At 47.3% G+C, this 264534-nt stretch overlaps 1 protein-coding gene, 1 pseudogene and 16 gene segments (V, D, J or C); all 18 read left to right on the forward strand.

Annotated features, from left to right (window-relative positions):
• The first annotated feature begins 23341 nt into the window (after window positions 1–23341).
• On the forward strand, window positions 23342–103993 carry SLC5A1 (solute carrier family 5 member 1). 2 transcript variants are annotated; one of them, XM_053669943.1, is made up of 15 exons: window positions 23342–23359; window positions 57479–57550; window positions 74719–74823; window positions 75371–75430; window positions 76546–76650; window positions 85606–85711; window positions 86858–86938; window positions 88093–88313; window positions 88555–88690; window positions 89216–89323; window positions 92286–92436; window positions 95301–95469; window positions 98561–98776; window positions 100366–100471; window positions 103608–103993. In XM_053669943.1, the coding sequence occupies exons 2-15, from the start codon at window positions 57482–57484 to the stop codon at window positions 103820–103822; spliced, it is 1848 nt and encodes a 615-aa protein (XP_053525918.1). In that variant the 5' UTR covers window positions 23342–23359; window positions 57479–57481; the 3' UTR covers window positions 103823–103993. The 2 variants fall into 2 exon arrangements, with proteins under 2 accessions (XP_053525918.1, XP_037022732.2); XM_037166837.2 differs by lacking the exon at window positions 23342–23359 and adding an exon at window positions 49283–49602.
• A 15991-nt stretch (window positions 103994–119984) lies between these two features.
• On the forward strand, window positions 119985–120587 carry LOC119064921 (immunoglobulin lambda variable 6-57-like; annotated as a pseudogene).
• A 5016-nt stretch (window positions 120588–125603) lies between these two features.
• On the forward strand, window positions 125604–126170 carry LOC119064898 (immunoglobulin lambda variable 5-39-like). The segment is given in 2 exon segments: window positions 125604–125694; window positions 125803–126170. Coding segments are annotated over 2 exon segments (399 nt in total).
• A 3240-nt stretch (window positions 126171–129410) lies between these two features.
• Window positions 129411–130090, forward strand: LOC119064919 (immunoglobulin lambda variable 6-57-like). The segment is given in 2 exon segments: window positions 129411–129514; window positions 129635–130090. Coding segments are annotated over 2 exon segments (487 nt in total).
• Window positions 130091–133354: 3264 nt separating this feature from the next.
• LOC119064896 (probable non-functional immunoglobulin lambda variable 5-48) lies at window positions 133355–133897 on the forward strand. The segment is given in 2 exon segments: window positions 133355–133434; window positions 133545–133897. Coding segments are annotated over 2 exon segments (399 nt in total).
• A 3297-nt stretch (window positions 133898–137194) lies between these two features.
• Window positions 137195–138002, forward strand: LOC119064895 (immunoglobulin lambda variable 6-57-like). The segment is given in 2 exon segments: window positions 137195–137298; window positions 137419–138002. Coding segments are annotated over 2 exon segments (594 nt in total).
• Window positions 138003–143190: 5188 nt separating this feature from the next.
• On the forward strand, window positions 143191–144009 carry LOC128628086 (immunoglobulin lambda variable 5-39-like). The segment is given in 3 exon segments: window positions 143191–143296; window positions 143411–143763; window positions 143974–144009. Coding segments are annotated over 3 exon segments (435 nt in total).
• Window positions 144010–153858: 9849 nt separating this feature from the next.
• On the forward strand, window positions 153859–154631 carry LOC119064897 (probable non-functional immunoglobulin lambda variable 5-48). The segment is given in 2 exon segments: window positions 153859–153925; window positions 154030–154631. Coding segments are annotated over 2 exon segments (399 nt in total).
• A 4453-nt stretch (window positions 154632–159084) lies between these two features.
• LOC119064882 (probable non-functional immunoglobulin lambda variable 5-48) lies at window positions 159085–159752 on the forward strand. The segment is given in 2 exon segments: window positions 159085–159162; window positions 159281–159752. Coding segments are annotated over 2 exon segments (399 nt in total).
• A 46800-nt stretch (window positions 159753–206552) lies between these two features.
• Window positions 206553–207233, forward strand: LOC128628058 (probable non-functional immunoglobulin lambda variable 5-48). The segment is given in 2 exon segments: window positions 206553–206639; window positions 206758–207233. Coding segments are annotated over 2 exon segments (507 nt in total).
• Window positions 207234–212435: 5202 nt separating this feature from the next.
• Window positions 212436–213101, forward strand: LOC128628087 (probable non-functional immunoglobulin lambda variable 5-48). The segment is given in 2 exon segments: window positions 212436–212522; window positions 212641–213101. Coding segments are annotated over 2 exon segments (507 nt in total).
• Window positions 213102–218309: 5208 nt separating this feature from the next.
• LOC119064878 (immunoglobulin lambda variable 1-40-like) lies at window positions 218310–219665 on the forward strand. The segment is given in 2 exon segments: window positions 218310–218408; window positions 218516–219665. Coding segments are annotated over 2 exon segments (420 nt in total).
• Window positions 219666–229197: 9532 nt separating this feature from the next.
• Window positions 229198–230013, forward strand: LOC119064876 (immunoglobulin lambda variable 7-46-like). The segment is given in 2 exon segments: window positions 229198–229296; window positions 229383–230013. Coding segments are annotated over 2 exon segments (456 nt in total).
• Window positions 230014–236392: 6379 nt separating this feature from the next.
• LOC119064875 (immunoglobulin lambda variable 1-40-like) lies at window positions 236393–237060 on the forward strand. The segment is given in 2 exon segments: window positions 236393–236504; window positions 236615–237060. Coding segments are annotated over 2 exon segments (489 nt in total).
• A 4871-nt stretch (window positions 237061–241931) lies between these two features.
• LOC119034571 (probable non-functional immunoglobulin lambda variable 5-48) lies at window positions 241932–242596 on the forward strand. The segment is given in 3 exon segments: window positions 241932–242007; window positions 242128–242477; window positions 242567–242596. Coding segments are annotated over 3 exon segments (426 nt in total).
• A 2403-nt stretch (window positions 242597–244999) lies between these two features.
• On the forward strand, window positions 245000–245610 carry LOC119064916 (probable non-functional immunoglobulin lambda variable 5-48). The segment is given in 2 exon segments: window positions 245000–245104; window positions 245219–245610. Coding segments are annotated over 2 exon segments (423 nt in total).
• A 9945-nt stretch (window positions 245611–255555) lies between these two features.
• Window positions 255556–256170, forward strand: LOC128628059 (probable non-functional immunoglobulin lambda variable 11-55). The segment is given in 2 exon segments: window positions 255556–255661; window positions 255734–256170. Coding segments are annotated over 2 exon segments (468 nt in total).
• A 5701-nt stretch (window positions 256171–261871) lies between these two features.
• LOC119049199 (immunoglobulin lambda variable 1-47-like) lies at window positions 261872–263301 on the forward strand. The segment is given in 2 exon segments: window positions 261872–261965; window positions 262065–263301. Coding segments are annotated over 2 exon segments (420 nt in total).
• Window positions 263302–264534: the final 1233 nt, after the last annotated feature.

Raw genomic sequence — 264534 nt, forward strand, 5'->3', positions numbered from 1 at the left:
GCCACAGTACCCTGCATCCACAAGAGTCCCACTGTGTCTCTGATAGTATCTACCTTATATGGTTGTTGTGAGGATTAAATGAGATAATTAAGTCAAGTACCATGTACCATATACTGTGCTGGCCCATAGTAGACAACCAGCAGAGAAAGTTTCCTTTGCCAGCTCAGACCCCTTTAATAGAACTGGTACCTTGGCAAGCTGGTGAATTATTGAATGTGCAAACCTGTGAAGGAGCCACCCAGTGAGTTTGAAGGCAGGTCAGCACTAAGGAGCTGCCCTTCTCTCCTGATTTCTTGCTTGGACACCTCCGAGGGCTCTGGAGGCACCTGTGGCCTCATTAAGCAGAGAGAGTTGCTGAGGTGGAGAGGAAGGGAGCCGTGAGGGGCGCTCTGCTTCAGTGGCTGGCCCACAGGGGAAAGGTCTCCGGCTCTGACTCCCTGCCTTTGTTAGATACAGGCCTGGTGTCCACCTTGCCGGAGAAGGCAATGCCTATGCAGAGTTATTGAAAAGACCCTGCTAGCCTGGTCTTTTTTTCCTTTTCATTGAGGTGAAATTCACACACTAACATAGTAACTATTTAAGGTGTATGATTTAGTGGCATTTAACACATTTATATTATTGTGCCATCATCACCTCTGGTTCCAAAATGTTTTTATCACATGAAGGGAAACAAGTACCTATTAGTGTTCACATCATACTTCTTCCTCCCTTAGTCCCTGACGCCCACTGATCTGCTCTTTGTCTCCATGGACTTACCTATTCTGCACATTTCGTGGATATAGGATCATAATGAGAAGTGGTCTTTTGTATCTGCCTTCTTTCACTCAGCACGCTGTTTGCAGGCATGTCCACGTTGCAGTATGTACCCCCACTTCATTTCTTTTATATAGACGAATATCATTCCGTCGGGTGGGTCGACCCATTTGGTTCATCCTCTCATCAGCTGATGGACATTTGGGTTGTTTCCAACGTTTGGCTAATGTTCACTACGACAAACATTCAGGTTCATGTTTCTGTGTTGGTGTGTTTTCAACCCTTTGAGGCACATATCTACAAGTGGAATTTCAGGATCCTATGGTAATTCTGTGTTTGACTTTTTTGAGGAACCGCCAAATACTGGCTTCGGCATTTTACATTCCCACCTGCAGTCAGTACATGAGGGTTGATTTCTCCATATCATCACCAACACTTGCTATTGATTGATTGGTTGATTGACTGATTAAAGCCATCCTAGAGGGTTGGAAGTGGTATATCCTTATGGTTTTGATTTGCATTTTTTTAGTGGCTAGTGATGTTGGGCTTCTTTTTCATGTGTTTGTCATGTATTCCATTCTTTTCTTGAGCTGAATCAAGCCCTGTTGGATAGAATCAAGCCCAAATGGGAAGAACCGGGCTGTCCAGGGGAGTGTCTTAGATGTGCCTGTGGCACACTCTGAGACTGTCTTGACCTGAGCTTGCTGAATTCTCCTCTAGGTCCTGTGTGAGAATCTTGCCCTGTGGGAGTTCACTGAAGGGCTCTGGGAAGCGGGCAGACTTGCATGCTAAACGTGCAGTCCAGTTCCCTTTCTGCCTCGTGTGTGCTGGTGACCCCTTCTGTTCCTGACCTCATTCCAGTCCTTGCCCCAGGCTTTGAGCATTTTTCTGCTGGCTGCATCTTTCCCAAGGATAACAGCTGTGTCTTGGGGAGCTCTCCTCCTTTGCCTGGATAGATTCCTTATTGCTTGTTTATCTGGAGCTGACTCCCCATAACCTCTGTCTACTTCAGCCTCACTGAATTCTTCTCTCTACCACCTACTCATTACCAGTTACTTTGGGTTTCTCAGCCTTCCAAGTTCCCTAGAAACTTTCTCTAAGTTCTGAGTAGAGTGGGTTGGAGATTATATATATCTCTCCCTTGAACAACTCAAGGGTTGAGGCACTGGCCCCTCACACAGTCAACAATTTATGTATAACTTGGCCCACAACTCAGGCATGTACCCTGACTGGGAATCGAACCAGTTGACCCTGTGGTTCACAGCCTGGCACTCAATCTACTGAGCCATACCATCCAGGGCTATATACTGTATTCTTACAATAAAGCTTAGGAAAAGGAAATGTTATTAGGAAAGTCATAAGGAAGAGAAAATACACTTACAGTGTTTCTTGAAAAAAGTCAATGTGTAAGTGAACCTATGCATTGCCTGTGTTGTTCAAAGATCAACTATATATATCACCTATCTATTCTCAAGGACTTTAAAGACTTCATATGGGAACAAAAATCACTCAAACTATAAAGTAATACTGTATTTTCCCCAGGCTATATATTAGCATTTGAAATAGGGACTTTCTGGAGACATTAACCAAAGGGTGGTTATTCCCAGGAAGATTTTTTTTTTGAGATGGAAAGTAGGACTGATAAATGGAAGTTGCTAGGAGGTAGATTTTTGTTCCAGTATAAAAGAGAAGTTTGAGAGCCTTGGAGGTGGTGAGCTGCTTGTGACCTCGGAGGTGACCAAGCTGGGGAAACTAGCTGACCTGTTGGTAAAGGAACTTTCTGGGTCACTTAGAAGGCTGCAGAAGGGATGCTGGGCTCCTACGCACTTTAGAGGGGTTCTCTTTTGCATCCCTGCTCCTAGAAGCCCTTGCCCTCTTTTGTTTGGGTGGCTCCTTCCTTCTGTAGGACCAGTAATCCTGTGGACTTTGTGTTGCCAGAGGCAGCTGCCAGGGCAGGTGTCTCCTGCAGGTGACCTGGCAGCTTATCTCTGTGCCCCATCTCTCCCCTGCCTCATCTGCCTTACCTCCTAGAGTAGAAATAACTCAGGGCCAAACATTAACTGTGAAACCATAAAACCACATGAAGTGCAGGTGGCCCCCAGTGGCCTTGACTCTCCGTGCCCTGTTATCAGGGAATGCTGGCTCTCCTCCCTGTGGGTGGGGAGGGTGGGGTGGCTGGTATGGTGGGGGACCCAGCAGCCTAGGCTTTCACCCTGGCAGAGCAGAGGGCAGATGATGCCTCTATGGCCTGAGGGTTGTTTAGAGTCCAGTCCTTGTGGCTTGGAAAGAACACAGCAGCATCTTTTGGTAGCAATGGACCATGTGTCCTCACTTGGATAATCAGGAACTTTCCCAGTTGACGTGGGTCTGGCTTGCACATGCATGTCTACACTGGCTGCACAGATGTCTACATGGTACTGAAAAACATGCCCACCACCACGTACCCTGGAGTAGATCCATCCATGCACTGTGTCTTACTCATCCCCAGAAACTTGCACAGTGCCCACATCAGCACATCATTCTTGGACTGATGGGTGGATAGTGAGTGGAAAATATTATCTTTCCACCTACTCATCCACATGTGTATACATTTTGAGAAGGGCACCGTGGATAGCCCCAGATGTCCGCTACACCTACAACATACATATACACTCAAACTAAACACAGTAGCATGAATGCACCTGTCCATGCACACCTGTACCTACTAGTCAGATGCATATGGACATGGACATATATTTACAGATTCCTGAATGACCCAGCTAAACAGCAAAGGTGGTGGCTATGATGAGGGAATATGGTCCCATGGACACAGGACAGGATGAAGATGATATTTCGGCTGTGCAGCCCATGTCCCAGTTGTGAACTGGGATGCTTGCCTACATTCCAAAACTTTCGCCCCTCTGCTCTCCATGCTAAGCAAGGCAGTGCACAGGAGGGGAGGGCGGGTGTGGAGGGGAACCCAGCAGCAGGACCACCTTCTGCATCTCCTGGTCCCTTATAACCAACCTCTTGGAGAAAATGTATTGATCTGGAACGGCTCCAGGCTGTTACTCTTTTAGAGAATGGTGATAAAAGAGGGGAGAAGAGCAACTCTGGAGTTTAAAGGGGTGCAGCCCCAAACAGGCTGGAGCCAGTGTGAAGGTATTTATAAAGTGTATGTGTGGGCTCACATGATGTTACAAGGGTGGTCCCAGGCTGCAGTTTCTTAAAATGGGGTGAAGCTGTGATTTCAGTGCATACTGCACACCCCAAAGCCCAAACTCTGGAGGCAGGAACTCCAGTGCATGGTTTGGGCTCTCCCACCAGCTTGCCCCGTGGCCCTAAGGAGATTGTTTCACATGCAGGTAAGTAAGTGGTCTGCCTGCCTCACAGGGTTCCTGAGAGGATCGGGGGAGCAAAGAGAACCCACAGGTGCTTTGAAGAGTTCAGAACTGTTCCTAGTGGTCAGGGCTCATTTCTCAGCCCTGTGAAAGGTGTCTGAAGCATGCCAGCATCCCGAACAATGAATCTGTGCATGGGGTAAGAGGTTGCACACAGCACAGTTTCAACTCCCAAGGGGAGTAGCCAAGTAGGAGGAAGTACCCATGGAAGAGGTCACTACAACCCCTTTGGCTGGTGCTCAGCACCTCCCCCCAGATATGGTTCACTATAGCCAGGTGGTCAGAAGGCTTTGGTCCCAGGGCCTGAGGGGAGGTTTCAGGGAGGAAGTGAGGATTGGCAAAGTTTAGTTGAGGAGAGGGGAAGTCGGGGCAGTGGAGCAGTCCTGGTGGAGGGTCGGGGGATGGCAGCCGGGCCATGGAGGCAGAAGAGCAAGGATGCCTGACCAGAGTCACAAAGGGTAAAGATTAAAAGAGAAGACAGGAGCAACAAGGTTAATTTTTGAGTCCTTTCTGGAACTGACCCAGGGCAATGGTTAATCGTTTGACCCTTCAGGAATTAGTTGGACCCTGTCCCAGGTGGGCATGTGAACACACCTAGAGAATCTCTATGGCCCAGAGTAGGGCTGAGGTGGGGGGACTTGGGAGTCACCCTGTCCAAATCTGACCCTTTCCCAGAGACAAAACCAAGGCTAGGAGAGGCCAAGTAGAGGGACGGAGGTTTCCCAGGAAGTTAGGGACAGAGTCAGAATTTGAACTCAGGTCTCCTAGTCTGGTGCTTTTTCTGGGTCTGAAAAGTGGGCTGAGGTTTGGAGGCTTCTTACCTAGTGGGAAATATTGCTGCATTTGGATCCTGCCTTGTACGTATTTGTTGATTATTTCTGTGTGCAGAGCCTGAGATTATCCATTGGCCAGACTCCTGTAAGTAACTGAAGTAGGTAGCTCCCTATGCCAGGGGATTCCAGGGATGACCAAGGCTCTGTGTTCCTACCTGGCTAACTGATAGCTAACATTCCACTGGGAGACCTTCGTGCCCATGGAGTTAGGCTTTGATCTTCTTTGAAATGCTGTTCTACCTCGGGGGGTGGGGGAAGACCATGTGTAGTAATCTGGGAGTCACTTGCTGATAGCTCAGTGTTAATGGGGCAATGGGGCAAGCAGAGCCTGTCTGAGAGCCAGTATTGATGGGGAGAGAAAGTGAGAAGGTATTCAGAGCTAGGAAATGATGAGGGCAGCCCAGGGGCTCCAGTCCTAGCAACAGAGCTAGAGGTTAGAGCTCAGTTTAAGAATCAGGTGGGTATTTTTTTCTTGTTAAAAAAGCAGTGTCCCCTCATTACAGAATAAGAAGAAGATGCAGAAGAAATAAGCTCCACAGTCCCATTCACCCCTCCCCACTTAGGTGGCCACATACCTAGTCAATGCCTAGGTATATGCCCCTGCAGTCTCTTCTCTATGCCTATTCTGTGTGTATGTGTGTGCGTATAATGTACACATGAGGATATATGTGTAGATCTTGTTTATAGATATGCTATCTGTTCTTCAGATACACAATTCAGATATGCATATAGATATGCAATGTTCTGCAATATCTAGAACCTTTGGTTAGGATAAGAGACCTCAATTAAAACATAATCTTCCCCCTTTGACCAGCCAATTTTTAGTTATCTTCCCACTCACTGATATGGTTGATCATATCATGATAAGTAAGAGGAAATGCCTTTTGAATTATTTCATTGACAACAAAGTCTTCTACGGAAACGGTGTTTTATACACACACACACCCTGCTCAGTGGCAAAGGCACAGACTTCGGAACAGAAGCAACTTTGCAAGGAATCTGCCACATGTGCTAGAGAGCTTATCTACTTCATCATGCACACACAGCAAAAAACAAAATAAAAATAACACACACACACACTCTCTTTCTCTCTTAGATGACTCTTAAGTTTGGAAGGACAAACACTAAGTGAAAAAAATAAGAATATTAATTTCCATTCATTGGGTGCTCGCTGAGTGCTCATGATTAAGTACTTTACATATACTGTCTCACATGATTGTCATAGTAATGGTATCAAGTAAACGTTGGCACCCCCTGGTTTCCCACAGGGAGACTGACGCTGTGGCAAAGTCCAGGTGCCCCAGGGGCTTGTTTGCCCATCAGAGTTTGGAATCCGTGTGGTATATAGCTTGCCTGAGGTCATACAACTAGTATACCACAGAAGCAAACTTTGAATGCATCTGTGTTCTGGCTAGAAAATATTTGTTCTTAACCAGTAAGACCTCATCTGTCTGTATTTCCATGGCAGGGAGAGAGAAGGAACACGGATTTAATTTTTATTGAACAGCAGCATGAGATGTCTTCCACAGCTAGTATCCTCACCTTAGAAGGAACAGATGTTTTTAAAAAAAATTGCGGTAAGATAAAGACAACATTCAATTTACTTATTAAGTTATGATTATGATTATGATTATGATTTTAAAGAGAGGAGAAAGGAGGGAGAAAGAGGGAGAGAAACATCAACTGGTTGCCTCTTCCACACACCCAACTGGGGATCTGGTCTGCAACCCAGGCATGTGCCCTGACTGGGAATTGAACTGGTGACCTCTTGGTCTACAGGCTGGCTGGCACTCAGTCCACTGAGCCATGCCAGCCAGGGCTTATTAAGTTATTTTTAAGTGTGCAATTCAAAGGCATTAAGTACATTCATGGTGTTGTACAACCATCCCCACTATTTCCAGAGCTTTCTCATCATCCCAGACAGAAACTCTGTACCTATTAAACAATTAAATGCCCCTACACTCCCTCCCCAACTCCTTGGTAACCACTATTGCAAGTTTTGTCTCTATAAATTTGCCTATTCTAGGTGCCTCATATAATACCGAATGTTTTCAGGATTCACCCATGTTGTAACATGTATGAGAATTAGAAGGAACAGCTTTAAGATAAAGAAAAAGCCAGAAAGATATCTTCCTTTATTAGGTAGAGTTCACATGGAGAACATTATCTCAAGTGGTGCTATAGTCAGCAAACAAAAGAGATTCAGTGTGGGTTTAGGCACAGTCTGGGTGAGCATTCTCTGTCTTTTGTTTAAAAGGTAAAACGGGCCCATGGGATTATACAGGTTTCAAGCGTACAACATAATAATTCAGTAGACAAATGAGCATTCTTGAACCAGTTAGTCAGGTTTTCTTTTCCTCTTCCTTCTCTTTCTCCTCCCAGTGTCTTTCCTCACCTGTGGGATGCCCTTTTCCTTTCCCTCCTCGGTTCCTCCAGGAAATCACCTGCAGGGCAGGACCCACTGAGACACAGCGTGGAGCAGGAGACAGTGCCCTGCAGCAGGCACCAGGAGACCAGGGTTTCACACTGGCTTTGACCCCAGATAATCGTGGGCCAGTCTCTTTTCTCTGGGCTTATGCCCCTCATTAGTATCATTATAGGGTTGGCTTGGCTCACCCTTAGGTTTTATTCCAGTTTTGGCTTCTCCAGATTTGAAGCTAGAGTCCTGCTAAGATGGCAGTGTCCCTTCTTCCAAGGGTGTTTGCAATGAAACCTGGGGCAGAGACTTAGGCCACAGGAAGGCTTCCTTATGTGTCTGGGAGAGGTATTTTCCTGTTGTCACACCACCAACGAAAGTACAGCAAAGGCGGGTCCTGAACCCAGCCCCAGAAATTCGCCAGCTCCTAAGCTCAGCCCTGACTCATACTCGAGAGTGTGGTTGAGTCATCCTGGGGAACAGGGCCAGGGCCTCATGCCTGACTGGTCCAAATCCCTGTGGGCAGCTGATGTGAATGAGCCTGGATTCCCGGATGTTCCCTCGAATTTTACTAGGGATTAGTGGGCCTACTGGATCAGAGGAAAGAATTGCATGGGAAGAATTTGTCATTGAAGAGCAGGAGAGTTGGGGTTTAGTCCCGGGTCTGTTGCTAGCTTTGCTAGTTTTGTGACTTGAGCACGTCCCTTCTCTCTGAGCATCATTTGCTTCATATATAAGCCAATGGGGGTCGAACTCTGTGGTCTCTTCCACATGGTGGCTACCTGGACCTCCCAGTCCCTCAGATGCACTTCCATCTCTGTCTGTTCTTGGAATTTGCCCACCTGGGATGTTCTCTCACTCCATTTCCTGCCTCACTCACCTGGTGCTGTTCTTCACAGCATTTTGTTCAGGGTCCAGGCTACCTCAAAGTGAGAGAGGACTGAACAGAATACTGTATGGAGTGGTAGGGACTATGGAAAACTTCAGTGTCCCAATGAAGCCATTCAGGTGCTTTTTAAAACATAATGCTAACCAAAAAATATGTCGGTCGTTGAATTTGCCCTGGCACCAGGATTTGTAGCCCCTGGCCTATGGACATGTAAGGCCCGTTTTCTTGAAGGAGCCTCTCCTGGCACCTCCCAATCCTCTTTTCATAACACATCATTTTATGGTAATTATTTGTGTATTACAGACTTTCCCGCTAGGCTGTAAATCCATTTGGGCAGGTGCAAAACTCTTTTATCATCAACTCAATTCCTAAACTTATCATGGAACTGGTACATGGTAGGTGCTCAGTAAATATTTATGAGGGGTTGATTAATAAGTCATTGTTGAGTGAATTAATATGAGGGTCCTTTGATGATGCTGTTGTTTTCATTTTATCCCATTCTCTGGCCCTGAAAAAATTAGGCATCAGCCTCACAGTTAATGGTTTAAATTCTTTAGACCTCAGTTATCCCACTTTGTTTGGCTCCGTGTTATGAACTGATTGAGCCCCACTGTTTCCAAACAATGACCTTCAGCTCTCTCAGTGGTGTTTCAGTTGGGAAAGGCAACGAGCAGCCCTGGAGTTGTCCACTCTTCTGTTCATCCAGGGAAGTCAACGGAAACACCGTACCATCCCACACACTTATTCTCAGATCTTTAAAGACCCTTCAATGGGAATGCAGACTGGTGCAGCCACTGTGGGAAACGGTATGGGATTTCCTCAAAAAACTAAAAATGGAACTGCTTCTTGATCCAGCAATTCTGCTGCTGGGAATATACCCTAAGAATCCTCAATCACCAATTCAGAAGAACTTATGCACCCCTGTTTCATAGCAGTGGTATTTGCAGTAGCCAAGTGCTGGATACAGCCTAAGTGCCCATCAGTAAATGAGTGGATCAAAAAAACTGTGGTACATTTACACAATGGAATACTACAGAGCAGAGAGAAGGAACTCCTACCTTTTGCAACTGTGTGGATACAGCTGGAGACTATTAATGCTAAGTGAAATAAGCCAGTTGGACAAAGACAAATACATTATGGTCTCAGCTATAAGAAGAATCTAATAAAAAAATAAACTAATAAACAAAATAGAACCACAGGCAGGGAAACATGGAGCAGACTGACAGTGACCAGAGGGGAGGGGGCAGGGATGATGGTGGACAGAAGGGGAAGGGACTAGTCAAAGAACATGTATGAATGACCCATGGACATGGACAAGAGCTCTGCTCTTCAACCTTCCTTCCTGCCTCTCCAGAGTTAAGTACTATCTTTTTTTAAAATACATTTTATTGATTATACCATGAGTTGTCCCATTTCCCCCCTTCATTCCCCTCCACCCTGCACACCTCTCCCCATATTTCCCCCCTTTAGTACATGTCCATGTGTCACAGGTTCTTTAGCTTCTACATTTCCCATACTATTCTTGCCCTCCCCCCTGTCTATTTTCTACCTACCATCTATGCCACTTATTCTCTGTACCTTTTACCCCTCTCTCCTCCCCCAGCTCCCCTGTTGCTAACCCTGCTTGTGATCTCCGTTTCTATGGTTCCACTCTTGATCTAGCTGTCCACGTAGTTTGCTTTGGTTTTGGGTGTGGCTGTTAATAACTGTGAGTTTACTGTCCTCTCAGTGTTCATACTTTTTATCTTCTTCTTCTTAGATAAGTCCCTTTAACATTGTATATAATAAGGGCTAGGTGACGATGAGCTCCTTGAACTTAACCTTATCTGAGAAGTGCTTTATCTGCCCTTCCATTCTAAATGAAAGCTTTGCTAGATAGAGCAATCTTGGATGTAGGTCTTTGGATTTCATGGCTTGGAATCCTTCTTTCCAGCCCCTTCTTGCCTGAAAGGTCCCTTTTGAGAAATCCACTGACAGTCTGATGGGAAGTCTTCTGTAGGTGACTGTCCCCTTATCTCTTGCTGCTTCTAGAATTGTCTCCTTCATTTTAATCTTGACTACTGTAATGATGATGTACCTTGGTGTGTTCCTCCTTGGGTCCAACTTCTTTGGGACTCTCTGAGGTTCCTGAGCTTCCTGGAAATCTATTTCCTTTGCCAGATTGGGGAAGTTCTTCTTTATTATTTGTTCAAATAAGTTTTCCACTTGTTGCTGTTCCTCTTCCCCTTCTGGTACCCCTGTAATTCACATGTCGGAACGTTGAAAGATGTCCTTGAGGTTCCTAAGCCTCTCCTTATTTTTTTTTTTGAATTCTTGTTTCTTCATTCTTTTCTGTCTGGTTTTTTCTTTCTTCCTTATGGTTCACTTCATTGATTTGAGTCCCAGCTTTCTTTCCATCACTATTGAATCCCTGTGCATTTTGCTTCATTTCACTTAGTGAGGCCTTCATTTTTTCATCTAATTTGTGACTAAAATCAACCAGTTCAGTGAGTGTTTTGAACTGTGTATCTGATAGGTTGGCTATCTCTTGGTCACTTAGAAGTTTGGCTCTGGGGCTTTGAGCTGTTCTTCTGTTTGAGCCATGTTTTGTCTGTTTCTCACCTGTTACATGTGAGGGGTGGAGGCTTATGTGTTCAGTGGGGCAAGTCTACCCAGTCACTGGGTTGTAACTGGGGGCAGGGTCAGAGAGGGAGCAATGGCATTTGTTCTGCTCTGACTCAGATTTTGGTCCCCTCTGCTGCTTCCTACAAGAAAATTGGGCCCTTCTGGTGCTGATTCCCAGGTGGGTGAGCTTGTGTATGTTCTAGGACCCTGTGTGTCTCTCCAACAAACTCTCCTGTGAGGTTGGGAGCCTCTCCTGGCACCTCACCCCTGAAAGTTTTTCCAATTGGTGCTTTTAGGGTTCATTTCCCAGCGCTAGAGCCCTGGGTTGTGTGGTCTTTCTCAGTGTTTTTTCACCTGGTTTCTCTGAGTGTGAATGTGTGACCATGGTCAGCCAGCCACCTTGCACCCCCACTGGATCTGCCTGTTGCCACCCCACACCTGGGATCTGCCAACCATCGCCTGCACACCTGGATTGGTCTGGCAGCCACCGCTTTTTCTTGCCATGATCCCTCTCTGCCAGCCATCAGCTGTGCCCCTCTTACCAGTCTGGATGAATGGTTTGTTGTTGTCGGACTTCGGTACAGTTCTATTTTCTGTCTGTTTTGGTTGTTTTTGTTTGTAAATCTTTGTTGTCCTTAAACTTGGTTGTGGGAGGAGGTATAGTGTTTCCACCTATGCCTCCATCTTGGCTGGAAGTCTTATTTATTTATTTTTAGAGAAGAGAAGGGAAGGAGAAAGAGAGGGAGAGAAATATCAATGTGTGGTTGCCTCTTGTGTGCCTGGTCCTGGGAACCTGGCCCACAACCCAGGCATGGGCACTGACTGGGAATTGAACCCTTTGGTTCGCCGGCCAGCACTCAGCCCACTGAGCCATACTGGCCAGGGCAAAATGTCTTAATATATAACACTAAGACAATAATAATATCTTTGTACAAATGCAGTTGTGAAATACAATGTTTAACATTTTTTTTAAAAGATTTTAATTTATTTATCTTTAGAGGGGAAGGGAAGGAAAGAGGGAGAGAAACATCAATGTATGGTTGCTTCTCATGCATTCCCTGCTGGGAACTGGCCTGCAGGGAATCAGCCTGCAACCCAGGCATGTGCCCTGACTGGGAATGGAACTGTGACTGCCTGGTTCGCAGGCCTGCGCTCAATCCACTGAGCTACACCAGCCAGGGCTCAATGTTTAACAATTTTTTAAAAATTTATTTATTTATTTATTTTTAGAGATAGGAAAAGGGAAGGAGAAAGAGTGGGAGAGAAAGATCAATGTGTGGTTGCCTCTCATGTGCCCCCTACTGGGGACCTGGCCTGGAACCCAGGCATGTGCCCTGACTGGGAATCAAACCAGTGACCCTTTGCTTCACAAGCTCGTGCTCAATCCACTGAGCTACACCAGCCAGGGCAATGTTTAAGAATTTTTTGTTGAGAAAGGGACCCATGAGGCCACAGTACCCTGCATCCACAAGAGTCCCACTGTGTCTCTGATAGTATCTACCTTATATGCTTGTTGTGTAAGTCAAGTACCATGTACCATATACTGTGCTGGCCCATAGTAGACAACCAGCAGAGAAAGTTTCCCTTGCCAGCTCAGGCCCATTTAATAGGACTGGTACCTTGGCAAGCTGGTGAATTATTGAATGTGCAAACCTGTGAAGGAGCCACCCAATGAGTTTGAAGGCAGGTCAGCACTAAGGAGCTGCCCTTCTCTCCTGATTTCTTGCTTGGACACCTCCGAGGGCTCTGGAGGCACCTTTGGCCTCATTGAGCAGAGAGAGTTGCTGAGGTGGAGAGGAAGGGAGCCGTGAGGGGTGCTCTGCTTCAGTGGCTGGCCCACAGGGGAAAGGTCTCCAGCTCTGACTCCCTGCCTTTGTTAGGTACAGGCCTGGTGTCCACCTTGCTCGGGAAGGCAATGCCTATGCAGAGTTATTGAAAAGACCCTGCTAGCCGGGTCTTGTTTTTCTTTTCATTGAGGTGAAGTTCACACAATAACATAGTAACTATTTAAGGTGTATAATTTAGTGGCATTTAACACGTTTATATTATTGTGCCATCATCACCTCTAGTTCTAAAATGTTTTTATCACATGAAGGGAAACAAGTACCTGTTAGTGCTCACACCATACTTCTTCCTCCCTTAGTCCCTGACGCCCACTGATCTGCTCTTTGTCTCCATGGACTTACCTATTCTGCACATTTTGTGGATATAGGATCATAATAAGAAGTGGTCTTTTGTATCTGCCTTCTTTCACTCAGCATGCTGTTTGCAGGCATGTCCACGTTGCAGTATGTACCCCCACTTCATTTCTTTTTATAGATGAATATCATTCCGTCGGGTGGGTCAACCCATTTGGTTCATCCTCTTATCAGCTGATGGACATTTGGGTTGTTTCCAACGTTTGGCTAATGTTCACTACGACAAACATTCAGGTTCATGTTTCTGTGTTGGTGTGTTTTCAACCCTTTGAGGCACATATCTACAAGTGGAATTTCAGGATCCTATGGTAATTCTGTGTTTGACTTTTTTGAGGAACTCTCAAATACTGGCTGCGGCATTTTACATTCCCACCTGCAGTGCATGAGGGTTGATTTCTCCATATCATCACCAGCACTTGCTATTGATTGGTTGATTGATTGATTATAGCCATCCTAGAGGGTAGGAAGTGGTATATCCTTATGGTTTTGATTTGCATTTTCCTAGTGGCTAGTGATGTTGGTCTTCTTTTTCATGTGTTTGTCATGTATTCCATTCTTTTCTTGAGCTGAATCAAGCCCTGTTGGATAGAATCAAGCCCGAATGGGAAGAACCGGGCTGTCCAGGGGAGTGTCTTAGATGTGCCTGTGGCACACTCTGAGACTGTCTTGACCTGAGCTTGCTGAATTCTCCTCTAGGTCCTGTGTGAGAATCTTGCCCTGTGGGAGTTCACTGAAGGGCTCTGGGAAGCGGGCAGACTTGCATGCTAAACGTGCAGTCCAGTTCCCTTTCTGCCTCATGTGTCCTGGTGACCCCTTCTGTTCCTGACCTCATTCCAGTCCTTGCCCCAGACTTTGGGCATTTTTCTGCTGGCTGCATCTTTCCCAAGGATAACAGCTGTGTCTTGGGGAGCTCTCCTCCTTTGCCTGGATGGATTCCTTATTGCTTGTTTATCTGGAGCTGACTCCCCATAACCTGTGTCTACTTCAGCCTCACTGAATTCTTCTCCCTACCACCTACTCATTACCAGTTACTTTAGGTTTCTCAGCCTTCCAAGTTCCCTAGACACTTTCTCTTAGTTCTGAGTAGAGTGGGTTGGAGATTATATATATCTCTCCCTTGAACAACTCAAGGGTTGAGGCACTGGCCCCTCACACAGTCAAAAATTTATGTATAACTTGGCCCACAACTCAGGCATGTGCCCTGACTGGGAATCGAACCAGTTGACCCTGTGGTTCACAGCCTGGCACTCAATCTACTGAGCCATACCATCCAGAGCTATATACTGTATTCTTACAATAAAGCTTAGGAAAAGGAAATGTTATTAAGAAAGTCATAAGGAAGAGAAAATACACTTACAGTGTTTCTTGAAAAAAAGTCAATGTGTAAGTGAACCTATGCATTTCAAACCTGTGTTGTTCAAAGATCAACTGTATATATCACCTATCTACTCTCAAGGACTTTAAAGACTTGAAATGGGGAAAAAATCACTCAAACTATAAAGTAATACTGTATTTTCCCCAGGCTATATGTTAGCATTTGAAATAGGGACTTTCTGGAGACATTAACCAAAGGGTGGTTATTCCCAGGAAGATTTTTTTTGGGGGATGGAAAGTAGGACTGATAAATGGAAGTTGCTGGGAGGTAGATTTTTGTTCCAGTATAAAAGAGAAGTTTGAGAGCCTTGGAGGTGGTGAGCTGCTTGTGACCTCGGAGGTGACCAAGCTGGGGAAACTAGCTGACCTGTTGGTAAAGGAACTTTCTGGGTCACTTAGAAGGCTGCAGAAGGGATGCTGGGCTCCTACGCACTTTAGAGGGCTCTCTTTTGCATCCCTGCTCTTAGAAGCCCTTGCCCTCTTTCATTTGGGTGGCTCCTTCCTTCTGTAGGACCAGTAATCCTGTGGGCTTTGTGTTGCCAGAGGCAGCTGCCAGGGCAGGTGTCTCCTGCAGGTGACCTGGCAGCTTATCTCTGTGCCCCATCTCTCCCCTGCCTCATCTGCCTTACCTCCTAGAGTAGAAATAACTCAGGGCCAAACATTAACTGTGAAACCATAAAACCACATGAAGTGCAGGTGGCCCCCAGTGGCCTTGACTCTCTGTGCCCTGTTATCAGGGAATGCTGGCTCTCCTCCCTGTGGGTGGGGAGGGTGGGGTGGCTGGTATGGTGGGGGACCCAGCAGCCTAGGCTTTCACCCTGGCAGAGCAGAGGGCAGATGATGCCTCTGTGGCCTGAGGGTTGTTTAGAGTCCAATCCTTGTGGCTTGGAAAGAACACAGCAGCATCTTTTGGTAGCAATGGACCATGTGTCCTCACTTGGATAATCAGGAACTTTCCCAGTTGCTGTGGGTCTGGCGTGCACATGCATGTCTACACTGGCTGCACAGATGTCTACATGGTACTGAAAAACATGCCCACCACCATGTACCCTGGAGTAGATCCATCCATGCACTGTGTCTTACTCATCCCCAGAATCTTGCACAGTGCCCACATCAGCATATCATTCTTGGACTGATGGGTGGATAGTGAGTGGAAAATATTTATCTTTCCACCTACTGATCTACATGTGTATACATTTTGAGAAGGGGACTGTGGATAGCCCCAGATGTCCGCTACACCTACAACACACATATACACTCAAACTAAACACAGTAGCATGAATGCACCTGTCCATGCACACCTGTACCTACTAGTCAGATGCATATGGACATAGGCATATATTTACAGATTCCTGAATGACCCAGCTAAACAGCAAAGGTGGTGGCTATGATGAGGGAATATGGTCCCATGGGCACAGGACAGGATGAAGACGATATTTCAGCTGTGCAGCCCATGTCCCAGTTGTGAACTGGGATGCTTACCTACATTCCAAAACTTTCACCCCTCTGCTCTCCATGCTAAGCAAGGCAGTGCACAGGAGGGGATGGCGGGGGTGGAGGGGAACCCAGCAGCAGGACCACCTTCTGCATCTCCTGGCCCCTTATAAGCAACCTCTTGGAGAAAATGTATTGATCTGGAACGGCTCCAGGCTGTTACTCTTTTAGAGAATGGTGATAAAAGAGGGGAGAAAAAACAATTCTGGAATCTCAAGGGGTGCAGCCCCAAACAGGCTGGAGCCAGTGTGAAAGTATTTATAAAGTGTGTGTGTGGGCTCACATGATGTTACAAGGGTGGTCCCAGGCTGCAGTTTCCTAAAATGGGGTGAAGCTGTGATTTCAGTGTGTACTGCACACCCCAAAGCCCAAACTCTGGAGGCAGGAACTCCAGTGCATGGTTTGGGTCTCCCACCAGCTTGCCCCGTGGCCCTAAGGAGATTGTTTCACATGCAGGTAAGTAAGTGGTCTGCCTGCGTCACAGGGTTCCTGAGAGGATCGGGGAGCAAAGAGAACCCACAGGTGCTTTGAAGAGTTCAGAACTGTTCCTAGTGGTCAGGGCTCATTTCTCAGCCCTGTGAAAGGTGTCTGAAGCATGCCAGCATCCCGAACAAGGAATCTGTGCATGGGGTAAGAGGTTGCACACAGCACAGTTTCAACTCCCAAGGGGAGTAGCCAAGTAGGAGGAAGTACCCATGGGAGAGGTCACTACAACCCCTTTGGCTGGTGCTCAGCACCTCCCTCCGGATATGGATCAGTATAGCCAGGTGATCAGAAGGCTGTGGTCCCAGGGCCTGGGGGGAGGTTTCAGGGAGGAAGTGAGGATTGGCAAAGTTTAGTTGAGGAGAGGGGAAGTGGGGGCAGTGGAGCAGTCCTGGTGGAGGGTCGGGGGATGGCAGCCGGGTCATGGAGGCAGAAGAGCAAGGATGCCTGACCAGAGTCACAAAGGGTAAAGATTAAAAGAGAAGACAGGAGCAACAAGGTTAATTTTTGAGTCCTTTCTGGAACTGACCCAGGGCAATGGTTAATCGTTTGACCCTTCAGGAATTAGTTGGACCCTGTCCCAGGTGGGCATGTGAACACACCTGGAGAATCTCTATGGCCCAGAGTAGGGCTGAGGTGGGGGCACTTGGAAGTCACCCTGTCCAAATCTGACCCTTTCCCAGAGACAAAACCGAGGCCAGGAGAGGCCAAGTAGAGGGATGGAGGTTTCCCAGGAAGTTAGGGGCAGAGCCAGAATTTGAACTCAGGTCTCCTAGTCTGGTGCTTTTTCTGGGTCTGAAAAGTGGGCTGAGGTTTGGAGGCTTCTTACCTAGTGGGAAATATTGCTGCATTTGGATCCTGCCTTGTACGTATTTGTTGATTATTTCTGTGTGCAGAGCCTGAGATTATCCATTGGCCAGACTCCTGTAAGTAACTGAAGTAGGTAGCTCCCTATGCCAGGGGATTCCAGGGATGACCAAGGCTCTGTGTTCCTACCTGGCTAACTGATAGCTAACATTCCACTGGGAGACCTTCGTGCCCATGGAGTTAGGCTTTGATCTTCTTTGAAATGCTGTTCTGCCTCGGGGGTGGGGGAAGACCATGTGTAGTAATCTGGGAGTCACTTGCTGATAGCTCAGTGTTAATGGGGCAATGGGGCAAGCAGAGCCTGTCTGAGAGCCAGTATTGATGGGGAGAGAAAGTGAGAAGGTATTCAGAGCTAGGAAATGATGAGGGCAGCCCAGGGGCTCCAGTCCTAGCAACAGAGCTAGAGGTTAGAGCTCAGTTTAAGAATCAGGTGGGTATTTTTTTCTTGTTAAAAAAGCAGTGTCCCCTCATTACAGAATAAGAAGATGCAGAAGAAATAAGCTCCACAGTCCTATTCACCCCTCCCCACTTAGGTGGCCACGGTCAATGCCTAGGTATATGCCCCTGCAGTCTCTTCTCTATGCCTATACTGTGTGTATGTGTGTGCGTATAATGTACACATGAGGATATATGTGTAGATCTTGTTTATAGATATGCTATCTGTTCTTCAGATACACAATTCAGATATGCATATAGATATGCAATGTTCTGCAATATCTAGAACCTTTGGTTAGGATAAGAGACCTCAATTAAAACATAATCTTCCCCTTTGACCAGCCAATTTTTAGTTATCTTCCCACTCACTGATATGGTTGATCATATCATGATAAGTAAGAGGAAATGTCTTTTGAATTATTTCATTGACCACAAAGTCTTCTACAGAAACGGTGTTTTATACACACATACACCCTGCTCAGTGGCAAAGGCACAGACTTCGGAACACAAGCAACTTTGCAAGGAATCTGCCACATGTGCTAGAGAGCTTATCTACTTCATCGTGCACACACAGCAAAAAACAAAATAAAAATAACACACACACACACACACACACACACTCTCTCTCTTTCTCTCTTAGATGACTCTTAAGTTTGGAAGGACAAACACTAAGTGAAAAAAATAAGAATATTAATTTCCATTCATTGGGTGCTCGCTGAGTGCTCATGATTAAGTACTTTACATATACTGTCTCACATGATTGTCATAGTAATGGTATCAAGTAAACGTTGGCACCCCCCTGGTTTCCCACAGGGAGACTGACGCTGTGGCAAAGTCCAGGTGCCCCAGGGGCTTGTTTGCCCATCAGAGTTTGGAATCCGTGTGGTATATAGCTTGCCTGAGGTCATACAACTAGTATACCACAGAAGCAAACTTTGAATGCATCTGTGTTCTGGCTAGAAAATATTTGTTCTTAACCACTAAGACCTCATCTGTCTGTATTTCCATGGCAGGGAGAGAGAAGGAACACGGATTTAATTTTTATTGAACAGCAGCATGAGATGTCTTCCACAGCTAGTATCCTCACCTTAGAAGGAACAGATGTTTTTAAAAAAATTGCGGTAAGATAAAGACAACATTCAATTTACTTATTAAGTTATGATTATGATTATGATTATGATTTTAAAGAGAGGAGAAAGGAGGGAGAAAGAGGGAGAGAAACATCAACTGGTTGCCTCTTCCACATACCCAACTGGGGATCTGGTCTGCAACCCAGGCATGTGCCCTGACTGGGAATTGAACTGGTGACCTCTTGGTCTACAGGCTGGCTGGCACTCAGTCCACTGAGCCATGCCAGCCAGGGCTTATTAAGTTATTCTTAAGTGTGCAATTCAAAGGCATTAAGTACATTCATGGTGTTGTACAACCATCCCCACTATTTCCAGAGCTTTCTCATCATCCCAGACAGAAACTCTGTACCTATTAAACAATTAAATGCCCCGCTACACTCCCTCCCCAACTCCTTGGTAACCACTATTGCAAGTTTTGTCTCTATAAATTTGCCTATTCTAGGTGCCTCATATAATACCGAATGTTTTCAGGATTCACCCATGTTGTAACATGTATGAGAATTAGAAGGAACAGCTTTAAGATAAAGAAAAAGCCAGAAAGATATCTTCCTTTATTAGGTAAAGTTCACATGGAGAACATTATCTCAAGTGGTGCTATAGTCAGCAAACAAAAGAGATTCAGTGTGGGTTTAGGCACAGTCTGTGTGAGCATTCTCTGTCTTTTGTTTAAAAGGTAAAACGGGCCCATGGAATTATACAGGTTTCAAGCGTACAACATAATAATTCAGTAGACAAATGAGCATTCTTGAACCAGTTAGTCAGGTTTTCTTTTCCTCTTCCTCCTCTTTCTCCTCCCAGTGTCTTTCCTCACCTGTGGGATGCCCTTTTCCTTTCCCTCCTCGGTTCCTCCAGGAAATCACCTGCAGGGCAGGACCCACTGAGACACAGCGTGGAGCAGGAGACAGTGCCCTGCAGCAGGCACCAGGAGACCAGGGTTTCACACTGGCTTTGACCCCAGATAATCGTGGGCCAGTCTCTTTTCTCTGGGCTTATGCCCCTCATTAGTATCATTATAGGGTTGGCTTGGCTCACCCTTAGGTTTTATTCCAGTTTTGGCTTCTCCAGATTTGAAGCTAGAGTCCTGATAAGATGGCAGTGTCGCTTCTTCCAAGGGTGTTTGCAATGAAACATGGGGCAGAGACTTAGGCCACAGGAAGGCTTCCTTATGTGTCTGGGAGAGGTATTTTCCTGTTGTCACACCACCAACGAAAGTACAGCAAAGGCAGGTCCTGAACCCAGCCCCAGAAATTCGCCAGCTCCTAAACTCAGCCCTGACTCATACTCGAGAGTGTGGTTGAGTCATCCTGGGGAACAGGGCCAGGGCCTCATGCCTGACTGGTCCGAATCCCTGTGGGCAGCTGATGTGAATGAGCCTGGATTCCCGGATGTTCCCTCGAAGTTTACTAAGGATTAGTGGGCCTACTGGATCAGAGGAAAGAGTTGCATGGGAAGAATTTGTCATTGAAGAGCAGGAGAGTTGGGGTTTAGTCCCGGGTCTGTTGCTAGCTTTGCTAGTTTTGTGACTTGAGCACGTCCCTTCTCTCTGAGCATCATTTGCTTCATATATAAGCCAATGGGGGTCGAACTCTGTGGTCTCTTCCACATGGTGGCTACCTGGACCTCCCAGTCCCTCAGATGCACTTCCATCTCTGTCTGTTCTTGGAATTTGCCCACCTGGGATGTTCTCTCACTCCATTTCCTGCCTCACTCACCTGGTGCTGTTCTTCACAGCATGTTGTTCAGGGTCCAGGCTACCTCAAAGTGAGAGAGGACTGAACAGAATACTGTATGGAGTGGTAGGGACTGTGGAAAACTTCAGTGTCCCAATGAAGCCATTCAGGTGCTTTTTAAAACATAATGCTAACCAAAAAATATGTCGGTCGTTGAATTTGCCCTGGCACCAGGATTTGTAGCCCCTGGCCTATGGACAAGTAAGGCCCGTTTTCTTGAAGGAGCCTCTCCTGGCACCTCCCAATCCTCTTTTCATAACACATCATTTTATGGTAATTATTTGTGTATTACAGACTTTCCCACTAGGCTGTAAATCCATTTGGGCAGGTGCAAAACTCTTTTATCGTCAACTCTATTCCTAAACTTATCATGGAACTGGTACATGGTAGGTGCTCAGTAAATATTTATGAGGGGTTGATTAATAAGTCATTGTTGAGTGAATTAATATGAAGGTCCTTTGATGATGCTGTTGTTTTCATTTTATCCCATTCTCTGGCCCTGAAAAAATTATAGCGTCAGCCTCACAGTTAATGGTTTAAATTCTTTAGACCTCAGTTATCCCACTTTGTTTGGCTCTGTGTTATGAACTGATTGAGCCCCACTGTTTCCAAACAATGACCTTCAGCTCTCTCAGTGGTGTTTCAGTTGGGAAAGGCAACGAGCAGCCCTGGAGTTGTCCACTCTTCTGTTCATCCAGGGAAGTCAACGGAAACACCGTACCATCCCACACACTTATTCTCAGATCTTTAAAGACCCTTCAATGGGAATGCAGACTGGTGCAGCCACTGTGGGAAACGGTATGGGATTTCCTCAAAAAACTAAAAATGGAACTGCTTCTTGATCCAGCAATTCTGCTGCTGGGAATATACCCTAAGAATCCTCAATCACCAATTCAGAAGAACTTATGCACCCCTGTTTCATAGCAGTGGTATTTGCAGCAGCCAAGTGCTGGATACAGCCTAAGTGCCCATCAGTAAATGAGTGGACCAAAAAAACTGTGGTACATTTACACAATGGAATACTACAGAGCAGAGAGAAGGAACTCCTACCTTTTGCAAGTGTGTGGATACAGCTGGAGACTATTAATGCTAAGTGAAATAAGCCAGTTGGACAAAGACAAATACATTATGGTCTCAGCTATAAGAAGAATCTAATAAAAAATAAACTAATAAACAAAATAGAACCACAGGCAGGGAAACATGGAGCAGACTGACAGTGACCAGAGGGGAGGGGGAAGGGATGATGGTGGACAGAAGGGGAAGGGACTAGTCAAAGAACATGTATGAATGACCCATGGACATGGACAAGAGCTCTGCTCTTCAACCTTCCTTCCTGCCTCTCCAGAGTTAAGTACTATCTTTTTTTAAAATACATTTTATTGATTATACCATTAGTTGTCCCATTCCCCCCCCTTCATTCCCCTCCCCCCTGCACACCTCTCCCCATATTTCCCCCCTTTAGTACATGTCCATGTGTCACAGGTTCTTTAGCTTCTACATTTCCCATACTATTCTTGCCCTCCCCCCTGTCTATTTTCTACCTACCATCTATGCCACTTATTCTCTGTACCTTTTACCCCTCTCTCCTCCCCCAGCTCCCCTGTTGCTAACCCTGCTTGTGATCTCCGTTTCTATGGTTCCACTCTTGATCTAGCTGTCCACGTAGTTTGCTTTGGTTTTGGGTGTGGCTGTTAATAACTGTGAGTTTACTGTCCTCTCACTGTTCATACTTTTTATCTTCTTCTTCTTAGATAAGTCCCTTTTACATTGTATATAATAAGGGCTAGGTGACGATGAGCTCCTTGAACTTAACCTTATCTGAGAAGTGCTTTATCTGCCCTTCCATTCTAAATGAAAGCTTTGCTAGATAGAGCAATCTTGGATGTAGGTCTTTGGATTTCATGGCTTGGAATCCTTCTTTCCAGCCCCTTCTTGCCTGAAAGGTCCCTTTTGAGAAATCCACTGACAGTCTGATGGGAAGTCTTCTGTAGGTGACTGTCCCCTTATCTCTTGCTGCTTCTAGAATTCTCTCCTTCATTTTAATCTTGACTACTGTAATGATGATGTACCTTGGTGTGTTCCTCCTTGGGTCCAACTTCTTTGGGACTCTCTGAGGTTCCTGAGCTTCCTGGAAATCTATTTCCTTTGCCAGATTGGGGAAGTTCTTCTTTATTATTTGTTCAAATAAGTTTTCCACTTGTTGCTGTTCCTCTTCCCCTTCTGGTACCTCTGTAATTCACATGTCGGAACGTTGAAAGATGTCCTTGAGGTTCCTAAGCCTCTCCTTATTTTTTTTTTGAATTCTTGTTTCTTCATTCTTTTCTGTCTGGTTGTTTCTTTCTTCCTTATGGTTCACTTCATTGATTTGAGTCCCAGCTTTCTTTCCATCACTATTGAATCCCTGTGCATTTTGCTTCATTTCACTTAGTGAGGCCTTCATTTTTTCATCTAATTTGTGACTAAAATCAACCAGTTCAGTGAGTGTTTTGAACTGTGTATCTGATAGGTTGGCTATCTCTTGGTCACTTAGAAGTTTGGCTCTGGGGCTTTGAGCTGTTCTTCTGTTTGAGCCATGTTTTGTCTGTTTCTCACCTGTTACATGTGAGGGGTGGAGGCTTATGTGTTCAGTGGGGCAAGTCTACCCAGTCACTGGGTTGTAACTGGGGGCAGGGTCAGAGAGGGAGCAATGGCATTTGTTCTGCTCTGACTCAGATTTTGGTCCCCTCTGCTGCTTCCTACAAGAAAATTGGGCCCTTCTGGTGCTGATTCCCAGGTGGGTGAGCTTGTGTATGTTCTAGGACCCTGTGTGTCTCTCCAACAAACTCTCCTGTGAGGTTGGGAGCCTCTCCTGGCACCTCACCCCTGAAAGTTTTTCCAATTGGTGCTTTTAGGGTTCATTTCCCAGCGCTAGAGCCCTGGGTTGTGTGGTCTTTCTCAGTGTTTTTTCACCTGGTTTCTCTGAGTGTGAATGTGTGACCATGGTCAGCCAGCCACCTTGCACCCCCACTGGATCTGCCTGTTGCCACCCCACACCTGGGATCTGCCAACCATCGCCTGCACACCTGGATTGGTCTGGCAGCCACCGCTTTTTCTTGCCATGATCCCTCTCTGCCAGCCATCAGCTGTGCCCCTCTTACCAGTCTGGATGAATGGTTTGTTGTTGTCGGACTTTGGTACAGTTCTATTTTCTGTCTGTTTTGGTTGTTTTTGTTTGTAAATCTTTGTTGTCCTTAAACTTGGTTGTGGGAGGAGGTATAGTGTTTCCACCTATGCCTCCATCTGGCTGGAAGTCTTATTTATTTATATTTAGAGAAGAGAAGGGAAGGAGAAAGAGAGGGAGAGAAATATCAATGTGTGGTTGCCTCTTGTGTGCCTGGTCCTGGGAACCTGGCCCACAACCCAGGCATGTGTACTGACTGGGAATTGAACCCTTTGGTTCACCGGCCAGCACTCAGCCCACTGAGCCATACTGGCCAGGGCAAAATGTCTTAATATATAACACTAAGACAATAATAATATCTTTGTACAAATGCAGTTGTGAAATACAATGTTTAACATTTTTTTTAAAAGATTTTAATTTATTTATCTTTAGAGGGGAAGGGAAGGAAAGAGGGAGAGAAACATCAATGTATGGTTGCTTCTCATGCATTCCCTGCTGGGAACTGGCCTGCAGGGAATCAGCCTGCAACCCAGGCATGTGCCCTGACTGGGAATGGAACTGTGACTGCCTGGTTCGCAGGCCTGCGCTCAATCCACTGAGCTACACCAGCCAGGGCTCAATGTTTAACAATTTTTAAAAATTTATTTATTTATTTATTTTTAGAGATAGGAAAAGGGAAGGAGAAAGAGTGGGAGAGAAAGATCAATGTGTGGTTGCCTCTCATGTGCCCCCTACTGGGGACCTGGCCTGGAACCCAGGCATGTGCCCTGACTGGGAATCAAACCAGTGACCCTTTGCTTCACAAGCTCGTGCTCAATCCACTGAGCTACACCAGCCAGGGCAATGTTTAAGAATTTTTTGTTGAGAAAGGGACCCATGAGGCCACAGTACCCTGCATCCACAAGAGTCCCACTGTGTCTCTGATAGTATCTACCTTATATGCTTGTTGTGTAAGTCAAGTACCATGTACCATATACTGTGCTGGCCCATAGTAGACAACCAGCAGAGAAAGTTTCCCTTGCCAGCTCAGGCCCATTTAATAGGACTGGTACCTTGGCAAGCTGGTGAATTATTGAATGTGCAAACCTGTGAAGGAGCCACCCAATGAGTTTGAAGGCAGGTCAGCACTAAGGAGCTGCCCTTCTCTCCTGATTTCTTGCTTGGACACCTCCGAGGGCTCTGGAGGCACCTTTGGCCTCATTGAGCAGAGAGAGTTGCTGAGGTGGAGAGGAAGGGAGCCGTGAGGGGTGCTCTGCTTCAGTGGCTGGCCCACAGGGGAAAGGTCTCCAGCTCTGACTCCCTGCCTTTGTTAGGTACAGGCCTGGTGTCCACCTTGCTCGGGAAGGCAATGCCTATGCAGAGTTATTGAAAAGACCCTGCTAGCCGGGTCTTGTTTTTCTTTTCATTGAGGTGAAGTTCACACAATAACATAGTAACTATTTAAGGTGTATAATTTAGTGGCATTTAACACGTTTATATTATTGTGCCATCATCACCTCTAGTTCTAAAATGTTTTTATCACATGAAGGGAAACAAGTACCTGTTAGTGCTCACACCATACTTCTTCCTCCCTTAGTCCCTGACGCCCACTGATCTGCTCTTTGTCTCCATGGACTTACCTATTCTGCACATTTTGTGGATATAGGATCATAATAAGAAGTGGTCTTTTGTATCTGCCTTCTTTCACTCAGCATGCTGTTTGCAGGCATGTCCACGTTGCAGTATGTACCCCCACTTCATTTCTTTTTATAGATGAATATCATTCCGTCGGGTGGGTCAACCCATTTGGTTCATCCTCTTATCAGCTGATGGACATTTGGGTTGTTTCCAACGTTTGGCTAATGTTCACTACGACAAACATTCAGGTTCATGTTTCTGTGTTGGTGTGTTTTCAACCCCTTTGAGGCACATATCTACAAGTGGAATTTCAGGATCCTATGGTAATTCTGTGTTTGACTTTTTTGATGAACTCTCAAATACTGGCTGCGGCATTTTACATTCCCACCTGCAGTGCATGAGGGTTGATTTCTCCATATCATCACCAGCACTTGCTATTGATTGGTTGATTGATTGATTATAGCCATCCTAGAGGGTAGGAAGTGGTATATCCTTATGGTTTTGATTTGCATTTTCCTAGTGGCTAGTGATGTTGGTCTTCTTTTTCATGTGTTTGTCATGTATTCCATTCTTTTCTTGAGCTGAATCAAGCCCTGTTGGATAGAATCAAGCCCGAATGGGAAGAACCGGGCTGTCCAGGGGAGTGTCTTAGATGTGCCTGTGGCACACTCTGAGACTGTCTTGACCTGAGCTTGCTGAATTCTCCTCTAGGTCCTGTGTGAGAATCTTGCCCTGTGGGAGTTCACTGAAGGGCTCTGGGAAGCGGGCAGACTTGCATGCTAAACGTGCAGTCCAGTTCCCTTTCTGCCTCATGTGTCCTGGTGACCCCTTCTGTTCCTGACCTCATTCCAGTCCTTGCCCCAGACTTTGGGCATTTTTCTGCTGGCTGCATCTTTCCCAAGGATAACAGCTGTGTCTTGGGGAGCTCTCCTCCTTTGCCTGGATGGATTCCTTATTGCTTGTTTATCTGGAGCTGACTCCCCATAACCTGTGTCTACTTCAGCCTCACTGAATTCTTCTCCCTACCACCTACTCATTACCAGTTACTTTGGGTTTCTCAGCCTTCCAAGTTCCCTAGACACTTTCTCTTAGTTCTGAGTAGAGTGGGTTGGAGATTATATATATCTCTCCCTTGAACAACTCAAGGGTTGAGGCACTGGCCCCTCACACAGTCAAAAATTTATGTATAACTTGGCCCACAACTCAGGCATGTGCCCTGACTGGGAATCGAACCAGTTGACCCTGTGGTTCACAGCCTGGCACTCAATCTACTGAGCCATACCATCCAGAGCTATATACTGTATTCTTACAATAAAGCTTAGGAAAAGGAAATGTTATTAAGAAAGTCATAAGGAAGAGAAAATACACTTACAGTGTTTCTTGAAAAAAGTCAATGTGTAAGTGAACCTATGCATTTCAAACCTGTGTTGTTCAAAGATCAACTGTATATATCACCTATCTACTCTCAAGGACTTTAAAGACTTGAAATGGGGAAAAAATCACTCAAACTATAAAGTAATACTGTATTTTCCCCAGGCTATATATTAGCATTTGAAATAGGGACTTTCTGGAGACATTAACCAAAGGGTGGTTATTCCCAGGAAGATTTTTTTTTGGGGATGGAAAGTAGGACTGATAAATGGAAGTTGCTGGGAGGTAGATTTTTGTTCCAGTATAAAAGAGAAGTTTGAGAGCCTTGGAGGTGGTGAGCTGCTTGTGACCTCGGAGGTGACCAAGCTGGGGAAACTAGCTGACCTGTTGGTAGAGGAACTTTCTGGGTCACTTAGAAGGCTGCAGAAGGGATGCTGGGCTCCTACGCACTTTAGAGGGCCCTCTTTTGCATCCCTGCTCTTAGAAGCCCTTGCCCTCTTTCATTTGGGTGGCTCCTTCCTTCTGTAGGACCAGTAATCCTGTGGGCTTTGTGTTGCCAGAGGCAGCTGCCAGGGCAGGTGTCTCCTGCAGGTGACCTGGCAGCTTATCTCTGTGCCCCATCTCTCCCCTGCCTCATCTGCCTTACCTCCTAGAGTAGAAATAACTCAGGGCCAAACATTAACTGTGAAACCATAAAACCACATGAAGTGCAGGTGGCCCCCAGTGGCCTTGACTCTCCGTGCCCTGTTATCAGGGAATGCTGGCTCTCCTCCCTGTGGGTGGGGAGGGTGGGGTGGCTGGTATGGTGGGGGACCCAGCAGCCTAGGCTTTCACCCTGGCAGAGCAGAGGGCAGATGATGCCTCTGTGGCCTGAGGGTTGTTTAGAGTCCAATCCTTGTGGCTTGGAAAGAACACAGCAGCATGTTTCCGTAGCAATGGACCATGTGTCCTCACTTGGGTAATCAGGAACTTTCCCAGTTGACGTGGGTCTGGATGTGCACATGCATGTCTACACTGGCTGCACAGATGTCTACATGGTACTGAAAAACATGCCCACCACCATGTACCCTGGAGTAGATCCATCCATGCACTGTGTCTTACTCATCCCCAGAAACTTGCACAGTGCCCGCATCAGCACATCATTCTTGGACCGATGGATGGATAGTGAGTGGAAAATATTTATCTTTCCACATACTCATCTACATGTGTATACATTTTGAGAAGGGCACAGTGGATAGCCCCAGATGTCCGCTACACCTACAACACACATATACACTCAAACTAAACACAGTAGCATGAATGCACCTGCCCATGCACACCTGTACCTACTAGTCAGATGCATATGGACATAGGCATATATTTACAGATTCCTGAATGACCCAGCTAAACAGCAAAGGTGGTGGCTATGATGAGGGAATATGGTCCCATGGACACAGGACAGGATGAAGATGATATTTCAGCTGTGCAGCCCATGTCCCAGTTGTGAACTGGGATGCTTACCTACATTCCAAAACTTTAACCCCCTCTGCTCTCCATGCTAAGCAAGGCAGTGCACAGGAGGGGGAGGGCGGGGGTGGAGGGGAACCCAGCAGCAGGACCACCTTCTGCATCTCCTGGTCCCTTATAAGCAACCTCTTGGAGAAAATGTATTGATCTGGAACAGCTCCAGGCTGTTACTCTTTTAGAGAATGGTGATAAAAGAGGGGAGAAAAACAATTCTGGAATCTCAAGGGGTGCAGCCCCAAACAGGCTGGAGCCAGTGTGAAGGTATTTATAAAGTGTGTGTGTGGGCTCACATGATGTTACAAGGGTGGCCCCAGGCTGCAGTTTCTTAAAATGGGGTGAAGCTGTGATTTCAGTGCGTACTGCACACCCCAAAGCCCAAACTCTGGGGGCAGGAACTCCAGTGCATGGTTTGGGCTCTCCCACCAGCTTGCCCCGTGGCCCTAAGGAGATTGTTTCACATGCAGGTAAGTAAGTGGTCTGCCTGCGTCACAGGGTTCCTGAGAGGATCGGGGAGCAAAGAGAACCCACAGGTGCTTTGAAGAGTTCAGAACTGTTCCTAGTGGTCAGGGCTCATTTCTCAGCCCTGTGAAAGGCATCTGAAGCATGCCAGCATCCCGAACAGTGAATCTGTGCATGGGGTAAGAGGTTGCACACAGCACAGTTTCAACTCCCAAGGGGAGTAGCCAAGTAGGAGGAAGTACCCATGGGAGAGGTCACTACAACCCCTTTGGCTGGTGCTCAGCACCTCCCTCCGGATATGGATCAGTATAGCCAGGTGATCAGAAGGCTGTGGTCCCAGGGCCTGGGGGGAGGTTTCAGGGAGGAAGTGAGGATTGGCAAAGTTTAGTTGAGGAGAGGGGAAGTGGGGGCAGTGGAGCAGTCCTGGTGGAGGGTCGGGGGATGGCAGCCGGGTCATGGAGGCAGAAGAGCAAGGATGCCTGACCAGAGTCACAAAGGGTAAAGATTAAAAGAGAAGACAGGAGCAACAAGGTTAATTTTTGAGTCCTTTCTGGAACTGACCCAGGGCAATGGTTAATCGTTTGACCCTTCAGGAATTAGTTGGACCCTGTCCCAGGTGGGCATGTGAACACACCTAGAGAATCTCTATGGCCCAGAGTAGGGCTGAGGTGGGGGGACTTGGAAGTCACCCTGTCCAAATCTGACCCTTTCCCAGAGACAAAACTGAGGCCAGGTGAGGCCAAGTAGAGGGACGGAGGTTTCCCAGGAAGTTAGGGACAGAGCCAGAATTTGAACTCAGGTCTCCTAGTCTGGTGCTTTTTCTGGGTCTGAAAAGTGGGCTGAGGTTTGGAGGCTTCTTACCTAGTGGGAAATATTGCTGCGTTTGGATCCTGCCTTGTACATATTTGTTGGTTATTTCTGTGTGCAGAGCCTGAGATTATCCATTGGCCAGACTCCTGTAAGTAACTGAAGTAGGTAGCTCCCTATGCCAGGGGATTCCAGGGATGACCAAGGCTCTGTGTTCCTACCTGGCTAACTGATAGCTAACATTCCACTGGGAGACCTTCGTGCCCATGGAGTTAGGCTTTGATCTTCTTTGAAATGCTGTTCTGCCTCGGGGGTGGGGGAAGACCATGTGTAGTAATCTGGGGAGTCACTTGCTGATAGCTCAGTGTTAATGGGGCAATGGGGCAAGCAGAGCCTGTCTGAGAGCCAGTATTGATGGGGAGAGAAAGTGAGAAGGTATTCAGAGCTAGGAAATGATGAGGGCAGCCCAGGGGCTCCAGTCCTAGCAACAGAGCTAGAGGTTAGAGCTCAGTTTAAGAATCAGGTGGGTATTTTTTTCTTGTTAAAAAAGCAGTGTCCCCTCATTACGGAATAAGAAGAAGATGCAGAAGAAATAAGCTCCACAGTCCTATTCACCCCTCCCCACTTAGGTGGCCACAGTCAATGCCTAGGTATATGCCCCTGCAGTCTCTTCTCTATGCCTATACTGTGTGTATGTGTGTGCGTATAATGTACACATGAGGATATATGTGTAGATCTTGTTTATAGATATGCTATCTGTTCTTCAGATACACAATTCAGATATGCATATAGATATGCAATGTTCTGCAATATCTAGAACCTTTGGTTAGGATAAGAGACCTCAATTAAAACATAATCTTCCCCTTTGACCAGCCAATTTTTAGTTATCTTCCCACTCACTGATATGGTTGATCATATCATGATAAGTAAGAGGAAATGCCTTTTGAATTATTTCATTGACCACAAAGTCTTCTACGGAAACGGTGTTTTATACACACATACACCCTGCTCAGTGGCAAAGGCACAGACTTCGGAACACAAGCAACTTTGCAAGGAATCTGCCACATGTGCTAGAGAGCTTATCTACTTCATCATGCACACACAGCAAAAAACAAAATAAAAATAACACACACGCACACACACTCTTAGATGACTCTTAAGTTTGGAAGGACAAACACTAAGTGAAAAAAATAAGAATATTAATTTCCATTCATTGGGTGCTCGCTGAGTGCTCATGATTAAGTACTTTACATATACTGTCTCACATGATTGTCATAGTAATGGTATCAAGTAAACGTTGGCACCCCCTGGTTTCCCACAGGGAGACTGACCCTGTGGCAAAGTCCAGGTGCCCCAGGGGCTTGTTTGCCCATCAGAGTTTGGAATCCGTGTGGTATATAGCTTGCCTGAGGTCATACAACTAGTATACCACAGAAGCAAACTTTGAATGCATCTGTGTTCTGGCTAGAAAATATTTGTTCTTAACCACTAAGACCTCATCTGTCTGTATTTCCATGGCAGGGATGGAGAGAAGGAACACGGATTTAATTTTTATTGAACAGCAGCATGAGATGTCTTCCACAGCTAGTATCCTCACCTTAGAAGGAACAGATGTTTTTTAAAAAAAATTGCGGTAAGATAAAGACAACATTCAATTTACTTATTAAGTTATGATTATGATTATGATTATATTATTTTAAAGAGAGGAGAAAGGAGGGAGTAAGAGGGAGAGAAACATCAACTGGTTGCCTCTTCCACACACCCAACTGGGGATCTGGTCTGCAACCCAGGCATGTGCCCTGACTGGGAATTGAACTGGTAACCTCCTGGTCTACAGGCTGGCTGGCACTCAGTCCACTGAGCCATGCCAGCCAGGGCTTATTAAGTTATTTTTAAGTGTGCAATTCAAAGGCATTAAGTACATTCATGGTGTTGTACAACCATCCCCACTATTTCCAGAGCTTTCTCATCATCCCAGACAGAAACTCTGTACCTATTAAACAATTAAATGCCCCGCTACACTCCCTCCCCAACTCCTTGGTAACCACTATTGCAAGTTTTGTCTCTATAAATTTGCCTATTCTAGGTGCCTCATATAATACCGAATGTTTTCAGGATTCACCCATGTTGTAACATGTATGAGAATTAGAAGGAACAGCTTTAAGATAAAGAAAAAGCCAGAAAGATATCTTCCTTTATTAGGTAGAGTTCACATGGAGAACATTATCTCAAGTGGTGCTATAGTCAGCAAACAAAAGAGATTCAGTGTGGGTTTAGGCACAGTCTGGGTGAGCATTCCCTGTCTTTTATTTAAAAGGTAAAACGGGCCCATGGAATTATACGGGTTTCAAGCATACAACATAATAATTCAGTAGACAAATGAGCATTCCTGAACCAGTTCGTCAAGTTTCCTTTTCCTCTTCCTTCTCTTTCTCCTCCCAGTGTCTTTCCTCACCTGTGGGATGCCCTTTTCCTTTCCCTCCTCGGTTCCTCCAGGAAATCACCTGCAGGGCAGGACCCACTGAGACACAGCATGGAGCAGGAGACAGTGCCCTGCAGCAGGCACCAGGAGACCAGGGTTTCACACTGGCTTTGACCCCAGATAATCGTGGGCCAGTCTCTTTTCTCTGGGCTTATGCCCCTCATTAGTATCATTATAGGGTTGGCTTGGCTCACCCTTAGGTTTTATTCCAGTTTTGGCTTCTCCAGATTTGAAGCTAGAGTCCTGCTAAGATGGCAGTGTCCCTTCTTCCAAGGGTGTTTGCAGTGAAACGTGGGGCAGAGACTTAGGCCACAGGAAGGCTTCCTTATGTGTCCGGGAGAGGTATTTTCCTGTTGTCACACCACCAATGAAAGTACAGCAAAGGCGGGTCCTGAACCCAGCCCCAGAAATTCGCCAGCTCCTAAACTCAGCCCTGACTCACACTCGAGGGTGTGGTTGAGTCATCCTGGGGAACAGGGCCAGGGCCTCATGCCTGACTGGTCCGAATCCCTGTGGGCAGCTGATGTGAATGAGCCTGGATTCCCGGATGTTCCCTCGAATTTTACTAGGGATTAGTGGGCCTACTGGATCAGAGGAAAGAATTGCATGGGAAGAATTTGTCATTGAAGAGCAGGAGAGTTGGGGTTTAGTCCCGGGTCTGTTGCTAGCTTTGCTAGTTTTGTGACTTGAGCACGTCCCTTCTCTCTGAGCATCATTTGATTCATATATAAGCCAATGGGGGTCGAACTCTGTGGTCTCTTCCACATGGTGGCTACCTGGACCTCCCAGTCCCTCAGATGCACTTCCATCTCTGTCTGTTCTTGGAATTTGCCCACCTGGGATGTTCTCTCACTCCATTTCTTGCCTCACTCACCTGGTGCTGTTCTTCACGGCATGTTGTTCAGGGTCCAGGCTACCTCAAAGTGAGAGAGGACTGAACAGAATACTGTATGGAGTGGTAGGGACTGTGGAAAACTTCAGTGTCCCAATGAAGCCATTCAGGTGCTTTTTAAAACATAATGCTAACCAAAAAATATGTCGGTCGTTGAATTTGCCCTGGCACCAGGATTTGCAGCCCCTGGTCTATGGACATGCAAGGCCCGTTTTCTCAAAGGAGCCTCTCCTGGCACCTCCCATTCCTCTTTTCATAACACATCATTTTATGGTAATTATTTGTGTATTACAGACTTTCCCACTAGGCTGTAAATCCATTTGGGCAGGTGCAAAACTCTTTTATCGTCAGCTCTATTCCTAAACTTATCATGGAACTGGTACATGGTAGGTGCTCAGTAAATATTTATGAAATCAGCAAGTGAGGTGTTGATTAATAAGTCATTGTTGAGTGAATTAATATGAGGGTCCTTTGATGATGCTGTTGTTTTCATTTTATCCCATTCTCTGGCCCTGAAAAAATTATAGCGTCAGCCTCACAGTTAATGGTTTAAATTCTTTAGACCTCAGTTATCCTGCTTTGTTTGGCTCTGTGTTATGAACTGATTGAGCCCCACTGTTTCCAAACAATGACCTTCAGCTCTCTCAGTGGTGTTTCAGTTGGGAAAGGCAACGAGCAGCCCTGGAGTTGTCCACTCTTCTGTTCATCCAGGGAAGTCAACGGAAACACTGTACCATCCCACACACTTATTCTCAGATCTTTAAAGACCCTTCAATGGGAATGCAGACTGGTGCAGCCACTGTGGGAAACGGTATGGGATTTCCTCAAAAAACTAAAAATGGAACTGCTTCTTGATCCAGCAATTCTGCTGCTGGGAATATACCCTAAGAATCCTCAATCACCAATTCAGAAGAACTTATGCACCCCTGTTTCATAGCAGTGGTATTTGCAGCAGCCAAGTGCTGGATACAGCCTAAGTGCCCATCAGTAAATGAGTGGACCAAAAAAACTGTGGTACATTTACACAATGGAATACTACAGAGCAGAGAGAAGGAACTCCTACCTTTTGCAACTGTGTGGATACAGCTGGAGACTATTAATGCTAAGTGAAATAAGCCAGTTGGACAAAGACAAATACATTATGGTCTCAGCTATAAGAAGAATCTAATAAAAAATAAACTAATAAACAAAATAGAACCACAGGCAGGGAAACATGGAGCAGACTGACAGTGACCAGAGGGGAGGGGGCAGGGATGATGGTGGACAGAAGGGGAAGGGACTAGTCAAAGAACATGTATGAATGACCCATGGACATGGACAAGAGCTCTGTTCTTCAACCTTCCTTCCTGCCTCTCCAGAGTTAAGTACTATCTTTTTTTAAAATACATTTTATTGATTATACCATTAGTTGTCCCATTCCCCCCCTTCATTCCCCTCCACCCTGCACACCTCTCCCCATATTTCCCCCCTTTAGTACATGTCCATGTGTCACAGGTTCTTTAGCTTCTACATTTCCCATACTATTCTTGCCCTCCCCCCTGTCTATTTTCTACCTACCATCTATGCCACTTATTCTCTGTACCTTTTACCCCTCTCTCCTCCCCCAGCTCCCCTGTTGCTAACCCTGCTTGTGATCTCCATTTCTATGGTTCCACTCCTGATCTAGCTGTGCACTTGGTTTGCTTTGGTTTTAGGTGTGGCTGTTAATAACCGTGAGTTTACTGTCCTCTCACTGTTCATACTTTTTATCTTCTTCTTCTTAGATAAGTCCCTTTAACATTGCATATAATAAGGGCTAGGTGACGATGAGCTCCTTGAACTTAACCTTATCTGAGAAGTGCTTTATCTGCCCTTCCATTCTAAATGCAAACTTTGCTGGATAGAGCAATCTTGGATGTAGGTCTTTGGATTTCATGGCTTGGAATCCTTTCCAGCCCCTTCTTGCCTGAAAGGTCCCTTTTGAGAAATCCACTGACAGTCTGATGGAAAGTCTTTTGTAGGTGACTGTCCCCTTATCTCTTGCTGCTTCTAGAATTCTCTCCTTCATTTTAATCTTGACTACTGTAATGGTGATGTACCTTGGTGTGTTCCTCCTTGGGTCCAACTTCTTTGGGACTCTCTGAGGTTCCTGAGCTTCCTGGAATTCTATTTCCTTTGCCAGATTGGGGAAGTTCTTCTTTATTATTTGTTCAAATAAGTTTTCCACTTGTTGCCGTTCCTCCTCTTCTTCTGGTATCCCTATAATTTGGGTGTTGGAGCATTTCAAGATGTCTTGAAGGTTCCTAAGCCTCTCCTCATTTTTTAAAATTCTTGTTTCTTCATTCTTTTCTTTATGGTTGTTTCTTTCTTTCTTCTGGTTCATTCCATTGATTTGAGTGCCAGGTTTCCTTCCATCACTATTGGTTCCCTGTGCATTTTGCTTCATTTCCCTTAGTGTGGCCTTCATTTTTTCATCTAATTTGTGACTAAAATCAACCAGTTTTGTGAGCATCCTGATCACCAGTGTTTTGAACTGTGCATCTGATAACTTGGCTGTGGGACTTTAAGCTGTTCTTCTGCTTGAGCCATAATGTTTTGGTCTGTTCAAGCCTGTTACATATGAGGGGCATAGGCTAACGTGTTCACCAGGGTGGGTCTACCCAGTCACTGGGTTGTGACTGGGGGCAGGGTCAGAGAGGGGACAATGGCATTTGTTCTGCTCTCTGTAGAATTTTGGTCCCCTCTGTTACTTCCCGGAAGGAAATTTGGCTCTTCTGGTGCTGATTCCCAGGTGGGTGGGCTTGTGTATGTTCTAGGACCCTTGGAACTCTCCAACAAACTCTCCTGTGAGGTTGGGAGCCTCTCCCGGCACCTCAACCTTCAAAAGTTTTTCCTTGGTGCTTGTAGGCTTTATTTCCCAGTGCTGTGGCCCTGGGTTGTGTGGTCTTTCTCACTGTTAATTTTTTCACCTGGTTTATCTGAGTGTGAATGTGTGACCATGGTTCCAGCTGCCTTACGCCCTCACTGGGTCTGCTTGTTGCCACCCCACACCTGGGATCTGCCAACCGCCGCATGTGCGCCTGGGTTGGTCTTGCAGCCACTGCTTTTTCCTGCCATGACCCCTCTCTGCTGGCTGCACCCCTCTTACGTGTCTGCATGAATGGTTCGTTGTTGTTGGACTTTGGTACAGTTCAATTTTCTGTCTGTTTTATTTATGTTTTTGTTTGTAAATCTTTATTGTCCTTAAACTTGGTTGTGTGAGGAGGTACAGTGTTTCCACCTTCACCTCCATCTTGGCCTCCCCAGAGTTAACTCTCTTGAAGTTGCCATTTATCGTCTCAATATTTATTTTTATACTTTATTTCTACATATGTGTGTATTCTCTCTCTTTTTCTTGATCTCTCTCTCTTTAAACACACACATACACACACATTGTTTTGTGTGCTTTTAAAATGGTTGTAAATAGAAGCATACTGTAAAATTCTTTGCAACTTGTTTTTCTCACTCAACATTGTGTTTTTGAGATTTCACCCTGTTGACACCTATTATGGCTATACAATATTCCCTCCTAAAGATAAGTTCCTATCGAATGTACAGTTATAGTATTTCCTTTAAAAAATTGCAAGCAGAGCTGTAAGGAACGTTTTCATATCCATCACTTTGTGCATAATATGTGTAAGAGTTCGTTTAGGGTGGGCACCTACAAGCCAAGCACTTAAAACTATATATGCACATCTAATCTTTACCTTTCCCAGGTATGACCAAATTTTATTCAAAGTATTTGTACTAATGCATGCTCCTACCAGTAATGTAAAAAAAAAAAACCCCACTCCTTTACCTCCTTTTTAATACCTGCTGTTTTTAGCCTTTTTTCACATTGATCAACCTGATAGGTTGATAATAAAATATTTAATTGTATATTTCCTTTATTGCCATTGAAGCAGAGCATCTTTTTATATGATTATTGGCCCATTGGGTTTCCTCATTTCCTACCACCTTTTCCATCCTGTTAGGTCATTGTTTTTTATTGAATTATAAGAACTCTTTATATATTCTGGGTGTTTGCTTTTGTGCATGTTTATTGCCTGTCTTCACAAACTTCATCGCTGAATGAAGAGAACAGGCAATGGAATGTGGTGAGTGCTATGACCAGTTCTCGGGGCTATGAGGTGTAAAGGGGCATGGCCAGGACACTGAAGGCAGATTTTAGAGGGCGTGGGAGGCTTCTTGAAAGTGACATTTAATCTGAGATCCAGATAAGGTAGCCAATTGGGGAGCTGAGCTTTATCTTCTTTTTTTTATCCCTCCAAACACACTTTTCCCACACACTACCTTCTACTTAGTGAGCATTATTTAGTGTTTGTAGAAGTGAAATGGAAGTGAGATAGAGGAGGGATATGGAGCAGGTGTGACCTTGTAGTATCTCTCAAATTTTACTCAGTTTAAAAGTGTAGAGAAAATTCAGCTTCCTTGTGTGTATGTTTGAGACTTAACAAATTTCGGAATTGAACTAGTTCTAAGAGGGCATTGAACCTAATCTTTCACCCAGTGCTGGAATGCCCTGCATCTTAGGTAGGTGGTTAACCTGCTGTTGCTGTTGAGTCCCTGAGCCTGAGAAGCTCAGTCCTTCATGAGGCATCCCATCTATTTGCAGATTAACTGGTTATTATAAATCTCTCCTATTGGGCTCCATGCCCTTTGCACCCATGGTTTTCTGTCTTCCCACTGGAAACAAACAGACAACAAACAAACACACAGAATACCTGTTCATTCTACCTGCTTGCCCTGCAGATACCTAAAGACAGTACCCTTGTATGTTTTGAGTATCCTTGTCTCCAAATGAATTATTGCTAGAACAGTCAACCTCCATTTTATTCTGAGGCATTCATGGATCGCCTTGCCCAGCTTCATGAGATTTTGTTACTGAGCATTATTGGAGTGAGAGGAAAGACTTGACCTCTCTTGAGGAGCCCGGGAAGAAAAGGTAACCCTAGGGGATCTACGTACGTGTGGAAACATAGCTACCCTGGGCTCTGGTTCTTAACCTTGATTGCATGTTAGAACCACTTGGGAAGTTCTCTTATTAAGGTGTAAAGAAATGGTAGTTCATTCACATTTTGTTGTGAATCATAGATCTTTCATTGCAGTTTTTAATTTACATAAAATTCACTCTTTTGGTGTTCTATGAGTTTTGCCAAAGGCAGTCATATAACTACCACCACAATCAAGGAGACTTTCACCATCCTGCAAAACCCCTGTCTGTCCCTTTGTAGTGAATCCTCCCCACAACTCCTAATGCCTGGCAACCACCGGTTTGCTCTCCATTACGATAGTTTTGTGTATTTCACAGACATAAAATAATATAGTATGTAGCTCGACTTTGACTTCTCCAACTTTGTTATCCTGGTTCAAAATTTGGGTTATATGTGTTCCTTTGCCTTTCTAAGTTTTTGAGTGATCTTATCAATATCTACAAAACACCTTGCTGAGATTTTGATTGGGATTGTGTTGGATCTACAGATTAATTTGGGGGAAAATTGACTTTTTAACAATAACGAGTCTTCCGATCCATGAACATGACATATTTCTCCATTGATTTAGGCCTTGATTTCTTCCCTGAGTGTACTGTAGTTTTTGGCATGCAGATCCTGCACACATCTTGTTAGCTTTGTGCCTTAGCATTTCATTTGTTTGATGCTGTTATAAACAACACTATAAAAAATTCAGTTGGTTCATTGCAAGTATATAGAAATACAATTGATTTTTGTATATTGACCTTGTATCCTGTGATTTTGCTAAATGAATTTTATTAGTTTAGGAGATTTTTGTAGATTCCATGAAATTTTATATGTCGAACATCATGTTGTCTAAGAGTAGAGGCAATTTTTTTTTCTCCCTTTTCAACCAGTGTGTATAGCTTCGCTCCCTTCTTTCTTCCCTTCCCTACTTTGTTCTCTTCCACCACCTCCTTTTTCTTCTTTCCCCACAATGCTCATTGTGCTTGCCAGAATAATGTTGAATAGGAGTAGTGAAAGTGAACTCTCTTGCCTTTTTTTCTGATGGTAGGGGAAAGCTTTTAGTCTTCCACCATTAAATAAGTTGTTAGCTGTAGGTTTTTGGCAGATGTCTTTTGTTAGGTTAAGGAAGTTCTTTTCTATTCTTAGTTTGCTTAGAATTTTTTTTTATTGTGAATGGATATTAAATTTTGAAAAATGCTTTTTCTGCATCTACTGAAGTCATCATTGGGTTGTAGTTTTTGGCTAAAAGAAAGCTGCTGTAAACATTTATGTAATGTTATAAATGATAATACAGTAATAAACTGTTTTGTGTACTCCATAAGTGTAAACCTACTTTTGCCTACCTCTGTATGTTGTCCTAGTCTGATTTAGTTGCTATAAAAAAGTACCACAGACTTGGTAGTGTATAAAAAACAGAACTTTATTTCTCAGTTTCAGATGCTGATACATCCACGATCAAGAAGTTAGCATGACTAAATTTTGGTGATGCCTCTCTTCTTGGTTCACAACTAACACCTTCTCACTGTGTTCTCTCTCTCTCTCTCTCTTTTTTAAACTAAAGATTTTATTCATTTTCTTTTAGAGAGAGAGGAAGGGAGAAAGTAAAAGAGGAAGAGAAACACTAATGTGCAAGAAATACATCGATTGGTTCCCTCTCTCATGCCTCCAACTAGGGACCTGGCCTACAACTCAGGCATGTGTCCTGACAGGGAATCAAACCAAGCAAACTGGTTTCACAGGTTGGCACTCAGTCTGCTGAGCCACATGGTGTTCTTACCTGGTGGAAGGGACTAGGGATCTTTCTGAAGCCTTTAAAAATTATCTTTTGTTTTTGAGAGGATGTTTACTAAAGCTGGGGACAGTGAAACAAGGAAGGGCTTAGGACAGAAGCAGCAGCAGGAGAGAGCTGAGGTGGGGCAGCTTTGGCTCCTTGGAAACGTTACAGGAAAGAGGTGATCAAAGACGGGGCTGCTGTCAGCTTCCTGGAGAGTCATAAAAAGGGGGACCTTGGAGGCAGGTTCAGGGGGTTTGGGATGAGCTGCTGTCGTCCATTGCTCACTTGGTTGCAAGTCTCTTGGAGTCTGTTAGAATTTAGGAGACGCCCACCTGAGAGGGAAGAAGCAGGGCGAAGGGAAAGCCATGGATAGGCTCCTGGGAGGGGGTGGAGTGTGCTGAAGCCTCTTTTATGAGGCACTAGTGCCATCATGAAGGCTTCATCCTCATGACATGATTATTTCCCCAAAGCCCTACCTGCTAATACCATCAGCTTTGGGGGTTAGGATTCAACATATGGATTTTAGGGGGACACATTCAGACCATAGCATACATGTTTGTTTCCCTCTAGTAAATACTTAAAAGTGGAATTGTGGGGTCATAGGATAGGTATAGGTTTAACTTTATAAAAATTATATGAGCTTATTTTGAGCAATAATTTTAGAGAAGGCAGAACATTGGATTAGGAGCTCAGAGACCAAACCATGACCTTGAACATGTCACCTTTCCTCTTTGGGTCTCAATGTCCCCTATAAAATGCAGGGGTGAGTTGAATATCTTAACTCTTTTCAGCCTGAGAGTCTATTATTCTTAGAGGTTGTGGAAATAAACAACCTGACACATGCCTGATTCCGGTGTTAAAAACTCTCTCTCGAGGCCACTCACCAACAGCTCCCAGGGCTCAAGAAATCATGAGGAGCCCTCCCATATGTGGATATAGTAACAATGTTGATGACAGTCATTGTTTAAAGAGGGCTTTGCCCCAAAGAGGTCTCAGCACTTTCACATGAACAGTGACTTTGGAGACACTGCAGGAAGCTCTCCCAGCTTCAGGTGCTTTCTCAAGGAGTGGAAGTGGGAGACAAGTGGGGAGTGACTCAGGGTCTGTCAAAACAAGAGATGAAACTGGGACCTGGCATGACTGCTGGCTGGAGGGCAGAGAAAATGGGCACTGCACTGGCTCTTTATTACAAATGACCTGTGGTGAGATCCACGGTCAAAGCCTGCACCAAAAATCTCACTGTGGCTGCGCCACTCTTTTCAAACAGAACCTGGAACTGTCTCTCACCCATCAGCAATCACAAGGATCAGGTCTTGGTATTACCTAATTGTCGGGGCCAAGTAGAAGTTGGAAGGTCAACCAGCAGATCTTCCTCAAATCACAGAATCACTCCAAAGACAAAAGAGAGATTTTAGGATTTTGCATTTTGGAGCATCACGGTTGTTTTTTCCCTAAGTGCAGCCAGTTTGGAATGAATAACTTTATCTTAGACTTTAATTCTAGGTTTTGGGGTTGGCATGTGCATGTCTATGTGGGCATATATTTGTGGGGATGTTTACATGTTCTTGGGTACATATGGTTTTGCTTTTGTACATGTTGTATAATGCTTGCATCAAAGTCAAGCTAAAACACTGGGCTAAGACCCAGACTGTTGATTTTTGCATCCTCATCATCCAAGGTAGTAGGAATGGCCCTCCTCTTATCTTGCTTCCTGGTAGGATTGCCCAAACTTGGAAAACACTTGTTGAGGGATTTTTCCTAAGACACTTAGAAAATCCAAGGGACCAGGGCCACTTGACTGTGAATTAGGACTTTTTCCTCTTGCTCAGACAGAAGATCATTCTTGAGCTGAGTCTCTGCCTTATTGCTGCTGTAGCATTTTTGGTGTCTCAGCAGGAACAAGGACTGTTAGAAATCACGTGTAGAACAGGAAAGCTGTTTCTTAGAAGCCAGTTTTGTGGTTCATTTATCTTTACACTTGCAAACATTACCTGTGCAATGAAGTCCATTTCCTTCATTGTACTTTAAGCCCAGGATGGATAATAAAGCCAAATAGGAGCCTGAAGACCTGGATCTCAGCCCTAGCTCTCCCACCAATGACCTCTCCCATCCTCCCTCCCACTATCTGTTGATCTAGGAGGTAATACATTCTTATGGCTCATAAAGTATATATGCATATATAGAGGAAGCTTTTCACTCTTCCAAATTTTCTCCCTGAGGATAATCACTTTTGCCAGTTTTCTTGTGTACCCAGATATTTTTCAATGCACATCTAAAGTAAATATGTACCTATACTCTTCTTCCCTTACCTCCTGATATTTTACTCTAATTTGAGCATACTCCTCTTGTATGTTGTTTTGCATGCTTTGCTTCTTTTTTTTAACTTAATGAAATACCTTTGAGATCAATTGATATCAATATGCTAGAGTTTTCATTTTTTTATGGCTGCATAAGACAATATTACTCAAGGATGAACCATATATGTAATATACTTAACTAGTCCTTTATGGATGGGCATTTATGTTGCTCTTAACCTTCTCCCATTACAAATAGTGTGGCAATAAACAACTTTGAACAAAGGTCATTTTTTTGCCCTTATGTAAGCCTATCTGGACCATAAATGTTAAAATTGTTGGGTCACAGCAATTCCACTGCTAGGATTATATCCTAAGAACCCTAAAACACTAATCCAAAGGAACCTATGCACCCCAATGTTCATAGCAGCACAATTTATAATAGCCAAGAGTTGGAAGCAACCTAGGTGCCTGTCAGTAAATTAATGGATCAAAAAACTGGTTGCCCACAATCTTTTTTGGTGTATGCCATAATGCTCCAACCAACTGAGCCACCTGGCCAGGCCTATACATGCTTCTTTGACATTTACAACCATTTACTGCCAGCAGCCTCTATGGAACAAGGTCCTTAAATTTTAGTGACTCTGTTTCTGCTGTTTTTACAAAGGGATTGCTTATTTCATATTTGATGCTGTCTGTGGTTTCCCAACATGAATCACTCCCTTCCTTCCCAGGGTTGCCACTCCAGGAAGCCCCATTCTTCTTAGTCGGCCACACCTTCAAGTGTCATACATAATCCTTTCACTGATGCATGCCAGCTGTGGTCATGAAATAGCATAGATACTCATCCTTAGAAGTATTTTGAAATTTCCTTTAACTCCATAGTACTGTCACTGTAACAATGGCGTCACCTGTGACTTCACAGTATCTGTGATGTCAGGTGTGTCATGCAGATGGAAAGTGTTACAGACAGGACAGGAAACAGATATTACTCTCAGTTCAGAACTCTCATTTTTCTACCCGTCTGTCTATCATCCATCTATCCATCCATTCATCCATCCATCCATCCATCCATCCATCCATCCATCATTCATTCATCAAACAGGCGACCTTTTGTTTTGTGGGATGACACCCAACTCACTGAGCCAGACCAGCCAGGGCACGTCATGACCATTTCTCAATATCTAAAAAATATAAAGAACTCATACAATATATGAGAAACTAATGGGCACATGAAAAGGTTCTCAAGATTACTAAACCTCAGGCAAATGGGAATCGAAAGCATAGTGAAATATCACCTTATGCCTGTTGGAATGGCTATTATTAAAAAGACAGAACAAGTGCTGGCCAGGATGTGGAGAAAAGGGAACCTCATGTGCTGCTCGTGGAAATATAAATTGGTACAGCCACTGTGGGAACGGCGTGGAGGGTGCTCCATAATGAAAATTAGAGCTGCTATACAATCCAGCCACTTTACTCCTGGGGACATGTCCAGAGGAAATGAAGTCAGGGTGTTGGAGTGATAGCTGCCCTCACATATTCATTGCAGAGACTGTGTCTCATTCATGTTCATACCCTCAGTGACTGGTGTAGAGTGCATACTCGAAAGGAAAGAAAGAAAGGAAGGAAGAAAAGAAAGAAAGAAAGAAAGAAAGAAAGAAAGAAAGAAAGAAAGAAAGAAAGAAAGAAAGAAAGAAAGAAAGAAAGAAAGAAAGAAAGAAAGAAAGAAAGAAAGAAAGAAATTAATTCTCAATGTAGAATTGTCAGGACCAGTCATAAGATGGGAGCGATTACTCTTTTGATGGTGAAATAAACTTGCCTTTTCATTCTCCTCAAGCGACTTGTTGAATAAATGAGTGAAACTCATGAAAACTTTAGGACCTGCCAGTAGGTTAGGGAGAATGTACCTGGTGGGGAATTATAATTTATTATCTCTGGCTTGTTGCTTTGTGTATTTTTTAAAAAATTGTGATGAAATTCACATAAAATTGACCATTTTTAAGCAAAGAACACAGTGGTATCTAACGTATAAAACTGCTATGTCTATCCCGTCCCAAAATATCTTCACCACCTCAAAAGGAAATCCCACACCAGATAAGCATGGGCATGGAATTGAAGCTTCTGAAAGGCAGGGACTACATGTGTCTCGATCACTTTGTCCCCCTGATGCCTCAACAAATGTTCCACAGGTGTTTGTTGGATACACAGATGGCTTTTCATGCCCATTGTTAGATACACAGATGGCTTTCCATGCCCATTTTTAACTTCGTGGGTCTTTTGGTGACCTAAGGATTTCTGAGCCTGTTTTTTGTGGTCCTGGAATCCCAGCCTCAGTAGCAGATGATGGGTGGGAGGTAATTGGCTCCGTGGGGGGTGAGGTTCGCAGGTGAGAGTGCTGGTGAGTTCCTCAGCCAATGCCTTCAGGCCTCTGGCTACTCTCTGCCAGAGGCTGCTTCTTTTTTTCTATTTGATTTTCACATATATTTTAATATGATATATATTAAATATATTAACATATTTTAGTATTTCATATATATATTAATAGGATCTCACTTATATGTGGAATCTAATGAACAAAATAAACTGAAAAAATAAAATAGAAAGAGGCTTGGATACGTGGAACAGACTGACAGCTGTCGGAGGGGAGGGGTTTGGGGGGACGCATGAAACAGTGTGAAGGGAGTAAGCAAAAAACATGTATGTGTATCAGATAGACCCAGACAAGAGTTAGCCAGAGGGACAGGGGGTGGGGAATAGGTGGAGGTGGGCAAAGGAGCTGCTGCTTTGTCTCGTCTCAGAGAGGGAGTTCGAACACTCGGGGTGAGGGTCACACTAGCTGTGGCTCTCAGAGGGCTGCCTTCTTTAGGATCTGAGTGACAGTTAACTCTTCCTACTCCATCTGCTCCCATCCTGGACTCTGGGTTTTCAGAAAACCAGAGGAGATGTTGCCTTAGGCAGGAGATGGTGCCTATAATGCTGCTGACTTTTGCCTGCACCTGTTAGAATGAATGACTCACTGAAATGCCTCGCACCTCCGGGCAGCCCAGCGTTGAGCCAGGGGTGAGGTGCAGGGCAGAATAGAAAGGGACTGGCTGGAGTGTAGGCTTGGAATCAGGGCTAAGCCTCACTTACCTTTTCTTTGTCCCATTCTTTAACCTCTGTACCAGGGGTTAAAATATAGGCTTTGGTATTAGACCTACAGGAGGTTAAGTACCAGCATGGCCTTCTTGCCAGTTAACTGGTACTTAACTCTTATAACTCTTGTGAGTCTGAAGGCTCTCCTCCATAAAATGGGGATGACAATGGGGGGGTCATTGTGAAGGTTAAAGTTGTACCACTTGTCTAGCATACAGTCTGTGTTTTCTTTTTTGTATCTGTTTTCTACTCTGTGAGGGCAGGGCCCCAGCTTGGGGCCCCATATCTTGTGGTCTAGGTAAGATGATGATGATGAAGATCAAAGTTAACATTTCGTTGGGCACCGAATGTGTGCTCAGCCACGCACTGAAATGATTTCCCTATGTTCTCTCATATCCCTTAACTATTACTATCTTCAATTTGTAAGTGGGTACACTGAGGCCCCCAAAGTCAGACACCTTGTTTCAAGGTTACCTAGCTAACTAAGAAGAGTGCAGTTTGTAAAGGACCCCCTTTGGCCAGTGAGAGGTGGGCACTGTACATTAGGAGCCTGCTGGTGGGGGTGGGGAGCTCCCGGGCTGGCAGGCACAGGCGGGACTCCTGTAGGACCTGGGCCGATGAGTAGTGTGGAGGGAGGCAGAGAAGGTTCTACAGGAAAATTCCCACTGAGCAGTAAGTCATTACCCTCCAAATCCTGGGCACCCCCTGCCACTGGTAGATATTAGCTTAGGGACCTTAGAGACATTTGAATAGTTATTTTTCTCCCAGCAGTCCGGTTTAACCGCTGTGGATACCTGGCTTTTCAAACTTAGGCCTCTGGTCTGACCATAGATTGTGACCTGTGTGGGCTCATCTGCGGTCTGCTTCTTCCTTTCATGCCTGTCTTTTTTCCTATCAGCCTCGTCTTCTCTCATGGCCTGGCTATTGGCCAACTTTCTTCCTTCTCTGGGGTTCATGTGGTAAGGGCCCCTTTAGTGACCCTGGTTTTGCTTGGCACCAGTGAGGGCAGGAGAGGGGTCAATAGGGTCCTTACTCATGAACAGTGACCTGGCAGCTCTGGCCAGTTGCTGGGGGCAGGTGGTGCGTCGTACCACGTTCCCCTGGAGGCATCTGTTCAGGAGAAGTAATTCTTAAAGAAATTAGGTTGCCCTGGCTGGTGTAGCTCAGTGGATTGAGCACGGGCCTGTGAGCCAAAAGATCACGGTTCGATTCCCAGTCAGGGCACATGCCTGGGTTGCAGTCCATTTCCCAGTAGGGGACGCACAAGAAGCAACCATACATTGATACTTCTCTCCCTCTCTCCTTCCCTTCCCTTCTAGAAGATAAATTTTAAAAAATTCAAAAAGAAAGAAGTTAGGTTGTACACATTGTTTTTAAAAGATGTACAATGCGATGATTTAATATATGCACGCAGTGTGAAATAGTTATCCCAATCAAGTTAACAGGCATCCATCACCTCCCATAATTACCATTTTGCATATTTTTTTTTTGCTGAAAATATTTAAGAGCTACTCTCTTAGCAATAGTCGTGTACACATTGGTATTGTTCACTATAATCACCATGCTGTGCATTAGATCCCCAGAACTTACCTGGCAGTTTGTACTCTTGACCAATAATCACTTCCTTCCCCCTGAGCCCCTGGTAACCACCATTCTAGTCTGTGGTTTACGAGTGGCTTTTTCAGATTGTACTTCATACAGCATTTCTTGTTCTGTGTCTGGCTGATTCCGTTTAGCGTAAGGCCCTAACAGGTGGTGTCAAAAATGGCAGGATTTCATCCTCTTTTATGAATGAATAATTTCCCATTATATATATATATATATATTTTTTTTTCTTTATTCATTCATCTGTTGATGGACACTTAAGTTCTTTCTGTATCTTGACTATTGTGAACAATACTTCAGTGAACATGGGAGAGCCAATAGCGCTTTGAGATACCGATTTAATTTCCTTCGGATATATCTCCAGTAGTGGGATTGCTGGATCCTGTGGTAGTTCTAGTTTTACTTTTTTATGGGACCCCCACACTGTTTTCTTGAATTTCAAAAGTCCTGTTAGAACAGACCACTGAGGAAGAGAAATTGCAAAAAGGCCTCACACAACCTGGGGATGACCAAGTGGGAAGTTACTCGCTGATGAGATGCTTTTATTTTTTATGTTTCACCCCACTGGTCCCTCCCTATACATTGTGGACAGCCCTCCCCTCCCCCAACTTGACCTTTCCTGGTGCGTCCCTCACTTCCACATTACCTGGCTCACTCCTTCTCTTTCAGGGCCCTGCTCAAACCGGAGCGTTCCCAGGTCTCCCTCCAACCTCACTCATTCCCGGGTTAAAATCCTTGCTAAACATTTGGGGCACAAAGCAAAAGGCTATGTGACAGGTATTTGTCTCATCTTTGATGACAGTCTGTCTCCTCCACTGGGCTGGGAGCCCTGTGAGGGGAAGAACCCTGGGGTCTTGTTCACTGTTGTGGCCCCAGGCTTGGCTCCCATGTCCAGGCACACAGAAGCTGCTTTTGTGACTCATTCATTTCCTTCAATGAATGAACGAATGACTGCACTTTCGGGTTCCCCTGGCCACCACCCCCTTCCTTCTCTGGGCATCCATGCTCTGCTGTCCTAGAAAGATCAAAGGACGTCCCTCCTTTGAGATCTCTTAGCACTTCCAGGCCTCACTCCTGCTCCCTTTCTGGATTTGCTCATTTCCATAGACTTTGCTTTTGAACTTGGCAGGGCTGGCTGCCTGCAGCTGGAGGTAGAGGGCTGGGTTTTTCCTGTGGAGGGTTTCACTTCCAGATCAGACCTGACGTCCCTTGAAAGCAGGGGCTATGCTTGGTCCAGAGCCAGGTTAAAACACTCAGCTGAATGCTGGACAAGTGGACACAATGACAGGGAGTTAGCTGCTCCACTCTGAGGAGGCATCCGTGGTGGAGGAGCTTGGAGGCATCCGTGGAGAAGAACCCCTGCTGCCAGGTTCCCTGGAAGGAGAACTCCTGCTCCCTGTGGTCGGGCATTCGGCTGGGCCCTGGACATTGAATCCTTGTGCAGTTTACAGTCTTGGGGGTGGATGGGGAAAACGGTAGACTGCAGCCTCAGCAGGAAGAACGAGCACTGATGAGGGAGGAGAGGAGTGGACCCCAGAGGCTGGAAGGTGCAAAGGAGCCGGCTGCTGGCGTTTGGGCCGTGGGTGGTTGTCTGGTGGTGTGCAGGGGCAGCCTGAGGCAGAACAGCATCCTGGCAGGGTTTGCGTTGTCTTTCCTCTTCCTCACCTGTACCTTATAACCCTACTAAAGCTCCCTCCCCCTTCCTCCCTCTCAAAGTGGCTGCTCTGTGGCCTCCAGCATCAGTGCCTGAGAGCATCTCCCAGCCACCCTTTGAACTGGGCTTGCCCTGGCCTGGACTGCAGAACCACATTTATCATGGGCTCACGGTGTGATCTTGGGTGAGTCATGCCTCCCCTCTCAGCCATCTCTGGCCTGAACCCTGACTATGTGTTTCCAAATGGGCTGAGCCCCCAGGAAGGGTCAGGGTTTGATGAGCTCCTTGGCAAGGATTCTCTGGTATCTTTCCTCCTGCCTGCCTGAGAAGGGCACCAAATTGCATTATTGGGTGAAGCACGGAGCAAGAAAATAGCTCTTTGTAGGATTCCCTTTCCTCGTCTCAGTTTCTCCCTCCGCAGAGTGGGGTAACAGTGTCCCTGAAGGCTGCAGGCTGCGGAGGGGGAGATAGAACTGTGGGTGAGCAGGCAGTCGTCCGGTGGTCATCCATTGGCCGAGAGATTGTAATTGTGCTGAACTTTTACCAGCAACATCTAACAACTCTCTGTCCTCCCCAGAATATTCCCCATGGAGACCAAGAACTTGGCTGCTTCCTGGAAACAGTCAGTCCTGCGCGCATTTTATATGTGGGGAAGCAAAGTGCACAGAGGGCCTGGGACTGCTCCAAGGGCAGGTGACAGGTGTCTTGAAGCCGCTGCGCGCTTGGCCCCAGGTAGCCTGGTTCTTCAATGGAGCCGCTCTCGCTCTCTGCTCGGGAGTGGCGGGCGGCAGTTCCGGAGATCCGAGATCCGTCGGATGCCCGCTGCAGGAGAGCACAGCGGGCCTTTTTGACAGGCGGGCACCGCCCCCTGGCCGGCCCCTCCCCGCTGGCAAATGGACTTATCTGCCGGCCGTGGCAGCCCGCAGGCAGTGGAACGCACTGCTCGTCCTGTGCTTTGCGTCCAGAGCTGCTGCAGAGGTGCCCCCCGACAGTGCGAGCAGCCCAAGGGTCCCGCACCGCCGCCTGGCTACCGCGACTTCGCCCGTGCCCTCCTCCGAGGCTGATCATTAACCCGAAGGCCTTGTAAGGAGCGAGTGGCCTCGGTGGTAGGCACACCTCAACGCCGCCATGGAAAATAGCACCTGGAGCCCCGCAACCACTGTGACCGCGGCGCCCATTGCGCCCTATGAGCGCATCAGGAATGCGCCCGACATCTCTGTCATCGTCCTGTATTTCGTGGTGGTGATGGCTGTCGGGCTGTGGGTATGTAAGGGCCCTGGGACACTTGCCGATGGAGCGAGGGCCACCGGGAGGGATGAGAAGGGCGTATGGAGGAGCAAAGGCCTAGGTGAACTTCGAGGAGGGGCGGGAGGATGGTCTTAAAGGTGTGCGGAGCGAAGTAGAAACGGCTTGGAAGCGCTTAAGAGAGGAAATCAGGGGGCGCGGTGTGAAGTGAGGAGGCAAGTAAGGATGAGCAGAAGTGAGCTGGGCGCTGGCCAGCACGGAAGATGGGCACTCGGACCCGTGAGCAGAGAAGGAGGGAGAGAGATGGGGACAGGGTGTGAGGGGCAAGAGCGGGTCAGCCTGAAGGGAGGGTTCCCAGGCTTGGGAGGAGGTCGGTACTGTCCTGGTGCCTCTTGGTCATCCAGGTTCGGGTGGAAAAGAAACGGTGTGGGCTTGGGGAAGGACACAGGCCTCTGCCAGTCGCAGGTGCTGTAGGGCAGCCTACCAACTGGGGGCTTTCTGTGTCCCCCTCCTGGGAAAGGCTGGCCCAAAGGCCATGTGCCATGGGATCCCTGGGGTGGAGCGAGTGGGAGTTGGGAAAGCGGAGCAGAGGAGGAGGGGGAGGAAGTCTGGAGGTGGCTGCGCACCGGGAAGAGGGAAATGCCGGTGGCTCCCCTTTGGGACTCTGGGGACACACCAAACCAGAGAAACTTGTTCTTAGAAGACTGAGACATGGAAATTTCACTGGTGACAGACTGGCACACCCAACCACCAGAAGAGGTGTTTTAAATTCGCAAAAGTTCCAGCTGCTCTGGAAGGCTTTTGTGGAGAGTGGCAGACCAGGAGGAAAGGAGAGTGGACATTAACCCTTCCATGGTCATGGAGATTTTTTAGGGATAAAACAAAGTTGTTTTGTTTTTAAGTAGTTTTAGAAATCAGATGTCACTAAAAGCCTCCCCAACCGTCACAAGGGCTTGGTGTGGCTGGCTCTTCCTCTAAACCTGCGGCTTCCCAGAATTGTCCAATTTAGAAGCTTGGCTCTCAAGTTTAGTAATGGCTTCAACATGGTTTCAGACACCTGACCCAGGATAGCCTGCCTCAGCCTCAGTTTACGCAAGTGTAAAATGGGCACAATGTTACTTATCCTTAGGACTCCCCAGGTTGTCGTGAGGACCAGCAGAGCTGAGTCTGAAAGCTCATTGTGAATGCTAGAAACCTTTAAAAATACTATGATTATTTGCCCTCGAGGGTGTGATCCAGGCCCTGAATTATTTTTTGTCCTTTTAAGTAAAATGGACAAAAGTGGTCAGCTGACTAGGACATCCTGACAAAAAGCCGTGAGACAGAGAGGGCAGGAATATTAGTCCCCATTTTACTGAAGAGGAAATTGAAGCCCCATGTGGCTGTGATTCCTGGAACTCAGGTGTCTTTTCCAGGGCACCAGGCACTTTCCTGCCTGGCCTGCCTTCCTCCTTCTGCCCCTCCACAGCTTGCAAGAGCTGGAGGCTAGAGGTGAACCCATCGTTTGTTTGTTTGTTCGCTCTGTTGTATTGCCTATTTGCCAGACAATCACTGATCATCTCTGTTCCCTTAAGCAATCTCATTGTATTTAGCCTTACCAGTCCTGATGATTATGGTGTTTATTCTTTTCAAACATTGGCGAACCAGGATCCCTGGTTCTGTTAAGTGCTCTTTAATGAGTCTGCTAGTATCTGTCCACGTTTAATCTTTCCCCTCTGGACCCTGATCATTTAATGTGTTGAATTTCTTCTAGTTTACATTCCTCTTTCTTTCTCTGGGGGTGTCAGGAATGGCTTGGTTCAGGGTCAGGCACCCTGACTCCTGCATGGTCTCCAGGCTGCAGAGACAGAGCGAGCCAGCCCCACTGTGCTTCCTGTGCTTCGAAAAGACACAGCTAATGTCCTTCTGTCCCCACCCCCATCTCTTCTAACAGTATTTTGTTCTGTTTTATCCTCTTTCAACACTACCTCATCCAATCATATTGGGGCTTGAGCTTATTCTTTGGTGTACAGTTGACCCTTGAACAACATGGGCTTGAACTCTGTGGGTCCATATATATGCAGACTTTTCCCAATAACTACTAGGTTGACCCTCTGTACCCTGGGGTTTCATATCTGTGGATTCAACTGACCAGGGATAGCAAATTATTTTCAGTCCTTGGTTAGGAACTCACAGACCTAGAGGGCTGACTGTGTGTATTGTCCTGTGCCATTTTGTATAAGGGACTTGAGCTTCAGGGTGTCTCTTACCAAATCTTTCATGGATATCGAGGGATGACCGTGGGTAAGCGTTTGAGGAGTCAAAAGTTACATGTGGGTTTTCAAGTTCATCGGGGTTGGTAACCCCCTGTTGCTCGAGGTTAATTGTGTGTTTCCATTTTTTCTTTCATTATCTCTCAGCTTGTTTCTTGGGAGATTTTGTATGGTTTTAGGCTGATTCTCCTACTTTATTCTTTTTGGAACATATCATTAAACCATCCTTAAGCCCTTAATGCCAAGGGTTGTGAACTATGACCCATTGGCCAAATTTGGCTCACAGCCTGTTTTGTGTAGCCCACGGTTAAGAATGGTTTTGACACTTTTAAAAGGTTGTAAAAAACAAAACAAAACAAGAAGAATACATGGTGGATCTCATAAGTATCCCACAAAACATATTTACTATCTGGCTCTTTTTATTCACAGAAAACATTTACTGGCCCCTGCTTTATGTGATCATTTTTTGAGGGCCTAGCTATTTTATTTATTCATTTATTATTTTTTAAAAATATATTTTATTAATTATGCTATTATGGTTTTCCCGATTTTTCCCCCTTTGACCGTCTCTGCCAGGTAGCCCTCTTCCTTCAAGCAATGCTCCCCAACTTAGTTCATGTCCATGGTCATGCATATAAGTTATTTGGCTTTCCATTTCCTATACTATTCTTAACACCCCCCCCATCTATTTTGTACCTACCACCTATGCTTCTTAATCCCCACCATTCTCCCCACCCCCACTGATAACTCTCCATATGATCTCCATTTCTAGGATTCTGTTCCTGCTGTAATTGTTTGCTTAGTTTGTTTGTTTTTTAATTCAGGGGTTGATAGTTGTGAGTTTGTTGTCATTTTACTGTTCACAGTTTTGATCCTCTTCTTTTTCTTAAATAAATCCCTTTAACATTTTCTATAATAAGGGCTTGGTGACGATAAACTTCTTTAGCTTTATCTTGTCTGGGAAGCACTTTATCAGCCCTTCTATTCTAAATGATAGCTTTGCTGGATAGATTAATCTAGGTTGTAGGTCCTTACTTTTCATAACCTTGAATATTTCTTGCCAGTCCCTTCTTGTCTGCAAAGTTTCTTTTGAGAGATTCACTGACTGTCTTATGAGAATTCCTTTGTAGGTAATTGTCTTCTCTAGCTGCTCTTAAGATTCTCTCTTTGTCTTTTACCTTTGGCATTTTAATCATGATGTATTTTGGTGTAGCCCTCTTTGGGTTCAACTTGTTTGGGACTGTCTGTGCTTCCTGGACTTGCATGTCTGTTTCCTTTGCCAGATTAGGAAAATTTTCTTTCATCATTTTTTCAAATAAGTGTTTAATTTATTGCTCTTCCTCTTCTCCTTCTGGCACCCCTATGATTTGTATGTTAGCATGTCTGGAGATGCCCCAGAGTCTTTGCATTCTCTCCTCATTTTTTTGAATTCTTGTTTCTTCATTCTGTACTGGTTGACTGTTTATTTCTTCCTTATGTTCCAACTCGTTGATTGGAACTCCAGCGTCTTCCCTTCACTATTGGTTCTCTGTGAATTTTTCTTTATTTCACTTAATGTAGCCTTTATCTCTTCCCTTATGTGTTTGCCGTACTCACTGAGTTCTCGGAGCATCCTGATCACCAGTGTTTTGAACTCTGCATCTGACAGGTTGGCTATCTCTGTTTCACTTAGTTCTTTTTCTGGAGTTTTTCCTTTTTAAGATTTATTTATTTATTTTTAGACCGAGAGAAGGGAGGGAGAAAGAGAGGGAGAGAAACATCAATGTGTGGTTGTTTCTCATGCACCCCCTACTGGGGACTGGGCCTGCAGCCAAGGCGTGTGCCCTGACTAGGAACCCAACTGGTCACCCTTTGGTTCGAAGTCAGGTACTTAATTCACTAAGCCACACCAGTCAGGACTTTTTCTGGAGTTTTGACCTGTTCTTTCATTTGGGCCGTATTTCTTTGTCTCCTCAATTTGGCAACTTCCCTGTGTTTGTTTCTGTGTGTTAGGTAGAGCTGCTTTGACTCCCTGTCTTGGCCCACCTGTTACATGTAAGGGGTGGCACCTTAAGTATTCCCCGGGGTGGGGCAACCCTCTTCCTTCACTGCTTTATGGCACTATATGTGGGGGAGGGCTCAGAGAGGGAAAAATGCTGCTTGCTTGGCTCTTGCCCTGTTTCCAGTCACTTCCTCCACTTCCTGTGTGTGACTGGTGCCCTTCTAGCTACTGCCCTGGTGCTGAATCTCAGAGCGGGTGGGTTTGTGGACATTCTAGGACCATGCAAGTCCTTTAAATAGACTCTCCTGAGAGACCGGCAGTTTATTCTGCTTCCCCAACCCTCCCTGGTTTTTAACAGCCAGAAGTTATGAGGCTTTATTTTCCTATGCTGGAACCCTGAGCTGCGCAGTCTGGCCTGGGGCTGGGATTACTTGCTCCCTAGGTGTCCCCCCCAGTTTTTATCTGTCACATGTGAATGTGGGACTGCCTATTCTGCTGGCCACCTTGCTGCCACCACACCATGTCTCCTCTGCCCCTGCTCCCTGTCTCTACCCCTCCTACCCGTCTAAATGAATATTTCTTCTTTAAATCCTTGGTTGTTGGACTTCCATATAGTTCAATTTTCTGGCACTTCTAGTGACTTTTTGTTTTGAGGTTAGTTGTGATCCTTCTTATGGTTGTTTGAGGAGGCGAAGTGTGTCTATCTATGCCTCCATCTTGGCCAGAAGGCCTTAAGTGATCATTTGCACTAATAGCATCCTTGGATGCCTGAGTAGCAGGCCACTGGGGAGCCCAACATTTCCATTTTTAGATGAGGGTCAGAGAGGGTGACCAGAAGTCACTCAGACGAATCAGCATCAGAGCTGGGACTAGAACTCAGGTCTTGAGATTCTACAGGCAATGCTCTTTGCCTTATCTCATGGTTCCTCTTTCCTAAGACACTATTTTATTTCTGGGACACTATTTTATCCTCCCCAGGGTCCTTAACACCACTTGCATCGCTGTGGCAGTGTCCTGGGGGTGCTGAATTCCATGTTTCCTCACATATTTTCACAAAGTGACGGCCTACAGTTTATCTTCAACCTATGCTTGAGTCTCTTCTTTAAGCCACTTGACAAAATCATCTTGACAAGTTGCCAGCACTTCACTAGAATACTTGCTGCAAAAACTCTTCCCAGTGGCCCCATTTCCACCTCTGGACATCTCTGACAGTGAGGAAATTTTTTTTGTTCTGAGCTCAGATCTGATGTCTTAGAGTTTCTCCCACTGTGTCTGGCTGTGCCTTATGTTGGCCACACTGAGTGAATCTGTCCCACTTTACCTGTCAGAGGCTACAGGGCATACCTGAGTCTTCCCTTCTCCAGGCCCAACATCCCCAGTTTCTCAAGCTTCAAAGGTCTGAAGAGTGTTCCTTTTGCTCAATGATATTTTTATTCCATTGAGAAAAAAAAAACATGTGGGTCAATAATTGCACTTCTTTGGCTCCTGCTCCTTGCAGTAGTGAAATCATTCTCTTCCAGTTGCAGGGTCCGTGGGCAAATTTAATGCCATAGGTTATGGAGTGAGGTCTGGAATTTTAGAGTTTTCCTTTGAGCATCCAGTGCTCATGAAGATAGTGTGTTTCTGTTCGTAGGGAGTGAACAGCAGGGAGAAAGGAGTCAGTGTACCTGAGCTGCCATGCATGCCCCAAGAAGCCCCTACTGAATGCTGCTGACAGACTGTTTGCAGAATGCCTCTGGCCTCATATTTGTCCTTTACGCTCTTCGTGTTTAAGAGCAGCTTGGAAAGGTTGTGGATTCCAACTCCACTCTTCCTCAACCCTGCCTGGGGGGTGTCAACATTCTTCAACTTCAGAATGGTCTTTCCTTGGCCAGCTGCTGGAGCCTGAGTTCTTAGGACTTATTTCTGTTTCAGCCTTGTCTGTGCCTTGGTTCTGCTGTTTTTTTTGGCTCTTCCCAGAAAAACCACAACAGAGGCCTCAAGTGTATGTCCTGTGGGAAGGAGGACCCTGCCAGGAGTCCAGAAATATCTGAGCTGTGCTCTCCCTGGCACTGCCTAGTGCAAAGGGGCATGAACCAGGTCTACACTGATTGTGTGGATGGATGAATGGTCCTGCTCCCTGAAGGACTCAGTCTAGTACATTTTTGCAGACTGAGGACGCAGCAATGTGCTATCTGTAGCAGACATGTTTGCTGAATGAATGGTGGGTTCCTAAGTGCCTAAAATATCACCATCAGAGGTTAATGCCTTTGGAACAGTGATACTCTTCAGCCTCAGAGGTCACCTATGAAAACATAAACACCTCTGACAGGGCTATTATCATCCATTGGCATTTTTAGGGAGATTAGTAAGCTTCAGCTAAGTGAAGGTCACTGACACAGAGAAAGCCAAGGGAAAGGAGGCCAGGGAAGAGACAGTGTCCTCTTTTACTGCTAGAGGACTGGGCCTGGGCCTGAGGTGGACCAGAAAGTACCTGAAGGTTCAGAGGCAATATTCCAAGGAACTGTGAAAGGGGCTTGGTGGTCATATATTGAAAACGCAAGTCATTCTTCTCTCATCAACCTTCAGTGGCTCCCTACTGCCTATGGAATAAAGCCTATACTTTTTAGCCTGGCATTTGAGGGTCTGTGGTCTGTCCTCACGTCTCCCCACTCACCCCATCCATACACCTTAACCAGGTCCATCAGATGACATTATTCACCTTTCCCTCCTTGTCACGGTGGTGTGGCTCTACCTCTGGGTCATCATCGCACTGCTCCGGAAGTCCAAAATGTCCTTTCCTTCTTTTCTCTGATTAGCAAATTCCCCTCTTTCTTCAAGACTTGCTGCAATGCTGCCTTCTCTGTGAATCCTTTCCTGACATCCCAGTGAGAAGGAATCTCCTCCTTCCTCTGTATTCATGATAATAATTATTTTGTGGTATCCAGAATACATTAAAAAGTAATGTTTCTAGTAAGCTCCTACCTACATCCTCAAAGAGGATAGTTTTGAACTGAGTTTGAATGCTTAGTCTTCTATGTAATATTTAGTATGATTGCTGTGCATTCCTTTCCCTTCCTCCCTCCCTCCCTCCCTCCCTCCCTCCCTCCCTCCCTCCCTCCCTTCCTTTTCTTCAGCATTATTGAGATATATTACACATACTGAGTGGTGCTTTCAAAAACTGTGATGTGTATCGCGGTTCGATTCCCAGTCAGGGCACATGCCTGGGTTGCAGGCCAGTTCCCAGCAGGGGACTCAGGAGAGGCAACCACACATTGATGTTTCTCTCCCACTCTTTCTCCTTCCCTTCCCCTCTCTCTAAAAATAAATAAATAAAATATTTAAAACAAAACTGTGATGTTTTACCAGGCACATTGAGTATGTTTATAAAAAAAAGCTGTAAACATTTCCAGTTCCCCTTGCAGAGAGATTCAGGTGGAGTGATTTGTTCAAAGCCACACCCTAAGCTCACTGCAGAGTTAGTATTTAAACTTTGTGAGCCTTGATCTCCTACCGGTCATATGTCGGTCCCTGCCTGCTCCGTCTGAGCACACTGGCACTCCACTGAGCATGTGAAGTGGGAAGAAGGAAGTGTGCTAGTATATGGGGAGGTATGTCCTTTTGGCTGGCAAGGTCACCCTGTTCTAGTTTTCTATTAAACTTTTGACCCTTTCCTCCTCAGGCTATGTTTTCCACTAATCGTGGGACAGTTGGAGGCTTCTTCCTGGCAGGACGGAGTATGGTGTGGTGGCCGGTAAGTTTTTTTTCTGAAATACTGTTTGCTTAACTGCGATATTCCCTGTAGGAGGCCACCTTCTTCTTGGGTTGGGGCAGCAGTGATCCCTCCTTCCTGCCTTAGATCCTGGTGATTGGTCTCTGGCTCACCAGGTCTCCTGGGCACCCTTACTGTCTTCTGATAAGGGAATAGCCTTAAAAGAATGTTTGGAATCCTTCAAGAGTTAGAGGAAGAGAATGCACACGTGGGCAGGGAAGAAAAGCAGAAAGAGCACACAGACCAAGGAAAGTTGGGACAAATTGGAGCTTCCACTTCTGTATCTATAAAATGAGGATGGTAAGATTTACCTTCCAGGAGTGTTATGAGATGTGGACGGACACCTCTTATGAGGTAGAAACTCAATAAACAGCTGTTTGCTACCTTTTGCTACTTTAAGTCCCATGAAAGAAAGGCATTATCTGTCCTACTGTGGGAGCCTCATGCAGTGCCTGATGCACGGGAGACTTTCAGGACATACTTGTTGAATGGATAGAAGAAGGGCCCCTACTGTTCCCAATTACAGTTTTCTCCATCTCTTATTGGATTTTGGATTTTGTCTACTTAAGAGCCACTTTCTCAGACACTTATATGAGGGCAGAACTATCCCAGTCAAAGGACATGTGCATGGACCAAAGAGAAACTGGGAGGTCCCTTCCATCCTACTGCACAGGGCTCTGGTTGGTTTATCAGTTCAGCCCAATGACCATTTGCATCCAGAGTTCTTACCCAAATGATTGGTTGACCAAATTTTCTAAATCATGCAATTCTTTGGGCTTAGGATATAGGTAAGCCTGGCTGGTGAAAAAGTGGGTAATGAAGCATAAATACAATAAGAAGAGGCTGATTGGAGGAAGAGAAATGAGAAAGCAAAGCAAGTAAAGTCACTGTCATGCATAGCACAGAGAAAAGTTCCAAGGGCAACATGCTGCATTTGGGCTTTGGTTTGTTGTTTTGAGATGGGTTTTAATCACTGGGTTCTTCACAGTTGTTTGGATTACCCCTGAAGTCATTTTTGCCTTATCCTTAAGGTGGCCAAGAATACTGGGCAGAGGCTGATTTTGGTGGTGGGTCCCTCATGGTGGTCTCTCCTGACACTGTGTGTGTGGAGACAGGGACACGTATTCCGATGCCTCCTGCCTGTTCTTTGTCAGGGCTTTTGTGTTCTTATGCTTTGGACTTTGGTGTTTTCCTAAAAGCTGGTGTTGAACAGGCAGCTCGGATCACAAAGTGCAAGACAAGGCTGGAATAGTCCCTCTAGGACTGTGTGGTTCAATATGGTAGCCAGTAATCACATTGGCTACTTAGACTGAAATTAAAATTAGACAACATTACACTTTTTCTCCCTAAATTGCACTAGCCATATTTCAAGTGCTTAATAGCTGCATATTAGACAGTATAGATCTAGAACAATTTCATCATTGTAGAAAGTTCTATTGGATGGGGCCACTCTCCTGATTTCAGAGTCAAGCCTGGCTTGAGATCTTAGAGGACTTGAGATTTGCTGGATTAGGATAGCTAATTAGGATAATTAATTAGGATAGGACTTGAGATAGGTAAATAGGACCTTGAAGTTTACTCTAGTTATTTTGAAAACAGTACATCCCCACCCCATCTAATGCTTCAGTCCTGCTAAGTGCCCATCCAGCCTAAGTTCTCCCCTTTTCCCCCCTTTCAATACCCTCCCTCGTGATGACAGAAAACTTATATCTCTTCATGTAAAAAATTTAGTGCTGATTTAATAGGGATAAAATCTTAGCTTCCAGTCTCTGGGTTTTGGGGAAGCCCATGATGGGGGAAGCATGGGACAGAAACACCCTTATGTAGTCTGCATTTGGTCTAGGCCTGGGGACACCTCACGCCTCAACCAGCAATGATGCCTCTCTTCCTGATGGTGCCCAGGTGTGGGTCTGGGCTGAGAGTTGTTTGGTAAGAGGAATTAGCCCCACCCAAAGCAGGCAGGGTTCAGTGGTTCATGAGGGGTTTTCAGTGATGGTTTTCCTTATTCATGTCTAGAACTGAATTATTCTACCCAACAGAGAAACATCACATCATTCTTTTGTGCAGAAGCCACTGCTTCCTTGATGAGGCTGTAATTCAACTTTTCTTAATTTGCATCTAAGACATCATAGGATTGTATCAATGGTTTCTAAACCTGCCCAGGTATCAGAATCACCTGGGTGTGCTTTCTAAAGATACAGATTCCTGGGCTGCATTCCAGACCTACTTCAAAACAAAACAAAACAAAACAAAAAACCAAAAACACCTTAAAAGAGGGCTCTAAGAATCTGCATTTTTAAAAGCTTCCTAAATATTTCTGATGGTTGGGCAGCTTTGATCATCACTGGTTTGTGTAGACTGTTCTCTCTCTGGTCAGACTTACTGGAACAGCACCATCTGTCAGGGATGCTGGGAAGGGAGATTCTCAAATGGGGAACAGTGACCTCTAAGTCGCTCCTGACTCTAGACTTTTCTAGAATACTCTAGAAAGTAGAATGCGCATGGGCTTTGACTTCAGAATATCTGACCTGATACATTTGCTCATTGTGTGACTTTGGGCAGATTGCTGAACTTCCCTGAACTTCAATTTCTACCTCTACAAAATAGCAGAATAATACCTGCTTGGGAGGGTTTGTATCAGGAGTCAATGAGACAATGCATGTACAGCACTCAGCACTGTGCTTGGCAAGTGCTCAGTGAATGGAAACATCATGATGTGGAATAAAGGCCAGGAGTGCCCAGGAGACCCCTTCAGTTGGCATTTGTTTGGTGCACAGCACTTAACAGTGCACAGTAAATGGAAGGTAGCATTTACATAAAGTTATTGTTGCTGCTTCACTTAAATTTAACTTTCAGATTGACTGCATGACTAAATAAACATGATTTATGTGTACATTTATTTAAAGTATTGTAAATAATCAAGTCTAGCTACACACTGACCATGTTTTAACATTTTTTAAATTGGCTTGTGTGTTACGATCAATCAGTGGCACGCGTATTGAAGTAGCAAGGTGTTTTTCTTTCTTTATACCACATGGCATGTCTTATAATAGCCAGTGTTTTAGATTCAGTGAAGGACGGTTACATTCTCAAGTAGAGGTTTTAAAAAACATGTTCACTACAACCTTTAGGTGCTGCAGAAAGGCCTCGGGGGCAGCCCTTTCCCTCTTTCCCAGTCACTCAACATTTATTTATTTTATAAAAAGGAAATCTGCTAAGATTTTGCTTGAGAACAGGTTCTGCTAACTTACAAAGTTAAAAAACTGCTAATTTAGAAGAAAAGTAAGCGTAGTGATTTCTATTCTAAAATTTAAAATGGTTGAAAAACGTTATTGTGCTACATGCTTGAGAGGAAAACATTGGTGTGCAAGAAAGTGCAAATGTAAGTACTTCCTCTCCAAAACTGAAAAATAGTTTTTAACTGTGTTACACCTATACTTCTAAATTTCCCTTGGCATCAAAATACAAAGTCAGTTCAAGTCTGTCTGTTGGCCCGGAAGTTCATACCTGATACCAGTTCTCAAATGTGCTGGCCCAAGGAGAACCTCACAGGGCCACAGGGCCTCTGCAGCTGACATCTCTCTCAGCCTCTTGACTGAGGACAAAACCCTCCAGGGGACCCTTTCCCCCTTCACCTGCCTTTGTCCCCAACTTTGTGCTTTAGGAGGAGTGAGCAACCAGAGGAGCTTTGGAAAGAGAGTGGAAGGGGATTTTAAGAAGGGGGAACTTGAGTTGACCTTGGTTGATACATCCTAGACCTGGAGAGCTTGGATAGTCACCCATAAAAAAAGCAGGAGGGAATCAGAGTTTGTAAAGTCTGAGAAGAGATTGGACAGAGGAGAGGCCAGTTGGAAACATTCCTGGGGGCCTTGGGGACTTTGAATGGAGCAATTGTAAGATGTTCCTAAAGAAGTTAATAAGGCCCAGTGAGAGAAACAGCTTGTGCCTAGGCCTGGGGATAGAAGTGAGGGACAACCGGAGAGGAGGAGCAAAGACTCCAGGGCTGGGTTACAAGAGGAGTCAGCTTGTACAGGGAGCGAGCCAGGTAGGCCCACGGTGACTCAGCCTGAGTCAAGCTGAGGCCAGCCAAGCCAACTAAGTAACACGAAACTGTGAAGCTATACCTTTTGTAATGGTGGGGGGTGGGGGGTGGAGAGAAGGTGCTGGTTTGTGGCCCAGGATCTCCTTTTTCAGTGGCACTGTGGTTTGGCACCTTTAACAAACAGCTGCCTGTGCGCTGTGTTGTAATGATTATTTGGGGGATGTCAGAGATGTGAAAGCAGAATTCGAGCTTGAAAGGGGAAATTCCCCACTCCTTGGCTAGTGGTACCAGAAACTGCTCAGAGAGGCAGGGCCTCGGGTACACAGCCCAGTGGAGGACTCTGGTTTTGGAGGAGAGCTGGATCATGTATACCAGAGGCAGCTCCATAGGAGCAGTGGGTATAATGGGACTGAGTCAACCCTTCCACAACCCCTTCAACACATAAGTCAACTCTCCAAAGGCAGTGGGGACCTCACAGGAACCAAAGGATGTGGCTTGTCCCAGCTTTGTGACATTGGGCCACTCTGAGTCTCAGAGAGTCTCTTCTGTAATGGGAGACAGTTGGACTGAGGATCTCAAAGACTCTCCCAGGCATAAAATTCTGATTCCATACCACAGAGGAAGGGACAAATATGAGGGAAATGGGTGTGGGTAGGCTGGTCAATTCATTGCCAGGGAAGGTCTTGAAAATGGAATGCATGCGTGTCTCCCAATCACCATAGTTTTTGTCCTTCCTTTCTTATCAGAAAATTATCATAGAAGAGAGAATCAAAGTAGTTTAGGGCAACAGTTGAAAACTTCTCTGAAAAGGGCCAGATTGTAAATATTTTTGGAGGCTATGTGATTTCTATCACAACTACTCAGCTGTGACTAACGTGAAAGTGGCCATGATAATACATAAGTGGATAGGTATGGCTATGTTCCAATAAAACTTTATTTACAAAAACATGTGGAGGACCAGATTTGGCCCATACACCATCATTTTTTGACCTTTGTTTAGTCCTAGGCTCTGAAGTCAGGCTTCTTGGGTTCAAATCCAGCTTCTCTGCTCCTCACTAATTGTGTTACCCTGGATGAGTTACTGAACATCCATGTGCCTTACATTTGTTATCTCTGTGACAGGGATAATAGTACCACCTACTTGGAGTTGTAAGGACACGTGTGTCTCAGAACAGTGCCTGGCCTACGGTAAACTCTCTGGTTTAGCTCTTGTTCATCTTTTTTTCAACTGGAATTTTTTAAAGGACTGTCACATCACCTATCTGATTGAATCTTCAGTGATCCGTCAGGAATGATGATTAACCCCATGGGTTGCCCAAGTTCACACAAGATAACGCCAGAGCTAGGACTCTCCTTGTTTTTCTAGTTATTCAGGTCTCTTTCTCCTTATCCTTTGAGATGAAAATCTATGAGAGCAATAGGTATGATCTAAGGTTTATCTGAAAATTCCTTCATTTAGGGCTGACCAGAGGCCCTGATGGAATTTTCTTCAAGGGAAGAGGACAGCTTCTCACATTTCTTTAACTCTCTTGAGTAGAATGTATCTGATTGTATCTTCAAGTGTCCAAAATCTAACAATTTGGTTAAAGTTCAGCCAGGTAGGATGCTACCAGAATGGCCACTGGGTGTTCTGGAAGAGCCTCGAGGGCCTAAGACCTAGGTGGGAACTCATGAAGGAGGAGAAGAACGGGAATAAGATGAATGGACATATAAGAGGCAGAGAGCTCACCAAGGGAACAAGGCTCAGGAAGACATAAGACAGAAGACCAACATGTTCTTGGCATTCGTGAGCCTGGGTGGAGGTGACTGCCAAGTCCAGGTCTGATTGCTCTCTTCCTGCTCTGATTGCTTTCCATTTACATGTAGCCATGTGTCCTTCCCTGTACCCCAGGGCCAAGCCTGTGTTTTTTTAAATCTCCCTCTTTCAAAAATCTCTCTCCCAACACCTAGTCCAGGGCCTTGCATCGAGTAGGTACGAGACAAATATATTCTGAATTAAATGAATGGAAGGGAGGCGAGGGACTTGTCCCCAGACCCTCATGCTGGGCTCGTGGTTGATGTCACCTGTAACAGCCTGCGTTCCATTTTCGGGTGCAGCTGCCACACAGCACATAGGCAGTGGTAAGAACTCAGGAGGTTAGAAAGGTACTGAGTCCAAGCGAAAGCTGGCCCCCAGCAGAGCTCCCCATCTCTGCTCCTATATACAGAGAAAGTTTTTCCTTCAGTTTTTTCCTCATGGTAGTAAAACTGGAAATGCAAGCCTGGTCTGAATCGGAGTGCCCAGTTTCAGTCTCCAGTGAACCCCTTGGTAGAGTCTGGCATGGCCATACTTCTTCACTACCTAAAACATTTGACTTTTTTTTTCAGTTTGAGTCAAGCTTTTGCAAAGCTTGTCAGTTCCCACAGATATGTGTCTCTTTGGTTAATCGGCCAGTTGCTGCCTTGCTCCCAAATGACCTATTCCCTCTAGGTTCCTCCTGTCCCTCTTCTCCTATTGTACCACCTCCTCCTTTTTCTTCTCTTCCCCTTCTTTCTCCTCCTCTTTCTCCCCTCTGCTCTTCTCTCCTCCTTCTCTCCCCCCCATCCTTTCTCTCTCTCCCTCTCTCCCTCACTCCACCCTTTTGTTCCTCCTTCCTTCTTTCTATGATGGAACCATTTCCCTTCCATTCCTCATGGCTTAGTCTCTTCCTCAGAGCCTCTCTAATTAATACACAGCCATCACCATCCCATGTTCTCTTTGTGTTCCTAGGCAAGAGCTGACTGGTGTGGAGCCAAGCTCCTGTCACCTAGTTAGTACCTGAGCTCCGGCCTTCTCCTTTCCCTCTGGCTGCCCTCCCATTATCTTCCAACACATCAACCAGCACTTCCACAGAAAGAGAGAGCAAAAAGTAAATGACGGCCAACTCTGCTTGACGAGAAGAACGTGTTCCGAGAAATGCGTCATCAGGCGATTTTTTCATGCAAACATCATACAGTGCACTCACACTAACCTAGATGGTATAGCTCACCCCACACCTAAATTATATGCTATAGTCTAATTGCTCCTCGGCTACAAGCCAGTGCAGCATGCCACTGTATGAACGCAGCAGGCAATGGTGACGCAACGGTATGGATTTGTGTATCTAAACATAGAAAAGGCATATAAAAGTAGAGTGTAAAAGATAAAAAATGGTACACCTGTACAAGGACACTTACCGAGAATGGAGCCTGTCGGGCTGGAAGTTGCTCTGGGTCAGTCAGTGAGTGGGTGGTGAGTGAACGTGAAGGCCCAGGACATTGCTGTATACCGCTGTAACTTTATAAACACTGTACATTTGGGCTACACCAAGTTAATAAAACAACACGAGATTAAGTCAAGCACAGGAGAAAATCTTGATGCAATCAAGAGAGAAGGTAAACAGAAGACATATGATGCTGCTGCTGGAATAGCATGGCATACATACTATTTTACAGCAAAGTTTTCTTCTAAGTAGAAAGAGTACACTCTAAAATAATGATTAAAAAAAGTATAGTGTAGTAAATGCATAAACAGTAACAGCTATTTATCATTTTGTCAAGTATTATATACTGTACATAATTGTATGTACTATACTTTTATACATCTGCAGTGCACTGGATTTATTTACACCAACATTGCCACAAAATTGTGAGTAATGCATCAAGCTATGATGTTAGGACAGCTACAACATCACCAGGCAACAGGAATTTTTCAGCTCCATTACTGCTATAATCTGATGGGACCACCAAGGTCTATGCAGTCTGTCATTGACCGAACACCATTATGCAGTGCATGATTGTGTAAGAAGTATTCCTAGTTGGCTGAAGTCAGGAGAGTGCTGAAGCTACTGGCTAAGATGACGTCTTTGGGTTGTTCATGTTGGAAATGCATTGGGCTTTCACTGTCTACCATGGGCAAGGGAGTTTTGAGTTGCCTGAAGCTCTGTGTATCTTCTGGGGTAAACTTCGTATTAGGGAGGTGATTTAGAGCTGGAGTTAAGAGCATGGACTCTGGAGCCAGGCTGCCTTGGTTTGAACTTTCAGAGTCACCCATTCCTAGCTGCGACTTTACCTCTCTGTGGCTTAGTTTTCTCAGGTGAAAAATAGAGATCATGGCACCCACCTGGTGGAGTTGTTCTGAAGAATAAAGTAGTTAATATGTGTAAATCTACTGGAACAGTAGGTAGTTAGCACTTCATTCTACATGTACATGTTGATTACCTACTATGCGCCACAATCTGTTAGGTGCAGATATATGTGTTTGTGTGTGTGTGTGTGAGTGTCAGACGTTCTTATATCAAAAATTACAAGTAATGGTAAATGTTATGCAGGAAAGGTATGTGAGTCATGGATGAGAGGGAAGGGTTCTTTTTTGACCTATAGAAGATGGTCAGGGAAGGCCTTACTGAGGGCTGGGCATTTAGAGGGAGACTGAAGGACCAGAAGGAGGCAGTCACGTGAAGATGGTGAGAAGAGCAGTCTAACCAGAAGGATCAGAGGGTCAGAGGCCTGAGGTGGGAAAGAGTTTGGGATACTTGAGGAACTGGAAGGGGGCCAGTGTGGGGCAGAGAGGGTGCATATTGACCAGGCACCCCAGGTAGTTGATGATTGCGAAGACGAGCTCATCTGAATTGGTAAGAAGGATGGTTTCCAGTCTCCTTGACCTATAAATGGCAACAGAAACCCTTCTCTGCCTTTTATGTAAATAACCTGTGGGAAAATACCAGCTTTGGCAGTGGTTTCCTGATTTCCTGACTTTTTGGTTGTTGGACCAAGGAGGGGTGTGGGTGAAGCTAATGAGTGAAAGGTGCCCATTGTCCAGGGTGGGACGTGAGCTGATGTAGAGTGAACAGAGATTATGATGAGTCTGGAGCAAAGCCTGTGTCTAAATATTTACCAGAGTCCTGGAAATAAAATTGTCTGAATATACAAGCCCCACCTTCTCCTTTGTCTGAATCCAGAAAGTGTGATTCCCTGAGAGATGGCATAGATCAAACTTCTCCAATAAAAAGACACCTTAGGAAGGGACTCAAAAATGTTAATTCAGATTAAAGGCCAGATCCCCAGAGGAGAAGGGAGGAATCTGAAATATGAGCGTGATGCAGACATGCACACGCTATTCCTGAGTTTACAGGGAGAGGGTTGGGGCCCTGACTGGACTGTGCCCCTTCATGGGAGTTCAGAGGAGGATGCCTAGGGAAGGATGAAAGTCAGCGCAGTGCCTGTGACCTCCCCTTCGGACCCTTGGATGTCATCATGTTGGGCTGCAAGGCCTTGTGGAAATCACATCATTTTTCTGGTCCTCAGTTTTCTTACCTGTAAAATTCAGATGAGAAAACACCCACCTCACAGGCTGTGTGAGATTGAAATAAGTTGAGGTGAAGGAAGGGCCAGTCCCAGACTTGGCTTCAAGGAGGCTCTGTAATAGTTAGTCACCCTCTGTCCCTTTCTTAAAAAGGGAGACAGAGCTGGAAGCAGAAGCCATCTCTAGAGCTCTGGACATTCTGGATAGTAGATGGCCTGTGCAGCAAGAAAGCAGTTTTCTGAAATTAGCTGAGTGCATTTGCCATTTGAACTGCGAGGGTCTTGCTTCCTCGGAGAGGATATGAGCATTCTGACTCTTCAGGGAAATTCAGGGCACTCTATACAAGCATGGGCTATGTAAAAGCATCATCATCAATATTTTTTCAGCATCACATGCCCATGTGGGGCAAACCTTTCTTGAAAGGTTCCCATACTGACACCTCATTAAAGCCTATACACATTTATAGTGGAGGAAACTGAGGGTCAAGGCAGTAATGTGATTGGCTCACAGTCACATAATTTGCTCTGGCAGAACCAAGGTTAGAACCAGGTCACAAGCCTCTTTATGTACTTAGAAGGAGGGGAAGGAGAGGGGGTCCTCACCATTAATTACGCTTTCAAGGGTGACACAAGGTGCTTTTGTCAAATCCACTGGCAGCCTCTGGCTGTGCAGCTAGGAAGACACACACGTCTGTTGCCCACTGACAGGCCATTCTCGACTCCTGGGTTAGTGGTCCTGAGTGTGCACGTGCTATCTTACCTTCCTGAGTGTATGGAAGTAAAAACAAAATTAATGTGTAAACTTGAATCGCTGTCTCTCCTCTGGGCTCTTGTTTTGTTTCCCTTTGAAAAAGGAAGGTTGGCCTTAATCATTTCCAAGATAATTCTAACATCAGATGTCTGGGCTAAGATGTCTAATTTCTATTTCCTGTCACACAAAATGTAAGTTTAGTAAGGTAGTGTTCAATGACATTTTCTTTTTCTTTTAATTAAAAAAATTTTTTAAATGTTTTAAAAAGATTTTACGTATTTATTTTTTAGAGAGAAGGGAAAAGAGGGAGAGAAACATCAACATGTGAGAGGTACATCAATTGGTTGCCTCTCCCACACCCTGAACTAGGGACCTGGCCCACAACCCAGGCATGTGCTTGACCAGAAACTGAATTGGCTGCTCTTCACTTTGCAGGCTGGTGCTCAGTCCACTGACCGCCAGCCACACCAACCAGGGCTCAGTGACATTTTAATGTTTTTTTCTACATCCCCCTCTCCCAAATAAACAGATAACCTACCCCAAATGCTTTATTCTTAGGCCTCAGGCTGAGAGTAAATCTGAGACAGCTCTGGAATCGTTGCCCTTTATTGTTAATGGTCTTAAAACTCTGGAGATTAGATAGGGGATTTTGGAGAGAGAGACTCTTTCTCCCAAATACGTGGTCGCCCATACCCTAGCCTCCCAATTTTGTAGCTATCATTGTGCTCCTGCTCTGGAAGAGAGGCCAAAACAAGATTAAGGCAAGAACAGCAACTTTCAGTACAGTCTAGGCAGGCTTCTCAAACTTTATGGTGCAGAAGTCACCCGGAGAGCTGGTGACTCTGAATTACTAGGTCTGGGATGGGACTGAGGATTTCCATTTCTCAAAACTCCCAGGTGAAGCTGATGCTCTCCGCTCAAAGAACCCTCTGTGCATAGCTGTGGTTCAGAGAGCCCATTTCTAGAGCTGGGTTTAGCACTGAGGGAGTGATCATTACATAGAATCACGTCCGCCTTTGGTTCAAGAGGCAGATGCAGCCCCTGCTAGCTTTTGACTTCTGACCTCAATAGCTGGTCGAAAGAAATGAATTTGGCCAGATGTTTTCCTTGGTGGTTTAAGTAATTTTCCCTTCAGAGAAGGCTCATAGGAAAACATCAACTTTGTGCCCAACCCTGGAAGGACTGAAGTGAAAAAATTTTCAGTGATAGAGTCATTGTATTATTAAGGCCAACCAAATTAGTGTGATCTGGAGTCTAACTGGCAATGAGAGGAAATGTTTTCTTATTGCGTGGTCACAATAACTCAGAGGCAGATTCTCTGACAGTGATGGGAATAAGAGGGACGGGCTTAGTCCTCACCACTGCCAAAGCCCCATGGCTGAGTAGCAGGTTTAAAAGAGGATTTGAAACCACTTGATGTTACAACCAGATAGGAAGTCAAGAAATATAGCCTGGTATGTTTTAAATAGCTCATGTGTGGAGTGGTTCACTTGGGTCTGAGGCCCACCTGGGGACAGCAGAACGACAAGGATGGTGAGGTTTAAGTCCATAGACAGTGAGGAGCAGACACACTGAAAGAGGAAGCTTAGCATGGAGAAGATTGGGAAGTGGGTACCACCCCTGTCTTCAGATATTGGGAGGGCTAGCTTGTGGAAGAGAAATTTAACTAGTTCTGTGTCTCTCCAGAGGGCATAGGTAGGACTCACTGGCAGATTTCAGATCAATATAAAGATGAACATTTTAACCATTAGAGTTGTTCCATTTGGATTCAGCTGCCTTATAAGGTGAGGAGTTCTCTGTAAGCATCCAGAAGCTGAACATCAAGCTGTGACATCTGAGGGTTCATCTGACTCTAGAAGATTCTGTGATTCTATAATTTCTTCATGTTTCCTTTCCTGCCAACTTTCTAAGATAGGAACTGCAGACAGTAGAATGTGATTGTGCATTCCCTAAAGTCAAAGGAAAACACAATCTTTCTGCCTTATGTCTTGTGACATTATGTTATTTTCCAGTTACTGTTGTAGATGATCGGTGGGTAAATACACACTCTCGGAGTCCGGAACCGAATTGATAAAAATTTTAATGGCCAAAGATTTTCCTGCGCAGGGGCGAACTTCCCCAACTGTGACCGGAGTCACGTAGCTACTCAGAGCTACAAAATGGAAGTCACGCCTGGCTTACAGACTACTGGGTATTTATATTTTCTAGCAAGCAAGCAAAGGCATACAGAAGCAGAGGTGGCGGTTAGCTATTGGCTTATTTAAAAACGGCGAGGGTCCCTGATTGGTGGGGTGCTGCTGCTGGCGGGCACTTTCTGGTGGGCCCGGGTTAGTTACCTTATTTGGCTAGAATTTTAAACCCAATTGTTCCCGGATGTTTGTTCATTACCCTGTTCCAGGAACTGCAGATTTAGGGTTGGGTAATGCCCTAGCTGTAATTTTCCTAGCTGGGTATAACATTACAATGCTCTCACATCTCTTGGGTTTGTGTTAGATCCAGCTCATCTTGCACAGAGAAAGCAAAACCATCTTGATACTTGCAATGGTTTCCTGAGCCCCCTTAGGGGATGAGGAAGGCTTGGAAGGAAGTGTCAGAAGCAAGATCAAGCTGGGGAGATTTTAGGTGAAGTCTACAAGCCTGTGCTCAGAAGGAACGTGGGAGAAAATTACAGAGAACACATCGCTGGGTCACTCCCTGGTTGGGACATCATTCTCAAGTGGGCATAAACCTGAGCGAGGGTTTGGGAAATCAGAGTGACGAAAGCATTGTTAATGAGCTCCAGTGAGAGGAAGGGCAGTGTGAAAACCTGGTGTGGGAGAGCAGGTGATAAAGCAAAGGTGTCTGTATTAGCTTGCATGGGCTGTGGTAACAAAAGACCACAGACTGGGTGGCTGAAACAACAGAAAGGTATTTTGCTTCATAGTTCTGGAGGCTATAAATCCAAAATCAAGGTGCTCTCAGGGCAGGTTTCTGGCAAGACCTGTCTTCCTGGCTGATAGATGGCTGGCTGCCTTCCCTCTTGGCACTCACATGTCCTTTTCTCTGTGTACACATGGATCAGTCCTACCAGATCAGGGACCCACCCTTATGACCTAATTTAACTTTAATTACTCCACTAAAGACCCTATCTCCAAATATAGTCACACGGGGGATTAGGGTTTCAACATTCAAATTTTGGGGGAGCATAATTCAGACCAAAATAGTGTTCACTGTTGTTCTTGTAAATTGCCCTTGAGGGTGAACTGAATGTCCTCTTGGGGAAGAGAAAGGACACTGATTGAGGGCCGGCTGAGTGTCATCATTATTGATTCATGATCTCATTTGACTCCTGCACAAGGCTGTCATGAGAGCAAATTGAAGCTCACAGATGTTATGATCACCCAGATAGTGAGATCAAGAAAGCCTACCAACTCTAATTTAGAAGCTCATGCTACCATATCGCTGGAGGGGATTTTAACTGAAACCTTGCTGAATTCCTAGGGACTATGTCTTTAAACTTGGAGTTGCCAAAGAGGTTGCTCGGCAAGTCCGTTTGGGTCTGGGAGGGTCTCAGAACAGAGAAGTGATGTGATTAGAGTTGTGCTTTGGGGACATAGCTGGCCATGTGGGTGGGCGAGGGGGTGACTGGAGATCATCTAGATGCCTAATGCCATGGTCCTGTTGAGAAATGATGACAGCCAGCAAGGGCAATATAAAGAATACTAGATTCCCATGACATTCTGAAGGCAGGCAGGGTTTGGTAAATGATTGAGTGCCGGTCGTGGGGCAAAAGGAGGGAGTCCAGGATGAGGCCAAGGTGAGCAACTGGGAGGATAGCCATGCTCCTGATAGAAATGAACTGCACCTGGACCCCTTCATGTGGTACCCCCAAAGCTCTCCCGGCCTCTAGTCCATCCGGTGGAAAGTGAGGAGGTACCTCAGAAAAGCCAACAGTTTAGAGTCCAATACTCCCTTTGGGGGGATGTTAGAGAGGATTTCTTTTTTTTTTTAGATTTTATTTACTTGTCTTTAGAGGGGAAGGGAAGGAGAGAGGGAGAGAAATATCAATGTATGGTTCCCTCTCATGTGACCCCTGTTGGGAACTGGCCTGCAACCCAGGCATGTGCCCTGACTGGGAATCAAATCGCAATTGTTTGGTTCACAGGCCGGTGCTCAATCCACTGAGCTACACCAGCCAGGGCTGGCGAGGACTTCTTCTTGAACTTAAGGTTAATCTAATGCAGTTAATCATTGCTGGTAATTATGCCCTTAATAGTATATTAGGCTTAATAATTTATTAAGTGAGAGATAATAAGTGATAAGATAATGGGTCAGGAGAGGCAGGCTGCCTGGATAAGGGAATTTTGATGAAAAGCGGACTGTTATCCCCACCAAGCTTTGAGGAGAAAAAAGTGGGTCTCTAAACAGCCTGCCTTCCCCCAGTTTCTCCTTCTTCTCTGTCTCCCTCTTTTTCTCCCTTCTCTCCTCCTCCTGCTCTTTCTTCTTGAAGCACACAAAGCATTTTAATGTTTATGTTATAAGGAAGACAAGATGCAGTCTGGGCCGATAGAACTTTTCACACCATGAGAATTCCACTAAGAGTCAGAGGCGATAGTAATTTATTTCTTGGGCAAAATTTACTGGGTCTAATTCTTTTAACAAAGGCAAGCATGTCTACATTATACGACACACTTTAAAGTACAGGTGACCAAAGATTAAAATTCTTTATATATATATTTATATATATAAAAAGAATATATAAAATATATATTTATATAAATTCTTTTTATATATGTATTTATTTATCTTTGGAGAGGGGGAAGGGAGGTAGAAAGAGAGGGAGAGAAACATCAGTGTGTGGTTGCCTCTCATGTGGCCCACACTGGGGGCCTAGGCTGCAATCCAGGCATGTGCCCTGACTAGGAACTGAACCCATGACTCTTTGGTTTGCAGCCCGTGCTCAATCCACTGAGCTACACCAGCCAGGGCAAAGATTAAAACTCTTAAATAGCAATAATTGAAGTATGCAGTTTCCTTTTCTTAATGAATAGCGTTCACCCAGTTCCTCAAGTACCAAATCTAGGAGTTACCTTTGATTACTCTCTCTCATTTCCCACATTCGATCCATCGAATCCAAGGCCCCTTAACTGTTTCTATCACAGACCCTCATCTCTACGATTGTCTTCATCTCTACTGCTACCCCCAAGACCAAGTCACTGTTCTCGTTCACCCAGATGCAGCAACAGCCTCCCACATGGTTTCTCTTTTGTCCCTCGTCCCCAACACTACATTTTCTGCACCCTTGAGAGCAACGTTTAAAAGCAAATTAGATTCTGTGCCTGCTCTGCCTGAAACCCTCCAGTGCCTTCCCATCACATTGCAGTAAAATCTACACTTTCTATCCTGGCTTGCTAGGACCTATGCGATGTATCCCCACCCAGCTTCCAGCCTCACCTCACACCCGCCTTCTCCTTGCCCACCACGCTCCAGCCACTCTGACCTTTGACCTTCACCCTCTTCTTGCTTCTCAACCATGAGGACCTTCCCACTCAGGGGTCTTTGCTTTGCTGGAATGCCTTCCCTCTGCTCTCAGTATAGTCGACTCATTTTATAATTCTGATCTCAGCTTAGAGGTTAAGCCCCACAGAGGGAACTTTCCCGACTCTCCAAGCTGAAGTAGCCTCTCTATCACACCTCTCTCGTCTTCCCAGTACTCACCCCTCTCTCATCTTTTTTTTTTCTTTTGGTTTATTTATTTATTTATTTATGTTTCCTCTGTTAGCATATAAACTTCTGGAGTACAGGGATTTTTTTTCCCCCTGTGCTATGCATAGCAGAATTCCAAGTGTCTGGAACAGTGCTTGACACATTGAATAAATGTGTAGAGTGAATGAAGGAAGGAAGGCATTTATACCACTACTTCCTCCTCATTCTGGAGACCTCCTTTCAGCCTGGCCTTCCGGGATCTCCTTCTCCGACTTGGTACTAAGCACCCAGATGTCTTATATTGGGTGTAGGGTCTGGTATAGTTAGGACGGCTTTTTTTGGAGTGACTTGTGTTTGGGGAAATATGTGTTTCATTCCAGACTTGGAACCTCCTAGGGATAAACAAATAACTACAAGCCTCCCCCACCATTCACTTAGCAAGAATTGGGATAATTATACCAGTTTGGTGTTTATCAAATGCTGCCAGCCTTTCTGCTCCTGAGTGTGAGGGGGCTTTGGAACTTTCTGGAGTTGTCTGGAGCCTCAGGTGCAGTTGAGTGGATTGCACAGCATCATCATCTTGTTTCACCTGGTGTTTTCGCTTCCAGGTTTTTACTTTTGGGTATTTAGTATAAGTTCTTCCAATCTGTGTTCTGACCTGTGTATTGAGACATATTGAAAAATGCAATGTTTTGTGCATTTGTCTCTGGGTCTCTGGGATCTTTGTAAAAATAAAACTACTGTATCAGTTAGAGAATTATTATTGTTATTATGATTATTAATATCATCCCTTGTTACTTGGGAGCACATGGAATCATAGAATTTAACAGCTGGGAGTCACTTGGAAATCACTGCCTTCCTTCTCTGACAGGTGACAGGACTGAGGCCAAGAGGCTTCCTTTCAAGTGGTTCCTTTATCAAACTGCCCCTATTTACTGAGAACCTATATTTGTCAAAGCCTCAAGCCAGGAGTGCTGGAGGACACAGAGATGATTGGCATAAGCCCTGTTCCTGAGCCCCACAGCTTCTTGGGAGACTTCTAGGAAAGGCCTGGCAGGCCGTGGGCCTTCCATGTCTCCTACAATCTGGTGCTCTGGGCTCACAAAGGACTCACAGACGATCTGATTGGGATTACAGCCTGCTGGCTCTTCCTTAATCATTTCCTTTTCCTCTTCACTATTATTACCCAAGTCCCCACAACCACCTTCAGAACCAGCAGTCCTGATAGACTCCAGCACAATCAAATTCCTGGTCTTCTTCTGCTCTTTCTTGTTCTTCTCTTGGCTGACATGCCTCTTCTCTCTTTGGTTTGCCCCTGAGTGTCCTGAAGGAGCATAGAGTCCTCACCGTACTTTATCTTTGTGTTTCCAGATTGGAGCTTCTCTCTTCGCCAGCAACATCGGAAGCGACCACTTCGTGGGGCTGGCTGGGATGGGAGCATCTTCAGGCATCGCCACTGGGGGCTTTGAGTGGAATGTGAGTAACATCAGAAACACGGTGGAAGGAGCTTTAGCAGTCAGCCAGTTCAATCTGTGCTCAGAGGGAGATGCTGTAGATGTTAGGGAACCTCTTCTGGCCACCCTGAGACGCGGGTGAGGGAGGGCCCCCAGGGTCCTGCGTTCCTTCTACTAGAGTAGTGTGAGAAAACCACTGATGTTAGAGCAATAGCGTTTCTTTCTTCTCTCAACAAGCCAAGCACTCCTCTGCCCTTTCAGCCATATTGGAGGTTTAGAAATGCTCATCAGATTTCCGTTATGATAATTATTTATTTTTTAAAAGGTCTCTAAGTGGTAGTTTACTTTTTGTAAACCAGAGGAGAGGAAAAATGGCTGCGAGGTCACTGGACTGTCACGAGGGGTCCCCTCCCCTGTAGCTCAGCTGCCGTTCCTGTGGGCTCCGCCTGCCCTGACGGCCTGAGGGAGTTGTCTGCAGCGCCCAAAGAGAAGCCGGTGGGCAATTGTTCTGCAGCCACTGGGGGGCCTCCAGGCAGCATGATCTGACTCCATTTCTTTTTCGGTTTTAGGCCCTGATTTTTGTGGTTGTGCTGGGCTGGTTGTTTGTCCCTATTTACATCAAAGCTGGGGTAAGTACCTGTTGTTCCATCTACTGTGGACTGATGGACACACGCACATACACACATAAGTGCTTTGTCCCCCTGAAAGGCAGAGGAGACTTCTCAGGATGAATGGCAGAGAAAGCCTGTGCCTTGGTTTGCCTTTCCAGGTTGTAAAGTTCCTGATTGCTCCTAGTGACTTTAAATGGATCCACTAAGCCATGGCTTGCTCCTCCTAAATGGTCTCGCTCTGTTCAGAGCCCTCTAGAGCATCATGGCCTCCTATGCTGGGTGTGTATTTACAAGGCACTGTCCTGCTTTTGCTTATGATATAAAACCATGTGCCTCTGCCTCTGGAAGGGTCATATTTCTCTTCCAATTATGTACATCAGCAGGTTTCTTTGCTGAGCATGCAACTGGTACTCAACTATTAAATGCACGCTCCAGCTCTCAGAGAAAGCTCTATGACCTTTTACCTAAGGCAGCTTTGGTACCCTCGCTTCAGCGAGATATAATGAGTAACTCCTATGTGGAAGTCCATTGAAAGCAATATGGAAGAAACACAGGGCAGACTGCAACTTCTGGAGGCTGTTGGTGGCACATGTCTGATCCTAGGAGACAACGGGCTCTGGGCTGAGGGGACAAGTCAGAGTGTGGCTGACACTTGCAGAAAGGAACTGGGAGCACAGTTGAGCAGGCCTGCCGGCACACTCCATGGCAAGGGCTGTGTGCAGGGCAGGGTGAAGCATGCAGCCAGCCTGGCCACCTTGTTTGGTGCATTGAAAAGCTGCTACTGTTGCTATGCCTTGTGTGCAGGCAGTGCCGTATATAGGAATATTGATCTATCCACCCCCACCTCCTCCAGGGCAAAGATCTGCTGTCTTGGTTACCTGCAGTCATGTATTTATTTTAAAAAGCATTAATAAGGCACATTCTATGTCCTGGGATAACACACAGCTACCTCTGCAGTAAGGCATGTGGGACTGAGATGAGCAAATGGCTGAAGTATGGCCACTGGGACACGTCACAGACTTCTCTGACCAACAGGGGTTCAGCCTCGTGCACCCTGGTAGATGCTACTCTTCTGCCTGCTCTGGGCCTTCCGGCCACTCTGGCTGCAGTGATCTCCCTTCCATCCCGTGCAGGTGGTGACAATGCCAGAGTACCTGCGGAAGCGGTTTGGAGGCAGTCGGATCCAGGTCTACCTCTCCCTTCTGTCCCTGTTGCTCTACATTTTCACCAAGATCTCGGTGAGTTCACAGCCCGGCGAGGCTGGGCACTGATGCCCCACCAAGGGGTAATGCTATACTTTTCTATTAATTCAGTCCCTTAAGCCTTCTTGCTCCTCAGGGTGAAGTCCTATTTCAGGCACCAAGAAGCCAACACATGGAACTCCTTATCCCCTACCACGGGGAAGGTCAAAAACATAAACAGGTTCAAGAAGTTTCAAGGAAAGCTGTTCTTAATAGAAGATTAAAAGGAAGCCAGGGATGTCTGAGGGCTGACCCCAAACTTCGATGTAGCCGTGGCTTTGTGCCCTTTCAGGGTCAGAATCTGGCTTCCAGTGACATTTCTGATGCACTTAAACATGAGCAGTCAGTGACCATCTCAAGAGAGATTCTCCGTCTTTCTTTATAAATGAAGAAACAAAACCCTTGGGATGGAGAGTACCTGCTCAGGATCCTGAATCAGGAATAGGACCCAGACCTCTGGCTCCAGCTCCCTGTCCTTTTCTCTGTGCAAGACTTCTTCTGTGTGCCTGGAACCAGCCCGCTGGGCCTTGAGTCACTAACCATCTGGGGGATTCCTGCTCTCTCTGAACTCAACCCCCGGGGCTGCTCTTCCTCTCATTTAGCTCAGCCCTCCAACCCTCCTCACTCTGGCAACCATCAGTCTGTTCTCTATCAGTCTGTTTCTGTTTCGTTTGTTCATTTATTTGTTCTTTAGATTCCACATATAAGGGAAATATATGGGAATTGTCTTTTGCTGTCTGACATGTCACTTAGTGTAAGACCCTCCAGGTCCATCCACGCTGTTGCAAATGGTAAGATTTCACTCTTTTCTGTGGCTTAGTAATATTCCATTGTATATATATATATCAACTTCTTTATTGACTTGTCTGTTGGTGGGCGTTTGGGTTGCTTCCATATCTTGGTTATTGTAAATAATGTTGCAGTGAACATAGGGATGCACGTATTCTTTCGAAGTAGTGTTTTGGGTTTCTTTGAATATATACCCAGCAGTGGAATCGCTGGGTTATAAGGCAGTTCTATTTTTAATTTTCTGAGGAACCTCCGTACTGTTTTCCACAATGGAGTCACCTATCTGCATTCCCACCAGCAGTGCATGAGGTTCCTTTTTCTCCACGGGTTGTCTGTCTTCTTCGCTGTTGAGTGCAAAGTGTTTTTATGTATTGTGGATAGTAGACCTTTATCAGCTGTATAATTTGCACATATTTTCTTCCATTCTGCAGGCTGTCTTTTCACTTTCTTGATAGTGTCCTTCGATGCACAGAGGTTTTAAATCTTGATGAAGTTTATTTTTATCTACTTTCATTCTTGTTGCGCATGCTTATGTGGTCATTGAATTCACCAATTCTGTGACACCAAAAAAAAAATCCATTAACAAAGCTAAGGTCCTGAAGATTGACTCTTATGTTTGCTCCTCAGAGTTTTACAGTCTTAGCTCCTGCATTAGGTCTTTGATTCATTTTGAGTTAATTTTTTGCATACGATGTGAGGTAGGGGTTCAACTTTATCTTTTTGCATGTGGATATCCAGTTTTACCAGCCCCATGTTTGAAGCCTATCCTTTCCTCATTGAAAGGTCTCGCACACATGGTTTTTACACAACTCACTGAACACCTGTTCTCACCCTCAGGGTCGATGGGGCTTTGTCTTGGAGTTGGGACTGATGCCCAGGGTTGCTGCTCCCTCCCTGCCCAGTTTCCTGCTTCATACTTTTGCTACTGCCCTGCTTGGTGTCTTTGTGGTTTCCCTGCCCATGTGATGTTTCCACCCTTTTCACTCTTTCTTTCCCTCCTTTGGGGTTTGTTTTTAGTTACTGTCCTATTTGATCAGAGATCAATATGCAGAGATCGCACTGGGAAGTACTGGGAGGGGTAGAAAAATCAGTCTTCCTGAGGGGGAAGGGCAGCAGTGTAAGAGGAGAAAAAAGAAAATGTAAGCAGGGAGGGTGGGAAGGTCACCCTGAACTTGTGGGAAGTCGGTAAGGGAACAGTTCCTGGGTTTAGCTCGTGAGGTGGGACCTGTGCAGTGAACAAAGGGAGAATGGCACCTGGACTCCTCCTCTCAGGAGCAGGACATCCAAGTCCACAGTTCAAACAGGGGAACGGCAGTGGACTGCCGTTGCCATGGAAAGGGTACTTTTTGTCCTCAAAGCTGGTACAGGGGTAGTCATACGAGTAAACGAAGGGCCCAGCCCCGCTCCCTGCCTGCCCCATCACCTCACTTACTGCTCGAGTTACTGATTAAACCTCCGTGGATGTGGGTGCTCCCAGGTAGCTGAGGGGCAGCCTCCTTCCGCTCAGGTCCTGATGGCGCCCACTGAGGGTAGCAGTCAGCTTTCTCAGAGTTCTGCTTTTAAATAGTACTTGACGTAGGCTGCTCCCTCTCCCTGTAATTTCTGGGGCTCCTTACTGGAGGCCTGGCCCTGCGTCCTGCCTGCTCTTGCTCCCCAGAGGCAGCAGTCCCCCGAGTAATGTGCAAGAAGGATGATAGCTGCCCTTTCTTCACTGCCAGTCTCTACTTAGCTTTCAACAAGGGCCTTTCTTACTCTCTTTCCATTTCTCATAAGAGTGTTGCATGAGAACAGGGGATTTTACTTTTATTTTCCATTTCCTGGAAGAGAAAACTGAGTTTCAGAGAAGTTAGGTTCTTCGTCCCAAATCACACAGCTGGTGCATGGCAAAGCCAAGACTGACTCTTGGGTGTCTTCAGCCCCAAAGTCTGTGTTCTCCACACAGTTCTCATAGGATGAAAGAACAGGGTGGACTGTCTGGTCCTAAGTCTACGCTCTCATTTTACAGGCAGGGAAGCTGAGGTTCTGACTGGGGAAGGGACTTTGTGGGGTTACACAGGGGCAGTACTAGGGTGAGAAGCAGGAACTCTCCATACTGAATCCAAACCGTTGACATTATGTAATCTCTGCCCCCACTCCTTGCCTTCTAAGTCTTCCAATCTTTAGTACAGAGTGGGTAAAAATGGAAGGCCCCAGGAAAAATGAAGATAGCCAGTTAAATGACCTTACAATATAACAGAGTTTCTGAGAGGCCCACGAGGAGAGAACATCAGCTGGAGGAGGGACATTTAGGCACCAGGGAAGGGACAGGAAAGGGTCAGGTAGGCAAGGCTTTGTCTTTATAAATTTCTCTGACTTTAGATTGACCACGGGTCATAGAGCCCATGGGTCAAGTTGATCTTTGAAAGGTTTATGCTGATGTCAACCTGCCAGACACTCAGATTAAAATACACAGAAGTTCAGGGTTCATGGACAAAAAATAAAAATTGTTAGTTAACAGAGTAAGGAAGTCAAGTATTTACATTGCACATAAATATTAGTCAGTTGATTGTGTGCATGGAGACACACGGATAATTTGTGATGGGTGAGAAGAGTGGCCTGTGGGACCCATGGTGAGTCAGTGAATAACCAGGGGCCTGCTAGGAAGGCTTGAGGAGGATGTGGGGATCCAGTGGGTATGTAATTGGTGGCAGAGAAAACCAAAAGGTATGTCAGGTGCAGGACCCAGATGTGACCAAGGCCACTGAGCAGCGGTGCTATGGGGCCGTGACTGTGGCTACTATCTTGTGGCCACATCCTTCTGGGCACTGAGGCCCAAAACCCAGACTTGGTTATTCCCCCATGTGCTCCTCTGAGTTTTACTGGCTCTGCCTGAGAATTCTGTCCTATTGAGTTCTGAGAATCACTTTGTTCTGTCCAGAATCAGGGCATCACACATCTTATTCAAATGTGCAGTCAGTTGAGATAAAGCCTCAGATTTTATGGATTATATGTGACGACCGGTGTCCCTGTCTCTGTTTCCTGGGGCTGTTGTCACAGCCTGGCTGCAATAAACTTTTACAGCAGCTTCAGTGTCCACTTTGGATCACTGGGTGAGAACAAGAGCTTTGGTTTTTGCTTACAGTTTGAATGCTCATCACTTGCACCATTTACTTTCCCAAATGGAAAGAGAAATTGGAGCAATGGGGCTCTCCATCTCGAACATCATTGGCAGGTAGGATTCACTGGGTGCTCAGATACAAATGGGACCAGAAAGGACAGTAAACACACGTGAGTAAAGTCACAGCATCTCAGAGCATCGGGGTTGAGCATTTTACAGGCAGGGAAGCTGCCAGTCCCAAGGCTGGCAGCCAGTGACTGTTATTCTAAGACGTTTTTCCAACTGGGCCTGTATTTTTATTGTTCCCCGTGAGTCCCATGGAAAGTGTTCAGCCAAACCTTCAAAGTAATGGGAACAAAGGTCTTGGGTTAAATTCAACTTCCTGTTCCGTGAATAAAGTTTTATTGGAACACAGCCATATCCACTTGTTGATATCTTGTCTATAGCTGCTTTTGTGCCTCTGTGGCAGAGTTGAGCAGGCCAGGCAGAGACCGTGTGGTCTACAAAGGCTAAAACATTTATTATCTGACCCTTTACAGAAAAAGTTTGCTGACTCCTGGTCAGGAGGACTGTAATTTTCTATTTTGATTCAAGCCGGTTCTGTTTAACAGCATTGGGGAAATTTCCTTCCTTCCTTTCTCCCTCCCTTCCTTTCTTTTCTTTTTCTTTATTAAGAGGAAGAGCAACAAGTGTAAAACTTACTTGAACAAATAATAAAGGAGAACTTCCCCAATCTGGCAAAGGAAATAGACTTCCAGGAAGCCCAGGAAGCTCAGTGAGTCCCAAAGAAGTTGGACCCAAGGAGGAGCACACCAAGGCACATCATCATTACATTAGCCAAGATTCAAATGAAGGAGAGAATTTTAGAAGCAGCAGGAGATAAGGGGACTCACCTACAAAAGAGTTCCCATCAGACTGTCAGCGGATTTCTCAAAAGAGACCTTACAGGCAAGAAGGGGCTGGAAAAAAGTATTCCAAGTCATGAAATCCAAAGACTACATCCAAGATTGCTCTATCCAGCAAAGCTTTCATTTAGAATGGAAGGGCAGATAAAGCGCTTCTCAGATAAGGTCAAGTTCAAGGAGTTCATTGTCACCTAGCCCTTATTAAATAAAATGTTAAAGGGACTTATCTAAGAAGAAGAAGATAAAAAGTATGAACAGTGAAAGGACAGTGAACTCACAGTTATTAACAACCACACCTAAAACAACAAACTTAGCAGACAGCTAGATCAGGAGTGAAGCCACAAATGGAGATCACATGGAGAGTTAGCAACAGGGGAGTGGGAGGAGGAGAAGGGGGGAGAAGTTACAGAGAATAAGTAGTATAGATGGTAGGTAGAAAATAGACAGGGGGGAGGGCAAGAATAGTGTGGGAAATGTAGAATCTAAAGAACTTGTGACACATGGACATGAACTAAAAGGGGGGAATGTGGGTGGGAGAGGGTGTGCAGGGTGGAGGGGAATGAAGGGGGGAAATGGGACAACTATAATGACATAATCAATAAAATATTTTTTTAAAAAGGGTGAATAGTTCAGAGAAGCAGCAATCTGGAATCAACTGTGAAATGAACGGTCGCATAGGATTATAAGAGAGTTCCTTTTTACCAAAGCTGGTGGTAAAGTTTATTTTTACAAATAAAAAAGTAATGATGTACTTCAAACATACAGAAACATACTAAGAATATTATCACTCAGATGCTATGGATCTAAAAAGTTTACCATTTTTAAAAAGAAATAAAACATTACCCATATGATCAAAGGCTTATCTGTACCCTTCTTGACCAACTTCCTTCTTAAAAGGTAAACACTCCCTTAACTTGGTGTGTGTTCCTCAGGTCTATAATTATATATTTTTGTACATACATGTATATTCCTATATCCATAAGGAGTATATTCATATTGTATTTTAAAATTTCTTTAAACTTAAAAGTACCTTTAAAACTATACAAAATGTAACCCCAGTATTTAGAAAAAAGCTGGAGGGGGAAGCACCCATAATTCTATAACTCAAATGCAAACGTTTTCATAGTGAGACCTTGCCTGGATTGTGTGTGTTCTTTTATAGAGTTGCAATTTTGTGGCCTTTCTCCCCCCTGTTAGGGTCAAACTGTAAATACTTTTCCATGTTGCCATCTTCAGAATTATTATTTTTTAGAGGCTGTGGAACATAATCATGGTATATAATTTTCACAAGCATTTGAAAGTGCTCTGGTGGACAAAAATCTCCTAGTGGTGGTCACCTTTGGGCCAAGGAGCGGAAGGTGCTTGGGGACACTTTTACATTTTGATGTATAACTTTCTGTGCTGTTTGTTTTTAAACTATATATATAAAGATTATTTTATTTTAAAAGTAAGTAAAAAAAAATTTTTTTTTGCATTAAAGAAGACCTTGCCCTCTGCAGAAAAATATTCTGGAAAGGAAGACCCTCACCTTTTCATGTTGTTGGGGCATGGAATGAGAAACTGGATTCCAGCCCTTGAACAAGTCATTGACTTGCTTCTCTCACCCAAAAAGTGGAGCCAGTTTACCTGTTCTGGCACATCACCTTAGTTTGAGAACACAAGCAATGCATGTGTCTAAAAGCTCTTGGCAAACTGTAAAATCACCTGGATATAGAGGAAAAAATGCTCTATGAAGCAGATAAAGTTTGGCCACCTAGCAGATTTGAAGACTGATGTCAGAGCACCCTGGCTGACGTGAGCTTGGCCACGGTATCCCCAGACACTTTGGTGGCTTTTGGGGTCCTAAGGATGGAAAGAATTCATCCCTGAAGTTAGGAGTGACTTATGGGGGGGGGGGAGAAATTTGTCTTAGTTTTTTTTCTACTCATGAGGCAGTTTTTGTTAGAATTGTTTATCTGCCCAGGAAGTAGACTATTATAAAAACAAGATGTCTATTAGCCCAACACTTCTCAGAAGTGTTTACAGACTGTTAATAGCTTATCTTAGGAGTCGTGTGCTATTTATTTGTGACTAATAACAGTAAGGCAAATGTGAATAGGAATATCCCAGTCTACTGTGATGTGTCGTTATAAAATGTTACAAATTAACTAATCCGGAAAGTAAACCAAACAAGGGCATTTTAAAGGCAGTAGCAGCCTTGTAATGTAGACATATATTTTTGCTCCTTATGCTTATTCGCTAATCTACTGAATCATATTCACAAATTCCATTGTAATCAGCAGATGGGGCCCTTTAATGAAAGTAACTATATGAGATGATATGGCAGCATGGGAGGGGAAGGGACAGGCTTTATGATATTGATACTCATCACAATTTCAAGTGGCCCAGTGAGTAGAGTCAGAAAGGAGTGGCCATTTCCCTGGCAGCAAGGCTGCTGTGGAGGGCGGGCGGGTGCAACAGCTCCAGGGCCTGGGAAGGAAGTACTTTCCTTGACGGCAGGACTTTCCCACTCCCAGCCACTGAGGGTCATGAGCCCCACTTAAAGACGGGAACCCTGTGTCCTGGAGAGGCACAATGTTTCATCCAGCCCCGCAAGGCAATGGCAGCAGCGCTGGGGTTAAAATCCAGGTCCTTGTACCACCCACCCTCTTTCTAAGTCACTGTGTCTCTTCCTAAATCACTGTGTCTCTTCCTAGCTCTTGCTTCTGGCTGTTCTCCTTTGCCAGGAAACAGAATGCCACTGGGTCTCTTGGCCCTAGAGAATCTGTAGGGGACCCAAGGCACAGGGTCTTCAGGAGGTCAATCTTGGGGGAGGAGGTCGTGCATTCACACATAGGTTTGCCCTTGGTGTGAGACAAGCTTTCAGACAACGAAGAACCAGGGAATAGGGGACTTGTCACTGGAGGGCCCTGATAGAAAGGGGGATAAGAATAGCGGAGAGGCAAGGGTACCATTTCCCAGGGCTCTTAATGTGTGTGTGTGTGTGTGGGGGGGCCCTTCACGTGCCCTGAAATGTGTTAGGTTTTATGCAATGAAACAGCTTGAGCATTGCATTTAGGGGAAGTCTAATTTCTTTCCAACCTAGAGATTTGAAAACAAAAGGTTCACCTTCATTACCCCTTAATCCTTCTCTTCCTGGTAGTAATTTGAGATGCCAGGAAAATTTATTTTGCGTGGCTCTGGCGCCCTCTGTTGGTTAAAATTAGCAACTGCACGGTCCAGCCAGGCTTGTTTATGGGGCTAACGGAAGCAGGGAAGAGAAAAAGAATTGTATCAAGAACTGGTGAATTCAGGGGTGAAAAGGGAACAATTAGCCCTCAAGTTATATGAGCTAATCTAGATCGAACTACCTAGCACCAAGACAGCTAAGCAAGAGGTTCTTGGTAATGTTCTGGTTGTGTTAGGATCAAGATGAAGTCCGTCTGGCTTGGAGAGATACAATTTTGATGTTGCTAAAGTTTCTCTCCACTCCAGGGTGGGGCTGGGCTTTCCCTTGCATGAGACTCTGCAGCACTCCAACTTGCTGTGGAAATAGACCTGATCAACCTTTGCACACTAAGATGTAAACAGTGGGTAATAGCTTAGAGCAGCAGCCCACAGGTGAGTTGAGAGGGACCTCAAGGTGTCAATAGTTGTTCCTTGACAAACTGAGTTCTGTGGTTAAATAAGTTTGTGAAGCGTCAGTTACCAAGGGGCAGCATAGTTAAGGGCTCAGAGGAGTTGTGTGGTCAAGAAACTGCCTTAACTTGGTTTAGTCCAGCATTTCGAAGACCATTTTGCAACTGTCTAGAGCTTGTTCATCTTACTTCACTAAAACTCAGTGTCTGTAATGAATAACTCCACATGTCTGCCTCACCCCAGCACCTGGTAACCACCATTCCAGTCTTCGGGTTTATGAATCTATTTTAAACACTCATATACATGGAATCTTGCAGTACTTGTCTTTCATGTTCTTAACTGGGGGATAAAAATATGACTATTTAATTGTGGTATTTCAGCCTAAGGGCAAGGGAGTGTGGGCCAACATTGGAGCCTAGAAATCACAGGCATTGACGCTACTCAGGAGACAGCTTCTGAGCACCCCTTCAAGTTCATTACCTGGCCTTGCAGCTAGCTGGTCTCGCTCACCCCTAACTCACCTCTCCTCTCTTCTCCTTCCAGGCAGACATCTTCTCTGGGGCCATATTCATCAACTTGGCCTTGGGCCTGGATCTGTACCTGGCCATCTTTCTCTTATTGGTAGTCACTGGCATTTACACAATCACAGGTAAGTCCGTTCCAATGACTTGGCTCTAGCCCAGCCCTGGGTTAGGCACCAGGGAAGAATGGAAAGAGTAGGCAACGAGGCTTCTTCTCTTGACTAGGAGAGATTCACCCAGGAAACAGTTTGAGGATGGGGTATTTGCTGGGTCCCAAATCACAGACCCTAACGAGTTATGTATAGATTGTCCCAGAAAACTCCAGTGTTGGCTGCAATAGTCAAGACAGCTTCTCCCAGGAGGTAAGGCAGGGCTTAGTCTTGGAGATTGTGGCGAGAACCTTAGCTAAGTTGGGAGAATCAGGGGAGTACCAGGCGCAGGGACAGGTGAGAGCAAGGCATGGAGGCAGCAATGGGCAGCACATGGGGCAGGGGAAGGGTGAGCGGCAGGTGGGTTTAGCAGGAGGGTGGTCAGTGGGAGGTGTGTGTGTGTGTGTGTGTGTGTGCGGTGGGGGGGTGATAAGTCCTGATAATTCAAACAGCGTCACAGGGCCGGGGCCTTGGAAGCCAGGCAGAGGCCATGGGTTTGATGTGACAGGGACTGGTAGGCACTCTGGGGGAGAAGGAGGGACTAACACATGCAAGAAGACGTTAGAGGAAGACTGGAGAAGCTGGTGACCTGAGGAACAACTGTTACTCTGCCCAAGTCAGGGGGCCAGGGTCAGTGACAGAACCTGCTGCTCAGCTGGAGCCCTGTAGCTTTGGTGACAAGAAATACTTGGGTGGTCTGGGAATAGGGTCGGTGTACAAGTAGCCCTCTGAACGTGTGGATTTGGTCTTGTCCCAGCCATCTCGTAGAGATGTCAGTCGGCTGCTCTCCTCTGCCTTCTCTTGGGGAAGGTGCTGTTTCTTACCTCCGAGGAGGAGCCATCTCCTAGCTTGAAATGGTCTCATCAAACTTCTCCTCCTTAAACTCTGAGATGACCTTCTCCTTTCCGCCGCCTTCCCAGCTCTTCTGTGAAGAGCGATGTAGGATCATGCTGGGTAGCAGACTGCTGTAACAGGACAAGAGGAGGAAGGGAGAGAGGGTGGGTGGGTGCCCGGGGGGCATGCTCACAGGTGTGCGCGTGAAGAGGGTGGCAGTGGGGACAGGAGGTAGGCTGGCTGGTTGCTCTCCTGCGTGAGGTCAGACACCTTGTCTCCTTGTCCATGTAGGGGGCCTGGCGGCAGTGATTTACACAGACACCCTGCAGACGGCTATCATGCTGGTGGGATCTTTAATCCTGACTGGGTTTGGTAAGTGGCGCGGCGGCAGGCTGAGGAAGTGGGAAGGCAGAGACAGAGGTCCAGGGAGGAGAACCGAGTCCAGCCTCCCTGCCTGCCTTCCCCAGGGGAGTGGTGCAGCCCGGACTGGCCATCGCTGAGGGTGTGTGGAGGGCACCTTCCTTGGCCCTGGATTTCTGAGTGGGGCCTGGCCCAGACGACACCTGTGTCCCCTACTGTCCTCTCTAGACAGTTGGGGCCAGTGGTCCCCACCGTGGGCCTGTGATGATGTCATCTTCTCTCCACAGAGAAACTGGGCAAAAAAAGGATAAGACTACATGTCCATCAGACTAACTATATGCATATGTTGTATCTTAAATTTCAGATTAAATCTTGTCTACATTTTGATGTGAAATTTCCTTTCTTGTATGAGTTGATGATAGGAAGGGATATTTTTCTTGTTTATGTCCTTATTGGAGAAAATTTTAAAAATCGGCCATTCTACGTTGACCCCTCCACCCCCTAATTTGGTGAAATTTCATCTGTAAAATCCTAAAGATAAGACTAGAAACCCTAGAGGTAGAGGTACTCGTTATGGGAGGGTATTAAATACATTTTATTTATTATATATCATATAAAGTCCATTGAATTCTCCTCAGCGGTCCCCCAGGGGTCTGTAGGGCAGGGGCTGGAAGGCCTGGTACAAGGACACAGTCGTCAGGTGGCAGAGCTCCAGCCCCCTCACTCATCCTCTGTCCATCCCACCCCACGGCTGGGATCAGTGGGGGTCGGGCCTGGTCTGCAGGTCTCTAAGGCTGAGTCTGGGGCCCCAAAGGCCACTGCTGATGGTAGGGGCTGAGGGAAAAATCAGTTTTTGAACCTGGTTCAAAACCAGGGTTTCTCTTTTAGTAATTTGAATCCCTTCCCTTTGTAAAGATGTTCATGGTTGGAGCCCTTTCACAGGTCATTGCCTTGGATCCTCGGTAGCCCCTGAGGGGGGCTGGGCAGGGTTAGCAATGGATGAGAAAGCTGAAGCCCAGAATGGGCACGTGACTCTCCCAAGGCCACGCAGTGAGGGCTCTGGCTGTGGGTCAGCTCCTCTCAGTCTCTCAGGCAGCCCCAGGAGGAAACCGCTGTGAGGAGAAGAGAATTCTGGGATGTTGATTTTTGTTACTGGTATTTTCCAGCTTTTCAAGAAGTGGGAGGGTATGACGCCTTCGTGGAAAAGTACATGAACGCCATTCCCACCGTGGTTTCCAGTGGAAACATCACCATCAGTAAGGAGTGCTACACCCCAAGGAATGACTCCTTCCACATCTTTCGAGATCCCATCGAGGGAGACTTGCCATGGCCCGGGGTCATCTTTGGGATGTCCATCATCGCCCTGTGGTACTGGTGCACCGATCAGGTAGCCCTGCTGGACATGCAGGGCGGGCAGGGTCTTACCCAGGGTGCCGAAGGGACTCCTGGCTGTCGGTGGCTTGTGGGGTTGGGGAAGGCAGGGCAGGGCTCACGTGGTCTGGGGGGGTCTCTGAGCCTTGGCAACATTGCAGTGCCAGGCTGAGGACCCAGGATGCGGGGGAGGGGAGCTGGGGTTGCCAGGAGGTGTGGTGACCTGCACGTCTCCCTCACTGGGCTTCCCCCGGCAGGTCATCGTGCAGCGCTGCCTGTCAGGCAAAAACATGACTCACGTGAAGGCCGGCTGCATCATGTGTGGGTACATGAAGCTGCTGCCCATGTTCATCATAGTGATGATTGGGATGATCAGCCGCATCCTGTACACAGGTGATGCCTTCTGCTGGACTCAGTGGCCACTCTCTCTCATCTCGGACTCCGCATCACTTCTAGAGCCCCGTAGCTCCCTGCTCCTTCCTCTCCTCCTCCTCTCTCTCCTCCTCCACCTCCTCCTCCTTCATCCTCCTTCTCCACAACTTCCGTAGTCAATCCGCACACCATTGTCTGTCCATCACTGTGACCTTTGGGCAATGAGACCATGGTTACTCCTGGGCCACAGGGTAGCTGGCTGAAGTCCAAGGAGTGTGCCCCCTCCCTTCCCACTCTGAGCATTTCTTTGCTTCTGTCTCCTCTGCTTGGGAGCTGCCTTTTCTGCCCAGCCAGAGCTCAGGGAGGGTCAGGGCCAGCAGGGCAAGGGCATGGTAGTGAAGGGCTCAGCCAGGAGCTCCACTCTTTGTGAGAATACGTCAGAGCCTCAGGCAGAAATGTCTTCTTTGAAGCCTTGTTTTGAGAAAGCGAGTCTTGATAGTATTTCCCGATGTCTGCCTGCTGACATGGCTTATCATCTCTCTCCAGAAACAGTGGCCTGCACCGTCCCCTCGGAATGTGAGAAACACTGTGGCACCAAGGTGGGCTGTACCAACATTGCCTACCCGACCATAGTGGTGGAGCTCATGCCCAACGGTGAGATTCGTCCCCGCTGGCGGCGTCTTTCTTGGGTGGCTGACTGGGCTTGGGCTTTCTGTGGACTCTCTGGGCCTTCTGGGCAAAGCCACTTCCGAGCCTGGAGGTCAGTAGGGGAGGCCTCACTCCAGGTGGCCTCAGTGTTTGAATTTGTCTTCCCTTGGCAGGGAAGGACGCGGGGCTCGGGTGGGCTCTCAGAGCAGGCACTGGTCCATCAGTCGGGCTTGGGAAAGAGGTGATCTGAAAATGTGTTAGGGATAAACACAGCCTTTCCGTGCTCATTCGGAAGGTCGTTCAAGGCTTAGCAGACACGGACGCGATGGCTTGAACTAAGTGGAGGTTTACCTGAACAGTGAACTGACTTCTATGCTGTTCCAAGGAAAACCATGGAGAGAAAGGTGGTTTTCTCTCTAGAATGAGGGTGGTTTTGGCTCTAGAATGAGGATGTTTGAGGGAGTTGCTAGATGGGGTACAAAGGGGCTTCTCACTGCAGAGAATGCATTATCCCAGAAGATGGAGGACATAGAGTCCAGATTAGGAAGAGTTTTGAGGAGACCTATGAGGTTACTCTTCATGTTTCGTGTTGAAGAGAAATCAAATTCCAGCTCAGGAGGTGCAAAGTTAGTTAGGTTGGTGGGGGGGGGGGGGGGGTCTCAGGAAATTAAAAAAACCAAAGATATTGATTTGGGAAAATTAGAGTAGATTTCTATAAAATTTTATTGCTGAAAGGAAATGTAGAGATCACCTGATCAAAGTTCTTAATTTTACAGTTGGGGAAACTGAGGTCCACAGGAGGAAAGTGACTTTTCCAAGCCACACAGAAACTCAGGGTCTGGCTTCTGTACCTCGCTCAAGGCTGGAATTGAGGAATTTGGGATGGTCTTCAAAAAAATTTTTTTTAAACCAGAGACTAAATGCATGATTTTGGGCAAAGAAATCACTGGATTCAGATTCCATAAACATGGGGGTAATAGTTAACTATTCCACTTAGCTGGGCTGCTTATTAATTAAGGTGCAATTAGTATGAGTCACATGACTCTTAGAGTTCTGGCCTGGATTACACTGGCCTCTGTGAAGGGTTTATGCTGTTCTTTAGATCAGCAGACAGGCCCTGGGTGGGGACTTGGTTCTGTGTGTAGTACAAGACAGAGAGGCCTGGCCACAGGGCTGTGTCTGAGGCTCCTGGGAGGCAGTTATCAGGTGGGTCAGGACTGCCGAGGAGGGAGCAGACTCCTCGTGGGGCAGTGGGTTTCCTGTGGCTGGAGGGTTTGGGCACAGAGAATGTGGCAGGGATTCATGCAGTAGAGAGATGGCAGGCCTAAGCGAGCCCTAAGTTTACCTTTACTTCTGAGGCTGTCCTCTCAATGGTGGGCCCGCAGCCTGGCCTGGCCTGGCCTTCCAGCCTCATCAGGGCAACCCTGTGCTCTCCTTGGTATGAAAAGAGTGGTAGAGATTACAGCCAACCTTGCTTTTCACAACCGGGAACATTTTGAAAGTGGCAATTTTTTATTCTGACTTGGGCAGGTAGGTATAGTATCACCCCCTCCACTACCCCACCCAGAAATGAGGCCCAAGGGTTGGCATGACTTTCCTGGGTCAGTTGGACATAGAGCCTTGTCTTTTCTTTCTCCAGACAACTTTACTGAGCTGTAATTCTCAAAGCGTATGCTTTTCTCAGGGTAAACAATGAATGGTTTTCTAGCATTATATTCACAGAGTTGAGCAACCATCACTACTATCAATTAAAAAGTATTTTTTGTCTCCCTCCATGGAAATCCCGTATCCCTTAGCCATCACCCCACACTTCACCCCAGTCCCCTCGCCCTTGGCAACCATTATTCTCCTCTCTGTCCCTATGGATTTGCTTACTCTGGACATTTCATAGAAGTGGGATCATGCGATATTCTTTTGTGTCTGGCTTATTCTACATGGCATAATGTTTTCGGGGTTCATCCAGGTTGTAGCATGTATCAATACTTCATTCCTCTCTATGAATGAACAAGATTCCATTGCATGGATGCTCTACATTATTTTTTATCCATTTATCAGTGGATAGACATTGTGTTGTTTCCACTTTTTAGCTATTATAAATAATACTGGTATGAACATCCATGTACCCATTTTTGTGTGGACACGTGCTTTCATTTCTCTTGGATAGACACCCAGGAGTAGAGTTGATGGGTCATATGGTTACTCAGTGTTCAACTATTTGAGGAACTGCAAGACTGTTTACCACAGTGGCTGTACCATTTTATATTAGTGCCAGGAAGGTATGATGGTTTTCTATTTCTCCACATATCCACCCACACTTGTTATTATCTGTCCTTTTCTTTTTTTATTCTTATAACCACCCTAGTAGCTGCAAAGGAGTATCTCATTGTGGTTTTGATTTAAATTTCTCTGATGTTGACCATTTTTTTATGTGATTATTAACTACTTGTTCATTTTTTTTGAGAAATGTCTATTCTGATCCATTTGCCATTTGTAAATGAATTGTCTTCTTATTATTGAGTTGTAGCAGTTCTATATATATTCTGTATACTAGATCCATGTTAGATATATGTTTTGCAAATATTTTCATCCATTCTTTGGACCATCTTTTCACTTTCTTGAATCCCGATTTAAACATTTATGCTATATTATGAATCTTTTGGGTGAGAGATCTCATAAAAGTACCCTTAGGTGGAAACACACATACACCCCATCGCCACCATCATCAACCAATTGCAAGGTGTTAACCTCATATATCTTTTGTCCCTACCTCTTTGTTGACTGCTAGGGGTTTGCAATATAATGTAAGGCCACAATCCATTCTTTAAAATGTCTAGTCTTTCTGGAGACATCAGTCAAAGACCAACCATGGTGTGGTTTCAGAAGGCAAACAAATGCTGAGTCCTCACATGTTCCAGTACAAAAGAGCTGAAGTGCTGTGTGCACCACTCATTACCTCCTTCTCCTCCAGGGCTGCGAGGCCTGATGCTGTCAGTCATGTTGGCTTCCCTCATGAGCTCCCTGACCTCCATCTTCAACAGCGCCAGCACCCTCTTCACCATGGACCTCTACACCAAGATTCGGAAGCAGGCATCGGAGAAAGAGCTCATGATTGCAGGAAGGTAAATGCAGCTTGAATAACTACAGAGGTGCCATCAAGCTAGAGAAGGCTGGGAGATGGATGGAGAGAATGGGAGTAAACTCTGTGACTAATTGTATTTGGCCTCCAGTGGCATCAACTTTAAATTGGAGATCATCAAACAATGCCCCTCTGGAGTGAGAAGTGACATCAGAAATCATCTCATCTAAACCTCAAGTTATCACTGAGGAAAATGAGGGTCATCCTGCCTAAATCTAGGCAGCTGGGACAATGGCAGAGCCATGACTGGAACCCCAACTGAGTCTTTGTCCGGGGTCCTCTACACCAACTCAGCCCTCTGCATTGAGGCTCTCCTTACTGGCCATCTTTGAGGCCCAGATACCTCCAGTGACTTGATCCTTTGCTGCAACATTGTGCAAGGCCACTGTGTGGGTCAAGTGATATTGAGCTTGGGAACACACTCTGTAAAATCTAAGGCACCGGGCTACGTGCACTTTTGTTATTATCAATGGACTAGTGGACATGGCAGGGTATGGAAAGCAGTGAGCAGGCACGTGGGTCGGGTGTGCTCATTATCATGATTATCCGTGATCAGATGGTCTGAATAGAGGACTAGCAGGAGCTCCACTACGTCTCTTCATAGGGTGGTAGGGCAGCTGGAACAAGTCCCTGGGAAGTCAGTCCAGGGAAAGGTCCCCATTGAGTGCAGGAAGGGTAAGGGCTCCTCGTTGTTCTCATGACTAAGATTAGGACAAAGGAAAACTGACAGTTCACTCTCAGGTGACAAGGTGAGAGTCTACTACTTTGTTTCACAAGATGCAACACCATCACCCTGACTAATTTTTCCTTAGAAAGGAGTTTACTGGCTTTTTCTGTTATTTATGAGGCTCGAGGTGCAGCACGGGAAAGAGCCATTTTGTTGCTTTGCTCTGAGCCGGACCTTTGGCCCTGAGGTTGTGTTGAGACTTACAGTTTGGTGTTTGCCAGATGACTGCTGCCTGGGGCTCTTCCCTGACTACACAAACCTACACTTACATGAAATAATCCCACACTTTGCTGTGGGGACTGTAAGAGTGATCAAGGGCTCAGAGAAGCGAGAGGTGAGCGTGACATGCAATTGGGGAAGGCTCCTGGGTGAGGAAGACTCTTAACTGAGTCCACAATGCTGGGTTGGGTTTGGGTAAGTGGAGGGTGGTGGGAATAGCATTCCAGAGAAAGAAATATATGAGTGAAAACGGTGTTTTGTGAAGTTTATTTTTAGACTTTTTTTTGGCCTTAAATTCAGGTAATTGAGGCAAAGAAATCACAGTCTTTTTCTTTTTTTTTTTTTAAATTAAATCAAGAGTACCAGTAAGAGGACTTGGGCAGCACTGGAGGGTTCGGGGGACCTCCAGTCTTTTCAGGTTTGACAGAAACACAATTGGAGGAGAGAGAGAAATACCTGTAGTATCCCTTTCTATCCAGACTGTTCCTTTAGAAACTTTTCTTGGCTTATGATTTTCATTTTACTCTGAAGAAGAAGGAGGAGAAGGGCGAAGAGAAGAAAATAATAATTATTGTCTTTATTGTGTATTGAGTGCTTACTAGTTGCTAACTGCTTGCTTACTACTTAACTACAGCTAATCCTGATTCCAACCTCGTACACTCATTTATGGTATTCCCAGACTACAGGTAGGGAAACTGAGACTCTGAGAGGTAAAGCAAAGCATACTCTGTCACACAGAGAAAATAAACATTTGAATCTAGGATTGTCTGGACCTGAAGTTCACATCTGTGTTTCTATACTGTACTGCCTCTCAGAGTGGGCCTTTCTCATAGTTGTGGCTGGTTTAGGTTACTATTGGAAGTCAGGTGTATTTCACTTACTCACAGGTACAGATACCTTTCCCAAGGATGTGGGGGCAACTTTTTCCCAAGTCCCCCCGAGTGCCACGGACAAAAATGAATGAATATGGCCGAGACATGCTGAGATCTGCTTGAGGAGGAGGAGTGGGCTGTGGCCAGTCTCAGGGGAGACAAAGGCCAGCAGCGGCCAGTTTCTCCGAGGAGAAAAAGGCCCCAAGCCCCGTGCTCCATAGCCTTTTATTGGGTTGTAATACACAGGAATACAGGGCGGCAAGGATCAAACAGGAGATAACATTTCAAAGAAATCTGAGGGCTGTCTGCAGTGGCTGAGTCAGTGTCTGTCAGGAAGAGAGTTGTAGAAACTTTGGGAGACATACTCATTTCCTTTCAGGCCCTTATCATATGAATGAAAGCACTCTTAGCAGAGCAGATTTCACAGGTTTATCAGCAAGTCTGTGATGCCAGATTTTCCCCTAGGACACACTCTAGCAAGGCAAGGAGCTGCACTTCTCCCCAATTCAGGCTTAAGGGGATTAGAGCCAGGAAGCACTTCTCCCGGGGAACATGGGGACTCAGGCTATGTCAAAGCTGGGGGGGCGGTGAGAGCCCATTGCTCTTTGTTGCAGCCCCCCCCATTCTTCCATGAAGACCTCCCAAGTGATTGAGTCTCGCTTAGGTACCCCCCCCCCCTTGCCATGAGGGGTCTTACCCGTCATTGATTTCCAACCAAACTTTGGGGGCAGGGAAAGGAACTGAGGCAGTGTTTGCTACCAAAGACAGGCTTTGTCTCCTGCGGCTCGAATTTCAAAGGTCATCCCTCACCCTTAGCCACAAGGGGTAGAGATACAATTCCTGAAACCAGGCAGATCGGTCTACAACACAAGGAGGCAGAATATGGAAGAAGAAAAGCCTCTAGAATGAATTTGCTATTTATGTTTCCTTGCTGTGGTCATAATATGCATATGTATTTGCTAGTTATTTATGTATTAGATATACAGCTATGTATATTTATTGACACTCTCTTGGGGGTTTTGATTTCAGATTGTTCATCCTGGCGCTGATTGGCATCAGCATTGCCTGGGTGCCTGTTGTTCAGTCAGCACAAAATGGGCAGCTCTTCGATTACATCCAGTCCATCACAAGTTACTTGGGACCTCCCATCGCCGCTGTCTTCCTGCTTGCAATTTTCTGTAAGAGAGTCAACGAGCCGGTAAGCATCAATCATGTGTAGCCAGAGAGGCCCATTCTGGCCCAGAAAGGCCCACCTGGACTTGCCTATTCCCCGTTGGAGGGGTTTTCCCATAGATGTCAAGGTGGAATGGATGCACTGCTGAGGGTGTGTATGGGAATGCTTCCAAGGGCCATGCGACTGTCGTACGTTCCCATTCTCCCGGACTCCCCTCTCCTCCTTACTGCAGTTTCTAAACTAATTCCCAGCTAATGATGTACATTTTCCACCCAATCTTGGTGATTTTTTTCCCCCAACAACATGGCTCTCCCTGGGAATTTTGCAGCCCCTGACAAGCAGCTGAAGAGGAGGAAGTCCTAGCACAGGCTACCTCCACTGGTCCTGCAGTGAGCTCTGCTTTCCAGCCAGCGCTCACCAGAGCCCAGTGAGGGTGCCCATGCACTTTATATGCAAAACAGCATAACAATCGAGGGGTAAAAGGTGGCACAAAATATTGGTACGGCGGGAGTCCTAGAGAGGCTGCATTAACATCGGCTGAGACTGAGAGGGAAGAGAGGGCATTCAAGGCAGAGAGAACCGCACTGACCAGAACTTGGAGGTAGAGGTGGGAGGACAGAGCAGAGGGTGAGAGACTGTCAGGAATCTCACCTGGCTGGAGAGGGAGTTAGTGTGTGTGGATAATAGAAGGCACAGTTGGGGAGAGAGGTTAAGTTTAGAGTAGGCAATGCCCCCTTGAAAGCCAGGCTAAAGAGATTGGGTCACCAATGGGTTGCCTTTGCAGGTTCTGAAGCACTGTGAAAATGATTCCTTTGGACATGGCTTCTGATGGGGGTGTTGCCCGGCTGTCTCTGTATCTAGCTGTCTACATGCCTGGGTGTGGGTGCCAGGAAACCATGGGGGTGCTGACCGTGTAGCTCATTGTTTGAAACAATGTAAATGGTGACCTGTTTGGGTGGAGATGACCCCTTTCTCCCAGTGGAACAGAAACAAATACCCAGGAAATACCTCACTGGAGTGACCCAGCTTTGAGGTGCATAAATCACCATGTGTATCTCTCTTCATTCGACATTTGCTATTAGGAAAATAGTACAGATTTGCTTGTGACACAAAACTGGGTGCACAGATAAAGACCTCTGGGAGATGAGCATTGAACCTGAAAGTGATCTTGGCAAGTTAGAGAAATGGGCACACAAAAGCATGAGTTTCATTAGCAATTGGCCAAGGCTGGTTCACTGGGAGACTTCGAAAATGCAAGTTATGAACATGAAGCTAGAAGCTTAACTGGGTATTGTGGTGGTCCACGAGCAGATTCAATTCAGTAATGGGCCAGGGCTTTAAAAAAAAATAAGGCTAAGAATTGGGATAGACTGTAGAAGTCCCCAATGGGGGAGGGGGATGATTCTGCCCTCCCCTGGGGGACATATGGTGATGTCTGGCCACATTTTTGATTGTTATGATTTGGGAAATATTATTGGTATCTAGTGGGTGGACCCCAGGGTTACTGCTAACATTCTATAATATGCAAGACAGCCCCCACCCCAACAATGAATTATCTCTGATGTCCAGAGATGAGGGTGAGGAACCCTGACCTAGAATTTTCAGAGAGCAGCACGCAGAGGCTGCAAAGTGATTCTCAGGACTGGTCAGGCACTGTGTGTTGAGGGGTGACTCCAAGTCTTGAGGAAAATGTCAAAGGCTCCCAGATTTTTCAAGCACCTCTTGAGAATGAAGGCTAAAGGAATAGGAAGAGGCTAATTGCCAGAAAAGAAGGAAAGCCTTAGCAAGTTTTATTGATACTGTTCACACAAAGTCAAGTCAGGAAATCATTTATATGACCAAATAAATATATGGAGGATAAATGGGAAACATCTTTTCTTTTCCCCTTGTTAATTCGTTCATCTAGCAGACGCTGCCTGATGCCAGACATGGGGTGAGGCACTGGCAGCACAAAGGGCGAGGTTTCTTCTCTGGGCCAGCACCCAGTTCAGAAGAGGAGGCTGAGAAGTGACTGTGTACTTACACAGCAGTGTGGTCAGTGCTGGCCGGGGGCATGTCCACTGTGCTGTAGCCACGGCAGGGAAATATGCCCACCCAGCTCTGTCTGCGGAGGAGAGGGGACATTCAGGTTAGGACCAGGTTACCAGGAAGGGAAGACCCTTGCTCTCTTAGGCAAGGGAATGGCCTGTGCAAAGACCTGGGACTGAAACATACACAATACATTTAAAGAAGAGCTGGTCATTTAGTGTCTGTGGAATATAAAGTGTGGGAAGACCAATGGCTAACAAAGGAGCTGTTCAGGTCAATGCTTGACAAAATCATGAAGGCTCTTTTTGGTCCCCCTTCTATGAGCTCACACTACTTTGTCATTGGTCCTTTTAAAATTTGGCCTCTAGATTCAGCCTGGTCATGTGGGTGGAGCCTGATAAAAAAGGTACAGAGAGAAAGAGAGAAATAAGGAAGGAAGGAAGGAAAGAAAGAAAGAAAAGGAAAGAATGGGTTGAAAAAGAAAACCCTAAAAAATCACCTCCAATATTTTTAGTTTCTTAAAGGCTTTCATATTTTTAATATGCAAACCCAAAATTTAATGTGAAAACACATAGAAGAATTTTACATTCTCATATAAAACAGTGACTTTGAATTCATAAAAGAGGCTGATGGACAAGTTCCTTTCTCCTCTGTCCCCAAAAGACCCATTGCCTTTTCCATGTCTTTGAGAAATACAATTATTTCACAGTTACTTTACATCTAAATGTGTCTAAATCTGGAGACTAATGATAATAGTAGCTGCAGGTAGAGATTCAAGTTATTTTTAACGTTAAAGAGAATTTTTGGAAGTAAGGCGTTGGGTTGGTACTCTCACCGGGTCTTAGACACTTTACCCCATTGTATCTTGAATCCTTGTCTGGTGACCCAGATGAAATCACATCACTGAAACATGACCAACAGGACGCCCACCCAGGCCTAATGTAACCTTCTCAGCCATTCCAGTGTGCGGGCTTCAGGTGGCCTGGGCTATAGTTTCTCTCACCTTTATTCTGCTGCCTCTGTCCCTCAGGAGTGCACAGCTGTTTCTTGTGTTCAGCATTTGGTGACCCCAGGTTTTCTTCCACAGGGAGCCTTTTGGGGACTGATCATAGGATTTCTGATTGGGGCGGCCCGTATGATCGCCGAGTTTGCTTATGGCACCGGGAGCTGCATGGAACCCAGCAACTGTCCCACGATTATCTGTGGTGTGCACTACCTGTACTTTGCCATCATCCTCTTTACCATTACTGTCATCGTCATCCTGGTCGTCTCCCTCCTCACCAAGCCCATTGAAGACAAGCATGTGAGTGCCCACTTGGGAGACCTGTCCGGCCCTTGTCTTGCATGCACGCTGCACACCCGTCTTGGTCGCCCTCAGCTCAACTAGATGTTGCACACTCGCGTGACTAAACAGTCCACACTTGCCAGTGGGGTGCTGTAGATTGATACAGGACAGGAAACTCGGGGTGACTGCAGGGCAGTGTCTATCGTGTGTCTTCAGCAGGAGTGTTCAAGCACTCTACATTTCCGTCCAGGGGCTGGTCTCTGAATCATGCTCCCCAGGTGACAGCTCAGGTGCAAGGGTATGAGATCACATGGGCAGCACAGGGGCTACCCTGGCTTGGAAGCTCATGTCCCAAACAGAAACTTGTATTTCTTGTAACAGCTCCAAGGTTAGAACTTCCAGGTGTCCCAGCAAGAGACATACCTAGTTACAAAAATCACCACACTCAGGGAAATCTGAAGTATGACTTACCTTTTAACTTTCCCTATTAAGCCTCTAAACAGTGGCTCATAGAATTCAGGACTGAAGTCTAATGGATTCAAGACTTCAAAAATGGCAATACTCTTCTTTGGCTCTAGATGTCGCTCTCGGTTTAGGGTATTTTCACAGCCCTCCTACTGCAGATGAAGGTGATTGCTTATAGGCTTCTTCTTTTTTTTTTTTTATACTACAAGCTATACATTTTGGTAACCCAATACGCTTGGCATTCTACCTTTTTCAGGTTTCCAAGGAACATAGAGAGAGAGTTAACCCAATTACATTTGTCCATAGAGAAAGACAAAGGGTTTTGTTAGCCCATTACACCTCCCTAAACATAGGGACTCAAGAAATCCATAAGAGATCTTCAGTCTCATTGCCAAGCCTTCTAAGCTGTAGAGCAAACTTAATGTCAAAGAAAATTGCTTTTATAGCAGCAGAAGTGCCATGTTTACTTGCTGAATCTATCACAAGCTTTCTGTTGTAGTAATTCTTCCTGACATCTCCAGCTTTGGAAGTGTTGCACCCTCAAGCGCATGTGGGCTTCAGGCTTCCTCTTGTGTAGAGAAAGCAAAGTGGTCACCAAAAGAGGGTGTGGTTGGGATGAACACAATGCACTGGTTCATTCTTCAAGTTTCTGGTTTCATGTCAGTAGAAACTCTGCCTCCAGTTCTTTCCTATTGCAAATGGCCCATTTAGGCCCAATAGGTTCTATAAATTCTCTCCCTATAATATGACAAACACACAGTGCAAAAACATCATTTTACATTGCTGGTCTGGACAGATGGGTGTCTTATTTTGTTTCCCAGAACTGGTGCGAAAAGAAACAAGTTCATTTATCATATGTACCAAGAGTTTATTCATTCAAAGCATTTCTGTCCTCAAGGTAGTCTCTTAGCCTCACAATATGCATAAAGCATGTGGGTGAGTGTTTACATATGTATGGTTTACATCTAAGTTCCCGACATATTTAGATGTAATGCTATGGATCTGAATTGTTATATATGTTCATATAGGTGCTGGGAGGCCACAGTCCTTTCTCCTTCTTGAGGCATATCTCCTTGTTCTCCCAACTTCTTGGCCTGCGACTGTTTGGAACTTTCTGCTAGCCTGTTCTGCTTTCTCCGCAGCTCTACCGCCTGTGTTGGACCCTGCGCAACAGCACAGAGGAGCGTATCGACCTAGATGCAGGAGAGGAAAACATCCGCGAAGCCCCAGATGAGACTCTTGAAATAGGTGACTCATGACTCAGAGGCTATTCTGAAGCCCTAAAAAGTTACTCCTACACCAGCAAGACCGTTTTACTGAAGCCCTCCCTAAAGGCCTTTATCAAAGCGCAGATTTCTCTCCCAGGGGGAGCAGGGAGCAGGGTGAGGTGTGTGTGAGATGAATATGTAGGTTTGGGGGTATTCAGTCTGAAGCTTGGTCAAGGGCCAGAGGGAGGTAGAGAATCATTCCTGCTCCCCCACCCCTCAGTTTACAGTGCCTGGTGACTAAGGGTGGGTGAGGAATTTGCCACCTTGACTTGATTTGGGGCATGGCCAGGGACAAGGAAAGAGTCAGAGCTCTTCTGATATAGCCTGTGAACTTAAAGCAGATGGGATCAACACTGTGGCTAGTCTGATGACGTAAGGGGTGGGATAGAGGTTCAGGGATCTTACGTCCTACTGGCTTACCACATCAGATTTAGAAAACCAAATTTCTCTGGAAGTCCCATGATATAATTCCTAGTCAGTGTTCAGAGATTCATCCTGATTGTAGAGACATGCATTCCTCAGCTTCTGTGTTGTACCTTTTCTTTTCTCCATGGAGATGGTGGTGGAGATATGTGATGTATGGTGATGTGGGAGCTCAAGGTCGTGTGTTCTTTACCTGGTGTGAGGCAGAAGGTCTCATCGCTCCATCTGAAGGGAGTGCAGGTACAGCAGAACAAATTCTGAATCTGGCCATCAGGAATATCACAGAATCCTAGCTCTGGAAAGGGCTCTGAGGACATTTGGTTTTATCATCTTATTTTAAACATGTAAATTGATGCTCTGGAATGGAGAGGCTTTGCCTGGAGCCCTAGGTAGCTGACCCTGGTGCTGAAAAAGGAGCACCTGCCTGCTCTCCTGGAGCAGGCTGGCATGAACATGCCCCCACTTCTTCCGCTTCCAGAAATGTCCCCATGTTGAGTGAGAATATCATAGATTTTAAAGGAACATGCAGGGGGAGTATTTTGAATGTTTTAATGTGGAAAAAGAGATTAGGGTTTTGTTTTGTTTGTTTATTTGTTTGTTTGTTGCTCGTACCAGAGTTAAGACTTGGTTGGATAGAACTCATCCCATTTTAACTCAAAGTAAAGAGGCAGGCTGGTGCAGAGACAGAGTGTGGGATTAGGATTCAGGAAGAACTTAGACTGACTCCTAACTTCTCTACCCACTACCCTGGGCACATGATTTCATTTTTCTAAAGCTCAGGCTCATCACATAAAAGTATTATAAATGATAGCTTATACTTCATAGCACTGTTGAAAACATTGAAGGAAATAATATTCCATAATAGAATTGGCTGTACCTGTAGCATTATGTTTGCCACCAAGGAAAAGTTTTCTGAGTTTGTTTGAAAAGAGGTGAGCGGCAATGTGCATCTGTCAGGGATGCCTAGAAGGGACTCCCCCACTGGGAGAGAATAGGTGTAGTGATTTCTGAGGTTCATGGCAGTACTGGAATTCTGTTGTTTCTGGGCGAACTCATGGTGAGATCATAGTGACCACCCTGCCCTTAAAGTACAATAAACTAAAGATCTCTAGAGGGCTTTCATAGACAATGGGTGTCACCTTCACCATTGTCCAAGAAACAGCAGAATTCACCTCTATAGCATTGTCACCATGACCACCATCCTCGTGGCAGATAACGATGTAGTCATAATGTATCTGAATTATGAATACTTTAGTGTAGCATTTAATTTTGGTGCTGCATCATACTTTTTACAGCAGATGATGCAGGTATGATTCTTCTAATTTTAAAGATGAGTAAATGAGACATAGAGACTTTCTCAAAGCCACCCAACTTTAAATTTTTTTAAATTGAGTTTTGGAAAAAGAGAAGGAGGGAGGGAGAGATTGGCTTATTGTCCCATACATCTGTGCATCCATTGCTTGCTTCCTGTATGTGCCCTGACTGGGGATCACACCTGGAACCTTGGTGCATTGAGAGGATGCTCTAACCAATGGAGCTACTTGGCCAGGGTCCATCACCTTTCAATGGCCCAAATAAGCATGAGTTTCTAACTTGGGCTGGTCACAGAGCCTTTGCCATTCTCCTATTTTGGTGAAGTGGATCAAAGTACAGGGGTACAAGGAGGCTTGTCTATCTCTTTCTTATTTGTGTGATAGTGAAAAGAGACTACAAGGAGAATGGCAAAGACTACAAGGAGGCTAACACTTCTTGACACCTACTGTGTACTGGGTGGTCTCTTATTCAATCTCATAATGAAGAAGGCATTATTTATTCAGATTTACAGATACAGAGAATGAGAGGTGAATTAACAAGGTCATTAAACTGGGTTTTTGTCCCAGTTTTGACACACGTATGTATTTGATCACTACGAAGGTTCTTTCCAGTTCTAAAATTCTGTGCCGTAAAAATGGGAGAGTGGAGAGCAGTGATCCTTACCATGGTGCTCAAAACACAGTGGGCTTCATTGCATATCTAGTGAGTTACAGACCTGGCGTTCCAGCTCTGGTCTGTCTAACCGCAAGGCCATACCTGGGCAGGGGAGGGAATCAGTCCCCTTGGCGGGCATCCACTTTGAGTGGCAGGCCAGTTGGATGATTTGATTCAGCAGTGTTGATATGCAGCATCAGCTCTGAAGTTCTGAAGTGTCATCACTGCTGCCCTGTTCAGATTGATTCTTACTACATGGCTGGACCTGTTGCAAAGCCTTGGAATTTCCAGGTGTAACCCATGAACTCAGGAGTCATGAAATTCTCACTGCTTCTCAGTGATGTAGCAAACAGATACGTTCAGATGTTTCAAAGGTGTTACAGTGCTCAGCCCATTGTTAACATCTGTCTGCCATAAACTCTTATTCCTTGTTTGCTTCTAATGGTTCTAAATCAAAATGTGTTTGCATTTGGTCTGGTAGAGATGAAATGTATGCTAGTTGATCATAAGGATGTAGAATCCATCTGTTAACACCATCTCATAATTCACTAAGGTGACTCAGACATTTTGTACCATGTCCATTCCTGTGAATAAGGAAAATTGGGAAGTGTCTGAAAAATGGCAGCTGTTCCGTGATATGACATCCCCCCAACCCCTGGGAAACTTTTTTTTGTTCCTCCCGCTTCTGTATCCAGCAATTCTTTCATTCCTTTTCTCCAACACAGAATATCCTGAGAAGAAAAAAGGGTGCTTCAGGAAGGCCTATGACCTGTTCTGCGGCCTAGACCAGCAGGGCCCCAAGATGACAAAGGAAGAGGAGGAAGCCATGAAGAAGATGTTGATGGACACCTCCGAGAAGCCTTTGTGGAGGACGATCATGAACATCAATGCCGTCATCCTGCTGGCCGTGGCCGTCTTCTGCCATGCGTATTTTGCCTGAGTCCTGCCTTTTGCTGCAGACTGCTCTCCTGAAGGCCAGACTATTCATTTTGCCTCCCTTTCATCCCTGTCTGTGGTACTGAAGGGAAACTAGCCAGTTGTAAATTTTGACCAGTTGACAAATGTACACATGTGTAATTATAAGATAGCCAGATAAAAGTGATTAATTTGCTGTTAACTTAAGTATTTGAGGCCAGTGTGGTGTAGTCAGGTATACATATCAGAGCCACAGAAGAAAAGTCCACTCATTCAGGAAGAGGCAGACTAAGGAACAGAAGTCCCAGGACGCCTGACACACATCCGTCTCAGGTAGACTCAGCATGTCAACAGTGTTCGTGACCCTTGAATGTCATTTTTCAGAGCTGTGGCCCCCTTGGTTCCTGCCACTTGCCCTATCTGATCGTCCTCAATTTTTTCTTAAAGAAAAATTTTACTCCTTATCATATCCCTGTGAATTTTTTTTGTCATGAGAAAAATCAACCTGTTATACTGATAAACCTTTTGAAGCTAAGGATGGGAGCTAGATGGGGTCTCTCTCTGGGTGTTTGCTCTTTGAAGGAGAGAACAGGGCCTGAGAGTAGCACTTACCCAAAAGCAGCAAAAGCCAAATGGAAATATTGCTGTTATAAGAGAGGCATATTTTTTTGGTCATTTTGGAAGGTCAGAGAAGACAACAAATCAGCTATAAGGCAATCTTTCAAAAGTGGTCAGTTGGTCAAGAACAATAAAACTGAGCAAACTGTCAACAAATCCCAAGGCCAGTAAGTGGGGGGTGGGGGGGTAATCTGGAGCCTTGAAAATTTGCTGGACTTCTTGGAAGTGTCTCCTGGGGGTTCCTCACATTGTAGATCTCATTTGGGGTGGCATTCGCTGTGCCTGGAATGTTTGCTCCACTCAGTGGTGTTGGTGGACTGAATGAAGAGTGTGGGTATTATTTATAAACGCACTTTATTTTCAGTTAACTTCTTTTGTGGCTGCACAAAACACTTGCTGTGGTGACTGTCATACCCTTCCCAGGGGCCACTCTTCTTCCTGGTGTGGATGTTGACATACAGGCTCAGAAGTCAACTCTGTGTTATGTCATGGAGCAAGTGTGCCTCTTGGGGCATCTGTCCTCCCAAAGCAGCCCTGCTCTCCTGAAATACTGAGACTATTAGCCTGGGATTCTCCTCCACACGAGTGCAGGTGGCCATAGACCCTGCTCATTCCAGTTGTTGGATTGGTGACTGTCCCCTGACCAAGGTCAGGGTTCACCATCTCTGCTCTGTGTGATAGTGCTCAACACTTTTAGCTGAGGGGAGTGTATTTCTTGTTGAATTTGTCTGTTTCCTAGAGAGAATTTTAAAAATTTAACGAGCTAAATAGCATTCTTTCAGGTCTACCTGTGAAACCTTGATTGTATTGTAATATATTCTCATTAAAGTAAAGAAACTCTCAGGATGGCCTTGTTGACTGACTTCAGGTTAGCTTAGAAAGGGCAGGGTCTGAGGCTCTGAGGAGCTGAGAGTGGTTCCTGCATGGGAACTTGGTTCAGCAGGTGAAGGAGTGTCTTGTTCTCAGGGAAGGAAACCCAGAGATGTGTTTGAGGTGCCCTTATGTTCCTCTTATGCTAGGGAGATAAGACGGAAAAGTAGAGAATTTCAGGTGGCTAGCGTTGCTCAGCGTTTTCAGTTTTGTGTAGTTTGTGGTATTTTTGAGTTTTGAGAGGATAGAGGGAGAGGGTTGATGCTGATGGATGGAGTGGACACAAAGTATCAAGTTTGTCCTGGGTTCTGTGTCTGGCTTTGCCGATGACTCATCATGTATATTGTAGTAAATCATGTTGTCCCAACTATGTGTTTTTCTGTTTGAAAAATGGGAACCTTGGTGCTCATAGTGTCTCCCTAACTCCTCTGGGTGTGATGAGGTCACTTGGACCTCAGGGGATGGGAGATACATACATGAGAGGTGCCATACGGATGTTGTATTAAGCTGCATTTAGTCCCATAATTAAAATGTATTCTTGTACTTTGATAAAAATAAACATTAAAAACTATAACATCCAAGTTTCCTGTTCTCTAGAGATTCCAGACAAATTGAACCATGTCTGTGGTGAGTTTTAGTTGGTGTAATATATGAATTAGAAAGCAGGCACCAGGACAGTTGAGAGTAGAATATAGAATATAGCAACATGAAAAAAATGTAGGTAAGTTTGGAAATACTTTCACTTTCAAAATCTTTAGTAAACATGAGGTGAGTAGCTCTACCTTCAATGTATAATATCCTGTTAGGATAGACTGAGCCATGTGGGTAACCAGGGACCAGTAAGTGATAAACCGTACTAGAGTAATTTCGGGGTGCGGGGAAGAGCTATTCTTTTCTTCAAATGGAAGGTGGGTATTAAGGGGCAGAGTAATTGCTTATTAATGCTCAGCTTATACAGCTGAAAAAAAGTCATGCCCTATCAAGCAAAACAAGCTTCTTTAAATATAGATGACTCTCAAAAGGAAAACACAGACCTCCTACCCTGCAGAGTAAAGCTGGTCCTGGGACCTTTGGCATGTTCTATGTAGGTGAGCAAGGCACTGGTGTTTACTTAGAGAAACTTCTACCTCTGGAACTCACTAGAACCCACTCTTTGCTGGTGCTGAAGTCACTCACCATTTCCTAAAAGATGTGCTTGCAATCTGTCCTGTGTCACAAAACAAACCGTGGGAGAAAAGCACCCAATGTGCTTAGTTGAAAAGAGAGATTTCTTAACATCACCCCTGCCTCCAAGAAAACTTCTAATATTCAAATTGAATTTATGTAAATGAAGCTGTTTGAATGAGGTACCATTGCATTGGTGGGTCAGTGGGGGCAGGATTAGGGATGGGTGGGTGAGGTTCATTGGGCAGCATTGTTGGAGGGGTTCTGAAGGATGCAGGCAAATGCTGTTCAGTCTCACTGCCCCACACTGCATCCCTGACTCAGCCAGTTTTTGTAGTCTTTTTTAAAAATATATTTTTATTTTATTGATTATGCCATTACATTTGTTCTATTTCTCCCCCTTCGTTCCCCTCCACCCTGTATACCCCTCTTACCATTCTCCCCCCTTTAGTTCATGAACATGTGTCTCAAGTTCTTTAGATTCTATATTTCCCCTACTATTCTTGCCCTCCCTCCTATCTATTTTCTACCTACCGTCTATGCTACTTATTTTCTGTACCCTCTCCCCCCTTCTCCATCTCCGACTCCCCTGTTGCTAACCCTCCATGAGATCTTCATTTCTATGGTTCTGCTCCTGATCTAGCTGTCCTCTTAGTTTGCTTTTGTTTTAGGTGTGGTTGTTGATAACTGTGAGTTTGCTGTCCTTTCACTGTTCATCTTTTTTATCTTCTTTTTCTTAGGTAAGTCTCTTTAACATTTCATATAATAAGGGCTTGGTGAGGATGAACTTCTTGAATTTGATCTTATTTGAGAAGCACTTTATCTGCCCTTCCATTCTAAATAAAAGCTTTGCTGGATAGAGCAATCTTGGATGTAGGTCTTTGGATTTCATGCCTTGGAATACTTCTTTCCAGCCCCTTCTTGTCTGCAAGGTCTCTTTTGAGAAATCCGCTGACAGTCTGATGGGAACTCCTTTGTAGGTGACTTTCCCCTTATCTCTTGCTGCTTCTAGGATTCTCTCCTTCATTTTAATCTTGGCCGATGTAATGATGATGTGCCTTGGTGTGTTCCTTCTTGGGTCCAACTTCTTTGGGACTCACTGAGCTTCCTGGATTTCCTGGCAGTCTATTTCCTTTGCCAGACTGGGGAAGTTCTCCTTTATTATTTGTTCAAATAAGTTTTCCACTCGTGGCTATTTCTCTTCCCCTTCTGGTACCCCTATAATTTGGCTGTTGGAACATTTAAAGATATCCTGGAGGTTCCTAAGCCTCTCCTCATTTTTTTGAATTCTTGTTTCTTCATCCTTTTCTGTTTGGTCATTTTTTCCCTCCTTCTGGTCCACTCCTTTGATTTGATTCCCAGTTTCCTTTCCATTACTATTGGTTTCCTGTGTATTTCCCTTCATTTCAATTAGGTCAGCCTTCATATGTTCCTCTAATTTGTGACTAAAATCAACCAGTTTTGTGAGCATCCTGATCACCAGTGTTTTGAACTGTGCATCTGACAGTTTGGCTATTTCTTCATCACTTAGATTTATCAGTTCTGGGGCTCTGAGTTGTTCTTGAGCCATGTTTTTATCTGTTTGTGCCTGTTACGAATGAGGAGCGGAGACTTTAGGTGTTCACCAGAGCAGGGCTACCCAGGTCGCTGGTTTGTGATGCTGTATGTGGGGGCGGGGTCAGAGAGGGACCATGGTGGTTCCCTCTGCCGCTTCCTGCTGCTGGGGCCTGCGCAGTCTGTCTCACTGCTAGTTCCTTCACTGGGTTTTCTGTGTGCGAATGTGTGACTACAGTCAGCCCTCAGTGGGTCCACCGCCTTGTGCCCTCAGTGGGTCTGCTCGCTTCTCCACACCTGGGATCCGACCACGGCTGCTGGTGCACCTGGGTCACGCTCCCGGGTCAGTCCTGAGGATCTTTCCTGCCCGACCCCGCTCTGCTGCTGGCTCTGCCCCTCTTACTGGTTTGGCTGAAGGGTTCATTGTTGTCAGACTTCTGTGTAGTTCAATATTCTGTGGTTTGGCTGCTTTTTTGTTGCTAAAACTTTGTTGTTTTTAAACTTAGTTGTGCGAGAGGGTGCAGTGCTTCCACCTACGCCTCCATCTTGGCGGAAGTCTAAATAAGTAAAATCTTTTAAAAAATAAATGAAACGCCCTTTCAAAGTGAGAGGCAATGAACACTTATTAGAGATCACAGAATAGCTATTTGGGAATTATTGATTCAGACAGAAATCCCCAAAAAATGTTCGAATTAGGAGATAAAGGCAATAGGTATTTATCAGAAAGGAAATGAGAACAATTATGTCAGGAGGAGGGGATATTTCTATTGCTGCAGGAAGGCTAACATTGTGACCTAATTATGCACAAGGTTATTAATTTTCAGTCCCATAGCCACAGTGCAGCAGTCAGAACATCTGCTCTCCTCTTATCCTTGCAAACAGTTCTTGGGGATGCAAGGTTGCTTTAGACCCCGTCCAAAGGCTGTTTTGCTCTCTTCACATCCTAAAGGTTTGAGGCTTAAAGGCAGTTCCTTTGGGATGGCAGCTCCAACCCTATTTTAAAGTGGTTCCAGTTATTATTTTTATAGGTCTGCTTACCAAAGAGAGCATCATCTAACAAAACTTGTTCAAGCCTGGAGCTGGAAGGGAGGGACCCATGATGAGCAAATGGAGAGTGTATGGTGAGCTGCAGAGAGATGACCTGGGAGGCTTGCCCCTGAGCACCTTGTCTCAGGGATTATTTCAGGATCAGCACCCGTGGTCTGAGCACCAGCAGCAGACGGAATAAACGTGGGAGCAAGGCTCAGAGAGACAGAGCAGTGCCCCAGTGAGCTGGCCATGCCCACGCTGAAGGAGAGCCACCCTCACTGTGGTGTATTCTACCCTCATTTAAAAAAGAAACCACTTTAAAAACGTCGGAAGAGCAAAAATTAAGAGTGAAGAGAAATGCCATGTCTCAGTGAGGATGTTGGAACATGCAGTGATGGCCTGGGAACAGCTGGCTGCAGCCATTTGCCAGACCAGTCTAGCAGCACTTAGTAGGTTTTCGTCAACGTGAGCCCAGAAATGCTGGGGCCAATGGTATCCCCCAGGTTTCATGGCTGAACAGAAAGAATGAGCAAATGAACCAGTGCCTGACCCGTGTGCCAAGGACACTCGTGATCACTAACCCCCGCCTTGATGTATATGGGGACAAAGAACCACCCCAGGACCAGCAGCAGCAGCAGGGCCTACAAGAAATGAAGAAGAGAGTGTGACATTGGAGAGACTTGGCTTGTGGGCCTTGTCACTTGATGAGCTTGGAGTGTGAAAATCAAATATGGCAAGTCCTCACTTGTGGTTGCTGATAGGTCCTCAGAAATGGTAACTTGAAAAGAAATGACATATAACAAAACCAATTTTCCCTTGGTCATATTGATATAAACAGGAGATCAGTTTGTATGGCATATTTCTGGTCATTAAAATAAATGTGAACTATATATACATTAAAGAAAGATGAATAGAAATGAGTAAGATTATTATTTTCAAACCTACTTGTTCCAGTTCAAGGCCACAGGTGGCCAGAGCCTCTCTGAGCAGCTCAGGGTGTGGGACAGGACCCCAACCTGCACAGGTCACCTTGTATTGCAGGGGGCACACACACACACCCATCCACATGCACTCAGACCGGGACATGGCAGGCACACCAATTCACCTCAACTCTTTGGGAGGTGGGGGGAGACAGGAGTATCTCAAGAAAACCCACACTGACATGGGGAGAATGTGCAAATTCCACACAGACAGTGGCCCTGCCAGGAGTCAAATATTTTCTTATTAACATTATGATGAAACAACACTGAACAGAACAATGCTGTTCAAGGACCTGCTGCAGGTTTGCTTGGATCCTGTCACCTTCCACCAGTAATGATCCATCCGTAGACAGCTATGGATTCCTTTCCTCTGTCTTCATGATTCAGAGTTCATCACTGCCTGGAGCTCAGGATGTGACAAGAAATGCGTAGTGAGAAATGAACAGAAGAGAAGGACTTGAGGACAGGTGGACCACTGGCAGGTCATACAATCTTTGCTAAAAGGAATTATTCATGAGTGGCTGGAATTACATACAGAGTGATACAATGAGAAGGAGATATGGAGGTACAAGACATTCCCAGTGCTCCCTGAGTCTTCCCATTTATAACAACAATAATAGCATAACCTTGCATTTATGTTAATGTTTACAAAGTGTTTATATATATCACTCATGCTGCCGTCACAACAAGCAGGTGAGGGAGACATGATAAGCAAAGTTATTCTTGTCTTAGGAAAGGAAAAGCTGAGATTGCCAAAAGCCCAAGTTCATAAGCTAAAAGAGCCAGGTTCTTGGCAGTCTTATAATTCCACCCACTGGGGCCATAGGGCATTCTGTCCCTGCCTCTGTAGGCTGGGTCCATTCCGGGGTCCCTGATACTGCTGAAATAAAACTAGGGGCAAAATCTGCAATGAGGGAGGGGCACTGGGATTTGTAGTGAGTCAAGTCACTTCCAGAGTCCATGCAGAGATGGTCTGTCCCACTGTTACTGTGATCCAGTTTTCTTCCACATAAGCATCTCCCTCTGACTGATATGCAGACACACGAACTTGCAAACATGAGACAGGATAAAGGAAAAGAACAGGAAAAACTCAGGCAGCTCGAGAAGTTTTAGGGCATGTGCCCAGCTGAGTCTTAGATGATGGGGTGGTATAAGTGACATGAGAGGAGATTGCCCCCATGTTTAAAACACTTCCAGTCCAGCTCTGGCTGTTGTGGCTCAGTGGATTGAGCACCAGCCTGCGGACCAAAGGTTGAAGTTGGATTCCCAGTCAGGGCACATGCCTGGGTTGCAGGCCAGGGCCCACAGTGGGGGCTCTTGAGAGGCAACTGCACATTGATGTTTTGCTCCCTCTTTTAATCCCTCCCTTCTGCTCTGTCTAACAATAAATAAAATATCTTAAAAAATAAAAACACTTAGAGTCTAATTAAGTGGACACAGCTCCTACTGATGAAATGACAGTAGAATGAGTAAGAACTCAATTATAAAGTCTTGTACCTACTTCACCACCTTCTACAGCTGTCAGGCATTGCAGACTCCTGCCACCTCTGGGATATCCCTCGATTCTAAATGCTGTAGCTGTTTTATGCCTTATATTTCCTTTTCCTACAATGATTTTCCTGCTGTCCCTTTAGAACTAGATCAAGTTCCACCTCCTTTGGGAGACCCAAATATAAAAGTAAAAGGCTGTGTTGATCATCATAACATTGGGGCCTAGGACAGTGCCTGGCAGATTGGAGCCATAAAAACAATGTGTGTTGTCAACTCTGGTCACCCAGTTAAGGCAGTTCCACTTGGACCAGCAGGGGGTGCTGTGGGACTAACCATGGGTAGTTGGTGTGTGGCTACTCCTAGTTGGATGAACCCTAAGAAAGCTGCAAGCACTTTTGCTCACTTTTGGGGACTTTGCAGCTGTGTTTCCCTGAGGAGGGGCATCAGTGGAGTCAGGTGATAAACTATTAATTATTCAGCAGAAGCCTGACTAATTCTAGCAGAAGTCTGGGAGCTCTACTCGATTTTTCTTGAGGTTTTACTGGTTTTAAAATAAGCAGCTTGGTTCTGTGGTTCTCTGTAGTTCAAAATTCTTTCTTTGGATCTCCAAATGCATAATAATAATAATAATAATAATATATGATACGATATGATGATATGATATTATTTGAATCTCAGACCAATTGTCTGGCTCTAGGAGAGGCAGCATGGTCTCCCCAACCATCCCTGGGCTCCAGCCTGAGAATGAGGCTGAGCACTACCACTCAGCCTGGGACAGCAGCCTCCCTGGTCACACAGAGCTCCAGGCCAGTGAGGGAGTGAGACCCAAACCCTGAGCTCACCGTCCTTACCCTGCCTGTGGGGACCTCAGAGAGCACCACTTGACTGCCCTGGGGCAAGACAAGGGCGGGGTTCCAAGTGACAGTAATGTATGCTGTTCAGAAGTATTGAAAATAATATGAGTTAAAATGACTGGATTTACACAATCGGCAAATGTATGTAGGTAACATCATTGTGAATATATTTGTAGCAATTTAAAGATGGGCTTATTCACGTGCACTAAAAATGGTAAAAAGAAATACCAAGTTTAACTAAGGGGGTACATATATTTTTCTAGATTTTTCTTTTCCATTCCAGTTGGAAGAACTGGATTCACATGCTGACAGGGTCCACCTCTCTGACCTCAGGTAGCCAACCACCAGGGTCCCCAGGGACCAGCCTCTACTCTTTCTTGGCCTTGGCACCTGCCCTGACCTCTGACCTGAGGGCTCTTTCTTCCTGTCTGCCAAAGAGATCACCTGACTCACCCTACAGATCCAAACCTATACATCAACTTTTTGAGCTTTCTTTGGCCCTATTTCCCTGTACCTCTTGACATGCACACAGCGTGATTTCCCCATATGTATGTTCTTGTTTGCACTCTTCTGTCTTTTCACATACATGTGCAGTTCACATACATGTGCAGGCAAAGTTGGAGTTGCAGGGTGGCAGTTACCAGAGATCGACATTTTGGAAAAAAAAAGTTTTCGTCACGATAGAAATTCAGCCCTGGCTGGTGTAGCTCAGTGGATTGAGCATGGGCTGTGAATCAAAGGGTCGCTAGTTCGATTCCCAGTCAGGGCACATGCCTGGGTTGCAGGTCAGGTCTGCAGTTGGGGCCATGTGAGAGGCAACCACACACTGATGTTTCCTTTCCTCTCTTTCTCCCTCCCCTTCCCCTCTCCTTAAAAAGAAATAAAATCCTTAAAAAAGATAAAAATCCAGTGGTGAGAGCATTACTGTTCCAGTGGTGGACGGACTGAGGCCTCTTCTCACTCTGTTGTCTTGGGCAATGACACCAGGAATAGTTACAGTACAAGAAGGACACTCTGCCCTTGTGCTCAGTGCTAGCACAGTGACTGGAGGATGTAGGCCTGGTGGTCAGCAGGGGGCACTGTGTGACGTGCTGAGTGCAGGCTTGTGATAGACAGCTGGTGAAACACAGCTGGCTCTAGGCCATCTGGGCAAACCGTATCCTCACTGATTTGTGGCTGTCCTCCACCTACAATACCCTCACTGCCATCAACCCATGAGCTCCTGGGTCTGTTCAGACTTGGCTCATCTCCTTTTTTCTAGGAGTGTTTGTCCAAATTGGGTCTGGGAAGAGCTGATAGATAGAGCTAGAGTAAGCTGAATTCTGGGAGAGTCTGTTTAAGGGGTGAGACGCAGCTTGTGGGCCTTCTCCTCACATGGGAGCTTCTGAAGACAGAGCTCTGGGGCACCTCTAACATGTTCTTGAGCTTTCCCCCCTTAGTCCTTTATAAATGGGGCATTCACAAGTGGTTTAGCTGAAGAACCCCAGGGGCACACAGCACCTGCCTTTCTCCTCTGGCCCCCAAGGACCAGGTGTGCTGTGATGCCAGACTCATAAGCCTCTGTCTCACTGTAGTGGTCACTTGGTCAGATAACTGCTTTCTGCAGTGGAAGCCTTGGAAACATGGGTAATTGTGATGTGGTCTTTATAGTGCATCGAGAAGCATTGTGAACGTGAGGATTGTTGTTCCCTGAACTTTGGGCTGAAGGAAGAATGAGCATTGCTGCACCTGAAATGATAGCCTCAGAGCTTGTACTGTGATCGTGGCCCCAGAGAGGTGGGCCGAGTCCTCCCCTCTGCATTCTTTGGCCAGACATTTGCTCTTTTATCACAACTGGTGACCAATACTAACTCACTGGGGACATTTTTGCTGCCACCAGCACTGAAGATATAAGGCATTTAGGTCGTTGGCAATGTCTACTTGTGTGGTCCCATCAAGGCTTAAAACAGACTGTTGATTACTCTTGTTTGACTGCATTGTCTAGTAGTGATTACACAACAGTACTGAGTAATAATGGAGGGAATGGTAATTTTTTCTTTTTCTTGGTCTTAGTGAGAATGCCCTTCATTAACAGAGATGCTGACTTTAGGACCAAACTATATATGTGTGTGGAAGAACGTATATTACCATATTATAAATGTTCCTGTCTATTTTCTTCACTGGTTTTCATTAGGAATAGTTGTTAAATTTAGTGAATGACTCTTTCAAAATCTGTTGAGACAATAATATTTTATCTTTTGATCTATTAATATGGTGTAGCATATTTAAATATTTCTTGATATTGATAACAGTACCACTTGGTGATGGTCTATAAATGACTATTTTGGTATTGGATTTTGTTTATTTTTTATTTAGAAATTGTATATAAATATTTAATGACTTGATCTGAAAATGCCTCTTTTTGGTCTTTGTTTTTTTTAAGTATGTGTTACTTCCTGATTTCTATGAGAACTAGAAAATTTCCTCTATATTTCAGTACTTTGAAAAAATTATGAAGCAAACAAATTGGAATTATCTGATTTTTTAAAAAATATATTTTATTGATTATGCTATTACAGTTGTTCCATTTCCCCTGCTTCATTCCCCTCCACCCTGCACACCCTCTCCCACCCACATTCCCTACCTTTAGCTCATGTCCATGTGTCATAAGTTTCTTATCTTCTACATTTCCCATACTATTCTTGCCCTCCCCCTATTTTCTACCTACCATCTATGCTACTTATTCTCTGTACCTTTTCCTTCTCTCTCCTCCTATTCCCGTGTTGCTAACCCTCCATGTGATCTTCATTTCTGTGATTCTATTCCTGTTCTAGTTGTTTGCTTAGTTTTCTTTTGCTTTTAAGTAACTGTTAGTTTGCTGTCATTATACTTTACATGCTTTTTATCTTCTTTTTCTTAGATAAGTCCCTTTAACATTTCATATAATAAGGGCTTGGTGATGATGAACTCCTTGAATTTGACCTTATCTGGGAAGCACTTTATCTGTCCTTCCATTCTAAATGAAAGCTTTGCTGAATAGAGCAAAATCTTGGATGTAGGTCCTTGCCTTTCATGACTTGGAATACTTCTTTCCAGCCCCTTCTTGCCTGTAAGGTCTCTTTTGAGAAATCAGCTGACAGTCTGATGGGAACTCCTTTGTAGTTTACTGTCTTCTTATCTCTTGCTGCTTCTAGGGTAATGCTTCTAATCTTGGATAATGTAATTATGATGTGCCTTGGTGTGTTCCTCCTTGGGTCCACCTTCTCTGGGACTCTCTGAGCTTCCTGGAAGTCTATTTCCTTTGCCAGATTGGGGAAGTTCTCCTTTATTATTTGGCCAGATAAGTTTTCCACTTGTTGCTCTTTCTTTTCCCCTTCTCGTACCCCTATAATTTGGATGTTGGAATGTTTAAGGATGTCCTGGAGGTTTCTAAGTGTCTCCTCATTTTTTAAAATTCTCATTTCTTCATTCTTTTCTGTTTGTTTGTTTCTTTCTTCCTTCTGGTCCACTCCATTGATTTGAGTTCCAGTTTTCTTCTCATCACTATTGGTTCTTCGTGTATTTTTCTTCATTTTACTTAGTGTAGCCTTCATTTGTTCATCTAATTTGGAACCAAAATCAACCAATTCTGTGAGCATCCTGATCACCAGTGTTTTGAACTGTGCATCTGATAGGTTAGCTATCTCTTGGTTGCTCAGCTATATTTGCTGTGGACCTTTGATCTGTTCTTCCATTTGGGCCAGTTTTTTTTGGTGAGGGGTCTCGTTGTGCCTGTTACATATGAGGGGTGGAGCCTTAGGTATTCACCAGGGTGGGGCATCCCTGTCACTGGGTTGTGGGTGTGGGGTCCGAGAGGGAACAATGGCACTTGCTCCACTCTCTGTTGGATTTCAGTCCCTTCCGCTACTTTCCCCAAGCAAACTGGGTCTTTCTAGTTCTGGTTCCTGGGTGGGTGGGCTTGTGTATGTTCTAGGACCCTGTGGATCTCTCTAGTGAACTCTCCTGTGAGCCTGGGAGTCTCTCCCCACACTTCAACCCCTACAGGTGTTTTCATTCAGTGTTTTGAGGCTTTATTTCCGGCGCTGGAACTCTAAGTTGCGTGGTTTGTTTCTCCCCGATTTTGCCTGGTTCATCCGTGCACAAATGTGGGACTGAGCAGCCAGCCACCTTGTGCGCAATGCCTCACTTCACAATCACCTCCTCACTGGGTCTGCCTGTTGCCACCCCACACCTGGGGTCTGCCAGCTGCTGCTGTGCTCTTGTGCACCCAGGGTGCCTTGTGTGCCCCGTGTCACCACTTTTTGTGCCACAAGCCCTCTCCACCCAGCTGCCTGAGTCCACCGCGCCTACTGGTCTGAATGAATGTGTCTATTTTATCTCCTTGGTTGTCCGACTTCCATACAGTTCGATTTTCTGTCAGTTCTGGTTGTTATTTTGTTCCTAAATTGTTGTCATTCTTATTTTGGTTGTGTGAGGAGGCACAGTGTGTCTACCTACACCTCCATCTTGGCTGGAAGTGGAATCATCTGATCTTTGAAGGTTTGTTAGAAGTTGCCTGTTAAACTATCTGAGCCTCATGCCTGAGAACATTCTCTATGTTTTTTTCTGAGGAAATTGGTCTGCTTAAATATTTTTAACTTTAATAGGGTCAGTTTTGCTTTTTCCATGAAAAGTATGCATTTCATCTAGTTTTCTTAAAAAATAGAGGTTATCGCTTACATTTTTCCATCTTTCAATATTTCCCACATCCATGTATTATCCATTTTCATTGAGTAAGTTCATCAGTCATCTTGTAGTTTGTCATTTAAAAAGAATTTTGATGTGCCAACTAGATCTGCTATTTTTCTAGCCTCTACCACATAACTTGTTGCTTTTATTGTGATGGGGAGATGGGTTGTTTCTCACTTGCCTTTCTAATTTTCTTGGACTGGGCTGAACTCCAAATTTCTCCCCTTTGCTTGATTTTCCCTTCACAAGATGGTTCCCACAGAGCGCTCCAGCCTTCCTTTCGATGATCGTTTCCCTTAAGGCATTTCCTTTCCTAGCAGTCCTTTACTCCAACATCCTTCACTGAAGTCAGCGCTCTGGCTTCTGAACTGCTTTCTTTTTCTGTGTCTTCATGTTTCAGGGGTTTCCTACTTCTCACAGTGATTTTAGATTAATGTTAAACTTTCTTGCTGCTAGTTTCCTCTTCTATCCTCTACAAAGATTTCTTGACTGATCTTGCTTTGTGCTTAGACTATGGTAATGACGGAATAATGGGAGGGAGCCTGCTGAGATTCGGGAGGTAGTGTATTTATTTATCTGTTTATTTATGCGTTTCACTTACATGTTGTTTGAGGTTTGAACATTTTCTTGTTGTTTTACCAGGAGTGTGGGTTTTGTGTGGTTTCATTTGTCCTCTGTATTTCTTTTTTTTTATTGAGTGTGAACTTTTAAAGAGTTGTACAGTGAAAACTACAAAATAGTCCTGAAATAAAGCAAAGAAGATATAAGTAAATGGATAAGCATCTTGTGTTGATGAATCAAAGACTTAATATTTAAAGATATTAATAAGCATCTAAAGATTAAATGCAGCCTTTATAAAAATCCCAATGACATTATTTTCCAGAAACAGAAAAATCCACCCTAAATTTTTATGAAATCACAAGACACCTGAAGAAAATATTGCAAAAGAAGAAAAAGTTGGACATCTCATACTTTCTGATTTCAAACACATTCCAGTGCTCCAGTAACTAAAACAGTGTGATACTAACATAAAGGCAGACATATAGACAACTATAAAAGAATGAACTCTCACATACATGGTCAAAGGATCTTCACCAAGCGTGCCACGACCATTTAATGAGAGAAAGGACAGTCTTTTTACCAAATGGTGTTGGGAAAATTGGAAATCCACATGCAATAGAATGAAGTTATACTCTTACATCATTTAAAAATTAATTGAAATGGATTAAAGGCCTAACGGCAAGAACTTAAACTATAAAAGCTCTACAGGAAAACCATCATGACATCATATTTACCCATGATCTTGGATGTGACACCAAAGCATGAGCAACAAAAACAGCAACAACACAAAACAACTGGGACATAATGTGGTTTAGACTAATTATAAAAAAGAAATACTGTATGATTTCATTCAAATGAGGTATTTCAAGCAATCAAATTCATAGAAACACAAAGTGGAATGGTAGTTGTCAGGGACTGGGGTAGAGGGCCATGGAGAGTTGTTGTTTCATGTGTAATGAATTTCACTGTTTCAATATGGAAAAATTCTGGAGGTCTGTTGCACAATAATGTCAGTGTACTTAACACTACCAAACTGTACACTTCGGTTACAGTTTGGTTAAGATAGTGAGTATTAAATCAGGTGTTGTTACCAAGGTAGAGGTGTGGAGTGCATAGGTGGAAGCCAGTGTGTGTCATATTGATGGGAGGAAGTACCACCTTTTCACTCACCTTTCACTGCAGAATAACACGTATCTCGACGCAGGGTGTTGTCAACAAACTGCAGCTGTGGTGCCACTGGTTGTGACTGTGCCACCAAGGGAAGTCACAGGTGTTTTCATAGGGCATCATTGTGGTCACAGAATCTCCAAATGCCATTTTATTTCATCCTATTTCAGAATCACTGCTTCTAATCATAAAATTGCCTTAACAAAGAGGCTCACATTGGGCTTAAACTGTCCAATGTAAAAACAAAAGTGGTAATGCCCAACTGGTCCAAAAAATAAGAAAACCTCAGACTTCTATGGACTCTTCTGTCTATGCTACCTAGACATCCAATTGATCACTAACCATATGGGTTCTTTCTAAACCTCTTTCAAATTCATCTGGTCCTGATGATGGTCCATGATAACATCTTATTTTAAATCTTCATGGCATTTGTTGATTATGGCTATAATTGACTCCTGTTTCATATCTTCCCCCCACCCCCACCAACTCCCCAGGGTCTTTCTGCTCCCTGGTCTCTTCTGATAGTGAAATCTGGTTCTGATCCGAGGGTCCCTCCTTCTTCCTGCCTGAACAGTTGGGCTTCATTGCAGTGAATGGCTCAGAAACATCTCATGTGGCCTCTGCTAGAGAAGGTAGGGCCTTTGCCTCCATTTCCTTCCAAACAGAGCCCATTCGCATTATGATATGTCTCACCTCCAATGACACAAAGAGACTCTAAATGTCTGGACCAGAGTAGTAACCCTTTGTACACCTAGAGAGATATGCAGTGTCATCATAGGATGCTGTGTGGAAACTCCCTGGACTTGTAGCTGGAATTGTGAGGGGTGTGGATTGGGAAGGGCAGGACTCTGAGCACCATCACCTGGCCAAGGTTAGACATGCGTCCTTCATCCACCAGGGGGCGCTGTGGCTTAAGCACCTGCTCTGTGCTCCCAAGTTTCTTAGCTGTTTCTCCTGCCTCTTGCAGGTCTTCTGTGGGCTCACAGGGGTAAATAACGTCCTTCCTCCTTCAATCTGTCTCTTTCTCAGGCAGAGCCAAGGCTAAATGTGAAGGAGGGGCTTGCACAGCTACAGAAAATGGAAGATTTGCATGGAGTCCTCCCACCCTCAAGATTAAGGGACATATTAGAAGTGTTGGTGGGTTCAGGCATGGCTGTGGAGCTCAGGAAGCAGAGTCTGGGGTTTTTCCACCATGGATTGGGCTCCACTTCTCCTCGCCCACCTGTGCCCCACTGCACAGGTGGGGCCTGAAGGGGATTCAGGGAGGGGACCTGTCTGTCACCTGGGACTATGACCTCTTCCTCCTCCATGGGAACAGGGTCTGTCCTGTCCTCACTGATCTCTGTACTGTTCCTCCTTGCAGGGTCTTGGGCCGAGGTTGTAATGACTCAGCCCCACTCTGTCTCAGGGTCCCTGGGACAGAAGGCCACCATCTCCTGCACTGGGGACACTATGTGTACTGGTACCAACAGCACCCAGGCAGTGTGCCCAAAATTATGATCTATAATTATGACAAAAGGCCCTCTGGGGTTTTGGATCAGTTTTCTGGCTCTGTGTACAGGTCCTCCAACACCGCCTACCTGACCATCTCAGGGCTGCAGCCTGAGGATGAGGCCGACTACCACTGTCTGTCTGGTTATGAAAGCTATTATGAGCACAGTGATTCAGGCCCATGGGGAAGTGAGACCAAAACTTCTCAGAGCCTCCTTGTCCTGGATCTGCATTCATCCTGTACACGCCAGAGAGGCTTTCTTTCTTGTCGTCTGCTCCAGTGCTGGTGTTTGAGTTTTCATGAGTTACTCTGTTTTCTTTGCAAAAGGAGAAATTTTCCTTCCATGTCTTGATGGACAATCTCCTAATCCTTTTGCAATCACTTTACAGAAGGGATTTAGTTCAGGACAGGGCTTCTGAGCCTGGACACTGCTGACTATGTGGCCAGGGTCCCTGCTTGTGGAGGGGGCTGGTCAATGCATTTGGGACTGTCAGAAGCATCTTTTGGGCTCCACACATCACAAGCCAGTAGCAATCTATTCAGTGATGCACAATCCACAAAAACACCTCCAGATATTTACACATAACCCCTGTGGTAGAGAATTACCCCAGGTTGAGACCCACTGGGTTAAAAGGAGACATTCTTAGCTGTTAGACAGTTTTTGCCTTTGAGTCCTGTTCATACCAGTCAGCTGGATAGAGACTAATGTGCTGTCTCTCTGTGCTTCTGAGTTCCCATCTGTGAGACAAAGGAATTACCCAGACTCAGGTGACGTCAGAGCCTGAGAACCAATCACAGGCTTGGAATTCTCTGCTTGGAATTTCTTCTCAAGCAGAGTGCAGAGTATGACTTGTGACCAGACTAGGTGTGTAATTAATATTTTTAACCATTAGACAAAGCACACAAAATATAATAGTTCCCTCTTCACATATTCTTCAGGGAGTATTTTTCAGATGTGGGATTCAAAGATGAAGAAAGACGTGACAAAGTTCTGTACTCTCTCAGTTGACATTTAAGATGGGTGTGAGACACAGACCAGAGCAGCAGCAGAGACGAATGTATAACAATATTCTTCTGGCACCAGAGGGTTGAACTCAACTTTGGCTCTGCTTCTCTTTGGCTCTGTTCAAATTCTGGTCCTTGGATCTCTACTGTCCAGTTTCTACTAACAGAATGTGGACATTTGCATTTAAGTTCATTTAAATTAGGTAAAAGTGAAAATTCCATTTCTCACTCACATTAGTTGCACTTCGGTTGCCTGATGGCTTCACGTGCCTCGTGGCTGCCGTATCTGAGAGTGCAGTGGAGCATGTTTCTGCCATGGCAGGAAATCCTCCTGGACGGTGCTGACTCTGACAATCCATGTACCATATCTTAACTCTGTCTCCCCCTACCTGTAGAATACAAACATCTAACCCTCTGTCTCTCTTTGCAATCTCCAACACATCTGTCTGTGGGGGTATTATATGCATCGTACCTTCCCACCCTGCTGAACTCAGGTTGGTCATATGACTAGCGCTGGTCACTTCTCTCTCTTGATATATTCATCATTGATCTCTTCACATGAAATGTCTCCAAAATTTAAAATAACATGGATGATTCCACAATCTCTGTGACTCCGGAGATTGGAAACTGCCTAGAAGTGTGTTTCTGCTTCAGACTGCTCATGAGGTACAGTCAAGGTTGTGACCAGCGCAACCATCATATGAAGGCTTGGCTGGGGCTGGTGCATCAACTTCTAATTTGGCTGAGTCACAAGGTGAGTGGCTGGGGGCCTCTGTTCCTTGACACAGGAACCTCTTCATAGCATTTGACAGCTCCTCCAGTGCTGCCTCCCTGACCATCTCGGGGCTGCAGCCTGAGGACAAGGCCGGCTGCTACTGTCAGTCTTATGATATCAGTGGTAATCACACAGTGCTGCAGACTGAGGGGGAAGTGAGACCCAAACCCCCAGAGCTTCCCCTTCTGGGTCTGCACTCAGCCTGTCCTCAGCAAGCAGGGTGCCCTCTTCTGTCTCCTGCTGGAAAGTGTGTGTAGAGATTGCAGGTTTCTGAGTCCCTCTATTTTCTTTCCAACTTTCCCCATGTCAGGGAGGTTGGTTGCCTATTTCCTTGAATTCCTGAGGGTGAGTTAGTTCAGAGCAGGGTGTGTGAGCCTTTGGTTTTGTGGAATGGGGGTGGGTCAGTGCTCATGGAGGGTCTGCTCTGTGCATGTGGGACACTCAGATGTCTCCTTTGGAGTCTGCACAGAGATGACAGTGACACCCTCTTGTTAAGTTATGACCCACAATGCCACCTCCAGATTTCCAAACATGCCCTGAGGGGGCCCAATAACCCTGGGCTAAGACCCACTGGGTTAAATGAGGGTGTTCTCAGCTGTTGGGCAGACTTTGCCTTTGAGTCCTGTTCACGCCCGTCAGCTGGATGGAGACTAGCTGACTGGCATGAATACACACATAATGGGCCGTCTCTCTGTGCCTCTAAGTTCCTGTCTGTGACACAAAGGAGTTACACAGACTCACATGAGGTCAGAACCTGTGACCAAGTCACGCAGAAACTCCTGTCAGTCAGTGTGGAGGACCCACTAGGACAGGTAGTGAGGGAGTGGTAGATTACGGGCTGGAGAGATTGAGCAAAAAGGAAAAAGACTCATTTGCATGGAGAAGAATGTGGTGAAAGATGGGGAAAGGAGGGTATAAAGAGACAAAATAGCAATGGAAAAAATACAATAAAGATTAAATAAAACATACGCACAAAAAACCCAAAACGAAACATAAATTTTGGCCAATTGTGTGTGCAGTTAATATATTAAAATTTTACTTATTGAATGTAAAATATTTCATGTCTTTTTAATTTTACTCTCCTACGGAGTAACTTTCAAGCCTGAGACATAAAGATGAATGGACACAGGACAGGGTCTGGTGACCTTGGGGTCAGGTCCGGGTGGGTCCTGGAGCACAGACAGGGGCAGCGGGTGGGGGAGGGGCAGACACTGAGGACAGAAGACAAGAGGATCCCCATGGGCACATGACCAGCCCAGGGCACGGTGGTTGTTTGAATGTCTGCTCACATTTCACTTCAATAACAGTCTGTAAGGTCATCAGTTGTTCCCTGGGACTAACACACAGCTCAAAGTCCACCATGTGATCCATTAAACCTAATATTCAACTTTTCAACCCAAAGTCTCACAAAGAACCCTAGAGGGGAAACTCATGGAGGAAGCACCGTGGGTTTGAAACGTCTGTGTGAATGAGACAGGATTCTTCTTTGTGACGTGGGTGAAGGAAGCTGTGAAATGATCATCCCAGGACGTGTGTGCTGGACTGGACTTCCTTCTGCTCACATGTGTCATCCCTGAACCTCAAACACAGGGGGCCCTGTTCCTCCTTCCTCCTCTCACTGAGCACAGCATTCAGTTAGCTGACCATTCTAGAGATCTCTACACACATGCATTTATGTGACAATAGTTGGAACCCGTTGCTGTCCTATGGAAGAGTTTTGGCACATAAATACATATTTATGCCACAACAGGTGCCGACAAGGGACGTGATGTGTGGGTGTGTTCTCGTAGTCAGTGAGGGAGCAGAATGAGAGGTACAGGGGGGAGAGGATTAAACAAGAGGAGTCGTATGGATGGGGGTTGAGGAGGTAAAATCAATGTAAGCAGTTCTTTGAACTCTTCTCTATAGTTTGTGTGACTTCAACATTGTCATATCAGTTCTCTAATTCTGTCTGTGATGACATCTGTGTGCCCTACTACTGACAGCCACTCAGAATGGCTGACATGTGTGCTGTCACCATGATTCAAGTTTAAGCCTATTTCCTTCTGAAGGACAGGGGAGGAGACACCCTGAGCACCATGAAGGGACAGGAGTCAGGGATCTGAAGTCACAGGGAAGTGGGAAAGTCCGGAGGCCCGAGAGCATGTGGAAGGGCTGTGTGGTGGGTGCGGAGGAGATGGGGCCAAACGTGAAGCCTCCTGAGGGGAGCTGAGGAGTTGGGGTTCTGTGCAAACAGCAATGGGGAGTCCCTGAGGGTTGTGAGCTGGGGGTGACCTGTCTGAGCTTCATGAGAAAGACCCCTCAAGTGTCTTGAGGACACAGCGCCCCAGGTGAGCAGGTGATCCTGGTGAGCCACTGACTAGGAGTCCCTGTGAGTCTAGACATGTGTGGGTCTTGGGGCGGTGGGTACAGGTACAGCAGAGGTGGATCCGGGCAGAGAGGGACGTGCTGGTCTCTGCCTCCAACTGCCCAGACACTCAGCACGTCTGCAAACGCATCTCACCTGACTGTTGTCTTGCTGCTAAAATGAGACAATGAGTAAGAAAGTTAAGAAGGAAAGTTTTGTTTAAAATAAAAACAAATGCTAGGTGACCTAAGACAAAACCTTAACAAGAAATATACTACACAAGTATGAGAACACGAAGAATAAAGAGTAAAAGTAAATTAAAAATAAAACCGAATTCCTAAACTGAATTAGCATACTACACTTTCGCTGTTAAATGTGAACCCTTTAAAACCATTCTCTTTACCAATCATTGAATCAAATCAGATCTATGAAAACCATACATGCATCACATGACTTAAAATGATTGCTGAGTTGCTCCTCTGCATGTGACTCTGAGTGTGTTCCTGGAAATTTCTCTGAAAAGCCTATGCGAGCCCTTCAGACCAGATGAATGGTCCCTGGTCTGTGACACTGGACATGCAGGTTACTTTGCATTTTCTTTTGGGCATCCTCACTAGAGGTGAAACAAATTAATTAGTCATATAAGTGCATGTTTGTGCCTCCCCAGAAGGGGACCCCTGGGAGTGAGATGCTACAGTAACTAGTACAGTATCTCAGAGTCACAGTGTCTGGGAACCAGACCTTGGGTGTGTGAACCAGACCCTGGATGTGTGAACAGACTCAGTGACCTGCTGAGCTGCAGAAACCAGCTGGACTCCTGAACCTTGGGCCATAGAGAAGTGTGGATTACCGCCAGCAGGGGGCGCAGTGGGACAGCCCTTGGTGCCTACTAGGCTGCTTTTTAGGGACCATTCACTAATAGCAACTTGGGCATGGTGGTTGGAAACTGCGCACACTGATGGGGATTGAGCAGCTGTGTCCTCTGGGGCCTGATAATATCCCCAGCGAAGGTCCCTCTGTGATGTCTCAGGAAGTGATTCCCTGCACAATTCTCTCAAGGAGTGAAGCTAACCTACATCCTTCTCTGTCTGTGGTGTGAGCTGAGCTCCAGCACCAGGGCTCAGGGAGGGGCTGGAGGGACACACATTTGCATGAACAGCCCCTCCCCTGGCAGAGGGTGTGGAGAAAAGAGACCTGGGCAGCCCAGCCCTCTGTGGGCTCAGGGGCTGTGTGCACCATGGCCTGGACCCCTCTCCTCCTCGTGCTCCTCTCTCACTGCACAGGTAGGGAAAGGCCTTGAAGAGTCTGCTAACTGAGATTTGTCTTGTCTTGTTCAAAGTAAAATTATGCTGGCCCATGCCCAACCCTGCCTAGTGTCTGTGTTTCTGCAGGTTCCCTGTCCCAGCCTGTGCTGACTCAGCCGCCCTCCCTCTCTGCATCTCCTGGAGCCACAGCCAGACTCACCTGCACCCTCAGCAGTGGCTTCAGTGTTGGTGGCTACTACATAAACTGGTTCCAGCAGAAGCCAGGGAGCCCTCCCCGGTATCTGCTGCGGTATAAATCAGACTCAGAGAAGCACCAGGGCTCTGGTGTCCCCAGCCGCTTCTCTGGATCTAAAGACACCTCGACCAATGCAGGGCTCCTGCTCATCTCTGGGCTGCAGCCTGAGGACGAGGCCGACTATTACTGTGCTACATGGCATAGCAGTGGAAGCAGCTTCAGTTACTCACAGTGGCTCAGATGAAGAGGAAGTGAGACAGAAACCCCTGGGCCCAGAGGTCATGGCTCTGAGTGTCACTGAAGCTTCTGTGGAGGCCTCTGTAAGGTGGGCTCCTGTGTAGTGAGAATGTCCATGGAAGGGAAGGAGCAGCACAGTCATGAGTGAGAGCACAGGGCGTCCCCGGGTCACTCACGCTGAGGGGTGACAAAGCCTGACTGACCTTCCCCACAGTGTCTGGAGTAAATTTTAACAAAATAAGTATTTTTAAGTAGAAATTTGAGGTTTATCTTACTGCTGTGTCTTGTTTTGCACTCACACAGAATCCTTCTGACACATCTGGTCACCAACTGTGGGCAATTTTTCTTCACAACAAGCAATTTCCTGTGACACCAGCTGGATGTCCCACTACACAACTCAGCTGTCAGACGACTGCCTGGAGACAGTGTGAAGTCCACAGTGAAGGCTCAATTCCCACCAGAACTGCCGGAGCTTCAGGTGACAGTCACAAGCAGGATGTCTCTGGTGTCACATGAATTCTTCCCTTTAACTTGAAGGCTCCCACAGTCCCTAACTTGGTTTCAATTAAATTTTTGACTCCAGCTGACCGCCTCTCCCTCCTCAAGGAAATGGTGGCATGTCTGAAAATTCCAGGCTTCAAATCTTGCCTCTGTCTCTTTCATGATCAGTCCTCACCCAGAGTCACAACTTTAGAACAAAAGGAACACCTGTCACCCAGGGAATGTCAAATTCGGGAGGCTGAGACTGGTATATTTTTCTCTATTATCTCACAGTACTGTGTCTGCAAGTCCAAATGATGACCCAGACAGTCACTGTCACCCACAAATGAATGTCATAAGTGACAATCTTTTATTAGCTCTTCAACGTGTCCACGGCCCCAGAACCTTCAGCCTGACCCTGAACACTGGGCCCTTGGACACCCTCCATGACTGGTGACCTCATGAGTGTCAGTGGGTTCTCCTGAGCCCACAGGTATCGACTGTCCCCCTCTCCTCTCACACTCCCCTGGGTTCTCCAGCCATGTAGGCTGAGAGCTGGGCTGCAGGACATCAGGAGCAGGAAGTCCCCAGTGTGTGCCTGTGTGTCCTCCCCCATGAAGCTGCTGATGAGCCCAGATCCCAGGTGAACTTCTCCTGCACATGAAGCAGCAGACACATTGTGGGTGACCATGGCAATGTCTCCAAGGGCTCCCAGGTAGAGCCCCCACATTTGTGACCTAGAAGTGCTGGGAGAGACCGTCCAGTGTTTTGAGTCTCATTCTCTGAATTCTGTTAAATCACCCAAACCACTGTGATCACCTCTGGGCTCCAGCGTTAGATGATGCTGACAATTGTTACAGAGCCGAACGCGACCCAATGGCACAAAGATGGCCTGCTCCATGGGGACATGTGACAAATCTGCCTTCCCTGCCCCTGCTTGGTTCATGAGGCCCCTGTCCTTGCCTGTGACCAACACCAGGCCTGAATCATGATTCCAGTGTCACTTGTGCTCTTAAAACAAAAGGATCTCATTTTCTCAGTTATTTCTTTGTGATGTCAATGAAAATATCTCCTTTTGAAGGTATGGTCCCCCAGTGCACACAGAACTGCTTTGCTTCCAGAGCAAAAGAGCCCCCAGTGCTGAGTGGGGTCGGGAGAGGCCTGAGTGCAGCACCTGAGACCCCAGAATGACCAGGTGGGCGTTTGTGCTCCGGTGTTGCTCCATGGGGTTGGGAGAAAACCATGTCTCAGACACATGGGTGGGAGACTGTGGGGTGGTGAGATTTATCTGAGTTCAAATGGAAGGCTGGCCCTGTGTCACGTGTCTGTCTGTCCAGGTATGGAGTACATTCCACAGTGCCTTTAGCAAGGCAAGAACAAAGACCAGTATCCAGAGTTTCTGACTTGTATTAGAACTGAGTATTTAAGGGCCACACCATCTGGGGTGGGCCCTGCTTGGCTAGTAGACCCACAGTGTTGCTATGGAGATAGTGAACAAATGGGTGACTTCGTGTTTCTGAGAGAGAGAGAGAGATAGAATGAGAGAGAGAGAGCAGAGGTCTCTTTGTTCCTTGGGAGCCAGGATGCTCCTCCTACAGGGGGAGTTGAGGGTGTTAATCCCCTTGGAGGGAAAATGCTGCCACCCCCTGGGGAGAGGGAACTGTAGCTTCCTGGCTAAGCAAAGAAATGGAAACCCCCCAGTTGATTTGGCTTAATCATGTCTGATTCCCTTTGCTTCCCTCCTTCTTTTATTCACACCCAGCTAACATGTGCACAGCTACCTGCATGATCTCTGGTACCAGCCTGGGCTTCACTCATACTTCTCTGAGGTTTGAAACCACAGAGAATTTGTTTTCACCAGATTTAAGACCTTTGCAGAGCCCTTGAATTCCCACCTGTGGGGGAATGCTACCTCACTGCCCCTTGCACCAATGAGCAGTTCTGAACAGCCTTATTACTAAGGAACATGTACAACTGGGAGATCAAAGTGAAAAGATGGTGAACCTAAGGTGTTACTGGGAAATCACATGTGTAACAACGAGGGACCACCAGGTTCCCATGAGCACGGCCAACACTTGCACACTGACCACAGCAGAGGCTCCCAGGCTGTGGGGTGACAGGGAGACTCTCATTGGTGCAGCTGGGAGACACCAGCCATGGGCACCTTTGAAGGCACTTTGTCCGTTTTTCACAAAGTTAAACAACTCTTGTGTGACGCAACCCAGAAATCACTGTCCTAGGTCTTTATCTAAATCAGTCACTTGTGTTCAAATGAGCATATGTACTTAAAGCTACATCTTATTTATTCCTGTGATTAAAACTTAGACAGCAACTGCTATGTCCTTCAGTAAGTGAATAAATCAATAAACTGTGTATTTGTACAATTAAACAATGTGATTTGCAGTATCAATAAATGACTGTTCAGTCCAGAGAAAGACATGAAGGAAGCTAACTGGACCCAATCTGAAAAGGCTGGGACTGGAGAAGTTCAGGGTCAGGGCCAGGAGCAGTGCAGGAGCCCTGAGTAGCAGCACCGGCCCGAGGGTGCCATGTCTCCTTTATCCACCAGAGGGCGTCCGTGCCTCACATTCCTCAGCTGAGAGTCCTGCCCCTGCCTCTTGCCAGCTTCCTGTGTCATCTTTGGACTGAAGCCCTCCCACTCCTGTGATCTCCTCTTCTCAGCAGGAGCCCTGGCTTAGGTTAAAGGAAGGGCTTGTACAGCCAATAAAAGGGAAGATTTGCATAACGACATCCCACTCAAGCCTTAGGCTGACATAAAAGTCTGAAGACTCAGGCCTGGCTGTGGGGCTCAGGAAGCAGAGTTGGGGGGTGTTCACATCATGGATTGGGCTCCACTTCTCCTCACTGTCCTGGCTCACTGCACAGGTGGGGCCTGAAGGGAGTTCTGAGAGGGCATCTTCTTGTCCCCTGGGTCAGTGATCTCCTCTCTCCCTGGGAACAGGGTCTGTCCTTCCTCACTGATCTCTGTGTGGCTCCTCCTTGCAGGGTCTTGGGCCCAGTTTGTGCTGACTCAGCCAGGCTCTGTGTCGGGGTCTCCAGGACAGAGGGTCACCATCTCCTGCACCCGCAGCAGCGGCAACATTGATAGCAAGTATGTGCAGTGGTACCAACAGCGCCCAGGCAGGGGCCCTACCACTGTGATCTATGAGAGATGACAAAAGACCCTCTGGGGTCCCGGATCGGTTCTCTGGCTCCATTGACAGCTCCTCCAACTCTGCCTCCCTGACCATCTCGGGGCTGCAGCCTGAGGACGAGGCCGACTACTACTGTCAGTCTTACTATAGTAGTGGTGATAATCACACAGTGCTGCAGACTGAGGGGGAAGTGAGACCCAAACCCCCAGAGCTTCCCCTTCTGGGTCTGCACTCAGCCTGTCCCCAGCAAGCAGGGTGCCCCCTTCTGTCTCCTGCTGGAAAGTGTGTGTAGAGATTGCAGGTTTCTGTGACCCTCTATTTTCTTTCCAACTTTCCCCATGTCAGGGAGGTTGGTTGCCTATTTCCTGTACAATGAGTTCCTGAGGGTGAGTTAGTTCAGAGCAGGGTGTGTGAGCCTTTGGGTTTGTGGAATGGGGGTGGGTCAGTGCTCATGGAGGGTCTGCTCTGTGCATGTGGGACACTCAGATGTGTCCTTTGGAGTCTGCTCATAGATGACAGTGACACCCTCTTGTTAAGTTATGACCCATGACATCACCTCCAGATTTCCAAATAATTGCTGAGGGGGCCTCATCAGCTCAGGCTGAGACCCACTGGGTTAAAAGGATGTGTTCTCAGCTGTTGGCAGCCTTGGCCTTTGAGTCCTGTTCACGCCCGTCAGCTGGATGGACACTAGATGTCTCGTCTCTCTGTGCTTCTGAGTTCCCGTCTGTAAGACAAAACGTTACACAGACTAAAATGAGGTCAAAGCCTGTGACCCAGTCACATGGAAACTCCTGTCAATCAGTGTGAAGGACCCCAGGAGGACATCTAGTGGAGGGAGGGAGGGGCCAGGGAGTGGGGCAATTGAGCAAAAGTAAAGAGGACTCATTGGCATGGACAACAGTGTGGTGATTGCTGAGGTGAAGAGGATATAAGGAGAATAAATGTTAATGGAAACTAATATAATGAAGATTAAATGAAACAAACAAAAAACCAAACAGAAATTCGTGAGTGAAGTACAACTTTTGGCCAAAATACATATGCAGTTAATATACTGAAAGTTTACACATTGCATATAACATATGTTATATATTTTCATTTACTCTCTCAGGGACTGCATTTCAAGCCTGAGCCACTGAAAAGAATGGACACAGGACAGGGTCTGGTGACCTAGGGTCAGGTCCGGGTGGGTCCTGGAGCACAGACAGGGGCAGTGGGTGGGGGAGGGGCAGACACTGAGGACAGAAGACAAGAGGATGCCCGTGAGCACGTGACCTGCCCAGGGCACGGTGGTTGTTTGATTGTCTGCTCACCTTTCACTTCAATAATGGTCTGTAAGGTCATCAGCTGTCACCTGGGACTAACACACAGCTCAAATCCACCCTCTGGTCAATGAAACATAATACTCCACATTTGACCCAAAGTCCCACAAAGGACTCTACTGGGGAAACTCATGGAGGAAGCACCATGGGTTTGAAATGTCTGTGTGAACGAGACAGGATTCTTCTTTGTGACGTGAGTGAAGGAAGTGGATAAATGATGGACCGAGGATGTGTGTGCTGGTCTGGACTTCCTTCTGCTCACACGTGTCATCCCTGAACCTCAAACACAGGGGGCCCTGTTCCTCCTTCCTCCTCTCACTGAGCACAGCATTCAGTTAGCTGACCATTCTAGAGATCTCTACACACATGCATTTATGTGACAGTAGTTGGAACCCGTTGCTGTCCTATGTAAGAGTTTTGGCACATAAATACATATTTATGCTACAACAGGTGCTGATAAGGGACGTGATGTGTGGGTGTGTTCTCGTAGTCAGTGAGGGAGCAGAATGAGAGGTACAGGGGGGAGAGGATTAAACAAGAGGAGTCGTATGGATGGGGGTTGAGGAGGTAACATCAATATAAGCAGTTCTTTGAACTCTTCTCTATAGTTTGTGTGACTTCAACATTGTCATATCAGTTCTCTAATTCTGTCTGTGATGACATCTGTGTGCCCTACTACTGACAGCCACTCAGAATGGCTGACATGTGTGCTGTCACCATGATTCAAGTTTAAGCCTATTTCCTTCTGAAGGACAGGGGAGGAGACAACCTGAGCACCATGAAGGGACAGGAGTCAGGGATCTGAAGTCACAGGGAAGTGGGAAAGTCTGGAGGCTCAAGAGCATGTGGAAGGGCTGTGTGGTGGGTGTGGAGGAGATGGGGCCAAACGTGAAGCCTCCTGAGGGGAGCCGAGGAGTTGGGGTTCTGTGCAAACAGCAATGGGGAGTCCCTGAGGGTTGTGAGCTGGGGGTGACCTGTCTGAGCTTCATGAGAAAGACCCCTCAAGTGTCTTGAGGACACAGCGCCCCAGGTGAGCAGGTGATCCTGGTGAGCCACTGACTAGGAGTCCCTGTGAGTCTAGACATGTGTGGACCTCGGGGCGGTGGGTACAGGTGCAGCAGAGGTGGATCTGGGCAGAGAGGGATGACGTGCTGGTCTCTGCCTCCAACTGCCCAGACACTCAGCACGTCTGCAAACGCATCTCACCTGACTGTTGTCTTGCTGCTAAAGTGAGACAATGAGTAAGAAAGTTAAGAAGGGAAGTTTTGTTTAAAATATAAACAAATGTTAGGTGGCCTAAGACAAAACCTTAACAAGAAATATACTACACAAGTATGAGAACATTAAGAATAAAGACTAAGAGTAAATTAAAAATAAAACCGAATTCCTAAAATGAATTAGCATAGTACACTTTCCACTGTTAAATGTGAACCCTTTAAAACCATTCTCTTTACCAATCATTGAATCAAATCAGATCTATGAAAACCACACATGCATCACATGACTTAAAATGATTGCTGAGTTGCCTCCTCTGCATGTGAGTCTGAGTGTGTTCCTGGAAATGTCTCTGAAAACCCTAAGTGAGCCCTTCAGACCAGATGAATGGTCCCCTGGTCTGTCACACTGGACATGCAGGTTACTTTGCATTTTCTTTTGGGCATCCTCACTAGAGGTGAAACAAATTAATTAGTCATATAAGTGCATGTTTGTGCCTCCCCAGAAGGGGACCCCTGAAAGTGAGATGCTACAGTAACTACTACAGTATCTCAGAGTCACTGTGTCTGGGAAGCAGACCCTGGATATGTGAACAGACTCAGTGACCTGCTGAGCTGCAGAAACCAGGTGTGCTCCTGAAGCTTGGGCCATAGAGAAGTGTGGATTACCGCCAGCAGGAGGCGGGGTGGGACAGCCCTGTGGTGCCTACTAGGCTGCTCATTAGGGACCATTCACTAATAGCAGCCTGGGCATGGTGGTTGGAAACTGTGCACACTGATGGGGATTCAGCAGCTATGTCCTCTGGGGCACGATAATATCCCCAGAGAAAGGTCCCTCTGTGATGTCTCAGGAAGTGAAACCCTGTACAATTCTCTCAAGGAGTGAAGCTACCCTACATCCTTCTCTGTCTGTGGTGTGAGCTGAACTCCAGAACTAGGGCTCAGGGAGGGGCTGAGCAGCCCCTGGAAGGACCCACATTTGCATGGACAGCCCCTCCCCTGGCAGAGGGTGTGGAGAAAAGAGGCCTGGTCAGCCCAGCCCCACTGTGGGCTCTGTGCTGTGAGCACCATGGCCTGGACTCCTCTCCTCCTCGTGCTCCTCTCTCACTGCACAGGTAGGGAAAGGCCTTGAAGAGTCTGCTAACTGAGATTTGTCTTGTCCTGTTCAAAGTAAAATTATGCGGGCCCATGCCCAACCCTGCCTAGTGTCTGTGTGTTTCTGCAGGTTCCCTGTCCCAGCCTGTGCTGACTCAGCCGCCCTCCCTCTCTGCATCTCCTGGGGACACAGCCAGACTCACCTGCACCCTCAGCAGTGGCTTCAGTGTTGGTGGCTACTACATAAACTGGTTCCAGCAGAAGCCTGGGAACCCTCCCCAGTATCTGCTGTGGTATAAATCAGACTCAGAGAAGCACCAGGGCTCGGGTGTCCCCAGCCGCTTCTCTGGATCCAAGGATGCATCGGCCAATGCAGGGCTCCTGACCATCTCTGGGCTGCAGCCTGAGGACGAGGCCGACTATTACTGTGCTACATATCATGGCAGTGGGAGCAGCTACAGTGGCTCACAGTGGCTCAGATGAAGAGGAAGTGAGACAGAAACCCCTGGGCCCAGAGGTCATGGCTCTGGGTCTCACTGAAGCTTCTGTGGAGGCCTCTGTAAGGTGGGCTCCTGTGCAGCAGAATGTCCATGGAAGGGGAAGGAGCAGCACAGTCATGAGTGAGGGCACAGGGCGTCCCCGGGTCACTCATGCTGAGGGGTGACAAAGCCTGACTGACCTTCCCCACAGTGTCTGGAGTAAATTTTAACAAAATAAGTATTTTTAAGTAAAATCTGAGGTTCTTTCATCCTGCTGTGTCTTGTTTTGTACTACAGAGAACCTCCATTCTGACACATCAGGTCACCAACTGTGGGCAATTTTTCTTCACAACAAGCAATTTCCTGTGACACCAGCTGGATGTCCCACTACACAACTCAGCTCTCAGACGACTGCCTGGAGACAGTGTCAAGTCCACAGTGAAGGCTCAACTCGCACCAGAACTGCCTGACCTTCAGGCGACAGTCACAAGCAGGATGTCTCCGGTGTCACATGAATTCTTCCCTTTAACTTGAAGGCTCCCACAGTCCCTAACTTGGTTTCAATTAATTTTTTGACTCCAGCTGACCCCCTCTCCCTCCTCAAGGAAATGGTGGCATGTCTGAAAATTCCAGGCTTCGAATCGTGCCTCTGTCTATGAGTGTCCAGTCCTCACCCAGGAGCCCACCCAGAGTCACCTCTTTAGAACAAAAGGAACACCTGTCACCCAGGAAATGTCAAGGTCCGGGAGGCTGAGACCAATATATATATTCTCTATTATCTCACAATACTGTGTCTGCAAGTACAAATGATGACCCAGACAGTCACTGTCACCCACGAATGAATGTCATAAGTGACAACCTTTTATTAGCTCTTCAACGTGTCCACAACCCCAGGCCCTTCAGACTGACCGTGGACACTGGGCCCTTGGACACCCTCCATGACTGGGGACCTCATGACTGTCAGTGGGTTCTCCTGAGCCCACAGGCACTGACTGTCCCCCTGTCCTCTCACACTTCCCTGGGCTCTCCAGCCATCCAGGCTGTGAGCTGGGCTGCAGGACATCAGGAGCAGGAAGTCCCCAGTGTGTGCCTGTGTGTCCTCCCCCATGAAGCTGCTGATGAGCCCAGACCCCAGGTGAGCTTCTCCTGCACAGGAAGCAGCAGACACATTGAGGGTGACCATGGCAATGTCTCCAAGGGCTCCCATGTAGAGCCCCCACATTTGTGACCTAGAAGAACAGTGAGAGACTGACCAGTGTTTTGAGTCTCAGTGTCTGAATTCTGTTAAATCACCAAAACCACTGTGAACACCGCTGGGCTCCAGCCTTAGAAGATGCTGACGATTGTTGTTACAGAGCCGAACGTGACCCAATGGCACAAAGATGGCCTGCTCCATGGGGGCATGTGACAAATCTGCCTTCCCTGCCCCTGTCTGGTTCATGAGTCCCCTGTCCTTGACTGTGTCCAACACCAGCCCTGTATTATGATTCCAGTGTCGCTTGTGCTCTTAAAACCAAAGGATCTCATTTTCTCAGTTATTTCTTTGTGGTGTCAATGAAAATATCTCCTTTTGAAGGTATGGTTCCCCCAGTGCACACAGAACTGCTTTGCTTCCAGAGCAAAAGAGCCCCCAGTGCTGAATGGGGTCGGAAAAGGCCTGAGTGCAGCAAGTGAGACCCCAGAAGACCAGGTGGGCATTTGTGCTCCGGTGTTGCTCCATGGGGTCAAGAGAAAATCGTGTCTCAGACACATGGGTGGGAGACTGTGGGGTGGTGAGATCTATCTGAGTGCACATACAAGGCTGCCCCTGTGTCACATGTCTGTCTGTCCTGCCATGGAAAACATTCAACAGTGCCTCTGCAAGGCCAGGAGAAAGACCAGTATCCAGAGTTTCTGACTTGTATTAGAACTGAGTATTTAAGGGCCACACCATCTGGGGTGGGCCCTGCTTGGCTGGTAGACCCACAGTGTTGCTATGGAGATAGTGAACAAATGGGGTGATTTCGTTTTTCTGAGAGGAGGAGGAGGAGAGATAGACAGAGAGAGAGAAAGAGAGAGAGAGAGTAGAAGTCTCTTTGTTCCTTGGCAGCCAGGATACTCCTCCTATAAGGAGAGTTGAGGGTGTTAATCCCCTTGGAGAAAAAATGCTGCCACCCCCTGGGGAGAGGGAAGTGTGGCTTTCTGGAGAAGGAAACAAAGTGAAACTCCCCAGCTGATTTGGCTTAATCATGTCTGATTCCCTTTACTTCCCTCCATCCCTTATTCACACCCAGCTAACACATGCACAGCAACCTGCATGATCCCTGGTACCAGCCTGGGATTCACTCATACTTCTCTGAGCTTTGAAACCACAGAGAATTTGTTTTCACCAGATTTAAGACCTTTGCAGAGCCCTTGAATCCCCACATGTGGGGGAAGGCTACCTCACTGCCCCTTGCATCAATGAGCAGTTCTGAACAGCCTTATCACTAAGGAACATGTACAAATGGGAGAACAAAGTGAAAAGATGGTGAACCTAAGGTGTTACTGGGAAATCACATGTGTAACAACGAGGGACCACCAGGTTGCCATGAGCACGGCCAACACTTGCACACTGACCACAGCAGAGGCTCCCAGGCTGTGGGGCGACAGGGACTCTCATTGGTGCAGCGGGGACACACCAGCCATGGGCACCTTTGAAGGCACTTTCTCACAAAGTTAAATACACTCTTGTGTGATACAACACAGAAATCACTCTACCAGATCTTTATTCTTCAGTCACTTGTGTTCAAATGAGCATATGTACATAAAGCTACATCTTATTTATTCCTGTTGTTAAAACTTAGAAGCAACTGCTATGTCCTTCAATAGGTGAATAAATCAATAAACTGTGTATTTGTACAATTAAACAATGTGATTTGCAGTATCAATAAATGACTGTTCAGTCCAGAGAAAGACATGAACGAAGCTAACATGCACATTTTTAATTATCTGGACCCAATCTGAAAAGGCTGGGACTGGAGAAGTTCAGGGTCAGGGCCAGGAGCAGTGCAGGAACCCTGAGTAGCAGCACCTGCTCGAGGGTGCCATGTCTCCTGCTTTCCACCAGAGGGCGTCCATGCCCCACACTCCTCAGCAGAGAGTCCTGCCCCTGCCTCTTGCCAGCTTCCTGTGTTATCTTTGGCCTGAAGCCCTCCCACTCCTGTGATCTCTTCTTCTCAGCAGGAGCCCTGGCTTAGGTTAAAGGAAGGGCTTGTATAGCCAATAAAAGGGAAGATTTGCATAATGACGTTCCACTCAAGCCTTAGGCTGACATAAAAGTCTGAAGACTCAGGGCTGGCTGTGGGGCTCAGGAAGCAGAGTTGAGGGGTGTTCACATCATGGATTGGGCTCCACTTCTCCTCACTGTCCTGGCTCACTGCACAGGTGGGGCCTGAGGGGAATTCTGGGAGGGCACCACTTTGTCCCCAGGGTTGATGACACTCCTCCCTCCCTGGGAACAGGGGTGTCCTTCCTCACTGATCTCTGTGTGGCTCCTCCTTGCAGGGTCTTGGGCCCAGTTTGTGCTGACTCAGCCAGGCTCTGTGTCGGGGTCTCCAGGACAGACGGCCACCATCTCCTGCACCCGCAGCAGCGGCAACATTGGGAGCAGTTATGTGTACTGGTACCAACAGCGCCCAGGCAGGGGCCCCACCACTGTGATCTATGATGATGACAAAAGACCCTCTGGGGTCCCGGATCGGTTCTCTGGCTCCATTGACAGCTCCTCCAACTCTGCCTCCCTGACCATCTCGGGGCTGCAGCCTGAGGATGAGGCTGACTACTACTGTCAGTCTTACTATGGTAGTGGTGGTAGCTACAATCACACAGTGCTGCAGACTGAGGGGGAAGTGAGACCCAAACCCCCAGAGCTTCCCCTTCTGGGTCTGCACTCAGCCTGTCCCCAGCAAGCAGGGTGCCCTCTTCTTCTCCTGCTGGAAAGTGTGTGTAGAGATTGCAGGTTTCTGTGCCCCTCTATTTTCTTTCCAACTTTCCCCATGTCAGGGAGGTTGGTTGCCTATTTCCTGTACAATGAGTTCCTGAGGGTGAGTTAGTTCAGAGCAGGGTGTGTGAGCCTTTGGGTTTGTGGAATGGGGTGGGTCAGTGCTTGTGGAGGATCTGCTCTGTGCATGTGGGACAGTCAGATGTGTCCTTTGGAGTCTGCTCATAGATGACAGTGACACCCTCTTGTTAAGTTATGACCCATGACATCACCTCCAGATTTCCAAATAGTTGCCAAGCGGGCCCAATGACCTCAGGGTGAGAACCATGTGGTTAAATGAGTGTTTTCAGCTGTTAGGCATTCTTTGCCTCTGAGTCCTGTTCATGCCAGTCAGCTGGACAGAGACTAATGTACCGTCTCTCTGTGCTTCTGAGTTCCTGTCTGTGAGACAAAAGAGTTACCCAGACTCAGGAGAAGTCAGAACCTGTGACCCAGTCACATGGAAACTCCTATCAACCAATGCGAAGGACCCCAGGAGGACAGCTAGTGGAAAGAGGGTGAGGCCAGGGAGTGGACCAATTTAGTAAAAGGAGAGGACTCATCTCTGCATGGACAACAGTGTGGTGATTGCAGGGGTGAGGAGGGTATAAGGGAATAAATGTTAATGGAAACTAATATAATAAAGATTCAAAGGACCAAACAAAATCCAAACAGAAATTCATAAGTGAAGTACAATTTTTGGCCAAAATACATATGCAGTTGATATATTGAAATTTTACACATTGAAGGTCACATATGTTATATGTTTTCATTTACTGTCTCAGGGAGTGCATTTCAATCCTGAGACACAGACATGAATGGACACATAACAGGGTCACATGACCTTGGGGTCAGGTCCGGGTTGGTCCTGGAGCACATACAGGAGCAGTGGGTGGGAGAGGGGGTGATACTGAGGTCACAACCCCCAGTAGCACGTGACCTGCCCAGGGCACAGTGGTTGTTTGCTTGTCTGCTCACCTTTCACTTCAATAACAGTCTGTAAGGTCATCAGTTGTCACCTGGGACTAACCCACAGCTAATAGTCAGTCCACCATGTGATCAATGAAATGTAATATTCAACCTCTCAACCCAAAGTCCCACAATGGACTCTACTGGGGAAAGTCACGGAGGAAGAACCGTGGGTTTGAAATCTCTGTGTGAACAAAGACTGGATTCTTCCCTGTGACGTGGGTGCAGGAAGACGATAAATGATGGTCGGAGGCCGTGTGTGCTGGTCTGGACTTCCTTCTGCTCACACGTGTCACCCCTGAACCTCATGACTCCCAACACAGGAGGCCTGCTCCCCCTTCCCTCTCTTAGCACAGCAATCAGCCAACCATGTTGGAGATTTCTACACACGTACACTTATGTGACAGGAGGTGGTAACCATTGCTGTCCCGTGCCAATGTTTGGGGACATACATGGGTATTCATGCTAGAACATGTGCTGATGAAGGGACATGTTGTATGTTTCTGTTTTTTGAAAGATTTTATCTATTTATTTTGAGAGAGGTAGAAGGAGGGAGGGAGAAAGAAAAAGAAACATGAATGTGTGGTTGTCTCCTACCTGAGTGCCCCCTACCAGAGACCTGGCCCGCAAAGCAAGCATTTGCCTTGACTAGAAATCAAATCAGAGACCCATTGGTTTGCAGGCTGGCACTCAATCCACTGAGTCACACCAGCCCGGGCTCTGTGTGTTTGTGTTTAAAAGTCAGTAGATACAGAGGGTAGGAGATTAAGTGAGATGAGTCCCATGCATGGGGGTTGAAGTGCTGTAATCAATGCAGGTGTTTCTTTGAACTCTTGTCTATAGTTTGTGTGACTTCAACATTGTCATATTAATTCTCTTATTCTGTCCATAATGACCAGTGTGTGCCCTATTTCTACTGGGAGCCACTCAGTTTGGCCAAACGTGAGCTGTCACCATGATTTCAAGTTCAATCCTATTTCCCTCCAAACATCAGAGTAACAGTCACCTTGAACATCATGATGGGAGTGGAGTCCAGGATATGAAGTAACAGGGAAGTGGGGGAGTTGGGGGTCTGAGAGCACGTGGAAGGGCAGCGTGGTGGGTGGAGAAGCCTGGCCCACCATGAAGCTCCCTGAGGGTAGCTCAGGAGTTGGGGTTCTGTGCAAACATTAGTGGGGAGCCCCTGAGGGTTTTGAGCAGGGGGTGACCTGTCTGAGGTGAATGAGAAAGATCCCTGGAGTGCCTTGAGAACACAGTGCACCAGGTGAGCAGGTGACCTTGGTCAGGGTCACTGCCTAGGAGTCCCCATGAATCTAGACCTGTAGGGCCATGGGACCTTGGGCACAGGTAAAGCACAGGTGGATCTGGGTACAGAGGGACCTGTTGGTCTCTGCCTCCAACTTCCCAGACACTCAGCACATCTGCAAACACATCTCACCTAACTGGTATCTTGTTACTAAAGTGGGACAATGAGTAAGAAAACTAATTTAGTCACAAATTAGAGGAACACAAATGTGCCCTGGCTAGTGTAGCTCAGCGGATTAAGCGCGGGCCTGCGAACCAGACAATCGTGATTCGATTCCCAGTCAGGGCACATGCCTGGGTTGCAGGCCAGTTCCCTGAAGGCCAGTTCCCAGCAGGGGATGCATGAAAGGCAAACATACATTGATGTTTCTCCTCCTCTCTCCTTCCCTTCCCCTCTAAAGATAAATAAGTAAAAATCTTTAAAAAAATAAAAACAAATGTGAAATCACCTAAGAGAAAATCCTAACAAGAAACAGAATACGCAGGTGTGCAAAACACTAAGAATAAAAAATAAGAAAAAAAGGACTTCGGCCAAGGTGGAGGCATAGGTAGAAGCACTGTGCCTCCTCCCACAACCAAGTTTAAAAACAACAAAGTTTTAGCAACAAAAATGCAGCCAAAACCACAGAAAATTGAACTTCACGGAAGTCTGACAACAACAAACCCTTCAGCCAAACCGATAAACTGGTGAAGGAGGGAGCGGTGAGACAGACCGTGCAGGCCTCAGTGGCAGGAAGCAGCAGAGGGGACCGCCATTGTCCCTCTCTGACCCCGCCCCCACCTATAGAGTCACACACCAGCGGCCTGGGTGGCCTCTCTCTGACCTGACCGCACCTACAGCTTCACAAACCAGTGACCTGGGTGGCCCCACCCTGGTGAACAACTAAGGCTCTGCTCCTCATACCTAACAGGCACGAACATATCAAAACATGGCTCAGGAAGAACTTAGAGCCCCAGAGCCGATAAATCTAAGCAATGAAGAAATAGCCAAACTTTCAGATGCACAGTTCAAAACACTGGTGATCAGGATCCTCACAGAACTGGTTGATTTTAGTCACAAATTAGAGGAACATATGAAGGCTAAACTAATTGAAATAAAAGGAAATGCACAGGAAACCAATAGTAATGGAAAGGAAACTGGGACTCAAATCAAAGGAGTGGACCAGAAAGAGGAAAAAAATGACCAAACAGAAAAGAATGTAGAAACAAAAATTCAAAAAAATGAGCAGAGGCTTAGGAACCTCCAGGACATCTTTGAACGTTGCAACATCAGAATTATAGGGGTGCCTGAAGGGGAAGAGGAACAGCCATGAGTAGAAAACTTATTTGAACAAATAATAAAGGAGAATTTACCTAATCTGGCAAAGGCAATAGACTTCCAGGAGTTCCAGGAAGCTCAGAGAGTCCCAAAGAAGTTGGACCCAAGAAGGAACACACCAAGGCACATCATCATTACATCGGCCAAGATTAAAATGAAGGAGAGAATCCTAGAAGCAGCAAGAGATAAGGGGAAAGTCACCTACAAAGGAGTTCCCATCAGACTGTCAGCGGATTTCTCAAAAGAGACCTTGCAGACAAGAAGGGGCTGGAAAGAAGTATTCCAAGGCATGAAATCCAAAGACCTACATCCAAGATTGTTCTATCCAGCAAAGCTTTTATTTAGAATGAAGGGCAGATAAAGTGCTTCTCAGATAAGATCAAATTCAAGAAGTTCATCATCACCAAGCCCTTATTATATGAAATGTTAAAGGGACTTACCTAAGAAAAAGAAGATACAAAAAGATGAACAGTGAAAGGACAGCAAGCTCACAGTTATTCACAACCACACCTAAAACAAAAGCAAACTAAGAGGATAGCTAGATCAGGAGCTGAACCATAGGAATGAAGATCACATGGAGGGTTAGCAACAGGGGAGTGGGAGAAGGAGAAGGGGGGGGAAGGTACAGAAAATAAGTAGCATAGACGGTGCAGTAGAAAATAGATAGGGGGAGGGCAAGAATAGTAGGGGAAATATTGAGTCTAAAGAACTTGAGACACATAGTCATAACTTAAAGGGGGGGAATGGTGGGGGAGGGGGTGTGCAGGGTAGAGGGGAATGAAGAGGGATAGAACAACTGTAATGGCATAATCAATAAAATATATTAAAAATTAAGGAAAAAAAGAATAAAGATTAATTCCTAAAATGAATTAGAATGGTACACTTTCCATTATTAAATGTGAGCCCTTCAAAAGCCATTCTCTTTACCTATCACTCAATTGAATCACATCTATTAAGACTGTGGGTGCATCCCATGACGAGATGTTTGCTGATAGGCCTCCTCTGCACCTGCCCCTGAGTGTGTTCCTGGCAAATGCACTGAGCAGCCCGTATGAGCCTTCAAACCACGAGTGGCCTCCCCATTGATGACATTGGATGTGAAGGTCACTGTGCATTTACTCTTGCAATATGGGCAGTGGGGGGTGAAAATAAATTAATTTGTCATTTATGTGCAAGTTTGTACATCCCACAGCTGTGGATTCCTGGGTGTGAGGAGCTACAGTAACCAGTACAGTGTATCAGAGTCATGGTGTCTGGGAACCAGACCCTGGGTGTGTGAACAGACTATGTGACCTGCCAAGGCCCAGAAACCAGCCTGTGCTCTGGGTCATGTTGGAGGTGTTGCTACAGCCATCAGCAGGGAGCGCTGTGGGACAGCCCTGTGGTGCCTAACTAAGCTGCTCATTAGGGACTATTCACTAATAGGAGCCTGGGTCTGGCAGTTGGAACCTGTACTCACTGACGGGGACTCGGCAGCTGTGTCCTCTGGGGCCTGATGATATCTCCTGAGAAGGATCCTCTGTGATGTCTCAAGTGGTGATTCCTCTCAGGGGCATCCCAAGGGGTGAAGTCAGCCTCCATCCCCCTCAGTCTGAAGTGTGAGCTGAGCTCCAGCACCAGAGCTCAGCCAGGGGCTGGACAGTCCCTGGCAGGACACACATTTGCATGAACAGCCCCTCCTCTTGCCTGTCACTCAGGAGAGGGTGGGGAGAAAAGGAGGCCTGGGCAGCCCAGCCCCACTGTGGGCTCAGGGGCTGTGTGCACCATGGCCTGGACCCCTCTCCTCCTCGTGCTCCTTTCTCACTGCACAGGTAGGTGTGGGCCTTGGGGTACCAGACCTCTGTTCTGTTTTATTCTCTTCCTGCTCCATCTCCTGAGTAACTTCCCCTGGTTCTGCCCCATCACTGACCAGTATCTGTTTGCAGTTTCGCTGTCCCAGCCTGTGCTGACTCAGCCACCCTCCCTCTCTGCGTCTCCTGGAGCCACAGCAAGACTCACCTGCACCCTCAGCAGTGGCTTCAATGTTGGTGGCTACAACATACGCTGGTTCCAGCAAAAGCCAGGGAACCCTCCCCGGTTTCTCCTGAGATTTAAATCAGACTCAGACAAGTACCAGGGCTCTGGAGTCCCCAGCCGCTTCTCTGGCACCAAAGACATGTCAGCCAATGCAGGGCTCCTGCTCATCTCTGGGCTGCAGCCTGAGGATGAGGCCAACTATTACTGTGCTACATATCATAGCAACTCTAAAACTTACACAGTGCTTCTGACCTATGTGGAAGTGAGACAAAACCTCCTTACTGCTCTTCTCTGCTCATAAAGGAAGCCTGGGAGGTGCCTCCTACTTCCCCTGCACTGACTGAGCTCTCACACTTGCCCAGACAGAGCTCATAAACATTCCTCAGTTCTGGGACAGGAAGCTTTGGGCACAGCCATATCCAGGTCAGCAGAGATGCTGGCCCTACACACCCCGTCCTCTTGTTGTCCACAGTTCACTTCCCAGCTCCGAGAAGAACTTAATGTTTGAGCTCTCACCTGGGAAAAAAGAGCAGAATGTTATCTACTTCATAGGGTTGTGGGAGGATCATACGAAATTCTCATTAAATTCATGTTAGATTAGCAGTGCTAATTCTTGCTCCTGCAATTGCTGTTACCACAAAGTGTGCTTATTCTAGGACCAGGTACTTCAGAAATATTATCTTCCTATTTCTTTTTCAACTCCAGATCCTTCCTTTCTCTCCATTTCTAGGACTCAACCAACAGAGGAAGGAAATTGGAAAAGAACTTGTTTTTCATCTGAAAAAGTCTGGATTGAAAACCTAGATGTTTCAAGCCCTGGATACACATCATGGACACACTTCTGGATTTCCCTGCATGTCAGTGGCCTTTTCTGTAGCAGGAGCATATAGTATTTACCACATCAGCCTGGTGGATAGAGTTCCTGGGACAAGGGAAACAGGTCACTGAGTGTGTACCTGGGCACATGGGAGTGACAAGAATGGGCAGTGCTGCCTCCTGTTCACCACCACAAATGGCCACTGGACACTCCTGTTTAGCCTGGGTCAGCCCTGGCTGCATTATGCAGGGAGCCTGGAGGAGGTAATGTCAACCACACAGACAGTTTAGACTCAGAGGGGAGGTCTCTTTGAATGCAGAGAGGAGCAGAGTGGACGTTTGTGCAGACATTGATGAGGTTCTCATATGACCTGTGGGCTCCTGGGGGAACTTTAACCAGAGCAAGTACAGGTGAGGACCCACAGACCCTGCCACCTGTGAGAAGAAGAAAAGTCACTGTATCCTCCACAACCGAGGTCTTCAGGGTCTCTCTATTCCAATCCCTGATCTTTGTGTGGGGATCGAAGGTAGTGATGGAGCTGGAAGGTCTGGTAGCTTCATAAGGAGAGTGGTTCTTCCTTTGAGGGACATAGAATACTTACTCTGCAAGCACAGACTTGAGGCTTCTTAAGGGTTTTCCCATCTTTACGTGGGTGGTATTAAGACTGAATTAGCTTTGCCATATATGTTGTTCATTTGTGGGTGTGTAACTTCTTCCTTAACAGTCTTCTGAAAAGGTTACTGAAAAGACTCCCAGTTTTGATCCAACAGGGAAGGAACTTGGAAGTAGTCACTCCATCCTAACAGGTGAGAATCTGACAAGGAAAATCAATAACTCTTCTGACATCCTTCAGAGAGGTGAGGTCACGGACCCCAAAACTGTGGAGACAGGCCAGTGAATACAGAGAATCACAACTTGTTGGAGCAGAAACCTCCATGATGAGCAGTTCTCAGTAGGAAAACCTAAACTGTGTTGATGAATTGCTGGAGGTGGACAATTCTTAGGGTTAAGAACTCCTGGGGGTGAGGGGGCAACTCATAAGGGAAACTCCACACTTTTGTGGAGGGCCCTCCACAAGGATGGGCCTCAAGACAAATGATCCTCTAACAGTGGAGTGTCCCAATATTTGAGGCAAAAACTGTTAGAATGCCAAGGAGAAACAGGGGACTCCACGGTCATCCTTAAGACTGTGTCCACTATCTGCCTCAGATCAAAACAGAGTTAAACTAGAAATCAGCAAAAAGCAGCTGGAAAATCTCACAAACACTTGGAAATTCTATAATACATTTCTGAATAACACATGCACCAAAGAGGAAATGTCAAGAGAATTTTGAAAAAATTGAAATAAATGAAAATAAAGCATCAAAATTTGTGAGACATGGCAAAATTGATGCTTAGAAAAAAACATTGATTGAATACATATAGTAGATAAAAGAAGGATCTACAATTGGTAATACAAGCTTCCACTTTGGAAAACTAGAAAGAGAAGTACACATTAAATAAAGAATAGCAGAGGAAAATAAATGATAAATATCAAGACATAAATCATTGAAATTGGAAATACTTAGTAGAGGATATCAAGAAAATCAAAAGCTGGTTCTTTGAAAAGGTAAGTGATAGACCTCTAGCTACACTAAGAAAAAGAGAGATGATATAAATTACTAATATTACAAAAGAAAGGAAGAGTACTGATCCCATAAACATTGAAATGATAACACAGGAATACACTAAGTAAGTCTTTGAAAGACACAGTCTACTCAAAGCTCACTCAAGAAGGAACAATCTGAACAAGTTTACAACTTCAATTTGGAAAATTGAATCAATAATTGATAACCTTCCAAAATGGCAGGAAACCAAGCTCAAGTGGGATCACTGGTGAATTCCACCAAACATTTAAGAAAAAATTACACCAGTCCTCCACAGGCTCTTCTAGAAAATAGAAGCGAATGGAATGCTTCCTAACTCATTTTGCGAGAACAGCATTAACCTAATTCCAAAACTGGTTAAAAACATGACAAAAAAATTATAATAGATCAATATCACTCATGGGAAGAGGTGCAAAAATCCTCCACAAAATGTTAGCCAATTGAATATAAAAATATGTAAAGCATTATATAACCATGAGCAAGTGGCATTTATCTCAGGTATGTTCAATATTCAAAAGTCAATTAGTGTAATTCATCACATCAACAGGATGAAGAAGATAAAACAGGTAAACATATCAATTGATGCAGAGAAAACATTTGACGAAATTCAAAATCCATTCACAATAAAAACTCACACAAGCTCAAAATAGAAGGAAATACATGTACAAACAACCTGTAGCTAACATTATGCTAATGTATGCTAATAAGCTTTTTAGCTAAAATAGAAAGAAGCAAAGATGTCACCACTCACCACTACTTTCAACATTGTATTAAAAGTTTTAGCTAATAAGACAAGAAAAAGAAATAGAAGTTGTACAGATTGAGGATGGTATACATTTATCTTTTCCTATAAACAACATGGTTGTCTATGAAGAAATCTGAAAAAATCAATAACAACAAAAAACCCCTCCTGGAACTAATAAGCACTTATAACAAAGTCGTAGGACACAACATTAATGTACCAGCATTGATCACTTTCTTATATATCAGCAAGAAACTAGTGAGATTGAAATTAAAAGCACAATACCATTTATATGATCACCCCTCAAATGAAGTACTTAGCTATAAATGTAACAGCATATGGACAACACCTATGGAAGGAAAACTACAAAACTCTAGCTAAAGAAATCAAAGCAGAACTAAATAAGTGGAGAGAGATCCCGTGTTCAGGGACAGGAAGACTCAATATTGTCCAGATGTCAGTTCTTTCCAAGTCCATCTACAGATTCCATGCAATCCCAAAGGAAACCTCAGAGAGTTATTTTGTAAATACCAACAACATGGTTCTAAAGTTTATATGCATAAGAAAAAGATCCAGAATAGCCAAAACAACGCTGAGAGAGAAGAAAGAGCTTTGAGGACTGACACTACCTAACTGCAGGACCGACTTGAAGGTGCAGTAATGAAGACACAACAGCATGAGCAGGAGAACAGACATGTAGACCAACGAAGCAGAACAGAGAAGCAACACACAGACCCACACGAGTACAGTTAACTGACATTTGCTAGTGGTGCAAAAGCAGTGCAGTGGAAAAGGGTCGTCTAGCAGGAAATGGTGGGGAAAAACTGGATATCCACATGCAAAACCGAACAAAAATCTAGAGTCAGACTCAATAGCCTTTATAGAAATTAACTCAAAATTTATAGGCATGATTGAAAAATGCAAAATGATAAAATGCCTAGAAGAAAACGGGGAAAAACCTAGATGACCTTTTGTATGGTGATGACATTCTCATTACAACACCAAAGTCACAATCTATGAAAACATTGATCAGCTGGCCCATATTAACTCAAGAACTTTTGTTCCGACTCAGGCGCTGTCAAGAAAAAGAGAAGATAGGCACAATTCTACTTTCTCCCACAGAAGAAGAGTAAACATTTGCAAAAGACAAATCTAATAACGGGCTGTTATTCAAATTATGCAAAACTCTCCCAAAAATCAAAAATAAGAAAAAACCTACTAAAAATGTGCAAGAGATTTGAGCAGCCATTTCACAAAAGAAGATATATGGTGGCAAAAGAGCATATGAAAAGATGTTCAACAAGACATATCATTAAAGACTGCAAATGAAAACAACAATGAGATACCCCTCAACACCTATTAGAATGGGAAAAATTCAAAACAGTGACAACACAAAATGCTGACAAGCATGTGGAGCAAAAGAAACTCTCTTTCGTTGCTGGTGGCAGAGTAAATAGTACATCCACTGTGAAAAAAAGTTTGGTGGTTTCTTATCAAGTAAAAAATAATCTTGCCATACAACCCAGCACTCAAATGATTTCAAAACTGATGTCCATCAAAAACCTACACAGGGATGGCATAGCACCTGTTTCACAAATGCAAAACTTGAAAGCAGCTGCAATGCTTTACATTAGGTGATAGATAAACAATTGTATATACAGTGAGTGGAATATTATTCAGCCCTGAGAAGAAAGAAAATACATGAAAGGATATAGAGGAATCTTAAATGAACATTACTAAGTGAAGGGAGCCAATCTGAAAAGGCTACATACTGCATGATTCCAATTATGTGACTTTCTGGAAAAGGGAAAACTGAGGAGACAGTGAAAAGTGCAGGAGTTGCCAGAAGTTAGGGGAGAGAGACAGGGAGGGACAGAGCTGTGGAGCACAGGCCGGTGTTTAGGGCGGTCAAACTGTTCTGTGCGACACTGTAATGGTGGATACAGGGCTTTTACATTTGTCAAGACCCACAGAATGTAGAACACCAAGGGTGAACCCAAATGTAAAATAGGGGCTTTGGCTGGTAACAGAGAGTCAGTGTAGGTTTGAGATTTATAACAAATGTCCCACTCGGGTGGGGAGTGTTGATGTTCGGGGAGGCTGTATAAATGTGGGGGCAGGGGCATATGGTGACTTCGTACATTTTGCTCAGTCTTGATGTGAACCGGAGTGGTTCGCAGGCATTTTTGCCTGTTTCTCTCCTTCTGCATCCTCCCTTCCCCCAGTATCTGGATTCCCTCTCTGATTCATACCATTTGTCTCTTTAGTGGTTGAGACTTTCTCCACCATGCAACCTCAGGGCTGCAGTTTTCAGCTTCACCAGGGAGGGCGCTGAAGTCCCCTCAGGAGAAGGGCTCATTAGTGAGGGTGACCTGGCCTTGTCAGTAAGGGCCCCTGTTGGTGAATGCCTTCCAGGTGTGCTGTGCCCATGAACCCCCTTTCCATGAAGGGTTAATGAAGACGAATGCATAGTGCAGAGACTGAGGTGCATTCTGGCAGTTGGGATTATAGCCCAGGCTCTTGAAAGCCCCATGATCCTACAGCCCACACCCTCAGGAAAGTAGACAGAACATCACCAGGGCTGACATGAGAGCAATGATCAAGTCCCCCTGCCTTGGCCCCAGCCAATCAGTGGAGCCCATGGCCCCAACCCCATTAGTCACCATAGTGGACACTCTGTCCATGTGTGACTGGGCCCCGTGTGGGCCAACACAGACCAGGTTTTAGACCACTGGCTCTCCTGTGCCTTCAGGCTTGAGGACATTTCCTCAGATGAACCTTGGCTTTCTCTGCTTCAAAGTCCTATTGGCGTTTGCTTGGGCTTTGATGTGCAGGCAAAGGAACCCCCTTTAGTTTGGTAACAGGGTGGCTCTGTCCAGTGTCCTTTTCCAATGCAGGATGCGGGACACGTTCCCTGTTAGGGAAGGTTCCAAAAGCCTATCCCACAATTCTCTAAACAGAGTTGCTGTCTGACAGTTTCCTCCTTGAACTATGAAATAATGTGTGGACAAGAGATGAGGTGTTAATTTGTCTTCCTCCTGGAGGACAAGGTGTGAGGAAGGCTGATTCCTGTGTCTGGGCTCCTGGCTTCTGCTTTGTTCCACTGAGGAATCCCTGCCTGGGACAGCAGGGGGCGCTGCAAGGCAGCTCTGGAGAGAATGTGCTGGGTGTGCCCTCAGCTGGCAACCCAGTCATGTGTTTGTATTCTGGGTGCCTCTGCCAGGTGCTCCCTGTGAACCGTGGAGAGCCCCAGACCCTGTCAGTCTAGGCCACCACCCTTCACAGAACAACCCCCAGCAGAAGGAGAAGACACAAGAGTACAAGAAGGGGTGGGGACCTGCAAGTGGAGGGGCTTTTTTGCATGAAGAAACCTCTTCCTCTGGGGCACAGGGAAAGATAAGAGAGATGAGAGGTGCCCCTGGTAAGTGGAGGAACTCAGAAGGTAGAGTCTGAGGATTGTCCCTACCGTGGACTGGACTCCTCTCCTCATCCTCCTCACTCACTCACTGCCCAGGGGCCTGGCTCCTCAGTCTGGGAATGTGGCCTCAGGAGGACACACAGGCTGGCCCATTCCCCTGAGTGTGGACTGAGTTGTTAGACCCTACTCACCGTCTCTGTCTTTCCTTTATTCCAGGGACCTGGGCGCAGTCTGGGCTGACCCAGGAAGCCTCAGTGTCAAGGTCTCTGGGTCAGACTGTCAGCAACACCTGCACTGGACATAGCAACAATGTTGTATACCGTGGTGCAAGCTGGTACCAGCAGGTCCCTGGTGCTGTCCCCAAAGTTCTCTTTTATGGTAGCAACAGTCGGCCCTCAGGGATCCCGGCCCATTTCTCTGGGTCATGGTCAGGAGCCAAGACCTTCCTGACCATCTCAGGGCTGCAGCCTGAGGATGAGGCTGACTGCTACTATCTGTCTTATGATAGCAGCTACAATCACTGAGTGCTGAGGACTCAAGGGGAAGTGACACCCAAGCTCCCCAGGCCTTTCTGTCTTGGTTCCGCCCTCACGGGACCAAGGAGGGTGCTCTTCTCTGTCTCCTGCAGCAAAGTGTGTGTCGAGATTGTAGGTTTCTGAGTCCCTTTATTTTCTTCCCAAATTTTTCCCATGTCTGGATGATTGGTTGCCTATTTCTCTGCAATCTCTTCAGGAAGGTGAGTGAGTTCAGAACAAGGCAGCAGAGCTTTTGCATTTCTGACAATGAGGCTGGAGGCATCGCTCGCAGGGGTCAGTTCTGTGCATGGGGGACAGTTAGATGCATCCTTTGTTCTCTGCACACAGGTGGCAGTGGTAGCCTTTCCTGTAAGTCAGGACCCACAAAACCACATCCAGACATTGATAGCTATGCTCTGAGGGGGTCCCATCACGTCAGCTTGAAACCCACGGGGATAAAAGGATGTGTTCTCAGCTGTTAGGCAGCCTTGGCCTTTGAGTCCTGGTCACGCCCGTCAGCTGGTTGGAGACTAGACGTCTCATCTCTCTGTGCTTCTGAGTTCCCGTCTGTTAGACAAACACAGTCACACAGATCCACACGACATCAGAGCCTTTGACCTGGTCTCTTGTCAACCAGAGTGCAGTACAATTTTGGGCCAAACACTATGTGCAGTTAATATGTTGAAAATTTTCACAGTGCACATACAAAATATAATATCTACCTTCATTTATTCTCTTATGGAGTATATTTCAACCCTGAGACCCAGAGATGAATGGACACAGGACAAGGTCATGTGCCCTTGGGGTGAGTCTGTGTGGGTCCTGGAGCACAGACAGGGGCAGCGGGTGGGGGAGGGGCAGACACTGAGGACAGAAGACAAGACGACCCCCATGGGCACATGACCAGCCCAGGGCACGGTGGTTGTTTGAATGTCTGCTTACATTTCACTTCAATAACAGTCTGTAAGGTCATCAGTTGTCACCTGGGACTAACACACAGCTCAAAGTCCACCATGTGATCCATTAAACCTAATACTCAACTTTTCAACCCAAAATCTCACAAAGAACCCTAGAGGGGGAAACTCATGGAGGAAGCACCGTGGGTTTGAAACGTCTGTGTGAACGAGACAGAGTCTGCCCTGTGACGTGGGTGAAGGAAGCTGTTAAATGATGGTCCCAGGACATGTGTGCTGGACTGGACTTCCTTCTGCTCACACGTGTCGTCCCTGAATCTCATGACTCCCAACACAGGAGGCCTGCTCCTCCTTCCCTCTCTCACTGAGCACAGCAGTCAGTCAGCTGACCATTCTGGAGATGACAACTCAGGACATTTATGTGACGGTGGTTTGGAGCCCACTGCGTCCTGTGCAGGAGTTGGGGACATAAGTGACATTTCTGTGACAACACATCCCAATGAGGGGCCTGGTGTGTGGGTTTGTTTTCGTGGTCAGTGAGGGGGCAGAGTGAGAGGTGCGGGGGGCGGAGTGTGAAACAGGAGGAGTCCTCTGGGCGGGGTTGAGTTAACACAATGGGTCCAGGTGGTTCTGTGAACTCTTCTCTATAGTGTGTGTGACTTCAACATTGTCATATCAATTCTCTAATTCTGTCTGTGATGATGTGTGCTTGCCCTACTACTGAGAGCCACTCAAATGGCCAAAATGGGAGTTGTCACCTTGATTCAAGTTTAATCCTATTTCCCTCAAGGATAGCAGGGGACACATCTCAACCCCATAAAAAAGAGGGGTCAGGGGTCTGAAGTAACAGGAAAGTGGGGGAGTTGGGGGTCTGGCAGCAGGTGGAGGGGCTGTGTTGTGGGTGTGGAGGTGATGGGGCCAACCTGGGGGGAGCCAAGGATTTGGGGTTCTGTGCAAACAGTAGTGCGGACTCACTGAGGGTTTTGAGCAGGGGGTGACCTCTCTGAGCTCAGTGATAAAGACCCCTCGAGTGACTTGAGGACACAGTGCCCAAGGTGAGAAAGTGATCCTGGTCAGAGTCACTGACTAGGGGTAACTGTGAGTGGGGGACTAGACGTGTGGGGACCATAGGACCATGGGCACAGGTACAGCAGAGGTGGATCTGGACACAGAGGGACGTGCTGGTCTCTGCTTCCAGCTGCCCAGACACTCTGCACAGGTGTGAAGGTATCACACTTGACTGGTATCTTGCTATTAAAATAACACTGAGTAAGAAAATACAGGGAGAAAAAATTTTGTTTCATATATAAACGAATGTGATGTTACCTAAGAGAAGCCCCAAACAGGTAACAGAGGACAGAGGTATGCAGAACACTAAGAATAAAAAGAAGAGAAAACTAAGAATAAAAGTTTATTCCTGAAATGAGTTAGTATGCTACACTTTTCACTGTTAAATGTGAGCTTGTTAAAAGCCATTCTCTTTACCAGTCATTGAATGAGATCAGATCTGTGAAAGCCGTACATGCATCACACACCTTGAAAGGTTTGCTGAGTCGGCCTCCTCTGCACGTGAATCTGAGTCTGTTCCTGGAAACTTCTCTTGAGGCCACATGAGCCCCTCAAACCAGATGAATGGTCCCTTCATCTGTGACATTGGGAATGAATCTTAGTTTCAATTTCCTTTTGGAAAACTTTCACTGAATGTGAAAGAAATCAATTTGCCACTTATGTACATTTTTGCACCTTGCACAAAAGGGGAACCCTGGGAGTCAGATGCAACAGTACCAGTGCAGTGTTCCAGAGTCAGAATATGTGGGAACCAGACCCTGGATGTGTGAATAGAGTCAGGGACCTGCTGAGCTGCAGAAACCAGCTGGGGTCTGAAAGCCTTGGGCTATGAGGAGGTGTGTGCACTGCTACCAGCAGGGGCACTGTGGGACTGCCCTAGGGTGCCTACCAAGTTAGGAACCATTCAGTAACAGGTAATTTAGTAATTCAGAGCCTGGGCCTGGTGGCTGGGTCCTGTGCACACTGATGGGGACTCAGCAGGTGTATCCACTGTGCTCTGATAAAGTCCCCTGAGCAGGGTCCTCTGTTTTGTGACAAGAGTGCTATCTCCTAGGGTACTTCCAAGGGCTGAAGCCAACCTCCATCCTTTTCTGTCTGGGGTATGAGCTGACTTCCAGCACCAGGGCTCAGGGAGGGGCTGGGTAGTCCCTGGATGGACACACATTTGCATGAACAGCCCCTCCCCTGGCAGAGGGTGTGGAAGAAAAGGAGGCCTGGGCAGCCCAGCCCCACTGTGGGCTCAGGGGCTGTGAGCACCATGGCCTGGACCCCTCTCCTCCTCGTGCTCCTCTCTCACTGCACAGGTGGGGATGGGATCAGTTCTGAAGTTTATTCCCTTCCTGCTCCATCTCCTGAGAAGCTTCCCCTGGTTCCGCCCCATCACTGACAAGTGTCTGTGTGTCTGCAGGTTCCCTGGCCCAGCCTGTGCTGACTCAGCCGCCCTCACTCTCTGCATCTCCTGAAGCCACAGCCAGACTCACCTGCACCTTCAGCAGTGACATCAGTGTTGGCAGCTACTACATTCGCTGGTTCCAGCAGAAGCCAGGCAGCCCTCCCCGGTATCTGCTGGAGTATAAATCAGACTCAGACAAGCACCAGGGCTCTGGTGTCCCCAGCCGCTTCTCTGGATCCAAAGACACCTCGGCCAATGCAGGGCTCCTGACCATCTCAGGGCTGCAGCCTGAGGACGAGGCCGACTATTACTGTGCTACAGCTCATGGCAGTGGGAGCAGCTACAGTGACTCACAGTGGCTCAGATGACGAGGAAGTGAGACAGAAACCCCTGGGCCCAGAGGTCATGGCTCTGAGTCTCACTGAAGCTTCTGTGGAGGCCCCTGTAAGGTGGGCTCCTCTGCATCAGCATGTCCATGGAAGGGGAACGAGCAGCACAGTCATGAGTGAGGGCACAGGGCGTCCCTGGGTCACTCACACTGACGGGGTGACAAAGTCCGACTGATCATCCCTACAGTGTTGGAGTAAATTTTAACAAAATAAAGATTCTTAGGTAAAAATCCCATTTCCTTCAATCTGTTGTGTCTTGGTTTCTACTCAAGAAAACACCTCACTTCTGACATTTCTGGTTACCACATGTGGGGGATGTTTTCTTCACAACAAGGAAATCTCTGTGGCACCAGCCGGATGTCCCACCTCACAACTCAGCTCTCACATGACTGCCTTGGGAGGGTGTCAAGTGTACAGTGGAGGGCCCTGTCCCACAGCACTGCTGGCACTTCAGGTGACAGTCACACGCAGGTCATCCCCAGGTCTCACACAACCTCTTGGCTGCAACTGTAAGGCTGCAAGAGTGTCTTCTTTCTTTTTCTTTTTCAGGATTTTTTATTTGTTGATTTTCAGACAGAGGGATAGTGAGAGAGGGAGGGAAGTATCAATGTGTGGTTGCCTCCTGAGTGTCCCCCACTGGGGACCACAACCCAGCCACGTGCCCTGACTGGGAGTCAAAGTGGCGACCCTGGGATGTGTACTCCAGTGCTCAGTGCACTGAGCCCCACAGGCCAGGGCTGCAATGGTCTCTTCTTTTGCTTCATTGAATTTGCTGGATTCATTTACTGACTTCACCTGAACACTTCTTCCCCATCTGGGAAATTTTGTGCAGTTGTGAAAATTCCAGGCTTCAAATCGTGCCTTTGTCTCTTTCATGATCAGTCCTCACCCAGGAGCCCACCCAGAGTCACCTCTTTAGAACAAAAGTCACATCGGTGACCCAGGAAATGTCAAGGTCAGGAGGGCACGACTAATATATATATTCTGTATTACCTCACAATACTTTGTCAGCAACCACAAGTGATGACCCAGACAGTCACGTGAACCCACAAATTAATTCATAAGTGAGAACCTTGCCTTACCTCTTCAACATCCCCACGACCCCAGGCTCTTCGGCGTGACCCTGGACATTGTGCCCTTGGGCACCCTCCAGGATTGATGACCTCCTGACTGTCAGTGGATTCTCCTGATCCCACGGGCACCAAATGTCCCCCTGTCCTCTCACACTTCCCTGGGCTCTCCAGCCACCCAGGCTGTGGGCTTGGCTGCGGGGCATCAGGAGCAGGAAGTCCCCAGTGTGTGCCTGTGTTTCCTCCCCCATGAAGCTGCTGATGAGCCCTGACCTCAGGTCACTTTCTCTTCCACAAGAAGCAGCAGACACATTTGGGGGTGACCATGACCACCACCCCATAGTCTCCCAGGGAGAGCCCACCTTTGTGACTTAGGAGATTTGTGAGGGACCATCCAAGGTTTCTAGTCTCCTTTTCTGAATTCAGTGTCAGCAGAACCTCTTTGACCACCTCTGGGGTCACACCCCTGGGAGAGGCTGACGAGCATTGTTACAGAGCTGAACAGAAGCCAATGCCACACGGATCTCCTGTTTTATGGGGACAACGGATGAATCTGCCCTCCCCCCCTGCCTGGCTCAGCAGTTTCTTGTCCTTCCATGTCACCAAAACCAGCTCTGGAGTTGGCTTCTGCTGTTCCTTGTGCTTTTAAAACAAAAAAAATTCTGTCAATTCTTTCTTTGTGATGTCAATGAAAATATCTCCTTTTGAAGGTATGGTTCCCCCAGTGCACACAGAACTGCTTTGCTTCCCGAGCGAAAGAGCCCGCAGTGCTGAGTGGGGTCGGGAAAGGCCTGAGTGCAGCCTGTGAGACCCCAGAAGATCAGGTGGGTGTTTGTGCTCCGGTGTTGCTCCACGGGGTCAGAGAAAAGCATGTCTCAGACACATGAGCGGGAGACTGTGGGGTGGGGAGATTTATCTGAGTGCACATACAAGGCTGCCCCTGCGTCACATGTCTGTCTGTCCTGCCATGGAAAATGTTCAACAGTGCCTTCTGCAAGGCTGGAACAAAGACCAGTATCCAGAGTTTCTGGTTCTTATTGCATCTTAGTCTTTAGGAGCCATGCCATCTGGGGTGGGCCCTGCTTGGCTGCTAGACCCACAGTCTCGCTCTGGAGAGAACCAGAGAACAAAGAACAAATGGGGCAAGCAGGTGCTCCTGGGAGAGACAGAGAGAGAGAGAGAGAGAGAGAGAGACCTTCCTGGCTAAGCCAGGAAGCTGACGCTCCCTGGTTGAAGATGCTTAAGCATCTCTGATTCCCTTTGCTTCCCTCCTTCTTTTATTCACACCCAGCTAACATGCGCACAGCAACCTGCATGATCCTTGGTACCAGCCTGGGCTCCACTCATACTTTTCTGATCTTTGAAACCACAAGAATTTGCTTTTCATCTGATTGAAGACCTTTGTGCAGCCTTCCAATTCTTATGTAGTGGGGAACATCACCGTCCCCCTCACTGAGCAGTTGTGAACAGTCTTATCACTTAGGAACATGTACAACTGGGGGATCAACATGAAAAGATGGTGAATATAAGGTGTTACTGGGAAATCACATGTGTAACAACGAGCGACCACCAGGTTCCCATGAGCACGGCCAACACTTGCACATTGACCACAGCAGAGGCTCCCAGGCTGTGGGGCGACAGGGACTCTCATTGGTGCAGCGGGGACGCACCAGCCGTGGGCACCTTTGAAGGCACTTTGGCTGTTTCTCACAAAGTTAAACAACTCTTGTGTGACACAACCCAGAAATCACTCTCCTAGGTCTTTATCTAAATCAGTCACCTATGTTCAAACAACCAAATGCGCATGAAGTTACAGCCATTTATTCAAGTCTTTTAAAACTTACAGAGCAACTGCTATGTCCTTCAGTAGGTGAATGAATCAACAAACTGTCCCTTTCTACAATGGAAAAATATGATTTGTACCATCAATAAGCGACTGTTCAGGTCACAGAAGGACATGAAAGAACCTCATAAGCATAAATCTAAGTGAATGGAGCGAATCTAAAAAGGCTAGGACTGGGTAGGCAGCAGGGGTTGGAGTGTGGACCGTGTGTTGGTGGGGGGGGGCATGGTGAGCAGGATCAAGGCTTAGAGCAGGGCAGGAGCCCTGAGCTCCAGCGCCCATCCCACATCGCTATGCCTTCTGCCTCCACAAGAGGGCGCGCGTGCTCCACATTCCTGAGCTGTGAGATTGCCTCTTGCCTGTTTCCTGAGACCTTTGGGCTGAAGCCCTCTCCCTCCCCTAATCGCTTTTTTTTCCCCCCCACAGCTGGAACCCTGGCTTGGGTGGAAGGAAGGGCTTGCACAGTCTCTAGAAACTCGCAAATGTACATAGACACCCACCTTCAATGTCAGGGTGGCAGATAAAATTGTTGAAGGCTGAGACCTGGCTATGGAGCTCAGTAGGCAGTTTCTGGACATCTAAGGCAAGGGTTGTGCTCCTTTTCTCCTGGCTCTCCTGGCTCACTGCAGGGGTGGGGCTGAAAGGGAGTTCTGGGAGGGCATCTCTTTGTCCCCTGGGTTGGTGACACTCCTCCCTTCCTGGGAACAGGATCTGTCCTTTCCTCTCTGATCTCTGTGTGGCTCCACCTTGCAGGGTCTTGGGCCCAGTCGGTGCTGAGTCAGCCCCGCTCCATGTCGGGGTCTCCGGGACAGAAGGCCAGCATGTCCTGCACCCCCAGCAGCAGCAAGAATGGGTTACTTTGTATCTTGGTTCCAACAAACTAAGATAAGAAGTCAGTTTCTACACTGAGTGAGCATGCTGCACTCTCCATTGGTAAACGTGAAGACTTCCAAAGCCATTATTTTTTTCTGATCATTTAATAATCAGATCTATAAAAAATTTACATGCACCACATGACTAGGAATGTTACATATATAATCCATCTCTGCACATGTTTCTAAGTATATTCCTGTAATTATACTGAATAACTTTTACCAGCCCTTTCAACCAGATCAGTGCTGCCTTCGTCTATGACCTTGGCCAAAGCGCTCACTGTATATTTAGATTTTCAACATCTTCACTGGAGGTGAAAGCAAATTTGTTATCTAAGTCATGTTTGCCCCTCCCACAGTTGTGGACTCCTGGGAGTGAGATGCATCAGTAACCAGTACAGTGGGTCAGAGTCCTAGTATCTGGGAACCAGACTCTGGATGTGTGAATAGAGTCAGTGACCTGCTGGAGCTGCAGAAACCAGCTGGGCTCTCAGGGTTGTCCTTTAGGAAAAGGCCTGTGATCAGCCACCTTCAGGGGGCACTGTGGGACTACGTTAGTGTGCCTACAAAGCTGTTCATTAGAGACCATTCACTCCTAGGAGGTTGGGCCTGTGGGCTGGGCCTTGAGCCCACTGATGAGGACTCAGCCACTGTGTCCTCTCAGGCCTGGCAGAGTTGGCAGAGCAGGAACCTTTGTGTGGTCTCAGCAGGTGCTTCCTCCCAGGGCTCTTCCAAGGGCTGACACAAAACTTCACCCCCCTCTGTCTGGGGTGTGAGCTGAGCTCCAGCACCAGGGCTCAGGGAGGGGCTGGGCAGCCCCTGGATGGACACACATTTGCATGGACAGCCCCTCCCCTGGCAGAGGGTGGGGAAGAAAAGGAGGCCTGAGCAGCCCAGCCCCACTGTGGGCTGAGGGGCTGTGAGCACCATGGCCTGGACCCCTCTGCTCCTTGTGCTCCTCTCTCACTGCACAGGTAGGGACAGGCTTCAGGGACACAGGGCTCAGCTACAAAGTTTATTCCCTTCCTGTACCATCTCCTGAGAAGCTTCCCCTGGTTCTGCCCCATCACTGACAAGTGTCTGTGTTTGCAGGTTCATTGTCCCAGCCTGTGCTGACTCAGCCGCCCTCCCTCTCTGCATCTCTTGGAGCCACAGCCAGACTCACCTGCACCCTCAGCAGTGGCTTCAGTGTTGGTGGCTACTACATAGACTGGTTCCAGCAGAAGCCAGGCAGCCCTCCCCGGTATCTGCTGCGGTATAAATCAGACTCAGAGAAGCACCAGGGCTCTGGTGTCCCCAGCCGCTTCTCTGGATCCAAAGACGCCTCAGCCAATGCAGGGCTCCTGACCATCTCAGGGCTGCAGCCTGAGGACGAGGCCGACTATTACTGTGCTACATATTATAGCAGTGGAGGCAGCTACAGTGACTCACAGTGGTTCAGATGAAGAGGAAGTGAGACAGAAACCCCTGGGCCCAGAGGTCGTGGCTCTGAGCCTCACTGAAGCTTCTGTGGAGGCCCCTGTAAGGTGGGCTCCTCTGCATCAGCATGTCCATGGAAGGGAAGGAGCAGCACAGTCATGAGTGAGAGCACAGGGTGTCCCCGGGTCACTCTCCCTGAAGGTGTGACAAATTCCGACTAACCGTCTCCACAGTGTCTAGAGTAAATTTTGACAAGAATAACATTTTTATGTAAAATCTGGATTCTTTCATCCTGCTGTGTCTTGTTTGTACTCTGGGACCCTTCAATTCTGTCACATCTGGTCACCAAATGTGGGGGATTTTGTTTACAACCAGCAGTTCCTTGTGACACCAGCTGGAGGTCCCACCACACAACTCAGCTCTCACTCGACTGCCTGGAGACGGTGTCAGGTCCGCAGTGGAGGGCCCTGTCCCACGGGACTGCCTGCACTTCAGGTGACCGTCACACACAGGGCGTCCCCAGGTCTCATACAACTTCTTGTCTTTAACTCAAAGGCTCCCAGGATCCCTCCCGTGGTTTCAATTAGTTTTCTGACTCCACCTGAGCCCTTCTCCCTCCTTAGGGAAATGGGTGGCAGGTCTGAAAATTACAATTTTGGAATTATTCCTCTGCCTGTGAATGTCCAGTCCACATCAAGGAGCCCTCCCAGAGTCACCTCTTTAGAATAAAAGGAACACCTGTCACCTAGAAAATGAGGAGGGTTCCAGGAGTCTGTGTGAGGAACCAGGGACTGAGAGCAATATACATTCTCTATTATCTCACAACACTGTGTCTGCAACTACAAGTGATGACCAAGACAGTCACTGTCACCCACAAATTAATGTCATAAGTAAGAACCTTATGTTACCTTTTCAACATCCTCACAGCCTCAGGTCCTTCAGCCTGACTGGGACTCTGTGCCCTTGGGCACCCTCCATTACTGGTGACCTCCTGACTGTCAGTGGGTTCTCCTGAGTCCACAGGCACCGACTGTCCCCTGTCCTCTCACACTTCCCTGGGCTCTCCAGCCATCCAGGGTGTGAGCTGGGCCGCAGGACATCAGGAGCAGGCAGTCCCCAGTGTGTGCCTGTGTGTCCTGCCCCATGAAGCTGCTGATGAGCCCAGATCTGAGGTGAGCTTCTCCTGCACAGGAAGCAGCAGACACATTGGGGGTGACCATGGCAATGTTCCCAAGGGCTCCCAGGTAGAGCCCACGCATTGGTGACCTGGGAGAACAGTGAGGTACCTGATTCTCTAGAACCAATGTTGTCACCAGAACCCCTTTGACATTTCTGGGCTCCAGCCCCTGGGAGAGGTCAACCATCATTGTCATAGAGCTGATCACAATGCCAGTGCCATGAAGATCTCCTGCTCCATAGAGAACATGACTAATCTGTCTCCGAAGCCCCTGCCTACTTCACCACTTCTCTGTCCCTGCTTGTGACCACCACCAGGGCAAGATTTTGCTCCTGCTGTCACTTGTGCTCTTAAAACAAAATGATTCATTCTCCCAGCCCTATCTATCATTTTCATGGCAATGAAAATATCTGTGTTTGAAGATTCGGTTCTTCCAATGCAAACGTGGCCTCTGGGATCAGGTTCATTCACTAAACAGAATGTATCCAAGTGTCTGCTGGTTACAATGAAAAGTGGCAAAACACGCATGTATCTCATCTTCACTCTACAGGCGGGATGGTTGAACTGCAGAAGAAATGCTCCATCCATGGTGTGGGAGAAATCCCTGATATAAATAGAATTGAAATCCAGCAACTGGATTTGGGGTCAAATTCAAGCTCAGGAACACATCAATGTCCCGTTCTCCCTTCCTCTTTCTCTAAAGTCAGTGAATCATCTTCCGGTGAAGATTAATCAAAAACAGTTTTAAAAAAAATTCAAAAAGGATAGCGATGCGTCCTCTTTCTGTTGCCTTGTATTTCATTACATTTTCATCTCAAACTCTACAAATGTTCTTCTGCTCTGTAAAGTTCCAGCCTGGAGAGTTACTTGCTGGGATCTGATCTTTGAAAAGCTGAGTACCTGAATGAGGCTGCTCAAACACCCTCGCTGAGACAGGGGACGGAGACAGCAAAGAAGTGGTGTCTCTGCATGGGCTTTAAACCAGTGTCTGAGGAGACCAGAAGTACCATCAGAACGACTTCTTAGTAGGTGCCAGGATGTGGCCACCTAGCTGCAAATCTTGCTGCTTAGGACAAGCTGGCCTCAGATGCATAGGCATGAAGAAGAGCTTGTGATCTTCACAGGAAGATGAGGACAGTCTGTGAATTGAGTTTGATAAAGCTCACGAGTTGCTTTTCTTTAAGTGAGGGAGAACTAGTCAGTAACTGAAGTTTGAAATATCTACAGATGAATCATCCTTGTCTTTCTGCCACAGTGATGATATGGCACAGTTAAAGTGACATTTCAGGTAGAGAAGGTCCACCATGCATTTCTAACTTTATCTAGATGGCTCCAACGTCAAGACTAGTTCTTAGGGAGGGAGGTTGGAGGTTCAACATTCAGATGTTGTTGTGTGTCTCAAACACTGTCCAGAAATGTTGTCTCAGGATAGCTCAACCTTTATCCTACCTTGAGTCAGACTGATTATTTCCCCTTTATGACTTTAACTCCTTTGCATTCCTCATCTGACATCTTAGAATTCAGGACCCGAGGGCCCCAGATGGCAGCCGCCTCTGGGTGTGGTGATTGCAGTGCAGACCCCCTCGGTGGGAAGAGGCCATTCTCAAGGCTGCTGGTCTAGCCTCTCAGTTGAATCAGGGATCCTGCATGCACCTGCTGGGAGAGCTGATTCACAGTTGGGCTCCGTTTATGGTTAAGTAATTCGCATTTGAACAACAACACAGGGGTTTTTGTGTGTGTTTTGTTCCGAAACCCAGTTTTCTAAAACTTCCTCCCATGGGCCCTCGTTCCTTCCTATTGACTTTACCTTATTTATTTACTGTTTTCTATCATTTTCTTGAGTCTCAGAAGGACTAAAATACCTTCTTTCTCTGAGGCCTGGGCTCCCTTTGATCTGGGCATGAAAGTGTGGAGGTACATGGAGCAGCCATAATTTTGGGGTGTAGGGTAAAACTTTGAGCAAGAGGCCTGGGATAGAGGAGGTGACATAAACTTTCTTTGTAAGGGAACTAGAAGGGGGTGGGGACAGTGCAGTGTCCTTGGGTTACTTCTGGAATATTATTACTCTTACTATTGCTTAAGTGGTTTGCTTTCACAACTATGTAAGAAGTGAAGGGGGGGCTTCTGCTGCACATGCAGGTGGTTCTCTCGAGGTGAGAGGCAGCACTTACAGAGTCCACAATCAGGGGGCTGCTGGAGGGAGATGTAGGGAGTCCACCAGATCCTGAGATGTTCAGAAACGATCAGAAGAGGAAATCCTGTGCTGTACACTGAATGTTTATGTATCCCCGAAGCGTATGTGTTGAAGCCTAATCCCCAGTGTCATGTTATCCGGACAGGGGCCTTTGGGAAGTGACTAGGTCATGACAGTAGAATCCTCATGGATGGGATTAGGGCCCTGAAAAAATTAGGAGAGCCCTCACCCCCCTTGTGCCATGTGAGCACACAGCAAGGGTTGGCTGTCCAAGGACTAGGAAGCGAGTCCAAATCTGCCGGCACCTTGATTTTAAACTTCCAGCCTCCACATCTGTGGGAAATACATTTCTGTTGTTTCAAAGCCACTCTGTCTATGGTATTCAGTCATAGCAGGGCCAACAGGGGCTGAGGCAACCTGGAAAAGATTGCAAGTTGCATGGTGGGGGGGTTCTAAGTGTTGTGATTGTGTGTTATAGGGAAATATGTCCTCCTGGGCCCTGAAGTCTGGGATGTTTGAGTTATGTACCAAGGTCTGTTTTATAGTAACTAGTACAAATATAAAATTGCAGGGCATTGGGTAATAAATTTGATAATAGATAAATACATGAACAAACATTTTCCATTCCCACGAAACTCTCTCACATCACAAATTTTGCAACATAATGCTATGATGGTCCCATTCAAGTTGCTGTTTGAAGGTGTTGACAGGGTTAGGACTCGTGGAGATAACCTTGGACGACTCTGGAGGAGACTGGGTTTTGTGTGTCCTGCTTTCTCTCTGCACTTTGTACCTGAGTGAACTCACCCCCCCCAGACTTATCTACCATCACCTGAGTATTTTTCATGGGGGATATAATTTGATGTGGGATTCTACATGTTCTGTATTTATTAGTTATGGGGAGGTGGGGTTATGCACGATGTACACAGTCGCTAAATGAGCGGTTCTTGGTGTGACTCTTCAGTCTTGACCTCCCTCTGGGAAACCGTAGCCCCTGACCTCAGGATCTCAGAGTGAAGTTTATTTCTCCTTAGTACCCCCAGGTGCCCAGCGCCATCCCTGGAAAAATGAATAATGATTTTTGGCTAAATAATTACGTCAAAGTTACTATTTTCCCTAACCAGCCAGCTGATATTGATAAACTCACTTGGACTCTCTGGTTCCTTACCCAAAGGGAGGGACGTGAGAATTTTAGTACCAAGGTAATTTCTGCCTCTAAAATTCCATACTCTTTTCAGTGTCTAAAGTGTTCCTTCAAGCAGTGGCCTTACCTGCTCGTTTTTATTTGATAAAGTAGAAAGGGCATCCAATTGTCTTTCAGGAAAGTGTTGGAGTTTCAACTGACAGGTAATGAAGCTGAGTAGGAGAGCTTGTGATACCTACACCAACACCTTTATCTCTACACCTACATCTTTATATCTACACTTGACTCCTTTCGTTCCAATCAGTTCCTGCTATGTCTATACAACATAAAATACATTGGAAATCAATTCCACTCCTCCACCTCGTCAGGCACAATCAAGGATAAAGTTTCTGGACACTGCATCCGGCAATGGTTTGGGTAAAATGAGGAAAGGGGCAAGCCCCTACCTTTTGTCATTGCTTTCAACTTTGCTGTCTCCTTAAGCTTCTTTGCAAGATTCATCTATCTAATTCTAGGGGGCCTGTTCCTCTGGACTGAACTCCCTTAGCCCTCCAACTCTACCTCTTACTCTCCAAAGGCAATGCTGAGCTTGTGGCTAAAAGAATTCTTCATTGTATTGTCCCCCAGAGAAAACGGCAGCTGCCTTTCCTCCAGGACACATGTAGCTTTCTTATGACCTTTGGCATGTGGGTGATGACAGAAATACACCAGGCTTATGAATGCCAACATCTAAGGCCACAACCGGGGTGCGAAATGCACCTACTAGAGCATTCAACACCTGAGTCAGAAAAAGGCCACAGCTGAGAATTAGCCCAGTGAGAAATGCTTTCTCACCTAGGTGGGAAAGGCTGCCCAGAACTGTGAATCAGTTCTAGCTGCTTCTCCCATGGGTGGAGGAAAGGGGAATTCTTGCAGCTCATTTGATGGCTGAATGGAAAAATGATAGCATACTGATGATGGAGAAGTAACTTTTCACTGTGGGATAAAGGCCTTTGGTTCCGTGTCCTTAGAGGTTTGGCTAAGACTGTGAGACCAATTGCCCCTAGCTGCAGGTGGGAGGGCAGAGCCATTTGCCAAGAATGGATTGGGTTGGCAGAAAGTCTGCTGAGTTTTTTCTGTGAAATAAAAGATCCATTTTTCATTTCCGCCAATAACTTTATTGATATGGATATTTTGAGTATGTTGGTTATCTCCCACTATTGGCTTCTAGCGGGTAGAGGCCAGGGGTGCTGCTAAACATCTTCCAATGCATAAGACAGTCCCACAGCAAAGAATTATTTGGACAGATTGTCAATAATGCCAAGAAACTTCACAAACCACTTTTGACTCATTGAATCAGTCACAGCACCTTCTCTGCACACTGCACAAATCTTTCTCTGTGTTTCAGTTACATTTTCACCCTTCTTGAAATAATCAAGTATAATATGACAAAAGTGTTGCTTATATTTGTCCATCTTCATTATTAAAATGGCTGCACAAAAATTCTCCAATTTCCACAAATTTTAAAAATGCCCTCTCACATGACAGCTGTCACAGTACTACCTGACAAAGTTGTTTCAAATGAAGTTAAGAACAACTCAGCGCTACTGGAGCCATCGTACGGAAAAAAAGTAAATGAACTTTTCGGCCTGCGCAGTTGCTGCTCAGAGGTGGTGGGTGATAAACAGAGAGAACACGTTCTTAGCAGGTCACTGAGAAGAAAGTTCTCTGCTCAGGAAGTCACTGCAGTTGACCCTAGAGACTAGCCATGGAGGGACCCTGAGAGGACCTGAAATTCTAGATGAGACTCTGTGAACCCAAAGACTCAGGCAGCCGCATGTAAGTAGTAGTTTAATATTCAAAACACAGAATCCAGAACCCCAAAATAGAGGCTAGAAAAAATTAAAATATTTCAATTGTGTTATTTTGGAAATAATAATAGGGGAAACTAAAGAGTACTACTTACTAGAATATCCATTCTTCTCTTCAATTATCTAGTTTCTCCAATCTTTCCCAAGAATTTTATTTCCCATTCTAGAATATTCTATGTCCTTGGCCACCATCATTGTCCTCTAGGCACAAAGGAGAGAGATGCTTTTTTACTACAAGGCACTTTTCATGCCATATTCACTCTAAGATTTCTGATGAGAAATGTTAAGTGGTAGCCTTGGTTGTGTACCTCAGTTGGTTAGAGTGTTGTCCCGATATGCCAAGGTTGTGGGTTTGATTCTCAGTCAGGGCACATACAAGAATCTACCAATGAATGCATGGATGAGTGGGACAACAAATCAATGTTTCTTCTCTCTCTCACCTCCACCCCCTGATTCCCCTGGCTCTCTTAAATCAATAAAGACAAAAAGCAAGTAAGTGCTGACTAGTAAACTTGGCCTTGACTCAGGCCTTAACTTCATCATTTTTTCAGTTTCAGGACCCTGTTGCACCCTTCTTCCTCTGATTTTTATTATGGGAATATATATTAACAATTTGTGAGTTTGTTCACTTCATGCAAATTAATGCGTTAGGCCAATGGTTTGCAAATTTGTTGAGGAGATAGAGTGCCCAGATTTTTCTGGGTAAAACAAAAAAAGTACCATTTTTATGGTATTTTTTAGAATACCACAAAAATGGACATAGTTAATTTTATGATATGAACTAAGAACATACTTTAAATTGAATAAAATTACAATCTTGAGCATAATTATCCATGAAATAGAAAAGTCACCAAATCAACACTTAGGTTCTTCCTAGGTTTCCATCTTTAATATTTATCACTGTTTCTTTCTTTCTTTTCTAGCCTCTAGCACTCGACAGCAGAAGTGCGGGATGGACTGCCACCAAGTTGGACTCAGATATGTGAGTGACAAAGATGCCATTGAGGACACATCGTCCTGTAAGTGACTTCCCTCCTAAAAACTGGGGAGAACAATCAGTATTTTGTTTTAGCGATATGATATCTTTCATCCAACTTGAAAAGCATGGGAAAATACTTGAATAATCTTTGTACTGAGTTCCGTGGAGGGATGTAAAGGAAGCTTCTGTCCAAAAGATGGGCCAAGTCAAGTCTTTTCTTACTCTACTAGGTTTATTTGTTTCCTTTTTCTAGGTTACCTCTTCTCTGCAATTTTGGCCTTTTTAAAATTCATTATTGTCTAATCCATCTTATTAAATGGGTACCTTTCAGTCTGTAAACTATGTACGTACTCGGTAGCTTTTCTCATCTTCGGTAACACCCTTCTTAAAACTCTCGGCTGTGGTCTGAATGTCCACTTGATAATGTCAGGATGGGCAGGGTAGGACAAAATGGTGGCTGGACTACAATCCAAAATGGCATCTGAACTACAACCCAGAAAAAGATGGCTGATGTCAAACCAGAGAGCCGAAAGGGTGGGCTTTGCCAAAAAAGATATCTGTATAGCAACCACCAATGATATAGTGCCACTTTGTTCAAAGGGGACCAATCCTTAGCTCCCATGAAGAGAGCCAACCAAAATAAAACCCTGCCATATTTCCTGCTTGGGCATGACTTCCCCAGCTGGAAAACATTGCTTGGGTGTGCAAACTCCAATAAAGCTCTATACTGCCTAACTTTGTGATTGATTGGCATTTCTTCCTCCACAGAGCCTAAGAAAACCTTTCAGATAATTCATGCATTAATGTCCTAGCTCCCAAAGCGATAGTATTGGGAGATGGGGCCTTTGGAAGGCAATGAGGGCGGAGTGCTCAGAAATGAGATCAGTGCCCTTGTAAAATAAGCCCTGGAGAGCTCCCTCCCTGCTTCTGCCATGTGCAGACAATAAAAAGATGGCCACATGAGAACCAGGAAGTGGGCCCTCATGAGACCATCTGCCAGTCCTTTGATCTTGGACTTCTAGCTTCAAGAACTATGAAAAAATACACGAGCCACTTAGTTTATGATATCTTCTTTATAGCAGCCTGAACAGACTAAGACACCCTCTCTTGGTTTCTGGGACATTACTCTTCAAAGTATTTATTCCACATCTTTGATTATGTCCTGGTGGCTCCTTGCCTTTTAATCCCCCTTTTTATTTCTGTTAAGGTTAAATTTACTTCCTACTTTATATGGCTTTTAACCTCTCCTCCCATATACCTTCTGTTTTTTTTCCTTTAATGAAATCTCACTTTCATCATTTGGGAAGGAAATGGAGGCCAGCTGGTCCATAAGATGGGTTGGATATTCTAGGCTGTGGTCTGCTTTCTGAACTGCAGACTTGGCGAATGTGTTGAGAAAGCAGAGCAGTCAGAACTACAGTAGTCAGTGTTCACTCTGCCTGTGTGTGCCTTTGAAGACCATGGGCCCATGGGGTCTTAAAAGAAAGTGTCTTGGAAGGTGAAATTGAGCCTGTGCTGAAATAGCCTATTCTAAGCCTGTTAGCATTCTAGGGTACCAATTAATCACCTTTCTTCTCCTCTAAGAGCAAATAAGTAGAAAACTAACTCCAGGTTAATAAATAAAATGATTAGTTTTTAAATCAAGAACTAATCATTCCCAAAGCCCAGGTCTTCCTGGTTGGAAACCAAGGCAAAATCAGAGGCTTCCTCCAACCTTTATTCAAATCTACACCTTGGATTGGCCCTGGAGGGAGTTGAGTCTGCAGAGCAGATGTCAGCTGACTCTACCGGCTACAGGGAGGATATTAGGCTGCCTTGCAGCCTGTGACAGTTCAGGGAAAAGGGAGATGTTCCCATGTGAGTGGACTCAAGTGGGAAGACTAAGATAGCCATAGAATAGTGATGTCTAAAACAAAAACTCAGTCATGGTTAATAGGCACCCCACGACATTGCTGGCTCTGTGTGAAGGCCATGGTTGTCACCCTGCCTGTGTCTACTTCATTCCAGCAGTCTGGAGTCACTGGCACATGGGGGTGGGGGTGGGGAATAGCCAATAGGTAAGAAGGTGTGTGCATGAGTGACTCATTTGGATGCATCAAAGATTGGCATTACCTTGCAAAGTGGGGAGATGTTGGCAAAAATGTAGTAACTAATTATGTAGAACTCATATATGTTTGTAAGTAGGATGACCTAGGAGGCATTGACAAAAGAAGAACTATTTAGAAATAGTACTCAAGGAGAATGTGAATAAGGTGGAGGAAAAGTATATATCTGTTTCCTACAGAAGCCTACAATTAGGACTAAAATTAGTGTCAAGTCACAAATGTTTGCCATGGGAGGACTTCAGTCAATTTCTCCTTTAAAGGGTGTATTAGGGTTCTCCAGAGAAACAAAACCAATAGGACACATGCACAGATATACATAAGAGAAGATTTATTACAGGAATTGGCTCACATGGTTATAGGGATGGAGAAGTTCCACAATGTGCCATCTGTAAGCTGGAGAACCAGGGAAGGTGGTGGTAGAATTCAGTCCAAGTCTAAAGGGGTGATAACAGGGGAGCTGATGGTTCAACTCCCCGTGTGAAGCCTAAGGCCTGAGAACTGGGAGGGGCAAGGTGGGTACTGGTGTAAGTCCTGGACTCCAAAGGCCCCCAAACCAGGAGCTCCAATGGCTAAAAGCAGGAGAAAATGGGTGTCCCAGCTTAAGGACCAGGGGGAGGGAGAGAAAGAAAGAGGAAGAGGTGTGAGAAAGAGAGAGAGAGAGAATGAATGAATGAATTCCTCCTCTTTCTGCTTATTAGTATTTTCAGACCCTTCAGGAATTAGTGACACCTGCTACACCGGTGAGGGCAGACCTTCTTTACTCAGTATCTCAGGATACTGATCCAAGGGCAAATCTCTTCTGGAAACACCCTCCCAAAGACACTCAGAAATAATGATTTTACGAGCTATCTCGGTAGTCCATAACTCAGTCAAGTTAAAATATCAAATTAACCACCACCAAGGGCCTCAAAAATCCTTGACTTCTAACACATTATTATTCATTTCATGGGAAACAGTATTAATAAGCTGTGCTCATTGTTTATTCTTCTTAATTCACTGTAAAAGAAATCCTACATATTACACAGGGGAGAAAGTATGTTGATTTCATAGAACTTCTGGAATCAAACTCTGTTTGTTCCCAAAACTTGCATGCTGTTTAGGGGTTCAATAACAGAGAATGCCATGCACATTCGTAACTCACCAGAAGAACCACGAAGGTGATACTGACAGGCTGATTGTGTCACTGGAGAAGTGGGGAAAGGAAAAGTGGGGAGGAGGGAGGAGCAATGGGAAGAGTCTAGGGTGGGATTGGCTGAGAAGCTGCATGGCTCCAGAGAGCATGGAATTATGGGCAAGAAGATCTGAAATGAAGGAAGGACTGTGGGCGGCCCACTCGGGCTCTCTGGCTCCTGGTCTGGCTGGCTCCAGCTCTGGAGCTCTCTTTTCCTCCAGGGTGTCTGGATGCTCTGCCGCAGCTGCCAGTTGGTGGTGTGTGGGATGGGAAGGAACTCTGGGTGCAGACTAGGTTCGGGCTGGCCTGGCAGAGGGCGGCAGGGTTACTCTTCTTTGGGTGCTCTAGAGATGGCGAGCTCTGAGGCAGAAACCTGTTGTTCTTCCAAAATTGTTTATGTTGTTTTAGTTTGTAAACTAATCTTATAGAAACAAGACCATTAAAAACTAACAGGGGGAATGATAGGAGAATCCAGGAGTTTTGCCTTAACCGACAGGCCTAAGTGACTCATTCATGTGGAAAGCTGTCGTGCCAAAATTGTGAAGCTTTGGAAGATGCCTCGGCCCGCGAGGCAGTCAACGGGGTCCGCCGACATACCTGTAACGGATGAAGGGGGATGGGACAGGAGGCGCGAAGAATGGCAGCAAGACAAAGGATTCTGATCAAGCTGCACATTTATTTCAAAATGGAGGGAGTTATATAGAGGAGGGCAGTGGAGGAAGTGCAGTGGATAGGTGGCTTCAAAGCGTGCTCTAGCCTGCGATTGGCCGGGGGGTGCATGGCAAGCGCGTGATCAAGGCACTGATTGGTGTGCCACCCGCATGTCCAGGAGGGGGAGTTCTATGGCTCCTAACCGCAGCATCCTGTTATTCAGGCACAATCTTCAGGTCTGATTGTATCAGCCTGTTTCAGGCTTATCCCAGCCCCCAACAGGAAGAAAGATTCCTTTCCTTATCACCAAAACTTTGCCTCTGGAATTTTGCCGAGGGGGTGGCAGCAGGACGCCCGGCCCCAATTACTGTTCGTTAACAATCAGAATGCACAGTCTGAGGCCCAGGGGGGATCAAAAGGATGAAGCTCTTCCTCATCCTTTGGAGCTGTCACCTGGTCAAGATCCTGCCATTTGGTCGTGAGGCAGGAGACAGCACAGGAAGGACCCTGAGACTGCAGTACTGTTACTGGCTAGCATCTAGCATGCTGGTTACCAGGAAACGCCTTTTACCAATTATGTAGATTAAATAGTAAACCGAGGCAGGGAGGAGGAAGGAGACAGGTCTCACATGCTAACTCAGCAGTCCTGAGCCTGGTCTGATAACATTGCCAGGTGTTCCAACACCACAAGAAACACTATGTTGGCAAGAAAGAGGGAAAGTCCTTGAAATTCTATGTAGCATTTCCACTGTCTGGGAAAGAAAGCCTTGAAACTGTGCTTTCATCCCAAGGCCTGAATGTGGGAGAGGGTCCCCAGTGCCCAAAGAAAGAGCCCATAAAACAACTTTGGTTAATTGCCTACCTCTGGTCACTATCTGTTTCAAGAGGGAGTCCCTGATGCTTACAGAAAGAGCCCTTAAATAACTTTGGAAAGTGCCCCAATTTTAATTAACTGCCTCCTGTCATGTATCTGTTTTACAACAAGATGAACAAATGGGGTCTAGAGCAAGATAAGGATGCAGGCTAATAGACCCCCACACATACCTACATTTGGGTAGTCGCGTCTTCCCAGGAAAGCTTTTACCCATTAATCAATATGTAACTCTTTTTCTCCTATGCACCAATCATATAAGTCCTCAGAACAAAGGACTCACTCTCTTTCCTGGGGGTTCTGGGTATTCTTGGCCCCTGGGCCACTGGGCCTCTGGCCACCCAACCTCAGGCTGCCCCAGGGGCTTGCCTCCCTGGTCTTGAGCCACTCTTGGTTTTGTTGCCTTGCTTTGCCCTGAAACTTTGCCATTCACTCCTTACTATACCCAGTTGCCTCCTCTCCCATGGGAACGGCTCGCTAATAAACTGATTACATGCTACTAGATTTTCTGATCTCTAATTCTTTACATGTGTCAGGAAGAAGAACCAGGTCTCTCTCATCCACAGTCTGACTGTGCATTGTATGCAAGCCTTAGGAGTCTCGGGTCAGTTGCTCCGGTGGGGAAGATGCAGCTCATGCTCAGAATGGGGCACAGCTGTGTTTTTCGGGTACTGCTTGGCTGACCTTTTGTCAGGCACAAAGGAACAATAAAGACCTTTGGCTGGTCTCTCTAATTGTCCTAAATTTCCATCTTATTGTGGTTATACACTGCAAAGTCAGGTCTGCCTAGAATGAGGAGGTGTGTCTAATTTGGTAAAGTTCCTAAAGTGTTTGGGACAGTTTGGACAGATGCTAAAATGGAGCTGGAGAGATACACTTGAAAAATACCTGTTCCTGCAGCATCCCAAAGTCTGTTAGAATGTACTGGGACTTGGAGGACCTAAGCCGCCACCTATGCTGGAAGGAAGAAGGTGTGCATCACTGGCTGAACACCTGACCTTGAGGTTCCCTATTACCAGAGGCATAGCCACCAGCATCCTGCTGGAAACCCACTATTCCTCACTGTTTCTCCCCTCCCCTTCAAGGGAAGGCCCATAAATCTCCCCAAGGCAGCCATTCCTGCTCTCTACACTGTACTCTACAGTGTCCTGCTAACACCTATACCTGCTGCAGGGTGATTCACCTTCCCCAGGGGTCTGCTACACACCCTTACAAACACCTCTCCCCTTTCCCAGGCTGCTGCAGTCTTCTCGGACTCAGCCTGTCTGATCTCAGTGTCTTGCCTCAGATCAAAGCCCTTGATTCCAACTCTTTGGCTCCTGGTCCTTAGTTACCTCGCCTACCTAACCAAGTCCATCTTTCTATCGAGCTAATATGATCCCTTAAAGACAAGAGTGATGTTTTGTTCCCCTTTATATCCATAGCAACTGACATCTCAGAAAATCCCCAGTAAGTGAGATAACAGGGCAGAAGTTACGGGCGGGTTGGGTCCGCAGCGATAGATGAGTCCAGAGGGATAGAATGGCAATTCACAGGGGGACTCAAAAGAACCCTGGCTAATGTGTGATTGATTTTAAAAACAAAAAAAATAGTGGAATATTTGAGTCTGAAGCTATTCTATTAACTTAAAATCCGGGCAAGGCATACCAGTGGGGAACTTTGGTGATGAGGCCCTGTGAGATTTAGGAACCCGTCTAACTCTGATAGGATCGTGCGTGTCTTGGAGGTTGGAGGGCTCACCAAGCTCCTCATCATCAGGTGTCTGAAAGAAAGGTTTTCTTCGGCTCTTCTGAGGAAGAAATGCCAATCAGCCACAAATTTAGTTAGTATAGAGCTTTATTGGGGTTTGCGTGCCCGGGCGAGTTCCCTGGCCCGCAGAGTGGGGCCGGGGGAAGTCACACCCAAGGAGGGAATGTGCTAGGGTTTTATTTTGTTTGGTCGGCTCTCTTTGTGGGAGCTGGGGATTGGTCCCTTTTGAACAAAGTGGCAATATATCATTGGTGGCTTCCCTTGGGCTCAGGTTGCTATGCGGATAAAGCCCACCCTTTCAGCCCTCTGGTTTGAAGTCAGCTGTCTTTTCTGGGTTGCAGTTCAGCCGCCATTTTGTCCTACCCCGCCCATCCTGACAGGGTTCACCTGAGTTTTCAGCTGGGGCTGCATCAGAGAGAATTCCCGCTTGCATTCTTGGACTGGCCAAAGTGCCAGCTGTCTGTGGTTCTGATTCAAGACAGAGAGCCCTATGCCTTACGTGCCAGACTTGCAGGCAGCGATGTTGACCTTCTGACATGGAATGTTAGCTGCACTGACTTTCCTGTTTAAGCCCAGAGGGTCATCGCACAGCTGGGCAGGGGCCTCAGAGTTGCCTGGGAGCAGGGAAGTTGTGTGACAAAAGTCCAACAATATGATGTAATCCCAAGAGGGCAATAACGAACCTGCTCAGTCCTGTATCTTTAGTATTTTGTGTTTACTGCACAGCAGACACTCAACAAATATCCATAGTAGTCAGTCTTAGTGAAAAACCGCGTTGAGGATTTTTATAAACATCCTACCACCCCAGACAGATCATGGGGATGGCATGTGCCAATGGCAGCCTGCGTGTTGCTCAGTTGTGTCGGGATGGACGGTAACCGAAAATCACTTGATTCCGAAATGCCTGGAGTCCCATAAAAAACGTACTAAAGGCAAACCTAAATGGGCACTGGGATAGGAACTGTCTTCAAAGTGTATTTAGATCATTTTCTGTATATTGATAATGGACATTGCAAATTAATGTCTATTTCCCACCACATATTGTTCCATAGAAAAGTAATTTGCAACAGGTGAACATCGAAATTTCAACTCTGTCACCTACCCAACCAACTGACCTCTAGATTTTGGCAATACCACTGTACAGTATGTATTCTCCAAACCAAAGTATTTATTTGGCCTTATGTGAGTGGACATAAGTATGTAATGAAGTCTCTGTCAGAATACATTCAAAACAACAGTGATGAAATACAAAATAACTCAGTTAAAGAAATATGTATGCCGCTCAGATTCCACCAGCGATTTAAGTGGTACAAAGCAAATGATCCTCCCACTCGGTGACATTAGTCTGATGCAAACAGTAGCAGCAGGAGAGGAGCCTGCCTAGACACGAGCCTGTCCTGGGGATGGAGGTTGAAGGGGGGCGGAGAGAAAGCCCAGTGTTTTAGTTTCTACCAATTGTTTTGGTGCCGTGTTTCCATCCCATTGCTGATTTGACCTTTAGGAGCACTCTGTTTTTCTGAGGGTTTCTAGAAGTCATTTACAAGGACACTTCAGATTACAAGGGCACTGTACACTCTGGGCCAGGAGAGGGGCAGTGCCTAGCAGTGCGGTGTGTCTCAGATCAGGCCTGGCACGTGGTATGTGTCTCACCGACAGCTGTTGAATTAATGGATGAAATAGTCAATTAGCTTACTGTGTGGCTGTGTGCTTTGAACTTATTCTGCACATGCTCTTAACATTTTAAATTGGTTAACAACGGCAACAGCAGCAACAACAAAAGACGCGGGCAGTGTATAAGAGTAAAACAGTCCTATTTATGAGCAGAATGGGCAGCTTGTAATAAGTCTTGAGCATAATTCACACATCTACCAAAACATGCCTAATATGTCTGTTATTAGAATCACTTTGGGTTTGTTTGAGGAGCACAAGTCAAATCCATGTGTTTTCATGGGGTCCAGTATTTGAATATGAATATACTTAGAGCTGCTGACAGGAGAAGAAACTAATGTATATGTTTCCTTAGAAAAGGCCACGAAGGAAACAGAAAAAGGCTCCAAATTGTATCAGGAACAACTATGAAGCCATAAGTTCAGCGGAAGATGTTATATAATAATACTTATATCTTATTAATGTCATGCAAATATATTTATTTATTTATTTATTTATTTTATAGGTTTTATTTATTTATCTTTAGAGGAGAAGGGAAGGAGAGAGGGAGAGAAACATCAATGTATGGTTGCCTTTCGTGCGTCCCCTGCTGGGAATTGGCCTGCAGGGAACTGGTCTGCAACCCAGGCATGTGCCCTGACTGGGAATCGATCCGCGATTGTCTGGTTCGCAGGCCCGTGCTCAATCCACTGAGCTACACCAGCCAGGGTTATGCCAATATATTTAACAGCCTAAATAAAGTGGACAATTTTCTACAAATGTGTACTTAGTGTAGCTCCCTCAAGAAGACATAGAAAACATAAATAGTCCTTAGACCACTAAAGAAATTACACTCATATTTGGAAATCTACCCGGGTAATCCAAAGTATGTCAAGACTATATATTATACTTGGATTCCGCTGAATAATAAAGGAAAAATGTTACAAACTAAGTTTATCCATTTTCCTGTTGAGTTCTTGCATTTGAAAAGTTTCAGTTTTTCTAAGTACCTGGTTAGTGGATTCAGGGATGCCCGAAACATTTAATAATTTATTAAAATACACAGGAAAGAGAAAGTCTTGGAGGTGTGGAAAGCCATTGCAAATGGCACTGTGGAAGGGGAGCAATAAGCAACAATGAGAAAAAGCAGGAGAAAGCCCAGGTCTAGCACCAAGACGTTGAAGCCCAGTGGCGAGTTGGAGTCTGGCATCTCCCAGGCCCTCCTTGGGCTGCATGTGAACTCAGACCTCAAGGCCCAGCCACAGCAGCTGACTATAACAGCAGCCAAGCCCACCACAGGGACTTGAGAATAGTTTTTTGTTTCAAGAAAAGTGTTCCCATCACCAACAGACACACTGGGGCCAGAGCCCACTTATGAGCTCAGCTGGCTTCACCCCTCTGCCTGGGTCACAGTGGAGCTGATACCCGACCGGGAGGGGCCCAACTGCTCTGCCAACACACGAAAACTCCGGAGACAGAGTTTGGTGGAAAAGGAAGCTTTTATGTAATTTGCAAAATATCTGGATAACAATGGTAAGGGTGGACAATGGCTAGAATATGACCCATCACAACTACCACGTGGATTCAAGAACTAGAAATAACACAAGGACAACGCTCTGTTGACAGTGATAATTGAACTTGCCCTAAGCAGGTTTCAATTTATGACTCATTACCAAGGTCTCCTTGGACCAGACAAATATCCTTGTTCTTAAGAACATGTGCCTCAGGTGACAAAAATGAAGTATTTCCTGAAAAACTAGAATGCTGATCAAAGTCATTTAAGGACCATTGAGGAAGACAAACAAAACCTTAGTCCTGCTTAGTGTTTTTCTCCCTTTATAAACCCCCCAAAACTAATATTCTAGGGTGACAAGCACGCGTAGGGAAAGGGTGAAAGGCGTGTCATTGATAGCCAAAGCCTCCTCCCCTCCCCTCTTCCTGCCCAGATGCCTGAGGCCCAGGACCTCCAGCCCCAGGTGCCCCATCGTGGGGGGGGGGGGAGATTAAAAAGCAGCCGTACTTCCACTCACTCCTTTCTAAATCCTTTCCCTTGTGCAGCCAGTGTGTGTCGCCCTGGCTTTAGGGTGATGATGCAGAGGCGGCCCAATCTTTTCTCCTTTTTGGGGGGATCAGGTTCCCCATTACTGATTCTGGCTTTTAAAAAAGAGGCCTACATTCAAGGTTTTTCATTCCCAGCTGGGAAATCGAGCTTATCGGATTGAAGAGGAGAGGGCCATGGAATGAGGCTGTATCTTTCCGTGTCAACAACCTGTCCTGGGATCTAACCCAGAACAATGGCGGAGAGCAGGTGACCAGGGCTGCAGGGCTGCCAAGGGCCAGAGCTCTGCCTAGTGGGAAAGGGCCTCCTGAGGATGTCCAGGAGGATGAGTGGACTCCTTTCAGCACCAATGGAGTGAGGACAAGAGAGCCCAGGTGCACCAGCCAGACCAGAACCACAAGAAAGATAAGTGCCACCAGAGACCAGTGTGCCATGCATGACCGTGGTGCCTCTCTGGGGCCAAATCCACAGTGTGGTGCCACTCAAAGCAACTGCGGGCAGGACCCGGTTTCTCAGGACAAGCAGGATCAGGCGTGCTGGGTCTTGCAGGAGGCTCCTATTGAGACCAGACTCCAGACATCGAGAACCCATGCCACGGGGGTCTATGCGGAGAGCGACCGGCAGGCTCCTCACACCGCCTCCGTGTTGCTCATCCCTTCCAGTAACCTGGACAATGAAGGCCGGACTCCAGGAGCCTGTTTGCTGAGGACCCTAACATTCGCACTGCACAGTGTCTTTCTTTGGTAGTAATGTTTTGGAACCAACAATGGCAGCAATGGGGGCTGTGGCTAAGAAAAGCACAATGATGAACTATATACAAGGAGTGGGAGAAGTCAGGCTGCTGCTCCTCAGTGACAGAATCCCTGTGCAGGCTGACACTAAATTCAAGTAGCAAATGTGACCAACAAAACTGAGGCCTCTAAACATTGAACATCAGGGGAACGACTATGTAAAAGACAGTGGTGAGATATCACCAAGTAGATGAGCGAATGGCTCCCAACTAGGTAAAACAAACACAGCCCTTGGGGTAGGGAAGGATGCAAACCGTTCTGAAGCAGCAGTTGAATAAGTGAGAAAAGGATCCTTAAAGAAAAGGAGCCAGTGCAGGGAGATGCGGATGTTGGAGCAGAGGCCCAGGAAAGCACCAGCTGCAGCCACTGCAACCCTAACTAGTAACTATCAGGAAACAGAAGGCAGGAGAAGAAATGGGGAGGCCAGACCTCAGCGGTTGCAACCCAGAGGCAAGCATGTGAGTTATGTGTAGACCTGAGAACAAAGAGCCAGGGGATCCACACTAGCGCAGATTTAGTGCAGCTGTCCAGGTAGCCCGGAAACTCAGCACAGGAGCCCTGACCCCGCAGAGACATGCAGGGCACTCCATGAAGCTTACAAAATCTGAGGTCTCAGCCACAGCAGCAGGAGCAGGGGTACCTTGAGTTTCTAATCCAAGACAAGCCATTTCTTCAGTCCCAGCCCCAGAGACTCTAAAACCCTCTTCCCTGGGGACCGAAATGAAGATTAATTAATCCACAGTAAATCCTATGGAATAGGACTGATTCATTAACGGCTGGAGCAAGTGTCTCTAGGTGCTGCATACAAGAGGGATCCCCTCAAAACCAGAATTATCTTTTGGATGGCAGCCCCCTTGTAGTAGTACAGGTGGTACACCCTGTAGTACACCCTGCCCCCCCAGGTGAGTGTTCTGGGAACCATCTGTAATCAGTGTGCTGCTAGTATTGTTTTGAGAGGCTGAGTCTGGCTTCACTGCAATATTTCTGAGGAGTCTTTCAAGGCGTTCGCCCATTTCCTGAGTGACTTATAAGTGGACCTTCCCACCATCACGCTGAGTGTTCAGCAGTGTTTGACCAGAAATGGCATGACCCCCATGCCCCACCCTCCCTATTCACCCAATCTCTCCCCTAGCAACTTCTTTTTGTTTCCCTGGGTGAAAAAAGTCCTCAAAGGGAAACCTCTTGCCAGTGTGGAACAGGTGAGACAAACAGAGGCAGAAGTGCTGGAAGGCATCAAAATCGATGAGTTGAAAAACGGTTTAGAGCCGTGGAAAACCCGTGTCGGTAGGTGTATTGATCAAAGGGAAGGGACCTTTTAAAGGTGACTGAAGTTTAAACATGTAAGAATACACAATTTTTCAGAAATAGTTTTCTGTCTTTGGGTCCTCCCTCACATACCTTGTTAGGAAGGCTGTTGGGTGTCACTGGCTCCCGTGAGTCAGCCATTGTCGTGTTGGCGTGAGGGAGCAGGTGCTTGTCACAGCTGAAGTGCCAGGGGTCTGTGGGGCTCTTCACCAGGGTTTCTCTCATTAGGTCGTCTCAGAACATTGAGAGAGAAAGAGAGTGAAGGGGGTGTGTTACGTCAACTCTTTTGAAACGTGAAAAAATACCTCCAGAATTAGTGAGGCAGCCTAATGCCTCTACATTGTTTTTTTGAAAGTGAAAAGTGTTAAAATATCCAGACAACAACTAAGAACATTCTCAAGCCTTTTGTGCCATGTATTTTCCTGGCAGCACCCTAAACTCGTTAGTTTAGTTTTAGGTCCCCTGTTACATTTTCTTTTTATAGGCACCACATATTCATGCTTTTTTAAGAGAACTAGGGATAGTATTTTTTTTGTAGTATAGAAACTTAGGGTAGTATTTTTTGTATTTATGAAGTATTGATGGTTAACCAGGCATTTATTTAAAATTGTCAGTAATAAAACACTTTAAGATAATTTTCTTGAATTGTGTTTTATTGATATGTAAAACTGATTCCTTTAATTTGGATTAAATGGTACCCAGCACCTCACTCCCAGTAAAGGGATGGGCCAGGGTGTGAGGCGTACTTGAGATTTTGGAATGAGGGCAAGGAACATTTTTAGGGGTTTCTCCAACCTTCCTCTGGGCCAAAATTAGAAGAGAAAGAGAAAAATAACTGGCTTAAAAAAGCATTCTCCCTCAATCTGGGGGCGACTTTGCCCGCAAGTCCCCTCGTTCACCTCCAATGAAAGTAAACACTACCAAGACATGATCTGCTTGGAAGGAAAGGTGACTGATTCCTCAAAGAAGAAAGGCCAGGAGTCCCTTCCTCAGGGGCTTTTATTGGGTTGTAATACACAGGAATACAGGGCGGCAAGGATCAAATAATAGATAACATTTCAAAGAAATCTGAGGGCTTAGTCTGAGTCAGTGTCTGTCAGGAAGGGGGGTTGCAGAAACTTTGGGAGATACACTCATTTCCTGCTTGGACCCTTATCATATGAATGAAAGCGCTCTTAGCAAAGCAGATTTCACAGGACTTTTAAGAATTCTTTCTTATGCCTAATTACCCCGGGGAACCCACCATTCCCAGCACATGGCTGCACCACCCTCTGTCATTGTTTTCAGGCTTAAGTCAGGCAGAGGAGGCAGATAGCAAAAGAATTCTTGCAGACAGACTGAAGACCCAGGCTTCATCAAAGCTGGGGGGGGGGCGAGGTTCCATCACCCCCTTTCTCCATAGCCCCCAAGTCCTTCCCTGGGGCCTCCACGTGACCATGCCTGTCTTAGATGATTCCCCCCTTGGGGAATCTTACCCGTCATTGGGTAACTGATCAAGCATTGGAGCCAGTTATGGAAAAAGCAGCAGAAGCTGAGCTCCTGCCAGGGAGATAAGCTTTGTCTCCTTAGTGGCTTATGGTCTGAAGGTGTCTCACTCAGCCTCAGCCATCTGGGGTTTCAGGTCCTGAAACCAGGCAGACCAGTCCCCAACACCTCAGTGTGCCTTTAACTTCTGGCTTTAACAATTTTTCTGTTAAATATGTAGTGTCTTTATTAACAAGCTTTTTGTCATTAAAAAATAAACCTACTTGGATTAAGACAGAAAGAATATTACCAAATTATGATTGCTATTATAGCCTAATGCCTCTCATGGAGTAATTTTGAGATCAGGCATGCTAACTTCTGAATATATTGTATGAATTGCTGTAATGGCCTCCTGTTGGTACAAAGTCAGTCAGTGATGCCTATTCAAAACGGTGAATTTGAGGCAACCACTCATGAATTATATTCATACACATGTTGTTCATTACCTTTTACACAATGGCTTTTGATCATGTTTATTTCAATAAATTCTGTAAATTATATGTTTCTAAACTTATTTTTTTAATCCTCACCAGAGGATATGTTTATTGATCTTAGAGAGAGAGGAAGGGAGAGAGAGAGAGAGAACATCAATTTGAGAAATGCCAATTGGTTGCTTCCTATATGTGCCCTGACAGGAGATGGAACCCATAACATTTTGGTGAATGGGATGATGCTCCAAACCAATTGAAAAACCCAGCCAGGGTGCTCCCCAACTTATTCTAACATCTTTGATAAAAATAACAAAAATATTTTGTGTAGTTCACACTTTACAGGACTGGTAAGTCTAGGGCTCATATTTTCATAGGTGGCTTCGTGGAAACTCAGCCTTCTGTGGAATTCCATGCAAAATCTGACATTTCTGTGATTCCTTCTGGAGAGCCTTTTTGGTCAGTTTTTTTCGTATATCAGAAAACATCTGTGACACAGAAAAAGGAGCACATCCTAAACCAATCCTGGGTGAATGGTAACTGGCAATCTAGTGTTTCTTCCAGCAATGCTCTTGGTGGCCGAGGGTGTATAAGGTCCTCGCACAGGTGTGGCATTGGTTCAGCACCGAGTGCACCCTGAGACAGCACATTGCCCCCTTTGTCAATGCACTGGATGGAACCACCTCCATTTTCTTACGGGCAAGGTGAACTTTCACCCTAGGTTCCCTGAACAGCCTTACTTTATACCTGTCCATCAGCATAATTAGTAATAGCAGTTTTTTCACTCTCAAAAGGATCCCAGTTTGAATGATGTGATCACCACAAACACGGCATGCAACACACAATTATTGGTGCCAACTCTCCTGTGTAGTGAGTTAAAGGATTTCATGCTGATCAAGGCAAAACATATGTTCACGACAAGGAAGCAGTCACACACAGTAGGCCTTATTTGGGCAGCACTTTGACACTTTTGCCTACAGGGGGAGTCCCTCTGAGGATGAGGCCTTTTAGAGCCAACAGGATGGGATCCCATCTGGAAATGAAAAAGTGCAGGTAGCTCCAGGGGGAGAAGGGAATCAGTCAGGGGACTGAGGCACCTCATGAGTTAGCTCAGCAGTGTGGTGAGGGGGCTCTGGGTCACAGAACGCACAAGGGCTGCCGTGGATTGAGTCTGTTCAGGAAAGGGTGGTACAGATTTTACACTACATAAAACAGGCAGGTACTAAACAGCTAAGATGTGTTTATTTCAGCTATAATTTAAAAAATTGCATTTCTAAGAATTGGGGTTGGTACAGGTAGTTTTTGAAAAAAATGGTCTAGCTTGCAGTGCAGTGAAACACCACAGGGCTCATGATCTGGGATCTTTAGTTCACTTATATAAAACCCTGCTTACATATCCTCTCATGCAGTTTATCTTTCCCCACAGAATAGCCAATAATCTGTTGTCCTTGTCACTGGTTCAGGCTTCCTTGGAGCAATCAAGGCCACCAGCCTGATATTTGGACAGGAAATGCAGGCAAATGCCTGAATCAGGAAAAAATTCTCAAAACTCCTACCTGCTCCTCCTTTCTGCTCATTTTCCTCCAACCAAAGCCTCTCTCAGGTCCCTTGGGAAAAACAAACACTCAGGCACCCCTGTAACAGGGTGTAGCCAAGGGGGGTGCAAATAGGGATTTTAATGGGGTCCAGAACTTAGGGAGTCCAGGAAATATTAGAGAACAGTATATATAGGATGTCCTCACCCCGACAAGTCTGAGCTGGGGAATAAGACATATAGAGCAAGGCCATTGAAAGCTGTTTTGCATAACAGCTTTGCAGCTAACCTCTGGCATGGTCTTTAACATACCTATAACATTTAACTGGCTTCATGGATATGTTAAATAGCTGTGGCCATGCTTTGAGCCAGGGGGATGGGAGTGACTTCAACCCATGAAGTAACTGGGAGGCAACTCCCCCTGGCTACAGAGCCTGCATGATAGCTTGGAGATGATTTGGGCCATGCCTTCCTGGACTTATTGTGGCAGCCGAATCAAGCTGGATGAATGCGGGCATGCTGGCTGGTGTAAATGAATGTGAGAGGAGTTGGAAATGGGGCTGCAAAGTTGGTGCTGGGATTTAAACCCAGGTACTGCAGCCATGCTGAGTTGGGACCACATGGCTTTGGGTGCTCCCTTTTGCCATGTGGCTTAGGAAGCAGTGGAGACTTTGCCTGGAAGAAAAGGGGTGAAAGGAGTCTTGCTGGTGGGTCATGAGAAGATGCCACATGGTTTTGGATTAACTAAAGATTGTGGCAGTGACACAGCTGATGGTGCCGGGAACCTGAGCCATGGACTTCTACTTCTTTTCCTGAGATATGGTAGCCCAGACTCAGCAGAGGAAGAAGGAAGAAGGAAGAAGGAAGGATTGTGTGTTTGTGGGCGTTTTAAAAGAGTTTGGTATTTTTAATGAAGACACTACATCATTACTCTAAGTCTGTATAACTTTTTAAATAAATAATTCCTTTCCTCTTCAGCAATTTCTGGCATTGAGAGACGTCTTTCTCCTGGTGGCAGGCAAGGCGAACTGAGTATGGGGTCAGGGACCCTGGAGCAAAAGGGGGGTCCTTTCAGTAATAGTATACCATTCACCACCCTGGGTCTGCTCTGTAACACCCCCTTCTCATCTTAACCCCTCACACAGATATATTCAGGGTGGGATCTTTTGCCTTAGTTCTTCTCAAGAGCAGGGGACCACACCAGTGACCAACAGTCAGCCTGGCTGTCAAACTGACTCAGAATCCAGAACATTCTAAACCAACTGTCACATGATACCTCTGTCAAGAATCAGCAGTTATTTCAACTGCCCAGCCCTGGAAGAGCAGTTGATGCACCAAAGTGGGAAAGCGGCCACCTGGGCTGGAGCTTCGGTGGGTTGGTGGATTAGGTCTGTAGGGCCTGATACTTGGCTGACTCACCATCTCTGAGCTGTTAATACATTCTGTGCAGCTTTGACTGAGACCTGAGGGACCTGGCAGTGGTTGTCCTCACACCTGACTCCTAAGTGAATTCTTCCATGTGTGGTTGCAGCAATACTGTTTGGCTAAGTAAAATTATCTTCCACATGCCAATGAAAAGCTTATGGCTTTGCCTTTTTACAGTTTTCCTTTACATTAATTAACTAGCTACCACTATTAATTTTGAATCAACTGAAAATATAATTTCCACAGTAACTTCATTTGGATATTCAGCCTGTTTTTGGCAGGATGTAATTTTTTTTCAAAATTATTGTCAGTATATTCTGACTGGCCCTGGCAACCATTCTTCACTGGACCTTTCCAGAAATTTATTACACAGCAGGACAGATTTTAATCTCACTTTCGCTCTCTAAAATCTTGGTAAAAACAGACACCAGGAGGAAAGTTTATTAGGGAGAAGGGCTCGCTCGCCCCCTTTCTGGACACCAGGGAGGCTGTATGGCTGACACCACATCACTCTGCTCTTTTTCCCTCACCAGACGCACCCCCATTCCATTTCAGGACCCAGAATTAGGGGGACCATAGAAACAATAGCCAACACACAGTTTTGCTCAATCAGTGAGTAACTCCAGAATACATGCCACTACTCCTGAAGCTTCAGGGATCTACAGCTGTAGAAAGAAAAATGCTGTGAGGGGCAGGTCAAGCTGTGGAAATTTACAAGGGGTATTTGTTTTCTCACTCTGCTAAGTTTATTTTTTAAAGATGGGAATCACGTGCTGATTCAGAGATCAAAGAATTCAAAAACAAGTGTAGAGGAAACTAGTTAAAAATCAAGTGCTTTTCCTGCCAAGTACATTGGTCACCCAATTACCAAAAAACACGTACTTAATCCAAGCAGAGAAATTGGTCCTGAGAAAAAGCTCTCACTATCTAGTTCATTGTGGCAGAGCTGTGGGTCAGGCTCTTGGAGCCTGTTCTTCTGCTGCATCATATACACCTTCCTTATCTGAACTAAACTCCATATCTTCCTCTATAACTAACTCCTTTTTCTTAGTCCATATAGGCATGAGAGCAGTCTTGACTAGTGCCCAATTTACTAAGTTCTGAACTCTGATAGGGAAATCCATGATCTGGTAAAGCCTTTAATGTGTTACCTGCTTTTTCCCAAACCCTAATATCTAAGGTTCCTATATCAAGAAAAGCAGGGTAATATTCTTTATAGTTTGTAAAAGCTGTATAAGATGTTGTTTTACGTCAGATCCCGATCCTCAGAGGAGTTGCTGCAGATAAACTTCTTGCTCTTTAGGCAAGTTAGAACGCATTCTTGTTGTTAAAAGTTTTTTTTTTCTTACTTTTGATTTTTGCTGTTTCAAACTCCGCAGCCTGTACTAATCCCTAGCTAATTAGCTATTAGGGAGTATAGTGTGGTGGGTCAGAAATGTACTGTTGGTGAAAACCAGCAGGGAGGGTTGTCTGGTGTCCAGGGTACCCTAACCTTGCTTATGGGTTTCAGGTTTTTCCCACACATCTAAGACTGCGAGGGGGGACTTGAAGCACCTGGTGACCAACCTTTATATTGTGCTTCCTGACCAAGCCAAGAATCAAATTACTGTGATTGAAATTCCCTATGAGGCCCCTGTACATCTCAGGGATTGACCCCAGATACTCCGCAAGGCCACTACTCACTTAGGAACACTTGAGATCTCAAGCCAGAGGGAGGAGATGCCTCTTATCTTCGGCATGTCAGCAAGAAGCTGAGATAACTCATAAACAACCCTATTAACTTGATTGCTCTGAGTTCTCAAAGCAATCTTTGGAGTCCGGATGGAACAAAAACACTCGTTTACCATCTGCTTTTCTATTTACAGGCAGTTGGAGGGAAAAGGCAGAATCAAAAGGGCTGTCAAAAGCAGCTTTTAAAGAAAGAATGCACAGAGGCACTTAAAAAAAAAAGCTAATTGAAAGGAAAGTTCATTGCTCTCTCTCCCAAGCCTAAACCTGTTTGGGGATTGTGCTGTGGGGATGGGCTTGTGAGTGTTTTTTACAGTGTGCCTCTCATTGCCTGGACTTTTGCTTGCAGTTGGCAGGAAACCTAGTGTTCTTCCCTGGCCCACCCCCAACTCATCCTGTCCAAGGTGTCTTTGTTGTGGTGAGCACCCTTATGGCTTTTAAATGCTCTACCTGTGCCCACGGGGTACAGCAATCGCCAGAGAGAGAGAGAGCAAGGCTTCTGCTTACTTAAGAGAGTGTGGTCACAAGAGTGGGCAACCTTGGAAAGATACCCTTTTTTTCTAAAATACAACACACCCTACACACTCTGGAAAGCACTTGGGGTCGGGGCCCTTACCTGGGCTGTTGTACGCATTCCACCCACACTGGTGTGTTGACCACAATGGCTGATAGCCTTTGCGTCCCTGTTCCTGGGCACCAGATGTGGTGGACCCTGGCCAGCAGAATCTACCTGTTCTGGCTGATGATGAGAATGAATGCACAGGCAACAGCAATCCTGTGGAGAAAAAGGGGACAGCACTGCTACTCTCTCAGGGGAGATTGTCTATGAATGCCTTGGCCACTCTCTCAAGAGGGGAGTGCCCTGACCCTTGCCTAGACAGTCTTTTATTGTTTTCCTGGGGCCTTACATCAGAGAAAGTTCTGTTATCTATTACATAGAATATTATTGTCTACATTTTTGGTATAATCAAGGAAAGGAAAATAACATGCAGGGGGGAATGGTGATGAGCTGATTAGCTCTGTCTTTGGGAAAATTTACATAGGCTTTGGAAATTACCTTGGAGATAGACAATACACATTTGTTGTTTTAGACGAGGGTGATGGAGTTTTAGCAAGAGCAAGCCATAACAATTTGTATGTATTTTCTAGGCCTGATTCCCACAGGAAAGCCCAATTTGAAGGTCTGGCTTTTTGCCCACTTCACTTCTGTAGGTTTTCCATACAGAGCTGAGTTCCATTTGCCAGACCAAAACCAACCAGTCCCCTATAGTTTATAACGGATGCTCCATTTCAAGATGTTTTCTATCAGCTGTCGAATAATGAAAGATTCTCAGTAAATTCCAAGCCAGCACACTGTGGTGCTGTGTGTGTCATGTATATGATACTCTGTCACATTACAATATCTGAACTGGACCTAAAAGTAAAAACCAAAAACCAAAAAAACCAAGGAAGTAAACATGTGTATGAGAAGTAAAGCAGGCCTTGCTCAGACAGCAGTACTTTTCTTTTTCAGAAGTTGCCTCCAGCAGGGTCTCCGAGTGTCAGTGATAAAGAAATGTACCCTGGGCACCAACGTCAGGGGAGCTGGGGGGACACAGAAACACAGTACGGGCATTGCTAATTATGAGTTACACAGGGAGCTTTGCTGGGTGTGGCCCGACTGGAGGGTGTGGAAGGAGTTTGGGGAGTTAGGTCTCTGCTGCTGATGATTCTGCTGTTGCTGCTGGACAATCAGTGGGTGAAACACAGATGGCAAAGGAGAGAAGCAAGAGCTGAAGGCCACAAAGAGGCTTTGTACAGTTTTCTCTTCGGAAATTGAATAACCTACGATTATTCAACATGAATCAAATGGGCATTGACATTCTTACAGTAACTTCAATCTGAACACAGGCAGGGGGTGACCTGCTATTAGGCTGGGCATTTCTTTCTCCAACCCACAGCTGGTATGTTCTGACTGCTGCTGGGAGTGTCCCCCATTGGTCCCATCCAGTATGAGGGTGCCCAGAGAGATTTCATCATCGCTAATCATCACCCAGGTCCACTCCATTGAATTGCAGACATCAGAAAGAGAGCTGCTAGAGGAAGGGGATCACTACCTCCTCCGGACGCCAGCGAGGCTGAGCTGGCTGACACCAGATGACCCTGCCCTTTCTTCTGGCTGCAGAGCAATTTCCTAGACTCGCTCACCACAGAACTACACATGTGAAGCCTGTTTTCCTCACCACATCCTCGTGCTCATTTCAGTGGCCGTATCCAGAATGAGGGTGGCTACGTAGACAAAAGCCAACCCCTTTTTTAAAATTCAGTCAGTGAATAATTTTAGGGTATGTGGCAACATCCCCGATGCTTAGGACAACTGCATCACTGGGGAGTGTAGGACCAAGCTGTGTAACTACACTAAAGGCTTTTTTTTCTTGATGAGTTAAAAAAAATTAGTGGAACCAGGTTCAACTCAAAGGCGAAAGGCCACAAAAGCCAGTAGAGATGGTCTCTGTTGAAAGGCAGAAGCTGTTCTTGGAGCAAGTGTCACTCAGACTCGTTGGAATTCCAGTGGCGAACTGTTTAATCGAAGGTGGGGAAGGACTTGTGAGAAAAGACTCCACCATCCAGTTTGTGATGGATTCTGTCATTTTGAACTGTTCTCTTCCATCAGACTTCACATGGTCAAAGACAGGTTGATATTGACCTGACATCAAAGGCACCCTATCTTGCTAATTATACAAGATGGAATTTTTGTATCTGAATTTGGAAAGGAAAAATACTGTCCAAGCCAGATTTCTCTGTAGCTTCCATAAAAGTGGACTTACTGGAACCCCGGACTTTCTGACCACAGCAGGACGACAGGTGGAGTTAAGGGCACACAGGACAGAGCAGCTGTCAGTACTTTGGTGGCTGCTAATTCCGGACCACTCAGGGTGCTCTTCTAGGTTTAGACAAGGGGACAGAGGGTATTAAGGTGATGAGTGAATAGTATGGACTGAACTTCTGGACCATTCTATTGGGTAAAGGATAGATGACGAAGAAGAGGAGCAGGGTGGCTAAGACAGGGCCAGAGGTCAGAATGTTCCAATTAAGGGCTTTTGTTCAAGGCAGGACACTGCAATCAGGGGGGCTGAGTCTGAGCAGATGGCAGCAGCAAGAAAACAGGTAGAGGACTTTTAAAGGGCGTGTAGCAGACCCCTGGGGATGGTAAGTCACCCTGCTGATCTGCCCCAGGTGTCCTGGTACAGGTGTTTGCAAGAGCAAGACAATGTCCTCTGATCAGGGATGGCTGATTTGTGGACTTGTTAAAAAATTTATTTATTTATTTTCAAGAGGAAGAAAAACATCAATGTGTGGTTGCCTCTCATGTGTCCCCACTGGGAACCTGGCCTGCAACTCAGGCATGTGCCCCAACTAGAAATTAAACTGGAGACACCTTGGTTTGTAGCCCCTGCTCAATCCACTGCACTACACTAGCCAGGACATGATTCGGGGACTTTTAAAGTCCAGGTTTATGGGCCTTGCCTCTGGGAAAAGCTTTAGGGAGCCGGGAGGGCCAGTGAGGATTCAATGGGTTTCCAGCAGGGTGCGGGGGGGGGGGGGCTATGCCTTCGTTGCCTGTGGTAATCGGGAACCTCGAGGTCAGGTGTTCAGCCGGTGAAGCACACACCTTCTTCATTCCAGCATAGGTGGTAGCTTAGGTCTTTTGGGTCCCAGTACACTCTAACAGAAAGAAATCAAACACAGACTTTGTATCATTTTCTCTTACATGTAGGAAATTGAAAACCTGTAATGATTCATCATGTAAAAGTTAATTGGAATTTTCACAGTACCTTCAGTTTAAACCAGGGGTGTCCAACCCACAGCCAGGATGACTACGAATGTGGCCCAACACAAAATCATAAATTTACTTGACATTACTTAGTTTTATACTAAGTTTTATTACTTAGATACTTACATTTTCTACATTCATAATCACACACTTGGGACCTGCTGAACGACTTTTTAAAGGATTATCCAAAGGGCCACCGCACACTTAGGGTTGTTATGTGAGGACTTTTTTGTTTATCTGTGTTGCTGGGTGTCATGATAATTACACATGGCCTTTTTTTTGCTCATCAGTTTTTGTTAGTGTTTGTGTATTTAATGTGTGGCCCAAGACAGCTCTTCTTCATTCCCATGTGGCCCAGAGACGCTGAAGTTTGGGCAACCCCGGTTTGAACATAGGCTTGGAGCGCTGGTTTGCTGAGCAGGAGGTACATTTTTCAAACACTGTTGGTGTGTGCTGAGTGTTCCTGGGAACCCGACCGCACTGGGTTGGCACCCAGAAGGACAGATTGCATTACTAATAACCTCTAAAACACACTCCATAAAACCAACTACATCATGACTAAACTTGCCGCGGACCAGCCTCGCCAGGAGAGGGGAGGGGGCGGAAATGAGTCAAGGACGCAGGGAGTCAGGTTGGAGAGGTCTCAGCATCCCGCTGAGCCCTGAACTCCGTTTATTCAAGGCTTTTATTACAATTATGGGGAATAAGCAGGAGGGGGCTGCACCCAAGCCAGTTTCTTTGTCCTTTCTGCAAAGCTACTCTACGGAACAACAGGGGAACACAGGGTGCTATCAAAACTTCCCTGTTTATTAAGCACCGGTGCATGACCTACCCTTCTACAGGGAAACAGGCTGTCTAGCTTTCTTGGGAAACCTATTGTCTAGCCACAGCAGGTTCCAGGCAGGGAGCCAAGCAAGGTGGAGAGGAACTGTGCCACGGGCAGCGGCCTTGCCAGCTGGTCCTGGCCCCCCCCCCCCCGGCTTTGCCAAGGGGGGCTTACGGCACTTCTCCACGAGCAGTGGCTATGCCCGGCTAGTCCTGACCCCCTGGCTTTGCCATGGGGGGCTAGTGGCGCCCACATAAACTGATTAGGGAAAAGGGCTCATTCCTTCCACTGGACAGCAGTTGGACTGTGCTGGCTGACACCAGGTCGCCATGCCCTTTCTTCTGGATTCACAGCACTTCTGTTGAGCCTCCCTCAGCATAAACCCACCCGCACAGGGCACCATTCTCTTCAGCCACACCCCTTGTCTGTTTCAGGACTTAGGAGTAGAGTGGCTACCTTGATGAGAGCCATTTTTTTCCTGTTCAGCCAGCTTGATATTCCAGAATCGGTACTAACATCCCTAAGGCTTGAGGTATCTGCCACAGTAGTGAAGAAAACACTGGGAGGGTCAGATAAAAAAGGCTGTGCACTTTTACAAGTTTCTGTTTTTAAAGAAAACAGATGAGTACATTTTATTTTCTCATTGATAACGTAACATAACTTCCCTAGGACATGCACGGTACAATTTCTTTTGCATGCTATTTCACACCCAGAGGAGATATAGCTGTCTCTGCTTGTGCTGTGGGTTGGTTTTAGCACTGGGTGAGCCACTGCCCATGCCTCTTCACCTGCTAGCAGTCTCGGCAATGCTGCTTGGGGATGCCACTGGCCTAGAGCTGGCTGCAGGTAGGGCAGGGGGTGGCATGAGAGAGTGGAGTCCACAGCTGCCCTGGGTTTTAAACCTGCTGGGCCTGCAACATGCAGGGGACCCAGCAGGAGGTTGGAGAGCATGTGAGGTGCTGCTGTTTGCAGTGACTGGTGCGGGTGGATCCATCATATCCTGAGGGAAGATGACGGGGGATTAAGAAATAAAGAGCCAAAGTCAAAGTGGGGTCAGGTGGAGCGCTTTCTCTGGGATGAAGAGGAGGGAATTGTTTATTGGTAAAGTCAGGCTGCATATATTGAGCAAGCTTTTAAGCAGAGTGTGAGGAGAACAAACTATAAGGCTAAGCACATTTTTTTCTGAGGACATTTCCTGCTGCTTTCTGGTACAGTGATGTTGCAAGCAGCCAAGTCATTTTTTGCTTACAGCAATCTGTCAGGCAGTCTTCTTCGGCCTAGGGCAGCTGTGCTGAACCTGAGGCCCTCTTCCAACTCCCTCGGCACATGTTATCGTGCTTGGCTCTCCATGTCTCCCCTTTTCTTTTCCCTATTTGCAGCTGATGCAGCTTTACTTGGGTACAGAAGAGTTAGGCTTGCTGTTTTGGGCAGACTAGGGAAAAAGTAGAGAACATAATTAGCAACAGTCCACCTAAGCCCATGACATACCATAAGGAATGGTTTAACAAATTAAAGGGGTGAAATCCCTGTAATTCTTGTAGTAGATTATGCACCATTCGAAACAGGGTCAATTACAGAAAGATGAGCATTCTGCATTTGCAGTATTTCAGGATGTAATTGCTTTATGTCTAAACTTACATTTTCATGACTCCAAATTCCCATTATGTGGTTTTTCACTGGGCTTCAGTCCCATACAGAAGTACCATCGGGGACGGGAGTTATACAGACACTGTGTATTGAGGATGGCATTGCAGCTTGGAATGGAGAGCCAGGGCTTCTCCCCTACCTCCTAAGCCAATGACTACAGCCTCTAAAGCATTAAGTTTGGCCTCTCGAACACAGGGAACAGCACAAATCCCTGCATGTCCTCTCCCAGATCCACAGCTTTTAGTAAAGCCTTTTGTAAGGGAGTAGTTTCTGGTGGTCCTACTGGACTACGACAAGGAGGAGGAGCTTTCGGGGATGAGGGGTTAGTGGGAGAAAGTACTACAGTGAGCTGAGCTCGGCCTCAGAGAGGATAGTTGAGACATTTGCTTTACAAATCCTACTCCTGAGTCCTCACCATCAGAATTGTCAGAATTGTCCCCTGCAGCTTCCTGTTCTAATTCTCGTTCAAACTCTAGTGGCAGCAGCTCATCACCGGGCTCTAGTGGGGGAGCCGTTGCCTTCAATGTAGTAGATCCCTCTACAGTAGAGGCGAGGGTTTCAGCCACTGTTTTTTGCACCCTGTGTTCCTCTTTCACAGGATCTAGAGCTTCCCTAATCAGGGTCCACAAAGGGGAAGCAAAGATTGGAATATGCACGGGACTCTCTGTTGTATCTCTCTCTTATTTTCTGGCCTCCCCGAGCCCAACTATATTCATTTACTGTGCCTTCTTCAGGAAACCAAGGGCAAGTTTGCTGTACAAAGGTTAAACATTGCTCCAGCCGCATGGCGGGGACTTCAGTGCACCGTGTGAGTAACATGGAGCGCAGCATTTATATATACAGCTGCCGCTCGGCGGACCCAGAATTCCCCATTTCTCCACCTGATTGCTGAAATCCTTTCCACTCCCCACTTACTGTGCCGGGGCCATTCAGGAGTGTCCCCTCATCCTCCGGCTGAGGCGTTCCTTCCTACCTGGGTCCCTGTCCCGGGTGCCACCTGCCACTCGCCACAGCTGTTCAACTCAGATGTAGGAGAGTGTTCACAGCAGACACCACCCTTTTCCTTATAAAAACAGTTGCCAGGTTGTGGCCAAATCTGGAAAAGAACAGCCATGGATGCCCCCCTCCTACCACCAGTTTTTTTTTTTTAACTCTTTATGAGTTCAAAACCCAGGAGCAGATGATTGGATTTCCATGGTGCTTTCTTCTGAAGCTTGTTAATGGATGGACTCTGTCAGAAATGATGGCTGGTTTTGGAGAATTCAGACTCTTGGCCTTTGACTTTCCTATATGGCAAATCACTGAGAGATGGTGACATGAACTCCTTAGAGAGACTTGATAGGTGTGAGCAAGACCCCAGAGGGTGTGGAGGCAGTGAGAGAGCCTCTGCTTCATTGTTCTACTGAGACAAAGACAAATGACAAGGGAGAGAGCAGGAAAGACATACTACAAAGGGTCTTTGAACAGTTTTCTCTTATACATGGGAAATGAAGCATCTGGTAACTGTTCATCGTGAGCCAAAATAAAACTTGAATTTTCACAGTACCTTCACTTCAAACACCCCCTGTTCCCTGGCCCAGTGTTACTTGTTTAAAGCCACTGCTGATAAACTCTGAGATTCCTGGTAAATCTCACCCATTGGTTCTACCCGGAGTCTTGATAACCAGCCAGGACACTTGTTTTGGGGTCTTTGGTGCTGGACTCAACCCGGTTCTGCAGCTGGTTTTTACCCTCGAATTGCTGACAGCCACGGGTGAGGGAGCTGCTCCCGAGGGAAAGGCCTTTTCCGTTTACATCATGTTTATTTCTTTCAGAATTCACAATTTGATTATGTAATAAGTCCTATTGTCCTTGTAATAAACAGCTTTAAAAATGAAAGCTAAATAATGTACTTAGTCCAGAGTGGTAAATGGATATTAACCTATTTTAATCTTTTTGGAGTTACAAAAGTAATACACCTTATAAAAAATTTCACCGCCTCCTAAAAGGGATTTGCAAGCACCTCCCCCAGAAGTGACACTTCTCATTCTTTCCTTCTTTTTGTCGCACACGGACTCATTTATTCACATGCATGTTTGCCTATTGAAATCACACGTACGTGGTCTAACAGGGGGTGGGATCCTGGTATAGCACAGGGTTGGTCCACCTGTGTGGACACCTGAGGTCTATCTGTTGGCATGTGGAGAATCCTGCCCCCACTTTAGCAACTGCTCAGCTTCACCCCTCTGTGTGGTCTCAGATGGACAGGTACCAATCCCTCTCCAAAGACAGTGTTTCCTTCAATTCATGTCAGTTTCACCGATGCTCTGACACGCTCTTGAATATACATCTTTGAAAAATTGTGCTGGTATTTCTGTGGGGTAACCTCCTGGGATGGGCAGCTGTGGCACTTTGAAGGGTGCAGCACACCGTCCCCCAGAGGAGGGGCCTTTCTCACCTCTCTCCAGGGGATCCACTGGGCTCTGTGCTTCCTGACTTTGTCCCCAGGGCAGTTCTCCTCCTGACTCGAAGCCTGGCAGTCTGACGAGACAGCGCTGTCTCCAGGGCTTACAGGGTGTGTGTCCCCATCGGAGAGGCTGGGCATCTCTGACGTGCCCTGGTATGTGCGTTGCCTCTCATTGAAGAGCAAACGGTCCTTGTATTTTTTGAAACACTGACTTTTGAGAGTTTTCTGCATCATGGGGAGTGTTACACCTTACTCTGGCCTGGGGTTATAAGGCTGGTTTCCAGTTTGTGGTTCTTTCCAGCTTTCTGCATTTTTCTTAGCTTTGCTTCAAGCGCATGGACACTTAGCCTTTTTCTGCCTGGCTACAGGTTAGGGTCACTTTGGCCACAGTGGTTCCCACCCTGGGGTCATGCACACACTGACTAAAAGGGTCTCCTTGCATCTCATCTTTAATTTACCCTGGGTTTCCCTTTCAAATAACAAAAATGATAGTTCAAATAAAAACAGGAAACAAATTAATGTGTTCCTTCTTAAAACATGTGAGCAGCTACAAAAACCACAACTGTGGTAAGATTCCACTTATAGGAAACATCTAGAAGAAGTAAAGGGACACAGACCAAAAGCAGACTGGGCAGACCAAAAGCAGACTGGGGGAGCGAGAATGGGGAGTGAGACTCTTGCTGAAAGGTTTTCACTTGCAGAGTTAAAATATTCTGCAAATATATTTTGGTGACGTTTGCACGCCTCGTAAGGGTGCATGATGCCCGTGACTTGTATAGTTAAAAATAAAACTTTCATTGTGTGTAATTTTCAATTTGAAATGAATGAAACCATAACCTGTAAAAAATATAAAATATAAAGAACGTGAAAGAAAGTTCGAAAAGGGAAGGGCAAAGGGCGTTTCTGTGGAAGAGCAGGTGGAAGAAGAGGCTCTATAACTGGCTTTGTAGAAGGTTCTAGAAGCAGCTCTGCTTTCAGGGGTGTTAAGTAATGTTCCAGCTCCTCCCCTCCCACAGGAGCCATTGCGGGTTCAGGTTGTGGTTCTCCCCACAGGGGCGCCGGGTAACTTGCCAGTTCTGGGGTGCAGGTTCAGGTGTGGTTGTCCTGGACTGGGTGTTGGGTCATGTGGCAGCTCATAGTCTCCGCAGGATACAGTAAAAGCTCAGGTGACGGTTTTTCCGGCAGCACTTGTTGTCTGTTTATGAGGTCCTGCAGGCGCCACCCACAGGTGGCACTTGATCCAGAGCTGCTGATGGAATGGATGTTGTTGTTGCCTGCAGCTTTAGAGCCGTTGCCGATGGTGGACATTCCTCTGGTTCTGAAGTGGCCTTTATCTCTGCACTGGCTTCTGCTGCTGTGCCTGGCACCTCAAGATGTGCAGGCACTAAAGTTGGAGCCAGCTCTGCTTCCTGGCTGGGGCTGGACCTATGAGAGGAAAAAAGATCACCACGTGACTGCCTTTCTATGTGCCCCCCAAAGACAGATCACAGCCTGAGCCTTCCAGAGAAGTGTCAGCTCAGGACCCAGCACAGGACATCCTCCCTGCCTGCAGTCCTCCAGGTGGGTGGTCTGAAGCCAGACTTTGCTCCTGACCCAAAGTCAGTAATCAGAAGTCCTCCCTGGGTGTCCAGATCGGGACCCTCCTCATAGACTCACAGGCACCACTCTCTTTCCCCACCACTGCCTTGTTCCCATCAGCCTCTGCATCTGAGGCTCCAGGTTCACAAGCCAAGAACAAGGGAGCTGATGTGGTGCTATTATAGGCCAGGGATGTGGGAGCTGAACTGCAAGAAGAAAGTGGACGGGACCCTGCGAAGCGGCCTGGGCAGCGTCCCGATGGGGCCTTCCCCAGCCGTTCCTTGGCCCTGTTTGTGGAGATCCCACAGTATTCACAGTCACTTTGAGCTTGCACGGGACTTTGGTGGCAGTTTGAGACACTTCCCCACTCACTTCTCAGTCTACCATCCCCTCGCTGGTCTTTTGTGGGGATCTCGGCAATGACAGTGACCAGAAGCGGTCATCTGATCCCTGCTAGTCCTTTGCTGCCTCTTCTGACCATTTGACCTTCTGATCTTAAAATAGGCCCAACCCTGTGTCTGCACAGTCTTCCAATGAGTGGGGTGGAGGTGGGGGGTATGAGCTTCACCTCCAGGGATCAAGAGAAACCTCAGGTAGAGGCTCTAGCCCCACAGTTCACGTCCAGCTACCCAGCCAGCCTTGATCTGTGGTATGAACAGGACTGGCTTCTGACCCCTTCTCAGTCTGCTCTTGCTCACAGCAGGCCCTCCCCTAAGGAACTTCTCCCTTTCACACACACACACACACACACACACACACACACACACACACACACACACGTGGGTGGGATGTGGCAATGCCCAGGAGAGATGAGAAGAGTGGCCTGCTATGAATGGCACCACCCTGGGTCTCCCTGTGCTTCCCTTGGGTCCCTGCAAGAGAAAGGCCAGAGGCTCTCAGAGTGAGAGCTGGCCCAAAGTCTGCCACATCCAAAGAAGCTGCCACTGGAAGCTCTTCTGAGGCCATGGCCTTAGGACCTGGGGCCCCAACAAGAAAACACCTCGCCTGTCCAAATGTCTCTAGTCAAGTGAGCTGGATAGGGGTTTCTCTAGAATGTGGTTGCCTGGTTACCAGGGTTGAAGTGAGGTCACTGTCTGGTGCTCCTTGCCTGGGCTTCCTCCCCAGACAAAAATCCACCCTAGGGCTCCTCTGGTATGCCGATGCTCACCCTGCACCCAACACCACACACAGTCACACCATAACTGTCCATGCACAGTGAAGGGAAGGGCTCAGTTGATTTCCTTCCCTTTCTTTGACATTCTTTACCCCTTGCCGTCAAAGAACCCCTGGGACTCTGGGACACTCTTCTCAGGATCCCACTGTCCAGGGACGTCCCTCGGCCCCAAGTGTTATGCCACCTTTAAGGCTTCACAGGGAGAAGCTCATCATGCAAAAGCTATAAATGAGTCTTCAAGGGTGGTTGCAAAGCCTCATTCTTCTCGGCCGTCTCTCTCCTCCGGCCATTGCATGGTGCCTCAAACTCATTTGCTCATTACCTGTAGCCTTGGAAAGTGGGCATGTGCCCCCTCTTTGAGACACACTGTCTCAGTAATTAGAAATCAATGACCCCTCTGTGCCTGAAGTAGGGGTGGGGGGGCTCCTTTTCCATGAGGCCCTGTTCCCACTAAGGATGTGCTCACCAGGGACATGTCCCATCATCTTTCCAGGGCCAGCCTAGCTGCACACTCTCCAAAGGGGAGAAAGCAGAGAAAACAGAATGCCCTGTAGACTGGGTAACAGAGAATTAGATAATGACACCTAGATGAAAGCAACTTAGAATTTGCATTGAAAATGAAGAGATTTAGCAAAAAGAATGCTAATGTCAGGGAATGGGGAGCTCTCAGACCCGTGGGTGAGTGGAGAGCATGTTCAGTCAGCCTGACTTCTCCCTCCAGCCTCCTCGCCTGTCTCCAGTAATCGAAACTCGACCGCCGCACCCGAGAGAGCATTCTCAACATCATCACCGTTTCTTGGAAGAAAGCGGCCAGAGGTCATCCACTTGCCTGTGTAAAAAGAGCCCACCGAGAAAGGAGGCTTCCCATGATGTAGCCTTCTCCATGTTTAGTCTTCTCTCTTATTCGCCCGGTGGGGTCACAGGCGTTGCATCTCAGCGGCACTGAGTTACATGTAGGTCCCCAGACACCATGCTGTTTGGTGAATCTATATTTCTTTCTTTATCCACTTCCTTAAAAGCTCCACCACCCAGCCTGGTACTCAGAACAAAACTCTGGGTGGCATCGTTGACGCATCTTCCTGTCCCCTCAGGCCCACCCCACTGGTAGGTTCTGGTGACAAACCCCTCCTCCATTTCTCACCATCTTCCGGACAACACCCTCGTCCCCACTCCTGCCGCTGATTACCGGATCAGTCTCTGTCCTGGACACAACACCCACTCCCAAGGAGTCTCCCCTTTCCCCCTAATGTGCTGGGCCCTTAAAACTGAGAGTCATGTGAACCAGACAATCGCGGTTCGATTCCCAGTCAGGGCACATTCCTGGGTTGCAGACCGGTTCCCTGCAGGCCAGTTCCCAGCAGGGGATGCACAAAAGGCAACCATACATTGATGTTTCTCTCCCTCTCTTCTTCCCTTTCCCTCTAAAGATAAATTTTAAAAAAACAACAAAAAACTGAGAGTCAGATCCTATTACTCTTCTGCCTAAGACTTCCCAGTGGCTTCCCATTGTTCTCACACAGAAATCTATCTCTCTGTCTTTTTTTGTTAACCGTGGTTTACATCCTTCACCTTTGCTCCCCCCAGACCCTCCCCCACCCTGTTCCACTGGCTGGCTTCACTCTGTGTCCCTCTTCCTCCACCTTCAGGGTCAGCAGTGGTGGTCCAAGCGCTGCTTCTTGGAATCTCTGAGCTTCGAAGGTGGTGCCGTGTGCTTTCCCAGGAATGTGTTTGTATCTAGATTTCTGAACGTGCTTTTTAATGTTGTGTTAGAGACAGACTGTTGCTTACGCTGTACAATATACAATCGGCTGTTACATTAAACTTCTGAGAAAATGTTAAAGCATTTAGTGTTTTGAGAATTTGGGGGGAGTGGAAGTCTATGCCCTCTATTTCCTGCTCAAGTTATTCTCTAAGTAAAACGGCCTCGCAGGGAGATTTCAGACATGGGCTTTAAATGGAGGAAGACTGGAGCCTTGGTCCCTTCGGTCTCTTTACTGGTATTAAGTCCCGTGTGAAAGAAAGAGATACTAAACTCACCACACGTGTCCTGCTGCTAAAAATGACAACAACAGGCAACTGCCCAAGAACAATTAAAAATTAAATGCACGTGCTCCACGATAATCACTGTGACGTACATGACTTGCAACAGCAAGTGGCAGATCTTGAAGGTTTACTAAGTGTGCTGGGCCTTCAAAACACTGACTTCACGTGATTGAACCGTATAGTAAACCCATACAGTAGGGACACATTTTATTCTCATTTTACAGTCAGTCGAGAAATAAGCTATTAAATAACAGGGCAGAATCGGAGGCTGGCAGCCTGACCCCAAACCTGTGTTCTTCAGCACGGCACCACGTGGAAACACACTTCCTAACAGACACAGACAGCGAGTCAGTGTGCACGATGTACTTACGCAGTTTAAATAGAATCAGGAATTGTGCCTGATTGTGACTAAAACTGAGATGGATTGTTCTATGAACAACGATAACAAAAAAACAAACAAACCCCCCCCGGCATTTGCTACCTGAGTAAAGTTTAGCTACCTGTTTAACGCTTTTCTACGACAGGATTTGTCTCAGACAAACACTGACCTGAGTGGCCCGCTGAAGCCAGAAACTCATTTTACACAGTTGTCCTTTTCCCGTCATGCTGATGTTTTATAGGAGGACAAACTTGTGACAAAACCAACATAATTTAAACAAATAAATTTAAAATTAGGATATCCATCATTGTTTAGTTATTTAAGTCATTTTCAGGGCCATTCATTGGTTTCCCCAAACAAATTCAATCTTCTTGGCCTTTGTATGAACCCGTGCATGCTTAATGGCTGTCAGTTAATAAAATACCCATCAAGCAACTGTCCACAATCCACCCGAAAATGTTATCTCCGTGATTCAATGTCTTTACAAAGACTTTGCTTCTGGCCCAACACCAGCCTTCAGGGGGCCTCCCTGTGTGTGAAGGCTCGACCCATCTCCACAGCAGACCAGGACACTTCTGCTCCTCTTGTTGTGGGTGGAAGTCAGGCTCTTGCACAGAATTTCGAGAAAACCACTTCGAAGGCCCACGCACAGGAGGAGACGGTGGTGTGGCCAGGTTTCTTCAGGCAGAATCTGTCCCTGGGTTTCCAATGTCCACTTCTGTCTGTCCCGCCACGGAAAACTTCCAACCGTGCCTTCAGCAGGCCAAAGCAAAGGCCAGTGTCCAGAGTTTCTGTTTTGTTTTGAAGCTTAGTCCTTTGACCCTATGTGGTCTAGTGGGAGCCGGACCACATGGTTGCTCAGGTTCCTGAGCAAGACAGTGAATGCATGACCGAGCAGGCCAGTGCAGGTCACTGAGACTGAGGGCCGTGGGGAGGGAGAGGGAGAGAGAGGGAGAGAGAGGGCTTCTTTGTTCCCAGGGGTTACAAGCAGGAGCTTTTTCAAAACAAGCAACTTTCCAAGCTTTCATGAGCTTATTATGATGGGTCCATCCCTCCTTTGACTGACAGGTCTCTGTGGTCAAATTACCTCCACCTCCACCATTTTGACTTCATTGCTCTTGTTCTTACCTCTCCCCACGTCCCCAGCAGTCCAGTATCAGTGGGTAAGCAGTGCTCCTGGGGATACTTCCTGTATTTCTAGGATGAAGGCTCCTTGGCAGTGGCTCTCTGGAGTGTGTGAATGAGTGTGTAAATGCTCTAGCTTCATGACTAGGCAAGCAGGCTTATGGTTCTCAGTTTATTAAGCTCAATGTCTAATAGCCTTCGCTCTTATTCTTATTAATAACTAGTTAACTATCAGGGTGATCAAAAGCCAGGCATGTCTGCCTTCTAGGTCAACTCATGTCCTCCTCCTCTTACTCCTTGATTCTTGAGGCCCCAAGGCTTGGAGTCCGGGAGCAGGAAGTTGACAAGGGCTTATCAGAATGAACAAACGTTGCCTCCAGGTATATTAGGCATGATATAGAGACTCAGGGAGCCCGGTCCCCACAAGAGAGCTTCAGAGAACAGATCAAAGTTTGCAACATGCCCTGGGCCCCTCTCCTCCTTACCTTCCTCACCCCCTGCCCAGGGGAGGCCCATCTCCCCTGGGGTTGTGGGATCCACACCCAGGTCTGCCCCACTTCGCTCTCTCATTCCCAGTGACCTGCGATCCTGGTCTCCCCCACCTCTGTCCTCCTCACAGTGTCTGTGGCCAGGCAGGGCTCACTTACCACCCTCAGGGGCCAAATTCCTGGGACAGATGGCCACCCTGGCCAGCCTTAGAAACAAAAATCATGTGGCCACCAGACTGAGGTACTGGAGCACCACCAGAGCCACATCCCCTAAGTCCTGACCACAGGAATAGTGACAGGCCCTCCGGGGTCTCTTGGAGATTCTCTGGCCCTGGGAGACACAAGAGTGTCTCTGCCTGGGCTCCAGGCGGATGCCGAGGCTGGGCACTACCGCTCAGCATGGGACAGCAGCCTCCCTGGTCACACAGAGCTCTGGGCCAGAGGGGGAGTGAGACCCAAACCCTGAGCGCCTTGTCCTCACCCTGCCTGCGGGGACCTCAGAGAGCACCACTTGACTGCCCCAGGGCAAGACAAGGGTGGAGTTCCAGTTGACAGTGTTGTGCACTGCCCAGGACTAATAAGAAGAAGGTAAGTAAAAAGAAAGTATACTGCACAGTTAGCCAACTTATATAGGCAACATAATGGTAAATATAGTTGTGGCTACATGATCAAATACTCACATAAATTAACAAGTGGTAAAAATGGGTTTCAATGTTTAAGTAAGGAAATAGGTATTTTCTCAGATTTTAAACTTTATTTGGAGTCACCGGATACACAAGCTCAGAGGGTCCACCTCTCTGACCCGCAGTGGTCATTTCCCGGGGTGGTCAGCAAGCAGCCTCCCCTTTTCTGGCCTGGGCACCTGCTCCGCCCTCTGACTCAAGGGCGCTTTCCCACTCTGCCCTGGTGGTCACCTGCCTTATCCTAAAGGTCCAACTTCACTCCATCTTTTATTAAATATCCATCCCAGAGTGTTGTTTGTTGATTTTAGAAGGGGAGAGAAAGAGAGAAACACTGATGTGAGAGGTAACATTGACTGGCTGCCTCTTGTAAGTACCCAGACAGGGGATCGAAGCCACAGCCTTTTGGTGGATGGGACAGAGCTCCAGTCGCCTGAGCCACCTGCACAAGGTTCTGAACAGGCTTCTTGGGCCCGCCCACGCCATGAACAGCGCAACGTGTACATGGGGAAATGTCATCCCATGTGCTCCAGTTGCACCTGCCACCTGTCCTTTTACATGGATGTTCAGTGTCTGGCACAGCAAAGAAGGTTGGAGCCGTTCGGGTGCAGTGGGAGAAAACGGATGTTTTGAAAAAATACAGTTTTCCATGGAGATGAATGTTCAATTGTGAGTGCATTACTGTTCCCATGGAGACTTAGAAAGGTCCTCTCTCACCTATTGGGAGTAACGTCATTAAAGACCAGTGTAAAAAGCCCAGTCTGTGTGGTGTGAGTAGGGTCAACCCAGTGGCTGGAGGAGGAGGAGCCTCCTGTGACCAGCAGGGGGAGCAGCTGCACACCTTGTGGCAGTGTGGGTGCTCAGCCAGACACCTGACAAAGCACTCACTCACCGGGTCTGGAGGAGTTGGGCAAACTGTCCTCACTCATGTGTGACCCTCCTCCCTCTCTGAGACCCCCATTACTCCATGAGTTCCTGGGCCTAGCTCTCACACCTGAGTGCTTCAAATGTGGGCCCTCTCCTCCTCTTCCACTGTGGAGTCTTAGGCCAAATCCGGGGCAGGTTGGAGATTGTAGACAACAAGGAGCCAGAAAGCATTTCCAAGGAGGAAGTGAGCTTGCAGGATTATGACTCATCCATGGGCTGAATCCCCCCACAGAACCACAGGAGACAGAGCTCTGAGGTGTCACCATCGTGTCCCGGAGCCTTCCTCTCTCAGTGCTTATGTAGAGAGCCTTAGTCACAATTTACAGAAAGGAGCTCCTGGGGCTCCAGAGGACCTGACTTCTCAGTTTCACACAGACCAGGTGCTGTGACACCTGACTCCCGGCTGTCTGTCTCCGTGGACTGGTCAGACAGTCACCGCTTTCTGCACCGGAGATCTCTGCAAGGGGCTTATCCTGGCTCTGGGACAGAAAACCCCACCGTGGGATGATTTGTATTCCTGAGGACTCAGCCTGAATGGGAGGCAGGTTGTCACTTCAGACCTGAGGGCCTGGCTCAGAGCTCAGAGGGTTCTCTTCACCCCCGGCACACGAGCCAATGATCTCCCCCCCTCCTCTAGTTCTGTCCATTGCTCCCCTGCTGCTGACTGTTTCCAGGACTAGGTAGCATTGCTGGCAGGTCACTCACTGGGGAGATCTCTGCTGTCACTTCTGCACCAGCACCAGGTGTCTAAAGTCATATATCACACATTTATCTGATATGTAAAACATATACATACATATGGCTTGCATGAATTTGCTGTTGAATTTGTCACATGGTTTTCATGACAAAGGGAGGCAGTATGTATATTTTCTATCGTTGTACTATTATGGTGTATAATACTACATATTTCTCAGAGTGAAGCCCAACATTGACCTTGGATTAAATGACACTCAGTAATTGCACATTCGCTTCTCATCCTGGTTCCCTTTGTGCACATTCACTTGGGCACCTGCATCAGTGCCTGACATCACTGGTCCATAATTTCCTGGTGCGTTTCCCACTGTGACAACTGCTTCAAAAAAAACAAACACGTTTTACAACTTTTTAAATGTTACAGAAAACTAGGCCAAAAATAATTCAGAATCATCCTAGTGACGATGTGTTTGGGTGTTCCCGTGAAAAAGTCCATTCTGTGAAGCAGTTCCATAACATTTTCTACTTTTATGAGAAAACTGACCTATTATTTATTTTATTTTTGATGTGGCTGGTGTTGCATCATCCTAGGAGTGTGTGAATTTTATGTATTTTTAAATCAAGTTTAGAAATCTAAGCTTCATTATTTTATTTATTTATTCTTTAATTTTAATATATTTTATTGATTATGTCATTGCAGTTCTATTTCCCCCTTCAGTCCCCTCCACCCTGCCCACCCCTCCCCCACCATTTCCCCCCTTTAGTTTATGCCCACGTGTCTCAAGTTCTTTAGATTCTATATTTCCCATACTGTTCTTGCCCTTCCCCTACCTATTTTCTACCTACCATCTATGCTACTTATTTTCTGTACCTTCTCGCCCCTTCTCCTCCTCCCACTCCCCTGTTGCTAACCCTCCATATAATCTTCATCTATGGTTCTGCTCCTGATCTAGCTGTCCCTCTTAGTTTGTTTTTGTTTTAGGTGTGGTTCTTAGTAACTGTGAGTTTGCTGTTCTTTCACTGTTCATCTTTTTTATCTTCTTTTTCTTAGGTAAGTCCCTTTAACATTTCACATAATAAGTGCTTGGTGATGATGAACTGCTTGAATTTGATCTTATCTGAGAAGTACTTTATCTGTCCTTCCATTGTAAATGAAAGCTTTGCTGGATAGAGCAATCTTGGATGTAGGTCTTTGGATTTCATGACTTGGAATACTTCTTTCCAGCCCCTTCTTGCCTGTAAGGTCTCTTTTGAGAAATCCACTGACAGTCTGATGGGAACTCCTTTGTAGGTGACTCTCCTCTTAGCTCTTGCTGCTTCTAGAATTCTCTCTTTCATTTTAATCTTGGCTAATGTAATTATGATGTGCCTTGGTGTGTTCCTTCTTGGGTCCAACTTCTTTGGGACTCTCTGAGCTTCCTGGATTTCCTGGCAGTCTATTTCCTTTGCCAGATTGGGGAAATTCTCCTTTATTATTTGTTCAAATAAGTTTTCCACTTGTGGGTGTTCCTCTTCCCCTTCTGGTACCCCTATAATTTGGATGTTGTAACGTTTAAAGATGTCCTGGAGGTTCCTAAGCCTCTCCTCATTTTCTCGAATTCTTGTTTCTTCATCCTTTTCTGTTTGGTCATTTTTATCCTCCTTCTGATCCACTCCTTTGATTTGAGTCCCAGTTTCCTTTCCATTACAATTGGCTTCCTGTGCATTTCCATTTATTTCAATTAGTTTAGACTTCATATGTTTTCTAATTTGTGACTATAATCAACAGTTCTGTGAGCATCTTGATCACCAGTGTTTTGAACTGTGCATCTGAAAGTTTGGCTATTTATCACTGAGATTTATGGGCTCTGGTGCTCTGAGTTGTTCTTGAGCCATGTTTTGATCTGTTTGTGCCTGTTACGCAGAGGAGGTATTTACCAGGGCGGGGCCAGCCAGGTCGCTGGTTTGTGACGCTACATGTGGGGGCGGGGTCAGAGAGGGACAATGGCGGTCCCCTCTACCACTTTCTGCCACTGGGGCCTGCACGGTCTGTCTCACCGCTTTGCTCCTTTACCAGTTTATCTGCGCTCAACTGTGTGACTTGGGTCAGCCCTCAGTGAGTCCACCACCTTGCCCTCAGTGGGTCTGCCCACTACTCCACACCTGGGATCCGCCTACAGCTGCTGGCGCATCTGGGTTGTGCAACTCGATCAGTCTGGTGGATCTTTCCTGCCCAACCCCGCTCTGCTGCTGGCTCTGCCCCTCTTACCGGTTTGGCTGAAGGGTTCATTGTTGTCAGACTTTCCTGTAGTTCAATTTTCTGTGGTTTGGCTGCGTTTTTGTTGTTAAAACTTTGTTGTTTTTAAACTTGGTTGTGTGAGAAGGCACAATGTTTCCACCTACGCCTCCATCTTGGCGGAGTCCTCCTAAGCTTCATTATTTTAAAAATGTTTTTTACAAATATGACCAGCAGGTGATGCTGTGGGACAGCCTTGAGGTCCTCATAGAGCTGCTCAGTGAGAACTGTTCACTCCCAGGAGACTGGTCCTGTTGGCCAGGCTTTGTGGTCTCTGAAGAGGACACAGCAGCTGTTTCCCCTCTGGCCTGGCAGAGTCCCCTGAGCAGAGACCCTGTGTGGTCTCATGGGTATTTTCCCCCAGGGCTCTCCAGGTGGTGAAGCCATCCTCCCTTGTCTGGGGTGTGAGCTGAGATCCAGAATCAGGGCTCAGGGAGGGGCTGGCAGTCCCTGGATGGACACACATTTGCATGAGCAGCCCCTCCCCTGGCAGAGGGTGTGGAAGAAAAGGAGGCCTGGGCAGCCCAGCCCCACTGTGGGCTCAGGGGCTGTGAGCACCATGGCCTGGACCCCTCTCCTCCTCGTGCTCCTCTCTCACTGCACAGGTAGGGACAGGCCTCAGGGACCAGGGCTCAGTTCCCAAGTTTATTCCCTTCCTGCTCCATCTCCTGAGAAGCTTTCCCTGGTCCCAGCCTCATCACTGACAAGTGTCTGTGTCTACAGATTCCCTCTCCCAGCCTGTGCTGACTCAGCCACCCTCCCTCTCTGCATCTCTTGGAGCCACAGCCAGACTCACCTGCACCTTCAGCAGTGGCTTCAGTGTTAGCAGGTATGGTGTATTCTGGTACCAGCAGAAGTCAGGGAGCCCTCCCCGGTACCTCCTGTACTACCACACAGACTCAGACAAGCGCCAGGGCTCCGGGGTCCCCAGCCGCTTCTCTGGATCCAAAGACACCTCGACTAACTCCGGTGTTCTGCACATCACTGGGCTACAGCCCGAGGATGAGGCTGACTATTACTGTGATACATGGGATGGCAACACCAAGAATAGCACAGTGTTTGAGATACAGCAGGAAGTGAGACAGAAACCTCCTCTCTGCTCCCCAGTCCTGGTGCAGCTGCCCAGGCAGGTGGCTCTGACTGATTCCAGCTCAGCACTGACTGTGCCGTCAGATCTTCCCTGAGTTTCCTCAGACCAGTAGTTCTGACAATGACACCTATTTTTTCCTTCCAATCAGCCTTTACAATGGGTCTGGCGCATGTGTTGTCACTGTGTTAACTGTTTCACAGACAGAAATTCCTTGCTGAGAGAGAACAGTTTCCCATCGGACACATTTGAGGAGATCAAGTCAGGTTGATCCCCGCCAAGGCCAGCTCAGGCTGCAGGGGCGAGTGAGATGGGATTCTACTCTGAGTGCTCAAGTCTGAATTGGGTGATGCCAAATCACACGTCGACATAAACCTTACCCTGTAGTATGTACCAGCAGTGAGCTATGAGAACATAAAAATAACAGCAGCACTGCTACCGTAGGCTGCTGCCAGTCGAAGCGTGGTTCCAGGTGGCCACTGTGAGTCATGGGCCATGTGGATGCTTCACAGAGCACAGGAGGGCAGGCTGGGACCCAGGGATGCTCACGTGACTCCAAGGGGCTCCCCAGGATGCCTGGGCACCTTGTCCAGCATCAGGGTGTGGGGTGAAGACTGCGGGTGTCCAGGGTCCCTGACAGCATGTCCTGCAGTCCATACCTGCTCCCCACTGACCCAGATTCCACAGAGTCAGGGAGCTCGGGAGTCTATTTGGCAAAGGTGGTGGTAAGGGAGACACTGACACTGAGCCACCAATAGTTGGTAAAATGAATGGACATCACCCAACCTACCGAATACCAGCAAGACAATAGGACAGAATAGAAGAGCCCTCCCCTTCCTACACCTGTAAGAACTGTGGGCTTGAGCAGGAAGTGGAGATGGGCTTTGAGTCTGGAGTCCACCCGTCTTCCAGGCCCCATGGAACCTGAAGAAACCTCGGTCTTTTGCACCAGCTCCTGTCCCACCCATTTGGCTTTCCTTGGAGCAGGTGCCAGAACCCACTTGTTTTGTGTCAGTACTTATTCATAACAGCGTACATGTGAAATACTTCAGGGTGAATCTGAGACAGGATAGTCTGATACAGTGAAAAGGAGAAAACACAGCAAGAAATTTAAACTGAAGTAAATATCTTGGTTTGTGGTTCAAATTTCTCAGTGTGCCCAAGACAACAGTATTTTTTCCAAATGGAAAGAAATAGTAACTGCAAGGTCTTCCAGTACCTGTGCTGCAGAGGGGGCGGTGGGTGTGAGGCTAGTTCCAGGGCCCAGATCCGGGCTCAGGTCGTCTCCCCCACGTCCTGGATTCCCCTTCTCCTCACTGATCACACCTGATGCAGGTGAAGCTCCCTGATGCTCACGCTCCCTCGGGCTTCCCGCCCCAGCTCTGCCCCCTCCCTGCAGGGTGGTCCCTGCCCTGTGCACACAGGTCCCTGCATCTCTCCCTGCTCATCCAGCCTCCTTCAGGGCCTGGGACCCAGGACAGACAGTCAAGAGCTACTGTCCTGGCAGAGGCAGCAGCAGGGATAGAACAAGGTGATTTTGACACATAAACATTCCTGAAATCTCATCAACACTCTGAGCCCATTGAAACCACCACGACCTCTGGGAATGTTGGGTCTCAAGGGAGTTAAGCTGGGGACAAAGAAGCAGGGACCCCACACGTCAGTCCGTCTTTATTGATGTCTTCCAGGTTCCTGCCTGCAGGCTGTGCTGGCTCATGCACCCACCATGTGGGGCCGGGTCTCAGGAACAAGGTCACCTATTGTCAAAGCAGCATCACAGACATGGAGCCACAGTGTGGCTCAGGGACAGCAGCAGCCCTGGGGTGGGCGACCTGGGACATCTGTCTCAGGGAATTTTGTGATGGAAACTCTGGCTTCAGGTTTTGCTAGGAATGCTTCCCACTCGTGTTTTACATCCAGTCCCAGGAAGAGACTGATGTATAGGAGCTGATAGACAATGCTCTCATCAGTGTGTTCCAGCCGTGAGGACTGAAGATGCGACTCTCCCCCTCATCTGTGGTCCCACCATCTGTGGTCACATCCCTTCCTCTAACTTCACATCAGAGGTGACTCCGTTGTCCCATCTCTGACCACCCTCTGAGGATCTGAAGACTTTCCCAGCATCTCTGGTTTTGAGGAGAACTGAATGCTTTCTGATTTCACATTCCCATCTGTTTACTCTCCAGGCAGATACTTTATCCGGGGACCCAGGTTGCTTCTGCACAAAATACAGTCTTTAAAAAATATAAATTTAGAACAATTTGGTGGTGTCCAGACATGGGGGAGGAAGGGGTTGGTCCACGTGGGTAAAGGGAGTCCAAGGGCACAAAGTTCCAGTTTTGAATTAAATGCTCTTGGGGACGTCACGGACAGCTCGGGGATTAGGGCGGAGATGCTGTGATCGTGTGAGTGTGAACGCAGCTGAACAAGCGGATCCCAAACATTCTCAGAACAATAAGTGTTACAAATTGTATGTATGTAGTGACAGATGTCAACTAGACTCACTCTCATGGTTTATATTTTACAATATATCCATATGGAACAATAATGTTGTATCCTTAAAACTAAGATAGCATTGTATGTCATTTATAACTCCATAAAAAATAAAATATATAAAATGAATGATAAAAATGAATTCAAGTCTTCTGTCCACAGAAAGTTCTGCATGTGAATGTTTCTAGCTGCTTTGTTAACAGTCTCCCCAACTTGACAGCAACCAAATGGCCATGGGTGGGTGTGTGTTCTGCTCTCTCTGGAGCCACCCCAAGCTGGGAGCAACAGTGAGCTCCTCCAACAAGTGGCTTTCTTTTTAAAAGATGTGATTCAGCATATGATGGTAATGATGTCACATTTTGGAAGAGACAAAACTCTGGGGAGAGTCTGAACATCTGTTGTAAATTTGACTATGTGAAAAAACAGGAGGAGCAACAAAATTATTCTATATAATAATGTAATGGCACCTAAATGGCACTACGACCCTGTCCAATGCATTGAAAACTGAGAAGCACAATGACAGACCTTAACGTGTGCACATGACATGCAGTTTAGGAGGTTGAGGGTCCCGTGGTGGGATGCGGAAGTGACAGGAGCCCATCAGTTTGCACTGTGAAGGCAGGAGCCACTGCCCTGGGGAGAAGGGGAAGGAAGTTAGTGACCGAAGTACCTGTGACAGTGAGGGCGCCTGTGACACTAACAGCAAAGGAAACTGCACATGAAACTGTGCTCCAGGTGACAAAGTGGATTCCCAGGGTGTCCAGGTAACAGTGCAGGTGTGGCTGTGCTGTGCACAGTCGTTACATAATCACGTGAGTGGGTGGGCACGGGTGGGGGCCAGACTCCTCACTCCAGTAATGGAAATCGACACTTATCACCACAGGGAGGAGGCGTGATGCTCCAGGCAGTGACAGGTCAGAGTTTCAGATATAAGTGTGAAGTCAGGTGTAGTTTCATGGGCATGTACAATTGTGTATGGAAATATTTACAAATGTGCATGTTCCTGCACTGGTTTACTCATGAATATTTTATTGTCTTTTCTGTTGAATGGAATTGCATATGATGGTGCCCAATGTGATGAGCCTGCCTTTTCTCAAATATTGTCTTTTATAACATTCAAATAAAAATAGTGATGGCTTCTTTGGAGAAATGCATATATATATAAAGAGAGGAATGGGTGGTAGAGAGACAGAGAGAAAAAGAAGGAGACACATGCACAGATGTGGATGCTGTTGTTCCACTTGTTTACACATTCATTGGTTGCTTCTTGTATGTGCCCTGACCAAAGGTCAAACCCACAACCTTGCCTTATCAAGACATATTCTAACCAACTGAGCTACCTGACCAGGGCCTGATTTGATATAACTGCAAATTTGAACTTTGAACTTGTCTCATTTCTGTCACACACTAGCTGGGCTTCCTTCTGGGAAGTACCAATTTGTTCTCTGTACCTTTTGTTTATTAGGGTTGTTTTCGTTGATCAGATTACAGATGTACGTGAGATCATGGTATCTGTGTTGCTGTTTGGCTTATTTACGAGGCATAATGTCCCCAAGTTTTATTCATGTCGTGTCAAATGACAAGATTCCATTTCTCTCAAAGGGTCATTTGTCCATCCATTTAACATTATACATTATGTATGAGGTGATCTTTAGTCATTCACCCGTCAAGAGATACTTAGGTGATTTCCACATGTTGGCTATTGTATAAAAATGCTGTCCTGGACCTGGGGTTGACCATGTCTTTTACAGATGTGTTAGTTTTCTTCAGATAAACGTGCAGAAATGGAATGCAGCATCATACAGTCGTTCTAGATTTAGGAATGAAGCCCAAGGAATGATGGGTAACCTGCTGAGCTGCAGAGACCAGCAGGGCTCTTAGGGCTTCAGGCCATGGTGAGGGGTGTGCGCTGAAACCAGCAGGCGGCGCTGTGGGACCATTCTGTGTTCCCTACACAGCTGCTTAGTGAGGACCCTTTACTCAATGGAGCCTGGGGCTAGGGGAGGGGCCGGAACTGACTATTATTCTGCTGATGGGTCCTCTCTGGCCTGGCAGATCCTCTGAGCACAGACCTTTATTTATATTCTCTCATCAGGTGCTTCCTCCCCAGGCTTTTTCTTTCTTTAATTATGTTTTTTCCATTACCATTCATCCTCCCTTAATCACCTTCCCCCACAATCACCCTATTGTTGTCCATGTCCATGAGTCCTTTTTCCTTTGTGTCTCAGTCCCTCCACCCTCTGACCCTCCCCCCTTAGCTGTCACCCTGGTATGTATCTAAGAGTCTGTCTCTATTTTCTTTATTAGTTCAGTTTGTTCCTTGGATTCCACATATGAGTAAAATTATATGGTTTTGTATTTCTCTGACTGGCTTATTTCACACAGTATCAAATTTTCTAGGTCCATCCATTCTGTTGTAAAGGGTAAAGTTTCCTTCATTTTTATGGCAGAGCAGTATTCAATTGTGTAAATGTCCCATAGGTGTATTATCCACTCACCTACTGATGGACACTGAGGCTGCTTCCTATCTTGTAGACTATAAACAATGCCGCCATGAACATAGGGCTGCTGATGTTCTATCAAAGTAGTGTTTGAGGTCCATTCAGATGCTGTGTAGGGCCATGCTACCATGAATGTACCTGATCTTGTCTGAACGACGTGATTTTTTCAGGGGTGAAACCAACCTCCGTCCTTCTCTGTCTGGGGTGTGAGCTGAGCTCCAGCACCAGGGCTCAGGGAGGGGCTGGGCAGTCCCTGGGTGGACACACATTTGCATGGACAGCCCCTCCCCTGGCAGGGGGTGGGGAGAAAAGGAGGCCTGGGCAGCCCAGCCCCACTGTGGGCTCAGGGGCTGTGTGCACCATGGCCTGGACCCCTCTCCTCCTTGTGCTCCTCTCTCACTGCACAGGTAGGGACTGGCCCTGGGAAGCAGGGCTCAGTTCACATGTTTATTCCCTTCCTGCTCCATCTCCTGAGAAGCTTTCGATGGTCCCAGCCCAGTCACTGACAAGATTCTCTGTCTGCAGGTTCCCTCTCCCAGCTTGTGTTGACTCAGCCGCCGTCCCTCTCTGCATCTCCGGGAGCCACAGCCAGAATTACCTGCACCCTGAGCAGTGGCTTCAGTGTTGGCAGCTATGTTATAGCCTGGTTGCAGCAGAAGCCAGGGAGCCCTCCCCGGTACCTCCTGTACTACCACACAGACTCAAACAAGGGCCATGGTTCTGAGGTTTCCAGCCGCTTCTCTGGATCCAAAGACACCTTGACTAACTCCGGTGTTCTGTACATCACTGGGCTACAGCCTGAGGACGAGGCTGACTATTACTGTGATACATGGGACGGCAATGCCAAGATTTGCACAGTGTTTGAGACACAGCAGGAAGTGAGACAGAAACCTCCTCTCTGCTCCCCAGTCCCGGTGCAGCCGCCCAGGCAGGTGGCTCTGACCGAGTCCAGCTCAGCACTGACTGTGCCGTCAGATCTTCCCTGAGTTTCCTCAGACCAGTAGTTCTGACAATGACACGTGTTTTCCTTCCAATCAGCCTTTACAATGGGTCTGGCGCATGTGTTGTCACTGTGTTAACTGTTTCACAGACAGAAATTCCTTGCTGAGAGAGAACAGTTTACCATTGGACACATTTGAGGAGGTCAAGTCAGGTTGATCCCTGCCAAGGCCAGCTCAGGCTGCAGGGGCGAGTGAGATGGGATTCTACTCTGAGTGCTCAAGTCTGAATTGGGTGATGCCAAATCACATGTCGGCATAAATCTTACCCTGTAGTATGTACCAGCAGTGAGCTATGAGAACATAAAAATAACAGCAGCACTGCTACCGTAGGCTGCTGCCAGTCGAAGCGTGGTTCCAGGTGGCCACTGAGTGTCATGGGCCATGTGGATGCTTCACAGAGCACAGGAGGGCAGGCTGGGACCCAGGGATGCTCACGTGACTCCAAGGGGCTCCCCAGGATGCCTGGGCACCTTGTCCAGCATCAGGGTGTGGGGTGAAGACTGCGGGTCTCCAGGGTCCCTGACAGCGTCTGACAGCGTGTCCTGCAGCCCACACCTGCTCCCCACTGACCCAGATTCCACAGAGTCAGGGAGCTCAGGAGTCTATTTGGCAAAGGTGGTGGTAAGGGAGACACTGACACTGAGCCACCAATAGTTGGTAAAATGAATGGACATCACCCAACCTACCGAATACCAGCAAGACAATAGGACAGAATAGAAGAGCCCTCCCCTTCCTACACCTGTAAGAACTGTGGGCTTGAGCAGGAAGGGGAGATGGGCTTTGAGTGCGGAGTCCACCCGTCTTCCAGGCCCCATGGAACCTGAAGAAACCTCGGTCTTTTGCACCAGCTCCTGTCCCACCCATTTGGCTTTCCTTGGAGCAGGCGCCAGAACCCACTTGTTCCGTGTCAGTACTTATTCATAACAGCGTACATGTGAAATACTTCAGGGTGAATCTGAAAGAAAGAATAGTCTGATACAGTGAAAATGAGAGAACATGGCCAAAAATTTAAACTTAAGTAAATATTTTGGTTTGTGGTTCAAAATTCTCAGTGTTCCCAAGACAACATTTTCTCCCAAGTGGAAGGACGTGCAGTGAGTTAACTGCAAGGTCTTCCAGTACCTGTGCTGCAGAGGGGGCGGTGGGTGTGAGGCTAGTTCCAGGGCCCAGATCCGGGCTCAGGTCGTCTCCCCCACGTCCTGGATTCCCCTTCTCCTCACTGATCACACCTGATGCAGGTGAAGCTCCCTGATGCTCATGCTCCCTCGGTCTTCCAGCCCCAGCTCTGCCCCCTCCCTGCAGGGTGGTCCCTGCCCTGTGCACACAGGTGCCTGCATCTCTCCCTGCTCATCCAGCCTCCTTCAGGGGCTGGGACCCAGGACAGACAGTCAAGAGCTACTGTCCTGGCAGAGGCAGCAGCAGGGATAGAACAAGGTGATTTTGACACATAAACATTCCTGAAATCTCATCAACACTCTGAGCCCATTGAAACCACCACGACCTCTGGGAATGTTGGGTCTCAAGGGAGTTAAGCTGGGGACAAAGAAGCAGGGACCCCACACGTCAGTCCGTCTTTATTGATGTCTTCCAGGTTCCTGCCTGCAGGCTGTGCTGGCTCATGCACCCACCATTTGGGGCTGGGTCTCAGGAACAAGGTCACCTATTGTCAAAGCAGCATCACAGACGTGGAGCCACAGTGTGGCTCGGGGACAGCAGCAGCCCTGGGGTGGGCGCCCTGGGTTGGGCGACCTGGGACATCTGTCTCAGAGAATTTTGTGATGGAAACTCTGGCTTCAGGTTTTGCTAGGAATGCTTCCCACTCGTGTTTTACATCCAGTCCCAGGAAGAGACTGATATATAGGAGCTGATAGAAATGTTCTCATCAGTGTGTTCCAGCCGTGAGGACTGAAGATGCGACTCTCCCCCTCCCTCTGTGGTCCCACCATCTGTGGTCACGTCCCTTCCTCTAGCTTCCCATCAGAGGTGACTCGGTTGTCCCATCTCTGACCACCCTCTGAGGATCTGAAGACTCTCCAAGCATCTCTGGTTTTGAGAAGAACCGGATCCTTTCTGATTTCACATTCCCATCTGTTTACTCTCCAGGCAGATACTTTATCCGGGGACCCAGGTTCCTTCTGCACAAGCAGTGGAGGGGTCGGTGGGAGGCTGTTGTCAATGTCCTCAGCTCAGGAGGGAGGAACCTGTCAGAATCTGACACAAGGGATCCCACAGTCTCATATCGTCTCTGTCAGGAGCCCACAGATTGAGGGCCTTTCCCCATCAGCACCAGCCCCCGTGTGGGGGCTCTTTCTGTCCTCCTGAGGCCACGAGCCGTCCCCTTCCCCCTGGCGTCCTGGGCCTGACCCTCTGCTCTGCACACACTGCTCCCCATCAGCACCTGCCATCAGACTCTGGGCTCCTTGTGAGGACAGGGGTCCCTGCAGGCCCTGGAGGGCAGGGGTGGCTGCTGTGAGTGTCAGGAATAAGCTCAGCTGGGGGGAGGGCAGGGCCTTGGTGCCTGTGGACCCTCATCCTCAGTGCTGTGTGCCCTTCGTCCTCCAGCTGAGCTGGCATGTCAGTGTGTGGCTCGTCACACAGAGCAGAGGAGATCTGTGAGCACTCGTGCGGCCAAAAAAGCCCGTTGCCTTCATGACGTCGCCACAGGAGGCCCTGCATGAGGCCTGTCTGCCTCTGGGACACAGAAGCATCCCTCCCACTTCTGCAAGTGGAAGAAAAAGGCTCCGGAGAAGGTGTTGGGAATCGAACATGAGAAGTGAGTGACTGTGAAGCTTTGTTGTAAACCAGAGAGACACACAAGTGGGGATCAATAATGAGGTGAAAGGAGTATGTTTCTTTGAAAGGGAATTTTTTTTGGCTATTTATTTTAAAATTGCAGCAGCCTTAAGTAGTAGAAAAACACACATGACATTTACCGTAAATGTGTAAGTGGCTGCCACCTGCATTACCCTGCTGTCTCTGTAGAAGGACGTGCGGACGTGGGGAGTGGAGAGCCCCTCCCTGTCCTGCTGAGGCCGCGCCCCTTCCATCCGGGGGTGGGTCCTGGAGCTCACAGGGCAGCTCTGTCGCCCTTGAATAGAGGGCCCTCACCCTGGCTGATGACACAGCTGCCGTGACAGGTGTGACCATGGATGTGGTCCCAAATGAGTAACAGAAGCAGGAAAAATGAAAATATTTGGAGGTGAGGAGTCAATTTAAGTTTAAAGTGGTGGAAACTACCATCTGTAGATAGGAGTCTAGAGACTGAATTGATAGTTTATTTAACAATATTTTTAAAATTTCCAGTCTAAAACCCTGGTGTAGCTCAGTGGATTGAGCACAGGCCTGCGAACCAGACAATCGCGGTTCAATTCCCAGTCGGGCACATGCCTGGGTTGCAGGCCAGTTCCCAGCAGGGGACGCATGAAAGGCAACCATACATTAATGTTTCTCTTCCTCTCTTCTTCCCTTCCTCTCTAAAAATATGAATAAATAAATAAAATATTAAAAAAAAGTAATTCATAACATGTGTTATTCTGGTTCCAATACATAAAAAAACTTATACAGCATCGGTGGAAAAATAAATACAATATTCAGCAATCAGTAAGAAAGAAAATTTGAACATGTTGTGAAATACCTTCTCACACACAAACCCAGTAAACTGTCAGCACTGAGCAGGAAGGTTATAGGAGCACTTTTCCTGTTCATGTTATTACTGATTTAAACTCTTCCCCTGGAGAGGGAGCTTGGGTGGGTGTCAGCAGAGGGGCCAATACAAGTTTCTCACTGTTACTGGGATCGGTGTGTCGAAAACTCCACTGACTGACAGCAGGCAGGGTCACTGCACCTTCTCAGGGCCAGCTCTTCATCTTCTCAGATGTGCCACGTGGTCCCTTCCGGGGTCTTGTGGGTGGACTGCACAGCCCCAGCTGACGGGCCCCCCCTGGTTGGAACGTCAGCTCCGTGTGCCCTGGATGGAGCCGCTGAGTCAGGCTGCACTGTGTCCAGGCCTCAAAGGCTCCCACAAAGAAGCTCCAAAGGGTCACATTGGTGTCCTGAACCTTCAGGGTCCCTAACTGTTCCCTTGTCTCCAGGCCTGGTCGCTCATTCTCCTGACCCCTCTGGGCTCCTCCTGTAGGAGGATGGAACAGGAAGGAACCAGGGTGACGATGGTTGTTGAGATTTGCAGGGATCCCACGCTAATCAAGGGCACTTTGGATAAGAATGAGATGCAAGTCTTCCATCGGAACCCCAGCCAGGCCCATAGACCCACCTCACCCCTGTGCTCAACACTAGACTCGGGAGCCTTCCCTGCAGTCAGTTGTCCCTCATGATCCAAAGTTCAGAGGCTCTTCTGTGATCCCTGGCCTTTGGTCCAGTCCCATCCTCACACTGGACTGTTCTGATGACACCCAGCCTCGTCACGGCCCCACAGGCCAAGGCTCAGGTGGAAAGTGCTTGTGAGTATCAGGAGGTTGCACACGTGGCTGTCGAGTCCACTTCTGCCCACAAACCCCAGGGGTTTGGGAAGGACTGTTTCAGTTTGGGACGAGGTCCTAAGTCACACTGACCACTCCCCATCACAGAAATGGTCCAGTCTTTGTCACATGACAAATACAACTGGGGCTGGTCACTGCTCTGGACTTGATAGTGGCCTAAGAGTTTGTGTGAGAGACGCGACCTCAGTCCTGACCACTGAACAGTCAGTCACAAAGGAGCTGAGGACAGACACAACCAGAGAACACTGAGTAGAGCACAAAATGCCCTGAGGTGACGGGGAGGCCACTAGATGGGACCGCTGGCCTGGACCCAAGGCAGGGTTCAGTGGACAGAGAGCCCTGGGATGTAGAGATTGTCTCTGATGGGTTCTGGGCACCAGGTCACATAATGCTGTGCCTGACCCTGGACACTAGAGGGCGCTTGGCTGTTGTTTTGAGGGACCAGGGGTTATTTGAGCTGTTACCAACCTCCTGGCACTGCCTAGTGTCCTCTGTCCTGGACTAACAGCTGTGACTTCCCCCACCCATGGGCCTCACACAAGTCCACACTGCAAACACCCATGGCCTCCTCAGGCAGACGCACCTGGTTTAGGCCCAGAGGGGAATCATACAGCTGGGGATGGGGGTGTCTCATTTGCATGAGTGGGCCCTCCCTCTCTCAGAGTATGAAGAGGGGAAGGGAGAGGTGTGGGGGAAGCTCTGCTTCAGCTGTGGGGCCACAGAAGGCAGGATTCAGGGATGGTCTCCACCATGGCTTGGTCCCCTCTCCTGCTCACCCTCCTCGCTCACTGCACAGGTGACCTAATATGGGGACAGGGGATGGGCCCTGTGGGGAAACTCATGCTGTACTTTCTTCTTTGTCTCTAGACCCATAATCACCATCTGTGTGTCTCCCTCTTGCAGGGTCCTGGGCCCAGTCTGTGCTGACTCAGCCTCCCTCAGTGTCTGGGAACCCAGGACAGAAGGTCACCATCTCCTGCACTGGAAGCAGCTCCAACATTGGGGGTAATTATGTGCAGTGGTACCAACAGGTCCCAGGAAAGGCCCCCAAACTTTTCATATATTATGATAGCGATCGTGAGTCTGGAGTTCCTGAACGATTTTCTGGCTCCAAGTCTGGCAGCTCAGCCACCTTGACCATCACTGGGCTCCAGGCTGAGGATGAAGCCGATTATTACTGCCAGACCTATGATGATGATCTTGATGCTCACACAGTGCTGCAGGGTTATGGGGAAGTGAGACAAGAACCCCTGTGGCATCTGTGAGCTGGGTGAACACTGCAGCAGCTGCTGCTCAGGCTCGGCCTGTGCCCTGTGACCTCTGCTCATTCTCTGGCTGCTGTACTGACCCAGGTTCACCCAGGGACACTGTCTGGGACAAAAGGGTTCTCCTCTCTCTTCTGTCTTTAATGTCACTCACGGCACCACTTTCCTAGACTAAGGGTCCAAAAATAACTGAAAGACCAAGTCCCCCCAGCTGGGGACAGTTGAGTTTCAGACTGGTTTGTATTCATTGTTCTGTGTAATGGGTAACACAAATGTAACATTGTGTTGGGCTCCTGAACCTACCATGGGGCCTCAGAACCACGTGTGCTGTACGTGAAGGATGAGTCAGTGTTTCCTGGGGTCTCGTATTATAATGTTCTTCACTGTGTCAGTGGTGAACTGCTTTGTTTTCTCTTCCGACTTTTAGTACAAAATACAGTCTTTAAAAAGTATAATTTAGAACAATTTGGTGGTGTCCAGACATGGGGGAGGAAGGGGTTGGTCCATGTGGGTAAAGGGAGTCCAAGGGCACAAAGTTCCAGTTTTGAATTAAATGCTCCTGGGGACGTCACGGACAGCACGGGGATTAGGGTGGAGATGCTGTGATCGTGTGAGTGTGAACGCAGCTGAACAAGCAGATCCCAAACATTCTCAGCACAATAAATGTTACAAATTGTATCTATGTAGTGACAGATGTCAACTACACACAATCTCATGGTTCATTTTTTGCAATATATCCATATAGAACAATAATGCTGTATTCTTAAAACTAAAATAGCATTGTATGTCACTTATACCTCCATAAAAATAAAATATATAAAATGAATGATAAAAATGAATTCAAGTCTTCTGTCCACAGAAAGTCTTGCATGTGAATGTTTACAGCTGCTTTAGTAACAGTCTCCCCAACCTGACATCAACCAACAGGCTGTGAGTGGGTGTGTGTTCTCTCTCTGGAGCCACCCTAAGCTGGGAGCAGCAGTGACGTCTTCCAACAAGTGGCCTCTTTTTAAAAAATGATGTGATTCAACATATGAAGGTAATGATGTCACATTTTGGAAAAGGCAAAACTCTGAGGAGAGTCTGAACATCTGTTGTAAATTTAACTATGTGAAAAAATAGGAGGAGAAATAAACTTATTCTATATAACAATGTAATGGCACCTAAATGGCACTATGACCCTGTCCAGTGCTTTGAAAACTGAGAAGCACAATGACAGACCTTAATGTGTGCACATGACATGCAGTTTAGGAGGCTGAGGGTCCCGTGGTGGGATGCGGAAGTGACAGGAGCCCATCAGTTTGCACTGTGAAGGCAGGAGCCACTGCCCTGGGGAGAAGGGGAAGGAAGTTACTGACCGAAGTACATGTGACAGTGAGGGCGCCTGTCACACTAACAGCAAAGGAAATGCACATGAAACTGTGCTGCAGGTGATAAAGTGGATTCCCAGGGGGTCCAGGTAACAGTGCAGGTGTGTCTGTGCTGTGCACTGTCCCTACATAATCACATGAGTGGGTGGGCACCGGTGGGAGTCAGACTCCTCACTCCAGGAATGGAAATTGCCACTTATCACCAAGGGGAGGAGGCGTGATGCTCCCGGCAGTGAAAGGTCAGAGTTTCAGATATAAGTGTGAAGTCAGGTTTAGTTTCATGGGCACGTACGATTACGTATGGAAATATTTACAAATGTGCATGTTCCTGCACTGGTTTGCTCAGAAATATTTTATTGTCTTGTCCATTGAGTGGAATTGCATATGATGGTGCCCAGTGTAATGAGCCTGCCTTTTCAAAGATATTGTCTTCTATAACATTCTAAAAAAATTAGTGATGGCTTCTTTGGAGAAATGCATATATATATAAAGAGAGGAAGGGGTTGGGAGAGACAGAGAGAAAAAGAAGGAGACACACACACACACAGATGTGGATGGTATTGTTCTACTTATTTACACATTCATTGGCTGCTTCTTGTATGTGCCCTGACAAAAGGTTGAACCCGCACCCTTGCCTCATCAAGACATGTTCTAACTGACTGAGCTACCTGACCAGGGCCTGATTTATAACTGCAAATTTGTACTTTTGAACTTGTCCCATTTCTGTCACACCCTAGGTGGGTTTTCTTCTGGCAACCACCAATTTTTTCTCTGTATCTTTTGTTTATCAGGGGTTTTTTTTTGTTGATCAGATTACACATGTAAGTGAGATCATGGTATCTGTCTTGCTGTTTGGCTAATTTAGGTGGCATAACGTCCCTAAGTTTTATTCATGTCGTGTCAAATGACAAGATTCCATTTCTCTCAAAGGCTCATTTGTACATTGATTTAACATTATATATTATGTATGACCTGATCTTTAGCCATTGACCCATCAACCGTTACTTAGGAGATTTCCACATGTTGGCTATTGTGTAATAGCGTTGTCGTGGACCTGGGGTTGCACATGTCTTCTAGAGATGTTTTAGTTTTCTTCAGATAAACACCCACAAGTGGAATTCAGGTTCATACAGTCGTTCTAGATGTAGGAATGAAGCCCAAGGAATGATGGGTAACCTGCTGAGCTTCAGGGACCAGCAGGGCTCTTAGGGCTTCAGGCCATGGTGAGGAGTGTGTGCTGTGACCAGCAGGGGGCGCTGTGGGACTGCCCTGTGCTCCCTGCACAGCTGCGGAGTTAGGACCCTTTACTCATGGAGCTTGAGGCTGGGGGAGGGACGGAAACTCACTGTTATTCTGGTGATGGGTCCTCGCTGGCCTGGCAGATCCTGTGAGCAAAGACCTTTGTTTATATTCTCTCATGAGGTGCTTTCTCCCCATGCTTTTTCTTTTTTAAAATATGTTTTTTTTATTACCATTTATTTTCCTTTAATTACCCCCCCACCCCAGCCATCACCCTACTGTTGTCCATGTCCATGAGTCCATTTTCCTTTTTGTCTCAGTCCCTCCACCCTCTGACCCTCCCCCCTTAGCTGTCACCCTGGTCTGTATCTAAGAGTCTGTCTCTATGTTCCTTGTTAGTTCAGTTTGTTCCTTGGATTCCACATAGGAGTGAAATCATATGGTATTTGTGTTTCTCTGACTGGCTTATTTCACACAGCATCAAATTTTCTAGGTCCATCCACACTGTCGTAAAGGGTAAAGTTTTCTTTATTTTTACGCAGAGCAGTATTCCATTGTGTAAATGTCCCATAGTTGTTTTATCCACTCATCTACTGAGGGACACTGAGGCTGCTTCCTATCTTGTAGACTGTAAACAATGCCGCCATGAACATAGGGCTGCTGATGTTCTATCAAAGTAGTGTTTGAGGTAAATTCAGATGCTGTGTAGGGCCATGCTACCCTGAATGTACCTGATCTTGTCTGAACGACGTGATTTTTCAAGGGGTGAAACCAACCTCCATCTCCTGCTGTCTGGGGATGCCGTCTACATCCCCAGCGTGGCCGGGTGCCACTGTGGCAGCAGGGACTCCTGGTCAGTTCTCAGGCTTTGGAAACTGTGGAACCCCACTGATGGTTTCTTAACTCGTCTCTTCACTGTCCAAAATGTCAACACAGACCCCTGGGACAGGACCTTCCTTTGTACAGTCCCCTCCCCCTCATGCCCACCATTCTCCGGGCTGCTGTCTCTGCCATGAGTCCTCCCGCTGGATGCTGGGAGGTCAGGCTCACCAAGGACACCCTGGGCCCCTCGGGTTGGTGGAGGGCCCAGGGATGGGTCAGGGCTCTAAGGAAGATGCTCCTGTCATCTGTCATAAAAAGGTGAAGAGATCACTCTGGCAGGTCCTGCTCTGGAATTTAAATCAGGAAACTCAGAGCACAGGTAAGTGACCCCTAAGCCTTTTTGGGTGACTATGCCCACTCCTATCTGACACCCAAGACAGCTTGTTCATGGGACCTCCTCATCCGGCTGTGGACCTGTTGGCCTTAACACAGGGCAAAACAAACCCTGCCCTGGCCGGTGGGGCTCAGTTGGTTGGTATGTTATCCTGTAGCCAAAAGGTTGCAGCTTTGATTCCCAATTGAGATACATAAGCAGAATGGGGATTCAAACCCCGGTGTGGGCATGGGCACATACAATCTTCGGTCCAGGGGTCATTCCCCTTCTCTGCCCACATGGGAGGCAGCCAATCAATGTTTCTCTCTGACACGGATGTTCTCCTCTCTCCCTTCTTCTCTCTCTAAAACCAATAAAATAAAAGCAGTGCCCCATTGTTCTTTCTGAAGTGTCAGGCAATGCTACTGCCTGAATGAAGGTCACACAGTTTCTGAGAGGCCAGCCACTCGAAGCCACCTTTAATCATGTACTGGAATTGGGGGTCACCCTGACCATTCCCTTACGTCCTTTTCCCATTCCAGGTTTCTGACTAACCCCACACACTGCATCATCACATGCTTCTCAGACTGGAGAATGCAGAACCCGACCCTGTGCCCGGGGGCTGCCAACGACTGAACATCTGGGTGTGGAACAGCTTCCTGGAGCAGCCATGTCCCTGACAGATTTGGAGAAACGAGTTCAACGAGTGGCAATAATCCCCTTCCCTCTGACCACAGACAGGTAGGATGGGAGGGGGAAGAGCTGGGCAGGGGAGAAGTTCCAGAGAAACACTCCAGTCTCTGAAGTGTCACCAGGAGGCCTGGAGGGGCGGCTGCAGTGAGGGTGGCAGCCCCTGCTCTGGGCTCCAGACAAACCCGGCAGCTCATTGAGCTCAGTGGCTATTTTGGGCACAAAACTTCCGAAGGCTGTGGAGGTGCCAGCCAGCCTCTTCGTCGGAACCTGACCCAGCGAACACCCAACAATCTGCAAACCTCCATCCTCCCAGGCGCCAGTTCCTCTGCCCTGGGCACACTGTGCACACGTGGCCGTGTGTACTTCTTGAACAGCTCACACCACAGCTGGTTGTGCCAGCACCTGGCCGGCCTCCTTGGACTCTCTGCAGGTCATGGTCTTCCAGCAACATGTGAAGTGCAGGGAGTGAGGCTTGTCCTCCTCACATCCTTGACCCTTGTGCGGTGAATACTGATCCCATGATGGAGGGAACGTGCAGGTGGGTAGTTCAGAGCATGGGAACTGCCATGTCCACACAGCGGCTGTTCCACTTTAAGAACCACAGGGCTTGCACCACTGATACCAGCACCTCAGTCTCTCCATCCGCTGAGCTGGAAAAATAAACAGAACTGCAGGTGAAGCTGGGGTGTTGTCTGAGTTAATTTAAGAAAGTGCTCAGTTGTCATGGAATTTATATCAGTAGGTTGGTGGTGACATCACGGTGGTGTGAATGGAATACAACTCCCGGGGAGATAGGCAGACTCACAAACACACCTCACACTCCTACCCACGATCTCCCCACAGAGCAGCACAGGACACCCTCGCCCAGCGCCCAACCCCTGCACCACCTCCGGGGAGCACAGTGACTTCCAGGTGCTGCACAGTAGACCACATTTATTATTCTCATTTTTTTTAATTTGGAAAATCAGCTGTTTTTTTCAAGGCCCCAATTCCCATTCTCACCAGAACCTGGAATCACGTTTGGGCTCCAGGATGAAGGCCGTCAGGGTGTCCACTTGTCTGATCATAGCGAAGTCTTCCTTGGCCAGAAAAAATAGAGGAATCTGTACCACTTCCTTCTGGTCTTGACACCACCTGCAGTTACGGAGGAGGCCACAGCGGCCCCAACCAGGCCACGGACTGTTCGCGCATCTCTGGGTCTCTTGGCGAGTGTGGGGGCAGCATTGGAGGCCCTCACAGCAAGCTTAGGGGGCACCCAGGGAAAACACGGTTGTCTAGTTTGGATTGACTTTTCCCTCCCAAAGACCTTCCGGTGGGACTTCCCTCTGCAGAAACGCCTGCTCCTGAGGCTGAGTTAAGACACCCCTGGTCCCTTGTGAACAGTTCCAGTGTCCTTTCTGTGTCTGCTCTCGGTGTAGGTTTGCACTTAGCTTGTATACTGGCAAACACTGTAATTTTCTAAATGGTTAAACCATTTATTGCAACAGCGTGATAGGAAAATCAAAGATGAGTTGAGAAGTAAAAATTATAAAATACATTTATGCTTACAGAGCAATTTTGGAAGCAGACCATGGAAAAGAGACAATACAGACATATTGACAAAACATACCCATTTCTAGAGACATCACTTGGAAGATTAATGTAACTATAGGTCTATGGCAGCCGTTCACATGTCCCATCTGCTAAGACTCCAGGTTGGAAGCTGAGAACTTTCTTTTTCTAACAAATTTAAGTATCTCGGCTCACCGAGTGATAGTTGGGACACTAGGCCATCAGGAGATCTGGGCGACTGAGCCTCTGGGTGCAGAGCCAGGGCTCATCCAGACAACCTGCCAGGCCTGCGCCATGGAGACAGCGCACCCCCCTCAAGATGCTTCCGGGCCACAATGGGCAGTCAGTCCACAGGTGGACTGGGTTATGGGTCAAGCTGCCCTAGTGTCCGGGTGCAGGGGGCTCACCCACATCCCCCCTCACTGCCATGCCCTCAAGGAAGATAGACAGCCGGGACACAGCATGATTCTTCTGGAAACAGAGAAAATATGAACTATAAGCAAAGCTAGCATAAATACACAGGAAATTTACCAGGAAATCCTTTACATCGTAAGCACAGAAGTGAATTAATTGTAGGGAGGTAATATGTAAAAGTAGAATTATAGGCTTTGAATGTAAGGGATTCATTACCAGCCAAATCTAATTCATTAATTAAGGAAGGCTTTGTGACGGAGGAGGGATCAGGCAATATGTAAAATCAGAAAGACCAGCCTAAATGCACTTGTGTGGACTCCACTGACCCAGGATGGCAAGTGGGTTAATCTCACTGCACCCTGCCCGGGCTCCTAAGAGAAGTCACAGGGCACATGTGCCATGTCCCCCACCTCACTGAACTCTCAGGGACTCTGAAAGGTGAGGATGATGACAAAAACACGAAGATGGCAATGTCGAGTTTCTTATTCTCTGTAAACTTACAGCTCTCACTTTGACACTTGGGGCTGCTTAGATGCTGCCTTGGGAGAAAAAGGAGAGACATTTAGACAGGGCCTCCTCCCCAGCGCCCCACCCCAGCTCGGATTCTGGCTTCTGCTCCATGGGCTTTGTCACCTCCGTGCTGTGATCCATCTGCAATACAACCAGGGCCTGAGGAACTTCCCTCTCTCCCTTGAAATGAGGTAACAGCCCTTCCTGGTTTTTCTCCTTGGTCACAGCCCAGGACCACCCCAGCAGGGGACAGTTGCTCACTGCACAGACTCTGTGCTCTGAGGGCTCAGAGCAGAGACTGTCCCATTCCCACCAGAACCCTGAGCTCTGGGCAGCCTAGAGCCACCATGTCTCTGGGACTGGAAACTCAGAGGTAAGATGCTGGGTAGAGACTTAGGGGCAGGAGGAATTTCAGGGGTAGGGGCAGCTGTGAGCCTTTCTGGGGTCCTGAGTCTTCACTTGTGAAACTGAGGGATGAGGGGTCCTCAAGAAGAAATATGGGGTCTTAAGCCTGGAAATTCTTTGGATCACAGGTGGTGGGGGAGGCTCCACAGCAGCTGTGGAAACGCTTGTCCTGCTGCAGGGCAAGTGAGTGAAGTGGGTCCATGGATGAGATGCTCTCACAGCTGCCACCACTCAGGATCATGGGGCATTTGTGAGTGGTTATTCTGAGCCCACAGGTACTGACTGTGTCCCCTCTCCTCTCAGATGTAATTGGAACTTTCCAGCACTGCAGGGAGTGGGCCAGGCTGTGGGCCAGCAGGAGCAGGACATCCTCAGGGTGTTCCTGGGTCACTTCCCCTTGGAAGCTCTTAATGAGCCCAAGTCTACCATCCCTTCTCCTGCACAGAGAGCAGCAAACCTCATGGTCCTCAGGGCTTCCAGGCAGGTCTCTGACCTTGTGACTCAGGACAGAGGTCACTGACCCTCAGGGGTTCAGCCTCTTCTCTGGTTCCTTGTTGGTGCTCAAGACCTCCTTGCCCACCTCTGGGCTCCAGCCCAATCAGGAGGCTGATAACCCCTCCCACATATGTGAATACAACCCCAAACAACTAAGAACTCCCATTACATGAGGGCAATGAGGGAAACATCTGCCCACCTCTCCCTGGTGACCCATCACTGCCCTGTCCCTGACTATAACCAACACCAGCTCACATTTCACTTCTAATTGTCACTTGTGCTGTCCACCAGGAGACCTCATGTCCTCACCTGGGTCAGTCTATATGGGGTCAACCTACACATGTTCTATTCTGACTGGTACTCCTAATGCAAACAACATCACTGCATCACCACTTCCAAAAACATTCCTCAGAGAGGCTTGTCACAATGACCAGGAAGTGGCCCAGATTCCCAGGTTCACCTGCTCCCAGGAAAGCGCCAGGGGACCACGGGTGGTAGGAAATATTTTATTACCCATCAGTGCCACACATGAGATAAAGTGTGCACTAAAATTGAAGATAGATTTTGCCAGCTGCTACTACTCTTATCTCAAAACACATTATCTTCACTAAAATCAGTGGAATAATTTTCTTTGAAAGATAAGCATGCCATTTATTTTCAATGCAGTGTGATACAGACATTGAAAGTGAAATCACCCCTATTGAAAACGTGGCTTTGTTGTACCTGTGGTTGCTGCCCAATGAAATGAGAAATCGGTTCTGTTGAACCCCAGGTACATAATTACACATTTTAAGTACACTATCAATGTAGGTTTAAATCTCCAAACTCACGTTACTTTTTTGCTTAATTTTATCGAACACTTAATCAAGAAATGACTATTCTGTAGGAAAATTTTTATTAAAAGGGGAAGGAAGGAATGGTTTCCAAAATATACCACGAGGCCTACTGCTCTCTGTTCAGAGAACCAGAAATAACAGTTGAAAGTGAACACCCGCCTCCCATCTGGGATTCTGGTGGCCCAGGGGGAAGCTGACCTCCATTCAACCCAGGGCCCTCAGCAATGACTGAATGAGGAGGTGCAAGGCAGTGCTAGTCTGCAGCTTTGCGCCCCCTGCTGGTGACCGTGGGATGAGTGTGAGAGGAGCCTTGACTCCCCTGTGTTACCAGCACTGAAGAAGAGGTGGGAGGCAGGGGAGTAGATCCACAGTTGCCCCCTTGCTCCCTGGTGTCAGTGAGGACAAAAGGTCCCAGTGGGGAGCTGAGTGCCCACCCCCAGTGAGCCCAGCACCTTGACTCAGCCCTGTGCTTCCCTCCCTGAGGCCAGCAGTGCCAGAGCAGGGCACTTGTCTCACACCCCACTTGAAGGGAACCAGCTTGTGACAGACACTTCCCCAGGGTCCCCACAAGGTGTCAGAGCACAGAGCAGTGGAGTCAGGGCTCCACCTTTGTCCGGGTCAGTGGGAGCGGAACACACACCCTCCTGACCTTCTGCTCAGCCCAACGGGAGGGCGGGCTGATTAAAGGAAGAGAAAACGGGACCCAGGGGATCCTCCTGTGGTCTCCAAAATCCAGATTCCAGTAAAAACACACCATTATATATTGAAAAAGCAAAGAGAAAAGTCAAAGTTTGAATGAGAAATGAAAACTCTATTGATACTAACACTGACTTGATTCCGATGGGGGAACTGGGACAGATATTATTTTGGCAATGATCCCAAATCCATGTGAAGAGCAACAATGAGTGCTCTCAAGACAAATGGGAAAAGAGAAAAACTGAAATTAAATAGGAGTCACCAGACAAACGAAATGGACATTATATCGTAGAACTGAAAGGCACAAAATGTGAAATTGAAAAAGGACACTTTCAGCAGCAAATCAGGACTATGTCAACTTTTTTTCTCTTCTTGCATCCATCCTTCCTTCCTTCCCTCTATTGCCTCTCTCTCTTTTTCTTTTCCTTTTCCCTCCCTCCCTCCCCTCCTTCTGCTTCCCTCCCTCCCTCCCTCCCTCCTCCTCCCTCCCTCCCTCCCTCCCTCCCTCCCTCCCTCCCTCCCTCCCCTTCCTTCCTCCCTTCCTTCCTTCCTTCCATCCTTCCACTCTCTTTCACCACCATTACTTTAACAGTTCCCAACACCATGAATGGTCCCCAGAGGACGTCCCCAGGGGGCGCTGTGGGTCCTTTCAGAGGTGCATGGCTGACACCAACTCGAATGTCTCTAATGGAAAGGGCCCTGTGCCCCTGTTCATGGCCTGAGTTAGACGTGATTAACAGCAGCTGCTTCCCCTCAAGGGACAGACTGAAAGCTCACACAACCACTGCATTCTGCTCACAGGAAAGCTGAGAACTGTCCTGATGACCCAGAATTAGATGGTGCTCTGGGCTCCTATTTGCATAATGCCCCACCAAACACACCCCTCACCCAGGGCAGAGGAGGAGATAAAGGGACACCCAGAGAGCAGCCCCAGCCTGAGGCCAGGGGATTGGGAAAGTGCCCACCATGGCCTGGACTCCTCTCCTCCTGCTCCCCCTCCTCACCCTCTGCCCAGGTCTGTGGACGCTTCAGAGACCAGACTTTGCAGGGACCCCTCTGCCTTTACTCTTCATTCCTGACATGAGTCTGTTTTCATTTCAGGATCCAGGTCTCAGGCTGTGGTGACTCAGGAGCCCTCCCTGACTGTGTCTCCAGGAGGGACAGTCACTCTCACTTGTGCCTCCAGCACTGGAGCCATCACCAGCAGTCACTATCCATACTGGGTCCAGCAGAAGTCTGACCAAGTCCCAGTAACACTGATTCGTGATACAAATGGTAAATACTCCTGGACCCCTGCCCGGTTCTCAGGCTCCATCGTCGGGGGCAACGCTGCCCTGACCCTGTCAGGGGCCCAGCCTGAGGACGAGGCCGAGTACTACTGTGCTGTGTGGTACAGCAACCATTACCACAATGACACAGGCAGGGGGGAAGTGAGACAAAAACCCAGGGCTCAGTGCACCCTCTGCTCCTCCCATTCCCCCACCTCCTGCTCACAGAGGCTGGTCTAGCCAATGTGGGCTCAGAAGGCTTGTTCCCGCCCTGGCTGGTGTAGCTCAGTGGATTGAGCACGGGCCTGTGAACCAGACAATCGTGGTTCGATTCCCAGTCAGGGCACATGCCTGGGTTGCAGGCCGGTTCCCTGCAGGCCAGTTCCCAGCAGGGGACGCACGAAAGGCAACCATACATTGATGTTTCTCTCCCTCTCTCCTTCCCTTCCCCTCTAAAGATAAATAAATTAAATAAATAAAATATTTTAAAAAAGGAAAGAGGTCATTTATTAAAAAAAAAAGAAGGCTTGTTCTCCAAGGCCCAGTGGGGTGCAATGGGATCAACATTTCTAAGCTGTGACTTGTTTTAACCCACCTTTTCAGGAAGACAAAGTCCTCTTTAAAACAGGAGCAAATGTCATCAACAATTTCACAGGTAATGGACAGGACAGAAAAGGAAAGGTCACTCCCACGTGGACAATAGCTCACACAGACAATCAGGTGTAAAGATGACTTGGCCAGCATTTAACAACCAAGACCCACTTCATAATCTGGTGTGAAGAAGCAGAGGAGGCAGAGACACTGGGAGATGGAGCTGGAGCCGCCTCCCAGAGGAGTGTCCTTGCCCATCTTCCTTCTCCAGCCTCTGTGGTGCTAGAGGGCAGGAATGCCTAGACTCTGTTCTGGGTCAAAGCCGCTGCCTGTTCCAGACAACTGTTTGCACAGCTATGGGGAGAGCAGACAGACCGACTACAGGGCTCACAATTCAAGACGTTCTTTAGAAAGGGCTCCACTGTGTTTATTTAAAGAACAACTTCGCTTATTTTCACTGTAGAAATTTCTTTGTAGGCTCATTAAAATACTTCCACAGAAACACGTTCCTTCTATTTATGTAATTGTTTTCTCCCCATATGGGGTGAAGGCAGTGTTGGGGTAAAGGCAGTGGTTTACCTGCCTTCATCCTATAATTGGACACACTGTGGTTTTCTGCATGAAACTATGTCCCAGCCCTGCAATTATCCTTCATCCCAAATAAATGCTTGTAGTCTCTCACATTGGCTTTTAATTTGAGGAGAAAATTAGTGATATTATACAGCTATTATATATAAAGAGAAATGCTTGAGTGAAACATAATATAATAAAAAGTAGCCCACATCTTGAGAAGGACATGGGTTTGGAGCACATGGGCACACGGAACTGATTTCTGATACCTGTTACCAGGTAGAAATCTGGAGCAGGTGCTAAGCAAAGGGGCGGGACATCCAGAATGGGAAGTGGAAGAAGAGAACAGTGAGCATCCTTGTAGCTTAAGACCAGCTCTACCAGCTGAGCCTGTGGTTCTTCTCAAGCACGGCATCTTGCAATCCCACCCCCCTCAGGAAAACAGGCCAATCGGATTTCTGTAGCACATTTTTCTGGGACTTACATCAGAAGGTACAGGGTCCAAACAGAACCAGCGGTGACACCAGCAGATGCAGGGGTGCCCTGCTGTGAGCTCTTTCAGAACTGCTCCTGCCTTGCTGGACGGCAGAGAGTCATCCCCCAGTAGGTCTAAGCTGACACTTTCTGGATGTGCAGTAGGGTGAAGGGTTGCTCGTGTGTCCTGTAAGGACAGTGCTAGAAACTGGGGGACGGGAGGGTCGGACAAGTATTTAACCCAAAAGGGTCCAGAGGTAAGTTTCAGTTTAGCCTCCAGGGTCCACGTGTGCTTGTTCACAGGCTACAGATGGGAGATGGGAGGGAGGAGATGGGACCCTGTGCTGACCTGACCCAAATACCTTGAATGAGACACTAAAGATTTCCACTTAATTATTATAGAGACAGTATGTATGAGAGATTTATCATCAGAGAGGGGCCTCACCAGATGTGTATATGTGAAACATAACTGGTAATTATGCAAAGAATACAACAAAGTGAGGACCAATTCTAGCAGCAGACACGGGAACCTGAGTGGTCCTGGAGAGTGTAGAGGGGAACGAACCCGTAACCACCAGGAGTGGGACAGGGAGGTGTGGGACTGGGGAACACAGTGTGTGCAAAGCATTGAGAATGACAGTGTCTTAGGGGTTTGAGAGGCATGTGTATCTCAGCAATCAGGAATGAAGCATAGGCGGGGCCTTCATCCTGGAATTAGGGACTGTGCTCTGACTTTACACAGTCATTAAAATCACAGTATTGGGGAGTCCCATCATAGACATGGGGGTACAGTCAATGACCTGCTGAGCTGCAGGGACCAGCTGGGCTCCAAAGGCCTTTAAGGAACATAGAGATGTGTGTCCTGCGAACACCAGGGGGCGCTGTGGGTCTTTGCTGTGGTCCCTTGCCAGCTGCTCAGGGAGGACTGTTCACTCAGTGGGGCCTGGGTTTGCAGGCTGGGCTCTGTGCTCACTGCTGGATACTCAGCATCTGTGTCCTCTGTGGCCTGGCAGAGTCCCCTGAGGAGGAATCTGTGTGTGGTCTCAGCAGGTGCTTCATCCCAGGCCTCTCCCAAGCGGTGAAGTCAACCTCCACCCTCCTCAGTGTTTGGTGTGAGCTGAGCTCTGGGCTCACAGGAGGACTCAGGGAGGGGCTGGGCAGTCCCTGGATGGACACATATTTTCTTGGATGGCCCAGCCTGTGGCAGAAGGTGGGAAGGAAGGGAGGCCTGGGGCAGCATAAGAACTTGGTCTGAGGTTAAGGAATCAAATCTAGGGGTCATAGCAGAGCCGTCCCATTCCTTCCATTGACCTGAGGCACCCTGAGTCCCTGAGACAAGGCACTGCAGGTGCTGTGTGAAGATGCAGGTCTGGGAGGAATCCAGGCCCAGAGCTGTTCTGCCACTTACGCGGGTACCTGAGTTGTGATGTCAGGGAGAAGGGTGTCAGGCAAGAACAGGTGTGCAGACTGAGGGCCTGAGGACATGAAACTCCTATATGGGACATGAGAGGATGAAGGTGAGGTCCTAGTGTTGTGGGAAAACCATGAGCCTGCTCCAGGAAGGTGGGTGAACTGGGTCCCTGGATGTAAAATTTCTACAGCTCATATCTCCAAGAATCCATAAGAATTGACGTGAGGGGTGTTTCCAGAGTCCGCAAGAACTGGAGTTTGTCTTACGTTCTCCTCATATCCCATTGTAGCTTTTAACCAACACAAGTTCACAGGTGGACGTTGTAATATCAGGGAGCACAGCCTCCCCAGGGTGTGCACCAGGAGACTCCAACCAGGAACGTCCTGTGGAAGCTCTCACCAGGGGGGCAGCAGAGTCACTGTGGGCATCTCTGACACGGGCCCAGACCCCCAGACAAAGCCCCTAAGTGCATGACCTCGGACGCATGGCAAACCCTCTCCAGTGTCACCCTGATTCTCAAGAGTCAGGTCAGTGCACACACCCTCCATGACCACACAGGGCTGCAGCCTGAGGAGGAACCAGGCTGGTGGTCACAGTCAAAGGAGCTGAATACAACCCAGTGACCGAGGAACAGGCAGTCCATGGAAAGTGCTAGAACATCTGTCCTCCATTTCCCTCATTACAACCCCCACATATCTTCCCCTGCCTGTGGGCAGCACCAGCTCTGGTTTGGATTCTCTGTCCCTGTGCTAGTGAAGCTACAGGGACTGATGCTTCTGAGTCACTCCACCTTTAGGATGCCACAAAAATCACTCCTGTCCTTCCTGCTCGTCCAATGCAAAGAACATTTCTTTGTCACCAGAAGCTACAGTATCTCCACTCTCATGCTGACTGGGAATGGCAGAGACAATCCCTGCTTGTGAGAGCCAGGTGTTTCAGGACCCCACAGCCCAGTCCCATATCTGTGCCCTGAGCCTGGCCCAGGATGTGCTGATGAGTCCTTGAGCTCTGACATCTGCACATAGCAGAGCATCCACTTTCTCCTGAGATCACATCCTTCAGTAACTTCTGGTTTCTCAGGCACAGGAGGGACCCCCGTCTCTTTAAGGCCCTGAGTGGCAAGCTCATAACTTTTACCAGCACCCAGTTTAATAACACAAATCTTAATTATTTAAAGGTTTTTCAAAACATTTCAGTTTATTGGCATCTAAAGCTTATGAGACAACCCTAAGTTCCATCAATTATCAAAAACACAAGAAAATTTCAAGAAAGCTCTGGTTTTCCTTCAAGGTCAACATTGAAGAAATTTTTGCACAAGTTGATTATGACTCAGTGTGGAATGAGGCCATTACATTGAAAAGGAGAAGCAATAATCACAAAAGAGATGTTCATAGTAAAGGTGTTGATTTCAATCTTTAGAATGAACATAATTTTAAGATTAGACTGAAAAAGGGTACAGGGAAAAGCATCATAAATATATAATATAGGCAAAAGAGGAAAGAAAGAAGTATCAGAATAGCACTGAAGGGGACATGACAGGCTGGAGTGGAGAGCAGGAGGACACTTTCTCTCTGACAGTGTTGATTGTAGTGACCAAGAGGGACACAACCAGCAGTACCTGGGCAGTGGGGGTGGGACTCGAACAGCAGTGTCTCCAACACACACCAACAACACAATGTCATCGAATTAGTGTAAATTCCATAGACTTTCTGTCAGTGTGAACCAGCAAAGTGCAGTGAAGGTTTTGAGCCTTGAACTTGGATTAAGAAGTTCTTATATGTGAAATGGCATCACACAAGCAGAAGGAGGAAGAGGACATGTCAAGAGAACTGGAAATATCTGGCAACAGAAACACGGTGAATGCGTCCTGCATGTAGCCACCCAGAAGTCATTGGTTATCAGGAGACAATAATGTCTTAGTTCCCAACCCATGGAGAAACCCACTCATCCTTCTATTCCTGGCAGTCACACCCCAAGGGCCCCAGTGCCAAGTCAGGTTGCCCTGCAGGAGTGTGGGGTGTGGTCCAGGGGCTGTCGGGCCCTAGTTCAGAGACCAGCAGTGGGCACTGTGGTCTGGTCCTGCCAGGACCAGGTTAGGAAAAGGCCAACAAGGGAAATGGGATCAGTGTGAGCCTGACTAAAATAATTGATATCCAGCTCTAATTCAAATATACATGGGACCAGAGTGCATTACTTATTCAATTTATAACATAATGAAGATACCAGGTTTTTGGAAAGGGCCCTGCCTAATTTCACAAGCTGTAATCCCTCATGACTAAGGCTGAGTAAAGGATTTTGGGACCATAAGCTTATGTCCCATAAGCTTTTGTCATGGTGGGACCATTAGGGAGAGAAAGCTTATCTCCCTGGCAGGGGCATCGCCCCTGCCCCCTTTCACCTCACCCTCCTGGCCCTGGGGGGATGACTGGTTAGCCAATGATGGGTAAGATTCCTCAAAAGAAGGAAGACCTAGGACAGGCGTGGTCAGGAAGGGGCCCTCAGGGAAGGGCTTGGGGGTAGAGAAAAAAATGGTGATGGACCCTCACCCCTTGGCTTTGACATAGCCTGAGTCGTTTTTCTGTCTGCGAGAAGTCTCCTAGTCTCTTGGCTGTCTTAGTTCCCCTACCCGACTGAAGCCTGAAACAATGCCAGAGATGGGTGTGGCCCTGTGCTCAAAAGGGTGGGTTCCCCAGGGAGGTCAGGCCTAAGGAAGAATGCATAAAATGCTATGAAACCTGCTTTGCTAATACCCTCTTTTTAAATGATAAGGGTCCAAGTGTAGAAGGAGATTCTCCAAAGTTTTATGGCCCATTAGCTATCTCCCCATAGTTCTTTGACTGTTATCTATTGTTTGATCATATTGCCTGACAATGATTGATGAGCTTTACCTAGATACCCTGTATTTCTGTGCAAATCAACCCAATAAAAGCCCATTGGGGAACAGGCTCCTGGTCCTTTTCCTTTCAGAGATGGGCCACCATTCCTCCCCAAGCAGGTGATGTCTGGTGGACTTATTCTCATCCACAGTGGATGGGAGGGCTCTGCTGGCAAAGCCCCACACACCAGAGAATAGGTAAAGCTTGGCCAAAGTTATATGCATGAAAACATACTTATTGTCTGCTGAAAAAAAAGGAAAGACATTGAAAGAATGTATACATTTTGTGCCTTGGAGAAATAGTGATTCATTTCTAACAAGAGAGGAATCACAGTAAAAAATAAAAGTGTCCTGAAAATAGGTCTTACACTGCCATGGAACAGTCACTGGGCCTGATCCCACTATAGGGAAGATGACGTGAGTGAAAGCAGCAGAGCAATGCTGACCATGTAGCAGCCGAGGGACACATGGAGTGACTCACCCTGAGGAGTCTGAATAGGACATGAAAGTGTCCTGTAGTGACAGGGACCCCACATAAGGGGGCACCGGGACCGCCCCAAATGGAGCAGGTCAGGGAACAGGGCTGTGGGGAGGCAAAATCTGTCTGTGATGGGCCTCAGCCAGCATGTCACACGATAGTGTGTCTGTGTCTGGGCACCAGGGGGCGCTCGGGGGCTGTTTCTGAAGGTCTGGGGTAATCAGGGCTGGGACCTGTGACTTGGCACTGCCTTGTGCCCTCTGCTCAGGGCACAAAGCTGTGACCCTGCCACGCCCTGGCCCACAACCAGGCTCACCCCTATCCTCCCTGAAATCCCCAGGCACAGGTACCTGCTAGAGGGCCCAATGAAGGATCAGAAATTGGGAGGAACTTATTTGCATGAGTGGGCCCTCCCTCTCCCAGAGTATGAAGAGGGGAAGGGTGAGGTTTGGGGAGGCTCTGCTTCAGCTGTGGGGCCACAGAAGGCAGGACTCAGGGATGGTCTCCACCATGGTCTGGTCCCCTCTCCTGCTCACCCTCCTGGCTCACTGCACAGGTGACTGGATAAGAGGACAGGGGAAGAGCCCTGGAAAGGACACTTGGGGGTCTTCTTCCTGATCCTGTGTCTCTACCCAGAATCACCATGTCTGTGTCTCCCTCCTGCAGGGTCCTGGGCCCAGGCTGTGCTGACTCAGCCTCCCTCAGTGTCTGGAAACCCAGGACAGACCATCACCATCTCCTGCACTGGAAGCAGCTCCAACATCGGGGGTGGTTATAATGTGTACTGGTACCAACAGTTCCCAGGAATACCCCCTAAAACCGTGATCTATGGTACTAGCAGCAGACCCTCGGGGATCCCCGAACGATTCTCTGGATCCAGGTCTGGCAGCATCGGCACCCTGACCATCACTGGGCTCCAGGCTGAGGACGAGGCCGATTATTACTGCTCAGCATGGGACAACAGTATCAGTGCTCTCACAGTTCTGCAGGGCCGTGGGGAAGTGAGACAAAAACCTGCTGTCCCCTGCAGTGCGCTTCCCCGGTACAGTCCCCACTGTTCTGAGAAGACAGCTGCTTTCTCACTTTGCCTGGCCTGAACTCAGGTCTGAGACCCACCACAGGGGACTGTGACAGGAACATCTGTCTATCCTTTGAACGCTGCCTCTGAGGCCTGTCAGTGGCAACAACACAGTGTGTAGTTTTCTCAAATTTGGGGAAGTCCCTGTATTTCAGGGGGAGGCTGTGCTGAAAACAGAGTCTGTGATGGGTCAGGAAGAAGCAGGGACACGGAACCCGGCTGTGTCTGCATCAGTGCACGTCAGGAAGGTCCCGTGTGTGTGCTGTCACCAACATGTCCCCACTCAGCCTCTGCTCCCCATCACTTGCATGGCCTCCACCCTGTGTGGCCCATGATCCATTTTCAGGATCAGCTCTGGCAGCTCAGGCTCCTGGACCCTCACTGGGCTCAGAGCTGAGGACGAGGCTGCCTCTCACAGCCACCCTGTGCCAGCAGCTTCCATGCTTGTTTAATGTTATCCTCATTTAATTTAAATTTTCTACATTATCAATTTCTACTAAAAATTAGTAGTTGTTCTAATCTGCCATTTGAATGTGAATTTGGTGTGCGACCTAGAGGTAGTGTTGGTGAGGTCTCCTTCCTCTACACCTGAGACTATTATGATGGGACGTGTTGTTTCTTACGTGTCTTTTTCATTTTCTTTGTACATGGGAGAATTCTCCATTTCTCACTCTTGATTCATTTTCTCTTTATCATATGGTAAATAGTCTGCCAATATTTTAACAAATAAGTATGAAGAGATTAAAAAAAACACAAACTAATGGAATCTCACTGTAGCCAGAATCTGAGAGCTTTTTCTTCACTCACTCTAATGTCAACCTGAAGGTCAATGACACTCCGATGACCCCTCTAGTGAAGTCTTATGGCTCAGGGGCTCCACTGGGCCCCCTAGGAGGACCCCCGCCCTGTCCAGGGTCACAGTAGAGACAGCATCAGGACCCGCCTTGGCAACACCACTCTGGGACATGAAATATAATCCTGACAGTGACCCTCAGAGATGGAAACCATCTCTGTGTGGACAGAAATGTGAAGACCTTGTCATCCTTCAGTTCCCAGAGCCCATAACCTGCAAAGGCTGCAGTGGGTACCATGAGGTTCACCCTCTATTCTGGTGCTCCCCTGTATGTAGGGGCAGAGAAAATTCTAGAACGAGTTGGTCTTTGTGAGATGGGACTTGGATGTCCTGGGCCCTAGCAGAATTACCTTCTTGTTGCCACCTGCTTGTCCCCTGCCTCTGGGATGCAGCTGCATCAGGGGCCCATCTGCCAAGTGCTGAATCTTCTACTCCGAAGGCTCTGCCCTAGCAGAGGGCGGTTCCTTCCTCCTGAGCTGGTCCTCATCAATGAGAAAAGCCCATCTTGACATCTGCCTGGGGCCTGTGTGTTATCTACACAATGTTCACTGTACTGCAGCCCCCGCATCACTGAAGCGGCAGAACTACCTCCTGTGGGGTCAACCCCCCTCACAAAACCCACACACGGTACCAGTCCAGGATAAAGGGCCTCTGAGACCTCAGGCTCTGTCTCCATGGGCACCTCCAACACAGGATCGTCCTTGCTCAAGTGACCAAACTGCTTTGGATTCTCCTTGGAGGAGACAGTGCTTTGTTCAACCAGCAGTGAGAGGATTCATGATCTTTGTAAGCAGGGAGCACCTGCCTGATAAATGGGAAAGATCCCTCTGGGTGTCTGGAGGAGGGAGGGCCTTAGGGACCTGGGGTTCCTGGTCGTAGTAACCATTACTGGAAGGCCCGTGGGTCCAGAAGTGTGGGGACGGTGGCCCCGTTAGCACAGTGGAGCAGAGCTGCCCACAGGGCCCAGAGGGAAGGGGGACCCTGCACTGCACTGTGCAGACACGCAGCACGTCTGCAAACGCAGCGCAACCTCACACTTAGCTTGTTACTAAACTGACACAGGGAGTAGAAAGTACAGGACATTTTTGTTTGAAATACAAACAACTTTTAGGACACCTTAGACAAAATTTTGACAAGAAACATGTGACACAGATAGAGAGAATCCTGCAAACTTCAGAATATGAAGTCAATTTCTAAAACAAAGAGGCATTTCACATTCTTCACTGGTACTTGTGAAGCCCAGCAAAGCCATTCGTTTTTACTTTTTACTAAATTAAATCAGACCTCCATAAAAACTGTACATGCATCCCATGAATTAAAATGTTTGCTGTGTTGCTCTCCTTTGAACATGTCACTGAGCGTTTTCCTGGGAAACTACTTTTTTGTGCTGGTTCCCTGAGCAGCCCCTGTGAGCCCTTCAGACGGGATCAGCTGTCCATCATCTGTAAGGTTGGACAGGAAGCTCACTGCTCATGTGTTGGGCCACATCACTGTCATTTGGTTTCACACAGAAGGTGAAACCAAATTCCCTGTATCCTGAGGGCACGTCTGCAATGACAGTGATCAAGAGCTGCTCTTAAGGCCTTGGAAGCCCCCCAGGCCCTCCATGGGGCTCCTCCTACCGATTTTACTCTCCTCTCCCGCATCAGCTAAGCCTGTGTCTCCCCACAACTGTACCCCTGGGACAGGAAGTTCACCTCCTGTGAGGTGAACTTCACCAGAGTGAACTGCAGTCAGAAGACTCCCCACACCACACATCCTGCCAGCCTTGACCTGGGGGATGAATGTGACCACCACACCAGGCTCTGGTCCCCCTCAGGCTGCATTTGTGGGGGGTGGGTGTGGGCCCGGCCCACAAGAACTCTTCACCCTCCACACACAGAACACAGAGGGGACAGAGGGCTGTCCAGGTAACATCTGAGTGGTGCTCTAGCGGAAACTGGACCACCTGAGTCTCTCTGGGTCATCTCTGAGTTTCTTGGGAAAGGATCAGAGGCATCTTATCTGACAACAATTGTGAAGTGTCAGGACACTGTCATTGTGTGATTTCCTGAGGCCGGTGCCTCCCACACTGGGGACAAAACAAGTGAATGTCTTGTTTCTGGAGCATCTGCAACTCAATGAGCTGAGGAGATGCTCCTCCAGAGTGTGGCTGCCTGGTCACCAGGGTCCCAAGTTCTGTTTTGCTCCATCACCAGAAGTGAGATCACTGCTTTAGGTCCCCACCTGTGCTTGCTCCTAGAATAAAAGTTCCCCAAGGGTCCCTCTGGGCGGCCCACTGCTCACCCAGCACCCATGCCACACGCAGCTCCACCACTGCTGTCCACACACTGATACACTGACACACCCACCCCCAGCCATGGGTGTCCTGGGTGCAGCCAGGGCCTCAGCTTTGAGGACACTGACCTGGCCTCAGGCTCCTCCTTCTCACCAGTGAGGGGACCCTAACCCAGTTATATCTTCTCAAGAAGCCTTAGTCTCCCAGTCTGTGACTGGGACCTTTCCGGCATCTTCCTCCTACTGTGTCCTCAGGTGTGTGGTGCTTATATACACCTGAGGTGCCTGTCACCTCGGGACCGGATCCACGGGACTCAGGCACAGACTCAGCAGTGGGAGGGGCACATGGAGGGACACATGGACGGCTGGTGGAACACAGAAATCAATGCAAATAGACCAGGTCTGCTCTGGATCGAGGGGAACTCACTGCTCTTCCTGCCTGCCTCCCAGGCCACAGGAAGTTTGAAAACATCCAAAATTGCAACATCATCCCTCGGGTGGGCAACCGTCCAGGGATCCCAGTGTGGACAGACTGAGGGCCTAGTACCTCGTGTGGCCTGTGTGTGGGGAGCCCCGGGATGGCTCCCAGTGTTCCCGCCTCCTGTTCTTCTACCCCTGTGCGATCCCCTCTTCTTTGAGGCTGGATGGACTTTGGGACTTTTTTCTGAGAACACAGTAGGACAAAGTGATGCGGGGTCATTCAGTGTAGTTACGGGAAGCCTGACTTCCCCACTTCCACTCTCTCCTGTGCTCATTCCCTGTCTCCCTCTGTCTCTGTCTCTCCTTGTACGTGTCCATCTCTGCGTTCTCTGTCTGTTTACCTCATGGTTCTGTCAGCATCAGTAACCAGATGTTAATAAGGGAAGGGAGCTCATGGAATCAGACGTTGCTGAACCTAACGGGCTGTGGAGAGGAATCAGACACTGGGCCTGCTTTGTTAGAAAGCTGCAGCGTCCCTCCTTTCCCAGGTGCCTTCTAAATCCACAAAGTGGGCAGGAGGGATTGCTACTGGTCATCACCCAGGGAGGAATGAAACACCTGAGGAAGTTCCTCTGCTGGGCGCATGCCCGGTAGAGGCCCAGATGGTGTGGGGTGGGGTTGGCTTCTACTTCATGGCAGGTTCAGTAGGAACTAAGGTGAGCAGTGTCCAGACTGGGAAAAGGACTGGATCAGATATGGGATTAGTTTTCTTTGAAAATGAAACCAATAAATTTGCATTTATATGTATGTTTGTACCTCCCACAGTTGGGAACCCCTGGGAGTGAGATGCCACAGTAACCAGTACGAGAGTCATAGTATCTGGGAACGAGACACTGGATGTGTGAATAGAGTTAGTGACCTGCTGAGCTGCAGAAACCAGCTGGGCTCTGGGACCCTGGGCCATGAAGAGGAGTTGGCACTGCCACCAGCAGAGGGTGCTGTGGTACTGCCATGGGGTACCCACCAAGCTGCTCATTAGGGACAATTCACTCCTAGGAGGTTGGGCCTGGGGCCTAGGCCCTGAGTTTGCAGATGTGCCCTCAACAGCTGCGTCCTCTCTGGCATGGTGGGGTGCTCTGAGGAGGATCTTTTGTGTTGTCTCAAGGTGTGGTTCCCCAGAAGGTGCTCCCAAGGAGTGAAGCCAACCTCCATCCTCCTCTGTCTGGGGTGTGAGCTGAGCTTCAGCACCAGGGCTCAGGAAGGGGCTGGGCGGCCCCTGGATGGACACACATTTGCATGGACAGCCCCTCCCCCGGCAGAAGGTGGGGAATAAAAGGAGGCCTGGGCAGCCCAGCCCCACTGTGGGCTCAGGGGCTGTGTGCACCATGGCCTGGACCCCTCTCCTCCTCCTGCTCCTCTCTCACTGCACAGGTAGGGAAAGGCCTCGGGGACCAGGGCTCAGTTCCCAAGTATATTCCCTTCAAGCTCCATTACTTGAGTAACTTTTCCTGGTACCTGCTACATCACTGACAAGTGTCTGTGTTTCTGCAGGTTCCCTGTCCCAGCCTGTGGTGACTCAGCCGCCCTCTGTGTCTGCATCTCCTGGAGCCACTGCCAGACTCACCTGCACCCTCAGCAGAGACCTCAGTGTTGGGAACTCTGTTATATCTTGGTACCAGCAGAAGCCAGGGAGCCCTCCCCGGTTTCTCCTGTCCTACTACACAGATTCATTAAAGCACCAGGGCTCTGGGGTTCCCAGCCGCTTCTCTGGATCCAAAGACACCTCAGCCAATGCAGGACTCCTGACCATCTCTGGGCTGCAGCCTGAGGACGAGGCCGACTATTACTGTCTGTCTTTTGATAGCAGTGGTAATCACACAGTGCTGCAGACTGAGGGGGAAGTGAGACCCAAACCCCTAGAACTTCTCTTTCTGGGTCTATACTCAGTCTGTCCCTATCAAGGAGGGTGCTCTTTTCTGTCTCCTGCTAGAAAGTTTATGTAGAGATTGCAGGTTTCTGAGTCCCTCTATTTTCTTTCCATCTTTTCCCATGTCAGGGAGGTTGCTTGCCTATTTCCTGTACAATGAATTCCTGAGGGTGAGTTAGTTCAGAGCAGGGTGTGTGAGCCTGTGCTTTTGTGGAATGGGGGTGGGTCAGTGCTCGTGGAAGGTCTGCTCTGTGTATTTGGGACACTCACACGCATCCTTTGGATGCTGCTCATAGATGACAGTGACACCCTCTTGTTATGACCCATGGCACCACCTGCAGATTTTCAGACATGCCTTGAGGGGCCCCAGTGACCCCAGGCTGAGACCCACTGGGTTAGATGAGTGTGTTCTCAGCTGTTAGGCAGCCTTTGCCTTTGAGTCCTGTTCATGCCAGTCAGCTGGACGGAGACTAAGGTGCTGTCTCTCTGTGCTTCTAAGTTCCATTCTATTTGAGAAAATAGTCACACAGACTCAGGTGAGGTCAGAGCCTGGGAGCCAGTCATGTGGAAACTCCTCTCGGTCAGTGTGAAGGCCAGCAGGGGGACAGGCAGTAGGAGGAAGGTGAGGTTAGGGGTGGAGGGGCTGAGCCAAAAGGAGAAGGACTCATGGGCATGGACAACAGGGTAATGATTGCTTCAGGGAGGAGGGCATAAGGGGACTAAATGTTAATGAAAAATATAATAAAGATTAAATTAAATGAACAGACTCCCAATGTGTGAGGTATAATATTTGGCTAAAGTAGGTGTGCAGTTAATATTTTGAAATTTTACACATTGTCCATAAAATATTTCACATCTATATCATTTACTCTCTTAGGAAGTATATTTCAAGCCTGAGACCGAGAGATGAATGGACACAGGACAGGGTCTCAGGCCCTTGGGGTCAGGTCTGGGTGGGTCCTGGAGCACAGACAGGGGCAGCGGGTGGGGGGGGCAGACACTGAGGACAGAAGACAAGACGACCCCCATGAGCACATGACCTGCCCAGGGCACGGTGGTTGTTTGATTGTCTGCTCATCTTTCACTGAAATAACAGTCTGTGAAATCATCAGTTGTCACCTGGGACTAACACACGGCTCATAGTCCACCATCTGGTCAATGAAATGTAATATCAACTTTTCAACCCAAAGTCCCACAAAGAACTCAAGTGCAGAAACTCATGGAGGAAGAGCCGTACGTTTGAAATCTCTGCGTGAATGAAGACTTAATTCCGCCCTGTGACATGAGTGAAGGATGCAGATAAATGATGGTCTGAGGCTGTGTTTGCTGGTCTGGACTTCCTTCTGCTCACACGTGTCACCTCTGAACCTCATGACTCCCAACACAGGAGGCCTGTTCCCCCTTCCCTCTCTCAGCACGGCAATCATTTAGCTGACCATTCCCGAGATGACAACACAGGACATTTATGTGACAGTAGTTGGAAGCCACTGCTGTCCTGTGCAAGAGACTGCAGACATAAATAGTATTTATGCTATAATACTGCTGATAAGGAACATGGTGTGTGGGTGTGTTTTTATCGTTAGTGAGGGGGCAGAATGAGTGGTATGGGAGATAGAAGATTAGACAAGTGCATGGTATTCGTGCAGATGGAAAAATACTCACGGAGCCGTTGGGATGCCTGTCTTCGGGGTGGGTGGGCCACGCACGCTGTGAGGTGTAGGTCTATCTGCACGTCTCTGCATGGCACATGTCAGGGCCCTTGCTCCCCAGGGTGGCACCTATCATGACACCTGTTTCACTGCATGTGTCTCTGCATGTCTCTCTAATGAGAAGCTCCTATGTGTTTAAAACTAGACGGGAACTAAACCAGGAAACTGCCAGCACATTACATAACACAATAGAATTCTGCACAGGTCAGCCCACTTCATGTTATGGCAAGAGTTGATCGGACCCAGGCTCAAGGCTATGAGAACATTGGTTATCAGAGCCTCCAAGGCCATGGGAACGCTGCTTCCTTAGCTACTCAGACCCCTGGGTGAGGAAGCCAGACTGCCTCCACTTACCCTACAGAAGAGACCCAGGATGTGTGAAGACAGTGACCTGGTGAGCTGAAGAAACCAGCTGGGCTCTCAGGGCTCTGGGCTGCGGGAGGTGTGTGCACTGCCACCAGCAGGGGGCACTATGGGATGACCCTATGGTCCCTACACAGCTGTTAAAGAAGGACCTTTCACTCCTAGGAGCCTGGGCCTGGGGACAGGGTTTGTGCTCAGTGATGGGGACTCAGAATCTGTGTCCTCTCAGGCCTGGCAGAGTCCCATGGACTTCTGTATTGTCTCAGCAGGTGCTTCCCCCAGGGCTGTCCCAAAGGGTGAAGCCACCTCCATCCTCCTCTGTCTGGGGTGTGAGCTGCGTAATGCAACAGGACTCAGGGAGGGGCTGGGCAGCCCCTGGATGGACACACATTTGCATGAACAGCCCCTCCCCTGACAGAGGGTGGGGAGAAAAGGAGGCCTGGGCAGCCCAGCCCCACTGTGGGCTCAGGGGCTGTGTGCACCATGGCCTGGACTCCTCTGCTCCTTGTGTTCCTCTCTCACTGCACAGGTAGGGACAGGCCTTGGGGACCCTGCTCATCCTTTTGTATCTCTCCTCTCTTGCTCAGAATTCGTAGAATGGCACAGTTTCTTGACCAAGTATTCAGTATGTCTTTGTTTGCAGGTTCCCTCTCCCAGCCTGTGCTGACTCAGCCGCCCTCCCTCTCGGCGTCTCCTGGGGCCACAGCCAGACTCACCTGCACCCTCAGCAGTGGCTTCAATGTTGGTGGCTACTACATACACTGGTACCAGCAGAAGCCAGGGAGCCCTCCCCGGTATCTGCTGTGGTATAAATCAGACTCAGAGAAGCACCAGGGCTCCGGGGTCCCCAGCCGCTTCTCTGGATCCAAAGACACCTCAGCCAACGCTGGGCTCCTGACCATCTCTGACCTGCAACCTGAGGATGAGGGTGACTATTACTGTAATACGTGGCATGGAAACAGTAATACTTACACAGTGCTCCAGAGTCACGGGGAAGTGAGACTAAAACCCTCCCTGTGATCTTTCTGTCTGTGGCTGTCACTCCTGATCTGCCTGGGACCAAGTCCTACTCAGAGTGTCATTTGTTGTCACTTCTTCAGTGGGCAACTGTTTTCCCAAGACTCATGGGCATGTGATTTTTTTCTGATTCACTGTAGTTAAAAATTTTGTTTCTTTCTTGTTAATATCTTTTCAGCTTGCTCGTGTCTACACAGTCCTAAATCAGGTCTCAGGGCTACATAACTCTCCAGGGGCGTGATAGACAAGGAAGGAGGTGGTTGAACCCTCCTGTGCCCAGCCCAGGGTCTAGGCCTGGATCAGAGGCCTGGGTGGGCTGAGGGCTTCTGATGGTTCAGGGGTCCAGTGTGCCCCAGGCCCACCTCCCAGGAAACTGTTCTAAGAGTGAGTGCAGTGCCATCTGCCTCTGCCCACTGTGGCCTGTTTCTGGGACCTGTTCTCTCCTCCCGGGGCTCAGGGGAAGCAGGTTTCTCTGGCTCTGGGATGCTGAGCCCACAGAATCTCATCCACACTGAAATATGATTGTGTGTGACCTTTCCGTGGGCACCAGGATATGAGCAAAGGGCACTGTGGGTGGCTCAGTTGGTGGGAGCATCAACCTGTGCACCAGAAAGCTTGTAGGTTTGATTCCCGTTCAAGGGACATATAGGTTTCGAGAGTGTTTGTACATGAGGCAACCAATCAATGTTTCTCACATCAATCTCTCTCTCTCTGTGTCTTTCTCATTCTCTCCACCCCCTTTCCTCTGACCTCAAATCTATAAACCTGCTCAGGTGAGGATTTGAAAAAAGGGGTCTCCGCCATCACTAAGGCAGCATCTGTAATCTTGATCTTTCTCTTCTGCCCACCGTGAGAAGGGTCATGCCCAGATGTCCGTGAGGCTGAAGACAGGCAGAGTTTGGGGACACTGGAGAAGGTGCATCTGATAAAACATCTGAATGAGGACCGGAGATGTGTGGGGGTGTTAAGTCACACAGTAGTGTCTCAGGAATTCAAACTGGGGACAATCTTGCCCTGGCCTGGAGTCTTCCTCTCTTCACCCTTCTCTCTGCACAGGTGAGCAGCTCAGGGGCTCCTGGACATGGCCCCTCGGGAGCACATCCCTGTTCCTCCTTCCCATCCCCTAGGACAGGTGTGGCTCTTTGTGTGGCTTCAGATCCTACTTGTGTAAAACAACTGTCTGTAGGTGGCTCAAATGTTCCTCTCAGTGTGGCCTGACCTGAGCTGGCCATGATGCCATCTGGGCCTCCCCCAGGGATCTCACTCTCTCGAGTCTCCAGGTGCCATGGACTCAGGTTTGAGTCCCGCCCTGTGTCTCCCTGAACTGCTGCCGACTCCCCTCTGTCCTGTCTCCCTGCACCACCTCTCACCCACTTCATTAGCACAGACAGGGCTTCTTGGGGTTGGGGTGCAGTGCTTCTCTAGGAGCAGGACCCCAAATCCATCCAGCTGCCTCTGGCTGCAACCACATGTGCTACTCACAAGGCTCAGGAGAGCACAGGAGGGCTGTGCATCTGCCGAGCCCACTGCTGTAAATGTCCCCAATGAAGCCTGATGAGGGGACACCACAGAACATTGGGGAGTTTGCATTTGGAGGTGAGGCCAAATGAGGATGATCACCCATCTGGATTCTGAGTTTGGGAAGCTCGGGCCAGCTGAGTTTTACCTGCTTGTCTGGGGGACACTATTTATGGCAGCAATTGACATGGATCATGTGGTGATGAGCTTGTGTCCAGTATCACAGGATTCCTGCCCCCTTAGTAATGCTGGGAGATACTGGATAAGGATCAGTTTTGATCTTTTTACTGCTCCAAATAGTTAGAAACATGTTTTGGAGCTTAAATTTATAAAGACAGTGACAGAACCCTCTTCTGCCTGCCTCAGTTCTCCCAGCTGGAGCAGTGAATGGTTCAGGGGATTCTTGGGGAGTGTGGGGGTAAGGCCAGTGTAGCAGATCTTGACCAAAAGAGGGAGGTATCAGTCATGCAAATAAAAGGGGAAAGTTGCTTTGGGCCGTGCATTGGGTCAGTGGAGTGAGGACAGGCACCAGGAGGAGCTCCTTAGGAAGCGGCAGGAGAGCTGCAGAGGCAGGCAGGGCCCAGACTGCCGTGATGACTTCTGCTGAGGAGAAGCATAGTCGCGGAAGGACCCTCAGTGGGAGTGACATGCACACACTGGTGTCTGCTCACTCCATTTCCAGCTGGTGAGAGAACACAGTGAGCAGGGCAGGGAGACAGGTGAGGGCCTGTCTGTCCATCCTGGAGGAGAAGATAGTGGCCAGATCTAGGTGAGTACAGAGAAGATGAAGACAAGAGAGAAGATTCCAGATGGTTTCTTTGGGAAAAATCCTGGCCTAGGGCCTGGCTAGGGAGATCATTGTGGGGGTGTGGATGGTCTAGGACAGCTCCCTGTTCCCGGTTGGGATGTGGTTGGATGACCATGGTCGTATGCAAGAGGGACAAACATGTGGGAACCATGGGTTAAGGAAAGTTAATATTTGTGTTTTTATTTCTATTCACAGACTTATTTTTTTGTAAATTAAAATGAATTACTGAGTCACAAATAAACATCATCATTCTCCAGACAATGGGTGCTACAATAAGGGAACAAGAAACTGTCAAGGCCATGGGCACCATTTGATTGCTGTGTGGTCCCTGTGTGATGTGTGACATGGTGTTTTCTGTGACTTATTCAGAGGGAAGCACTGAGACTTCTCAGGAACACAGTATGTACTTGTGATGTTACTAAGTGATGGTGGACATGGCTGGATGAAAAATGTATACATGTTTATATATATTTAAATGTATGTAATTCATAAAAATAGCATTATTACCGCAGACATTGATTAGGGTAAGGCACTGGGGACATAGCTGTGTTGATATTTCTGTAGTGAGGAGAATACGAGTCTCTTACACAGTGGGGTCTGGAGAAGGTGTGTGGAGTGAGGCATGTGGGCAGCGTGGGAGGCGCAGACAGGGCACTGGGGACGTCAGTGTCATCATACTAAACACTTTGGGGCAAATTCCACACTTCTGTACATCCCCAGAGATCCAGCCCTGTCCTGCAATGCAGGCCACATGTGGTGCAAGGGGCCCCTTCACCCTGGTGGACCACTCAGGGCCTGTGGGGACCTGGTTGCATCCTGGGGGGGGAAGTGCTGTGACCGTCTCATGTGGATGCTGTCGGGGGCGGGGGGTGGTGAGCAATAAGTAACCAGATCTCACTTCTGAATGATTCTGGTCTCTTCCTGGAGCTGTCCCCTGTGACTGCGTATCAATGGACCCAGGCCCCATCCCAGGTGACGATGGGACAATTGATGAGGTTTGTGGTACTGGAATGCCATGGTGGGAAGTAAAGTGTGAGGAGAGAGAGAGGAGCCAGTCTCCCTGAAATAGAGGATGTTGAAGGGTCTTCATGCCCTCAGCCTGTCCATTCTCTGGGTGGAGGACACGTTCAGTTGAGGACTCAGGCACCTATATGGTCCTGACAATGTAATTATCTAAAAGGAAGGAGGAGCAGGAGGAAGACCTCTTGTTGAGAAGGTTATGTCTTTAGAGGAAGGAGTGAGGCATGGGGACACCTGCAGCACAGTGAGGGGCCCTGGTGATTGAGGAGCCCTTGCCCAGGGGGTGGGTGGTGTGTCAGGCAGGACTGCAGTCCAGTCCTCACTCTCTCTCTGCTGAGCTCCTGCCTCTCCATTCTAGTCCTAAGTACATCTAGACTCTGAAACAGCAGGGGGCGCTGTGGGCCCATCTCTGAGGGTCTATGGCTGATCTCAGCTGGGAAACCAGGGCCTCAGCCTACTGCCCTCTGCTCTGTGCTCACTGGGTGACCTCTTAGGACCTCCTCTTCCTGTGAGGCTCCAGCAGTGCTACCCCCTCTCAGCTTTCACCAGCTTTATCCCCATGGATCCAGGAGGAGGAAACAATTTGCATGAAGATCAACTCTACCCTCCCAGGAGGGGAGAAGATAAGAGAGACTCTGTGCCCTTCTCTCCCTCATGGGCTCAGAAGCAGAGTGTGGGCACCTCCACCATGGCCTGGACCCCTCTCCTCCTCGCCCTCCTTGCTCAGTGCTCAGGTGACTGACTGAGGGGAACTGGAGTAGTGACTATGGGATGCACCTGGGTCACCTTTTTTCTCTCTGACTGAGAACACGCTGTGGGAACTAAAAGTAATCTACGGCTCTGTGTCTCCACTCTTCTGTTCCAGGGTCCTGGGCGCAGTTCTCCCCTGTGACTCCCTTAAGGCTGGGTTTTCTCCTCCCCCTTCTTTCTAACATGGTGCTGGGGAGGATCTGGACCCCAAAATATATTAATCATCAGTGAGTCTCAGATCCCTCTACTCCCTGGATGATTGTTCTGTTTAAAGGGCAATACCAGGTTTTCTCTTATTGATTTGATGCTCAAACCACATTCATATGTCATTTCCCACTGAAGTGCAAGCCTTAGTGTTGGGCTGGCTGGGAATGCAATTCCCCAAACTAGACTCACAGAGACAGAGTCCTGCATTTGGTCCGAGAATTTTTCTAAGAAGCCCTCCATGAGATTTTTATACACATTAAAGTTTGAAAATGACCTCCTCTGCTATTTGTCTAAAATCGTTTCTGAGAATTTCTGCTTAAAATTCAGTCAGATGAACACCTCATGGTGCAATCTCTTTCTGGTAGCCATTCAAAAATCTAGGAACACTAATAAACAGATTTAAAATATTAAACCCTATTCATTATGACTTGATTTCATAGTTCAACCAAAATTTGGAAGGAATTTTTTAACTACATATTAAGATGCCTTTTGTGGCCCATAGGAGTAATTATACATGAGAACACATCGTATTTAGAACTGGCTCCCAGAACCACTGATGCCTGGGCTGACTGCCCCAGTGAGGGGACAGGTTAGAGGCTGCGGGTGTATCACTGCATGAGTCCCCGAGGCTCCCAGCTTGGGCCTGAGGAGAGAAATGTGTGATATTACTATTTACCTGATTTTTTCTCTTCCTAAATATCCTAAGAGGAAAATTTCAGCTTAAGTCAATAGAAATTAAATTTAAAGAAAAAGAAAGCATTATATGCATGATGTTAAGAATATATATAATGTAGTTGTCGGGGTGTTTGCTTTCTGTAGTGTTTATGGCACAGTTGGACTCCTGGATTGGCTGTGAACACAGAAGAATGTGCAGCCTTTGTGTGTGGCAACCTCTATACAAACTACCTCTTACTGAACTGCCTGCTTCTGGGCTAACCTGCCTGCCTCCCTGCGTTGCTGCCATCTGAGCCAGCCCTTAGGAAGGTTTCCTGGAATTCCAGTCAGACAATAGGATTGAGGCTTTCCACACCCACTCACAGCAGCTCTATTCTGACCAGTCAGGGCAGTGCCTTTTGGGCCAAAAACACTGCAAGAATTTGGCACCCTCATTTTTATAACAATGGACCAATCAGGGACTACGGATTGTAGACTTCTGTTCAGATGAGCTAGACTCTGTGTGGCTCAGTGAGTGCACATGACACTGAAGAATGAAGACTGTTTGCATGGCTGAGCTGAAACACAGAAGTGGTCTCCCCACAGCAGAGTGGAGCCAACCAGTGCAGAGTGGAGTAACCAGGGTGGCACAAAGCAGGGAACATAGAGGAACCGAGCAGAGCTAACTAGCCAGAGGGGCCTGGCCCAGGGCCCCCTGGTCCCAGAGCTGTTCTGCACCCCACTGTTTCCACAGCTCTGCTGAGTCTCCCTTGGGCATCTCCACAGCAGCGCTGTTTCCATAGCCATGCTGTATCGCTCTTGTTGGTACTGAGTAAAGTTTCCCTCTTGACCACACCCCAAACTGGTGATCTTTGTTGGCATGGAGTTGGCTGTCAGGAACATGGGTGGACAGGAAAGAAGGAGGGAAGGGAGGAAGGGACTGCGTGAAAACCCAACCCTATCCCACTATCCCCATGTTCTGCTCAATTCCTACCATGGACATTATATGTAAAAGGTCACCAGGGGGCGACATGGACCTTCTCAGAGTTGCAAGGCCTGAAACAAACTGCAATGATTCTAACTGATGGGCCCTGCCTCCTGCTCACTGGCCTGAGTTAGAGATGACAGCAGGTGCTTCCTCTCAAGGGATGGACTCGGAGCTCACAACCATCCCATCCGCCTCCTGACAGTGAGGCTACAAACTGGGCAGAGGACCCAGAATGAGGGTGTTTGTGGGCTTATATTTGCATAATGCCCCATCAAACACCCTTTACCCCAGAGACTAGGGGAGGAGGGAGAGGGACACCTGAGAGACCAGCATCAGCCTGAGGCCAAAGGACTGTGTAAAGTCTGTGCTTTCACCTGGCTCCTCCTCCCTTTCCTCACTCACTGCCCGAAGGGAGCTTTTGGCAGGATCCCTGTGCTTTGATCCTTCATTCCTGACCTGTGTCTCTTTTCATTTAAGGGTAACATTCTCAGGCTGTGGTTCCTCTCCAGCTCTCACTGTGTCCCCAGGAAAGATGATCACTCTCACCTGTGGCTCCAGCACAGGAGCCATCACCAATGGTTGCTGTTCGCAGGTGGTCAAGCAGGAGTTTGTCCAAGTCCCCGGAAAATTGATTCATGGCACAAGCAATAAACTGCCCCGAAGCCCTGCCTGCTTCTCAGACTCTTTCTTCTGAGGCGAAGCTGCGCTGACCCTCCCCAGAGCCCAGCCTGAAGGAGAGGCCGACCCACTGCTCACCGCCCTACAGCGGAGCACGACAGGCAGGGGGACCCAGATGGGGAACCGAGACATAGCTCCCGCTTTCACCAGCCAGGGGACAAATGTGGTTCCTTGACGTGGGGATCACATGACCAGACTCCTGTGCCCTCAAGGCAGCCTGATGACCACCCCCCACAGAGAAACAGTGAGGGATGGGGTCTGCCTTATCTCCCATTTCCCTGTGAGGAAAGTAATAATATCATGGACGAGTCGGGAGGAAGTTGTCCAGAAAGAGTAGAATTCAATGACCTTATGTTCCAAATATAGAATAACTTCTATATGGAATCTAAGGTCTGAGGTGAAATTAGTTTCACCTAATTGAGAGCAACAAAAATTTTAAAAAAGAAAACACATTTTTTCATATTATAGGTGGTTATTTTTCAGACTATTTAAAAGCAATTTTAGTGTATTCTTAAATTTTTTAATATATTGAAATAACATAATCTGGGAAGAAAGGGTTATTCTTACCTAACAAAATAAGTTAAATCGTATCCCAGAATAAGATGTGTTGAGTTCCAACCCAGGACTGAGCTGCACCAGTCAGGGCCCAGGGCTGTGTTTTCTGTGAACATTGGTTGTCGGTTTCCCAGGGTCCCACCTGGGGACGAATGTGCCTCGGGACCAGCTGCACTTTGAGTCTCAGCCACACCAGTGCAGGTGGGCTGTAGATGAGACTTAGATTGAAACCAGGGGTGGCCAAGTGAGGGCTGGGGGCTGTGGGGATGGAATGAATGTGTGGCCATGTGATGTGGTCCCTTCTTTGGGGCTGTGGCCCTGTCCTACGAGCTCATCCTTGGTGTGGGGCTTGGGACATGCACCCCAAACTACAGCCAACCCATGGACCATGTTTAGGTGATAAACTTAGATTTGCATAATCCATTTAAACAGTCTGGTGCATGTGCAATGTCAAAATCATGCAACCACATGGAGAAGCACATGCAGAACCCGCCAAACAGACAGTCAGGTGGTCTTCACACCACACCCCTCCCTTGACTGAGATCACTTCAGAGTCTGGCATGTAGCATCCCAGAGTTTATCTCCTCACATAAATCAGTTTATCTTATTTTCTCATTTTTAATTTAGTCCGTGCATACAATGATTTCATTGTTTAATTCTGCTTCTGTTTTTGTTATTTCCTGAGTAAATCACAATGTAGCGCAGGTATTTTTTCAGATAAGAGCAGATCAATTTCTCTGACTTTTAATCAGGCCCCAACATCACTCATTCTGGAGAATAAACCATATATTTTTTCAAACTCTCCATTTGTCAAAGTTACTCCTAATATCTGCCATGAGTCAGTCTCCACTGGGAACAAGCACAGCTCAAAGCAACAGCAATTTGTAAGCAAAATGCTCCAGGGAACATGTTTTGCTCGGTTCCCTGCAAACCTGCTTTCTCTGCCTGAAGGAAGGCTTCCCAGGGTCACCCTGCAAGAACCGTGGGAATGACAGTTGTGTTCAGCGTGTGGGAACATTGACGGACAGTAAAGAATCACACATCAGCCCCTCGGAAGTCACACAGGGCCTTCCTTTGAACCACCTCAGTCCCTGGACGGAGGAGCCTGCTTGCTCCTCGGGGTGGCAGGGCATCCACAAGGAGGAGAGCTCGGGCCACCAGGGAAGAACTGCGTACGAGGAGAGAACCTGGTTCTGCACAGGAGGGACAGGCCTCCAAGGGACTGTCACTGCTCTGGACTTGAACCTGACCTAAGAGGAGTTTGTAGAAGACACAGCACATCAGTGCTGGGCCTGTGGTATAAAATGTAAACATCTGTGTGTATGTGAATGTATATATTTATCTGTACATGTTCATAAATACATGTATGTGTAATATATGTGTGTATACATACAAATATGTGTACATATACATTCATGCAGTAAGTCAATTTTTAAAGTATGTACTTTGAATGAATGAACAAATTGACTCACTCTATTAATTAACAGAAGAGCCATATTTTTCTTGTGGATTGCTTTTCTCTTTGACCTGGGATTTCTTTACTGTGCAATCTGAAAAGTAGAGGACAACAAATGACTAGAGAAGTGACCTTGAGGGTGTGAATGCTGGTGCAGGAAGGACGGGAAGGGATGGAGGAGGGAGAGCCATCATGGACAGGGCTGCTCCCGGGAAGGGGAGAGAAGGAGGGATGGGGCAGGAAGAGCTCTGACCACAGTCCAGGTCTGGGAACGGCTCAGGCAGGCTGAGTGCCTGCAAGTCTCCTGCAGGTGGGGGCCCTTAGAGGACACTGCTTCCAGCAGGAAAGGTGGGGCCCTGTGCTCTGTGCTGCCCCTCTTGGCCTGGAGCCACAATGAGGCTGTGGCACTGCAGGTGGCCTCTGCTGCCCCGCAGGGTGTCTGGGAAGGAGGTCTGAGTGGTGCACTTCCAGGGCCCCCACCTGGGCCTGTCCTGCTGTGTCCCAGCCACAGGACAGGGGCCGTGACTTCTCTTCTCAGTTCCTGCATCCATGGGGATACTTCCTGCCTTGCCTTAGACACATGCTTGAGGGACAGGCTCTGTAAGACGCCCACAATCTTACCAGTTGACTCCTGTGGGAGACATCAGGGAGCCCTCGGGCTCGGTGAATCCTCGGGAGCCCCCTTCCAACCTACTCGGCCAGGGTCCCAGGGTCCTCCTGCTGCAGTGATACAGGCTCTGACCTGGTCCCCGGTCCCACAGCCACCCTGCTCTCTGTTCCACTCATGTCACCTCACTCCCCAGCAGTCCTCAGGCTCTCCTGGGTCAGGAGTCACATGTGCCAGAATCCATGATGGTCACACCGGGACTGGCCCACACCATCCAGTGTAAGAATGACTCTTGTCCTCTGTACCAAGGACTCTTACGTGTTGGAAACACAGGAGCCAATGAGACAAGCTCCTGTGAAGTCTAAGTGTTGGATCAGCTTGAAAGAAGAGCTGTTTGCCCCTAGAGCAGCAGAGGGCGCCATGAGACCATCTCTGCAAAAACAGGAGCTCCTGAGTAGACAGCCCTCCAGGGACAGGAGCCCTCAGAGCTGGGCACTTTGATTCCTGTGAGGACAGGGCCCAGTTCACTCCCCTGTAGGTGGCCCTCCTTGTGGTTCCAACCACTACTTCCTTCCCAGCCTTACCCAGGGGGTAACTAGTGTGTCAGGCTGGCTTCCACTAGGAAGGGCTCCAGAAGTTGTGGGTGAACCTGGGGAAAAAGGCAGGGGATGGGGACTCATTTGCATGAGCAGCCCCTCCTCCATGGAGCCAGCTGGGAGGGGATAAGAGGGGCCTGGGCAGCCCAGCCCCAGCTGTGTGGACTGAGGAGCAGCCTGCTCACCATGGCCTGGGCCCCCGTGCTCCTGGTGTTGCTCTGTCACTGCACAGGTAGGGACGGTCCCCAGAGACCTGCAGTGCCTTCACCTTGACCCTTCTGTTCACTCTCAAGTGTTTCTGCAGGTTCCCTGTCCCAGTCTGTGCTGACTCAGCCGCCCTCTGTGTCTGCATCTCCTGGAGCCACAGCCAGACTCACCTGCACCCTCAGCAGAGACCTCAGTGTTGGTGGTAAAAACATGTACTGGTACCAGCAGAAGCCAGGGAGCGCTCCCCGGTTTTTCCTGTACTACTACTCAGACTCGGACAAGCAGCTGGGACCTGGGGTCCCCAGTCGGGTCTCTGGATCCAAAGACACCTCAGCCAACGCAGCACATTTGGTCATCTCGGGGCTGCAGCCTGAGGACGAGGCCGACTATTACTGTGCTGCATGGGGCAGCAGTAATACTTACACGGTGCTCCAGAGTCACGGGGAAGTGAGACAGAAACCTCCCTGTGCTCTTTCTGCCTGTGGTTGTCACTGCTTATCTGCCTGGGACCAAGTCTAACTCAGGTGGCACTCGTCACTTTTCAGTGGGCAACTCTTTCCTAACACCCATGGCTGCACAACTATTTTCCTATTGTCCATAGTAAAAATTTTATTTTTCCATTGTTAATATCTTTTCAGCCTGCTCATGTCTACACAGGCCTAAGTTAGGTCTCAGGGCTGGGTAACCCTACAGGGGTGTGATAGACAAGGAAGGAGGGGGTTGAACTCACCCATGCCCACCAGGGTCTAGGCCTGGATCAGAGGTGTGTGTGGGCTGCAGGCTTCTGGTGCATCACGGGGTCGAGCGTGTCCCAGGTGCACCTCCCAGGACACTGCTGCCCCCATGAGAGAGTGAGTTTCCATTCCACCTGCCTGCGCCCACTGCGGCCTGTTTCTGGGACCGCGTCTCTCCTCCTGGGTCTCAGGGGAAGCAGGTTTCTCCGGCTCCAGAGATTCCGAGCTAACAGAGTGTCATCCACACTGGAATATGATTGTGTGTGACCTCTCTGTGCTCACCAGGACATCAGCAAAAGGCTGCCTCAGGTCCTGCCCAGGTGGCTCAGTTGGTGGAGCATCATCCTGTGCACCAGAAGCTTGCAGGTCTGATTCTGGTCAGGGCACAGACTAGGTTGCAGGTTTGATCATGTGAGAGACAGTAAATGAGTTATTACTTCTTCACATTAGTGTCTCTCTCTCTCTACCCCCTTCCTCTGTCTCTCAAATCAATAAACACACTCAGGTGAGGATTTAAAACAGGGGGCTCCTCCATCACTAATGCAGGATCTGTAATCTCAACCTTTTTCTTCATCCCACCATGAGAAGGGTCATGCCCAGATGTCTGTGAGGCTGAAGACATGCAGAGTTTGGGGACACTCAGTTGGAGAAGTCGCATTTGATACATTTGAATGAGGACCAGAGATGTGTGGGGGAGTCATGTCACACAGCAGTGGCTCAGGAAGCCAGCTCTTCAAACTGGGGACAATCTTGCCCTGGCCTGGAGTCTTCCTCTCTTCACCCTTCTCTCTGCACAGGTGAGCAGCTCAGGGCATCTTGGAAATCGTTCCCCAGGAGCACATCCCTGTTGCTCTTTTCCATCCACTAGGACAAGTTTGGCTCTTTGTGTGGCTTTGGATGCTGCTTGTGTAAAGCAACTGTCTGTAGGTGGCTCAAATGTCCCTCTCAGTGTGGCCTGACCTGAGCTGGCCAGGAATATGCCATCTGGGCCTCCCCCAGGGATCTCACTGTCGTGAGTCTTCAGGTGCCATGGACACAGGTTTGAGTACCAGCCCTGCGTCTCCATGAGCTGCTGCTGACTCCTCTCTCATGTCTCCTTCCACCAACTCTCCGCCAACGTCATTATCACAGACACAGCCTCTTGGGGGTGGGGCGCAGTGCTTCTCTAGGACTGGGACCCCAAATCCATCCAGCTGCCCCTGGCTATGACCACATCTGCTACTCTGGAGACTTAGGAGAGTGTGGAAGGGCTGTGGATCTGCCAAACCCAGTGCTATAAATGTCCCCAATAAAAGCCTGATGAGGGAACTCACAAGATTTTGGGAAGTTCCCACAGAACCTAAACAAACCTTGGTCTTTTGCACCAGCTCCCGTCTCACCTATTTGGCTTTCCTTAGAGCAGGCGCCAGAACCCACTTGTTCCGTGTCAGTACTTATTCATAACAGCGTACATGTGAAATACTTCAGGGTAAATCTGAAAGAAAGAATAGTCTGATACAGTGAAAATGAGAGAACATGGCAAGTAATTTACACTGAAGTAAATATCTTGGTGTGTGGTTCAGAATTCTCAGTGTGCCCACGACAACAGTTTCTCCCAAGCGGAAGGAGGTGCAGTGAGTTAACTGCAAGGTCTTCCAGTACATGTGCTGCAGAGGGGGCCCAGATCCGGGCTCAGGTCGTCTCCCCCACGTCCTGGATTCCCCTTCTCCTCACTGATCACACCTGATGCAGGTGAAGCTCCCTGATGCTCACGCTCCCTCGGGCTTCCCGCCCCAGCTCTGCCCCCTCCCTGCAGGGTGGTCCCTGCCCTGTGCACACAGGTGCCTGCATCTCTCCCTGCTCATCCAGCCTCCTTCAGGGCCTGGGACCCGGGACAGACAGTCAAGAGCTACTGTCCTGGCAGAGGCAGCAGCAGGGATAGAACAAGGTGATTTTGACACATAAACATTCCTGAAATCTCATCAACACTCTGAGCCCATTGAAACCACCACGACCTCCGGGAATGTTGGTTCTCAAGGGAGTTAAGCTGGGGACAAAGAAGCAGGGACCCCACGTGTCAGTCCCTCTTTATTGATGTCTTCCAGGTTCCTGCCTGCAGGCTGTGCTGGCTCATGCACCCACCATGTGGGGCTGGGTCTCAGGAACAAGGTCACCTATTGTCAAAGCAGCATCACAGACGTGGAGCCACAGTGTGGCTCGGGGACAGCAGCAGCCCTGGGGTGGGCGACCTGGGACATCTATCTCAGAGAATTTTGTGATGGAAACTCTGGCTTCAGGTTTTTCAAGGAATGCTTCCCACTCTTGTTTTACATCCAGTCCCAGGAAGAGACTTATGTACAGGAGCTGATAGACAATGTTCTCATCAGTGTGTTCCAGCCGTGAGGACTGAAGATGTGACTCTCCCCCTCCCTCTGTGCTCCCACCATCTGTGGTCACGTCCCTTCCTCTAGCTTCCCATCAGAGGTGACTCGGTTGTCCCATCTCTGACCACCCTCTGAGGATCTGAAGACTCTCCCAGCATCTCTGGTTTTGAGAAGAACCGGATCCTTTCTGATTTCACATTCCCATCTGTTTACTCTCCAGGCAGATACTTTATCCAGGGACCCAGGTTCCTTCTGGACAAGCAGGGGAGGGGTCGGTGGGAGGCTGTTGTCAACGTCCTCAGCTCAGGAGGGAGGGACCTGCCAGAATCTGACACAAGGGATCCCACAGTCTCATATCGTCTCTGTCAGGAGCCCACAGATGTGAGGACCTTTCCCCATCAGCACCAGCCCCCGTGTGGGGGCTCTTTCTGTCCTCCTGAGGCCACGAGCCGTCCCCTCCCCGCTGGCGTCCTGGGCCTGACCCTCTGCTCTGCACACACTGGTCCCCATCAGCACCTGCCTTCAGACCTTGGGCTCCCTGTGAGGATGGGGGGTCCCTGCAGGCCCAGGAAGGCAGGGGTGGCTGCTGTGAGTGTCAGGAATAAGCTCAGCTGGGAGGAGGGCAGGGCCTTGGTGCCTGTGGACCCTCATCCTCAGTGCTGTGTGCCCTTCGTCCTCCAGCTGAGCCGGCATGTCAGTGTGTGGCTCGTCACCCAGAGCAGAGGAGATCTGAGACCATTCATGCGGCCAAAAAACCTGTTGCCTTCATGACATCGTCACACGAGGCCCTGCGTGAGGCCTGTCTGCCTCTGGGACACAGAAGCATCCCTCCCACTTCTGCAAGTGGAAGAAAAAGGCTCCGGAGAAGGTGTTGGGAATCGAACATGAGAAGTGAGTGACTGTGAAGCTTTGTCGTAAACCAGAGAGACACACAAGTGGGGATCCATCTTGGGGTGAAAGGAGTATGTTTCTTTCAAAGGGAACTATTTTGGCTATTTATTTTAAAATTGCAGCAGCCTTAAGTAGTAGAAAAACACACGTGACATTTACCATAAATGTGTAAGTGGCTGCCACCTGCATTACCCTGCTGGTTCTGTAGAAGGACGTGCGGACGTGGGGAATGGAGAGCCCCTCCCTGTCCTGCTGAGGCCGCGCGCCTTCCATCTGGGGGTGGGTCCTGGAGCTCACAGGGCAGCTCTGTCGCCCTTGAATGGAGGGCCCTCGTGCTGGCTGTGGACACAGCCGCTGTGACAGGTGGGACAGTGGACGTGGTCCCAAATGAGTAACAGAAGCAGGAAAAATGAAAATATTTGGAGGTAAGGAGTCAATTTAAGTTTAAAGTGGTGGAAACTACCATCTGTAGATAGGAGTCTAGAGACTGAATAGACAGTTTATTTAACAATAATTTTAAAATTTCTAGTTTCAATTAATAAATGTAGTGTATAACTTAAAAAGTAGTTCATAACATGTGCTCTTCCGGTCCCAATACTTAAAAAAAATCTTAGATAATGTCTGTAGTAAAATAAATACAATATTCAACAATCAATAAGAAAGAAAATTTTAACATGTTGTGAAATACCTTCTTACACACAAACACAGTAAAGTGTCAGCACTCAGCAGGAAGGTTATACGAGCACTTTTCCTTTTCATGTTATTACTGATTTAAACAATTCCCCCCTGAGAGGGTGCACGGGTGGGTGTCAGCAGAGGGGACAATACAATTTCTCACTGTTTCCAGGATTGGCGTGTTGCAAACTCCACCGACTGACAGCAGGCAGGGTCACTGGGCCTTCTCAGGGCCGACTCCTCCTCAGATGTGTCACGTGGTCCCTTCCCGGGCCCTGTTGGTGGTCTGCACTGTCCAAGCTGGCTGCACCCCCCTTGGTTGGAATGTCAGCTCCATCAGCCCTGGAAGGAGCCACTGAGTCGGGCTGCACTGTGTCCAGGCCCCAAGGGCTCCCACACAGGAGCCCCAGAGAGTCACACTGGTGTCCTGAACCCTCAAGGACCCTAACTGTTCCCTTGTGTCCAGACCTGGTCGCTCATTCTCCTGACCCCTCTGGGCTCCTGTAGGAGGATGGAACAGGAAGGAACTAGGGTGACAATGTCTGTTGACATTTGCATGGATCCCACACTAAGCCAAGGCACCAGCCCAAGATGAAAATGAGATGCAAGTCTTCTATTGGAACCCCAGCCAGGCCCATAGACCCACCTCACCCTGTGGACCCAACACTAGACTCGGGAGCCTTCCCTACAGTCAGTTGTCTCTCAGGACCCACAATTTGAGGCCCTTCCTTGATCCGTGGCCTTTGGTCCAGTCCCATCTCCACACTTGACTCTTCTTACAACACACCAGCCTGGTTAAAGCCCCACAGGTGGAGGCTCAGGTGGAAAGTTCTCATGAGCATCTGGAGGCTGCACCCATGGCTGTTGAGTCCACTTCTGTCCATGGACCCAGGGGGTTTGGGAGGGACTGCTTGGGTCTGGGACAAGGACCTAAGCCATACTGCCCAATCCCCATCACAGAGATGGTCAAGTCTTTGTTATACGGCAAATACAACCTCGGCTGTTCACTGCCCTGGACTTTATAGTAACCTAAGAGTTTGTTTGAGGGACACGACTCAGTTCTGACCACTGAACCATCACAAGACAGCTGAGGACAGATGCAACCAGAGAACAATGAGAGAGCACAAAATGCCCTGAGGTGATGGGGAGACCACCAGAGGGGACCCCTGGCCAGGACCTAAGGCCAGGTTCAGTGGACAGAGAGTCCTGGGATGCAGAGGTTGTCTCTGATAGGTTCTGGGCACCTTGTCACACAATGCTGTGCCTGACCCTGGACACTAGAGGGCGCTGGATGCTGTTTTGAGGGACCAGGGGTGTTTTGAGCTGTTAGCAACCTCCTGGTTCTGCCTAGTGTCCTCTGTCCTGGGCTACCAGCTATGACTTCCCCCGCCCATGGGCCTCACACAGCGCCACCCTGAAAACACACATGGCCTTTTCAGGCAGAGGCACCTGGTTTGGGCCCAGGGAGGAATCATATAGCAGGTTTGTGGCTGGGGTCCCTCATTTGCATGAGTGGGCCCTCCCTCTCTCAGAGTATGAAGAGGGGAAGGGTGAGGTGTGGGGGAAGCTCTGCTTCAGCTGTGGGGTTACAGAAGGCAAGACTCAGGGATGGTCTTCACCATGGCCTGGTCCCCTCTCCTGCTCACACTCCTGTCCCACTGCACAGGTGACTGGATAAGGGGGTGGGGGAAGGATGCTGGGAAGATGGGTTCCTCCTCTTGTCTCTAGACTCCTGATCACATCTCTGTGTGTCTTCCTCTTCCAGGATCCTGGGCCCAGTCTGTGCTGACTCAGCTGCCTTCCCTGTCTGGGAACCTAGGACAAAGAGTCACCATCTCCTGCACTGGAAGCAGCTCCAACATCGGGGGTAATTATGTGTACTGGTACCAACAGCTTCCAGGAAAACCCCCTAAAACTGTCATCTATGGTACTAACAGGCGACCCTCAGGGGTCCCTGATCGATTCTCTGGCTCCAAGTCTGGGACCTCGGGCTCCCTGACCATCACTGGGCTCCAGGCTGAAGACGAGGCCAATTATTACTGTGCAGCATGGGACGATAGTCTCAATGGTCCCACAGTGCTGCAGGCCTGTGGGGAAGTGAGACAAGAACTCCTGTGGCATCTGTGAGCTGGGTGAACACTGTAGCCCCTTCTGCTCAGCCTCAGCCTGTGCCCTGTGACTTCTGCTCATTGCCTGGCTGTTGTCCTGGTCCCAGGTTCCCCCAGGAACACTGTCTGGCATTGAAGGATGCTTCTCTCCCCTTCTGTCCTCAGTCACTCACAGCAGCCCTGTCCCACACTAAGGGTCCTAAATGAAAAGGAAAGTCCATTTTCTCACAAGACGAAGACAGTTTACTTTCAGACTGTTTTATGTTCATTTTTCCTTGTAATGGTAACAAAAACACAATGTTGTGCAGAGTCTGTGAAAGTATTATAGGCCCTCAGCATTGTGCTTCCTGAGCGTGAAGGACAAATCAGCTGTTTGCATCTCATTATAATGTCCTTTAGTGTAATCAGTGCTGACTGCTTTGTTTTGTCTTCTGATATTTAGTGCAAAGATGGCCATTTCGAGGTGTAAAATTATACCAGATTGGTGGTTTCCAGAGGTGGGTGATGAAGGGGGTGGCCAATGTGGGTCAAGGGAGTGAAAGGGGACCAACTTCTGGGTTTGAAATGAATGGATTTGGGGAAGTCATGAACAGCATGGGGATGAGGACAGAGATGTTCTGATCGTGAGGCTGTGAATGCAGCTAAATGAGCAGACCTTGAACATTTGCAGCAGAAGAAATGATACAAATTGTTACCATGTGTAGTGATGGAAATCAACTAGGCTTATTCTGGTGATGATTCTGCAATATATATCAGCACAGAATGATGATCTCTTACACCTAAAATGAATAAAATGTTGAATATCAATTCACAGCAATTAAAATAACATAATTACTAAATGTAATTATAAAAATAAATATAAATTTCTGTCCACAGAAATACCTGCATGTGAAAGTGTGTAGTGCCGTTATTAATAGTCTCCCTGGTCTGAAAGCACCTGAACATCTGTGCATGTATGTGTATTAAACTCTCTATAGAGTCTCCTCAAGCTGGTACCAGTGAAGACGTCCCCCCAAAGTGCCTTTCTTTTAAAAGGGGATGCTGTTCTGAGTATGATTTTAATGATGTCACATTTTGGAAGAGACAGACTGTAGAGAGAGCATGGACATCTGGGTACACATGGTTTAGAAGGAGAAGAGCTCACTCTGTGAACACAAGGTATTTCCTGGGGAGTGATCAAAATATTCTACGAGACAATATAGTGGTACTTAAAGGTACTATGACCTTGTCAAATGCATTGAAAACTGAGAAGCACAATGACAGACCTTAACATGTGCACATGACATGCAGTTTAGAAGGTTGAGGGTCCCGTGGTGGAATCAGGAAGGTGACAGGAGCCCATCAGTTTGCACTGTGAAGGCAGGAGCGACTGCCCCAGGTTGAGGAGGAAAGTTACTGACCTAAGTTCCTGTGACAGTGAGGGCTCCTGTCACACTAACAGCAAAGGAAACTGCACATGAAACTTCTCCAGGTGACAAAGTGGATTCCCAGGGGGTCCAGGTAACAGTGCAGGTGTGGCTGTGCTGTGCACAGTCGTTACATAATCACGTGAGTGGGTGGGCACAGGTGGGGGCCAGACTGCTCTTCTTATTAATGGAAGTTGACACTCATCACCAAGGGAGGAGCCTGACCCAGTTAAATCATGACGTGTTAGAGCTCAGATAGCAGTGGGGCTCATGTTCAGGGTCATGGAGACAGAAGACGGCACATAGGAGTATTTACAAATGTGCACGTTCCTGCATCACTGTCCTCACGTGTGTCCCATTATTCTGTCCTTTCACAGACTTGAAAGTTGATGGCCCCCAGAGTGCTGAGTCTGCCTTTTGCCAGATATCGGCTCCTATACCATTCTCAACAGATGTGTGCACGCAGTTTTAACCATCCGCTGTGAAACAGTTTGAGTGTTAAAGTCATTTCATTCTGGAACCTAGTGCACATTTGCTGTCTTTGATCATATGGAAAAGGAGCAGACAAGGTCACGTTGTGAGGCCCCTGAGCACAGATGGCAGTGATCTGGTCAAAGAGTCTCACTGTGAACCAAGCTCTCAGTGTGGGGCTCCCAGACCACCACCCACTGGGCATCCACAGGGGCTTCTGTTCTTTACCTGCCAATCCATCTTGGCAGAA

The sequence above is a fragment of the Artibeus jamaicensis genome, unplaced genomic scaffold (assembly GCF_021234435.1).
Source record: "Artibeus jamaicensis isolate MK-2021 breed Jamaican fruit bat unplaced genomic scaffold, CSHL_Jam_final contig_525, whole genome shotgun sequence".
NCBI lineage: Eukaryota > Metazoa > Chordata > Mammalia > Chiroptera > Phyllostomidae > Artibeus > Artibeus jamaicensis.

Bases quoted from the DNA above. Each gene is read 5' to 3' on its own strand.
- SLC5A1 (XM_037166837.2), top strand. From the start codon at position 49,468: ATGGAAAATAGCACCTGGAGCCCCGCAACCACTGTGACCGCGGCGCCC. The intron at 86,939-88,092 runs GTAAGTGGCGCG...GGTATTTTCCAG, and splicing joins TTTAATCCTGACTGGGTTTG to CTTTTCAAGAAGTGGGAGGG. The intron at 100,472-103,607 runs GTGACTCATGAC...TCTCCAACACAG, and splicing joins AGATGAGACTCTTGAAATAG to AATATCCTGAGAAGAAAAAA.